We start from the raw sequence: 288358 nt of genomic DNA, 5'->3' as shown, positions 1-288358 counted from the left end.
TTCTACATTTTTGAAATATTTCATCACTTTATATTAACAACTGGCATACAAAAGAAATCATCGCTTCTTCCCTCATTTTTTCCCTCCTTTGTAATTAGGATTGTTTGGATTCAGTTGGTTGCCATGATTGTCCAGATCTGCTTTACTTCCTGTTCCGTGGTAACCAGCATCACGGCCTATAAAAAGAGAACATACTGGCATTTTAGATATCCCACAGTGGCATTCACTATTTAAATTGAAAGATTAGTTACAATAATAAAGCATGTTTCAATACAACACAGCAACACTTCTTTTCTTTGAGAGTACCAAAACTGAGAACACTCTTCTAAACAGTTATTTTGGATTAGTACTTAAAAAATAAAACAATTATTTTAGTTTCGAAATTAAAAAACAGTCAACCAGTTAGTGTGTTTCATCATAAAAACACCTTTTTTACAAGAAACTTGTACCGTGATAATTTCGTCTCTGCACAAAATGTGAATTACAAAAGTAGCAGAAGTGAAAAGTATCAGAGATACAAGAAGGGCTGCACGCTAATATCGGAGACAGTCATGGCAGCAGAATTGTATAAAACATCATAAGAATCCCAGGTGTCTTTAAAGCTGTATCTCACATTCAACCAGCAGCACCTTGTTCTGTTGTTGTTAAGCATTGTGTGAAAGATCAAATAATTGCATTGTCTTCATGGGAGATGCGAAGTATACTGCTAAAAATGAGGCAAATTATGCTATCTGGGGTACAAAGGATATAGCTAAAATTCCAGCACATGTTATCTCACAAGTTAAAAGTGACACTTCATAATATAACACATACAATTTAGTAGAAAGATGTATTGCGAAATTGAAGTGCATAAAACATAAAACAAACTATACACTTGAAACAATCAGTAATAAATTTGACCATATGCTTCTCCTAAATGTCAGCACTCTTGAATGAGACCTGCAGAGGATTCATGGCATGTACATAAATTAAAGAAAACTTTGAAATTTTCCATAAATTGGTGCAATTATGAGTTCACTGCCTTGGAATGGTCCACCCAAACAAGATACACCACACAAACCGCTACTGCTGATTAGTCAAAAAGACTTGTAAATCCTGCTGGACAGTCCATTAGCCCTAAGTAACCCAGTCAAGGATCAGCAGGCAAAACTGCCCTGAAAACAATACATAAGAATTATTGTAACATTAAAAACAATTATTGTGATCTGGATATCACCACGTGGGTTGATAAGACTTCATGTATTAGTTGAAACTGAACAATGGTACACTGAAGACTTAATTAGCATTATTTATCCACTTTCTGTGAAAATTTGCCCAGCCTTTAGCAGGAAACACACACTTGTGGTGTGGGTAGTAATTTTCACTGTCAAAGAAAGTAATTTTAATGTAACTGACTTAACTGCTTTTCAGCTTCGGAGTAGTTTCAGAATTTGCTGCAAGAAGTGTAAAATGAGATAAAGAAAACAGCAATTATTGGTGTTAACAGACTGTAACAAATATGGATACCTTTTTGAGAAATCATGACTTGCTTGTAAATACAGACGACACATTTTCTCTGTTAAATGGCTGCATAAATAATTACTAACAGATGACAAATACACTTATTAACCAACGAAGCCAGCTCCAAAAAGTTGCACAGTTACAAGATGAATTCAATCTGACCTCACTCATTCATGAGCCAACTAGAGAAACTACCACAAGCAAAAAAAGCCATAGAACAACAAACATGAGAACCTGAACTATGTTTTGTACACATATGGAATGTAATCGAATTAAATCAGGTGATGCTGCGGGAGGGAATTAGATTAGGAAATGAGATGCTTAAAGTAGTAAATGGGTTTTGCTATTTGGGGAGCAAAATAACTGATGATGGTCAAAGTAGAGAGGATATAAAATGTAGACTGGTAATGGCAAGGAAAGCGTTTCTGAAGAAGAGAAATTTGTTAACATCGAGTATAGATTTAAAAGTCAGGAAGTCATTTCTGAACGTATTTGTATGGAGTGTAGCCCTGGGTGGAAGTGAAACATGGCCGATAAATAGTTTACACAAGAAGAGAATAGAAGGTTTTGAAATGTGGTGCTACAGAAGAATGCTGAAGATTTAGATGGGTAGATCACACAACTAATGAGGAGGTATTGAATAGAGTTGGAGAGAAGAGAAATTTGTGGCACAACTTGACTAGAAGAAGGGATCAGTTGATAGGGCATATTCTGAGGCATCAAGGGATCACCAATTTAGTATTGGAGGGCAGCATGGAGGGTAAAAATCGTAGGGGTAGACCAAGAGATGAATACACTAAAGAGATTCAGAAGGATGTAGGTTGCAGTATGTACTGGGAGATGAAGAACCTTGCACAGTATAGAGTAGCATGGAGAGCTGCATCAAAACAGTATGAAGACGACCACAACAACAACACCAACAAACATTCAACAATAATTGTCTCATCATATGATAGCTATACTGCTGACTTTTATAGTTTGACACCACATGCCAAGAACCAACAGAAGTTAAAACAAGGAAAAATATAAACTTATCTATATAAATTATGTTGCCATTGAATCGAGGGGAAAATTAAAATTGCCCAACAGTGCAATGTTGATAGAGAAAATCTCAGGCTAAAAGAAGCCTTCAAAATTCATTTATCACAAATACCAGTAGCCTACCGCAAAAATGTGTCCAGACAAAGCGAGCACATTGCAAGACACTGATCCAACTACATTCTCTCATGATTTAATTGAAAAATTTGCACATTTCCTTGTCAATGCACAAAACAACATCCAGCCTCCCATATCGACAATTGCAATGAGGGTAAAACTTTGGTAGCCACGACTCCTTGGAAGTTACCAAAACCAAAATTGATTTCTAAAATGTATATCAAACAAGACAGCAACAGGTGCTCATTTCTTTGAAGACGTGACAGATAAGTGGCAACGTGAACACAGAACACTGTGGAGGTATACACCTATAGTGAGAGAAAGCTTTAGACTGTACGAAGTTATTACAGTAACACATGAAATGAAACTGCTAAACACTTTGCATGAAAGCAACTCAAATATAAGCGCCAGTGGAGTTCCACAGTACAGCCTTATGACAAAACTAAACTGTGCATACATAGTGAAATGGTAGAAAGGGTTAAGCGTAAAATTACTTGGTATAATCATTAAATGAAATTGGACATGCATCCCAACATAAAGGGTGTCCCAGAAGAAGGGACAATATTCAAGGATAGGAGCGGATCAATTATTCAAAGCACAGAAAGTCTAGTAAACATGGGCACTACAGTGCGCACCTTACGAGCTATGAGGACTTCACTTCTTTGAAACACACCTCTTCTACTGAATAAGTGCTCATTGTGCTTAGAGTCTGCGTTTCAGAGCCCATATTTACTGGATTTTTCTGCTCCAAGTAACTGTTTCTCTCTTACATCTTAATACAGCCTTACACCTTAATACAGCCCATTCTTTCTGAAACACCTTTTATTATCTGATTTGCGTCAGTGCAGTATTAGGAATACAGGAAATTTTACATGGGCCGGCACAGAACTGCATTCTACGAAAGACGTCTGCAATGGGCAGGTCTGAAATAAGCCAATGCACGGGTCTGTATAGGAATGAGTGTCCCACAGTGAAGTTCCAGAAATTTCTTACCAGTGATTTATGATCTTATCACATGCTAACAAATAACGTATTCAGAAAAGTTTATTATTTGTTGTATTAACTCTAACTGTAACTTTTGCTCCTCTCATAGGTACGCAATCAATTTTAGATGCTTAATCAAAGTATTGCGTACGAAAAGTGGCACATCGGCTTCAAATCGATACAGAACGCAATCACTGCTCTGCCACCACACATTTCTTTTCCCTGTGAAGTTTATACCCCGCAGGCCCTTATAAGACTGTTCTAGCCACTACTGCAAACAAAATGCTGTCCTTCCCACTGCAGACAAAACAATGTTGCCCTACACACTCCTACGTTTTCAGCAATACTCACTGGACCATGCTTGTACTAGCTACGTTAAGCTACAAATACCGGGAATAAGGTATATGAAATATTAGTACTTTCAACATTGCAGCCCAGTCAGCAATCATGATACTCTAATATATAAGAAACTATCAGCCTCGACTGCGGTAATGAAACCAACCTTTACCTAGGTTTCATCCCAAATAATTGAGTCTGCTTCAGAAGATATACCTGAATCTATAATTTGTCTAAGAGGGCGTGGTCTGGAAATAAAACTAAAACAGCCTGAATAAACTAAAACAGCCTGAATAGGCATAGTCACATTTTAAAAATGCTGTACATAAATACTAAGACAACACCAACACTTAAGCTAACACTTAAGCTCTGGCGTGTGCCTGTCTCAATTGACGCCGTGCGGTGGGCCTCGGTGGGATTCAGGTATATCTTCTGGAGAAGGCTCAATTATTTGGGCTGAAACCTAGCTAAAGGTTGGTTTCATTACCGCAATCGGGAATGATAATTTCTTACATATTAGATATGAAACTCATTCTTTTGAAACCTTAACTATAGTAAACGAATGACATCAAGAAAGTTATCGTTCAGACACTCTTACTGACTGGGAATCCATGAATTACAGAACAGCAGCAAAATACATAAAAATTAACTGTACCACCTTTCTGTGCGCACAGGTAAACTTATATCCGGTACAAAATAGTACATAAAGCAGTATGGCAAAAATGCCAGTCACCAACAATACTCATCAATGCATCAGTACTTATTCTCGAGCCGGCTGGGGGGGCCGTGCGGTTCTAGGCGCTTCAGTCCGGAATCGCGAGACTGCTACGGTCGCAGGTTCGAATCCTGCCTCGGGCATGGATGTGTGTGATGTCCTTAGGTTAGTTAGGTTTAAGTAATTCTAAGTTCTAGGGGACTTATGACCTCAGATGTAAAGTCCCATAGCGCTCAGAGCCATTTTTTGAACTGATCTCGATGTAAATGTTAAATAAGAAAAAAATACTTTAGAAACATACAATTACAAAACAGATTACATCATCTTAACTCATTTTTCAACATTCTCGAAATTACAAACACCAAAATTATTATGACATAATTAATACGTAACTACAAACGTTAACGCTTGGAACTACCAATGTAAATGCTTAATCAGCTCATTACAGAGCGAGGCATATCTTCATAAATTATAACTTACCAGGGCCGGATTTCTCATGATTGGGATTGCACTGGTTTGCACGATTATCCTGTGCAGCCTTGTCCATTTTTGAGACAACGATAGCTTCCGACAGAAACGCGCGAAAGAAACGAGACGTACTCTGTTTATGATTGAGCGTACAGCTTGCGCTAGTGCCGTATTTATAACCAAGAAGGTTTTTTTTTATATACGTTGTGTGTTGCTGCTGGACTTACTTCATCGTTCGGGTATCTACCAGTGGCAGCGCAGCCAACTTGACGACTTGTCACTGCGTGGTACGTTATCTGTGTGACATAGAAGCCATAATATAGAACAGAAACGCATAACTGACAAAAAAATTAAATTTAGCTGTGTTATGGATAACATTCTAGAAATTTTGGGATATATGTCTTTAGACCACTTTAGGGATTAATTGATTTTATTCTTGATATGGCAAGGTTTGCTCTACTGTATGGGAACTCGGGTGTCATATTGTGAGCTACGTATTATAGGTGCATCCGGAAAGTTAATTTGATAACATACAATTAAGGATGTTATTAATCTGCTGACAAGTTAACACTTTTTTTAATCGACAGAAACTTTTTTCGAAACGAAGGAACGTCTGAATGTTTCAGTATAAACTTGACGACATTGTTCGCGAACGTGTTGCGTCGTTTTGAATTTCCTTGTGATCTCACGTGCAAGACATACATAGCCAAGTAATGCGCTGAGTTGAACTATTTATGCAACTCTTCGTGTATATGAGATTCTGCAAAGGCGACAGGCGAATGCGAATGGTAGCCTATAAAACAATTACATTCAGAGCTTTCCAAGAGCAGACAAATACGATTACGCAGAATCTCATAGGCCTGATAGAAAAGCTCTTTGCAGTGATGCCTCTGAAACAATTTGCAAAGAACAGCCACATTTATTTTCGTGTTTCCGTTAGTGTCGTTTGATCGTTTGGGAATATTATCGTATCTCGTCATTGCAATGCTCGTTTAGTATTATTTGGACTCATTCTGATCCGTTAGATACCGTTTGAGTTATTCGAGAAAGATAGGCGCTGGTATGCTCTGGACGCTAGTTCCAATGTGTTCTGTCGAAAAACGTAGTTAGTTTGGTTTTTAGTGTAAACGGACTAAACTGACTTCTATTTGTCACATACTTCGTAATTAAAAAAGAAGTGGCTGTCAACAGATATACGATCTGTTTGACACATATTGAGTGCATATTATCAGTACCTAACTAAAAGGTTTACAGCATGCTTTAAGTAGTTGCTTACTTGTTCATTGTCACAATAAACGTCATGATGTGGAATATGTCGGTGTAGTGTTGGCAGAAAAATTTATTAAAATAATTGCACTAAGAACATCAAACAATGTGCATGTAGGGCCTACTGCTACTCTTCAAAAGTATTAAAACGAAAACTTTCTTTTCATTATTTTAGCTTTTAAGAGATATATTTTATGGTAAAATAATGACAACATTTTCTGAGTGGTTTCTAATGCAAACAGCAAAATTTGCGTCTTTCAAAATTTATGTACAGCTGTGTTTCCATTAACCAAGGCCAAGGCGTCCATTTAGCATTGCCGAGCGCGACGGGAAATACCGTGACATTAGCTTTTTTTCTTTTTGTCTCGCTTCCAGCGAGGAAAGTGAAAGAAGTATGGCTGCACAATAATGAGACGAACTAAAGACGAGGGAACGCCAATTTGCCGGTGTTTTTGCGGGAATTCCCACATTCCTCTAGTCGGATACTGGTCCTGGATTAAGCTTCACTCAATCGAGCCAAATCACATAACTTACAAGAGACACTTCCTTCAACTTTAGTTATGCAGCTATATTGAAAAATGGAAATAATGATACTAACGCAATAAATCCGTAAACATGATCGGCTGTAAAATTCTGTATACAAACGAAGTATCATTCGAGCTGAATGGGCGTTTTTTAAAGTTCATTCTCCATTTTCGAGGTGTGTTATTGAGGCATTTTTTGTTGGTTATTTTTGTTGATATTCAACAAGGTTTTCTCAGTTCTTCAGGTCTTGTACACACTAGCATACAAAATCGACAGGTGAGAGACATTTCTTGTCTACAGATGCGCTTTTGAAAAAAAAATAAGGTTGCATTTGTCAAAGAATTTCGCAGTGGGTTTTACAACTGTGATATTAATTCGATGAAGGAAAGTTAGCACAGTAGTTGGCAATGATTGATGAAATCAGATTGCTTGTCGTATGGAATCGATTTGCTGGTCTGAATACGGTTTACAATCAAACAATATGATATACTGTACTGTTATTCCACTACATTCACAATAAGTAAATATGGCTAGGAGATGGTCTATGATTAAATCTCACGCAAATTAAACTTTTTATTTGCCTTAATTGTGCAGAACCATGGATTCGAAGAAATGTTTGGTTGTATTTGACCACAATATTTCCCTTTGACGCGTATGGATAACTGGTATCCTTCTTCCCACTGACACCTTTTTATTCATATATTTTTTTTAGTCTTCAGACCTGACTACTCCCGTCTGAAATGGAGACACGAGACAATTCTTACACAATGTTGCGCAACACTTCGTAATGTGGACTTGTTTATAAACACAGGCTGCAGTCATTCTCTTAGCGCTGTAAAAGGCTTCATCGATTTTTATTATTTTTGTTTTTCTTATTGCTAAACATCATTTATCAAGAGTTAGCCAACAAAGAAAGTGTAGCAGCCGATTAAAGAATTAAATATTTTCACTTGGCATCGTGTTTGTGGGGAAGCTGGTAATTCCGAATATAAAAAGAGCAACAAGAAGAACTGGCCAAAAAAATATCAAGTATTAGGCCTGTGGGTATCAGTGAGTACTGTTCGAAAATGAAACATGGTTCTTCTACTCTCAAAAGTCGAAAGTAAATTACAGCCGAAACGAAGTCCCTCTGCAAACAGTTCACACCAACGTGTCCTCTTTATGTTTCTTTAACTATTCATTTATTATCGCTGCACAAGTCGCGATCCCAACAATGTGAGCCATATTTAGAGAGTATCGAGAAAGACGACATTCGGATGTGTTCACGAAATAAAGTAACAGACCGTCTGTATACATTGTCTAGCTACATGTCTATAGACAGTCCATCTACAGTGCCTAAAGACAATGGCTCAATTTTGTATACAAGTGTGAACTCTTTAAATTCTTAGAATAAATTTGAGCATCAGCCTAACGTTATTGGAAAACGAACAATTTTTTTGTGAATATTTTATACCTATATTTTTAACTCGTTGGATATCAGTACCCTCAATTTAATCATGTGAGAATTTAACTATATGATCGTTAAATCAAAAAGTTAACATCCATATTCATACTAACAACAAGAAAGATGCATTTTACAAATTTGCCGTTTGGATACAAAAGTAATCTTTAAAAGTACAAAATGGATAGCTGTCGATCATTCGAATACGTTATATATACATTCCCAACGAGCTTGGGGCAAGGCAAGTTTTCCAGTCCATCCGAATAAGTTATACAAAAAATTGCAATATTAGCATCTTTCCCACCAATTGCAAAACTGCTGCCGCTGCCGCCCATTAGTTCCACACAAACTGCCTATATATATGATAAAAGTTAGTAGTATCCACGTGTTGCTTCTATCACCACTGAAGTCATTGAGATGACTGTGGAACTTTATATTACACGCAGATAATCGCAGACCAGTTATGATACCAATTATTATTGTTACCTTCAATTCAATCAACGGAAAAAGCTATCAACGAAACTTTTTAGTGTTCATGTGTACAACTATATTACCTCAAAAGAGGTCGCAGTCTTGCTTTTGCCGTGGCGTAGTGACTTCGTTACGTTGTTTTTCGCTGTCACCACAGTACCTATAAATGTGCTTTTGCAACCGTGTGCATGGTTTCGCCTCACGCATAAAGAAGCGTTAGCTGCATGCATCTTTCTCAAAACGTACGCACTCAGACCTAGAACACAGCCATTCGTGTTCGGCTTGCAGCTGCCGCTGCAGCCGGTTTATCTTGAGACAAAGATGAAATCCTAAAGAGAAGCGCCAATGCTCAGCTAATAAATACCTTTTCAGTCATAATGCACCGGTATTTTAAATGTGATCGAAGAGATAAAAATGGCAAGCAGTATGCTCGGTATATGGACCTCGAATCGGTGCCAGAACGCGTTGTGTATGTCCCACAAAACTCTTTCACTATAACTGCCTCCTTCCCACAGGGGATAACTGCATCTATGGACCCAAACACATGAGTAAAAAAAAGAAACATCATTTTCTTTGCTAGAAGGAGAGGGAAAATTTGAAATTTCAAGGTCGAAAAGACGTCATCTCTCGTAGTTGCACCTTATCAAACTGTATGGGTTGCAAACAATGCATTATCGCTGTACACATCGGTGTCTGCGTGGGGTGACAAAAGGAGGCACTTTCTTCCCTGGGATCGGGAAGGCAGACTTTTCATTCATCACAGGATTCCCCCACACTTCTAGAAATGATTGTCTATGATTCCCTTAAACTGCAGGTTGAGGTAGTTTTACCACAACGCAGGCGACCACAATAAGAAACTCAATGTGTTTAACAGTCGCTGCATAACTTAATTTTTGCGTGCTTGTCACATTGTTCAAGGAAAATAACGCCGTTTGCTTCGCCACAACTGAACTTTTGCACTGACCTTAGGGTTGCCATATTTGGCTTAGATCTCTTCGGGACACTCTGAGATGAGGATATAGAAGCGAAGTACAAATTTTATTTTCGTAAAATGAAGAACAAACCGCCTTCAGTCACAAGTTGCGTTTATTTATTGCACTATGCATTTGGAGGCTCATCATCTGTTGTGCACAACAGAAGCAGACATCATACAATGTTAAACTGCAAACAACTAAAAAACCTTATGTAAATCACTAAAAAGCACCTGAAGATGAGCCTCCAGGGCTCGAAATGCATAGTGCAGCAAATAAACGCAACTTATGACTGAAGGCGGTTTGTTCTTCATTTTACGAAAGTAAAACAGTCGCGGAAGAAACACTGAAAAACAATGGATAAAATTAACAAATTTTATTTAATGTGATTTCTTTTTATTTAGGACACAATTATATGGAACTTGTCGCGGCAGAAGTACACCATATTTTTCGGAACATTTCACCTTTTTCAGCAAATCTTTTTTCCCTTTTACACATTTATAAAACTCCATGCAAGTCAGCTTGTAGTTAACTGGCAGTGTAAGGCAGAATACACAGTCCCTGGCAGCAGTCGATTTCTTTCATCATTTCACTGGGCCATTAGCGAAAATACTCTTTCCGCAGTGACGATTGTGCGCGGGAATAGAAAACAAATACTCGTATTATTTTAGCAGTTGGCATTTGGATTCAGGATTTTCGGTTTCCTTAAGAAAGAAATTCCACCATTCATCCTTCGTGCGTTTAGACTTCCAGTCTTTGGAGTCACGCTTAGTATCCAAAAGGCTCTTCACATACATACATTACGTTTTTTAGTCAGGAATATAACTGTGTTTCCAATCACCACCCAATCAGGAGTTTCGGACAGCGTCATCAAGTCAAATGGCGCTAAATCTAAAATGTGCTTGCATCGTCGATTCATGATACGCAACATGCAACGCCTTCTGTGAGGCGGCCATGTCTACATAAACTTGTTGACATAAATTTAAAACCAACTGAGGCTGCATTTACATCTTGCGCTAACCGATGGCGTTACTGCAGTACATGGGCCAAGCTCGTAACAGTATTTTGCAAAATGGGGACAAAATTGGGTCTTGTCGGGATAAGTAGATCCATAACGGTGACGGTTCCGATGTATCGGGACGGATGGCAACCCTAGCTGACCTACTAAACTCCATGCAGATCCGAATAATTACGGAACATTGTTGTAACAGAGCCCTCATTCCTCTCCTCTTTCTGTCGGTACTGTGCACACATTATTGTTGGGTAAACGGTGAAAGGAGGCTGTAATTTCTCACATCAATTCGTTGGATTGCTAACCCCTCCCCCGTCCCTTCTCACGAAGAACGCGATTGTGTTTAGCAGTAGGTATACTTCTTTCAATTGCAGCAATCCTTTTCTTGAGTACTATAATTCATGTGATGAGTAAGGTGTTTTCTGAATCATATACGAACGTTTCAATCTAGCTCGTTGGTCATACTTTGCGCGTGATTGTCGATTTTGTATGAAAGCTTCTAGGTTTTCATAGAGATCCGTCTTTTAAATCGTGTTGCAAACTATTGATTAGCTTTATCTAGACTTTATTTTTCAAGAGGACAATACATTGTTAAAATTACTTTAACTCTCTGGGCTATTCTATCGTTGTTTTCTGCGATTTGGTGGAAAACCTAACGTTGTGTTCTGTAACAGATCTCAGAATAGTGTGGCCTTATAGCCCGTAGTATAATGGTAATCCCAACAACTGGTTGTCTTGAAACATCCTGGCAGATTATAACACTTTGTCGGACCGGTACTTGAGCTTGGGACCTTTACCATGCGCAGTCTTGATTATGATATGCTCTTTTTGAATCTGTTAGATAAACCACCTTTATGTTCAGAATGGGATTTTCACTCTGCAGCGGAGTGTGGGCTGATATGAAACTTCCTGGCAGATTAAAACTGTGTACCGGATCGAGACTCGAACTCGGGACCTTTGCCTTTCGCGGGTAGAGCTGCTGAGAACCGAGATGTAGAATATGAGTAGAGCCATAGAGTCAAAACATTCAGGAGCGTCACAACTTCGATCTGAACATTTGCAGGAAGGAAACGAGACAATTTTCAATGTTAAAAAGAATGTGTGTATTTTGTCAACATTTGTGCAAAGAATTGGTTTTTTTCCATTACGTAATCATATCGCACAGTCTTTCGTTGGATAGCTCCATGTTGCGCGTCACATCTCTCTCTCTCTCTCTCGAGCGCGCGCTCTGTGTGTGTGTGTGTGTGTGTGTGTGTGTGTTCGTCCTGTAACAGATGGGGACTCCCCCGGCTAATTGACGCCATGTGCCTTGAGAGGGGAATTACCGCCTTAACGTGCCGTGTGACTCTCGGCGTAGTTTGTGGAGTGTGTTTGTCTCTGCGCATTAGCGCTGATACGATTGTTATCACCTTACTGCGTCGTTTGCTCACTGCTATACGAGGACAATGAAGGTCAATTTCCGTTCGCGAAATACTCAGCTTCTTAGTTTCGACAACTACAGGTCGGAGATGTTCTTAACAGTTGACACAACACATGTTTCATCCGTCCTCGCGAATTGGTAGTACCAGAAGCACAAGGAAACAGTGTAGCGTAATAATTTATTTCTTTTGGCTCAATGGCCTGGTGAGAATCTTTCAATTGGACGCCACTTCAGCTACCGACCCCAGTTATCCTGCTGGAGAAAGTGGACCTACAGTTTCTGATAATTTCTCATTGTCGAGAGGTAACGGCTAAGTTAAAACGTAGCTTGGATTCGATCCCGCAACCTCTCGGTTTCCAGGCACGCGCTTTACCGTCTTTTGCCTCATTTTGTTCGTCATTGTTCTCGGTATTTGGTCCGGAGAGACGTCACATCGCCATTCCGGAAGAACAATGTCGAAACTGTTAAAATGAAAAGTCTACAGGAGACACAAAAAACCAAACGACATTGTTTAAAAACTTCTTTAAACAACAGTAAAATTATCTATGGAGTTGAAAGTCGGCCTAATTGTGACGCTAAGTGTTCTCTACAAAACAAAAAATTATTCCTGCTAAACAGCACCCCTTTTACTCCCTTGCAGCCCTTTTGACAAATGTGTCTGTTTTCCGATATTATTAACCAAATAACAAAATGGCTCTGAGCACTACGCGACTTAACTTCTGAGGTCATCAGTCGCCTAGAACTTAGAACTAATTAAACCTAACTAACCTAAGGACATCACACACATCCATGCCCGAGGCAGGATTCGAACCTGCGACCGTAGCGGTCGCTCGGCTCCAGACTGCAGCGCCCAGAACCGCACGGCCACTCCGGCCGGCAACCAAATAACAAATACGGTCAAAATGTGTGTGGGGAACTTAAATGTATGTTTCTACCTATAAACTGAAATTGTCCCCACTCGGACTGTTTGTTGCTATTCTTACATTGAAACACATCACCCCCTTTTTCACATCGATATAATTTAATTTCAGACACTTCGAATATATTCCCGTCAATGTCATTGGCCATGTTAGGAACCACTCATCATGCAATGTTTTAACGTCCAAGAAATGTAAATAATCCATTTGTCTCAGATGTAGAGGATTTTCCTTCGGATGACTGATACATATTGATTGGGTACATAAATTGGCCCTGATTTCTTGGCACTCTTAAATGATCTCTCAGTGATGCTGTGAATTGCTTCTCCTTTCTGCGTGTGACCACGAATCAAATACTTGTGCGTAATGGTCCGAATATTCAACCGTTTTACTGCCTACAAATACACTGCAATCATATATCTGCAATAGAAAATGAAAATTTTAATCAATGTGATTTTTACAACAGAAGCATTTTGTTAGATGCTTTCTGCGAATCACAATATGAGTTTTTGGTACTTACTTCCTGCTCTGTTGTCCTCTACAATTGTCGGAGTAAAATATGACATTCGTCCCAGGAAGGTTGCTTGTTAACTCTTCAGGATCCCGTAAGACACAAATTGCTATTTCTACGTCACCTCTGTTGTAAATCCCTCATGATTAAAAAGCAGATACTTTTTTGTCGTTTCCAGTCTCGGTCACCTGCAACAAACAACAAAAATAAGTAAATCAGACTTCAAGAGTAATAACAGATTTTGAAAACAATGTAGGTATGGACACTTCGTGCTGAATTGTAACAGTTGAGCCTCGACTTGTGGAAAAGACAGATGTTTGTCCCGTTGGCACTGTTAAGACAGCTTATAAATCATAAACTGCTAGTTGTATCTCCTCATTTTGAGCCAACTCCTTGTCCATGTTTTTCTCCATGCGACTCAATTGCCGGCCGGAGTGGCCGAGCGGTTCTAGGCGCTTCACTCTGGAACTGCTCGACTGCTACGGTCGCAGGTTCGAATCCTGCCTCTGGTATGGATGTGTGTGATGTTCTTAGGTTAGTTAGGTTTATGCAGTTCTAAGTTCTAGGGGACTGATGAGCTCAGATATGAAGTCTCATAGTGCTCAGCCATTTGAACCATTTTTGAACGACTCAACTCTTCCTGATATTCTTGAAATGTATCTTTTAGCTTTGCTTTCTCTTCCTCTGTAGCGTTTTTGTAAGCTTCATACTGGTCGCACCGATCCTGCTTTGGCTAAAAAAATCCGATATTAATTTCGATATTGAATATACGCGTGTAGGCGTTGCAATTGGCAGGTTACCGGAAGATCGATCTGAAGCGCAAATTTCTGCAATGGATACGCCACCATCGCCACCATCGATGTTGAGACACAGTGACTCTCAATATGGGGAATTTAGGTTATTCCTGGAGGACTCCAAAATTTCTGGATCAACCTTTTGACCAAAGGTGACATCCCATTTTCGCTTCGATAACAGTACGGATTTGTCTTTCGGTTATTCCCAAAGTATTTATCAGAAACGTTTTGCACACGAATCGTCCACTTATCTTTCATCAAGTAGAAAGCGCTGTTCGGCTTTCTAGGTTCACGGCCAGTAATGCGACGATAATTGATAACGAACGTTTCAATACAGGAATTCAGGAAATCTCGTTGTCTTTGTAACGATTCCAGTGCCCAGTAAATCGTCAACAGCTGACGTCTGTGGACTTCTGATAATGTCTTTGTACAAGAGAGGATATCAGTACATGCAGCACTCAGTTTTCGAGCCTTGACAATTTTACCCGTTCTTGATGTATAACTTTCGCACTGTTTCTCAAGGTATTAGCTATTACTCCGTCCCAATTATTAACACATTCCGCATGTTTAGTCTTTTTTTAAGAAAAATTTTCCTTGTGATTGAATGATCTTTCACTTGAATTTTACGGTTCACCGCTGCTTGACCGTTGATAATCGTCACTTGAAGCAGTGAACAAATCTGTACCGCCTGCGGAACGGCTTCTCGGCAAAGAGGTACTGACGCTCTTTTCAAAACTGATTTTATCGCACTTGCTCTGTCGACCACGTACACATTTGAAGCTTCCGTAATTTGAGTCACACTGAACATACGTTCCGATGTCGATGCCTATAGGTCCACCTTGCTCACTGGTTTTTTTGTTATTTCGCGGTGTGGGACCTATGGCTGTTCCTTCTATACTGCTGATGCGTGTTTGTGTTTCACTTGTCACGGAGTAATTATCTCTCTTGTCCTTTTATTATCCGTTACCGCTTCAAGAGCAAGGCGCATAATAATCTTCTTTGCTCGGTCACACATTTTTGCCATTATAAAATAGAAATGAAAGTGACTTAAATGTATCAAGCCAATTTTAGTCACATCAACAATGACGGTAAGAACAGTTTTGATGCAAAAGTTAATTCAACGTTGAGAACGATTATGACGCAGAAGTTATTCGAACGTCGGGAAAACAGTGACGCGATTTGGAGAAAAAATAGATAATACGAGAATATTTCTTTCAAATCCGGGTCAAACCGCCTCTCCGAAAGTCCTTTTTGGGACACCGATTTCTGTAACATGAAACAGGAACTGTTCCGGGAAACCGGGTCATCTGGGAAGCATATGTACAGACAAACAAATGACTACAATTTCATAAAAGATGGATAATTTATTCAAGAGAAAGATCTTCAAAGACTGAGTACGTCAACAAAAGATTGACCAATCCCTGGCCCTTACGCAAGCAGTTATTCGGCTTGGCGTTCGATTATAAAGAGTTGTTGGATGTCCTCATGAGGGATATTATGTCAGTTTGTGCCCAATTGTCGCGTTAGGTCGTCAAAATCCCGAGGTAGTTGGAGAGGCCTGCTGACAATGTTCCAAAAGCTCTCAACTTTCTTGCCAATGTAGGGTCTGGCAAATACGAAACTAACCACTAGAAAATCTGACCGTGTGCAGGCGGGCATTATCTTACTAAAGTACGCTCGTGATGGCTTGCCACGAAGGGCAACAAAACTGGGCGTATAATATCGTCGACGAACGGTTGTGTTGTAAGGATGCTGCGGATGACAACCAAGGGGTAACTCATCGGTTGTCATTCGCGGGCGCCTTTAGAGCACAGTGGTGCGTTGACGATATTCTACGTGCCGTTTTGTGGCCGTTCATGGCAAGCCATCTTGGTCTTACATTTCAGCAAGGTAATGCGCGCCCGCACGCGATGAGAGTTTGTATTGCTCGTCTTCGTGCTTGCCAAACACTATCTTGGCCAGCAAGGTCTCCGTATCTCTCCCCAACTGGAACGTTATGGGCAGGACCTTCCAACCAGCTCTGGGTTTTGACAATCTAACCCGTGATTTGCACAGAATCTGGCATGATATCCTTCAAAAGGACATCCAGCAGTTCTATCAATAAATGACAAACCGAGTAACTGGTTGCATAAGGGCCAGAGGTGGAGCAACACAGCACTGGCGTGCTGCATTTGCGAAGCTCTTTCTCTTGAATAAATCATCCAATTTTTATGAAATTGTAATCATATAATCATTGTTTGTGTGTACATGTACATCGCAGCTACCGACTTTCGTCCCATTCGGATAATTCCTTCTGGTGTTTAGTTTTTTTGTCGTAGAGTGTGTTATTCAAGTACAGGGGATGGGCAAAATAATGTGAACACCTGTACTTACTTGGGAATGTTTTACTAAAACGGGGTTGGACCACAGTTTGCGCTTAATACAGCTGCTATTGTCCTTACTATACTGGCAAATAATGATTGTATTGTCTCCAGTGGAATGTTATGCCACTCTGTGACCGGAACCTCTTCTATCTCCTGTAGTGAAGAGGCAGGTGGAAATCTGCTCTGGAGACTGCACTCCAATACCGTCCACACGGGTTCGATAATGTTCAAGTCCGGGGACTGTGCTGGCCATAGAAGTCGCTGCAGTTCAGTAACATGCTCCTCATACCACGATTCTGCTGTCCTGGCTGTGTGAAGGAGTGCATTATCGTCCTGAAATATGGCATCATTGTTGGGAAACAACATTTGATCATGGGGTGTACCTGATCACCTAAAATGTTCACATAATCGTTGGCTATGACACGGCCTTTGAGAATAATGACGAGACCAGCAGAATACCACGACATGGCTACCCACACCATCACACATGCACCTCCAGGCTTAACCGTTGGAATCAAGCAACCAGGATTGTAGGCTTCTTTTGGCGTTCTCCAGACGTAAACCCGGTCCGCTGTTGGAAATAACGAAAACGATGACGCGTCGGACTACATGACGTGTTTCCACCGATCACCCGTCCAGGATTTATGCTCCTGACACCATGTTTTACGCTTCTTTCAAATGGTTCAAATGGCTCTAAGCGCTATGAGACTTAACATCTGAGGTCATCAGTCCCCTAGACTTAGAACTCCTTAAACCTAACTAACCTAAGGACATCACACAAATCCATGCCCGAGGCAGGATTCGAACCTGCGACCGTAGCAGCAGCGCGGTTCTGAACTGAAGCGCCTAGAACCGCACGGTCACAGCGGCCGGCTACGCTTCTTAGCGTTGGTTGTTGTCACTAATGGTTTCGGTATAGCAGTTCGTCCAGGAATATTCGTCTTATGGAGTTCTCGGCGGACAGTGTCGATAAATACAGTCTCGAATATGGTTGTTGAGCTCTGCAGTCACTTTAGCCGCCGTGGTTCTGTGTTTTTTTGACACAATCCGTGTTGGCGTACAACGATCTCTGTCATTTGGTTTTGATTTGCACCCACTATTACGTTTACATGATGGTGTCTATCCGTGTTTCGCGTAGGCTGTTATGACTGTTGAGACAGTTGCTCTTGAAACATTCAATAAGTTGGCTGTCTTGGTTACCGATGCTCCAGCTAATGGGGCCCCCACACTCTGCCCTCTTTGGAACTCTGGTAGGTCTTTCATTGCACGTCGACCTCGGCCTCTGAATGCAAATACGAAATCTGCACTACTCCTACACAACCTGCACTGATGCCTAGTCCGTACTGAACACACACAGTCCAACGCGACACGTGCCTTACCTGCGTTGTTGGCCGTCAAACACAACCATCCCATTACCACCGCTTTTCACACTATTTTGCCTATACCCTGCATGCACTTGTTTATAAGTGAAGGGAATGAATAAATGAGTATTTGATTAATAATTGCACTATTTTCCTTTCACGTTTCCGTCTTTTTCAACACATTTTGTGTTCACTGTGGCATTTACAGTACAATCACATCAAATCAAATCTTTTTGTTTATTCTGGCATTCCTCACACTTTCCTCCCCGGTCTAGGGAAGACACGAGCTGTCAGTTGCTCGCCCGCGAGCAGTCGCTCTTCTGTTTCATTGGGACTCGACAGATTACAAAGCAGTCAGGAATTGCTGGGAGTTGTTGGTGCGCTGACGAATTGTTACTTTTAACGCACGCCAACAGTTGAGATTCGCTAGAAAAAATGATGGCAAGCTTCTTGAAATCTCGTGTGATTGGTGCTTGCAGGGTTGACTGAAGGGGGTGCCATGAAAGTTTCAGCAGCACACCGACGTTAAGGACATTGATCTGTAATTCTGCGTTTCCATTTTTTTAAACACTTATTATGCAGGGAGTCATCTGCCTTTCTTTCAGCCACTTGAGCCTTATCGCTGGGCGAAAGATTCATGATAAATGAAGGGTAACTAGGGGACCAATGCCGAGGACTACTCTCTGTAAAACTGAAGTGGAATTCCACCTGCACATGGCGACTTATTTGTTTTCAACTCTAACTGCTTTTGAACGCCAGGGATGCTGGTTTAGACGTCTACTCTACGCGAATTTAGACGGTCGAACGATGGTATGCATGTACGATCCTCCTGTGAGAATGATTTTTTGGAATGCGGAATTTAAAACACCACTTTTCTTTTTGCTTTGTTGTATTGCCACACCTGTCTGGTCTATAAATGACTAAACAGAAGCCTTTGCCCCGCATAGTGATGTTACCTAGTGCCAGAATTTTCTACAATCTTGGCAAGAGCTTTCCCTAACGCATGACAATGGAGGTTGTGTGCTCTGCACATCGGCCTTTTTATTGACATATTAACTTCTACTATTTTTACGCACTTTTTGCCCTTTTCCCATCACTCAGCAATAGTTTGGTACTCATAATCCTAGCTTTACTTTCGAACTAATATTTTTGCAATGAATTAAAAAGGTACAAGATTCTTTTGCAGTTATCGAATTATGCCATCTAGGAAGTAGAAATACAGAATGAACATTCAAGAAAGACGTAGTAGCAATGTTTTCATAATACAAAACGCCGTTCTATGAAAAGAAACAGCTGCTAATATCCATAACTGTAATAAATCTCGACACCAAAAAAAGTTTCATGAAACTGTACTGTATATTCTCCCTCATGAATGCTTATGCCTTTGTGTGGGGAACTTGGCCCTGTGCAAAAGTAGATCCTTTCAGATGGCAGTGGGATAAGTACTTCTTGGGCTATCCGATTCGTATTTTCATGTGAATCGGATGGTAGAAGACACGAAAGCACTTCCTCAGTTCAAGGTGTGACGCGATCTATGCCAAGGGATGCTTGGGACAATGGGTGATGTGTCATGATCGGAAGTAGTAGGGATATGGGGGCGTGGGCGCAGTTTTGATATCAAATTGATATCCAGTTTATATGCAAATTAATTAAATTGATCAGTTAATTAACACTCCCCGCCAAACAATGCCCACCCCAACCGCCAGATAACGTCACGTGTTTTTATCAGGTGGCACATGGGTAACCGTACCCTCGCTCTTCCCCACCTCCACCCCTCACACCAACCCTATTGGCGGGAATTCCGAATTTTGGCGGCGGTTCCGAATTTTGATGGGAATTTCTTTGTCCCCGGGCTGTGCCGACGTCCCACCCCACCCCCACCCGGGAATTGACAGGAAATTAAAAATGGCGATTCCCTTTCTGAGACTTGAAACCTGGTCCATCTGGACGGAAAGCCCTAGTGCACTGCACCCAACCCCCCCTCCAAAACATATGGAAACTGCCCAGATACAAGAAAAGAAGGTTACGTTAGTGTACTTTATTTATTTTTGTTGGGAAACTGGAGTAAAGATAGCTCCTAATTACACAATTAGTCATAAAGCTAGGATCTAATCAAACAACACTATGCATAGTGCTACACAAGGACCGCCTAAAATCGCAATACAGTTCAGGCTTTGACGACGCCATACAGCAGGTGTCCTGCTGGGAAAAAATTTCACAATACCGCTCGAAACTAGTGTCAGACGAACTCAAACACTATCGTTCACCTACAAGCTGATGGGAAAAAGAGTGGGGTGTAAGGTACTACATTTTTTTTTCTTTTGGCGGGAAATATATTCAATTGACGAGACCCTGGTGTTGGGCAGAGAGGAGTTTAATAAGTGTATTTCCTGTAAGCATTCAGCTGAGAAATGTATCTATCACTGGCGTCAGAGTTTACTACAGACACCTGCTCGACAATCACCCTGCAGCCCATGTGATAGAAGTCAATATTTGCTACCACAACTGACAGAAAAAATGTATCACTACTCTAATTACACTTCGAAATTGTCATGAAAAAGCTGCCACTCGTAATCAACGGGGCACAATGCGACCATGTATTGGGAATTGGGAAAAAACATCGTAATAACACAACTACCGCAAAAACCTGCCCAAAAGATTGCAGCGGTCCAGTGGCTACAGCTGTGTCCCACTCAATGGATGCGCACGAACTGACCAACTTCGAGGTAGTTTTACTCCACCTTCCACTCCTCATCCCGTCTTCCCTCCCTCCCTCTCCTTACTTTACGTAGCGATAGAGGCCTGTCCTATCTTGTCAATAGTGTTCCACAAAGAGATCCTTCTAGTGGCATTGACGTACTGTATCCACTATGGGGAAATCAGTCACATATAGACAAAACGTAAGAAGAGAACGCTTCTTGCACTCTGTTAAACGTGTTTCTAGGAAAGATTGGACCCCTTTGGAACAACAACGAATTTATGGACACTTCCAGACTTTCCAAATGGCCAGCTGCTACCGCAGAGCGCTTTGCAGTTTTTCTGCGGTCTTCCGCCCTTCCACTGGCGGACGAGCTCGCCAAGATCGCTGACCGCCTTGAGTCGATGGTCCTTCGCCAACACAAAAGCATGTATAGTCAACTAAAAAATGGGAGATAAATGGAGGGCCGCCCCAAGTGCAACTTGTTCATCTAAAATACAGCAGCACAGCGCGCCCCCAGACGCCGCCGCCCTGGTCGCACTCAACTGTGTCAGTGTCCTCATACACATTGGATCGTCCTTTACACCACCCCACTGCAATCGGCTGCAAAACTGCGAAGGAGAAAACTTTTCTTTAACGCATCTCTTATAATCGAGCATTTTTTTAAAAAAAGGGGGAACACAATCACGACGATAATAAATATTCCCTTTCCACGAAAAATACATGCAGTCCATTTTCTTTTAGTTTTTGAGCAAAACCGGTATAGTTTGTACATTCGACTGCAGGATACAATTCACATCTCAGTAGTTTGCGACATCCAAAAAAGTGTACCACCACTGACTACAAATGATTAGCTTATACACCTCCTATGTGCATCCACCATGCGTAAAATCGGGATAGAAAACTTCCACTCTTTTTCTGCAGAAACTACCGATCACCACAGAATGTCCTCGTTATTTCGAAGCCACCATCGGAGTAAAGAAAAAGCGAGAATTTAAACTCTGAAGAAAAAACATCTATGATGAGTAATTTCTTTTAGCTTGCTGGGCAAATTACGCGACTTAAGAACGTCTCTCGCGTTCAGTTCAGTGTCTGTAAATAAACTGCCATGCATGTGAGTATTACAGACATTTCAGACACGTGAAATAACGTCAGAGAATACAGTCTTTCACGCCATTAGTCACATGTCGGAGAAAACACAATCATTTTATGTTCGACAACAGCATGCTATAACTGAAGAGGATATTGCTGTTTAGTACACTATGGCAAGTCCCGTTTTACCAATGTGAAGCTCTATCACACATGCATTTTCGAAACAAATTGTGAGAGCCTGTCTTGTAACAGAACCTATTGGATGATTTTACGGCGTCTCTCTACTCCGTTACATTGAAACTAGTTACCATCTGGGTGCTTACATTTGACATTTTTGCTCCATACCGACATGTCTGTAAAGTTTCTAATCATACAGCAGATACTTGTGTTCTAGTTTTGTAAGTAATTTGATCATCACAGCCTGTTTCATGCAATTTACTCACATGTCGAGAAAACACTATCATTTCCAGGTTCCACAATAAGCTATAATTTATGTGATGTCTGCTTTATAATTAGAGGTTATGAAGTATGAAATAACACAGGACTTGTAGTAACACCTGTGTTTTAAACATTCAATTACGATGATAATAATAAAAAGTCATGATTCCATGAGAATAGATACAGTCGATTTTTATTAATTGTATGAGCAAAATCGATGCAGTTTCGAGAGAACTGTCTGCATCCAAGCTTTAACCAGTTATACCATTCCTTGTAATAGAACCTCCTATTAAAGATTTTGACACATCCTTCTTTTTCGATATATCAAAAACAAATACCATCTCCATGTTGGCATCGATCATATTACATATATACGTACCGCTCCATTGGAGCACGTGCCCAGTGCTAGAAGTCGCTTTGGAAGACCATATCCAACAGACTATCAATTACAAGAGGGGGTTGCTGTATTGGTCCTTCATAATCAGTTTAATACATTGTTTTTTCGGCTGTAGCACATCCAAGCAGTGTTGCCTACATTTTTGTACACTGCCGTACACTTTGTTTCTCTACCATGACTTTGAGGTCTGTGTCAGTTCCTAAACGGATATTAACACGTTTCGATCCTTTAGCTCTCACTGAAATCTGAAAACTATGCAGCTGTAAACTATGCAGCTCCCACAACACGCAGATTGGTAGAAATAAAACGCAGAGGTGATGTTTCTCATTGACGAAAATATAGAAGTCATCGCAACATATGGAAACTAGAAGAGTTTTTGGGATTGTAGTGTGTTTCCAACAACTGTCCATAGGTGGTGATTTATACAGTTAATCTCATCTTCCACAGTGACGGGGTAGTGGATGTTTCGGTGTTCTGCTTCAAAGAGATTTTTTCCTGATTTTGCAGTCATGTACATGATTGCTGTTCCGGTGTTGATTGGCGCTGGAAGGTGCTGTTCACAACATGCGTGAGGTAGTAGAAATAAAAAGAGGTACTGTTATCATATTGCTGAAAAAAATTAGGAGGATGTCACAGCATATGGAAAACTTCCAAACAACTGTCTGAACCTCTTCATTTAATCCCATAGGTCAGTACTCTGCAAAGGCTCCCACCATCTCAACCAAGTGGTGTCAGTCAATCATTGTGTGGTAATCAACAGCGTAAATATGGGATGACGTACGGTAATACACACCGCAGTTGGATAGCATGATCAAATTTAGCAATTTCACCAGATGTTCCGTAATTTCAATGCTAGCCAGTGACACAGAATGCTTCCCCATTTCTGTATCATCGCTAAATCACCACTCCATTACTTTGGAGCTACAATATACTAGATAGCGAATGCAACTAGATGACTGTGCACTACATCCAATATATCAAAGTATATGAGACAGTGTCCTATACCTATGCAATTAGGTTATCTACATATTTCCAGCGGACTGATCATAATGCGGAATTTACTATTACGGCATCTTTACCTGTGTGGATGGGGGTCACAGAGTATTCTTTGTCCGCAGCTCGTGGTCGTGCGGTAGCGTTCTCGCTTACCACGCCCGGGTTCCCGGGTTCGATTCCCGGCGGGGTCAGGGATTTTCTCTGCCTCGTGATGACTGAGTGTTGTGTGCTGTCCTTAGGTTAGTTAGGTTTAAGTAGTTCTAAGTTCTAGGGGACTGATGACCATAGATGTTAAGTCCCATAGTGCTCAGAGCCATTTGAACCATTTTTGAGTATTCTTGCATTCGAAAGGTGAAGTCGGAGAGTGACAGATCCCTTCCACATTGTCCTTGACCAATCCTCCCTGCAATACCAATCTTACCCACTGCACCCATCCAAAACCACAAGATCTCTCCAGATGCGTGCATGTCGAGTAGGGTAGCGCCTTTTATTGGTGTATACTAGACATGTGAGTGTTGCAGTGATATAGCAGATGGTTAAGAAAAAAGGTGTGGTTTATACGTGTTTGAGCTCCAGATGAATGGAGTTTAAAACATTTTACGTAAATCAACCGTGCTATCAATTCTGAAGCATTATTCCACTGTCTGGAATCAATACCAGGAAGGTACTGGGATGACAGAAATGATCGTAGAGCATGAACACACACTCTGATGGTACACGGTTCTGCACCTAAAAATACTATATCGCTTATGCCACTCAGTTTCCGCAGTATTCGTTGTGCGGAATGCAAAGCTCTTAATACTCTAATGCAGGATATTTTTGTCCGGCGTCAGACATACAATCACCCTGCAAGTTTCCTACCCCAATTAGTAAGATGAAAAACTTTAAAAATATCAAACTACTTCCTTCTACACTATTCTGGTGTCCTATGATGGCAATGTCAGTATATATTCACCGCTCTAGCTGATTATAAACCAACTACTATGGAATCCAGAGACTGCTGTTTTGTCTCTTAGGAAATTAATGGATTTTATACGTCTTTTTAACTCGGGAATGTACGTACCCTCAATCACACTTCCCACGTCAGTCGTGATTATCATTAGTAGTAGTAGTAGTAGTTGTTGTTGTTGTTGTTGTTGTATTGGTTTTGACGGATGTGGCTACGTCTCACTAGGAAATAGAGCGAAGAAAAACCGACGTGAATATTTTCAATAGCTGATACATTAACGTACCAACCACACCCTGCTGCTCGAAAATGCACCGAAGAAGCAGGAATTCTTATGAGATAGTAAGACCACGATCAGCAGCCAAAGGAGATGTAATATTCTTATTGCTGTTTACAGTAGCATCACCACAGCTCTGGTAGCATTCATCTTGCACAAAAAAGTCTGATGTTAGGTAGTTTTGCTCATGCGTAGGATAATACGGCCATTTCGTCCTAACACCACTTTTTTCGAGTACACCCCTCTCACACTTTTTAAGGTGATACATATATCATCGGTCGACTCTGCTATGGTACAGTCTAGGAAATAGCTTAGTTTGACAAACACGCTGATTCTTCTTTTTAATTCTTGACGAATAACATTGTTTGTGAGAATCGGGTGTATTTTGGTAATATAGATATTTGACTGCATGTGTGTGGGATACATACACTATGTGATCAAAAGTATCCGGACACCCCCGAAACATACGTTTTTGGTATTAGGTGCATTGTGATGCCACCTACTGCCAGGTACTCCATATCAGCGGCCTTACTAGTCATTAGACATCCTGACAGAGCAGAATGGGGCCCTCTGCGGAACTCACAGACTTCGAACGTGGTCAGGAGAATGGGTGTCACTTGTGTCATACGTCTGAACGCGAGATTTCCACACTCCTAAACATCTATAGGTCCAGTGTTTCCGAGGTGCTAGTTAAGTGGAAGCGTGAAGGGACACGTACAACACAAAAGCGTCCAGATCGACCTCGTCTGTTGACTGACAGAGACCGCCGGCAGTTGAAGAGGGTCGTAATGTGTAATAGGCAGACATCTATCCAGACCTTCACACAGGAATCCCAAAGTGCATAAGGATTCACTGCAAGTACTAGGACAGGCGGGAGGTGAGAAAACTTGGATTTCACGGTCGAGCAACTGCTCATAAGCCACACATCACGCTGGTAAATGCCAAACGACGCCTCGCTTGGTGTAAGGAGCGTAAACATTGGAGGATTGAACTGTGGAAAAACTTTGTATGGAGTGACGAATAACGGTACACAATGTGGCGATCCGATGACAGGGTGCGGGTATGTCGAATGGCCAGTGGACGTCATCTGCAAGCGTGTGTAGTGCCAACAGTAAAATTTGGAGACGGTAATGTTACGGTGTGGTCGTATTTTCATGGAGGGGGCATACACCCCTTGTTGTTTTGCGTAGCACTATCAGAGCACAGGCCTACATTGATGTTTTAAACACCTTCGTGCTTCCCAATGTTGAAAAGCAATTCGGGGATGGCGACTGCATCTTTCAACACGATCGAACACCTGTTCATAGTACATGGTCTGTGGCGGAGTGGTTACACGACAATAACATCCCTGTAATGGACTGGCCTGCACAGAGTCCTGACCTGAATCCTATCGAACACCTTCGAGATGTTTTGGAACGCCGACTTCGTGCCAGGCCTCACCGACCGACACCGATACCTCTCCTCAGTGCAGCACTCCGTGAAGAATGGGCTGCCATTCCCCAAGAAATCTTCCAGCACCTGACTGAACGTATGCCTGCGAGAGTGGAAGCTGTTATCAAGGTTAAGGGTGGGCCAACACCATATTGAATTCCAGCATTACCGATGGAGGGCGCCAAGAACTCGTAAGTAATTTTCAGCCTGGTGTCCGCATCTTATGATCATATAGTGCATGTTTTGCCTGCTTTAATATTGTGTCTCTGTGTAATACTTATGTCGCCTTCGTTGGAGCATGTGTTACAAAAACCCACGTAGTTTACAATTTTAGGGATTTCCCATCAACTTGTCCTAATTACATCAGGTTTTCCTCGAATTTTACCGATTTTAAGTATTTTTTTCATATTTTTTTGATATTTTTCCGTATGTGTGTGGCCATATTGCCGGCATACCCATGCGTTGTTTGATTTTATATGAGGATATTTGAGTATTCTGTACACTAGCCTACAAAAAAATCTTCATAATTCCCATCTTCCTGATGATCTACAGGAACGCACTTTCGATAGGAAGATAATGAAAAGTATAGAACACTCGCCTCGTAACTAGGTGAGACTCAATGAGTGGTGCAGATTGGAAACTTGTAGTCTGGAAACAAATCCGTGTACTGCTACATCACATCAGAGTGCTTGTCTTCAAAATCATGTAGCGACGCACTTGCTGGAAACTCAAAGCCTGGCACATTTCTACACGTTCATCTGACTTCCTCTCTACTGCGTAGGCATCTGCAACAGGGAGTGGACATGTTTACATAGTTGATTTCTGCTGTTGCTCTGATATTAATTTTTTCCCATAAGTATATGCTCTTTTTGCTTACCAAATGAGCTTCACTGCTTTTGTTTAAACCTTCTAACTCTTACATCCCCACAAACATGTGAGGACATCTACAAACTGTAGATTTCGTGTATTTTTTTTTTTATCCTAGTAATAAATACGCTTTGGTTGAGTGTGTGTCGACTGCACTTAGCCTCCTGGACCGTGAGAGTTTCCCCTCCTCATACCTACAGAGTGCACACTCCCGGCAACATACTTTAATGATGAGCAGTTAGCAAGTTATGCATTCCAACTGCAACTGTCCACCGCTGACAGCTCATATAGAGACTATGCACGCGTATTACCAATCGCGTAGTCTCGATTTCAATCGCTGGTACGTTATTTTCGACAGTGCTAGAGCCATGCAAATGGGGAAAAACTCTTTGCAAAACGATTGTGTAAGGGATGTAAGCACATTTAAATTCATTCTGGCACTGAGCATAACATCCAAGATGCAAGTTATATTACATATATTTCGTAACAATATTGTCTAGATTCTCCAGTAATAACTACAAAAATGGTTCAAATGGCTCTGAGCACTATGGGACTCAACTGCTGAGGTCATTAGTCCCCTAGAACTTAGAACTAGTTAAACCTAACTAACCTAAGGACATCACAAACATCCATGCCCGAGGCAGGATTCGAACCTGCGACCGTAGCGGTCTTGCGGTTCCAGACTGCAGCGCCTTTAACCGCACGGCCACTTCGGCCGGCAGTAATAACTACAGACCATGACTCTTGCTGTGCCTCTTATGCCCCATTTTATACTCTTAAAGATCCACGAGAACGGCACATAATCATCCTAATTCCGCTATTTTGTGTGCTAATTGTCCGGCAGGTGGAGGAAGCACATTATTGGAGGATATAGTATTGTACTCGAACACACACAGTCACTCACAACCAAATATTCTACAGATGCAATGCATTTGCTCTATATTTTTTTGTATATTTATTTCTATGCGTATGTTGTGGATGGCTCCAGTAAACCCGATCCAGGTCTCCTGCTGGTGGATCCACGGCGCATTATATCCGGAACAGTGTTTAGAGGATGCAATGCGGTTCGTCCGGGATAGGGTTTGAAAGTGGACCCACCACTGAGAGAACAGGGTGCGGTGTATGGAAACCATTCATGACACTCGCATAGACACAAAATATAGAAAAATAGTGCAGTCGAGTACAGTGCTATACTGACCGACTAATGTCTCCCTGCCGCCGTTGGATAAGCAGCTGCAGCAGCAAGTCGTATACTCCTAGCTCACTCATTTGTTACATAGTTTAATTCTTAATTTATTTGCGTGTTTTTGGTACTTGCATTGTTTAATTCATAAATTTCGGGCGTATTATAGTATTTGAGAGTTGTAGCATCGCGTTTTAGTACCTGAATAGTGTAAAATCGCGTAGTCTCCTTCCGCCGCCGAGCAGTGTGTCAGCAGTGCGCAAGTAGCAGCATTACTGCATTTACTAGGCAATCTTGTATTTTAATAACTGTTTAAATTTTGTGTCGATTTGTTTGCGCTCTCTGTAGATTAGTTCAGACGTTCTTTGCACAACAGTTTTAGCATGGATAGGGACTGCAACTGCTGTGTTCGGATGCAGGCTGAGTTGGCATCCCTTCGCTCCCAGCTTCAGGCAGTGTTGGCTTCGGTCACACAGCTTGAGGCTGTTGCCAATGGGCATCACTGTGGGGTTCCAGATGGGGGTTTGTCGGGGACGGCCAGCTCGTCCCACGCATCCCCCGATCGGACTACGACTGTGGTTGCCCGGGATACTGCCCGCATTGAGGCTGATACCTCACCTGTGGTAGAGTGGGAGGTCGTCTCAAGGTGTGGCAGGGGGCGAAAGACATTCCGGAGGGGTGAACGGAAGGCCTCTCCAGTTTGTCTGACGAACCAGTTTCAGGCTCTGTCTCAGGCTGATACTGATCTTCGGCCTGACATGGCTGCTTGTCCTGTTCCAGAGGTTGCCCCTCAGTCTGCAAGATCCAGGCGGTCGCAGAGGGTGGGCTTACTGGTAGTTGGGAGCTCCAACGTCAGGCGCGTAATGGGGCCCCTTAGGGATATGGCAGCAAGAGAGGGGAAGAAAACCAATGTGCACTCCGTGTGCATACCGGGGGGAGCCATTCCAGATGTGGAAAGGGTCCTTCCGGATGCCATGAAGGGTACAGGGTGCACCCATCTGCAGGTGGTCGCTCATGTCGGCACCAATGATGTGTGTCGCTATGGACCCGAGGAAATCCTCTCTGGCTTCCGGCGGCTATCTGATTTGGTGAAGACTGCCAGTCTCGCTAGCGGGATGAAATCAGAGCTCACCATCTGCAGCATCGTCGACAGGACTGACTGCGGACCTTTGGTACAGAGCCGAGTGGAGGGTCTGAATCAGAGGCTGAGACGGTTCTGCGACCGTGTGGGCTGCAGATTCCTCGACTTGCGCCATAGGGTGGTGGGGTTTCGGGTTCCGCTGGATAGATCAGGAGTCCACTACACGCAACAAGCAACACGGGTAGCAGGGGTTGTGTGGCGTGGGCTGGGCGGTTTTTTAGGTTAGATGGTCTTGGGCAAGTACAGAAAGGGCAACAGCCTCAACGGGTGCAGGGCAAAGTCAGGACATGCGGGGACCAAGCAGCAATCGGTATTGTAATTGTAAACTGTCGAAGCTGCGTTGGTAAAGTACCGGAACTTCAAGCGCTGATAGAAAGCACCGAAGCTGAAATCGTTGTAGATACAGAAAGCTGGCTGAAGCCAGAGATAAATTCTGCCGAAATTTTTACAAAGGTACAGACGGTGTTTAGAAAGGATAGATTGTATGCAACCGGTGGTGGAGTGTTCGTCGCTGTTAGTAGTAGTTTATCCTGTAGTGAAGTGGAAGTGGATAGTTCCTGTGAATTATTATGGGTGGAGGTTACACTCAACAACCGAGCTAGGTTAATAATTGGCTCCTTTTACCGACCTCCCAACTCAGCAGCATTAGTGGCAGAACAACTGAAAGAAAATTTGGAATACATTTCACATAAATTTTCTCAGCATGTTATAGTCTTAGGTGGAGATTTCAATTTACCAGATATAGACTGGGACACTCAGATGTTTAGGACGGGTGGTAGGGACAGAGCATCAGGTGACATTATACTGAGTGCACTATCCGAAAATTACCTCGAGCAATTAAACAGAGAACCGACTCGTGGAGATAACATCTTGGACCTACTGATAACAAACAGACCCGAACTTTTCGACTCTGTATGTACAGAACAGGGAATCAGTTATCATAAGGCTGTTGCAGCATCCCTGAATATGGAAGTTAGTAGGAATATAAAAAAAAGGGAGGAAGGTTTATCTGTTTAGCAAGAGTAATAGAAGGCAGATTTCAGACTACCTAACAGATCAAAACGAAAATTTCTGTTCCGACACTGACAATGTTGAGTGTTTATGGAAAAAGTTCAAGCCAATTGTAAAATGCGTTTTAGACAGGTACGTGCCGAGTAAAACTGTGAGGGACGGGAAAAACCCACCGTGGTACAACAACAAAGTTAGGAAACTACTGCGAAAGCAAAGAGAGCTTCACTCTAAGTTTAAACGCAGCCAAAACCTCTCAGACAAATAGAAGCTAAACGATGTCAAAGTTAGCGTAAGGAGGGCTATGCGTGAAGCGTTCAGTGAATTCGAAAGTAAAATTCTATGTACCGACTTGACAGAAAATGCTAGGAAGTTCTGGTCTTACCTTAAATCAGTAAGTGGCTCGAAACAGTATATCCAGACACTCCGGGATGATGATGGCATTGAAACAGAGGATGACACGCGTAAAGCTGAAATACTAAACACCTTTTTCCAAAGCTGTTTCACAGAGGAAGACCGCACTGCAGTTCCTTCTCTATATCCTCGCACAAACGAAAAAATGGCTGACATCGAAATAAGTGTCCAAGGAATAGATAAGCAACTGGAATCACTCAACAGAGGAAAGTCCACTGGACCTGACGGGATACCAATTCGATTCTACACAGAGTACGCGAAAGAACTTGCCCCCCTTCAAACAGCCGTGTACCGCAAGTCTCTAGAGGAACGGAAGGTTCCAAATGATTGGAAAAGAGCACAGGTAGTCCCAGTCTTCAAGAAGGGTCGTCGAGCAGATGCGCAAAACTATAGACCTATGTCTCTGACGTCGATCTGTTGTAGAATTTTAGAACATGTTTTTTGCTCGAGTATCATGTCGTTTTTGGAAACCCAGAATCTACTATGTAGGAATCAACATGGATTCCGGAAACAGCGATCGTGTGAGACCCAACTCGCTTTATTTGTTCATGAGACCCAGAAAATATTAGATACAGGCTCCCAGGTAGATGCTATTTTTCTTGACTTCCGGAAGGCGTTCGATACAGTTCCGCACTGTCGCCTGATAAACAAAGTAAGAGCCTACGGAATATCAGACCAGCTGTGTGGCTGGATTGAAGAGTTTTTAGCAAACAGAACACAGCATGTTGTTATCAATTGCTTTTCACAATATATATAAATGACCTAGTAGATAGTGTCGGAAGTCCCATTCGGCTTTTCGCGGATGATACTGCAGTATACAGAGAAGTTGCAGCATTAGAAAATTGTAGCGAAATGCAGGAAGATCTGCAGCGGATAGGCACTTCGTGCAGGGAGTGGCAGCTGACCCTTAACATAGACAAATGTAACGTATTGCGAATACATAGAAAGAAGGATCCTTTATTGTATGATTATATGATAGCGGAACAAACACTGGTAGCAGTTACTTCTGTAAAATATCTGGGAGTACGCGTGCGGAACGATTTGAAGTGGAATGATCATATAAAATTAATTGTTGGTAAGGCGGGTACTAGGTTGAGATTCATTGGGAGAGTCCTTAGAAAATGTAGTCCATCAACAAAGGAGGTGACTTACAAAACACTCGTTCGACCTATACTTGAGTATTGCTCATCAGTGTGGGATCCGTACCAGATCGGGTTGACGGAGGAGATAGAGAAGATCCAAAGAAGAGCGGCGCGTTTCGTCACAGGGTTATTTGGTAACCGTGATAGCGTTACGGAGATGTTTAACAAACTCAAGTGGCAGACTCTGCAAGAGAGGCGCTCTGCATCGCGGTGTAGCTTGCTCGCCAGGTTTCGAGAGGGTGCGTTTCTGGATGAGGTATCGAATATATTGCTTCCCCCTTCTTATACCTCCCGAGGAGATCACGAATGTAAAATTAGAGAGATTAGAGCGCGCACGGAGGCTTTCAGACAGTCGTTTTTCCCGCGAACCATACGTGACTGGAACAGGAAAGGGAGGTAATGACAGTGGCACGTAAAGTGCCCTCCGCCACACACCGTTGGGTGGCTTGCGGAGTATAAATGTAGATGTAGATGAAAATAGAGCAACTGGGGTATGCATTGTCATCGTAGACCTTTAAGATTGTAAAAGGAGGTGTGATAGGCACAGCAAGATACCGTGGCTTGTTGTTATTACTGGAGAATCCAGACAATATTCTTACGAAATATCGGTAATATAAATTGCATTGTAGATGTTATGCTCGTTAACAGGATGAATTTAAATGTGCTTACATCCCCTACAGAACCGTTTTGTGAAGGGCACCATAATAGTGTAGAAGGAAGCAGTTTTACCATTTTAAAGTTTGACAACATAGTGATTGCGGTAGGAAACTTGAGGGGTGGAATTATGTCTGATGTTCGACAAATATATCCTGCATTAGAGTATTAAGAACATTGCATTGTGCATAAATACTACTTCGGAAACCATATGGAATAAACAATATAGCATTTTTAGGTGGAGAACTATGTGATCATCAGTGTGTGTTTATGCTTTACAAACATTTATATCATGCCGGTATCTTTCATGAACTGATTCCAGACAGTAGACGATGCTTCGGAATTGATAGCACGGTTGATTTACGTGAAATGTTTCAAACTCCATTCGTCTGGAGCTCCATCATGTATAAACCACATGTTTTTTCTTAACTGTCTGTCATATCACTTCAACATTCCCACGCCTAGTACACACCGATAAAAGGCGCTACCCACCTTGACATGCATGCATCTGGAGATGGGTGCAATGGGTAAGATTAGTATTGCAGGGAAGATTGGTCAAGGACAATGTGGAAGGGATCTGTCAATCTCCGACTTTATCCTTCGAATGCGAGAATACTCTGTGGCCCCCTTCCACACAGGAAAGATGGACAGCCGTAGTGGCAAATTCTGCATTATTATCAATGCGCTGGAAATATGTAGATAACCTAATTGCATCGGTATAGGACTCTGTCTCGTATATTTTGGTGTATATGGTCGATTGGATGTAGTGCACAGTCATCGAGTTGCATTCGCAATCTAGTATATTGTAGCTGAAAAGTAATGGAGTGGTGATTTAGCGATGATACAGAAATTGGGAAGCATTCTCCTGTGTCATTGGTTTGCGCTTAAATTACGGTACAGCTGGAAAAATTGCTAAAATTGATCACGCTATTCAACTGCAGTGTGTATTACCGTACATCAGCCCATATGTATGCTGTTGATTACCACATACTGATTGACTGACACCACTTGGTTGAGATGGCGGGAGCCTTTGCGGAATACTGACCTACGAGATTTAATGAAGTGGTTCAGACAGTTGTTTGGAAGTGTTCCTCAATGCTGCAGACTCATCCTATTTCCATATGCTGCGATTCCGTCCGTATGTTTTTATTTTTATATTTTTCAGCAATAAGATGACAGCACCTTTTTTTATTTCTACTACCTCGCGCGTATTGTGAATGGCACCTTCCGGCAATGATCAACAACGGAACAGTAATCATGTATGTAACTACTAAATGAGAAAACAATGCCTTCGAAACGGAAGCCGAGACATCCGCTACTCCGCTGCTGTGGAAGATGAGATTAACTGTATAAGTCATGATCTTCGGATAGCTGTTCGAAACGCTATACAGTGCCGCAAGCACTTCCAGTTTTCATATGTTGCGATGACTTGTACATTTTTGTCAACGAGAAACATCGCCTCTTTGTTTTATTTCTACCAACCCGTATGTGTTGTGAGAGCTGGATAGTACACACCATGTGGTGTTCAGCTTCCTGTGAGAGCTAAAGGATCAAAACGTATTAATATCGGTTTAGCAGCTGATAGAGAACTCGAAGTCATGGTAGAAAAACAAAGTTTAGGGTGGTGCACGTAGCTGTAGCTGCTTGGATGTGTGACAGCTGAAAAACAATGTATTAAACGGCTTGTGAAGGACCAATACAGGAACCCTCTCTTGTAATTGGTAGTCTGTAGGATAAGGTCTCTTTCCAGTGTGTGCGACAAAACTTTACGCAGATCTGTCTAGCGACTTTGAACACTGGTCGATGGAGCGATATGTGAATATGAAATATGGTCGATGTCAACATGCAGATGCTATTTGTTTTTTCGATATATCGGAAGAGAGAGAAAAGTAAATAAGCTGTAGGAGGTTCTATTTCAATGAGTGGTATAACTGGTTAAAGCTTGGATGCAGATAGTTCTTTCAAAACTACATAGATTTTGCTCATAAAACCAATAGAAATCGGCTATATCTATTCTCATGGAATCATGATTTTTTTTTATTATTATCATCACGATTCTGTGTTTAAAAAACATGTGTTACCGCAAGTCCTGCTTCATAACCTCTAATTATAAAGTAGACACCACTTGAATTATAGCTCGTTGTGGAACCTAGAAATGATAGCGTCTTTTCCCCTGACATGTGAATAAACTGCATGAAACAGGCTGTGATGATCAAATTGTGTACAAAACCAGGACACAAAACTCTGCTGTAGGTAATATCTTCTAATAGGTTCTATTACACGAAAGGCTCTCACATTTTGTTTCGAAAATGCATGTGTGATAGAGCTTCACATTGGTAAAACGGGACTTGCCATAGTGTACAAAACAGCAACGTCCTCTTCAGTTATAGCATGTTGTTGTCGAACATAAATGATAGTGTTTCCTCTGACATGTGAGCTAATGGCGTGAAAGACTGTATTCTCTGATGTTATTTCAAGTATCTGTGTGTAAGACTCACATGCATGACAGTTTATTTACAGACACTGCACTGAACGCGAGAGACGCTCGCAGGTCGTGTAATCGTCCATCAAGCGAAAAGAAATTGCTTAACATAGATGTTCTTTCCTACCAGCCAGGGTAGCCGAGAGCGCCAATGCGCTGCTTCCTGGAGTCGGGTAGACGCGCTGGCCCCGGATCGAATCCGCCCGGCGGGTTAACGACGAGGGCCGATGTGCTGGCCAGCCTGGATGTGGTTTTTAGGCGGTTTTCCACATCCTGCTAGATGAATACCGGGCTGGTCCACATGTTCCGCCCCAGTTACAGGACTCGGAGACATCTGAACACTTTCGCACTACTCCATGTATTACACTCGATGCAGACAGTTGGGGTACAAAAATTCCTTCCCGGGGGGTACGGGGTGGCGGCAGGATGGCACCCGGCCACCCCTTAAACATTAACATGCCAAATCTGATTAACGATGGCTGACCTTGCGTAACTGCGGGACAAGGCTCAAGTGATAGGTAGATAGATGTTCTTTCTTCAGAGTTTAAATTCTCGCTTTTTTTTTTTTACTCCAATGGTGGTTTCGAAATAACGAGGACATTCTGCGATGATCGGTAGTTTTTGCAGAAAAATAATGGAAGTTTTCTATCCCGATTTTACGCATGGTGGATGCCCGTAAGAGGTGTATAAACTGGTCATTAGTTGTCAGCGGTGGTGCACTTCGTTGGATGTCGCAAACTACTGAGATGCGAATTGTGTCCTGCAGTCAAATGTAAAAACTATACCGATTTTGCTCATAAACTGAAAGAAAATGGACCGCATCTATTTCCGTGGAAAGGCGACATTTATTATCACCGCGATTGTGTTCTGCTTTTTAATACATGATGCTCAATTATAAGAGATGCTTTGACGTTAAATAAAAGTGCTCTCCATCGCCGTTTTGCGATCGCTTGCGGTGGGGCGGTGTGGAAGACAGTCCAGGGTGCATGAGATGGTTGACGCAGCTGCGTGCGACCAGGGCGGTGGCGTGTGGCGGCAGCCTGTGTCGCTATATTTTAGGCGAACAACCTGCATTTGGGGTGGTCCTAAATTTGTCTCCTATTGTTTAGTGGACTGTACATGCTTTTGCGTTGGCGAAGTACCGTCGCCTCAAGGTGGTCAGCGGCCTCGGCGAGGTCGTCCGCCGATGGAAGGGCGGAAGACCGCAGAAAAACCGCGACGCACTCGGCGGCAGCAGCTGGCCGTTTGAAAAAGCGATCTCGAGAGTTCTCCAGAATCTTGTTGTTGTTGCAAGGGGGTCCAGTCTTTCCAAGAAACACGTTTAACAGAAGCATGAAGCGTCTTTTTCTTGTCTTTTGTCTATCTGTGACTGATTTCTGCAGACTGGAGACAGTGTATCACTGCCACCAGAAGGATCTCTTTGTGGACCACCAGCGACAAGGTAGGTCATGCCTCTATCGCTACGTAAAGTAAGGAGAGGGAGGGAGGGAAGACGGGATGAGGAGTGGAATGTGGAGTAAAACTACCTCGAAGTTGGTCAGTTCGTGCGCATCCGTCGAGGGGGACACAGCTGTAGCTGCTGGCCCGCTGCAATCTTATTGGGTAGGTTTTTGCGGTAGTTGTGTTATTACGATGTTTTTTTTTCCCAATTCCCAATACATGGTCGCATTGTGCCCCGTTGATTACGAGTGGTAGCTTTTTCATGACAATTTTGAAGTGTAATTAGAGTAGTGATACATTTTTTCTATTAGTTGTGGTAGCAAGTATTGGCTTCTATCACATGGGCTGCAGGGCGATTGTTTGTGCAGGCGTCTGTAGCGAGCTCTGACGTCAAACAGTGATAGATACAGTTCTCAGCTGTATGCTTACAGATAATATACTTATTAATCTCTTCTCTGTTGAACACCAGCATCTTGTCAGATGAATGTATTTCCCGCCAAATAAATAAACAAATAAAGATTGTACCATACACCCCGTCAGCCTGTAGGTAAATGGCAGATTTTTAGCACATCTGCCACTAGTTTCGAGTAGTATTGTGAAATTTTTCCCTGCAGGCCAACACCTGTTGTATGGCGTCGTCAATTTTTGAGCTGTATTCTGATTTTAGCCAATCCTTGTGTAGCGCTATGCGAATAGTTGTTTAGTTAGACCTAATCTTTATGACTAATTACGTAATTTTGACCTTTACTTCAGTGTCCCAGCTAAAATAAATAAAGTGCACTAACCTAACCTTCCTCTCCCGCATCTAGCCGGTTTTCATTTGTTGGAGGGTGTACTAGGGTTTCCTGCCCAAAATGGCCGGGCTTCGAGTCCCAGGGCACCGCTATTTTTAATTTCCCGCCAATTTCCGGGTGTTGCGTCGGATGGGACGTCAGTACAGCCAAAATTCGAAATTCCCGCCAAAATCCGGAATTCTCGCCAATAGGGGGTAGGTGGGGGAAGGGAGGGTGGAGGGAAATTGTGCAAGGACGTTGTTGGCAGGGGGGGGGGGGGGGGGAGTAATTTCTCCCAGCGCCAAGAGCCCGTACGCCTTAGTATGTCATATGAGTTTAAACCGGACTGTTGGAGAGGCAGACTGGCTGATAGACAGCAAAGTGATCTTATAAGAGTTTCGTTTTGACTGACTGAGCTACAGAACTCTAAAAACTGAGTGACTTGGTGTGCAAGATACCTCAAACACCCAGACATTGGCTCCTGAGCCGAGGGAAGCTGTTTCCGCAATCGCATCGGGGGAACAACCGGTTCCAGCAGTGTAGAAAGCTGCTGAAGGTGGACCATATCAATATTAGGCCAAAAGCCTTGTTTCGGCTACAGAGCAGGAAACTTCTTGGAGAACAAAGAGAAGACGAAGGAAAAGAATGACTTCCTAGCAACAAATGGAGAGAAGAAAAGGACTTTAATGTAAGACACCCAAGAAAGGACTGTGTCACAGAGAAGGGGGTAAGCAGACCCCTTTAACTTCTAAGATGATAGCAAGAGAATGAGGGAGGAATTTACTACCCCAGTTTACAGGAGAAACGCACCCAGAAAAAAAACTGAGGCTGCAAACAGGGTGTCACACCTACAGTACTGCAGTCTCAGTTATCCAACAAGGCAGTCCTTTCGTTAATATCACCTCACCACAGGAGGAGCTAGTGCAGATGGTCTTCGAACGGAGGACGCAAGCCAAGACCCCAAATTCAGGAGGATCCACCAGGATAAGGGTGCTCTGGATTAGACTGCTGCGCCGGCCGGAGTGGCCGTGCGGTTCTAGGCGCTACAGTCGGGAACCGCGATACCGCTGCGGTCGCAGGTTCGAATCCTGCCTCGGGCATGGATGTGTGTGATGTCCTTAGGTTGTTTAGGTTTAAGTAGTTCTAAGTTCTAGGAGACTGATGACCTCAGGAGTCACATAGTGCTCAGAGCCATTTGAATCTAATCCAGAGTCTGGATTCTAGCTGTTAGAGGATGGGGAGAGTGAATTGGCTGAGAGAGATGGTGCCCAAGATATCTGTGTGGGATGAAGAAAAACTGTTGGTCAAGACAGCATTACAACTATTCAAGATTCAAGACTGCTAAACTAGCAGTCTGGGTATCAAGATTATTTCGGAACAGCATAGCTTCAGAACCACAAAGTCTCGATAAAAGACTGCATGATCACTAGCCATAAAGTTGCAACTGACAGCCAAACCTCTATGGTGAAAGCTGCAGGAAGCCCTGAAAACAATGCGTGAGCAAGACTTAAAATCGGCAACCCCTTCGACACTGTGCGATTATGGGTGGCCTACTACCAAGCGCAAGAGCAGCAATCTAGCGGCGGAAGAGCATCGTGGCCTGCGTACAGGTGTCTGATACTGCGCCTCATACTCTCGTAATGGGTTCTTAAAAAGCATAAGCACCCTTACTGCTTCGGATCACTTTAAAATTTCGTCGAACGTTTGTGAACGGTCCCTACCGTTTCCAACCTATACAAGAGAGCAATAATTGCCGTCGTGTCGCGCTGCGCAACGAACAGGTGCGACCACATTCGATCGGAAGCTGCCCCACAACGTTCTTAGAGAAGGACTGAAACGTCCGAGGTCGTTAGCAGTGCCAAAGGTTGTGACGAACGCCATACTGGTGTTCGTCGCACTGCGAACTGTCGTTTTCGACCGCGAAGTATGTGCGAATCAACGCCCCAGGGAATGGAGTGGTTTCACTGACGCCCTTTATGCCACTACCTGCGGCCTTTTCGTGTCGATTACGAGCGGTGGTGTGTCTGGAATGTTCTCGTCGACTCATAAGAAAACCGCGTGGTTTCAACGTTGGGCGTCGCGGTTCTAAAATCCATCGCACAGGCGTCAAAGAAGGGGTGAAATGTGGGTAAGAGGGGGTGTGACAAAATTCCGATCGTGTGACACGTCCACGGTGGTATCTGGCAGAATTGTGGTGAAATTTGGTGCCAAACGTACATTTAGTTAGAAGGAGAGACAGGATTGGTCGTATTTTTTTGTTTTATTAACCGCAAAATCGATTTTCGGTCACTTAGTGACCATACTCAGTGCTGTATTTAAATTGGTAGGCACTGGTGTCAACAAGCTCTAAGCTTGTTGACACAAGTACCTACCAATTTAAATTATATATTACAGCACTAAGCTTGTTGACACCAGTACCTACCAATTTAAATTGTACATTACAGCACTAAGCTTGTTGACACCAGTGCCTACCAATTTAAATTGTACATTACAGCACTAAGCTTGTTGACACCAGTGCCTACCAATTTAAATTGTATATTACAGCACTAAGCTTGTTGACACCAGTGCCTACCAATTTAAATTCTATATTACAGCACTAAGCTTGTTGACACCAGTGCCTACCAATTTAAATTGTATATTACAGCACTAAGCTTGTTGACACCAGTGCCTACCAATTTAAATTGTATATTACAGCACTAATCTTGTTGACACCAGTGCCTACCAACATAAATTGTATATTACAGCACTAAGCTTGTTGACACCAGTACCTACCAATTTAAATTGTATATTACAGCACTGAGTATGGTCACTAAGTGACCGAAAATCGATTTTGCGGTTAATAAAACAAAAAAATACGACCAATGCTGTCTCTCCTTCTAAGTATATCCATTATCTGGTCGTGGTGCACAGGACACTCCATGGAGTCGCCAATCAACAAACTTACATTATTAACCCGTCTTATACGTCACACGCATTTATGAGCTGTGGCCTTTTATTCACATGCTTCGACATCTTACTATTTGAAGCGTCCTCGTACCAGCGGGTGATATCCTAGAAGATGCAGTCCACTGAAACGTTGTGACTAGAGGACGAGCCACTCGGCTGATAACCTGGGAAGATTTCATAGCCGAAATACGCCGAGAAAGCCTGCAATCGCCTAAGCGACACTGTATTCTGTTGCACAGTATAGGCGCTGATGGAAAGCCGGTGGGCTGGAACAGTAGACTAACTTAATAGCCCCTGACCGCTGTGGTTGAAGCTGTATCGTACTGAAGGAGGCACTCTGTTGTCCGTGTTTGCTGAGTCTGAAAGTGCCGTTAATAAAACTTCTCTATTTAAACTAGACTGAACGGCATGTGACTGCTTTAGTCTTTAATGAAACTTGCATCTGACTGCGTATTTAACTGAACTGAGCTTTATCTGACTGCATGAAAATATTGTTGGAAAATTAATACTCAAAATACACATCTGACTGCATGAAAGTTTAGTGGTAAAAATAAATGAAGGTCACTAACCTGCATCTGACTGCGTCAGTGGACTTGGCTCGTGCACTCCTCCCCGTTTAGCCGATAATAAAACATATATTCAACTCAGCCGTAGTGCAATGGCATAAAATTGTCATTCTAGATAACTTTACTCATTTTGGCCCTGTTTGTTACTTAATAAAAATTCTGCCCAGATCTGAATAATTTGCCAACTGTGCAATGGCATATATATTATTTTACTCTGATAAATGAAATTATTAGCTTTACTCATGGGAACTTTACTTTAATGTACCTTTCGGTTCAATGCAACCACAGGATGCGGAGAACGACATAAGGTGTGAGATGAAACTCTAATTTTATCTAAAAAATATTTATTGTTCAAACTTTTAAGGCACATGTGAAAAACTAAAAAAAACTTCTATAGCATGGATTTACGAGAAAGTTTCACAAAACGCTTATTGCATCAAGAATGGGATTTATATCTAGTTTTTAGACATTAGTTAACCAAAGAAAACCTATTTTATTAATTATTCTTTCTAGTTTCCCCAGGTATGTGCCGAGTTTCGCTCAATATATAGCTTATTATGTGTGTAGCGCCAATTCTTACTTTGATGCTGCCACGACCCGGCTGCCTCCTGCAGGCATCTAGCTCCGACTCTAAACACGTCTGCTGTCTCTGCGCATCTCCTCACCACTACTCAAACTTTAACCGCGTGCACCTAGCTCTGTTAGCTGTCAAAGATCTTAGTACTCGAAGATGTACTACTCGTCCAACCTTGCGGTTGGAAACTATCGACATTTTTCACTGGCTCTATCCTGATCGAATCTCAGCACATACCTTTCAAGTCTTTGCAGATTTATCAAAGACAGATACACGAAGGTAAGGCCTACCAAGAAGGGAGGCATTGTAGCGCCGCCGCTACTTAATAGTACCAGTACTGCCACAGCTGCCGCAGACGGCACGCCATGCGCAGAGGGCATCCGTTGCAAAAAAATAGGTGTGAAATCTTATGGGACTTAACTGCTAAGGTCATCAGTCCCTAAGCTTACACACTACTTAATCTAAATCATCTAAGGACAAACACACACACCCATGCCCGAGGGAGGACTCGAACCTCCGCCGGGACCAGCCGCACAGTCCATGACTGCAGCACCATAGACAGCTCGGCTATCCATTGCACTAGACACAAAAATACCAGCAACCGGTTTCTGCATAGTCGGCCAATGGTCATCGCTCGCAGTGACGCCGACGCAGCAGAAACACGGGCCGACCAAAGGAACGGTGGACTAGTTACCACACCTAATGGCCAACGTCTTGTTTCGTTGTACGTGGTTAGAATCGGTGCGTCGGCACATCACATGAGCACATCATAAATACCCGTCATTTCTGGCCGAAGTAATTGCAATGTGTCAGCACTTTCTACGACGGAAGGACCACAGCAGGCGACGGGTTGGCATAGTTTTGCAAGTTGCCAGCACAAGACTTGGGTTCCACCACCGACGACCCGACTACTGGGGCTAACTCCACTGAGGACTTGGCGCCTTCCAGGTGGTATGCCACCCCAGGCTCGCTAAAGCTGCAGCAGAACTCCTGCCTTGGTGGGTGCCAGTTCGTGTTCAATGCAGTGCAGCCACCCAACCAGCTGTAGTTATGAAGATGAACTGTCACTGCAGGCCACCACTCAGGAGCACGTGCTCCACTGCTGGAGCCTGTCTTCTGCTACGAGAACCATGACAGGCTTCCACGCCGGCCGCTGTGGCCGTGCGGTTCTAGGCGCTCCAGTCCGGAGCCGCGCTGCTGCTACGGTCGCAGGTTCGAATCCTGCTTCGGGCATGGGTGTGTGTAATGTCCTTAGGTTAGTTAGGTTTAAGTAGTTCTAAGTTCTAGGCGACTGATGACCACAGCAGTTGAGTCCCATAGTGCTCAGAGCCATTTGAACAGGCTTCGACGTCCGCAGGCGCGCCATGGCCAGAAATGCAGCGCCACGCCAAGTTAGGGCACGAGCCGTCATGTGTGTCCCGTATAAGCAGACGTCAAGCCGGTCAATGCCTTAACAACTGCAGGCCTTGCTTGCGTCAGCACTCGCCAAGGGGCAGTATGACCTTTAATGGTAGATGATATGGAGCTGTAAATTAAAACTAGAAAAAGTGTTTAAGTATTAATGCTGTTTCCGTTTGATACTGACGGCCAACATTCTGACAACAACTCACCGCCGCAACCGCACCCTGTCGAGGTGGCGGCCAACCGTCCCACCCCACTATTAACAGTAGCAAGGAAGAAGGAACTGAAGTATCAAGGTACGAGGGCAGTTCAATAAGTAATGCAACACTTTTTTTTTCTGAAACAGGGGTTGTTTTATTCAGCATTGAAATACACCAGGTTATTCCCCAATCTTTTAGCTACACAACACTATTTTTCAACGTAATCTCCATTCAATGCTACGGCCTTACGCCACCTTGAAATGAGGGCCTGTATGCCTGCACGGTACCATTCCACTGGTCGATGTCGGAGCCAACGTCGTACTGCATCAATAACTTCTTCAACATCCGCGTAGTGCCTCCCACGGATTGCGTCCTTCATTGGGCCAAACATATGGAAATCCGACGGTGTGAGATCGGGGCTGTAGGGTGCATGAGGAAGAACAGTCCACTGAAGTTTTGTGAGCTCCTCTCGGGTGCGAAGACTTGTGTGAGGTCTTGCGTTGTCATGAAGAAGGAGAAGTTCGTTAAGATTTTTGTGCCTACGAACACGCTGAAGTCGTTTCTTCAATTTCTGAAGAGTAGCACAATACACTTCAGAGTTGATCATTTGACCATGGAGAAGGACATCGAACAGAATAACCCCTTCAGCGTCCCAGAAGACTAACCATGACTTTACCGGCTGAGGGTATGGCTTTAAACTTTTTCTTGGTAGGGGAGTGGGTGTGGCGCCACTCCATTGATTGCCGTTTTGTTTCAGGTTCGAAGTGATGAACCCATGTTTCATCGCCTGTAACAATCTTTGACAAGAAATTGTCACCCTCAGCCACATGACGAGCAAGCAATTCCGCACAGATGGTTCTCCTTTGGTCTTTATGGTGTTCGGTTAGACAACGAGGGACCCAGCGGGAACAAACCTTTGAATATCCCAGCTGGTGAACAATTGTGACAGCACTACCAACAGAGATGTCAAGTTCAGCACTGAGTTGTTTGATGGTGATCCGTCGATCATCTCGAACGAGTGTGTTCGCACGCTCCGCCATTGCAGGAGTCACAGCTGTACACGGCACGCACGCAGGAGATCAGACAGTCTTGCTTGACCTTGGGGCGATGATGACACACGCTTTGCCCAACGACTCACCGTGCTTTTGTCCACTGCCAGATCACCGTAGACATTCTGCAAGCGCCTATGAATATCTGAGATGCCCTGGTTTTCCGCCAAAAGAAACTCGATCACTGCCCATTGTTTGCAACGCACATCCGTTACAGACGCCATTTTAACAGCTCCGTACAGCGCTGCCACCTGTCGGAAGTCAATGAAACTATACGAGACGAAGCGGGAATGTTTGAAAATATTGCACAAGAAATTTCCGGTTTTTTCAACCAAAATTGGCGAGAAAAAAAATGTGTTGCATTACTTATTGAACTGCCCTCGTATATAGAAAAAGCTGGTAGGCCATTCCGGCCCCAAGCGAGTAAGAAACTCCCAGACACCCTTGTGCACCTTGACGTCACAGCGAGGACGCTGCAGTGCTGTGCATTCAGTGGAACACGGAAATGGTAGTGTACATCCAATAAAAGTAATTTGTTTTGAGACAATCATGAGCAAGGGTCACTGTAACTGTGCCGTGGCACATTGCATTAATACTGCTCGAACGACGACGGACGTTATTTATCACGTTTTTCCCAGGGATGAGCACTTGCAATGTGAATGGATAGTTCGATGCAAACGCAAGCGCAAAGTGAATGTGAAAACTGCACGTGTGCGTTCAGCTCATTTTCGGCCTGAAGATTATGAACGCGATCTGAGAAATGAGCTTCTAGGGTTACCTTCAAGAAAGAAGTTATTACCAACAGCAATCCCCTGCATAAACATTCCGAACTGGCATGGAGAAGAAATTGCGGAAAGCGGTGATCCAAACGAAAGGGCAAGACGTCTGCACATACATAACACTTTAAATAATTGAAACTGAAAAATTATCGAAATACAAACGAATTCACATAAATGCAACGTTTTTTGACGCATTACTATATTGCTTTACGGGAGTGAATGGCTCGCTATATTGTACAGGCAATAAATAATGTTGCTCAGGTGTATTTGCTTTTCCTCCTGGATTTAATAACTTCATTTGTCGTAGAAATAGCCGTTATTTTTACTCATTCTCGATATATTAACTATTTTAAAGATAGTATATAGTTCAAATGACAAAATCCCCCTGCGTAGCGAGTTTGGAATGAATCTCACAGTTCAAGAAAATACTTTGAAGAGATTCTTAGACATCTGTTCAGCAATGCGTGTTGGTGACAAAGAAAGAATGTTGCCTTTCCAAAAAGGTTTCATAACTTCAATAAAATCTCTCTTTGGTCTTTTCGAAAGTCTGAAAAGTATGAAAGTTAGCTATATATTAACTTGTAGACTGAATCAAGATTGCCTGGAAAACTTTTTTTCTAGGGTACAAGGATTAGGTATATTTTATAACAATCCTACACCTTTTGAAGTAAGGAACAGGATACGTCTCCTTATACTGACGGGTAATGCAAGTGATGTTTCTTTCTCTGGGAACACGCCAGTTACTAATAATTAAACACGGGGTCTTCCCAGTGTGACGTCGACCCGGATTCTGCATCCCTATGTTTCATTACCAGTGAGCTCTATGTAAATGTTGTTGACGGAGCGCCGCTACGAGAAATCCCAGAAACTGTGAATGTGGAAGAAAATTTACTGACAGATGTGGTAACAATGGGGGATGACTCTTGTAATCTCAGATGTTCTTCCAGATGCGGTAAAATACATTGCAGACTATATTGCATTTAAGTGCCACAGCATTGATAAATCACTAGGCTTTCCAGCAGCAAAAAGTGAAGGAGATCATGCTGCAGACTGGATATCAATTATATCTCGTGGTGGTCTTTACACTCCAACGCCAGCATGGGAAAACAGAGTGTGGCAGTTTGGAGAAGAAGTTGCTGCTTTTCACGGAAATGGAGTGCGTAAACAAAAAACTGTCGTAAAGTCTCTGTGCTCTATTTTAAAACAAAAGTTTCCTGAGGTTCATGAAGCAGTTATTACTCTTTACGTAAAAACGAGAACATTTATAAGGATTAGGCATCTCAATGAAGAAGCAAAGTTGGAAGCAAAGAAGAAATGTGCCGCAAAGAGGAAGCAGTTATGGATTGCATCATCGTCTGGTAAACGACAGCAGAAACAGACTACATTAACATTTGCTTCTTCATCAAACGAGTGAGATATTTTTGATCTTAATTATCATTTATTTACTCTTAATGTATACAAAAATATTGCTTCGGGCATATCAATGTTGTTGATACATATGTTCCTGATGTATGCTGACATTTTAAACTGTTTTGAACATTTCGTTTATTGTTGAGAGTCGAAAATAAAGTGTTTTCGAGAGCTCGGCGAGTTTTTACTTTCGAAAGGAATAAATAAAAGAATTTGCATTAAATTTTGCTTGAAAAATGAAATAAAGTGCAGCTCTGTATTCGAAATGTTGACTGTGGCTTTCGGTGGATCTGCTATGAGTAAGACAAGAGTTTAAGCGTGGTATCAGTCTTTAAAAGAGAATCGAGAAGCCTATAAAGGCAACGACCGGCCTGGAAGCTCTTGGACATCAGTTACTGACGACAATAATGAAGAAGTAAAGAAAATGGTTTCGTAAAATCGCCGAATGGCTGGTAAAGAGTTGTTGTGGTAGGGCGACCCATCCCTCCAACAGCGCGGTGCGTAACAGCTGGATGGTCGTCGGTACGTGTGGGCGTGCTGCAACACGTCTACCCAACACATCCCAGGATCCCACACGTGCTGGATGACATTTAGGTAGGGGGAATGGGCAGGCCAGTCCACTCGTCAAGTATCCTCTCGTTACAACAGCTCCCCCACCTGTGCGGTTCGATGCGGTTGCGCACTGTTAACAATAATGATAAAGTCAGGACCGAATGCACCCATGAAAAGGTGCACGTGGGGAAGGAGTATAGTCTACATCTACATCTAAATCTACGTGGATACTCTGCAAATCGCATTTAAGTGATTCTGTGTTATTCCAACCTCGTATATCGCGCACAAGAAACGAACACCTATACCTTTGCGTGCGAACTCTTATTTTCGTTATTTTATTATGATGATCGTTTCTCCCTATGCAGGTCGGCGCCAACTAAATATTTTCGCGTTTGGAGGAGAAACTTGCTGATTGAAATTTCGTGAGAAGATTTCGCCGCAACGAAAAACGTCTTTGTTTTTATTATGTCCACCCCAAATCCTGTATCATTTCAGTGACACCCTCTCCTCTAATACAAAACGTACTGCCCTTCTTTGAACTATCTGGCAAGGATCCCACACCGCGCAGTAGTATTCTAAAAGAGGACGGACTAACGTAGTGTAGGCAGTCTCTTTAGTAGATCTGTTACATTTTCTAAGTGTCCTGCCAATAAAACGCAGTCTTTGGTTATCCCTCTCCACAACATTTTCGATGTGTTCCCTCCAATTTAAGTTGTTCGTAACTGCAATTCCTGGGGATTTGACTGAATTTACACCCTTTAGATTGGAGTGCTTTATCGTGTAACCCAAATTAAACGAATTCCTTTTAGGACTCATGTAGATGACCTCACACTTTTCATTATTTACGGTCAGTTGCCAATTTTCGGACATACAGACATCTTTTCTAAATCGTTTTGCAATTTGTTTTGATCTTCTGTTAAATGCAAATGTCGTGTGACTAGGGCCTCCCGTCGGGTACACCGTGCGCCAGGTGCAAGTCTTTCGATTTGACGCCACTTCGGCGACTTGCGCGTCGATGGGGATGAAATGATGATTAGGACAGCACAAAACCCAGTGCCTGAGCGGAGAAAATCTCCGACCCAGCCGGGAATCGAACCCGAGCCCTTAGGATTGACATTCTGTCGCGCTGACCACTCAGCTACCGGGGGCGGACATCTTCTGATGATGACTTTATTAGTCGATAAACGACAGCGTCAACTGCAAACAACCTAAACGGCTGCTCAGATTGTCTTCCAAATCGTTTATATAGATACGGAACAACAAAGAGCCTATAACACTACCTTGGGGGACGCCAGAAATTAGTGCTGTTTTATTCGATGACTTTCCGTCAGTTACTACGAACTGTGACCTCTCTGACAGGAAATCACGAATGAGACGATATTCCATAGGCATGCAATTTCATTACAAGCCGCTTGTGTGGCTTCCTGAAATCCAGAAATACGAAATCAATTTGAAATTATTTGTTATTGGCACTCAACACTTCGTGTGAATATAAAGAGCTATTGTGTTTCACACAGTGCCGATGGTACTGTTACCGACGACTGTGCCCTTAAAGCGGAGTTATTGAACGCAGTTTCCCGAAATTCCTTCACCAGGGAAGACGAATGGATTATTCCAGAATTTGAAGCACGAACAGCTGCTAGCATGAGTTTCTTAGAAGTACATACCTTAGGGGTTGCGAAGCAACTCAAATCGCTTGATACGGGCAAGTCTTCAGGTCCAGATTGTATACCGATTAGGTTCCTTTCAGATTACGCTGATACAATAGCTCCCTACTTAGCAATCATTTACAACCGCTCGCTCACCGATAGATCTGTACCTATAGATTGGAAAATTGCGCAGGTCGCACCAGTGGTTAAGATAGGTAGTATGAGTAATCCATCGAACTACAGACCTATATCATTGACGTCGGTTTGCAGTAGGGTTTTGGAGCATATACTGTATTCAATTATGAACCACCTCGAAGGGAACGATCTATTGATACGTAATCAGCATGGTTTCAGAAAACATCGTTCTTGTGCAACGCAGCTAGCTCTTTATTCGCACGAAGTAATGGCCGCTATCGACAGGGGATCTCAGGTTGATTCCGTATTTCTGGATTTCCGGAAAGCTTTTGACACCGTTCCTCACAAGCGACTTCTAATCAAGCTGCGGGCCTATGGGGTATCGTCTCAGTTGTGCGACTGGATTCGTGATTTCCTGTCAGGAAGGTCGCAGTTCGTAGTAATAGACGGCAAATCATCGAGTAAAACTGAAGTGATATCAGGGGTTCCCCAGGGAAGCGTCCTGGGACCTCTGCTGTTCCTGATCTATATAAATGACCTGGGTGACAATCTGAGCAGTTCTCTTAGGTTGTTCGCAGATGATGCTGTAATTTACGGTCTAGTAAGGTCATCCGAAGACCAGTATCAGTTGCAAAGCGGTTTATAAAAGATTGCTATATGGTGTGGCTGGTGGCAGTTGACGCTAAATAACGAAAAGTGTGGGGTGATCCACATGAGTTCCAAAAGAAATCCGTTGGAATTCGATTACTCGATAAATAGTACAATTCTCAAGGCTGTCAATTCAACTAAGTACCTGGGTGTTAAAATCACTAACAACTTCAGTTGGAAAGACCACATAGATAATATTGTGGGGAAGGCGAGCCAAAGGTTGCGTTTCATTGGCAGGACACTTAGAAGATGCAACAAGTCCACTAAAGAGACAGCTTACACTACACTCGTTCGTCCTCTGTTAGAATATTGCTGCGCGGTGTGGGATCCTTACCAGGTGGGTTTGACGGAGGACATCGGAAGGGTGCAAAAACGGGCAGCTCGTTTTGTATTATCACGTAATAGGGGAGAGAGTGTGACAGATATGATACGCGAGTTGGGATGGAAGTCATTAAAGCAAAGACGTTTTTCGTCGCGGCGAGATCTATTTACGAAATTTCAGTCACCAACTTTCTCTTCCGAATGCGAAAATATTTTGTTGAGTCCAACCTACATAGGTAGGAATGATCATCAAAATAAAATAAGAGAAATCAGAGCTCGAACAGAAAGATTTAGGTGTTCGTTTTTCCCGCGCGCTGTTCGGGAGTGGAATGGTAGAGAGATAGTATGATTGTGGTTCGATGAACCCTCTGCCAAGCACTTAAATGTGAATTGCAGAGTAGTCATGTAGATGTAGATGTAGAAGAAGGATGTTTTCTAAATCCGTGTTGATTGGGTGTCAATAGACCTTTTTCTACGTGCTAATTCATAATGTTCGAGCACAATATACGTTCCAAAATCCAGCTGGATATCAACGTTAAACGATACTGTAACTTAGTGGATCACTCCTATTATCTTTCTGGATTATTGGTATGACCAGTGCAACTTTCCAATCTTTGAGGGGGGGGGGGGGGGGGGGGATGAGGAGGGTACGGACTTTCGTCGAGCGAACGGTTGTATATCATTGTTAAGTATGGAGCTATTGTATCAGCATATTCTGAAAGGAACCTAACTGGTATACATTCCGGACCGGAAGACTTGCTTTTGTTCAGTGATTTAAGTTGCTTCACTACTCCAAGGATATGTACTTCTACCTTACTCATGTTGGCAGCTGTTCTTGATTCGAATTCTGGAATATTTACTTCGTCTTCTTTGGTGAAGGAATCTCGGAAGGCTGTGTTCAGTAACTCTGCTTTGGCAGCACTTCGATAGTATACTGCGCAGAGAAGGCATAGATTGTGTCTTGCCGCTAGCATACTTCACATACGACCAGAATCTCTTTGGATTTTCTGTCAGGTTTCGAGACAAAGTTTCGTTGTGGAAACTATTATAAGCATATCGCACTGAAGTCCGCGCTAAATTTCGAAATTTTGTAAAAGATCGCCTATCTTGGAGATTTTGCGTCCGTTTAAATTTGGCATGTTTCACAATAGCATTGACAAGAGAGTGTACCGTCTCCAAAAATTTGAAGGTTAGTATATCCATCCATTCACCATTATGCCTCACCAGAAGATAACACCTCGACCACCAAAATGATCATGTTCAACAGTCTTCTTGGGTACATTATGTTCACTCGTGTGGTTAGAGATGAGGACACGTAATGCATCCAGGAAAGAGCACTGTCAAACATGATAGTTTTGGTGGTCCAGGTGGGAAGGTGTAATATCGCGAGGACGTACTGACCTCTTCATCTCTGAACACAGTACACTCACCGGTCAACGCTATTATGACACTGTACTGCTTTCCCATGTGCGTGTTTTCAGGGGGGTATTCTGGTCTGAATTTGTATTTATGGATGACAATCCGCAACATCATCGAACTGTGCATGTTGAGCTGTTCTCGGAACCAGAGGATATTCGGTGAATGGACTGGCGTGTCCGTTCCTCCGATATAAACCCCATCCACCACCTGTGGGTCGCGCTGAGGAGACATATTACAGCACATCCACATGCGCTAATGACCATCTAGCAGCTGTGAACCGCACTGGTGGAGGAACAGAACACTGGATCTCCCAGGTCCAACTAGTGACCAGCGTGGGTGCACTTTGCAGAGCATGCGTTGCTCTCCTTGGCGATCACACGCCCTACTAATAATCATGTCCTACCTTTTCTAACGTCTAGGGAACCAGTATAAATCGCGGAGACGTAAGTGTAATTATTGTCTTTGCATAAAATTGTCACTAGTCTTCGACTCATCTTCTGCAATACACTACATCGGCTCTTTCTGTGTAAGGCCCAAGATTCATCGCGCTATGTTTCTTGCCAGTGACACATGTGAAAGATACTTTCGTCCTTAACTTTTCCAAACCCATCATGAAATGCCAGAAATAATACAACGGACTACAAAATATGTATCACATTCAAGCAGCATTTTGGGGATGTGTTTCTTGATTTGGTATGCCCTATCAAGTCCATTTACATTATATGTTTCTGTCTGAAGAATCGTAACTTTCTAAAACTACAGCAAACTCCCAGTTATAAAGCTGGACATTATTCAGTTTACACATTAGACGTGCATGCTTGATCCATGTTTGGAAAAGATACGGAATGAAGAATGAAGAATTCTTTTAATTAGAACGAATATTTTCTTCTATAATTCACTATTATGCATGAGGCTCATATTTTGTCAGTGGAAAGCGATACAGACCCCAATCCCATGCTTTGACACCCTCTAACATTCTGCATGGTGTCTGTTTGTTCTATATCGTGTCTCCCTACCACTTTCGCGCAACGACGCTCTGAGCGTGTTTTTTAGGGAATTGACTAGTTTGAACCTGGGACCTGCTGCTGGTGAGGAGACGCCAGACCACACATGACATGTAGAGTTCAGAAGAGTTCAGTGAGACTATCGATGATATAACCAAATACTTAATGATTTCAGCGTCAGCTCCACTGCACTCCCTGTAAAAGAATCTTAATACCAACTAAATTTAGTGGAAGGGGTTCAAGGCTTTCCTATTTTTAGTTAGCTGGTAAAATAACGTCGAAAAAGCAGTTAAGTTTACCATTGGAAATTTTATTCTACTCACAAAGCATTGTTTATAAATTGCACTATTGATAAAAGGAAATGTTTTAATACAGGATGGTAAAAACCAACTGCGTTCAACAAGAATGTGAACGAATATTCCCTGAGTGGGTTTCCAAGTTCTACAATGGATCGAAGGATGACCTATGCCATATCACATCTATAATCTAGGCTTAAATTAAGTTTCACAAGAGAGAAAACTACCAAAATGGTCTACAGTGACCCTCAATTATCTTTAATTACTTATCTAACTTGTTGTAAATTACAGTGGTTGATGTGGCTTCTCAATAACTATATAACAGAAAAATCATCGTGTTTCAGATTTTTACTTCAAGTGGCAAATGTGAACACCATGAGCTTTAATTGACGATCGACACTAGTATTACGCAAAAAGGGGGTGTAACAGATGAGACTTCTGCAGTTCTGAGTGAAGCTTATGCGCTGTTATGCGGCATCGCGTGCGTTCATTACCTTGTCGGTGTTTGTCAGGGGGCGGCGGGCAGCACAGCTCCGCTCACCTCGCCGTCTCGGAAGCGACTCTCTCTTAACTTCTCCTTACTACAGTTTACCGAAGTTGGTTTAAAAAATCTATCTGGCTGTGTTTTCATCTGACCAATCAGGGTCTCAATGTTAACCTTAAGCTCCGCCTACAGAAATTCTGTCTATCCAATGAGAAACGTTATACTTTTCGTGGTGGGGCAATGTTTTTAAAGTTTGCATCGAACAGAGACGCGAAAAAGTCTCACGCTAAAACTTGTGGCTGGTGTGGCCCTTTTAGCGTTATCGTAAGATCTATACTGTTCTTCTGGAGGGCTCTAGCTTTTAACTTGGGCTGGGAGAGTGGTCCTAGCGGTTAGCTGGCGACGTGGGTGTCCGTCCCTTATCGTAGGGCCTTCCAGCTTAACACGGTTCTGCTCTCAGCTTCTGTTCTCGTTTCTCCCCTCAGAACTGCGTCTGTCTCACAGTGGGAAGGTATGAGATGCATTTAGGCATTCTTGTGTTAGTCTGTGGTATTCTTTTTGCTCACTCGTTACTCGTATTACTTTGGTTAATTTAATGTCATGATTTATACGGAGCTATGTGACATACTGCTGGATTTGCTTATCATGTCAGGGTTTTCATGGAAGGTGTTGGATTTGCCTGACACCTTACAACCCCTGAAATATTTTTCCGTTGTTTCCCATTTGATCTTCAGGAAATGCAGAGATTCTACCTATGCCATTTTTGCTCTGGTATGCAGGGTGGAGCTGCTGGCGGCTGTTCAAAACCATCGACGAAATTTGAATGTGATCTGAAGCAACAAAGGATGTTTATTCTTTTTCACCCTCCCTGTTTTGCACTCTCTTGTGGTGTGATCACACTGGGTGCGACATTGACAGATGCATAAATAAAATGGCGAAGGATTCCTCTAAGACCTCCCCAAGTTCGACAAAACCCGCGATGCCACCCGCGCACCATTGATGAGCGCCTTAAGAATGTACAATACAGAGACTACCCTTGACTGATTCCTACGCGACTGTATGCAGGCAACCACTTTGACACCCTACAGCTGATTTGACGCGACACTGCTGTTCGGACGTCTACCTTGTGGGAATGCGGAATCTGGAAGGTGTTTACGTGCAGATAACTAAAGTAAACAAGTCTTGACAACGACGAGGTAATTATGGACAGCAGACAAATGTGTTGGATCGCGAAGTTCAAAAATACCTGAAGGAAGCGTTCGGTGTTTTGATGTGTGCATTCAGGGGCACAGAAAGAACACGCTGAAATACGACGAAGTCAGCAAGATAACTGCCTGCAGAGCTTACGGCTTACAACAGGATTCACGGGCTTGCAATAACTCCATAGTGGAGCCTTAGAGCAAGCGGGTGGTTTGCCTGACACTCACTGGGAATTGTGTGTCCTGCTCAGAGCAATGCAGAGATGACCCTGTTTATCCTTCAGACAGCAACCAACAGGCTGATCTATCAACAGGTGGAAGGATGTGCTGTTCGGGACGAATACCACCTCAGTTTGTTAGTTTTTTATGATGGGCATCATGTGGTGCTGTCCCTTGTCAAATCCATTTTCCATTTCTTTTGTTTTGAGGGAACCTGCTAAAGACAAGTCAAAATGGCTAAGAGGAACAACGGTTCCTCTTAGCAAATTCTGCTAACGTATGATTTCCGTCATTTCTGGACCAAAATCTGAAGTTTTGCACTGAAGAAGCTTTATTTCGTTTTTCATCTACAGGGATTATTGAGAAAGATTTAACAAATTTCATTAATTTTTATGTTATGAAATATAGATTGGATATGGATAATCTACACACCTTTGGAAAAAACAGGATCTTAAATTTTGATTACAACCAATAGAGGGCTAAAGTAGGGACTTCAAAAAGTGAGTTACACTTGCCGTCCCACACTAAGACCAATGTGCAAAGAGAGTGGCACGTTGTCAGAAGGTAGTCCATATTCCCTGTCTCCTACAAACACAAATCTGTTGCAGTATGAATGACATGTTCGACTGAAATGGCGCGGCAACTAGTAACCTACTCCGAAGTTGAAGTACGGGGGACAATACCTTTCTGGGTGGGAAAAAGTCCGAACCTTCAGTCGTAACAAAATGGCGCCAACAATTTGAACAGAACCGCCTGAATTGTGAATGATACTCATCGGGAAATCCAGATCTTGCAACCACGCGATTTCCATCTTATTGGGAAGCTGAGAGAACACGTAGGGGAAAGAGCGGTTCACGACTGGCACCGTGACCAAGGTGTGGATTTCTGTCGACGAGAAGTTGAACAATTGCTAGAACATTCCCACTGTTGTTTATAGAAACTTAGCGACTGTGTGAAAAAATAGTGTCATGTATAAGTGCCATTTTGACGTGTAGCGCAACATTCATAGGATTTACTTAGCGGGCCCTAATAACACGTAATTTACTTTTTCAGGTTCCCTTGTAGTTGCGTAAATAGCCGCTACAATTCTGGCGCAAGCGTTGGACTAATGCCGGGTTCGATTCCCGGGATTTTCTCTGCCTCGTGATGACTGGGTGTTGTGTGATGTCCTTAGGTTAGTTAGGTTTAAGTAGTTCTAAGTTCTAGGGGACTGATGACCATAGATGTTAAGTCCCATAGTGCTCAGAGCCATTTCGTTAGACCAATAGAATTATCTACGGTCTAAGGCGTCAACAGACTGGTGGCTCGCATCAGTTGCGAATAAGGTGGCTACCACGCAGCGCAATGTTTTCTGGATTTTTGAGTTCGGAAGGAGTGAAACGGCATTCCCAATACAGAGGACATTTCGTTTCCGATTCGCCATTGAACCACCTGCTACCAAACGCATTAGCCACCTATTTATGCAATTTTAACTAACTAGACATCTCTGCACAGGATGAAACAACATTTATAATCTTTGTTTGTAAACTTTAAAATTTCCTGCTATCATCTGTACGCAGATAACTCACATTCAATTTAATTTCATGAAATAAAAATTAATTAAGATGCGTTCATCTCGTCCAGTGTACCTCTACTTTTGCATTAAAATTCCCCGCTATCTTCTTGCTATTTCTATAACTCTGTCGAGGTCGCCAACCTCTTCATCACATGGTAAGCGTGTGGCTGTATAGCTTTAGCTTGGCAGCCTCGTTAACAATTCTGAGACAATCTGCACGAAATGTACCAATACGCAGAATAGTTCAAGATTACAGAAATGCGTTGAAAAATGGTGTTCATGAACGGCGATGAAGAGTTAAGTTTATTTAAGTCGATTTCACAACACTGGATTTAACTGAATAAGCTCTTGGTTGTTATTCATATAATATAATGATGTTTGGCTTAGAGTAATATGACATTTTAGTATTATAAAAACTATATCTTGTACGGATGTGTCGTACGTGACTATGACTTTTTAAGTTTATTGTGCGACTCATCTTGTTCCCTTCTATCCTTTTTACATATCAGAATGGTAGTGTAAGATCAGCCGTTTTATAGCTATGTTCAAAATGGTTCAAATGGCTCCGAGCACTGTGGGGCTTAATATCTGAAGTCATCAATCTCCTAGAACTTAGAACTACTTAAACCTAACTAACCCAAGGCCATCACACACATCCATGCCCGAGGCAGGATTCGAACCTGCGACCGTAGCGGTCACGCGGTTCCAGACTGAGGCGCCTAGAAACGCTCGGCCACGCCGGCCGGCTATAACTTTGTTTCCTGGTCGTTATTCTGTAGCAATAGTTCCCATTACTCTGGTCATTGGTCGGCCTAGGTTGAGGTTGACCAGCTTCACTCGTAGTGCGTTGCATTCCTTGTGTACCGTGAAGCGATCTCGAAACAGCTGAGGTGTAGCGTATGGGATCAAAGTGTCGCTTCACGATTGCCAGGAACTGAGTCAACAGAATCTTCGCACAGAAGGGGAATTCCCCGTCCGAAGAGCTGGTGTTACGCAACGTCTCGTGGCTCAGGGCCAAATTTTATCTAGACGCAAATACGAGTAGTGCTAATTAATCATCAGGTATGGCAGAGAGCTGATGTCGATATATCTTACCTTTGACAGCAGAGAAGACAGAGACTGATGATGTGACCGAGATAACTCGATACTGCGCACAGGCACAGCAAGTCAAATGCAGCTATCTTAATAATAAGAATATTGTCAACAGTCACCATCTGTTATGTGTTAAAATTGGTGTAGCACTTGGCGCAGTGATTTCTGTGAGCTTTTTCACCGTGCTTTAGTTGAAAATTGTTTTGGGGGATCAGAGGTTTGTAACCCTATGACCGGGCTACCACCTTGGTTGTAGAGCTGATTTTAAGAAGGCGTATGACTCGACTGACAGACCTACTCCCATGAAGATCCTTCACGAACTAGGATATGACCCACAAGACACATAATCTTATCCTGCAGACTTTAAACATCACCATATCGCGAATAAAGTTCAAAGGGACACATTCAAGAAGTACTGAAATCAAGCCACGGGACCGAGCGAGGTGGCGCGATGATTAGCACACTGGACTCGGATGAGGAAGGACGACGGTTCAAATCCGCGTCCGGCCATCCTGATACAGGTTTTTCGTGATTTCCCTAAATCGATTCAGGCAAATGCCGGAATGGTTCCACTGAAAGGGGAGACCGATTTGTCCTTCCCCAGCCTTTCTTAATCCGATATTGTGCTCCGTCTCTAATGACCTTGCTGTCGACAGGACGTTAAACATTAATCTCCTCTCCCTCCTTCTCTTCAAGACAGGGGTAAAACAGGGACATGGTCTCTCCTCTCTCCGCTGTAATTGTGCAATGGAAAAGGTGGTAAGAGCAGCACAGAGACTTCCAAATAGTATCTCTCTGTGGCCAAGCGCAATGGGCTCTGTGTTGATTGCCTGGCATTTGGCGACAAATTGGTACTTCTCCCTAATTCAACAGAAAATTCAGTGAACCAGTTCAGAGTTCCCAGACAACAAGCGGCAAAGTTAGGGCTAAATTTGTCTCTTGAGTGATTCTCCTTGTACATCATTCCTGCAGCAGGGAGAAATCAGAAAAGTAGCTGGCTTAAATACGTGGGATTTTGGCTGGAACCCTAGGCATAGATTGGCAGAGATAAAAGTACGTTGGCATCACTTCAGGCGATCTTCGGTTGTCATGGTGGCACGGCGATTTGCCGTGGAGTCCTGGAGATATTTATTCACAACGTACGAAAATTGGTTAATACTTCTCGGCAATCCCTGCCCACAACGCAATTGTGTAAAGGGTATTTTCCCTATTAAATATACATTGGGCTTAAGAAAGAAACAGACTTTCTCTACAATGTGTAAAGAATTTATTAAAGATCTCAGGTATTCTCAATACTGTGATAACATCAAATCCAAGGATGAGCTACCGAAAAATACCGAGGAAGCGAGAAATATGATTTAGTAAAAGAAGTAAGCCACTGTAGTTCACATAAAGATTGTAATATCTCCCCGGTTTTTTCATTTAGAAATATGATAACACAAATAATGTTGTGAGGGTGGTAAATTCTAGTGAATGGGGAGTTATCACAAAGGGAGTCCCACAGGGTTCACTTTTGAGTCCTCTGCTGTTCCTTATTCATGTGAATGACCTTTCACTTAACGTTCAGCAAGCAGAACTAGTACTTTTTGCAGATGACACGAGTGTTATAATAAATCCCTTTCCAGAAAAGGTAGCTGAAGATATTGTTAAGGGTGTCTTTCAAAGAATTATTAAGTGGTTTGCAGAAAATGGACTCTCCCTTAATTTTGAAAAAACTCACTATATCCGGTCATACCGACAATTGATGTAGCATATGACCAGGACTCAGTTAACAGGGTAGATTTCTCCAGATTTTTAGGTGTTCACATTGATGACAACTTGAACTGGATGAAGCCTATTACTGAGCTTCTCAAACAATTAAGTTCAGCTTCTTTTGCTCTTCGTATAACCGCTAGTCTTGGTAATAAACAGATCAGCCTCCTAACGTACTTTGCATATTTCCTCTCAATAATGTCTTATGGAATAGTTTTCTGGGGTAACTCACCACTTAGACATAAAGTATTGATTGCACAAAAGAGTGCAGTGAGAATAATTAGTGGTGTTCACCCAAGGACGTCATGTAAGCACCTATTCAAGGAGTTAGGTATTTTAACTGCACCACCAGAGTACATATATTCGCTAATGAAATTCGTTATAAATAATCCAATTCAGATCGCGAAGAACAGTGATGTTCATACGTACAACACTAGAGGGAAAAATGACCTTTCCTATCCATTATTGAAGCTCTCAGTTGCTCAAAAAGGAGTACATTATTTGATCATTTGCCCAACAACATAAAGTGTCTGGCAGGTAGCAGATCAAGTTTTAAATCTAGCTTAAAATCATTTCTTATTGGACAACTCCTATTCCATGGACGAGTTTCTGTTTCAGAACTGGTAAAAAAAGATTGTACTTCTAGTGTAGTTGCATGTGTAGAATTAAATATTTCAGTAATATTAATGTTAGCACAATTCATGTGTGTCTATATGCCTTGTAATCTGACTTGTTCCAAAACATATCGATAAAATAATTGTGAAAATGATCTACGGAACATGACATAACTAAACTAAGTACAACATGGACTGGGACAAAGGAATGAAAGAAGCCGCGTGGTTAAATTTTGCACAGAGCATAACTTAATCAGCGCTTACACTTGGTTTAAAAATTATGTAAGAAACCTATATACGTAGAAGAGACCTGGAGACACAGAGGGTACTAGCGACCAATTCCGGTTTCACACAGATGTAACAAGGGACGTGCGCGTCCTCGAAGACTCACAATGGTGGCTACAACTCCTAGAGCCTACTTATGATTGAGGTGTTATATGCGCATTCGAAGTAACACAAATTTCAAAGCAATGAATGTGGATTTAATCAGATGTGCATATTGCTCTGTTCCACTTTGCTTTGACCACTTCCCTGAAATCCCACACCTGCACTTTGAAGACAGCTGTGCAACACCACCAAGCCAGTAGAAAACGTTTGTTTTCGGATAGCTTAATTATTTCAAGCAGAGTGAAATACTGCAAAAAAGTCATGGCATTGAAATATGTACGTTTTTAGTCGTCTTATTTGGATATCTGGTTTCTTCGTATTACCGATTTCCTCACTTTAACCTTGACTACGTGCTGTCCTGAGCGTTCAAGATCGCCCTTCCCTTGTAGCTACGACTGGACGACTTGTCTAGCAGTCGTAATTGATTTGTACAGAAACCTTCGTCGTGAATCATGCTATCTATTAGTGAAAATCGTATCTAAATCCCTGCATTAGTTCCTAAAATTAGCATGCATATATATATATATATATATATATATATATATATATATATATATATAGTCCGCAGCTCGTGGTCTCGCTTCCCGAGCACGGGGTCCTGGGTTCGATTCCCGGCGGGGTCGGGGATTTTCACCTGCCTCGAGATGACTGGGTGTTGTTGTGTCGTCTTCATCATCATCATTCATCCCCATTACGGTCGGAGGAAGACAATGGCCAACCACCTCCACTGGGACCTTGCCTAATGCGGCGGTGCGGGTCTCCCGCATCGTCCCCTACGCTATGTTACGGAGTATGGGACTTCATCATCATCATATATATATAAATTCAAGTCCCCCCGCTAATTATATATATACATTGTGGTCAGAAAATGTCTGAAACGCTTGTAGGGATGTTGCAGGGCAGGTTGTACTGAGATATGAATGTTACGAAAATAATTCGATACGTTGCGCCGTTTCCGAGTTATTTAGCATTGAAGTTAGCCAATCAGATCGTCGCGCGCATAAATTCAAGTTTCATCTAACGAGACAAAGCACTCGTTGGGCAACACCGCCCCTGGCAGGCCGCTTGAATGCGAGCGCGCGACGCCCCGATTGGCTAAATTCTACGCTAAATAACTCGGAAACGGAGCAACGTATCGAATTTCTTTCTTAACATTTATGTCTCAGTACAACCTGCCCTGTAACATCCCTACAAGCATTTCACACATTTTCTGACCACCCTGTATATATATCGGGGGGACTTGAATTTGTGACATATAGGGTGGTCAGAAACAATATAACATATAGGTTGGTCAGAAACAATCTGAAAAGCTTGTAAGGAATTTGCAGGGTAGTTAGTGCTGAGAAATAATTGTTAAGAAAAAAAATCGATACGTTGCGCCGTCCGTGTTAATTAGCATTGAAGTTAGCCACTCGGTCCTTTGCCAAATTCAAGTCGACCGCCAGATACAAATAGTGTCAGTTGCTCTCATAGCGTAGATGACAGCCCACAAGACTCCACTGCCTTTGGCTCGGTTTCGATCCTTATTACCGTCCCATGCCCAGTTTTTACATCGGTCTCTTTTTCGGAAGAACATGTATCGCGAAACCATCTCTGGCGGGTCTCATGAATTTGCGCTCGCAGTGGCCTGATTGGCTAACTTCAGTCTACATCTACATCTACATCTACATCGATACTCCGCAAGCCACATGACGGTATGTGGCGGAGGGTACGTTGAGTGCCTCTATCGGTTCTCCCTTCTATTCCACTCTCGTATTGTTCGTGGAAAGAAAGATTGTCGGTATGCCTCTGTGTGGGCTCTAATCTCTCTGATTTTATCCTCATGGTCTCTTCGCGAGATATACGTAGGAGGGAGCAATATACTGCTTGACTCCCTGGTGAAGGTATGTTCCCGAAACTTCAACAAAAGCCCGTACCGAGCTACTGAGTGTCTCTCTTGCAGAGTCTTCCACTGGAGTTTATCTATCATCTCGAAACTAGGCCCCTGGAGTGGACGACAAGTTACTGAGAAGCGAGGAAGAGTCAGCCATGACACACCTGTTGTGAAGGATTATGAAAGCGGTGACATACTGTCAGGCTTAAGGAAGAAAGCAATAATTCCAATTCCATAAAAGTCAGTTGCTGACAGGTGTAAATACTGCTGAACTATCAGTCTAATAAGTTGTGGTTCCAAAACACAGTCAGGAATTATTTACAGAAGAATCGAGAAACTGGTAGAAGCTTGGGGAAGTTCATTTTGGGCTCTAGAGAACTGATGGGACACGCGAGATTATATTGACCCTACAACTTATCTTAGATGGTAGATAGAAACCGATATATATATATATGAAACTTGTGACTGATGTTAACGAGGTCTTTGGAGAAAAGAGAAACCGCTATATGAATATCAAGATCTCAGACGGCGAGCCAATAAAGGAAGGGGAAGTTGAAAGGGGGAAGGAATATATAGAACAGCTGTGGAATTTTGAAGATAGCGGAGATTAAAGATAGGGAGCTAAAACGGATTTACACCTTGTAAAGAAACCAGACTATGTAACGGACGTGCCGCAGTGGATACACCGGTTCCTGTCGGATCACCGAAGTTAAGCGCTGTCGGGCGTGGCTGGCACTTGGATGGGTGACCATCCGGGACACCATGCGCTGTTGCCATTTTTCGGCGTGCACTCAGCCTCATGATACCAACTGAGGAGCTATTCGACCGAATAGTAGCGGCTCCAGTCACAGAAAACCATCATAACGACCAGGAGAGCGGTGTGCTGACCACGCGCCCCTCCTATCCGCATCCTCAGCTGAGGATGACACGGCGGTCGGATAGTCTCGATGGGCCACTTGTGGCCTGAAGACGGAGTGCTTTACTTAAAGAAACCAGACTGCAGTATAAGATTCGAATGACATGAAACGGAAGTAGTGGTCAGGAAGGAATTAAAAAAAAATGGCTCTGAGCACTATGGGACTTAACATCTATGGTCATCAGTCCCCTAGAACTTAGAACTACTTAAACCTAACTAACCTAAGGACAGCACACAACACCCAGCCATCACGAGGCAGAGAAAATCTCTGACCCCGCCGGGAATCGAACCCGGGAACCCGGGCGAGGGAAGCGAGAACGCTACCGCATGACCACGAGATGCGGGCAAGGAATTAAGACTTGGTTGTAACTTATCCCTATATTATTCTATCTGTACACTAAGCAAGCGGTAAAGGAAACCAAAGAGAATTTTGGAAAGGGAGAAGAAATAAAAACTTTGAGGTTTGCTGATGACATTGTAATTCTGTCAGAGTGAGTAAAGGACTTGGAACGGCCGTTGGACGGAACGGAAAGCGCCTTGAAAAGAACTTATAAGATTAACATCAACAAAAGTAACGAGGGTAATGGAATGCAGTCAAAGTAAGTCAAGTGGTCCTGGGAGAAACGAACTAAAATTGCTATGTGGGTAGTAATTAACTGATAGTGTATCAAGCCATTGTTCGTACTGTAGAGCTCAACAAAATGTAATGGATCACATAGTCTGAGTCGTAGCTACGACAGGTGGCAGACTTCAGTTCATCGGTTGGATATTAGGAAAACGCAGCCAGTCTACAAAGAAGATTACTTTGAAAACACTCTTGCGACTGATCCTAGGATGTTACTCAAGCGTGTGGGACCTGTACCATATAGGACATCCACAAAGGAGGACGGCTCGAACGGTGGTTTGTTTGACCCATGGTGAAGACCCTCATGGAGATTGAAAAGGCTGGATTTGCAGATTGACGAAAACTAACCTGTGAAAGTGTAACTAAGTTTAAAAAACTAGCATTAAATGAAGAATGTTCTACAGTGCCCGCTTATATCGCAGCCGGCGGCTGTGGCCGAGCGGTTGTAGGCGCTTCAGTCCGGAACCGCGCAACTGCTCCGGTCGCAGGTTCGAATCCTGCCTCGGGCATGGCATGGAGGTGTGCGATGTCCTTAGGTTAGTTACGTTCAGTGTGCGATTTGTGCTTTTACCAGTGGGGGGGGATGTCTTAGGGGGTTAGTATAATTACATATGTTACTAGCTTGGACCGTGGCGTTACCCATGGTTAAACAGTTATTCATAAATAGATGTTAATGCCGAAACTCACTATTCACGCGTATGCACTATCAGAAAAGCCATCCCTTGTTATATCTTTAAAAGTACATTATAGGTAAAGCTTATTTACAAAATCATCTACATACAGGTATACGAGCGGAATCCAAAAAGTAAAGGTACATTTGTGAAAAACTGTACTTATTCTGATGATAGAAAACTGAAACATGCGTTATTTTTCTACGTAACATCCCTCGACTCCAATGCAGTTTTCCCTACGTTTTACGAGTTTTTTTTTATTTCATCAGAAAATACGTTTATCGGTTGCATCTGTAACCAATTTTGCACCGCAGCAATGGCGTCTTCATCACTTTCAAATCTTCTCCCCTGTAGTGCTTCCTTTAAGGGTCCAAACATGTGAAAATCGCTTGGAGTCAGGTCAGGACTGTATGGTGGATGTTCCAGCACCTCGAATCTCAACTCCTTTATTGCGTCGGCTGTCCGTTTGGCAGAATGTGGGCGATCGTTATCTTGCTGCAGGATGACACCTCTTCACAGTTTTCCACGACGTTTGGATCTGATTGCAGGTTTTAGTTTCGTACGCAACACATCACATCCACCATACGTTACAGACCTGGCTCTAAAGCCTCGTTTACTCTGGGGCGACGTCTTGCAACATTGTGGCATGCTACGGAAATGTGGCGTGCGTCGTCTTGACATTTAGTTCTAAATGTTTTGAAATGCTTATCTACTAGATAACACTTCTTCAAAATTAATAAGCAAACATATTAATATTAAGACTGTATTAAAAACTTTCTGTGTTCGGCTCCGCAAATTTAAATTATATGTCAAGTTTTACTCCAGTGCGTGGGAAATAAACATCCCAGGTTGGGATGCATAAACTAAAACCAGAGGAGGGGATGGTCTGATGCAGAGCGGGGGAAATCCCCCCCCCCCCCCCCCCCCCCCCGCAAATCGCACACTGGTTACTTTTAAGTAGTTCTATGTGTAGGGGACTGATGACCTCAGATGTTAAGTCCCATAGCGCTTAGAGCCATTTGAGCTTATATCGCCCGCGAAGGCAGCGGAGATATTTACGCAATCATTTCTTCACCGCAACTAGAACCTCTGACTCCTAGCAACTGGTACCGGGGGGAAAGTATTCTCTGTCATGCACTTCACAGTGGCTTGCAGAGTATAGATGTGGAATACTAACGTTAACACAGAATAGCTAAGCCTCAAAATGTTAGGTAAAGACAGTTCAGTACTTACTAGGTACTTGATATAGATTTTTTACTCTAGATATAGGTGTAACTTAATGTGAATTTCAAAAATTAACATTTTGTTGACTTTCCAGACTGTTAAGTGAGCGAATGAAATATCTCCTGCCGATTGCACATAATGACCATGTATGGGTACATTAAAAACAAATAACGTAATGTTCAAAATTAATTTTCTTTTGCAGTCGCGAAAAGCAAGAAATCCAAAGTATCGTTGTTAAGAGGTTGCGTAAGACGATGGGACGCAAATATTTGCCCATTATACACTTCTAAAGATAAGTAAAGAAAATAAATCAGGCCCCTTTCCTTTTAGCAAATGTTCCTTGTTTCCAGCTGTGTTTATTTCGATAGTCTGGCGGCTTTCGTATACACAGGACCCGAAGTGAAGCTGCGAAGCCAGCGCGGCTCGCGCCAGCAGTATTATTAGTCTTGTGGCCTTGGCTGCAAGGGGAGTCCACTTGTTATGTGGATCCCAACTACTTCTGCTGTCCATATCTGCCCCTTTGCCCCTCCGCCAAGCCTGTGAAACTCTTGTGATTCCCCGCCTGGCGACGTTCGAAGCAAGCTGAATGCGCAGCTGGCAACTGTAAGACGTCGTTCTGCGGGGAAGCCCCTCTCTCCGGTGAGAAGGCTTGCAGCCAATCAGTGAGTCCGGTGAAGTTGGCACCTACCTTTTGAGAAACATACATTTTCTTAGAGTTCTTGATAGATAAGATATGCCATATTTCTAGAGTTCTCTTTACAAAATCTGAATATTTCTACAGAATTTTGAGAAGAAAGCAATAGTACTCGAAAAATTTTAATCTTGTTAAAAAAAGGTTTGCGAATAAAAATTATGATCATAGTTATGAATAGCTCCCAAGAATTCTACAGAAACCCTAATGCCATTATTTCTGCGGATTTATAACTACAATAATTAGGGTCTCATTTTCACTTGTGAACTTGCAACCCGACTTTCGAGAAATATACACTTTTTACGGAGTTTTTGCTACATGTCCTACAGTTTTAGAGTTCTCTGTAGAAAATTTGAAGAGTTCTCTAGAATTTAGCAATAAAAAAAAGACCACAATTTTGAATAGCTGAAACAGCTGTGACGTTGGCAGTGGGCACGAGTAAATCTGATCGTTACAAGGGCCGTAGAAATTGCATATTGCCGAGAATATAGGTCGGAAGTGTTGCCGGAAAACATCGCGGTCACACGATGTGTAGTAATGTGTTCGGCAACACTACCGGAAATTTTTGCAAAAATACCTGTTCGGTCCAAAAGTGTTTGCACAGGTCACCGAGTATTGCCACGGAATGCGTTTGCGACTCTCTTGCTTTTGCATTTCCAAAAAGATAGTAAAGAATAAAGAAATAGGTCTCAGTGGATGCATTCTTTGTTAAGTAAGCGGGCTACTCCCGAAACTTTCAACTCGTGTACTGATGCATATCCCCTCCATAATCTCGAAATATGATTTTGAATATAGTGTAAAAGCAATATTGATCTGCGAATTAGTAGGACAAATACCAATATGAAAGACTGTATACAATTTAGAATGACTGAGGATAACCCTTCGGTTTCTGGCTATTGTCGACGCACATAAGATTCTCATCGATACTGCTCTTGGTAGCAGATGTTTGCAACGCTTTAGTGGAAGAGTTCCAGGAATTAATTAAGATAGTCTTCTTCTTCTACTTCTTCTTGTTCTTCACTTCATGTATTAGGCGAATTACCTCTTATAGTGCCGATCTCTTGTATAGTCTCCCTACACTTCTCCCAGTGCATTTATAATTTAGAGCCTTTACCGCGAATCTTTCTCCACCCATACGGTCTACATGTTCCTTCCATTTTCTCCTGTTTTTCCTTTATTGTTTTTCGTTTAGGTTATATATTCCTAATTCTTTCCTTATGTTTCCGTTTCTTTTTTGATTTGTACATTCTTCCATTCTTAGAAGGACCGTAGGTAAGTTGCTACCTATAATCATGGGCATCCGCAGAAATATACGCAACAGGAGCCGAGATTCTAAAATAGCAATTTTTTATATAAAATATTTAAGAAACTCTTGTTATTAATCAAACGTTAGCAGCAAAAGTACAGGAAACTCCGTCCTCAGACCCTGGCGGACCCGCCAGTACCGTCTGACAACCGTGTCATCCTCCTACGACGCCTCTGATTAATATCCCTTAAAGTGAAGAAACAGGACATAAACTTTGAAAACACTTATTCGACTTACGCTATCTATAGCGCTATTTGCTTACAAATCTTCACATCTAATCATGCTATAGCTATATTCAATTATTTTCATGCACTGTATTTTTGAAGCTGACTGGCGTAATTAAAGTTATAAAAATTGTGCTTTGAAACCAAAATTTCTGGTGCGAGGTGAGTAAAGTGTAAACTGGGCCAGCATTCGACGAGATGAATGTGCAAAACCTCCGAAAACAATCACACACTACTGTGAAGCCATGCCAACTGTACACTTACGTCGTAATCCTACGACTGTACGTTGTGCTGTGTTATATCCATGGTGTCTGAAAGGGTCTCACTTGTTGAGAGATCTTATCGACCTTGACTTTCCACTCTTCTTTTCCCTGTCCTCTAGAGCAAAAAAGGGTATTTCCTCTTTCCGACTGAGGCATTTGGGTCGGCAGATGAACAGCTGAACACAAGTATGGTTGTAAAACTGAATGTGGTCTCACTAAGCCGTGACAGGTTTGCTCTGGCGACGGACAGATGGTGAACTATGGTGTGATCATTCACATATTTGCATTTTAACAGCTGTCATCCCTTCCACACTAAGAAACCCTTCCAGACTGCCTGGCCGTCCATGGACAGCATATCAGCTGTGACGAGAACTCCATTGCCCAGTATGCTGAAGGTCTCATGAGAGCTTTGACAGACAAGCACTAACCCCAAACCTGCTCTGCAAACAGATTTCCCATGCCATGTCTTCACACACATCCAATCCTCCTACATCCCCGCAAGAATCAGTAACAAAAAAGCACTCCCATTGTCACCCAATATCACACTGGACTGGAACGACTGAACCATATCCTTCACCAGAGCTTTGAGTACCTACAATAATGCCCTGACATGAGGGACAGACCTGGGCACTCATATGACACCAATGATCCTTCCCACTCCTCTTAAAGTGATCTGCCAGCATCCATTGAAACCATACAACAACATAGTCCATCCCTGTGCCACTCCCATTTCCAACCCCATTAAGTTTGTTTCTGAGAGCCCCATGTACTGCCAGGTATTTCCTTAAGGATGTTATTTCTAGATTTCACTTTCAACATTGTATTATTGCAATGCTACCAACATGTCAATGTGTGACATATGAAAAGTTTGGATGTGGTGTAGTATCTGTTTGCAGTTCAGACCACAAGACCCCAAGTTTGTGATATGCCTGTCTGTGTTTGAGACAAGAAATTCACACATTTTGATTTTAATTGGGTTTGGGTAAAGTTGATTGTTACTGTAAAGAATGTTGTCTCATTCAAAGCATCTGTCAGGCGAATTTCCACTTTTTTTAAGCCTTTAACTGCTCTGGACATGTTAATGCGTGTGCCTTTGTACTTGTCCCTGTGTGCTCTGAATGTGTTTATGCACGCACCAGTCCTTCTACCTGGTACTCTGAACGTGTCTGCGCATAGACACATTCAGAGTACCAGGTAGAAGGACACATCCAGAGCAGATAAAGGGTTAAAAGACTTCACATGAGTTGCCAAAACCAGATCATTTGCACAGAGAAAACTCCTGGTGTTGTCTGGAAGTGACTAGTTATTTGTAGAGGTTAAAAAGACCAAGCACCAATACTCTTCATTCTGGTAAACAATTTTTAAGATGCCACTCAACAAAAAGCAGAAGCATTGAGTCATTGATAGAAACACACAAAAAAGACAGAAAACTTCCTAGCTTTTGGAGTATTGGAGGTGGGTAGCTAGTGGTTTGGAGGCCAGCAACCAGTTTGCTGGCTGGGAATGTGGGAAGGATGGGTGACAGGTGCAAGGTCTGAGCATGGGATGTGTGGGTGTTGGAGCTGGTGGGGAACAGTCCACAACGAAGATGACGTGGAGAGGTGAATTGGGAGAGGGCAATGGACAGAGCTGTTGAGTGGAGGACGTGGGAACAGTCAGTTCACAAAGATTGAGGCTGGTGTGGATCTTAGGGAGAAGGATGTGTTGCAAGAATAACTCCACCTGCATAGTTCAGAAAAGCTGGTGGAGAAGGGAAGGATCAAGATGGACCAAGTCATGAAGCAGCCATTAAAATTGAGCATGTTGTTCTCAGCTGCATGTTGTGATCTGTTATGCTCTTGGCCACAGAAAGTTGGTGGTCATTCATTCTGCTGGAGAGCTGGTTGGTTGCCATACCAACATGAACTACGGTGCAGCGATTGCAGCAAAGTTTGTATATAATTGTGCTGCTGATGGGGTAGGATAAGCCTGAAGCAGGACTGAAGTAGCAAGTGCTGAAGGGGTGGATTGGTCAGGTGCTGCATCGAGGTCTTCCACAGGGATATGATCCCTGTGACAAGGGTTGGAAATGGGAGTGGCACAGGGATGGACTAAGTTGTTGTATGGATTTAATGGATGCTGAAAGATCACTTTAAGAGGGGCGGGAAGGATCTTTAGTGTCATGTGGGTGCCCAGATCTGTCCCTCATGTCAGGGCATGATTGTAGGTACTCAAAGCTCTAGTGAAGTATATGGTTCAGTCGTTTCAGTCTACTATGACAATTGGGGTGCTTTTTTGTTAGTGATTCTTGTGGGGAGGTAGGAGGATTGGATGTGTGTAAAGATATGGCATGGGAAATCTGTTTGCAGAGTAGGTTTGGGGATAGTGCCTGTCTGTGAAAGCCTTCATGAGGCCTTCAGCATACTGGACAAGGGAGTTCTCGTCACAGCTGATATGCTGTCCATGGATGGCCAGGCAGTCTGGAAGGGTTTCTTAGTGTGGAAGGGATGACAGCTGTTAAAATGCAAGTACTCTTGGTGGTTAGTGGGTTTAATATTGACAGAGGTGTAGATGGAGTCATCAGAGAGGCAGAGGTCAATGTTCAGAAAGAAAGACGAAGGGAAGCAGACAGGAGAGAAGGTGTTGAGGTTGTGAAGGAACGAGGATAAGGTGTTTTGACCCTGAGTCCAGATCATGAAGATACCATTAATAAATCTGAACCAGACAAGCGGTTTGGAGTTTTGAGGCTAAGAATCTTTCTTCTAGAGGGCCCATGAAAAGGTTGGCATAGGTGAGTGCCATGTGGACACCCAAGACTATGCTACAAATGTGTTTATATATCTTCCTCTCAAAAGAGAAGTAGTTGTGTGTCTGGATATATGGTAAGGCGCGTGAGGAACAAGTTAGTGAGTGTGGAGTCTGAAGAACAATGGGAGAAGTAATGTTCAATAGCAGGAAGACCATGGGTATGAGGAATGTTGGTGTATACAGAGGTGGCATCAACAGGGACAAGTAGGGATCCAGGAGGTAAATGGGTGGGAATGGTGGAGAATAAGTGAAAGTAGTGGTTAGTATGTTTGATGTGTGATGCTAGGTTTCAGACAATTGGCTGGAGGTGTTGGTCAATAAGACTGGAAATTCTCTCAGTCGGAGCCCAATAACCAGTTACAATAGGGCATGCAGGATTGTTGGATTTATGGATTTTGGGGAGAATGTATAAGGTGGGTGTGCAGTGTGTCCTTGGGATGAGTAGAGAGACAGATTCAGGGGAGAGGTTCTGGGATCATCCTATGGATATCAGTCGAGCGTACAAATTATGTTGGACTTGTGGGGTAGGCTCACTATGGTGTAGGTTGTAGGTGAATGAATCAGACAGGTAGACGCTGTAGTTCATCACGGCAGTGGTGGAGAGTTGCCTGCAGGGGGGATGATTAGGTCAGGATCTGTTTTGAAGTTCTATGTGGCTTTCCTTTGTTTTTCTGAAGATTAGTTCAAATGGCTCTGAGCACTATGGTCTTAACATCTCAGGTCATCAGTCCCCTAGAACTTAGAGCTACTTAAACCTAACTAACCTAAAGACATGACATACATCCATGCCCGAGGCAGGATTTGAACCTGCGACTGTAGCGGTTGCGTGGTTCCAGACTGAAGTGCCTAGAACCGCTCGGCCACCAGCGGCTGGCTGAAGATTAGTGTTTGAAGGAAAGGATGAAGAGGACAAGTGAAGGTAAGAAATTCCTGGAAGATGACCAGGGGTGGTTAAAGTGGGACAGGGTGGGGAAGGTCATGGTTGGAAGGCAATATGAACTGGGAGAGGCAAGGTTGAATGTTGAAATTAGGTTGGCTACTGTTAGAGAGATTGATGGCAACGAAGTGTTTAAACTGAAGAGGTTTTAAGTGGGAGAGTAGGTCTGTGATAGGTGCAACACAGTTAAACATGTGTGTTGGGCTAGAGATGGGGCTACCAATCCCTTCAACCATACTATACCAACATCTTAATGAGCCATCTAGAGGGAAACTTTGTAGCCACTCAAAACCCCAAACCCCTGGTGTGGTTCAGGTGCACTGATGATATCTTAATGATCTGGACTCAGGGCCAAGACACCTGCTCCTCATTCCTTTACAACTTCAACACCTTCTTTTCCATCCACTTCAGCTGGCCCTCCTCAACACAGTCCTGGACATTGACCTCCACATTTCTTATAGTTCTGTCAGCACCTTAGTCCATATTAAACCTGTTAATCACTGATAGTACCTGTAGTAACAAACTAAAAACTCCCTCTCATACAGCCAGGCCACCAGTGAACAGTATATCTGCAGTGCTGAAAACTGCCTTGCCCAGTATTCTGAATGTCTCATGAGAGCCTTCATAGATAAGCACTATTCCTGAAGCCTACTCCACAAATAGATTTACCATGTCACATCCTCACAAATACCTAACACAATCTCCACCCCCAAGAATCAGCTATAAAGAAGCACCCTGCTCGTCAACCAATATCACCATGGACTCAAACTACTGAACCATATCCTCCACCGAGCCCTTCATTATCTATTATCATGCTCTGAAATGAGGGACATCCTATCAAAGATCCTTCTCACTGATCCTATAGTGGTGTTCCATCACTCACTTAACCTAATCAACATCCTAGTCCGTCCCTATGGCACTCCCACTCCCACCCACTTGGCACAGGAAGATGTAGATGCAAGACCTGTCAAATCCACCTACCCAAAACTTCCTACTCCAGTCTTGTCCTTGGCTTATTGTACCCCATCAGAGGATGGGTCAAAGTCAGTGCTTCTGCTTTTCAGTGATTGATCATTTTTACTTCTAAAGTATTTACATTTTATCAATACTTTCTTGCATAACTAGATTTGTCATATGTGTCAGTCTTTCCAGGTAATGAGTCTCATGTGAAAGTGATACATCACCGATGGTGGGCACATTCTCCGCTAGGAGATGCATTACAACAATTACCTCAGAGAATGTTACAAAGCACACTTAGCTACCAACATTTCTCTGCCCAAAGTTTTCCGACTGATCCAGGGTAAAATGCTAAAAACTGGGCTTCAAGGATTGTTGGTGCTTTGAGACAATGCTGGTGCCCACAACACCACAAGGACAGTCAAGACATTCAAATCTCAGAAGTCCACCTTGAAAACTGTCCTCAGTGTAGTTAAAAATTTGGCTTTATCCTCTTCTTAGAAGCCAATGACAACTTGTGTAGAGCTCTCAGACTTAGCTTAGGAGAATTTTGGAAGAGCGGTATTTGGAGAACATGTAGGAGGAGTATGTCAGATGCTATCACAAAATTCCATTGCTCTTTGATACACATAAATTGCCAGAAGTAAATGTGTACAAAAAATATTTTATAACAAACTGACAATTTTGATCTGAAATTGATCATTGAGGCATCACAACACTAGACTTTACTTGTAGTATAATACTTTTGTGTAATACTGTTTCATTGTCATATTGATCACTCACATTAACATTTGATAACAATGTTACAAAATATACGTTATGACAGAGATTTGCCATCTGCATATTCATTTTGGGATGTTATTAAGATATATGTTGGCTTTAACACTGTACATTTTCATTTAAAGTGAATAACTGTGGAAAAACAATAAAATGTTAGTAAAATTGTGGTACCAAATAAAGTATGTTTTAGTTCATACAAAGATGGGGCATTCAAAGAGTAATTTCATTGAGTGCATTTCCTGAACTATCCACTCACACCATGAGGATCAGTATGAATTGTGATCTTTCATGCTAACTTGAGTGTGCAGATTTAAAAAATATAAAAAAATAATATAGTGTATAAATCCCTAGATTTAAGCAAATACTGTGATGAACAACATTTTGAGGTGTGTGGCATCGAGTTAACAGCAGACAGTGCAACTGTTATTGTTCTGGCTGTTTACAGGGTACCTGCTGGAAATCTAAATGTATTTCGAAGACAAACTGAATTACTTCTATCCCACCTATGTGGGAAAACTAAATCTATCATTGTTATGGGTGACTTCAATGTGGACCTTTTAACAGAAAATTGAAACAAAACAGACTTTGAGCATATAATGTACTATTACAATTTAGTACCAGTGGTGGGCACTCCAGCTGGAGTAACTGCCAGCTCTAGCACTTTAATAGATAATGTATTTGTAGATAAGGATCTTTGCAATAATTTAACCATGAAAAATATTATAAATGGTCTCTCAGATCATGAAGGGCAATTCCTCACTCTAAACCAAATGAAAGTACAAAGAAAAGAAAATTTCATTTGGAAAACATTTAGGAGTATAAACAGACATACCACTGAACCTTTAATCATCAATTACAGCTTGTGGACTGGTCTCCTGTATATGCTACAGTTGATGTTAATTCGAAATTTAATATATTTATCAATGAAGTTACAAGCCTTTTTGAAGAAGCATTTCCTAAAATATCAGTGACAGAAAACCTGTTCAAATCTGGAAACAAGCCTTGGATTACTAAAGGCATCAAAATCTCTTGTAAAACAAGAAGAGAACAGTATGCTGCAGCCAGGAGTTCAAATGACAACAGTAGGATTACACATTATAAAATCTACAATAAAGTTCTGAATAAGACCATTCAGGCAGCAAAGAACATGTGTTTGAAGGCAGGAATTGACAACTCGAGCAATAAAGTAAAAACTGTCTGGAAATTTGTAAAGAAGGAAACGGGGAAAAATGCAGTATGTAGTGAAAATATCCAAATCAGAAGTGAGGGTAATCTTGTTTGCGATCCAAAAACAGTTGCAGACACATTCAACAACAGTTTTTAACAGTAACAGAAAAAAATAGGTTTACAAGGGACCATGAAGCAAGCCATCAATCTTTTGAAAGCTAGAGTACCTGGTTCAGTACAACACATGAAGGTAAAAACAGTCACTGTTCAAGAAATTGAAAGAGTTATTAAATCCCTGAAAAGTAAAAACTCTGCTGGAATTGACAACATTTCTAACAAATTATTAAAATACTGCTCCAGCCATGTAAGTAAAGTCCTTTGCCACATTTTTGATGCGTCACTTAAGCAAGGAATAGTTCCTGAGAGGCTGAAGTATGCAGTTGTAAAACCGCTGTATAAGAAGGGGGATAAGATGGATACTGCTAACTGTAGGCCAATATCACTACTGACAAGCTTTTCAAAAGTTATAGAGAAACTAATGCATGCCAGGATAGTTAAGCATCTCAGTGAACACAATATCTTCAGCAAAAGTCAGTTTGGATTTCAGAAGGGTTTGTCAACAGAAGATGCAATATTTGCATTTACTGGCAAACTCGTGGAATCTATCAACAAAAAACTGAAAGTGATTGGTATATTTTGTGACCTAAAAAAAGCATTTGACTGTGTAAATCACCAAATTCTTTTACAAAAAGCTGCACATTTCGGTATAAGTGGTGCAGCAGGGAAATGGCTTGACTCATATCTGTCAAACAGGAAACAAAAAGTTGTAGTAGATAGTCAAGATGGTGTCCCATTATCTTCAGAATGGGATACCATCAAATGTGTAGTGCCGCAGGGCTCAGTTCTGGGCCTCCTACTTTTTATTATACACTCCTGGAAATGGAAAAAAGAACACATTGACACCAGTGTGTCAGAACCACCATACTTGCTCCGGACACTGCGCGAGGGCTGTACAAGCAATGATCACACGCACGGCACAGCGGACACACCAGGAACCGCGGTGTTGGCCGTCGAATGGCGCTAGCTGCGCAGCATTTGTGCACCGCCGCCGTCAGTGTCAGCCAGTTTGCTGTGGCATACGGAGCTCCATCGCAGTCTTTAACACTGGTAGCATGCCGCGACAGCGTGGACGTGAACCGTATGTGCAGTTGACGGACTTTGAGCGAGGGCGTATAGTGGGCATGCGAGAGGCCGGGTGGACGTACCGCCGAATTGCTCAACACTTGGGGCGTGAGGTCTCCACAGTACATCGATGTTGTCGCCAGTGGTCGGCGGAAGGTGCATGTGCCCGTCGACCTGGGACCGGACCGCAGCGACGCACGGATGCACGCCAAGACCGTAGGATCCTACGCAGTGCCGTAGGGGACCGCACCGCCACTTCCCAGCAAATTAGGGACAATGTTGCTCCTGGGGTATCGGCGAGGACCATTCGCAACCGTCTCCATGAAGCTGGGCTACTGTCCAGCACACCGTTAGACCGTCTTCCGCTCACGCCCCAACATCGTGCAGCCCGCCTCCAGTGGTGTCGCGACAGGCGTGAATGGAGGGACGAATGGAGACGTGTCGTCTTCAGCGATGAGAGTCGCTTCTGCCTTGGTGCCAATGATGGTCGTATGCGTGTTTGGCACCGTGCAGGTGAGCGCCACAATCAGGACTGCATACGACCGAGGCACACAGGGCCAACACCCGGCATCATGGTGTGGGGAGCGATCTCCTACACTGGCCGTACACCACTGGTGATCGTCGAGGGGACACTGAATAGTGCACGGTACATCCAAACCGTCATCGAACCCATCGTTCTACCATTCCTAGACCGGCAAGGAAACTTGCTGTTCCAACAGGACAATGCACATCCGCATGTATCCTGTGCCACCCAACGTGCTCTAGAAGGTGTAAGTCAACTACCCTGGCCAGCAAGATCTCCGGATCTGTCCCCCATTGAGCATGTTTGGGACTGGATGAACCGTCGTCTCACGCGGTCTGCACGTCCAGCACGAACGCTGGTCCAACTGAGGCGCCAGGTGGAAATGGCATGGCAAGCCGTTCCACAGGACTACATCCAGCATCTCTACGATCGTCTCCATGGGAGAATAGCAGCCTGCATTGCTGCGAAAGGTGGATATACACTGTACTAGTGCCGACATTGTGCATGCTCTGTTGCCTGTGTCTATGTGCCTGTGGTTCTGTCAGTGTGATCATGTGATGTATCTGACCCCAGGAATGTGTCAATAAAGTTTCCCCTTCCTGGGAAAATGAATTCACGGTGTTCTTATTTCAATTTCCAGGAGTGTATTTATAAACGATCTCCCTCTCTGTACTGAATATTGTAGATTCACCATATTCGCTGATGACACTACATTACTTATTGATAATTCAGCAGATAAACTTGAGGTAACAGCAAATAAGGTTTTAAGTGAAATGGTGAACTGGTTTAACATTAATGGTCTTTCTTTAAATTACTGTAAAACAAACTACATTCAGTTCCACACAACATCCAAAGATGAGGAAATAGTAGTAAAAATAAGTGAGCAGACAATAACCAGGGTAGATTCCTCAAAATACCGAGGCTTGCATATTGATAGCAAACTGAATTGGTCAAACCACATCCTGGATCTATGTAAAAGACTAAGTTCAGCAACATACGCATTGCACATTGTTTCTTCTTATATAAATATGGAAACCATGAAGACAGCGTATTATGGTTACTTTCATGCAATTATGGCATTTGGAATTATATTTTGGGGAAATCAGCCACTGGCTAAAAAAGTACTGTGTATACAAAAAAGAGCCATAAGAATCATGTGGGGAGTCCATCCTAGAGCCACATGCAGGAATCTTTTTCAGAAGCTTGAAATACTTACATCTGCTGTGCAATATATATTATCTTTGATGTGCTTCAGTAGGAAAGAATAATCCATCTTTAAGCTGAATAGTGCATATCATAGTTACAATACTAGAAGGAAACATGATATCCACTCTGGACAGCCAAATCTAAGTATGGTGCAGAAAGGAGTCCATTTCAGTGGCTATAAGGTTTTAATGCACTCCCTTCAAGAATTAAGTGTTTGGTAGATGATGATCTCTTGTTTAAAAAAACCTTAAGGAAGTTCCTATTGCAAGGATCATTTTATACTATAGAAGAGTTCCTGAACTACAGTGTTTAACATTTCTTGTATTGTAAATTGCAAATGTATGTCCAAATTTGTATTTATAATACCGAATATTTTTATTGTAAACATATATTTTGCAATATTTATTTCTCTGTAACACTTATTATTTTGTAATCTTTATCTATCTCTAAAATGTATTTTTTGTAGTGGGACCTAAGTTACTGTTTACTGTTTTTGTTTTGTAATCTCTATCTATCTATAAAATGTATTTTTTGTAGTGGGACCTAAGTTACTGTTTACTGTTTTTGTTTTGTTTTATGTATTACCATAAATTCTGGCCAAAAGCTTGTAAAATTGACATGTTCCATATCCTGTGATAGTGTCACAACAAGGATCACTGGAACAAGAGATAAATAAATAATAAATAAATAAATAATAAATAAATAAATAACTGCCATGATTTAATGACAAATTGTTCTTATGTAAGATAATTGTAGTTAAACAAACTAAGTATGTAAACATATCTTATAGTCCTAACAATATTAACACATTATTGCATGGGAATGTTTTGAAGGGTAAAGCAGTGTCATAATATACAATTCAAAGAAGTTATTATACATTAACCCAAGTTAACAAGATACTATGTACAGAACTTAATGTAAAAGAAGTTCATTTGAAAGTAAGAAAACAAATGCACTTCCATGTAAATAGACTGTATACTGAATATAAAACCTGCAAGAAGTGAGAATCTTCTTGCCAGATGAGGGATGGAAGCATATGGATTCACTTGAAGTATAAGCCAAAACATAATTACCACTGGTCACTGCAAAACTGGTGGTGTTGCAGGCACTTGAATGACAAGGGAAGTTTATGAGGTGAAAGTTGATGAAACTGACAAACTGCAGGGACAGATTCCTGACTGGCAATGGGGAAAAAAAGATCCTATGAACATGTGTCTGAAAATGCATCACTGCCACATTAGATGGCAGTGACAAAGGACAGTTCCTCTGACCATGTGCTGTGTGTTCCTTGTGTGTTGTTGCATGCTGTGTGATTGACACAGCGTACTGTAAGCAGCAGAATGGTCTGGTATTCATGTTTGGAACAAACCAAGATGGTTTTTGTGTACAACCAAGCAAATGGAAATGATTGAGAGGTGGCCTGACTATACAAGAAAAAGTACCCTCACAAACACCAACTGCATCACACAACATTTCTAGCCCTTTTGAGGCATTTATGTGATCATGAGTCCTTTCAGGTGGAAAAATGTGCAGAGAGGCAGCAGACTGTGCGTACACCAGATTTGGAGGACAGTGTTCTATAGGATATTGAGACGAACAGTAGTATAAGCTCCAGGCAAGTGACCTACCGACATGGTGTAAGTCAAAGTATGTTTATGTGTAATGCTGCATGGCAACCACTACAATCCGTATCACCTGCAATCCCATGCAGGCCACTTTGAACATCTGTTGTGACGTAGATGCGATGCAGCTCTTTACTGTTTTTCAAGATGATTTTTTGTCTATGTGACAATTTGTTGCATGTTGCACACGCACCGTCCATTTCTGAACACATGTTCATAGGACCTTTTTTTCTCCATTTCCAGTCAGGAATCCATCCATGCAGTTTTTTGGTTTTATTCATGTTTACCCTATACAGGCAGAGCAGAGGCAAATGGGAAATATTACTAGTGATGATACAGTCTGCAAATGGGGAAATTCACTGACATAAATAAATTTTACAAAGGGCAAATTCATATGGCCTGGTGCCTGGGAACAGGCATCTTCAAAATAGTGATGTTATTCAACTGTTGAATTGTTACAGTTGTAAGTATTTATAGAAAGTAGATGAATAAGTGTGGAACAGTGAAGATGTTGAGATGTCCATACCTCATCACAAGGCTGGCTCACTCTGTAAGTTGGACAAGGAGGGGACTTGTGACAGACCTGATGACAGAGTTTAGTGACATGTGTAGTCGGCATGAGATCACTGAAATTAGACTATGGACCAACAGAATCATGTCACCTGGTTGGATGAATCACCTTTCTTGTTACATCAGGTTAATGTTTACATCCTGATAGGCCATCATACAGGTGAAAAGTTGCTCAAATCATTCACTGTCTCACAGATGCATGCCATTATTATTGTATTGGGGGACAATCAACTAGGCTTCCATGGGACCTGTGGTACTAGTTGAAGGCAACATCACAGCTGTCAACTATATAAAAATTACTGTGAACCACCTACATCCCTTCATGCTTGGTGCCTTCCCTAATGGCAGTGGCATATTCCATCAGGATAACTGTCTATGTCACATGACCGTAATTGTGTTGCAGTGGTTTAATAGGCTTGATAGTGAATTCATACTGATGTCTTGGGCACCAAATTTGCCTTATTTGAACCAGATGGAGCACATCTAGGACACTTATCATGTGACAACTCTACATTCACAAACTACCAGTTTGAAGTTTATGGGAACTGTGTGTAGACAACTGGATGTGCCATGTGCCTTCAGAACACCTACCAAGGATGTGCTGTATTCATGTCACACAGAATCACTGCTGTGTAGCATTCCAAAGGTGGGCCAACATGCTACGGAGCTGTTGGTCATAATGTTTTGGCTCATTAATTTATAAGATAACAACATCCACTAAATAAAAGCAGAAAGCTGGAAGCTGGCTGACACTGAAGCACAAACAATGACACAACTTTAAGAACATGGTATGTTTCAGTGATCAAGAGATATATGGTCTGAAATAACTTCTTGAAAATTACATAAGAAAACATGATGTGCTTTGCTTCAATGACTACTTCACAGCCAGCACCATATGGATCCTTCCTCTCAACACCAACTGTTTTGAACTGTGCAGGTGGGAAGTCTCCCTAAGACATATCTTTCATTCCCGTAATGTTCCTGTCCTCCACCTACCTATCCGCTTCCCTGCGCCCATCACCCATTCCACATTAAAGATGCCTTCTACTCTGCCAATGCACACCTACAGTCTTTCCCCCTTCTCTAACTCTCTTCTCTCACTTTTCTGCCCCCTCCCCCCCCTTCCCCACCACCACCACTACCACAGCCTCTCAGCTCTGCACTTGGTAACCCTATCCTGTCTCCACCATGTCCTTGCATGTTATCACAGGCAGTGTAACATCTTCCCTCACCGCTACAATGCTATCCCTCCCCCTCCCCTCCCCCCCCCTTTGCCTCCTCCTCATCCCACCACCCATCTCAGATTGCTGCTCATGTCAGGTGCAGTCACAGTCAGGCCACAGCAACCAGATTGTGGCCACGGTTTTGTTTGTGAATATATGTGTGTGTGTGTGTGTGTTTGTTTCGATTTCTGTAGAAGAACTTTTTGTTGAAAAGCTTAAATGCCTAGCACTCATTTCATTGTGCCTGTCTGCAACTCAATGCCTCCTCTCTGTGGTGAAAAGGAATCTGTTGTTTTCGTAATACTGTTGTAATCAATTATTTTACTATAAGTTAAAACCTCTGAAGTATTCACATTTATGTACAAATAATACTATTCTTTAGGTTTTTTAAATGGATGCACATTGGACTTGTTATAATTTGTGCTGATTAATTGTAAATGTTCTCTAGAGGTTCATCTCTTGCTTTGGATCTGATTTGACTTGATGCTATCTTAATTATATTAAATATGTTTTCTAAATATTGTTGCACATTTCTTGACCTGACACCACCACTCATAACCACCCCTGTATGAATATTATTGTTGTACCTATAAAAATCAGCAATCAAATCAAAAATTAATTTGAGCAGCAGAAATGTCTTTCAGTTTTGTTTAGAAATGACCACCATACTTTGGTGGAACAGCCTATATGAAAATTTCAGTTCAAAATAAATTTCAATATTTATGGCTTGTGAGCTGCAAATGTAGGCAGTACAAATCTCATACTTCCATGTTTTCAAGTTCTTTGAAGCTTGACCGCTTTTTGTCTTTTTCCTTCTGAGGGCATTCTATGAGCATCTAGCAGCTTCTTCTAACCTGTAATTTATAACTGCCTCTATAACAGTAACTTGTTTTGGTATCTTTCCTCTGGAGCCTCATACATTACTACAAGCTTAAGCCAAAGTCGACATCAGTACTGAATTATTGACCAAGTGTGTGATGCTTCATGGTGTGCTGTGTAACCATTATACATGCCGACACCTACTGAAAATTTTTGGAGGATATTGCTGCAAAATTTCATGACATGGAATTTTGCTTACTGCATTGGTGGAAAAGGTGGAAACAAATCAAAATTCAGGCACTATCCTCATCTGGATCATCTTTCTGCAACTACACAAAAAATTTCTCTACAGTTCTGTTAATTTTGTGTTTGGTAACTGTAAACATGAAATTGTACAGAAAAGAATTTGACTCCACCATATTTTAAAAAAAGTACACTTGGAAAATGGAAGACTAGCTACAGCCTTACTATGCCAAAAGGTGAGCCACTAGTGCCAGAATAAACCACTATTCTATGTTTTACCAAATGAGATGAAGATTTTCTCTACCTTGACAGTGGTTGCATCATGCTAACAAGTAACAAGAATGAACTTAAGAACTGTACCAAGTTTCATAAGAGTATTGTAAGTGTCAATATGTTGCATTAACTACTTCCTATAAATAAACATTAATGAAAAGGTAATTGTAATGAGTGATGATTATTTTATTATTATTTCTCTCCATTATCATCTGCTACAGGGAACAGTATTAGATGATAAGCAGAGTTAATGTCCATACACCTCTCTAATAGTTTTGTTACGCAAAAAGAAAGCTCATGATGCTAATTGAATTGTATTTCACATTTTACTTTTAGTCATTTACTGAGGAGACCTTCACACTGTAGTTAACCTTGTAATTAAAAGCTATATAGAATTATTTTACAATTAAAATAGCTTAGTGTTTCTACATCTACATCCACAATCTGCAGAACCACTATGAAGTGCCCAGTAGAGGATACTTCCCATTGTACCACTTCTTAGAGTTCCTTCTCATTTCGTTCACATATGGAGGAGGGGAGATTCATTGCTATAATTTGTCTAATCTCGTCTTCTCGACTCATATGGAATACGCATGTAGAGGTTTGTAGTATATTCCTAAAGTCATCATTTAAAGTTGGTTCTAGGAACTTACTAACTAGACTTTCTTGGGCTACTCTTCACCTACCTTCAAGTGTGTGGCAGTTCAGTCGTTTTAGCATCTCTGTAATGCTCTCCCATGTTTCAAGCAAACCTGTAACCCTACTTCGTATACATTCCATAACCCCCGTTAGTCTTAATTTGGTATGACTCCCATAGACTTGAGTAATATTCTAAGATGGGTCACACAAGTGTTTTGTAAGCAATGTCATTTGCAGACTGATGGCAAAGTCGGCCACCTGCTTTACCTCTGACTGAGCCTAAATGGTTGTTCCATTTCACATCCCCACACGTTTTTACGCAGGTATTTGTATGAGTTGATGTACACTGATTATGACCCATTAATATCACAGTCGTAGGATACTACATTTTTTTTTATTTTGTGAGGTGCACAATTTTACATTTCTAAGCATTTAAAGTGTGTTGCCCTTATTTGCACTACTTTGTAATCTTACCAAGATCTCAATGAATATTTGTGGAACTTTTTTCAGACAATAATTCACTACAGGTAATTGCATCATCTGCAAAATGTCTCAGGTTACTATTAATACTGTCTGCAAGGTCATTAATATATAAAATACAACATGAACAGCAAGGGTCCCAAAACAAGTCCAAGGGACACATCCAAAGTTACTTCTACTTCTGTTGGTAAGTCTCCATCAGATATAACATACTGCAACCCTCGCACAATAATAATACTTTTGACCGTACTTTGATAACAAGTGTATGTGTGGTATTGAGTCAAATGCTTTTCAAGACATGCCAAAAAAGCACAAGCTGTGTTTTACATGACTGATATTTTCAGAATCCATGCTGGTTGGCATTAAGATTACTCTATATTACTCTACTCAAGATATGCCATTGTATCTGAGCTCAGAATATGGTCTAAGATTGTACAAAAAATGGGTGTCAAATATACTGTACAGTAATTTTGTAGATGACTTCTGCTGCCCTTCTTGTAGGACACAGGTTTTTGTTTAAGGAATCTACTGTATGTTATGGATAAAAGCCACAAATTTGATATGGAACTGAGTAATTTGCTTATTGTTAATAAATTCAACTGTTTCTCAGTGCCATTGCAACTAATATCCTTTTCACTAACCTTTGCAGCAATGATCCCTGGTTTTCATTTGTAAAAGAGCTTTTAAAAATGGAGTTTAGCATTTATGCCTTTGCTTTGCTACACTAATTTTCAATTTCTACCTCAGACATGAATGTCTTTAACACTAACTTTGGTGCCACTAAGAGCCTTTACATATGACCAGAATTTCTTTGGATTTCATGAGAGATATTTTGATAGTATTCTGCTATAGTAGCTGCTGAAGGCTTCACGCATTTCCGTCTAAAACACGTATCCTTCAGCATCTCTCTAACTGTAGTGCTACACTTTGTTTTACATTTACTAAGCAGTAATCGGTTTCTTTGCAATAACTATAAACTATGGAGGGCTCCTCCCATCACAGACTGTTCTACTAGGTACATATATGTACAGTGCTTGGCGAACTGTTCTTTAAAGCTTCTACCATAGTTTTTCACATGACTCTGTCCAGAACAAAATGTTTGAAGTTCATCATTGGTGTATGACACCACTGCCTCTTTATACAATTTATTGAACATATAAATATTTCTACTGATTTTAGTTGCCCTTGGTACTTTGATAATCACTGTTGCTTGTGGTAACTGACACAAGTTTCATTATGGACATCCTCAAATAGGTTAGGTCTGTTTGATGCCCTCACATCCAAATATTTCCATCATGAGTGGGGGTTCTAAACTGTGTGTTCTATTTAGTTCCCAGCAAAGGCATCTAGCAACATTTCACAGGATGTCTTGTCATGCCCACCACTAACAGAACTGTAATTATCGCAACTGAATGCTGAATGATTACAGTTAACCACTAGGATTCCTGTATGACTGTAGACATACGTATTAGTGAACTGCAGTTTTCTCTAAAGTTTCTGAATACATCTGGGGATGAATCTTGTGTCTGATAGAAAGATCAAATTATAAGGTTACGTTCCCCATTGGTACTGAGTTACTCAAATAATATTGCATGTAACTCCAATGTGGATAGATGTTTTCCCCAAAAATGCCACTGATATCAATTTCAGGTTTTCAACAGCTTTCTGTGACTACTGTTTTGAGACTGCCACTGCTCTTTAAGAGTACTTGAAATCTCAGGACTTTGTTGCGAATATTTTGGCAGTTAACCACTAGGATTTTAATACTCTCACCTGTAGGAGGCATTTCTTTGACCTTATATGGATATTTCAGGGTCTCCTGTAGCTACCTTTGTAGTGGCCTCTGAGGTGTAGTGCACATCTGACCCATTTAGGGGGACCTTACAGTTCTCAACCACGTGGTGCAAGTTTAGGAAGTCACCACCAAGCATGTCACAGAACCTTAGAACTCTGGTTCAGGCCTTCCATTCGACTCAGGACCAGGTGGCCATGACCTCTTCAGGAGACAATGCTGCACATTATGAGCTTTGTTGCAACTTCATGAACAAGGCTGGTCTTCTCAGTCTTCTCTGCTGCTCACTGGAATCATCCATGTATGACATTGGGGGGGGGGGGGGGGGGTCAGACAACAGGTGTCGTTTGTTTCAATTGTGATGGTACCTAACGGTTATTGTTGAGTATTTTCTCCTCTAAACAGCATCCTGTATGAGCAAACCAGTTGTGTCTATCTGTGGTTACCCATTCTTTAGGTAGCTGGGCTATGCAAGGCTCTGTTTACAAATAATAGCTCGATGTAGTCGTACGGTGAAGCTGCACACATCTGCTTTCTTGCCCTGCAGCTAATTCACTGCAAGTAATAATCTGTTGCTGTGATTGTGCAGCCAAATAGTCTATGCATTGGCTAGAATTGCAAATTAATAACGTACACAGAAATATGAAGTAAAAGATAAATGAATAATTCAATAGAAAGGGTTCTATTGTAACATTTGTAACTGATGTAGGTAACAGAGAATTATGTTGAATACTGTTTATTCCAGAAAGGACGTCTCAAACCTACAGGAAGTGATCCTATGATATTCAGTTAAAACACACAGACAGAAAAGACCCTCATCAAGTGCAGTAAAGTTATGTTAATAGTTTTACGAGAATGGTAGCAAAATCCCCAAACTAAATAGTCATTGAAGATCCACAAAACTAAGTCCATTTCATGACTACAATACAAAGAATATTCACAAGCTCAAATCAGTTCAGGGTTCCACGTGATGATTCACAAATTTAACATGCACGGTACAATGACCAGTAAATCATATTCTCTCTATCCTCAGTTCTGTAAACCAAGTGACGAAGTTAGAGACCTGCCCTCAAGCACATTCAAAACTCTCAAAATATAAAGTCCCTTCAGAAGTTAAAGTATCATAGTGGCCATTCACCACACAGAATCAAACGCCTCTGCAATTGAATCTTCCTTGTTACTGCAGGCAGGTCTGCCTCCTTCCAGCACTTGACATCAGGTCTCCAGAATTGCTCCCTTGAGCTCTTCACTCAAAAAGTCCCAGTCTCCACTTGACTCTCATAGTGCTCCACTACTGTGAGCTTTTCTATTGTCTGAAGGCCATCCCTACCAAAAATATATTGTTCTTATGTGCTGCAGACACCATTTGGCTCAACTTTGACCACTGCTCAGACTATACTATATGTTACAACAATATTTAAGTAAAGGAATGTCATAAACATTTGGTTACACTCAGATCATTTACATTAAATGTAAGTAATACTTAGTTCATAAATAAATAAGCCAGCATTTATCCGCAAGTGTGCTCATGATAAATCATTATAGACTGTACTTAAATATTGTTTAAATGATTATTTATGACTTATTGACAGATGCATCTTTTGGTTCTCTTTTCAATCCCGATGTCTACTAACACATGTGATTGACTACCTTTAAATTAGCACAGTTTTTTAATAGCACTTGCAATTAACAAGTTACTGGCAAAATAACTACATGAGTATGAAAATAAGTGATATATTCATGCTGTATTCATTAGTTGTGTAAATGTGGAGAATACAATGCTTTGACAAACATTTGCACAATAAAACAATACAAAAGATGTAATAAATTGATAAATAAAATAGACACACATACGTAGCTTCCAAAGATGATGGTTATAGTGCAATGCTGTCATCCAGGATATCATTTGCTGAAACTGCATTAAGCATTTAAATGTTGTTAATTCAGAGGTTCATTGTGTAAATGTTTATTCACTGTGAAATATTAACTTCTATAATTTAACAATGGGAACTTCAGGTAAGAATATCATCAGTTTAGGAAAAGATAAATTGCTACTTGCCATAAAGATAACATGCTAAGCTGCAAACAGGCACAATTAAAAAACAGTCTCACATAAGCTTCTAGCCACAGACATGTGGGAGAAAGAGCAACATGCCCCATTCATTCCCACAAGCATGCAAACTGTGCACAAACATGATGTCAACTCTGGCCGCTCATGCCAGAATGCAGCTTTTATGTGGGATGAAAGCAGCAATACGCAGGGGGTGGGGAACAGGAAGGGATAGCAGAGTATGGGTGCAAGAAGAGAGGAGTGTTGTCTGGCAGTGTGTGCGGGCGCTAGAATGCCAACAGGCATGCATCAGGAGGTTGTGAGGTAGGCAGGCAGGTGGGGATAACAGAGAGAATAAGGAGAGAATGATGGGTGGTGCATTAGCAGAAGGTGGGAGACGAGAATGGGGAAGAGGTAATAGAACAGAAGGGGTGAAAACTGTTAGGTGAAGGGTGCTGGGACAGTATCATACAATAGGTTGAGGCCAGGATAATTACAGGAGTGGAGAATGTGTTGTAAGAATAACTCTCATCTGAGCAGTTCAGAAAATCTGGTGGTGGAGGGGAGGATCCAGATGGCTTAGGTAGTGAAGCAGACATTGAAATCAAGTATGGTATGTTCAGTTGCATGTTGTGCCTCATGGTCATCTACTCCATTTTTGCCCACAGTATGGCGGTGGCCATTCATCCTGGTGGACAGCTGGTTGGTAGTCATACCAATATACAAATCTGTGCAATGATTGCAGCAGAGCTGGAAAATGACATTGGTGCTTTCACAGGCGGCCCCACCCTTGATTGGGTAGGTTAAACTTGTGACAGGACTGGAATAGGAAGTGCTGGGAGCGTGGATTGGGCAGGTTTTGCACCTTGGGTCTTTCACAGGGAAATGATCCTAGTGGCAAGGAGTTGGGATTAGGAACTAAATAGGGATGAACTAGGATACTTTAAGGGTTGGGTGGCTGATGGAACACGACTTTAGACAAGATCGGAAGGATCTTGGGTTGGATGTCCCTCATTTCAGTGCATGATATAATGTAATGAAAGTCCTTGTGAAGGACATGGTTCAATTGTTCCACTCATGGCTAGTACTGGATGATGAATGGGCTACTCCATAGTAGATGGTTCTTGAGGGTGGTGGGAGGATTGGGGATGAAGATAAATGGCATGGGAGATCTGTTTGTGAACTAGGTCTGGGGGATAGTGCTTGTCTGTGAAGGACTCAGTGAGAACCTCAGCATATTGGACAAGGAAGTTCTTGTCACTGCAGATATGCCATCTCCAGGTGGCCAGGCTGTTTGGGAGGGATTTTTTGGCATGAAAGGGTAGACAGCTGTTGAAATGCAGGTACTGCTGGTGGTTGGTTCGTTTAATGTGGACAGAGGTGTGGATAGAGCCATCAGAGAGGAGGAGGTCAACATCTAGGAAGGTGGCATTCTGGGTTGAGGATGACCATGTGAAGTGGCTGGGAGAGATATTGAGGTTGTGAAGGAATGAAGACATTGTGTCTTGGTCCTGAGTCTAGATAATGAAGATCTCATCAATGAACCAGGCTAGTGGTTTGGCATTTTGAGAGACTAGAAAGGTCTCTTGTAGATGGTCAATAAAGAGATTGGCGTATGAGGATGTCACACAAGTGTCATACAGGTGCCGCAGATTTGTTTGTACACCTTCCTTGCAAGAGAGAAGTAATTATTGGTTACGGTAAAGTTAGTAAGGTATATGAGGAATAGGGTAATGAGTTTGAAGTCTGGAGGACGTTCGGAATGGTAGTGTTCAATAGAAGTAAGACCATAGGTATGAGGTATGTTGGTGTATAGGCAGGTAGCATCAACAATGATGAGTAAGGATGCAGGAGGTAAAGGTGTGGGGCTGTTGGAGAGTCGGTGAAGGAAATGGTTGGTATCACTGATATGTGAGGCTAGATTAAGGGCAATTGGTTGGAGGTGTTGGTCAATGAGGGCTGAAATTCTTTCAGTGGGGGTACAAAAACCAGTCACAATGGGGCATCCAGGATTGTTTGGATTGTGGATTTTGTAGAGCTTATGGAAGGTGGGCATGTGGTGCGTTGTCAGAGTGAGGAGGAAAATGGATTCAAGGGAAGGGTTCTGGGAAGGACCTAAGGCTTTAAGCAGGGATTGGAGGTTGTGTTGGACTTAAGGGATGGGATCACTCTGGCAGAGTTTATGGTTGGAGGTGGAGACCTTCTGCCACATAGTCACTGCAGTTCATAACAACTGTGGTGGAACCTTCACGTGCAGGTAGGATCATAAGGTCAGGATAAGTTTTGAGCTTATGTATGGCCATTTTTTCTTCTGCTGAAAGGATGGTGTTCTGAGGAGAGCACCTGGGGAAGGATGATGAGGCTAAGTCGGAGGTATGGAATTCCTGGAAGGTGACCAGTGGGTATTTAGGCAGGGGGGGGGGGGGGAGGGGGAGGATTGCAGTTGGATGGTGGTATGAAGATATGAGCTGGGATAGGTAGGGTTCAATGTTGGATTAAGTTGGCTTTGGTTGGAGAGATTGGCAGAGAAGGCATGTTTCCATTGGAGGAACAGGAGAGTAGGTCTTTGACAAGTTCAGAACTGTTAAATTTCGGTGTAGGGCTCCTTTCAATTCACTTGCTCTGGCACCTGGAGGAGTATTCCAGACACCACCTCCACCATACTACCACCTTGGGGCACCACTTTCCAACCCCTTTCCTACCCACAGTGTTCCTCCTTGTCCAACCCTCATAGCAAATAAACCCTGTCTAGATAAGGTTTTCAAGTTGCCGCATCCCCCAAAACATCCTACCAACACTCCACCAAATCCAGAGCCAAAACATTGATGTAGCCTTTCCACCAAAACCCTCAGGTCCACAGAAAGCCTGTGAAAGCTCTGCTGTAATCATTGCACAGTGTTTTATATTGGTATGACTACCAACCAGCTGTCCACCAGAATGAATGGCCACTGCCATACTGTGGGCAAGAGCAAAGTAAACGACCATGAGACACAACATGTAACTGAACATACCATACTTTATTTCAATGGCTGCTTCACTACCCAAGCACCTGAATCCCCCCCTCCACTACAAGCTTTTCTGAACTGTACAGATGGGAGTTATCCTTACAACACATTCTCCACTCCTGTAATTATTCTGGCCTCAACCTACAGTAACCTACTGTCCCAGCAACCTCCACCCAACAGTTTCCACCTCCTCTGGGCACCCATTCTTGTTTCCCACCCTCTGCCAATGGACCCATCCATATTCTAGCCCCCAAACATTGTGCCAGGCAGTGCTGCTCTCTTTCTCCACCCATACACCGCTATCCCTTTCCCTTCCCTGCCCCTCCAGACTGCTGCTTCCATCCCATGAGATGGCTGCATTCTGGTCCAGGCTGCCAGAGTTGACGGTTTTGTGTGTGTGTGTGTGTGCGTGCGTGCATTTGTATGTGTGTGTGGGTGGGTGGTATGCCCACTGGCCCTGAGCAGTACAATAAATTCATCTTCCCTCGTACCAATACTGACCAGCCAACTAGCTCACATAAATATGTGTAACCTTACAGAACGTGAGACACAGTCTGCAGTTGGTTGCTTCCTGTTCCCTCAATGGTTGCGAGAATAACTTATTGTATAAATTGAATAAGACCCCCCCCCCCACACACACACACACACACATACACCACACACACACAAACTCTCTGCCCTCCCGGGTACGCAAAGTGTTCCTTTCCACCCCTTGCCGTCATTTCCCCAAAGGGTATCTTTATCCACCAGACATTTGAACTGTGAATGAATAATAGATCCTACCCTTTTTTTGAGATCTCCCTGGTCCGTCTCTCCTTACAGGGTGACTAGCCCCACCAATGTGATGCTATTTTCAGTCTAGTGGATGAACAGCGATACGATACTGTATTTCCTAGACAGGAGCAGATCCCCTGGAGAGGATATTGCTTGAGGTACCTATATCTGGTATATGATTCTCAGTAGTCCTCCCAACACATCTATTCACAACAGTCACCAATCACTTGCCAGTAGTCAGGACAGTTACCAGCTGCTTACAAACACAAACTAACTCATCCCATGCCCTAGAAAAGAATACAAAGTGGAGTTGCATTGTGATTGGTGCAATATTTTACTGAACAGCAAAGTAAACTTGCTGATTCTGTTTTAATTTATGGGTCTGTTATGTTACAAGTTGCCTTTAAGAACTAAAGCAATTAACAGTATTTATCTTAATTTTTCCATATGGTTAAAAGTAGGCCATGATCTAGAAAGTTTATTCATTACTCAATGAGAATGAAAAGTGTTCCTATTGTAGTACAAATACAGGCGAATACGTCCTGGGCAGAGTTAGGGTTGTAAGAGAAGGGAACTAGCTTTTTGATTTAGCTCACAGCTTCAAAGACATTTAAATCAAAACATATTGACATATTTGCACTTCATTACTTGGTAGCATTAGTACATGTCCTGTAATATAATGCTTCATGTCAAGTAAAGTAAGATGATGTCGTGTCGTACAACATGACACATGCCAGCCAACATGGCATTTGCTATGATGTGCAATATGACTCAACGTCTCGTAAACTTATACTCCCACAAATCGCCATTAAATTTCTCTCACTCTAAAAGTTTTGAAAGCTTCAAGAGGTGTAATATATACAAAAGAAAAACTTTTTAATTATCTTCGTTTTTTCTTCTTGTTGTTGTCTGCAGTTCTTGAATCTAGGGTTACATTCTTACAGCTGAAATTTTGATTTAACATTGTAGGTTCCTGATGACTAAATAACTGATTAAGATTTGCCTGTATTATTCTTGAATTTTATTCTTTGTCACATTTTTCAATATCACACTGTCTTTACAATTTCCACTTCATATTCCAAATTACATTGTTAGTGTCGATCTTGAAAAAATATGTCTGTCTCCATCAGATGCATACTCACTACCATATACTTTCTGCTGTACTCACGATATTCCAAAGAGTTTACGAACTTTCTTGAGAAAAGGAGAATCATCACCAAGCTATGTAATTATTTTATAAATGAATCCAGAAATAAATTTAATAAATGACATTAGATTGTGCAATTAATAATATGAATTTTAAATATGCCAGATATTTTATAATTTCAAATATTTTTAAAAGAAGAGTAATTTTAACTGCATATATGGATAAGTATGTAAAGATTGTAACAAATTAATTTCTTTTTTATACATTTTAGCCTGAATATAATACACTCTATACAAAATCATATGAAATTCATTTAGTTAAACCGCTGAGACAATGTTCACCTATACAACTTACTTTGTATTGACTATTGCTATAAAAAAAAGGGTGTCCCATTACAGGTCTCATTAAAGTTTAGGATGCCTGCATCTCCACTCTGGAATACTTACTATTATAGATGCACCTCTACTCTTGGATATTTCCTCTTGTAGATGCATCCCACTCTCTAACATATAAATTTGTGTCTATTTGTTCTTTCACCCCTCACCAAACATGTATCAGGGGGTGGGTCTAAGAAAGCTCACTCTGGTGTGGAAGAAGGGTTAACTAATAATAAAGCACAAATATGTCAAGATGTTTTGATTTAAATGTCTTTGAAGTTGCCAGATAAATTGAAAAGCTAGTTCCCTTCTTTCACATCCTCAACTCTGCTGAGGACATGATAGGAGAATTTTTCGTTCTGGTTCCCGACTTCAACTCTTCCATAATTTTGACATTAGATTGCAATAGCTTGCCAACTGATGTAGATTTTTGTTGACTAGGGTGACGACAGATCCAGTATATGTTTTTTTATTGTCTTTCAAATGATGTTACTCATATTTTGGCAGTGGTTGACTCTCCACAGTTCCTTTCCCTTTACCACACCGTCCCCTGCTCATTACTACTGATGCCACCTCCCTGTACACTAACATTCCTAATGCCCAGGGCCTTACTACTATCGAACACTACCTTTCCAGATGCCCTACAGTTTCCAAACCAACAACCTCCTTTGTAGTCTCCATGACCAACTATATCCTCACCCACAATTACTTCTCCTTTGAAGGCATTACCTACAAACAAATTCGCAGTACGGCTATGGGCACCCGCATGGCACCATCCTATTCATGGGCCATCTAGAGGAATCCTTCCTAAAAACCCAGAATCCTGAACCCCTCACCTGGTTCAGATTCATTGATGACACGACATCTTTGCTAACTGGATTGAAGGTGAGGACACCTTATTCACATTTCTCCAGAACCTCAACAACTTCTCCCCCATTTGCTTCACCTGGTCCTACTCAATCCAACAAGCCACCTTCCTAGATGTTGACCTCCACCTCAGAGATGGCTACATCAGTACCTCCGTCCATATCAAACCTACTAACCACCAGCAATACCTCCACTTCGACAGCTGCCACCCATTCCATACCAAGAAATCCCTTCCGTACAGCCTAGCCACCCGTGATCGTTGCATCTGCAGTGACGAGCAGTCCTTCTCTAAATATACCAAGGGTCTCACTGAAGTCTTCACTGACCATAATTATCCTCTCATCCTTGTAAAAAAACAAATCTCCCCTGCCTTATCTTTACAGTCTCCCACCACCTCCCAAAGTCCCTGCAGTCCGGCCACAGAGGAGCATTCCCCTCGTAACTCAGTATCATCCGGGACTGGAACAACAGAATTACATTCTCCGTCAGGGTTTTGATTACCTCTCACTGTGCCCTGAAATGAGAAATGTCTTACCCACTATCCTTCCCACCCCTCCTACCGTGGTATTTCGCCATCCACCGAACCTACACAATATACTCGTCCATCCTTACACAACCCCTGCTCCCAATCCCCTACCGCATGACTCATACCCCTGTAATAGACCTAGATGCAAGACCTGTTGTCCCATACATCCTCCTACCACCACCTACTCCAGTCCGGTCACTAACATCACCTATCCCATCAAAGGCAGGGCTACCTGTGAAACCAGTCATGTGATTTACAAGCTAAGCTGCAACCACTATGCTGCATTCTATGAAGGCATGACAACCAACAAGCTGTCTGTCTGCATGAATGGCCACCGCAAACTGATGCAAAAAAAAAAGTGGACCACCCTGTTGCTGAACACGCTGCCAAACATGATACTCCTCATCTCAATGACTGCTTGACAGCCTGTGCCATATGGATCCTTCCCACCAACACCAGCTTTTCTGAATTGTGCAGGTGGGAAACTTCTCTGCAATACATCCTACGTTCCCGTAACCCTCCTGGCCTCAACCTTCGTTAGTCACTGTCCTCATCCATCCAGGCCCCTCCTACTTACACCCTCCCCTCTCCGCACCTTCTCTCCTACCCTCCGTCTAAACTGCTACACTTCACTATCTGTCACTCCCACAATACTATCCCTTCCCCTCCCAGCCCCAGCCTCCTCCTTACACCCACCCAGTCGCCACTCCCATCATGCACTGGTGCTGCTGCTTGCATTGTAGTTTCAGCTCTCTGAGACTGCAGGCGTGTGTGCAAGTTGCGTTTGCGTGAGTGTGTGGTGTGTGTGTGTCTACTGCTGACAAAGGCTTAATGGCTGAAAGCTATGAGTGTGTGAATCTTTTTAATGTGCCTATCGCGACTCAGCACCTCCGCTATATAGTGAGTAGCAACTTTCCATCTCTGGTATTGTTATTTATTTATTTGATTCACTTTCAACCACTTCTGCATATTCAGTTCAGATAAGAACAAATTTTAGATGCAACTTTTAGCTCAATTTCAAACCATCATATCTCAACAAAGATTATTGGACTGAAAAAAAAAAAAAAAAAAAAAAAATCGTTCTGACTTTATCATTATTTATCGTCAAGCAAAGTTTGAACTGATTTGTACATGTTTAAAGTATAGAATTGGAGCACATTAAAATCTTCCCAGAACAACATGTTCTTTGCACTTAAAATCCAAACAAAGCAAGATATTTTCAAATGACTAGAACTTATCAGATACCGAGGTTCTATACACTCGTGAAGCAAATTTGAACCATCAGTCTCATTCCAGTTCAATTTATTTAAAGGTGACTACTTTTGCATGTAAAATCCATACGATGCACATACAAACAGTTCCATTAGCTGAGCATTAATTTAAGTCCAATTAAAATCTTTTGGAAAAGGAATTAATCAATTCACACAGTTTGCGTGCTCCCGTTCGTCATTCAAACATTGCTTGAAATACTGTAACATAGCTACAGCAGGACAGATGCTCAAATGGCTGTACAAATGACTGCTAGTCTGGGCTACACCAAAAACTTTTCACTCAATGTTCCTAGCTCAAACAGAAACTGAGCACCAAGATCCCCTCCCAAAATTGCGAACCTGTGCGCGATCTTTTTAGGCCTATTCGTTACAGCCCTTCTACACTGTAATGATTTCAAATGAACTTAGAGTAATATTATTTTCTTAATACTAAATGAATTTAGTTTATGAAGGATATCAACATACTGAGACATATTTTTTTTCCTTTTAACACTTTCGCTGCGGCAGCGTTGCAGGCGCGCAACTCTCCAGTGCGGCCCGGTAACGTGCGAGTGCGGGCCGGTAACACTCTGAAACGGCAGGTACCGCTCGGAGCCGACGCTCCTAAGCACACCTGAGCTACAGGCCGACGTCAAGACCTCGTAACATCCGTAGGATCATGTTCGATACTGACTTAATGATGACGCCTTAGATGCATTACTTTCTCGTCGTCGATTTCCACACAATCGCCATGATCCGTATCGTCAGATTCGGAACTGTCACGAAACAGATTCGAAAGCTGTGCATCTGCGCTATCATCACACTGCAATTCTTCTGCAGCCTCTAAATGACAATCTCTGTGGTATGCCTCGTCCTCACTAGACAGAAAATCACTGTCGTCTAGTACACTAAGTAACTGTTTCACTGTCAATTTAACTCTTTTCCTGCTCCTTTTCACGTAGCAAGGTCCTGGTATCTGTTCATTAGCCGCCATTACGAACAATATACGTTAGATAACTGACCACACAAAACAAAATTTTACACGCTTTGATGCTAGCTTTGATGCTGCAACTAGACAGTAATCCGACAGTGAGCGCGGACGCTTATCGGCGTCAGCCGCACTGGCTCGTGGATTCTTGTGACGCTTATAAGCGTCAGCCGCAGCGAAAGTGTTAATAGCAAAGAAAAAGTAGTGGACTGCACATTACCCAGGTTTATCTGCTTACTTGGAGAATGGCTGTTTAGTGACTAAATTTTAGGAGCATATGAAAAACCAAATAGTCTTTTATGGCATGGAAAAGCAATTGGTACAGCTGTAATACACAGTCCAATGAAATTAATGTGACCACCTGTAAAAAACCTGATTAAGCACCTTTTGCAGCATGGCCTACAGAGAGACATCCAGGAAGAGTGTCAATGATGTTCTGCAAGGTACCAACAGTGACGATGAGCTATGCCAACTTCAGTGCTTGGACAACTGCATTAGGTTTCTCAGTTGAGGATCCATTGTGCGAACAGCCCAATTGAGATGGTCCTACAATTCTCGAATGGATTTAAGTCAGTGGAGTATGGTCACTAGGAGAGCGCAGTAAACTCACCCTGGTGCTCTTTGAACCCCAAACATACACTGGGAGCCGTGTGACACATCGCATTGTCCTACTATTAGATGCCATCGTGCTGAAAAAAACAAACAGCATGCATGGTTGGACATGGTCTTCAGGGATACATGCATATTTGTGTTGGTCCATTGTGCTTTCCAGAATGATGAGATCACCCAGGGAATGCCACAAAAATATTCCCCAGACCATAACTTACACTCCTGATTGCAGAGGTCTTGCTTTCAGACATTTCACGCAGCACACACCAATGGCCATTTGTCCGAAGGAGCATAAAATGTGAATCATCTGAAAAGATTACTTGTCGCCACTCAGTGGATGTCCAGTTGTGGTTCTGGGATGTAAATTCCAGCCTTTGTTGACAATGAAAGCAGTCAGCTTGGGTAGACGAGCCAAGCACCTGCTGCAGTGGCCTATATGCAGCAATATTTGTTGAATGGTCCATGAGAGGACACTGTTGGTAGGCCCTTCATTCATCTGGGTGATCAGTTGCTCAATAGTTACACGTCTATTCACCCAAACACACCTCTGTGAGCCGGCCGTTGTGGCCGAGCGGTTCTAGGTGCTTCAATCCGGAACCGCACTGCTGCTACGGTCGCAGGTTCAAATCCTACCTCGGGAATGGAAGTGTGTGATGTCCTTAGGTTAGTTAGGTTTAAGTAGTTCTAAGTCTAGGGGACTGATGACCTCAGATGTTAAGTCCCAAAGTGCTCAGAGCTATTTTTGAACACCTCTGTGACCATAGTTCACCCCTGTCAATCCATGTCACATTGCAGTCGCCTCGGTGCCGATTTTGGATGGCTCCACCTTGAAATGCATGGTGTACTTTAACCGCAGCAGCACACGAACAGTTTACAAACTTCACCATTTCAGAAATGCTTCCACCAAAGCCCCGAAAGCCAATGGTCATGCAAGCCAATGATCATGTGAGCCAATGGTCATGCCCTTTTGGATGTCAGATATTTTTCTCTGTTTCTGCATTATATGGGCTGCACTGTTTTCCTCGTCTCCCCAATACAATTTATATATACCCTCATCAGTGGCCTGTGAATGGTTATTGCAGGTTGTTGTACAACAGAGGCAATGGTTGCATTAATGTGATAGACCACATACGTGCCTAAACTCAATACTTGCAGTCTTAATCCAACCTAAAATATTAAATGAAAATAAGTTTACTACTTACTTGCTTTCTTTAACACTTATCAGACTTCTTCCCACGCTCGCAGGTTAGCATAATTGTACATTACAACTTTAATAGTCTCACAGCAATGGATATTTTCATACTTGACCAATTAATGCAAACGTTTTCCACAGTAAATACACAAACATGCAATAGTAGATCTGTTCAGTACAGAGCACGTAGTTTGTCCTGCAGTTTGCATGAGTGAGCCAAGGAACATAGTGATAATATGTGTGTGGAAGTGTAGATACACATATTACGAATGTATTATGGCTGAAAATGCCCAATTTGATTACATTATGAGATACGTCTGTGACGTGTTTCGAAGATGCTGGTTGAGATGTGCTACAAAGGTGAGAAAGGTTGTTATGTAAGCCAAGCATTCACCACATACGTGAGCTGAAGCAGTGAGCAGATGATAGGCACACACTATCATAGGCAGGACCACTTAAGAAAGCAGTGGTGTCATATACCGAGAGAGATAGAAAACACACAGACGGGCTGTGGCACCACTTCTTGCAGTGCCACGCTGTACTATCAGCCACCACGTTTTTGGAAGGCATTCTGCTGTTCTGAAAGTAAATGTGTTTGTGAATGGTATAGTGAATTATGGCTTTTTTGGCTGAGTGTTACAAAGTTTTTGATGCTTTCTGGAAATTTTAAATGACGTATGCTTTCACATTAGAAAATATATATTGCAGACCAAAAGGGCTGCAATTACACGTCATCAGGAGTTAGCTGTTTTAAATTATAGCCTGAAACTATAGTCGGAACCCTTTTCATACAAAGTAAAAAGTGCAAATTACTCTATGAAACAATCTTGGTATCCTTTTGTACATGAGTAATCATTTTGCAAAGCCTGTATCTATATAATGAGCACATGATAAACTAATTGAGGAGAAAGCTAGTATAGCTAGGTAGTGTCTTAAGTATTAATTTCTTAAACTTATGACATCCAGCAACTTAGTTGTGTATTCGACCGGCTGTGTTGAGTGGGTTTTGTTGTAATGTACTTGATCCTGCAGTTGGAGTTTCCATATTTGACACATCTAACACACAGTTTATTTCACTTACTTCAAATTCTGATACAAATTTAACCATATACTACACACAATTTACAAAAAAGGAAACTTTTTCTATTATGCTTTCATCTTAATTCCATTCTCCAAAACTTGTGGGATACACATATCTCCAACTGATTTTGGGATTTTTCTGTACTGGATGTATATTATGTGTAGTAAAGGGTGTACAATCCACATGAAGACAGATCCAAAACTGAATTTTCCAGACCATGTATTCTTGTTCTGTATGTAACGCAATCGACCATCTGGGACTGAAATATTCGTTTGAACATTAACAGTTGGCTGTTACTTCATAGTTACTTGTCCCACTATCTACCACTATCCCATATCATGACTATTTGATTTGACCATATAAAACATGGCAGAGGGCTGTTCAATCTGCTTCACTGTTGTCGCAGTGTTGCCTCTCTATGGTATTCTGCCTTTTTGCATATACCAAATCGGTTATAACTTTCACACAAACTTTTATGTGGGCATGACCACAAACCACTATCTACATAAATGAATGGCCATCACCAGACTGTGACCACAAGCAGAGTAGAACAACCAATGACAGAATATGGTGTTCAATAAAATGCACTAGATTTCAATAGCTGCTTCACAATCCATGATTTGGATCCTCTGTTCCAAAACCAGCTGCTCTAAATTACATAAATGGAAATTGTCCTTACAACACATTCTTCAATCCTGTAATTCCCCTGGCCTCAATTTCCATTAGCCCCTGTCCCACATCCACCTCCAGCACGGTACCCACGCCATCATCCATTCATTCCACAAACACACTCTTCTCTGCAGTCTCCTTCCCCCCAGTTTTCTCTCTCCTTATCTCAACGTGGAGTTCCCTGGGCCTGCACTGAGGCGAGGTCCTGGTTCCACATTCTGTTATATGTTGTAAAATAAATCCTTTGTTATTTTATTCCACATCCATAAGTTTGTCAGGTTCGCAGTCAGTCAAAACCTACATAATATTTACTGGAAATGTACAGCAAGAAACAGAAAACATTCACAAACACTTGAAAACTGCCATGCAAGAATTGATGCAGTGTTTACAAATATATGGTTGCTTTCATCTTTCGGTGTCAAATAAATTATCAGAAAGCACTGGGAGATAACTTTGCCTAACAGGTATACACTTTTTGAACACACAACTTGAATTCTGATGTAAAAAGTTTAAACAGTTTGCCCTAATATAAGGCAAAAATGTTGGAATTCTCCAGAAATTCAAAACACCACATGTATTACTACTGCTGGCATCCGGGTTTTTGGCACTTACAACTGCTTACATGCACACATCCTGACAAAGTTGCCATTAGTGATAATCTTAAATTTGATATAGAGCTGCCATCTCTTTGTTTATTGTGGAACTATCAACAGAGTTCCTCCAAACTACAGTCTATAAATAATGAGACTAATATGTACTAAAGAAGTAGTACAAAGAATTAGAAAGAAGTACTCAAGTGTCATGAACACCTGAAGTTTGTGATTGGAGTTAAAGAAAGAGCCCTCACAATTCCTAAGTAATAATAATGCGGACTGAAATCATAAATAAATGCTTATGTTCTATAAAACAAAGAAGAGTAAGGAATCAGTAGAAAGACAACCATTGGAAGCTTGCTTTATAGATTACAAAGATTTATGGGCGAGGGGAAAAAATGTATATAAACCTATGTAATAGATACTTTTAAAATATGAATTGTTATTATGTACAATATTAATGTACATAATGATTATGTATAAAATATCGCGTGTTCGATCTGAGGAGGGGGATATGTAGTGTTTTGAGAATTTCCGCGCATATTCTAGAGCCACTCGGCCTACTACCGTCTTGAACACACAATAATTTAAATATAAGTGTGAGAGAGCCTTTTTACTGCACATCACCTGTCTGTGTATGCAGGTTTGAAGTTTATTGTGAGACAACTGTAGACATGGAGGTCGAATGGCACCGACAAGTGTTTGCCAGTCGCGCCATGGAAGCTGTAGTGAAAGAACAAGGAATTTTTATGTATTCAGTGCTGTTCTGTAACTCTGATGACTGTAGTGACAAAAGAACAATGGAGTTGGAAAAAAACTGTTAATTAATGTTCGTTTTGGATATGGAGAGGATAAGACCTGTATTGAGATTCATATTGAGAAAGGACAAGGTTATCAAGCCAATCTTACCTTACATGTACATCTACTTTGTTCCTAAACTTCGGAGACACAAAGAGACTTACTTGATAGTGTTTGTTTATGTGAAGAATGATATTTGTAAAAGTCTGATGTTCAAATATACATCGTGAAGTGAAGCAAAAGAAACTGTGTATGTCTGCTTAATTTTATAAGTAGAAAGAGTCTTGAGAAATTCCTGTCCCTAGCAAATATACTTTGGAGAAGAAGAGAAAAGGAGGTTGCAGCAGCAAGCTAACCAGCAAGGAAATTTGGCTGACAATCTCAAGTAAGTCGTACCATTAAAGAACTGGGAGTTTACACACATACTTCACCACTTTAAGTCATCCAGTGTGTTAGAACCTTCTAAATTTGTGTTTTTGAAAGGTTTTACAGCAATGTTTTTGTTGATTTGCCTAGCAAGTAAACAGTGCAATGTGCAATACCAGATCTTGTGCAATGGTAATGCATGTTAAGGACATTCAGTAATTAAATCATGTTGAACAACTATTAATGAATTTTTAAGAATAAAATTTTGGGTGGAATTCATCATTTTAAAAAGTCATTATCATATATATATTTGTAAACAATGACTTATCTGACAACAAAAGTGACATTGCATGTAATCAAAATACGAAATTTTATTGAAACTTCAATACAAAATGTCCCCAAACAACTAACTTGTTCCTTCCACTGTCTACAGCCGAGGTCTTCAATTATCATAGTATTGCACACAGCTCTTAAGAGCTTGAGGAGTCAATGTTTGCTGTCTATAAGCCTCCACCCCCCAATACACATCAACTTTTGCTCTTTGACAACATTAATCTAGGTTGCATTAGTTGTCTCCCCTCCAGCCTGAAGACTGGTCTGATGTATTTCTCCACACTAGTCGGCCCTGTGCAAGTCCCTTCATCTCTGCATTAACACTGCAATCTACAACCACTTAAACTGTTTACTGTAGTCTACCCTTGGTCTTCTCCGGAAATTTTTACTCCACACACTTCCCCTCATTACATTAACTACTCCCTGATGCCTAAGTTTGTGTTCGTCAATCCATCCCTTCTTTCAATATAATGGAAGGAAACATTCCACGTGGGAAAAATTATATATAAAAACAAAGATGAGGTGACTTACCGAACAAAAGCGCTGGCAGGTCGATAGACACACAAACAAACACAAACACACACACAAAATTCAAGCTTTCGCAACAAACTGTTGCCTCATCAGGAAAGAGGGAAGGAGAGGGGAAGACGAAAGGAAGTGGGTTTTAAGGGAGAGGGTAAGGAGTCATTCCAATCCCGGGAGCGGAAAGACTTACCTTAGGGGGAAAAAAGGACAGGTATACACTCGCACACACGCACATATCCATCCACACATACAGACACAAGCAGACATATGTCTGCGAAAGCTTGAATTTTGTGTGTGTGTTTGTGTTTGTTTGTGTGTCTATCGACCTGCCAGCGCTTTTGTTCGGTAAGTCACCTCATCCCTTCTTTCAATATGATTCAGTGCCTCTTCACAAGTTACCTGGTCTACCCATCCACTTTTCAGCAGTCTTCTGTAACACCACTTTTTGAAAGCTTCTTTCTCTTGTCACACTTATTATTAGCTGCATTCCAGTTTATATAATGCCACGCTCCAGACAAATACTTTCAGAAAGGATTTCTTACCACTTCAGCATACTCACATACCAACAGGTCAGAAGCTGAATGTTACAATGAAACCAGCAATATTTTCTCTGATAATACATCCACCACTTCGAGCATTTGAATTGTGAACAAAGCATGTTGCGCACTTTTACTGAGTAATGTTAAGTCACTTATTGATAATGAGAAGTTAAAACTGTGTGTAAAACACTTTAACCCTGCATCTCTTTAGTACCAGTGATGTACATTTTGATTCCGTCCAGGTTAGTGAGAACTCTTTCCTGATGATGATGATGATGATTAGTGGCTTAGGGTGCTAAATGGTGAGGACACCAGTGCCTTTGCATGACTTTCAAGAGGTACAGGGAACAAATTGTGTGCCGACAACACTTGCGCTCAAAATGTTAAAAATACAAATTGAGACAACACTGCAGAAGTATTTGATGCCATTGTCATTTCTGTGAACATTCTAATGTTTACGAGTTACAAAACTGACATTTTACATTAATGACACTTTGACAATAATATCTAGGCAGGTGATATGCAGTTATGTGTGTGTCATGTGACATTTAGTATTTTGAATGTACAATCACAGTCATCATTACAACTTATTATCCCATATTTTATCCAATGCACAATATTCGAAGGAGACTCATGAACAGAATGGGGCAGCAATGCAGCAATACAACAAGTAAAACAACAGCCTTCGATAATATCAATACAATGTGCAACAAAAGTGGAAAATAATTAGTAATGCACATTTAAACTATGGTCACTGATTGCAGTGGCATACTAAGGCCAATTAGAGCAACCTTGTACATGCTACAATAATGAATCACTCAGAAAACAATGTGTGACTTCGCAGCATAACATATGGCCAACAAGCTTTGACCTCTCACTAATTTGTACAACATACACTGCAGTTTGGCTGTTCTTATATTAAGGGGAGTACGAATGGCGGAATTGGTCAAAAAGTGACATTTCAGGATTATCATCTCTTATTGATATTTGATCTCTCCCGAATAATTGATGCATTATTTGTCGAAAAATTCCAATTGGAAGTGTAGTTTTTGTCATTGCAAAGTTAATAGTGTGTGTGTAAAATTATCCGGTCGTTCTGCACTGACTTGCCTAAGTATCTCTATCTCTCGAACTATTCAATCTAGAAGGCTGTGGTTTTCAGCTATTTATTCATTGAAATCATGTTAATGTTCATGTTACGAGGTTGGATGCACTGTGTAAACAGAAATGGCAGTATAGCACGTGCATTTTGTTTATTTACTTTGTGGTTGTCGTGTTTCATAAGTTTTGAACTGAAAACATAGTAGTTTGGTGTGTTATTATACGCTCTCATACCTCTTTTCCACATGACGAAAAGAAAGGGTTGTTTTAAGAAGCGACGTTTCCATGGAAATCAGCAAATCACAAAATCTGAATCCAGTGTTGATCCTGAAATAAATTTTTCACCGATCCGTGATAAGGACACGCCTACTAGTGCTTCGAAGAGGGAACTTGGAGACCATGAGGATTTATTTATTGGCAAAGATCAAAATAGTTTAGGTTATGTTCTTTTAGATTTGAGTGTGTTAGGACAAGTTTTGCTAGATGCTGTGTCATGTAAGGTTTGTGGTGGGCAAATTAGCATCTCTGAGGACTCATCTGCAAAGACTAGACTGGCTAACAAACTTGATATTCAGTGCGAAGTTTGCAGGCTCTCGACATCATTCTGGACTTCTGAAATGAGCAAGAATGACTTGTTTGAGAGCGATGTTACATTTCTGTATGGAATGAGGTGCATTGGGAAAGGATTGGCTGCAGCTGAAGTATTATGTGCAACGCTGAACTTGCCAAACCCACCAACCAGGTCAAGTAAGTAAACAGAAGTAATTGGTGAATGTGTCAAATCTGTTGCTGTTGCTTCTATGAAAGCTGCTGCTAAAGAAGCAGTAGAACTAACACAACAGACTTATGTGTGGCAGTTGATGGCACATGGCAGAAGAGAGGTCACACATAAAAAAATGCAGTTGCAACTGTCACTAGTGTTGACACAGGTAAAGTTTTAGACATTAAAGTGCTAACTAAATACTGTCATCAGTATAAATCAGTTGATGAAACAAGTGAAAGCCATAAAACAAATTGTGCTAAGAATTATGAGGGAACTAGTGGGCGTATGGAGGCTACTGCAGTTGTTTGTATGTTCAGACGTTCACAACAGGAGAGAGGTGTATGTTACACTGAGTACTTGGGGGATGGTGATTCAAAAGCTTACAAATCAGTAGAAGCCAACCTTATGGTAATAAGCAGATTGTTAAAATTGAATGTGTGGGCCACATTCAAAAACGAATGGGAACACGTCTCCGAAAATTGAAGCAGACAGAAGGAAAAGAGAAGTTATCAGATGGAAAGACTCTAAATGGTAAAGGAAGACTTACCGACAAAAACATTGATGAACTCCAGCATTATTATGGAATGGCAATAAGAAACAATACACATGACCTACAAGGGATGAAACGAGCAGTGTGGGCTACATTCTTCCACAAATCTTCCACTGATGATGTGCCTGTACATGGTCTTTGTCCACCTGGTGCTGATTCATGGTGCAAGTACCGCAAAGCTCAGGCAGCGGGTAGCGAGGAACAATTTAGGCACAAAAATAGCATACCATCTGCAATGATGGCAGCTATTAAACCAATATATCGAGAATTAGCTCATCCTGACCTTCTTTCCAAATGTCTCCATGGTCGAACACAAAACCCGAATGACTCTTTCAATAATTAATTTGGACCCGCATACCAAAAAATGTCTTTGTAGGAAAGAAAACTCTATGCTTAGGTGTTTGTGATGCTGTGATAACGTTTAATAATGGTATAAAGGGAAGAATTGGCGTACTAGAGGAACTTGGTATCACTCCAAGTGCCAGCACACTGCAAGCCTTTCAGCGAATGGATCGACTTAGGATCATGAAAGCCCAGCATGCAGCAGAGGAAATGACTAAAGAAGCAAAAGGCAGGAAAAGAAGGAAGCTTCTAGGTTTGCAGGATAGTCAAGAACAGGATCTAGATAATGCTGATTATGGGCCTGGCTGTTTCTAGAAGCTGGCATGCTTCCATGTGTAAGTTAATATATGTTTGAACTTGATTTGCTGGAAATGACATTTTTAAAATTATTTGACCCATTATCTCAGGAACTATTACAGATACATATCTCTAATTTTACACTATGTTACCACTTAGTATACTGCAGCTACTTAACCTCCCAAAACATCTCTACCTCTAACAGTTTTTTTACTTACGGAAGAAAAAGTGGACTTTTAAAAGAAAATATTGAACAATATTTTTAAAAAATCATAACTAGCTTATTATTTCTCTGTACATTTTGATTCTGGTTCTGTAATCAGAAAAGGAGTGATACTATACATCCCAAAAATTTCAGATCTCTATCTGTCACAGGTTCTGAGATAATGGGTCATCAATATTGCAAATTTAACACTGTGGGTATAAGACATACATACTCCCCATAAGTACCACACCTACAGTAAAGCTGGGACTACTGTTCATAAAGTATTTCTATTAAAATCCTGTTTTGTTCTCTTTTACTTTTCATTGAAAGATAATCTACTTAGTTAATTACTTGTGAAAGTCATACTTCACGGCACTGACAGAGTTACAATGACCACAATGTAAGCCATGTACAAACAATCTACTATGCTAGAAGGAAATGCTACTGTATCACTGAAGGTTTCCTTCCCAGACAGAAAAGGAATTTATAACTGAATTGGACATTATGCTAACCCTTTTGTGGTTGATGTGACACATATGTTCCGCTAGTGAAATTCCCAGTTGGGATGTCTATTGCTACTGTTAAGCATCAAGATTTCAAAATTTGGAAGAAAATACAGACCATGGGATGATTATACAGAAAGCTGAGAGTGATCAAGATTAGATTAGTTGGGCAGCATGTGTTAGTAAATGTCACCTGTTTCCAAGGATGTCTGAAGTGACTAACTTTGTTTCTTTATGCATTACAGGCAACGTTTTGAAAAAAAAAAAAAAATTACTATTCTCTTGTGTAACTGTTCTGGTTGTACATTTTTTAAAGTTAGTAGGATGGATATGTCCCAGCAAACTTCGAAGAATGTTGAAAGAAGACAACATTGGTACAGGCTGTATCAAAGCAACCTCCAAATTTTCTTTTGTAACTTTTTATTTAAACGTGTTTCGATAGGCTGATTTGTTATAATTTTTCCATATTTGTCACCCTAATAAAATCTCTATACATAAAAAACATCACATTTGAAAATCCTATGTTCAAATGAAAACACTGACTTAGTTAGGTTCGTGGGACACTACCAAAATCAGTCATGTTTTTTTTTATTATTATTATTATTTTTTGCTGGTGACAGTGTGAGCCTAATACTGACCATAATGGAAGACCTCCTATTTCTAAGTTTTAGCCACAAAATGGTTAACCGTGGTAACACTGACAAATCTGTTGTAGAAATTACAGTTGAAAGTCATGAGATTTATGTGAACAACAAAGAAATTATTTATTACCATCCAACAGAAAACTCAGAGGACTACTACCTGTATTAGGATACGAATATCAATGGATGAAAATATATATAAAAAAATCTCTGATCTGAGATTGAATTTACTAGATTTCACAAAGCAGATACTAACAAATTTTTAGAATATTCTATCATTTATTTCTTATGTAGAAAACATTTCAGATATGTGCAGCAGCAATACTCTGCCAAAATACAGAATATGCTATCATGTCTCATGATAGTTCTTTATCATTCAATATTTAGCTTCATAAAAACACACTGCAGGGAAAAAAATTCTCTCCATGCTAGTAAATCATTAAGAATAACTTAACATGGTGGTCAAAAAATATAACTGTATAAATATGGTAATCACACATCATTACCACTGAGGTGATTTAAAGAACCAACTAACACAAATTACAAGCTTGATGAGTAGAAGAGGAAACATATAGGGTCAACTACCATCACAGTTTACTATAGCTTATAAAACTGTGATAAGTATTTATAGAAAACAATGTTCACGGAAACTTTCATGTAATGATTACAGTACTTTTTCAAGATTTAGATAGTTAGAAGTTCAAGATTTAGATAGTTAGAAGTATGTTACCTTCCAGCAAAATGCAGTCACTGTGACAAGTGAAAGTACAATGTCACATTTAAGTTCCTGCAACCCCTCATATAAAATGCTACATAAATGTCTTTTGTGGTGGGATCTTGATGCAAGATATTCCCACTTCTTGCCTGCTTATCATATGCAGCTCTGAATGGGATCTCTCATCAGCAGTATCCTGCAGGATATGCAGGACTATGGGGACAGCAGTCACTAATTTGTTTATCACAAAACATAAAATGAAGTAACAAAAATTCTTTTTTTTTTTTCAGCATACACAACAGTTGTGATCACATCTCCTACTAGTTTCCTTCTCTTGACAGCTAAGATACACTCACTAGCACTTTCAAGACTGTTCCATTTTTCTCAGTATGGAAACAAACTATGTCTCTGCCCATACCAAATGATGCTATGTAACCACAGACTAAATTTGGGACAAGGATAATGAAGACTAAGTTTCTGGGGACACTGCTTAAGATTCATGTCTCCGTAGACGAACTAGCTGTGTTGAAGATTTTTAATACCAGTGAATAATACCTCCCTGGTTTGAAATGAATTAGCGTATCCACATCTACCACAGAGATGAAAGTAAGGCACTGTCTAAAACTCACTATAGCGTTGTATTTTCACAATTGTCAATATCTTATTTGTACTGTTCTTGAGCTCTCTCTCATGATTCAATATACAGCTATTTTCACTCAATAAGTTTTAAAATATTCTTTTCATGAATTTACAAATACTTTTGAACTGCCAGCTTCTTATTGCAATGTAATTTGTACATGTTGTTACATTGATGAGGGCAAATTGATCTAATACCTCATCACTTAATGCTAGAGTTCAGAATTCAATTTTTCTAGTACTCCCCCCCCCCCTCTTTCTCTCTCTGTCTCTCTCTCACACACACACACACACACACACACACACACACACACACAAAACTGTTGAAACAATAAATCAACTGTGCACTTTTGCACAACGATGGAAAACAAATTGACGCACAATGAAGATTAACAGCGAAACAATAGCTGACAACGGCGTCAACTCTCACAAAACACTTTCTGAGCGAATCTTGCTTGTTTTCATGATGATGCATCGTCGGATGACGTGCTGCTTTGGTTTCCCTGGGAGTCGCCCATGTAATCTGAATCACTCATAGTAAGTACGGTGCTAGCACCTGAATTTCTACTGTTCTTTAACTTTTTCTCAAGGTTTGACCACGGGTCTTCAACCATAGAATGGTTGACGTATAGGGATATATCATCTGAGTAACTCGTACTGCTAGAATTTCCATGACCTCCCTGAAAAAGAAAAACAGCCATGAGATTTTTGTTTCGTTACATTAAAACTGAATTGTCAATATAATCGACAGACTTACTCTACTACGCCTATTAAAAGAGAACTTCTGCGGCCTATTTACAGTGTACGGGCTGCAACTAGAATTGAAACCCGAATTAGCAGGGCTATTACTGCTGCGACGGGACCCCTTCCAGTTCCCCCTTCCTCTTTGACTAGAGTGCTTTATAGGACTACTATAGCCAAGCGGTATAAAATCTCCTTCTTGTGCCGAACTTGGCGAGCTACTAGATGGAGAACTAAACTGACGGGGTGAAAACTGCCCTAATGGCTTTGCAAAGCTGTTGAAATTTAAACCAGTAGAACTCATTGATTCCCTAGGTCCTAACGGTGAGCTATATGCTGCTTTACCACTCATTGTACTTCAGCGGAAAGCGACGAATGTAAAACCACAACAGAAATACAAGTTTACGAAAAAGTAAACACACAACTTCAGCACAACAAATTCACAACACAATCAATGCATTTACAGGGAAGATATACACACATAACGATGTAAGGAATAGGTAAAGAAACTGTCGATGGTCGAACTGCAGAGATTGCAGAAGGAAACACTTTTCGACAAAGCACTACCTGTACACGCAGCCGCTAGGTATCCCCATTAAACTGTTAAATCGGACGATACAGATTTTTCAAAGAAGGAAAAAAACGAACGATTTCAGAACAACTGTAAAAAAACTGGCGAAAGTTCCGTATCTTTTGAAAACTGTATTCTCTTGAAAACTCGAGTCTGGTCAGAACACTCACAGGCAGATTAGAAATGCGTTGCGTTTTATTTTTACTTGAGCTTTACTCTCTCATTCAATTGTCTTTCAGAACAACTAATGAGATGAAGTACAAATGATTGAGTATAACAGCCGAACTTTTAAGTATGGTATGTATCGTTCATAAAATCTGGTTTTCTAAGCAATTCAGGTATATCTTGAATAATATTGAAATCACTTGCTCTGACCTGCTACTACTACAGTTGATAAAAATTGTGAGTGATGTTTTAAGTTCTCCTTAAATAGACACTCCAATATAGAGTAGCTAAAACCAAAAATCGCTGTTTCCAAGGTACTTTATATGGATACATACAGTTTCAACTATTGGGTAAAAGGCTGTGATCCACATGAAGTAATAAGGTACAATCCCGAGGAATTCGACAACTCTGGCCACGTGGACGATAATTCTCACGGCATAATACATGCGAACAAGAAGGTTATCGACCTGATGAAAGATGAAGCGAATGGCTCGCAGATTGTGGAGTTTCCGGGGCTCATCCAAGACGTATGCCTATCGTATAGATGCAGGTTCAACCCAAAGATAGACTATAGTGTGTTTAAAATTAGTTGCGACTTTTGACAGTTTATGAGTTTAGTGCCGAACGAGTGTCGAATGGACGGAAGCGTATTTGCCAATGTGAGCTGGACGCGTCAGTACACGAACATCAAGAAGCGCAAGCTGGGCGATCTGCAATTTTCTCAAAAAAAAAAAAAAAAAAAAAAAAAAAATATCACCTAAAAACATCTGATCCTCGCACATCTTATAGGTTAATTCGTCAGCTTCATGCCGAACTGCGTAACATTTCGTTAATACTCGTAATAATTGTCATATTTCAAAATCAGGTAAACTACTACAAGAGATTCTTAATGTTTGCAGTGAAAAATTAAGGGCCACTATGAATCTGCGTTTCGTGCATGTTAGGCCCTATGTTGCTTCGTATGAAATGTAGAAAACATACTGAATTATTCTTTAAACTTGAAGGGATCTGTCCGCAGTCTAGAGAAAATGAAATGTATGTAAACCACTCCGTCATGAAAGCACGCGTCAACGAAAAGACCAGAAAGAAATAGTCATAAATCACATGAACCTCACAAACCGTTCGAGGTATCGAAACATGATTTTCGCAAATGATAGCACACATAGAGTATTTTGCCATATGATTAATATGCGAAACTTTCATATCCGCTGCGATAATCAAGGAACTACAGGTTTTTTCGATGCAAACGAGTATTGCCGAGGGTTTTGTGACAATGGAAGTGAAGTAGTTACGCATTTATTTTGTTCTGAGAATGGGCTGTTTCATGAACTGTTGACCTCACTTGCCCTCAGCTACTAGTTTGATAACACACTATTTGATCATTCTGTCACAATTTCAACTGCATTAGAATGTAAGTGAGATGAATATTTGTAAACTATGCTGTGTATTGACACGGTAACACATACTTAGTGAATTAATCTCTCCTCAACTACCTTCTTGGTATGGCTGACAACTCGAGACCTGTCGTGTGGTGTAACATTTCCAATGGCTTCTTCTTTCAGCATTTTAACTTCACTGAACATGTTCTCACTCGGATTTAAATTTGTTCAACTGTAGCCAGTTGAGCATTTCTTTGGATTCAGAACCAATATCCGCTTTGATCCACTGCATTGTTGTAGCTTTTCCATCACAACAGAGTGAATTGGCGCAATGTCTATTACTGTCGAATTCGGAGGAATATTTTGAAACAGAACATTATTTTCAGTCAGTGATGTGTTCCTGAACGTCCGCTTTTATTGTGAATCTTGTTTTTTCAGGCGTGCTGTACTGTTACTATTAATGCAGCGTCAACACAAAACACTCGTTCACAATATCTGACGGCTGTAGAACACTTCAACGCCAGAAAATATCTTTTACAACGAGAGCTAATGAACGTACGTGCCTCTAATGCGCGACACCACGTCGTACTGTTTACCCACGGAGTGATGGGTCGCTTTACCGGTACCAGCAGAACTGCTGGCGGCGTGGCAGGGAAAGTCAGCTAGCTATTGGTGTTAACGAGGCAACGGCGGCACGTCTCCGCCGCTGAGACATACGACAAAGGCCGCAACTAATTTTAAACGCACTATAAGGGTGTGCAGTGAGCGACCTCGTAGACTGTTAACTATTGATGACTACTAGGAGAGCCTATGTCATTCCATCGGTGTGTGTGTGTGTGTGTGTGTGTGTGTGTGTGTGTGTGTGTGTGTGTGCAAATTGTATATATCATTATTATGTGTACTATGTACACGTTTTTTGCACTCTATGTTTGATTGTATGTATATTTTATGTGTGAGTATGAATGCGTGTACGTGTGGTTCATTCTTCCTCACCTGCTGCTGTTAGCCTCCATACAGTGTAAATATTCTATACAAAAATAAAATCCACAGTAGTCGTATTTGTGTGACGTATTACAGTAATCGGATACTTTATGTAAATATTGTATATAAAATCATTCTCCTCCTCTCTTGGTATTAATATGATATATCTCCACACATTAGCAATCAGATACTGCTAGACATGTACACAAAATAATTATGTGTATTAGTATGATGCGTCTCTGAAAATAATCAATCTCTTTTTGAGAAAAGAATGTTTTTTAAGTTTGTGAAACAATTTTGAAAACTGTATTGCTAATGCTAATAAACCATAACTTAATTTGTTGCATCAGTGTATTTAGAAAAGTCCTCGATCTACACTCCTGGAAATGGGAAAAAGAACACATTGACACCGGTGTGTCAGACCCACCATACTTGCTCCGGACACTGCGAGAGGGCTGTACAAGCAATGATCACACGCACGGCACAGCGGACACACCAGGAACCGCGGTTTTGGCCGTCGAATGGCGCTAGCTGCGCAGCATTTGTGCACCGCCGCCGTCAGTGTCAGCCAGTTTGCCATGGCATACGGAGCTCCATCGCAGTCTTTAACACTGGTAGCATGCCGCGACAGCGTGGACGTGAACCGTATGTGCAGTTGACGGACTTTGAGCGAGGGCGTATAGTGGGCATGCGGGAGGCCGGGTGGACGTACCGCCGAATTGCTCAACACGTGGGGCGTGAGGTCTCCACAGTACATCGATGTTGTCGCCAGTGGTCGGCGGAAGGTGCACGTGCCCGTCGACCTGGGACCGGACCGCAGCGACGCACGGATGCACGCCAAGACCGTAGGATCCTACGCAGTGCCGTAGGGGACCGCACCGCCACTTCCCAGCAAATTAGGGACACTGTTGCTCCTGGGGTATCGGCGAGGACCATTCGCAAACGTCTCCATGAAGCTGGGCTACAGTCCCGCACACTGTTAGGCCGTCTTCCGCTCACGCCCCAACATCGTGCAGCCCGCCTCCAGTGGTGTCGCGACAGGCGTGAATGGAGGGACGAATGGAGACGTGTCATCTTCAGCGATGAGAGTCGCTTCTGCCTTGGTGCCAATGATGGTCGTATGCGTGTTTGGCGCCGTGCACGTGAGCGCCACAATCAGGACTGCATACGACTGAGGCACACAGGGCCAACACCCGGCATCATGGTGTGGGGAGCGATCTCCTACACTGGCCGTACACCACTGGTGATCGTCGAGGGGACACTGAATAGTGCACGGTACATCCAAACCGTCATCGAACCCATCGTTCTACCATTCCTAGACCGGCAAGGGAACTTGCTGTTCCAACAGGACAATGCACGTCCGCATGTATCCCGTGCCACCCAACGTGCTCTAGAAGGTGTAAGTCAACTACCCTGGCCAGCAAGATCTCCGGATCTGTCCCCCATTGAGCATGTTTGGGACTGGATGAAGCGTCGTCTCACGCGGTCTGCACGTCCAGCACGAACGCTGGTCCAACTGAGGTGCCAGGTGGAAATGGCATGGCAAGCCGTTCCACAGGACTACATCCAGCATCTCTACAATCGTCTCCATGGGAGAATAGCAGCCTGCATTGCTGCGAAAGGTGGATATACACTGTACTAGTGCCGACATTGTGCATGCTCTGTTGCCTGTGTCTATGTGCCTGTGGTTCTGTCAGTGTGATCATGTGATGTATCTGACCCCAGGAATGTGTCAATAAAGTTTCCCCTTCCTGGGACAATGAATTCACGGTGTTCTTATTTCAATTTCCAGGAGTGTATATAATTTTAGCTCAAGCGCTGCCTCTCTACACATAGTGACAATTGACGCCTTCTACTATAACATGTTAATGTTACTGTATTTTAGGAACTAAAAGAGCACTTTTCTATTCGAAAAAATGTCTCCAAAATTCAGGTGCGTCTCACACTCGAAATGTCCAGTGACTGATTTAAAATTCCCTGCAGTCTTAAAAATGACCATATACATGATGCCACAGGAAACGCATCTCCATCTGGCAACATTGGATTCAGCTGGCAGCAGTAGTGCACTGATGCGATACACATAAGTTGCGGTGATTCACAAGCCCGCTAACACTGCCTCTCTCCCGCCCCGCCGTCACAACCCCAGAGCATTGTCTAGCATGTGATGCCTCATTGCAGTATACGGTGCTAGCGAACTTGAATTGAAAGTGATTTGTGTTGTCGGTAACAGTACAATATTTTTGTTAGCAGCTAGTTCCGTAATGGACACAAAACATGTTCATACGATGCGGGCTATAAATTGAAAGTAATAGCATATGCACAAGTACATGGAAACAGAGCAACTGAGCAGTGTTTCGGCCCTCTACAAACAGAAAAAGCTATATCAGGATTGATGGGCTAGTAAGGAACAACTGAAAAAAATGAGGAAGACTAAATGTGCAAACAGAGGACTGACTGCATAATGGTCGAAACTACAAGATGGCGCATTGAAATAGATTCAAGGACACTATCAAAATGGCACTGCAATTTTTTGTATCCCGCCTGGAAGGCAGCATGTGGGTCTGCTCCTGTAAACTGAAGGGTAGGCCGAATGTAGGAAGTGAGTAGGAGCAGGAAAAGGTGAAATGCTTTGGTACTGCGTACTGGTTATAGCTCTTTTACTGGCGTATGAACATACACAACTGATAATACTTAACTTTGGCTGAGATGAGCACATAGGTGTGAAGCTGTACATCAATCAGATCTAACAGCTACTAGTAGTTGGACAAATTATCATTGAAGTAACTGAAGTAACAAACTCTGTAATGGCTCACCCCCTATGAAGTAGAAACCATGTTGCTTGGTCGTCTACTCAGAATCAGATGGGGAGAATCTGGAGTGGTGCTCGTAGAGCTGCACAGCGCCGACCAGAGGGCGCTGCCATCAATGTTTTAGTGCCAACATAAGAACTTTTACCTACACTGTGGCATCGTAGCTATCGATACCACACCCCTTCCCCCTGAAACAGCGCACTGTCGTTGAGTAGGGCTTTCAACGGCTGATGGAGGGACCCAGGGGCGGCGCAACTGAGGAGGCGGGCACGCCGGGGCGTGCTGCCCACCAGCGACCCTGAATTGCTCGCGAGGGGCTGAGGAAAATGCCCCATGAAAAACCTGCCCAGGTTGCACACTGGCACTGGGTATGCTCAGGTGAGGAGGCAGAGCAACAAACTCCATGGGCAGCGGCAGTGTGACGGCAGCCTCAGTGTCCATTGGTTCCAGCACCGTGGAGGTACACGGCAGTGGTGACAGCAGCGACCGGAAGTGGGCCATGGCGGCGGCAAGAGGCGCCCGTCTGGTGCAGGTGACCGGACCAGCAGCGGCGCCAATGGCAGGAGCGCTCGTGGCGGGGGCGCAAGCGGCGAAGACGCCATCGGTGGAGTCATGGGCTGAGGCGGCCGAAGCCGCGAAGCCTCCAATTCTAGAATGAAATTTTCGCTCGACAGCGGAGTGTGCACTGATATGAAACTTCCTGGCAGATTAAAACTGTGTGCCGGATCGAGACTCCAACTCGGGACCTTTGCCTTTTGCGGGCAAGTGCTCTACTGACTGAGCTACCCAAGCACAACTCACGCCCCATCCTCACGGCTTCAATTCCACCAGTACCTCGTCTCCTACCTTCCAAACTTCACAGAAGCTCTCCTGCGAAGTCTCGGTTCGGCACACAGTTTTAATCTGCCAGGAAGTTTCATATCAGCGCACACTCCACTGTAGAGTGAAAATTTCATTCTAGAAACATCCCCCAGGCTGTGGCTAAGCCATGTCTCCGCAATATCCTTTCTTCCAGGAGTGCTAGTTCTGCAAGGTTCGCAGGAGAGCTTCTGTGAAGTTTGGAAGGTAGGAGACGAGGTACTGGCGGAATTAAAGCTGTGAGGACAGGTCGTGAGTCGTGCTTGGGTAGCTCAATCGGTAGAGCACTTGCCCGCGAAAGGCAAAGGTCCTGAGTTCGAGTCTTGGACCGGCACACAGTTTTAATCTGCCAGGAAGCTTCCTCCAATTCTGCTGGAAAACAACCAGCTGCAGAAAACCGAGGACGGCACAAACGGAATTGATTCCGGTGTTGCTTGACAGTGCCGGAGGGGCCAGAAATGACAAATAAGGCGCGGCCAAGATGGGCGAAGAATGCGCCCCTTTTCCCAGTGCTGCCTGTCAGAGAAAACGCGATAGAACACCTAATCAAGTGGTGCTAAGCGAGAACGAGGCGAAGCGGTGGGAGCGCACGACGGCGGGTGCAATAGCTGCAGGAGCGACCGATGTTTGCGACCATGTAGCAATTCCACTGGGGAACGGGTGCCGTGCGGCTGGGAGCGGTATGAAGCAATGAAAGTCCAGAGTGCACACTCGCGAGAGTGCGTGGCGCGCAAATTGGTCATCTGCGACTTAAACGTACGCACAAAGCGCTCAACCTCGCTGTACAACTGAGGGTGGAACGGGGCTGATGTCAGAAGGCATATGTCATTAGCAGCACAGAACGCTTCAAACTCGGAGGACACAAATTGGGGGCCATTGTCGGAGACAATAACTTCAGGAAGGACCTCAATGCAGAAAATAGATGTCAAAACCCAAACAGTACTGGCAGATGTAGTAGACGACATAGGCACAACAAAAAGGAAGTTTCTGTATGCATCAATAACTATCAACCAGTGGGTGTCCCAGAAAGGACTCACAAAATCAACATGAATGCACTGCAAAGGTGCAGTAGGAGTTGGCCACAGAAAGAAGTGCTGGCGGGGAGCAAATCGATGCTCCGCGCAAGAGCGAAAATTAGCAAGCAAATTCTCAGTTTGTTTATCAATGCCAACCCAAGTGCAGTGATGACGTGCTTATTGCTTCATCTGCACTATACCCCAATGACCAGCTTGCAGCACCCAGAGGATTTCCGACTGCATCGAACGAGGTACAACCACATGAGACTGATCATTGTCAGTTCATAACAAGATAACACCTTGGTGTACAGACAAGTTGTGACATTGTGCAAAGTAATGCCGTACAAGGGGATCACTAATCTGGATAACAGATGGAGGCCACTGAGTATGAATATACTGCAAAAGACTCTACAAAGAAGCAATGGCGGCTGTCGCGGAAGCAATGCGACGAAAATCCACTGGAAAACCATCAGTTAATTCCTTATCTTGTGAATCAATAAACATGCATGACAATTTGAAAGAATCAAATACTGCGTCAGGACCGATAGGTAGACGAGACAAAGCAGACAGCATTGCCATGCTGGGCCATAGGCCAAAACAAAATTTCGTAATTGTACTTAGACAAGAACAAAGACCAACGTTGCAACTTTTGTGCAGTACGGGCCAGAACTGGCTTTGACGGGTGGAACAACGATCTCAAAGGCTTATGATCAGTGACCAAATCGAACTTGTAACCGTACAAAGAATCATGAAGCTTTGCCACCCCATATACAATAGCTAAAGCTTCTTTCTCAATTTGAGAATAGTTTTGCTGGGCAGAAGTGGGTAACTTAGATGCAGAAGTGATCGGACAATCGACAGAAATAATATGGTGTGAGAGAACCACTCCAATGCCGTGAGAAGATGCATCGACAGCCAAAACAACTGGTTTGGAAGGATCGAAAGCAATCAAACAGTGATCACTCAACAAAGCAGATTTGAGCGTGTGGAAAGCAGCATCACATTCCAAATAAAAGGAACATTTTTATGCCGAAGGCGATGCAAAGGCACTGCAATCTGCGCTGCATTTGGTATAAACCGAATATAATATGTAAATTTTTCCAACACAGACAAAAGTTCTTTCAAGTTCTTGGGTGTTGGCAAGTCTCTAATCACACTGAGATGTGACGGCGAGAGGTGGATACTCTGTCCATTAATCATATGTCCTAAATACTGAATCTCAGTTTTAAAAAATTTGCACATGTCTCTGTTACACTTTAGTCCTGCCTGCAAAAATACAGTAAATAAGGCATGCAAATGTTCGTCAGGGGTGCGACCTGAGACAACTATATCGCCCAGATAATTGGAACAACCAGGGACAGTGGCACACAACTGCTGCAAATAAGACTGAAAAATTGCAGGAGCTGAAGCACAACCGAATGGAAGGTGGTGAAACTTGAACAATCCAAGGTGGGTGTTGATCACAAAGTAGCGCTGCAACTGTTCATCGAGTGGAATCTGAAAGTATGTGTCCCTCAAGTCAATCATGGAAAAGAATTTTCCCGCACCAAGCCTATCAAAAATGTCTTCAGGACGCGGTAAGGGAAACGTAGCTACCATTGTCTGGGGATTTACTGTAGACTTAAAATCAGCAACATAGACAAATGTAATGTATTGCGAATACATAGAAAGAAGGATCCTTTATTGTATGATTATATGATAGCGGAACAAACACTGGTAGCAGTTACTTCTGTAAAATATCTGGGAGTATGCGTGCGGAACAATTTGAAGTGGAATGATCATATAAAATTAATTGTTGGTAAGGCGGGTACCAGGTTGAGATTCATTGGGAGAGTGCTTAGAAAATGTAGTCCATCAACAAAGGAGGTGGCTTACAAAACACTCGTTCGACCTATACTTGAGTATTGCTCATCAGTGTGGGATCCGTACCAGATCAGTTTGACGGAGGAGACAGAGAAGATCCAAAGAAGAGCAGCGCGTTTCGTCACAGGGTTATTTGGTAACCGTGATAGCGTTATGGAGATGTTTAATAAACTCAAGTGGCAGACTCTGCAAGAGAGGCGCCCTGCATCGCGGTGTAGCTTGCTCGCCAGGTTTTGAGAGGGTGCGTTTCTGGATGAGGTATCGAATATATTGCTTCCACCTACTTATACCTCCCGAGGAGATCACGAATGTAAAATTAGAGAGATTCGAGCGCGCACGGAGGCTTTCAGACAGTCGTTCTTCCCGCGAACCATATGCGACTGGAACAGGAAAGGGAGGTAATGACAGTGGCACGTAAAGTGCCCTCTGCCACACACTGTTGGGTGGCTTGCGGAGTATAAATGTAGATGTAGATGTAGATGTAGATGACCGTTTGGTTTTTCACACACACAATAGGCGAAGCCCATGGTGAAGTAGAAACAAGTTCAATGACACCACTGTCTTGCAAATTCGTAAGGTCAGCATCTACGGCGTCGCGCAGTGCATGCAGTACCAGGCGTGCAAACCAGAAAATAGGCATGGCATTGTCTTTAAGTACAACATGTGCTGCAAAGTCTGCGGCACAACCAAGGCCATCAGAAAAGAGTTCAGCAAAATCATTTCATAGGGCAGCAACGCTGTCTGCAGGGTCACTAGCATTGATGCAAAGTACATTGTCCTGAATTGCGAGGCCAAAAAGGTCAAATGCGTCCATGCCAAAAATGTTCATAGCATTACTAGAGCGGAGCACATGGAAAGACACTGTATGAGTCGTTGCACCATACCTGGCTAGTAAACTATACATGCCGAGCACTGAGATTTCCTGTCCGGTAAATGCAGTCAATGTGGAATGCTAACAATAAAGTGGGGGTGAACCAAGTAAGTCATATGTTGATCTGTTCAGTAAAGAAACTGACGCATCAGTGTGCAGATGCGTGCGAACAGAACATCCACAAATGTTCAAAGTCACAAAAAGTTTTCTCGCATCGCACTGAGTGTGAGAGGAAGTGTCTGGCAAAACTTGATTCACACAACAAGCTGTAGAAGCACATGAAGCTGCATTAACATCCATAGGCTGAGGTGAATCATGATCACGGCAGTATCCGTGGCGGTGACACCCACGCGAGTCATGCGAATGGGAGACAAGTTGTGAATTAGAGATTCTCTTACTGCACACAGCTTGCACATGTCCTTTCTTATTACAAAAATAACACTGTGCTTGACAGGATGGACAACTGTCCCGTGGGTGGGCAAGAAAGCAGTTCAGACATAGTTTCAGTTTCTGAGTAGGTGCCTGGTTGGAAACATGTTTACTCGTGTGCGAGGGCATGGCATGGTGAGCTGTGCTGGGGCTGGCTGTGAGGGCACATGTTGTGCCACGCTAACAGTACACACACGTGGAGTCTTGTTGAATGCAGAAGTAGCCATACCTAATATATCTTTTCTGTCCAGCAAGACCACAACTTCCTGCAGAGATGGGTTTTTAAATATGAGGATTTGTTCAGGGATGCGTTGATCCACCACATTCTGCACAATAGCATCTCTATACATTATATCTGCATATGAGCAATTAAAGTCACAATCAGAAGTTAGTCCCTGAAGGTTCGCTAACCAAAATTTATTGGACTGAGTAGGGCCACGCCAGAGATGAAAGAATTTGTAGCATGCAGCTACCACAATTCAACTGTCACGGAAGTGGGAGTTCGAAGCATCACTCACTTTCTCGTAAGTTTTAATTTCTGGGAGGATGGTGGGAAACAGTTTGATGAGCACGCAGTGTAACACAACACCTGTGTTGGCAATGAAAAAGGCAAGCCGCTCTGTACCTGGTATGTTGTATCCTGCGAAGTGTGCCTCGAGCTGGGCGATGTATTCTGGCCAGCGTTCAACATCAGTATTGAAGGCACAAAATGGCGGCACCGGCGGCGATGGCGTTGGTACAGGTGGTGGCGTCAGAGGCGCTGTAGTAGCTGCAGTTTGTAGTGTGACCAGTCCATTGGTGGCAGCAAGCAGCTGCGTCATTTGCTGAGCCTGAAAACGTACAAGATCGGACAGCAAAGCCTGTTGCTGTGGCGAAGCCATGGTTTACACAAATGAAAGTCGTATAGCGAAAGGTGGGAGCACTCAGATATAGGCACACTGGGCAAGAATGAAAAGAAAACAGGACCGAGCAAAAAGAAGATAAGAGAGGGAAAAAAACAATTTTAGTCCCTGCTCATCGCCATCTTTTGTACCCCACCTGGAAGGCGGCTTGTGGGTCTGCTCCTGTAAACTGGAGGGTAGGCCGAATGTAGGAAATGAGTAGGAGCAGGAAAAGGTGAAACGCTTTGGTACTGCATATTGATTATAGCTCTTTTACTGGTGTATGAACATATACAACTGATAGTACTTAACTTTGGCTGAGATGAGCACATAGGTGCGAAGCTGTACATCAATCAAATCTAACAGCTACTAGTAGTTGGACAAACTATCATTGAAGTAACTGAAGTAACAAAGTCTGTAATGGCTAGCCTCCTATGAAGTAGAAATCATGTTGCTTGGTTGTCTATTCAGAATTAAATGGGGAGAATCTGGAGCGGAGCTCGTAGAGCTGCACAGCGCTGGCTTGAGGGTGCTGTCGTTGGTGTTGGTGTCGTAGTGACAACCTAAGAACTTGTACCTATGCCATGGCATCGTAGCTATCAATACCACAGAATTAGTACAAAAATGATTCAAATACACACTTGTAATCTGGTGCTACAGTGAAACTTAACAGACTTTAAGGATGGTGATAGTTGGTGCTACAGGTTTATGAAGCATCAAAGACTTAGCATGTGAACTGAAACTGAAATACCTCAGATAATGCCACAAGAGTATGAAGGGAAAATATAATCTTTCCATCACTTTATTATTCAACATCAAGAGAAAACCATTGTGGAAGTAAGTACAGGAATGAGTATGGACAAAGCTCCTCTAACGTTTGATGTGTCACATAACAGAACCGTTGCCATGAAAGGTGCTAAAACTGTATGGTAACTATAAAAACAAGTGGACACAAAAAAATGCACTACACTGTTGCCTTTCATGATGTGCTGACAGTACTAAACATAATCAAATGATCATTTTCAAACGGAAAACAATGCAAAAACTTTCTGAAATGCTGCCAGATGCTGTTGTTCACTTACAAGACAAGGGTTGGATGGACGAGGCAGGTTTGAAGTTATTAACAGAGTGTGGGACAGAGGGAAAGGTGCTTTGTTGAAGAAGAGCTATCTTCTTGTGCTAGATCAGTTATGTAGTCATCTGAAAAATTCTGTGAAAGAGAAACCGAGACAGGAAAATACAGATGCTGCTGTTATTCTGGTAGAACATACTTCACGATTGCAACCTCTTGATGTCTCAATAAATAAACCACTTAGAGAGTATATGAGAGAGGAGTGGAACAATGGATGATGGATGAAACCCAACATAAATTCACTCTGAAGGGAGCTCTAAAACGACCTGAAGTCAAACAAGTATGTCAATGGATAAAACTGTTGTGGCCTATATTGAGAGAAGACGTTGTTAAATCCTTCAAGAAGTGTGGCATAAGTAATGCTCCCAATGGCAGTGAAGATCCTCTTATAAATGAAGTGGACAATGATGATGATGAAGAGGAAGAAGAAGGAGAAGAAGAAGGTTCAGATGATGATTTCCAGGGATTTTAAAGGTCAGTTCGGTTTTATAAACTAAGAATTTTTTATCCTGGCCTTGGAATCTGATAATGAAAATTGTAAAAATGTCATTAAAAATCTACTTAAAATTAAGGTGTGTCTTATAGTCCATAGCATTGTATAGTCCATAAAATAGGGTAATAGGAATATGTGATGTGTTGTATTCAGTCATCTTCTTCCTCTTTATGAACTACATCATACGACACAGTTCCGTACACACCATGCATACACACTCTAGCACAGATATTGAACGTTCTCTATCTCAGTCACCACATCAAAGTCACTGTGGAGTGCTAGGCCTACATTCACATGTTTAGATCCGCTTACAGTCAAATTGTACGTATTAGTGTCTAGCAGTATTCTGCTACCCCTTAGCTGAGACTCATGTTCCGGCTGTGGCTGTGCTAGGCACAGTCGAAGGACACCGGGTCTGAAAGATTGTGAATACCCACTGTGGAGAATGACTGCTGTTGCTATGGTTCAGGGAGGAACATCTGTGAGTCCTCGTCCGTAACAATAACAACAAAGCCTATGCATAAAAAACCCATACATAATAATTATAATTAGAGATAGATGGATAAAATACTTACTGATAGTCTTCTTCTTCCCAGTTGATTGCTGCTCCTGCTGCTGGCAGCACTTCATGCCCGACAATGTACAGACAGCAAATGATGACACTCACACAATCACATAACAAAAATTAAAATTGCTCGTAGGGTGGGTGTCTGAACTTGCACACCATTGGCAGACAACACTATGACATCAATGAATGAAGTGAATGGTGTGGGGGCTCGAGCTGCAGGATGGTGATAGCCTTCATAGGTCAGTGACATGATGATTTCATAGCCTTGGCTCAACCATCCAGATGTGATGTTGTTAAAATTTCAGGAATGCTGATGCTTATGTCAGTGGAATATAACAAGCACAACTCCCTGTGCTCCAGACAGTGGCAGCAAATTCTAGCAACTCCTAGAATTTGCTCCAGGACTGGCAGTGAGCCTCTACCACCATTTAGTTTGTCCCTTGCATGAAGGTTAATCAAAAAGTCTCCGTACCTTTTTATTATTAGCTGAACTAAGGTACAAACAGGTAATTAGAAATATACGCACTATTCTACATACCTTACACTTGTTTTTCACATCGCCCCCACACAGGTTCAGACATTTGTCCCATTGCAGCATTAAATATGAGATGCCCCTGTGGTAGAATTCATCCAGCTGGCTGTGGAACCACAATCAAACTGCTGTCTTGGCCCCATCATTGCACATGAATCACTGTCCTGTCTGGAACTTCTTCAGCTGACCAAAAATGTGGAATCACTAGGGGCAAGGCCCAGACTGTATGGTTGGTGATCCAGACTCTCCAAGTGAAATGACTGTAGCTTATCAGCTGTTCTCATTGCCCCCTGTGGCGTTACTTTGTCATGGAGGATAACCATGATGCCCACATCCAGAATTAAGGCACAATAACTGTCAGCACTGATGGTTGCACCTTGTGGCATGAAGTCCAGCGGGAATGGTCCATGATGAATCCAAAAAACTATTAACATTACTTCCCCAACACAGAGCACTGAACAGAATTCTTTTTGTTACAGACAAACCTGTATGTTTCTGTTGCTTTGATTCCAGTGTGAAATGCAGTATTGACATTTCATCACCAGTAACAACAATTTTCACGAAACTGTCACCCTCCTTGGCGTACCACTGCAGATGATTCAGTGAAGCAATCATTTACTTGCCTTTCATCATGTCATGCAGGTTCTTAGGCATAAAACCTTCCAGTACCCCAAGGACCCAAGAGCATTGTTGTAAACACTCCCATATAAAATGCCAAACTCCTGGGAAACATCATTGAGGTGCACACATTGGTCTGCTTTCATCATTGCATCCACACGGGAAATGTTGCCAATCGTCAACAGATGGACCCACCTCAAACGCTCGTTGTCGTACAAGTCTTCATGGTCTTTTGTGAACTCACAACACCACCACCACCTCACAGTTTTCAAACTGATACGTTTTACTCCATATGTAGGCTGCATTTTCTGTGGATTTTGATGGGTGTTCGTCCCTTGTTCCATAAAAAATGAATAATATTTTGTTGTTTTATGCTGTGAACTTGTGAGGCACCTCTGCCATTTTCAACAATTGACAGCAGTGCCATGCCACAGAGCTATTGCTGATAAGGCCGGGCCAGTCCAAGAGAGTGCCACTGCTGTGAATGGATATGTTGAAATTGAGCATATAGCCATAATTTGGCTAAAAAAAAGGTGGGGTAAAGATGTTCTCCTACACTGTTATTTATACATCTGAATACTATTGATGATTGTGAAAGATTTGTAACAGCTGATGTTTCATCTAGTAAAATAGCAACAAATGACACTTCTTTCATCAGAGTTTTATTTTGGAGAGCATAACACCATGTACACTTTGTATTAAATCATTTTGAATGAGAAAAGATAATCCAGTGAACACAGAAGTTGTAAATAATTGCATTTTCAATTTGTCATCAAATTCAGCCAACAAATTAATTTACCCTACATAACTGCCTTGAATGTTGGAGACGAAGCTTTCCTTAAAATTATTATTCTTGTTGTCCTAAAAAGCAGGTGGCAGCTCTCAAACTCTTAAATAATTTTTAAATCTTTTTTCAGCTTCATTGTGCTTTAAAATGCTTGCATGTTTCTGTTCATCTACTTACAAATCACTCCTACTTTTATCAAATGTGTCCAGGGCTATCCATGTGTGGATATGAGATTCTGGTTTTTCATGCTTGGAAACTTCAGTGTACAGATTATTATGGTCTGAATAACCACGATCCTTACTGTTACAAGGAGGTTTGTCCTTTCCAGGTAACAAAAATGGCCAATAGAAGAGTTCACACAATGTTCACTGCTAAATAAACAAATTGTTTTGTTGTAAATATCAGGATTACATCTTCGTATGAAAATTGTTGATTTTTTTTTCTCTGTCTTTAAATTGCTGAAACCGTGCTGAACAAAATCTTCCTACTGCATGCATCTACCCATGTTTCACATGAGTTTGGTGTGACATTACAAACAGTCAAACTGGATTAGAGACTACCACAGTGCATGGCTTATACACTTCAAGAACTATTACAAGGAAACATCCAAGCAGGCACACCAACTCTCATGCAACACGGAAACTAGCTGTCTGTTCAAAGAAGAAATATGGACTGTGAAATAGGAATTATATTACAATGCAATGATTAAGAATGGACTTATAAAGAGTATTTGAACCTTAATGGCATATATTTAATAGATATTACAAGAGTCTTATGATAACTTCCTTACTTTACAGTAAGTTATTGCTGGGCTTGACAAACAGTCCTTTTCTAGCACAAACATGGATAAAATTATACTTTCACTAATAAAAGTGTCTGTTCAGCAGTACAGTTTCACTCTATTTTCCTCCTCCAGGGATATGTTCACACTGACTGGTGTGCCCTTGGGATCTCTCTCTTGGCTGCATTTTGTCCACACAGCATTCTGTCACTGACATCTTCGGAGAACCCCATTCGATTCCCACCCTTTTGTATCTTTTAATGTACATTAAACAATTGTTTTGGTCTGGGATGCACTAATACATTTTGCTTCAGCTTTTCTTAATCTAAGGTAAATCACTATTTCCTTTCCAGTTAGATGTAAGACACACAGAATAAAATAGTTTTATGAACATATTTAAATTCCAGTGTTTTGTTGGGAGATGCTTCATTCAATCAACTTCATCCATATCTTCAAGCCTTTTGTAGGTGTTTCCATGATAATATACAGATGTGAAAATGTTTCCAAAATTTCAGCCTACGGGTGGCACAGGACTGTGACATATAGCCCTCCTCTTTGATTATAGTTCACCAACTGTAGAAGCATTACATGATCTCTTCAAGTAATCTGTGAACACTCCTCCCATGAATGACATATTGATTAGCTGTGTAAAATTTTTCCTGAACCCCGCTTTCTGTTGTGACCTGGCATGTTAGGTGACAGTGCTAGGTTGTCGATTCCAGGATCTAGCCAGGCTGTCAGCCTTGGGCTTGCACAAGCAGTGGCTCAGTGGGAGATGGCATGTTTGATGCCCAAAGCAACTAATAAAAGATCGGTAACCAAACAAACATTTATTGGTCCAAAATATACGGCTGACTTCATTCACGACTGCCTGCAGCTGTGGCGGGCAGAAGTGGTGCTCGCCACATTGGAATGTGCTGACACTAGTGCACCTACACTGCCTCAGTTGCTGCAGTGGTGGAAGCATGGACTCAGTGCCCAGCAACATCACAGGTAGCTGTCTGCAGCTCGGCAGGTGTTGTCTGCACTACTTCTGGCACTAGCAGCTCAGAGAAGTGGATAATTAGGGAGCTCACGCTGACATCTTAGATGACACCCCAGTAAGCATCCACTAGTTCTGCACAGAGCATGTGTAGTTCGACTGAGCCTCATTGCAGCCTCTGACAGGTGTAAGGCCTGCAGCAATGAAGTACATCCACAGGAATAGAAAGCAGGCAGCAGCAATAGCGTGCTCCCTGTGATGATGATTGTTGACTGCTCCCCAGACCTGCTGGTCAGGCCTCCAAAACTTATTGGCTGATATTGCTCACAACTCCCCATCAGTTTTGACTCAGAAGGCAGTACTGCAGCTTGCAGTGGCAATGTCCACTAGGGAGGACTTGCTGTTCCATCACTGACTGAAGATAGTCTCACCGAGCAAAGGATAGACCAACATAGATCCATCTTCCATGCTGAAAACTGAGTACAAGTAGATTAAGCCACTGGTCAGAAGTAATATTTAAACAGGAACTGTCTTACATGTGTTGCTGTGGCAAGGTGACAATGACTTCACTTGGCTTGATTTTCTTCACCAGTCAGCTTTCTGGACATTTTGTTTGTAGCTGAAAGATATCTCAACCTTGCCTTTCAGGGGCAGTGGTGGATGTATTCTGCAGTGTCTGTGATCTGAATAATCATTCTTACACCTGACTTTAGTTTCCTTACTGCACACTGTGGGGTCAACAGAATGATGGCATCTCTTTCTCCCTACATCATTTTGCTGGATTGGCAGCTTGGGCACTCAGCTCTTATGGTGCATAGCAATTAACTCTGTCTTGAAGTCATATAACATGCAACATCAGCGATCCTTCCATGTTAGTATTCCTTGTGGGCTGACCCACTTTGTTCACCTCTTGTGTTACTGGGGGAAGCCTTCTAATTTATTCAGTTGCAGAGCCTGTTATTGCGGGGTGCTTCACTCCTCCCCCCTTTAACAAATCCACCTTGGGTTTGACTTGGGGTATTTCTAGAACAGTGTTAATAAACATTTATAAGTGATGCTTAAAACTCATCTGGGTATTGTACCATGTCATTGTATAATATACTTTAAAACATGAACTATAAAACCAATGTTTCAACTGTTTTACTGCAGCCTTTCTGTCATGCCCTGAGGAATGCAGTTGCAGTAAGGTCCAAAAGTTACTTTTACAATTTATATTTTAAAGTATTTTATAATATGATGTGGTACAATACCCAGATGAATTTTAATCAGCATGACACCAGTCGTGGTAGCCTATTTAGTTATTTACAAAAAAGTTTACATTGTACGCTTTAGTTTTCCACTTTTATCCAATTGAGCTTGAATCTAAATTTCCTCCATTTAATCACAACATCACTTCTCAGAGTTAAGCTTGCTGAACGACGTATCCTACTATTTATGTTTTCGAACAATAAGTCATTACTTAGTTACTAGCATAATATTTTGCCATAACATAGCCCATAGATATTTTGTTTTACAATATCACTCATCCTCCACCGAATAAATCTTTATTCTCTTAATCTATTCCTTATCCGCTGCTAGTTATCCAACTAACCGGTATCTGATGCACAGGAAATTCAGGGTGAAGTATAGTTGTTCGTCTAATGTAGAAGCAGATTACATAAATTGCAGCCAGAACCACTACAGTGCTGGGGATTATGAAACTCAGTCATAACGTTGTGGTGTTGCTTAATGTGATATTCTTGCACATTGTGAACAACTTGCTCCAGTGAGATCTGACTCAGATGCAATGCTAATAAGTTATCTAACAAACACAGGAGTTCAGGGTATCATTCAGAAGGGTTAAATTTTGGGATGGCAATACATCTCCAGTGTCTTTTCTGGCAAATACATCAGCTGAGTCAATTGAATGATAGTTGTACAGTAACCACAGACAGGAAAGAGACAGTTATGCCCATTATGTCACAGGTCATACCATTAATTAACTGTAGTATCCTCCTGTCCTGAAGTTTCACCCTATTCATGCCCCTAGGCTTCCCTTGTTGTAACAGTTACTTACTACTACTTCCTGGGAAAAAACAAATAGATCCAGTGCATGCATACGCTCTGAACATAAGGGCGTGGTGACAACATTTTGCTCTTATACTTGGCTGGTTCTATTTACCTCAAGAATAGTTCTGCCTTACATGCCTTGTCACCAGTCTGAACCATTCTAATCGAACAGGTAATAACATTCTACCTCTGACAGTCTTGTAGTTTCCACTGACTTTAGCACAGAGGTCCCTCTTCATTCTGATATTAATAAAACTTCCCCTGTTCTCAGACGTACTCACATTCCTATTGCAACTCATCTCATCGTGGATGGTTGGTAAAGCACTGATAACATGCATCCGTGATTGCTACTGAGAATCACATCAACACATATAGTCTTGCACCATCCATATTAATTTCAACACTTCTGATATATGATCCTTCTGCATAGACTCGATCAGTTGCTATAATTCCATGGCGGATGTTTCTTACGTATTGCGCAGTCCATATAAAAAGTGCTGTGGTGGTAACAATGTAGAACTCAATTGCAAATGTACCGCATGATGAACTTTTTGCAATGTAGCCACTTCCATTCTTGCATCATTCAAACTGTCCATCAACATGGGTAATAACATTGCCTCAATCATCCTTCCCTTCAGAGTTCAACCCGGCCTGAGCATTATCCAGATCGTCATCTATCATTCACATTGTGCTCCAAATATGCTGTGTCAACTCCGTGGTTAATTCTGTTAGTATTCTGGCGTTATTTAGCACAGTTCATTCCAGATTTGCTAACTGACTGATGTGACACTCTACAGGAGCTTTGGTAGCATCCACTATCCATTGTACTTGTTCTAGTGTACTGTTCAGTTTCCGAATGTTATCACTATCTGTCTTGCCAAACAATGTCTTTAGTAGTTTTCCTCCTCTATCTAACCATCCCATCTTCATTGAAGCTAGTGCCTGCAGCAGTAAGACTATTGTTGCTGTTTGTGGCCCCTGTAGCATTGACTCTGGGGATGCAAGCCTTCAAAGGACCCTGTTACTGAACTGGGCCTTGACCTCAATGGTGTCATTACTGCAGCTTTTCATCAGTTTGCCAAATGTTTGTAGACAAAGGGAGCCCATACAGCAGTATGTTTCCCAGTTGGCAATGGTTCTTGTGGATCCAGTATCAAGTTGGATAGAGATGGCATTGATGGAAAATGTCAAATTTAATAGCCTATCATAGATAGGGAGAATGGTCTGGACATGTAGGACGTCGGGAGTGTAAACACCTGCAATATCATCTGAGCCAGAATTCTGAGGCTCCAAGCAGGCACAATTGACGTTCAGCTTCATGCAGAACTGAGCAGATTTCAGTTTTGTGTCTCATTCGCCTCACAGGCTGTGCATTTAGTCTGATGGAAGTAGCACTTACGATGATGAAGGGTTTCAAAATAGTTACTGCAGGAGGGCAACTGCCTGGGGCATCATCTTTGGTGGCGGTCAGTGATTTGGGCCGGTGCCGAGGCTGAGTTCGGCGCGTCAGGCAGATGGCAAACACCTGTGAAGGATCCTGCAATTGTGGTGAAGACCTGATGGACTATTCAAACATGAGGGAAAACATCTCCCTAATGATGGGCCATTAAGTCTGAGGAGTTCGTTCCAGGGGCTTTCATCTGGAGAGTGGATGAGGTTCATATTCCTAAACAGTGATGCTGTGTAAGACAGCTTGCACTGATGGTTTGCTAATTGAAAATGGCAATTTCTAGAAAGGCCCTGTAACCTTGCTATCTGATGCCTGTAAGACTGCCCATTCAGAGTATGGCAGTTGAAAAATTTGTGTGTAACATGCACTTAGAGTCAAATTAGTCCAGTAAACTTGACATATAATAATCGTTTTATCTTGAAACTCTTTCATTAGTCTGTGTTTGGATAAAAACAATATTACGAGATTGTGGGTCTGCCTTGATGCGAAACAGTTATGTTTTTTATTGTTTATTCCCAAACTAGTTTTGGCAACAATATGGCCATCATTAGTGGGTTCTTTAATTCTAATGCCACTTTTGTATATTTTAGAATTAAAGAAGCCACTGATGATGGTGATATTGTCACTGAAACTAGTTTTGGAGTAAATAATAACGAAAAAAAGGGTTTTGCATCAAGGCAGATCTCCACTCCCTTATTGATGACTTAAAACATTCATAAGAAAGGACATGCTGTTCGCACTCTGGGTTAAGCTGCTGTACTAGGTGGCACCCTACGGGACCTGTGTAGGCCAAAAAGAATACAAGCTGCTGAGTATCACCTGTAATGTTGGGTGCCAGAAAGTGTTGTTCAAGGTAGGTCACTTAGCTGGCTGACATCTAGACCTTCTTAATGCCTGGAATAAGGAGGCACAGTCCAGAGTTCTTTCACTTATGAGTTTATACGTGGCAAGCAGTTGGAAAGTTGCACCTGTGTCATGCTGATGGCAGCCAACTTCTCTAACACCAACTCTTGAGCATGTTAAATATTCTGGGGAAGCAGTAAAACTTGGGAGGCACATCCATAGGAGTAGACATGCTGGAATGGCTAACAACTTCTGCAATTTAAAAACCATGCATAGAAACACTGTCTACCTGGGGTGTACCACACACGTAAAATCACAGTCCATGAAAAACATACCCTTTGATATCAGATAAAGTACCCCAAACTGATTAGGCACCCAGTTTACTGAAATACATGTAAACTCAAGTCTCCTTCCTGGAGTTTCATTCGTATCACAAAATTGAAGGTTTCCTATTTAGTCTGAGTCTCAACAAAGAGACTGGTGTGTCACAACTACACACTGACGTGACACCACCGAATCAGGATGGCAGGTGGGCTACCACTTGACCCCTGTAGCAGGCCAGTGGCTGCAGAAGAGCATTTGGCAAAGTTCAATGGCACCAGATGTCCCCTTCAGAACAGAGGTCAAATGGGGAGGATGCACATGCATCACTGGCTACATTGATGCAGAATGCAGCACTACTATTATGCTTCCACAAACAGATTGTGCAGCAAATAGGAATCCTGTATGCATTCACCACCAGCGTTCTTAGGGCCGCGCAGGCAGATCTGCAAGCAACTTCATCACAGTCAGATTCCTGATGCCCCCCAATCATGCAGTCAATCACTGCCAGACACTGCAACAGCCACTCCTCATCAGTCTACTTTGCTGGGGTGCCATTCAGCTGGAAGTGTAGTAACTCATTGGTGTTTGATTTTCGGTTGAAGTGATCAATGAACTTTTCCAGGTTGTGACAGTGAACTTTAAGTTTACAGAGGCAGTTACAGTGTGGACTTTAGTTTTTGCCATTGTAATTCAGACTTCTCCTTATATGTGAAGAAAGCAATATTTCATTGACCAAACTTAATTTTATCATTGGATGTCTCTACTAATAGATGGCCCAGTGGACAGTGAATCAAGTAGTGATCTGAGATTTAATTAACTGCAGTAATTGGAAGAGACTATTTTGTTTCGTTTACAAATTTCCAGAAGAGGAACTTTTGTCAACTCCATTTTCAACTTGTTTGTTTTTTGGTGCAATGATAAACCTTTTCTTAGCAATTTGTGCCACAAACATTCAGAAATGAAACTTATAAATGAAATGTGCTTTGTTCGGGATGTTCATGTGTTCTCGTTGGAGTGTTCTCATCACAGCACATGTCAACTGGTTTTGAGGAACTAAACAGAACTCTGTGCTACTGTTACAGATAGTGGAGTTGTGTGTTAGCTTTTGCAGCCATGGCTACAGCCTCTGATCCAATGGAGCTTCTCCAGAGGATGCAACACACAAATCAACTTTCGCTCGAATGGTTGGCAACTATTACACAGTCTGCACCGGGGCTTGCCACACATCTTGCCCAGATCGACAGATCCGTCCATGACGTCCGGCCGACACCACCTCCCTTCCAGTAGTTTGACAGGAGGGTAGAACCATGGTCCTGCTACATCACAAGGATGGAACAACATTTTCTGGCACACAATATCTCAGGTAATAAGCAGCAACCTGCTTTTCTCCTTGCTGATGCAGGCCGATCTGTGTACCAACTCATACAACAACTGCACCCAAGGGACTGATAACATTACAGTTAAGTCCCTTTAATCTATGAAACAACCAATCAAATACAGCCCAAGACAGAGCCTCATGCTCTCCCATATGCTACACTGAAATGTAGTTTGCTTTACTATTCTGATTCACATTTTCACGTGGCGACAGCACGCCACAAATTTTTTAGCTGTAACAAACTTTCCTCTGAATCTTACAAAGAATGGGTTGCATGACTCCATTGTCTATCACACGACTGTCGCTTCCATTCCACCATCTTGCAATGCAAACAATCCTATTCCTCATCGTTGGCACAAGACAAAGTGTTGGTGCTGTATCCTAATGGTCTTTTGAAGCTGAAAGAGCCCTCCTTGGAGACATGTTTACCCATTACGTGTGGCTTTGAGCAGTCTCTTCAATCCCTGGGAGCCCTGCAGAACCCCTCAATGATCTTTGCATCATGCCCACCCGCACCAGCCAAACTCCAACATGAGCCTGTTTGAGATCAAGGCCAATGTCGTTTCTGACCCCTCCCTTCCTATTTACACTGCTTTATTAGCCACCAACAACACCAATGCTGCTTTCGCAAATAAAAGTGCAGTGCATGTGGTAAAAACAGACATAAGGTGTGGGTGTGCTGCTCCCCAGCAGCCAAGAATGTCAATTGGACATACACGGAGCCCTCTGATTCATGGAGGGTGGACATGGACTTACCTTCCCCTGAAGTTGCTTTTGTCCAGTCCATCCTGCATCTGTAAAACAAATTAATATCTATTTCGATTTATATGGACAGTGTCCTGGTTGAGCTTCAAATCAGCACTGGATCATGGATGATCTGCTGCTACTATTATTGATCGGCTGACATGCCAATGGATTAGGTCCCCCCACAACATTTTGACACACTGTTATGCAGGTTTAGCAATGATTTGATCTCCGTCACAGGGGCTTTCATGCTCTTGTTGCAATATGGCTCCGTGTCCCTCACAGCCCACAGATTTGCTGTCATGGCACCATGATGCATCCAGTCTGCTGGGCCTGGTTCTATCTGAAGCCTTAGGACTGCAAATTTGTGATGCGGAAGCCAGTGTCAGTGCCATCAACAAGGGTTCATATCAGGCTCTTAGTTCGAGCTCTTAGTTTCGCAATTACAATGTGGTGGTCTGAATCCACATTAACTCCTCTGTAGGTATGTATATCTGTAAATTTGAGAAATGCTTGGCGTCAATAATAACATGATAATTTTGGTTGAAGGTATGCTGATCACAGCTACACAAAGTTGCTTTATGGATCCTTTTGTGTGGGAGCATAATGCTACCTACAGCTGTTATGTGATAGTGCAAACTGAACAACTCTGTGTCCATTATCATTTATGTATTTGAGGAGGCTATGCTTTCCTACTGCTGGATGGTAATGATCTTCTTTTCCAATCTATGCATTGAGGTCTCCAGTAATTATTTTAACATCATGCCCAGGGCATCCATCATAGGCTCCCTCAAGGTTATCATAAAAGGCTTCTTTGTCATGGTCATCTGCTACTTCTGTGGGTGCATGTACATTGATCAATGAATAGTTTGTGAACTGGGTCTTCAGTCTTGGTTATGAGATTCTAAATGTTATTCCAGTAAATCCGCCCACTATATGTTTAAATTTTTGTCTAACTATGAACCCTGTACCAGATTCATGGTTGCTATCTGGACCATGGTAAAAAAAATTATCCAGATTCCCATGTCAAGCACTCCATGTACATTCTATCACATTTCCTGTAGAGCCACTATGTCTGCCTTGGTTTTATTGAACTGTTCTAGCAATGACCTCAGGACCTCCACCCTGTACAATGAACTTACATTCCAGGTTCCAATTAAACACATCTTATTTCCTTTTTCATTTGCCATTCCAGTGCTGTGTTGCTGTCCATGTATCAGTCCGGCTTCTTTACTTTGAGCTTTCTGAACAGGTTTTCTGTAACAGGAAAGGGTTGTTACCCACTTGCCGAACCCCCATCTTAAAGGACCAGGATTTGTATCAGGCTTACCCCTAATTGAAGTTGTCTTCACTATGCCACTAGAGCCCTCCTTGTTCTATGTTGTGGGACATACTTTGGCTTCTCCATCATGACCACTCCAGCTTGCATAACCCTACCAGTAGCTATGCTACCACTGGTACAGCTCTTGACCTTGACAGAACATGCAAGACCCCCCACCCTCCGCACCGAAGGTGCTTCTCCGACAAGGCGGCATCCCTCGGAGGGTTTTGTTTAGGATATTCATAAGTTCTCGCTCGAGTGTCCCTACCACAGGACACCCAATGTATGCTTAATTAGCAAAAGATCAAACTGAATAACAGAAGTCCAAGTTCTTTATTCACTAGGAATTGAAAGTTTAATAATACTACATGGCAACAGCCCAAATACTAACGTTCCCAATTGTCCATGCTGCATAGGCCAATTCTTGGGATAGTTCAAAGATGGCTGCTGGCTGTTCCACATAGTGAAGAGTCCCAGCAGGGAAAGTGGCCATTGGAGATCCGGTTGCATGATGATTCCAAGCAAGTAGACCCATGAGGATGGTGACTTCTTGAGACAAGCCTGTTGGCTAGGTGAGTGCTCAAAATTTCTGTGCTGGTGGTTGCAGACGTGCCCCCCCCCCCCCCCCCCCCCCTCCCCCAAGTTCCTGGTGTAGGCCACCCTTGATGGTCTGCTGTTATGCGGGAGGGTAAAGAACTCCAACACAGCAGTTACTGCTTCTCTACTGACAACACTAACTCTCCACCTGCTTTTATACTGGTGGGTACGGCTCCCATGAAATCTATTGGTTAGTTCTGCACTACACAAGGGAGTCTGTACACTTTTGATTAGATAGTGTATACAAACACAAACAAGAATGGTGTTGTGCAACATTAATTTTTAGCAACTGTTCTGTCTGACATTTACTTTAGCGACTGACATAGGATATTTGAGAAATGGGTAAATTTCTGTAACATGTATGTATGAGGAGAATACAGCACTAACAAGCTGTGGGAAACAAACTATTGTTTGTGATCAAACAATGGCTTACAAGATATGGTGTGGAAGTATCCACTGCAAAATCATATGCAGGAAAGTTTTCTAGGGTCAGTGCAACTCTGCCGTAGGTAATTACACTAGGCCTGTAACAGGCTCAAAGTTAGTTGCCGTATACCTGACATTCCCCATAAACCAAAAATTATTAATCTACAAGGAGCACATAAGAAATGTTACTTAGAACATGAGGTACCCATCAATATAATCAGAATTATGATGGGATTATGGTGGGAACAGAGTGTTCTCATAGCACCTACATTTTCCCAGGCTCTGGTACTCCCACGCACTGATTACGACAGTGGTTGTTACTGATTTGCCATAGGTGACCTCCTTGACAAAAAATTGACAATACAAAATTAAAAACCCTTTCATGTTCATTATTTTGAATGTAATGTTTTTAATTTTATATTGAACAGATATAGTCCCTTAATCATCTTCTACGAAGATGGACTTACAGGGGAGGGGGAGGGGGGGGGGGGAGAGAAAGCAAGGAAGGCCCACTGTAATTTTGTTTGAAGTATGTCTTCAACTCACCTGTGCCAAGAGCAGCACTATTACATTTTTCCCCCTGAAGCATTTAATCACAAACTGAATGCTTCAAATCTGAATCTAAGATGCTTAATAGAATGCTTTTGGATTGCTACTATTCTTTTAATAGAAGAGGACTTGAACATTTTGTGGATGTCTGGGAAAATTATAAGGATTCTGCAAACAAATAGTTTCAACATGCCATTCTCACAACATATCATTCCTAGTGAAAGCGATAAGTGGCACTGTTTTTGAAAATAGGTCCACTTAAAATTTTGACATAGTTTTTAAGGCAGCACTTAGAACACACACTAACACTTCATAAACCACTAACTTAGTTGGAAGCATTTTATAAATTCCATGTGTGCAGAAGACTGGTTTATTAAAATCACCAACACATGAAAACAACATGACTACATAACTTTTGCCATACTAAAAGCACTATATTTCTGCAAGTAGGTGATAGTTGCTTTATGTATGAGCTGCTGAGAGCCAAATAGTATAGCTCAATTTCTCCCAGTTCTGAGAAATAAAAGATTTTTTTTAATGTAAATTCCTGCTTTATAATAATTCATTTGACGAAATGTACAAATGAAAAATTGTAATTATGTTTACTACAGACATTTTGGCTATTTGTAGCTTACTCATAGTGAAATAAAGAGATGTACCATTCTGCATTCTGCTTATTAACATTTTGGTGAAGTTGAATACCTGAGAAGATATATGGTGTCTTTTAATCTCCATAACTGCAATTTATTTATAAAACACACACATAATTTAATATAGTAAATGTGAGCCTGCATTTATTACTCCCATTACACACATTTCTCTCACAAATTGAGTTAAAATAATTGCTATATACTGGCTCTAACAGTTCAGCAGTGCATTCATCTAGGGTTAATAAATAAATTGTTGTTTCTAAATGTCAAAATTTCTTAAGTGTAATTCTTCCATGTTGATATTTCAAGAGGTTTTATAAAGAACCATCTCTGTTTACTCGATTTCACTGTCCATATCATCTTCCTCTGCTAAAGGGTTTTGTCTTGTTTTATTTTGTATTGTTTTAGGGTGCGAAAACAAGTCAGAACCTTAGAACACTAAGACGAAAAAGAAGTTACAAGCAGCTACATGTTAAGCCCAATCGATGGGAGGAAAGAGAGGTAAGAATAAGGCCTTCCCCTTGGAGAAAGGTCCACAAAATACGCTGTAGACACAATGGAGGTCCCAAACTAAAGATTAAATGTCGTTCGCCATATTGCTATGATGGATAAAAAGTAAAACACGGTTCACAGGCCGTGTGGTGTTGTTCACTAAAACAGCTGATAACTCAGATGGCAAACATACATTAGAATGTAAGTGGTTAAAAAAATGGTATTCAGTCAGGAAATGGTGAAGAGTCAAAGGCTGATGAGAATAAGCACAAAGTGGTGGAGGATCACCACTTAAAAAATGGCAATGGCAAAAATGACAGTGCCCCATATGCAACCTAACTAAAATGGTCTCCTTGTGGTGATAGGGCCGAGAATAGGTTGGCCAAGCCGCTGGGAGAGGTTAATTCCCCAGAACTTGTTCCAATGAAGGGAAGACCAGTGGTGATTCCAAAGGGATAATTCTCGCTGACAGATGGCTACACAGAGATCATCAGAGGAAATGGAAGTACTAGTGGGCCGAGGTATGAGGACCGCAGTTTTACCAGCAGTTTCGTTTCCCATCAGACAATCGTGATCGGAGACCCACATAAAAATCACAGTGACTTCCTCAAGAGAGAACAAGTTGAAGCTTTCTGGGACCTGTTGTACAAAGGTATGGACTGTGTACAGCACATGGAGGCTCTGTAGGGCACTGAGAGAATCAGAGCAGATGACAGTCGAATAGCCTGTGTTGCTGGATGCAATGCATGCCCTGCTAAAGGGCGAAGAGCTCTGCTGTAAATAATGAGCAGTGTTGTAGGAGCCAATACTGAAAATCATCGGTGACAATGATGAAAGCATACCCGACACCACTGTCAGTCCGAGAGCCATCAGTCTACACAAAGGTACTATCGTGAAGTTCCATGCAAAGGTCAAGAAACTTACAGTGATTGATCGAATCTAGAGTAGTGTCCTTAGGAAGCAAATGAAGTCCAAGGTGAACACGGGACGCTGCACAAAGCCAAGGTGATGAAGGGTTCGCATTCATGTGGAAAGTGGCAGGTAGCATGAAGTTAAGCTGCCAGAGCAATAGCCGAAAGCCAACTCCAACAGGTACCAAAGAGGGACACTGCATTCTTGTGGTCAAAGGGGTCATCGAAGAAGGAGGCGTAGGATAGGTGGCTGGTTATGGCAGATAACAGACTCCAAATTGGTAGATAGTATTTAGACAGCATAAGATAGACACACCCATAGCCTAGTTTCGAATGGACAAGGGATCAGTACAAATGAAGGAGGGTGGTCCGATCCACTCCCCAGGAAGTACCGCTTAGGACACTTAGGACATTGAGGGACTGGGTACATCAGGCAGCAAGGTAAGACGTGGGAGGACCAAGAAAATTTTCAATGAAGCATGAGCCCCAGGCATTTCATAGTTTCAGTGAACAGAAGAGAAACAGGCCTGAGATGTAAAGACAGTGGAGGAAACCCATTGTGCCACCAGAAATTCATACAAACAGTTTTGTGAGTGGAAAAGCGAAAGCCATTGTCGATGCTCCATGAGTAAAGACAATCGAGACATCGCTGAAGATGCCGCTCAGAGAGACAAGTCTGTGGAGAACTGCAATACATTGCAAAATCGTCAATGGAAAGGGAGCCAGAGATACCTGGTGGAGACAGGCCACAACAGGATTAATGAAGCCCTAAGGCACGCTGTTTTCCTGGATAAAGGTATCCGAACCCACACTTACCTTGGAAACTCTGTCTTTTAAAAATTTCTGAAGAAAGTGGGGCAGGTGGACTCAGAAGCCCCACGTGTAGAGAGTATGGAGAATATAAGTCCTCTGGTCGTGTAGTAGGCTTTCTCTAAATCAAAAAACATGGTCACAGTCTGGTATTTCTACAGAAAACCATTCATGACATGGGTTGACAGAGTAATGAGATGGTCAACTGCAGAATGGTGTGCTCAAAATCCACATTGTGCAGTCGTAAATTGTGAGACTCAAGTCACCATACCAGCCAGGCATGAATCACACACTCCATCATCTTGCAAACACAGCTGGTGAGAGGAATGGGACAGTTGCTAGAAGGACAATGTTTGTCCTTACAGGGCTTAGGTATGGGTATGACAGTGGCTTCATGCCAGCATCTGAGAAACATGCCATCTACCCAAATGCGATTGTATGTATAAAGGTGAAAGTGCTTGCCTGCAGGAGAAAGATTCTGCAACATTTGAGTGTGAACACTGTTTGGCCCTGGGGCAGAAGATCAGGATGAAGTGAGAGCATGATCTAAGTCTCTCATAGTAAAGGTGGCACTGTTGCATTCATGATTCTAAGAGGAGAAGGGTATCACCTGGGCCTCCTCCACTCGATTCCGAAGATGGAACACAGGGTGACAATGGGTGGAGCTTGAAATCTCCACAATATAATGGCTCAAGGTGTTGCAGAAAGAAATAGAGTCCTTTATGACATCATCTGTTACGGACAGGCGAGAAATTGGGGAGTGGTCTGTGGTCCCAGAGAGCTGTCAGATATTGGCCAACATGATAGAAGAGGGCTGGAACTGATAAAAGAACTAGTAAATGAAATTCAGCTAGCTTTCTTCCTCTCCTAAAGAATGTGACAACACTGTACATGCAACAGTTTGTAGTGAATGCAGTTCCCCAACATAGGATGATGGTTAAAAATGCGGAGAGCACGTCTCTGTATGCAAATTGCATCGTGGCATGCCTCAGTCCATCAATGGAACACAGACAAGGTGCAGTAAAGGTGAAGTGTGAGGAATGGAACGTTCTGCAGCAGTAAGGATAACGTTTGTAAGATATTCTAAGTGGTCATCACAACTGGGGAAGTGTTTTTCTTCTAAGGTCACCAGGGAGGAGTAAGGCCTCCAGTTGACTGTAGAAAGCTGCCAATTGGGTTTACATGCAGATGAGGTAGGAGTCAGCAAATGGATAGCACATGGGAAATGGTCGCTTGAGTTTGTGTTAGAGAGAATGGACCATTCAAGGTGACGGGCAAGCTGGGCACTGCATAAAGAGAGGTCCAAATGGGAATACGTGTGTGGGGTCCGAAAGGAATGTGGGTGATCCAGTGTTAAGGTAGATGAGGTTGAATTGACTGAGGTCAGCCAAGAGGGCAACTCCCCGGACAGGTTCTGAAAGAGCCCTAAAGGGGATGGCATTCATTAAAGTCACTGAGCAGCAAAAAGGGTGTGGGAGTTGACCAATAAGCTGGAGTAAGTATGACCTGGTGACACCGAATGAGAAAAGGATGTAGACTTTTCAAAGAGAAATGGTGAAACAAGGAAGGAAAATCCAGACTGCAACTGCTTGTAGCTGGGTTTTCAATGAGATGGTTTGACTATGATCATCATCCTCAGTGAGCAGCATGACTCCCCCACGATACGGAATGTTGTCCTCAGGGGGAAGGTTAAACGTGACTGGAAAGAAATGCAAGAGGTCAAACTGGTCGTGAGGACACAATTTTGTTTCCCGGAGGCAGAAAACAAGTAGACACTGTTATGCCAAGAGAAGCCGTAATTCCTCCTTGTTGGATATAATGCTGCAAATGTTCCATTGGAGGAGAGTCACGACAGGGAAAGGGGAGGGAAAAAATGAAGTGTTGTCACCTTGGCGGCTGCCCAGTGCCAGCCTTCGAGGGCTCACTGCTACAAGGTGCACAGGCTGGAGGGTCCTGGTCCTTGAGATCTACAGAGACATCAACACTGTCTCTGGCTAGCCCTGTGAATTCCAGGGCAGAAAAATGGTAGGTGGAGTGCTCCGGCAAAATGGAGGTTGGCTGTGTGAGGGTATCATGCGGTGACACCATTAAGAGGATCTCCAGAGTCGCTGAAGGAGATCATTTGCTTTTGATTTCTCGATGCCTTTGTGGTCAGCAGATGAAGATTCAGATGTTTGTTGGCTGGAGGGATGTAAAAAATCTCCACAGGAGAATTCTTTATGTCCTTTCTGGCCTGCCGGTTGTGTAGCACATGATTTCGTCCCTGGAGTTGAAGATTTGGTGGCTTTTTGCACAGCTGGAGGATAAATAGATGTGGATGCTACCATGACACTGGGTGGTTTTACAACTGTGATGCTGAATTTGAGGTTGCACGTCTGCGTGGAGGTGTCCTTTGTGGAGGGAGGTGTAGCAAGAAACTTACTGTTAAGTGCCAGAGGGTACAATCCAGCACTCCCAATTAGCCAACAACTTGTGAGTGACAGGGTACGACACTTTTTCCTTCACCCGGATCTCCTGGATGGCCCGCCCATCAAGATACAAGGGACATTTCCAGGATGAGGCAGCTTGGTCGCTATCAAACTGACATGGCGGGGAAGAGGGGGCAAGCAATTGCCCTTGCACGAACATTTGGCCAGGTGTTGACTGGACATTCAAGTGTGGTTATACTGTTGATACTGGTAGCAGCGTATCAGATTTAGAATGTGTGGTCAGACCAAGATGACTCCATAGTCTGCTTTGATCTTTGATGGAACCACTACTCTATCAAATGTGAGAAAAACGGTGTGTGTAGGCACCAAGGTGGTATCCACCTTTTTCATGACCTGATGGACAGCAGTGACACCCTGATCAGAGAGGTGGGAATTTGGATTTCTCTGTCAGACCATTGAGCTGGCTAGCATAAATAACACCATGCAAAGAATTCAGCGTTTGATGGGTCTTGACATGAACAGGATAGCTGTGGAGGAGCGAAGCTGCAAGCAGTTGGTGGGCTTTGGCATCACAAGTTGTCTCCAAAAGCAAAGTGCCATTATGTATGCGAGAGCAGGATTTCACATGGCCAGGAATCGTATCATCTCCTTTCTGAATAATAAATGGATTAACCATAACAAAGGACTAACCTCCTTCAGTATGTGATACCATGAGGAATCAAGATGCAGCAGGAAGAGTCTTGGAATCTTTAGTCTCATTCCGTTTACGTTTAGTAGATGTAGAATGAGGAGATGATTGGTTCACTGTGAGAAAATCCCCCATGATTACCAGCATCTCTGACAGTGCGCACCCTCAGAGGGTGCACATCTCTCGAACTCGAACTCCTCACAGAGGGACTAGTTGGCAATTTGGGAAGGTAACGGCTCAGGCAATCACCCCTCCCTGGGCCTGGTCTATACCAGGGGGTATGTGCAAACCCTACCTGTTGATTTGGGCTCGGAATAAATTTTTTTATTTTTTTATTTTTTTTTTATTTTAGGGCGCACAACTACAGTGGTCATTAGCGTCCAGACTAAATTATGAATGCACTACGAGGCACAATGTTGTAACAGCAACAAAAAAGGACAACACTATAAAAGGCACATTAACAGGCAAGGGATTAAAAGAAAACAGCATAATCAAATGTCCTTAGACAGGTTTGTCAAGTGGATAAAACGAGAACGCAAGCAGCTGCTCCTGGGTCATGCGCTAAAATTTCATCCAGAGTACATGGCAGGCCAAGATCAATGCACAATGTATTAAAATTCGGACAGGACGTTAAAATGTGGCGTACCGTCAGCAATTGCGCACATGGGCAGAACGGCGCCGGCGCAGCCATCAGCAGATGGCGGTGGCTGAACCGGTAGTGTCCAATCCATAACTGGGCCAGAACGACCTCCTCCCGCCGAGAAGGGCATGAAGAGGTCGTCCAAGCCGTGGGGAGAGGTTTCAAGGCTCGAAGCTTGTTGTCAGTAAGTGTAGACCAATCGGCATGCCACAGCGATAAAATGCGCTGACAAATGACCCTGCTAAAATCAGATGAAGGCACACAACAAGAAGCTGTCCGAGACTGGAGGACTGCAGCCTTGGCCGCGGCATATGCAGCTTCGTTCCCAGGGATACTGACATGGCCACGAACCCACATAAAGGTAACTGGAGAACCGTTGTCTGCCAGCTTTGAAGAGAGCATTGGATTGGGTGCAAGAAAGGGTGAACCGGATACGTATCACTGAGGCTCTGGATGGCGCTCAGGGAATCAGAGCAGGTGACATAAGCAGAATGTCGGCGGCGGCAGATGTAAAGAACAGCCTGATAGAGGGCAAATAGCTAAGCTGTGAAGACTGAACAATGGCCATGGAGCTGGTATTTGAAACTCTGTGCCCCGACAATAAAAGAACACCCAACACCGTCATTGGTCTTAAAGCCATCTGTATAAATGAAGATCATATTAATGAACTTTGATCGAAGTTCGACAAACCACGAGCGGTATACCGAAGCTGGGGTAACCTCCTTTGGGAGCGAGCTGAGGTCAAGGTGAACGCGAACCTGAACCTGGAGCCAAGGTGGTGTTTGGCTCTCGCCCACTCTAAAGGTGGCAGGGAGTGGAAAATCAAGTTGCTGAAGGAAGCGACGAAAGCGAACTCCAGGGGGTAGCGGGGCAGATACATACAACCCTTATTGATGGTCGACAGAGTTGTCAAAAAAGGAATGATAAGATAAGTGGTCGGGCATTGATAATAGCCGACAGGCATATCGACAAAGCAGTATATCGTGCCGGTAGGTTAGTGGCAATTCACCGGCTTCAGCATGAAGACTCTCGATGGGACTAGTATAGAATGCTCCGATCGCAAGACGTAACCCCCGATGTTGTATAGGCGGCGTAAGATGGATGGCCGTGCAGAGGAGTATACAAAGCTCCCATAATCCAGCTTTGAGCAGACGATCGACCAATATAGGCGAAGTAGGACGGTTCAATCCGCTCCCCACGACGTACCGCTGAGAACCCGGAGGACATTTAGGGAACGGGTAGCCAAATATGACACATATGGGGACCAGCTAAGTTTCCTGTCAAATGTAAGACCTAAAAATTTTGTTGTCTCCACGAATGGGAGAGCAATGGGACCGAGATGTAAGGACGGTGGGAGAAACTCTTTGTAGTGCCAGAAGTTAATACAGACCGTCTTCTCGGCAGAAAAACGAAAGCCATTCGCAACACTCCAGGAGTAAAGATGGTCAAGACAACGCGGAAGACAGCGCTCCAGGAAACATGTTCGCTGCGTGGTGCAGTAGATGGTAAAATCGTCCACAAAAAGGGAGCCTGATACATCAGCTGCGAGGCAATCCATTATTGGATTAATCGCTACGGCGAAGAGAGTGACACTCAAAACTGAGCCCTGTGGCACCCCATTCTCCTGGCGAAAGGCGTCGGACAGGACAGAACCCACACCTACCCTGAACTTTTGATCCATTAAAAATGCACGAATAAAAAGAGGGAGGCGACCGCTAAGGCCCTATGTATGCATGGTGCGGAGAATGCCCACCCTCCAACAGGTGTTATAAGCCTTCTCCAAATCAAAGAAGACAGCCACTGTCTGGTGCTTCCACAAGAAGTTATTCATAATGAAGGTCGACAAGGTAACCAGATGGTCAACAGCAGAGCGGCGCCTACGTAATCCACATTGTACATTGGTAAGTAGGCATCGAGATTCGAGCAGCCAAAACAAACGAGAGTTAACCATTTGTTCCATCACCTTACAGACACAGCTGGTAAGGGAAATGGGTCGATAACTGGAAGGCAAGTGCTTGTCCTTCCCCGGCTTAGGAATCGGGACAACAATAGATTCGCGCCAGCACGTGGGAACATGACCCTCAATCCAGATGCGATTATAAGTATGAAGAAGAAAAACTTTACCCGCAGGAGAAAGGTTCTTCAGCATCTGAATATGAATAGAATCAGGCCCCGGAGCGGAGGACCATGACCGGGCAAGTGCATTTTTGAGTTCCCGCATGGTGAATGAGGCATTATAACTTTCATGATTCGAGGAGCAGAAGTTAGGTGGCCTTGCCTCCTCTGCCTGTTTTTGGGGGAGGAAGGCAGGGAGGTAATGAGCGGAGCTCGAGACCTCTGCAAAAAATTGGCCGAAGGCATTGGAGACATCCTCAGTGGCCACAAGGACGTCATTTGCGACCGTCAAGCCAGAAACTGGTGAGGGGACCTTAGTGCCAGATAGCCGGTGCAGGCTACCCCAGACAACAGAAGAAGGAGTAAAACTGTTGAAGGAGCTTGTGAAAGCAGCCCAGCTGGCTTTCTTGCTTTGTTTAATAACATGACGACACTGCGCACGTAATCGTTTATAATGGATACAATTCGCCATTGTAGGGTGGCGTTTAAAGGTGCGTAAAGCACGTCGACGAGCACGTATAGCATCTTGACATGCTGCGGTCCACCAGTGGACCGGTACGCGATGTGGAGAAGAAGTAATATGAGGGATGGAATATTCAGCAGCAGTGAGAATGACTTCCGTGAGGTGTGCAACCTGACTATCACAGCTTGCGAAGTTTTGATCCTGAAATGTCGCCCTGGAAGAGAAGAGCCCCCAGTCTGCTTTGGAGATGTTCCAACTAGTTGAGCATGGAGATGGGGTATGATGCAGGAGATGGATAACACAAGGGAAGTGGTCGCTCGAATACATATCAGAAGGAGTGTACCACTCAAACCGACATGCAAGTTGGGGAGTACGTATAGAGAGGTCTAAATGGGAATAGGTGTGAGTTGTGTCCGAAAGAAAAGTAGGGGCGCCAGTATTGAGGCAGACAAGATTGAGGTGGTGGAGAAGGTCTGCTAACAGGGAGCCTCTCGGCCAGGATGCTGGAGAGCCCCAAAGGGGATGGTGGGCATTGAAGTCTCCAGTCAACAAAAATGGTGCAGGTAGCTGAGCAATAATTTGCGTCATGTCTGCCCTAGGACGGCAGACGACGATGGAGTGTAAACAGTACAAATGGAAAATGTGAAAGTGGGGAGAGTAATTCGGATGGCAACTGCCAGCAGATCGGTGTGCAATGTGATGGGATCGTAGTAGATATCATCCCGGACCAGCAACATAACCCCACCATGAGCCGGAATACCTGCCCCAGGGGGTAGGTCAAAACGCACAGAGGTATAGTGTGCCAAGTCAATACGATTGCATGGGCGTAGCTTCGTTTCCTGGAGAGCTACTACGAGCGGACAGTGCAAGCGTTGCAGCAACTTTAAGTCCTCTCGGTTGGAGCGAATATTCCAATGAAGAAGTGCCATCGTGAGAAGAAAAGGAAAAAGGAGAAGCAAGCAGGGGCCACCTCGAAGGCCACTGAGGGCCTGGCTTTGAACGAGCACTGCTGCTGCTATCAATAGGCAGAGAGTCATTGTCCATTTTTTCAATAGGTTCGTCGTCCACCATGTTAAGATGGTTGGGAGGGGGAGCTTCCACCGCTGGTGAATGGCCAGATGTTCGGCTATCAGCGGTGCGGCCAGGCGAAACAGATGACGACAACCACTGGGTGGCGCAGGAGAAGAAACACGCTGTGGCGGAGAAGGAGAACTTTTCTTCCTATGTGCCTTCTTGGAAGGTCGTTTAGTCGAAGTACTGCTCGATGGCTGGGAGTTTGGGGTACATAAGAAGTCTTCACAGGACGGTTCCTTCTTGAAGGCCCGTGCATCTGACTTCTGGGTCTTAGTCGTGGCAGAAGCTGATGAAGGTGCTTGTGTCTTAGGGGTGACGGGAGAAAGAGGAGATGTTGACCGGGTGATCTTAGCACTGGCCGAACGGATGACCGTAGCGCTAAAGGTCAGATCGCATGTCTGTGTTGATACCTCCCTGGTAGGCCGAGGAGAGGCGAGAACGGTACTGTATTTCCCCGCTGGGAGCAGCGTGGGCTTCCTACTAGCAAAAAGCTTGCGAGCAGCCGAGATGGACACTTTCTCTTTGACCCGAATTTCGTGTATACAGCGTTCATCCTTGTAGATAGGACAGTTGCGAGAGGACACTGCATGGTCACCCTGACAGTTCACGCAATGAGGAGATGGAGGTGGACAGTCACCCTCATAGGCATCCTTGCCACAAGTGACGCATTTAGCCGCATTAGAACAAGACTGGCGGGTGTGGTTAAAACGCTGACACTGGTAGCAGCGTGTAGGTGTCGGGACATAGGGGCAAATAGAAATAACCTCATAGCCCGCTTTGATGTGCGACAGCAGCTGAACACTATCAAAGGTCAAGAAAAGTGTCCGGGTCGGTACAATTTCATTGTCGACCTTTTTCACGACCCTATGGACAGCCGTCACGCCCTGCTCAGTGAGGAAAGACTGAATCTCCACGTCAATCAATCCGTCGAGTGATCTAGTAGATACCACACCACGCGACAAATTCAAAGTGCGGTGAGCCTCCACTCGGACACGGAACGTGTACAGGAGTGTGGCCCGAAGGAGTTTTTGTGCCTGAAAGGTGCTCTGTTTCCAACAACAAGGTACCGTTACGCATCGTGGTACATGACTTGACAGGTCCGGCTACGGCATCTACGCCCTTCTGAATAACGAAAGGGTTGACATATGAAAAATCCTTTCCGTCCTCAGATCTAGAAACTACGAGGAACTTTGGGGCAGGCGGTAGTACTTTTGTCACTGGTGGCTGGTCAAGTTTCCGTTTTTGGGCAGAAGTCGAGAGAGAAGAAGAAGAGAAATCCATTGCGGATGAATCCCCCACGATTGCCAGTGTCTCCAATGGCGCACTCCTCCCTTGTGGGGACCCTCTCAGAGGGAGGGTGAGAATTACATGTTGCGCAGTCATCTATCATGCATCAGAAGTGTGGGCTGGCCTTTAGGAGCACACAAGGAGGAAGAAGAAACAAAGTGGAACCTAAAAATGCTAAAGAAGAGGAAGGATAGGAGATGGAGAAAGAAAGAAAGAAAGAAAGAAAGAAAGAAAGAAAGAAGAGAAAAACAGGAGGGGCTGTTTTGATGTCAGGCTACTGAAACTTCAGAACACATTCCCAAAAATATCCCAGATATGTTCCCCAAAGGAGGCGAAAAAGAGTAGCAGGAGGGGAGGATAGATATGCAGCACTGAAGGGAAAAGGTGCTGCAAAGGCTGGGGCCCCATGGTAGCCAAGCACGAACCCACCAAAGAGTGGTGAGCACCTGGGGGGAGGGGCTCTGCTAAAGGATCAACACGTCGAGATCCAGATTCCTTAGCCAAACTTGAAGTTGTTTGAAGAAAGCACAGTGCACCGGAGGGATGTACGGAAGAAGTGTCATTATGTCTCTCCTTTTTGCCAGTCACAGGTCGCATAGCATTGTTGAGAGCAGTGAGTTGAACATTATACAAGCAAGAACAGTCACGAGTATGATGTGAAGTTGTAATATGCAAAGGTTTGAAAGGGGTTCCTGCATCAAGAGATTCTTTGTAAAAAACAAGATGTGGGCAATCTTTCTGGAAATGAAGCCATTGAATGTGAAGCCAATTGAACTATTAATTTTGCGTGTTACTCTTTCAAAATGTAACACTTTTCTCTAGATTATTTGTAGGGACAAAAATCATTAAGGACCAATCTACAAATGGTAGAGGGTTGTTTTCTCCTTGCCTTTTGAATGACATTACACCAATCATCCGGAGTGAAAATATGAACTGTTCTTGGTTTTGTCTCGATAACTCTGAAATCCCTATTGCTTGGCAGAAAGGAGTGTTTTGATAACATAAAACTTATGGTCAAACATACAGATCTCATTTCTTGAATTCTTTACAATCTCTATCTGAATTAGTGCAAATTTCAAATTCTGATTTTGATCAATTACTACATCACTGACGCTGTTGTTATGTGATGAGAATCATGGGCATACAATTCAACATGCTTCAGAAGGCAGGAACCTATTTCTTGGGAGCTTTTTGATGGCAAAGCCTCATTCCAAATGTGCGTAAAGCCATCTGACATGTGAGCATTCTTTTATAAGCGTTTTGTGAATAGATCAAACAAAGCACAACGTGTGGTTTATGTATTCAATGAGACACTTCACTGTTTGATTTGTGTAGGCTTTAACCTAAGACTCCAACATGAAGTGTAAACTTCCCGCATAAAGACAATTTCTGCTTTAATAACATCTGGATATTACAAATCTAAAAGAAAGAAAACAATGCTAATACTTACTAGTACTGTTGCAATGCCTTTTTAATAAACATGCGAAACAAAACGATCACGCTTCACTGATACCACTATTCCCGTAAATGTTCTTAGCTCTGGCATAAGAGGAAGAATCAATTTGGCACTCTCAAGCAGCTCCAATTGGAGTTATTACTCTACTACTTCTCCACAACAAATTTCTACGCATTATAAGTAAACTGAGTGGTATAACTCAAAAACTAAAATTTTTTGACTTACACCACTCTGCTTCTTGGCGGCTCATATAATACTCTAGCATCTGTGAATAGTTTCAGTGTCAATGAGACAGAAAAAGCAACAGCACATAGGATCAGAAGTGCTGAAATATGTGCGAGAAAATGGCAAATCTATTATCTCAAACAGGGACAAATTGTGTAACAGGAATACTGGCAACGAAATTTTTTACTACCTATGCAAAGAAGTAGTTGTGGCAAAGGACATAACTTTGATTAAAACTCAAGTAATGATTGCAGATATATGTTCCTTAAGAGGCAACAGTAATGAGAGCAGACAATGAGATGCATAGTCAAGAACTATGCAACAACATTTCACATGACAGTTATCCTGTCCTTAAGATCTCATCTGCGCTTTGTCTCACAGTGCTTGGCTTTTTCAACTTCTAGATTAAGATTTAAGCATGGGCAGTTTTGCTATCATTTGCACAGGCTGCACACCATGGAGACTCCTTTTGTTCTTGTACAGAATAAGAGGTCTCAAACCATCTTTATGTGAGTGTCCCAAATAATACGAAATTATTGAAGCCCGCTAACACAAACTTGTAAAGCATGGCCATCCATTAAAAAATTGTTAGCAATATAGTATCACAGGACATACAAAGTGCTTTTTATATATGGTACTACTGCAAACATTCACATCCCATGACACAACATTGCAATGAGAGTTTAAAAACACAAACAGTAATGATCTGTAACAAATCAAAGTTGGATAATATTTATATGAATAAACTTGCTGCACAACAAATTTGTACCCAAAAATAGGGCCTACAATAAAACAAAAAAGTACTTTTTCCATCTCTTTAGTGACTTCAGCTCAATTTCAATTTGTTTAGCACTTTCTGTATGTTGATTGAAGACTTTTTCATACATTCCCTCCTCAGTTTTTACAATCATGATTACTGTCTGGTATTTATATCTTGCTAATATATCCAAACTGCTCAGGAAGGGCATCCTCTTTGGTTTGTTAATAAGATTGGTGTTGACATTACAAATCATGTGTTTATATCATTGGCATGTAGAGAATTTCAGACTGCCATCTTGTTCCCACAGGCAACTACAAGAATGTACACTCCTGGAAATTGAAATAAGAACACCGTGAATTCATTGTCCCAGGAAGGGGAAACTTTATTGACACATTCCTGGGGTCAGATACATCACATGATCACACTGACAGAACCACAGGCACATAGACACAGGCAACAGAGCATGCACAATGTCGGCACTAGTACAGTGTATATCCACCTTTCGCAGCAATGCAGGCTGCTATTCTCCCATGGACACGATCGTAGAGATGCTGGATGTAGTCCTGTGGAACGGCGTGCCATGCCATTTCCACCTGGCGCCTCAGTTGGACCAGCGTTCGTGCTGGACGTGCAGACCGCGTGAGACGACGCTTCATCCAGTCCCAAACATGCTCAATGGGGGACAGATCCGGAGATCTTGCTGGCCAGGGTAGTTGACTTACACCTTCTAGAGCACGTTGGGTGGCACGGGATACATGCGGACGTGCATTGTCCTGTTGGAACAGCAAGTTCCCTTGCCGGTCTAGGAATGGTAGAACGATGGGTTCGATGACGGTTTGGATGTACCGTGCACTATTCAGTGTCCCCTCGACGATCACCAGTGGTGTACGGCCAGTGTAGGAGATCGCTCCCCACACCATGATGCCGGGTGTTGGCCCTGTGTGCCTCGGTCGTATGCTGTCCTGATTGTGGCGCTCACCTGCACAGCGCCAAACACGCATACGACCATCATTGGCACCAAGGCAGAAGCGACTCTCATCGCTGAAGACGACACGTCTCCATTTGTCCCTCCATTCACGCCTGTCGCGACACCACTGGAGGCAGGCTGCACGATGTTGGGGCGTGAGCGGAAGACGGCCTAACGGTGTGCGGGACCGTAGCCCAGCTTCATGGAGACGGTTGCGAATGGTCCTCGCCGATACCCCAGGAGCAACAGTGTCCCTAATTTGCTGGGAAGTGGCGGTGCGGTCCCCTACGGCACTGCGTAGGATCCTACGGTCTTGGCGTGCATCCGTGCGTCGCTGCGGTCCGGTCCCAGGTCGACGGGCACGTACACCTTCCGCCGACCACTGGCGACAACATCGATGTTCTGTGGAGACCTCACGCCCCACGTGTTGAGCAATTCGGCGGTACGTCCACCCGGCCTCCCGCATGCCCACTATACGCCCTCGCTCAAAGTCCGTCAACTGCACATACGGTTCACGTCCACGCTGTCGCGGCATGCTACCAGAGTTAAAGACTGCGATGGAGCTCTGTATGCCACGGCAAACTGGCTGACACTGACGGCGGCGGTGCACAAATGCTGCGCAGCTAGCGCCATTCGACGGCCAACACCGCGGTTCCTGGTGTGTCCGCTGTGCCGTGCGTGTGATCATTGCTTGTACAGCCCTCTCGCAGTGTCCGGAGCAAGTATGGTGGGTCTGACACATCGGTGTCAATGTGTTCTTTTTTCCATTTCCAGGAGTGTATATTGACACAGACAGAGCCCCACATGCCTGGAAGTGTGTCTCAGCACAGCTTACCTTCAGGCCATGATATGCTTTGGAGTTTTGTGCCACCTTGTGAAGTGGCCAGTACAGTCAAGATCTTCATTCTCAAATGTGAAACAACGTTATACCATCACCACCAACACTGGTTATGTGCATCTAGAGATTAGGATGGACAAGGACGGGAACTGCTGACCAGCTCTCAACTTGGGACTTCAGTTCTCCAAATATGAACTTTGTCTTGAAACTTGAGATCCACGATGTGCTCGACATATGGTGTAACTAAACTCAGAGGTACACAGTAGTTTGTTGGCTGCTTTATATATGGTGGCCATTTGTATTTTTGTTTCCATATTCAAATCAAATAATTATGTGTGTGTGTGTTTTTCTCAGGAATACAGGGGTCAGTTTTCAAACATGAACATGACCTCCAGTTTGACTTCTTTTTTTACACAAGTTTATTCTGAAAACATAGGCATTCCTCAATGAATATTGGACATAATGGTGAAACAATATTTTATTCATTCAAGAAAATAGCTTACAGACCTTGTGAAGATAAGGTTCGGATCAAAAAAGGAGCATAATACTGAATAGCCAAAAAATGTAGAAAATATTTGAACAGTTACAAATGAAAATAACATCATTAAAATCTTCACTTAACAACAGTCTCTGAAATAATTTCATTCTAAACACACTTTAAGATAACTTTTTGGAATCACACATCACTAAAAAATGTTCTTTGTAAGACTGGAATAATACTTTTTCCTTACTTATTAAACTTTGAGCATAACAATCTGCACAAGTAATTCATACTGAATGTTCATGGTTCACCAAAAATTTAATTGTTTAACATGATCCTTAATTAGTAGCATTTCAGAACTAATGATCAGTACAAGAAATCACAATAAACATTTTTCAAAAAAATATATTTGCACCAAGAAAGTCAGCAGGAATCAATGATTAATTTTGATACACTCCTCCTTTGAAGAAAGTACACAATCAATTAAAACATTTGAACAGCTTTATCAGAGACTGCATCTTTATTTTCAGAGAATCCGCATACTAATGGCGCAGTGGCCCTCATACCGGTCACAATAGTATCACTATGAGAATTGTCAGTTATAATCGACAAACAAGATATACACTAGCAATATAAAGGGTCAAGAAGATCTCGAACAAACAACTTTACGTATGCTGGCTGATCAACACCCATTACTGCAGCTTCTTTCAATAAGAAATAGTGTTCCCACTCACAAAATGTGTAGATAAACCAACAAACACTGCTGCCTGTTATCATCAGAAGTGTTGGAATGAAAATGTATCATCATCATCATCATCATCATCATCATCATCATCAACAACAACAACAACAACAACCAATTCTGAATTTCTCTAAAAGGAGACAACTTTAGAGATGTGTGAATGGATAAACCACACTTTTCTCAAAGGTGAATCTACTTGTGTTACATTGTACTCATAGAGCGCCTGCATCATGATTCACTATGTGTATGTCAGTGATGTCAGATCATGGTGGCTGGGGACGTTGCCAGCTCAGCAGCAGTCAAAATTAGCTGTTTCCTGAGGGCAGTTGACTGCTTTGGCAGTTCAGTGTTGATATGCCTATAGGTGTAGTCAACTTATCCAGTAGTTTTGAACTGTGTGTTTGTTTATTGTTTGGCTATGGTGGAGCACCGCACCCATTTGATTCGTTATACTGGTAGACTCTCACAGTTGGGATTTCAGTTGCAGTTTGATATCAATACATTCAGTCAATCCACATCGAATTTTGTACTTTGCAATAAACCCAACAAATGGCCTTCAAATGCACATTATATAATTTTGTTGTCAGCACTTTGGTGGAATTTAACCTCACTTTGTAGTCTGACAGAACTCAAACAAATGATGCCCCAATGTGCATCATGTGATTTCTGTCCACTTCAGGTCCGCTTTGTCATGAGACTGCGATGATGTTATAGACTACAGTAAACTGCGTAAATATTTTAAATAAATGAGGCACAGCTATTACGTTGCACACATAGCATTCAATGGGATAACAACCTCATAAAATATAGGCTCCTTCCCCTTTCAAACAACTTATCCATAGTGTTACTCCAACAGTTTACATTTGTACCATTTACTGCAGTCTGTAACAGGCTTGTAGTCTCCAGCAAAGTATATAGAGGCAGACTGGACAGAAAATACATGATGCATATTGAAGCATTATCTGCCAAAAAGTTTTATATGTAATATTTAAAAAGTTGCGCACTCGAAAGTAGTATCTTTTGGTAAAATGTACTGATGTGGTTTTCACATTCTCACATAGTATTCCAATTTTACTGATAATTCCACTTTGATAATCCCATCCCATGTACACCGTACACTCGTGTGCAATTCCTGCATATTTTTGATGGAGAAATACTGAGTTTGACTTGTCAATTAGACAGGTCGTGTGGATGAGTGTTGTTCTGTCCCGTTGGAAGAACACGCTAGATTTTATGAGTTCATTGAGCCACTGACTGCTACATGCAAGTTATGCCTCAGGTGCTGGATCTCTGTCTCCCCTCGCCTCTCATCCTGGCATCTGAGTAGCCTGCCTACACTTTCTAACCTCCCCTATCCTCTTTCATTCTTCCAAAGGAACCAATAATTCAGCATGCTGGAATCATTTCTTATACTCTGAGATGTGTCTATTAGCACAGTACTAACAATTTCGCCTCCTGAAGATAAGGAGTGTTTAGCAATTCTCTCTCATAGCTTTCCCAAATAAATTTTCTTTTTGGTACAGATTCAGTCTCATATGACCTATTGTTGTTAGCTAGTTTGCCAATTCATTCCACATATCTCTACAATCCTCTTCCTTTTAGGTGCAACTACTTTTCTCACTCTGAGTGCATATAGCAGACAATAAAATCAGACAAACAATGACTATAACTGGGATTCAAGAAACAGTGTAAACACAGAAAGGGAGCTTATTCTCCTATAGCTGAAACAACAATTTATCCAACAAAATTACAAAGTTAAAGATTTGGAATCTCATCAAAAGCTTAGTGACATGTCAAGAAATATTAATGTCAATAAATAAGAACCAATTTGTGTGTTTTTATTCTTGTTTGGTGATCTGATATCAAAGTTTCTCAATTTATCAAGAATATATACACGATTACAGATTAATACCTGTACAATAAAAATTTTGTGCAGAATTTCATACAAAAATTATAATGTATATAATAAAATAAACATTTCTCTGCATAAAGGCTACAGATCACAACAAAACAATATTTCTCAAAAACAAGGTCATAAAATCAAATGTCAAAACAAATGATTCAAATGACAAACACCAATTACAAATATGTCTGGGACAGTTATAATACTGTATATAATAAAGAAACGTCTGTTTCAGTCCTCAGTATGTGAACTGTTTCTTATACAAGTGTTTACAGCATTTCCACACAAGAAGAAAAATGACTAGAACTAAATTCTGCTGCATGTCCTCTACTTACACTCAAAACCCACATTACAATTTTAAATCAAATTACAAATGTTTGTGTGTACAAATGATAGGAACTGCAAATGAGTACACAAAGGACAACACAAACATTATCAAAATATTTAATGAAAGACATAACAATAAATATAGTATTAATGGTGACAAATTACTTATTGCTCTCAGATAGATTTAAAAAATTTGAACACATTTTAGGGAACATCAACAGCATATGAAGTAGTAATGCATTGCACTATGTCACACAATAAGACCAATTATTATTTCTTTAAAATAAAAATTGACAGAATCTTCTTTTCCTGGTACAACAGTGCATCACGACCACAACCAATGGTAACAATAATTCTCTGAATTGCTGCTTCTAAGTAAAACAGAAAGTTAAAAGGAAACAGAAGTTCCTCCAACGTCTGGCATGCTCATCGCAAGTCAAAGACCAACACCACGATTTCAGATTTAATCTGATTCTAAAATAAATAAAAGTTTTAATGTAAGCACCAAAACAGAAACTTGGGTTTTAAAAACACTTTTTTCTGTTGTTCTTTTATAACAAATAAATAAAATAAATTACATCACAAATAAAACAAATTCTATAAAAAATATACATTCAACAGCATTTATCTAATGTTTGAAACATCAGAATTAAATGGTGAGCTTTTACAGGTACTACACACATATATTTGGCAGGTAATACAACACATCCGACAACTTCACAAGCACTGAATCAAGGGTAGTTTCCTGCATACCTCTTGGCTCTTAGCGCTCGAGGAGAGATGCCCATCTTCAAACTTCGCATAGCCATAGCGCGATTGAAATGGCGTTGAGGTTTTGCCTCTGCAAAATCAGCTTCAAGGCCTCCATCCATTGAAGACAGGATGACAAGCAAGACACCCAAGACCTGTAACAGAACCCAAATCAAAATTATAGAGTATGTTTACAATGATTATGATGATTGTCTGAGTCTCTAATTTTCTCACAAGTTTGTATCATTTGCTGATGAGTTACCTACCACCAATACGTAATGTGACTGACAATGTTCCACAGTACTAATTCCCATTTTAACTACAGTATTTTAGTGTGACATGTACTGATTGGTCAGCTATGTATAATTTTCTGTCAACAGATTTATTGCGTAAAGTAATTTGTAAACCTTATGGCAAACAAAATCAGCTTCAAATGATTTCTTGATCAGCAGAAGACAAATGTAGACTTGCTGGACAAGTGTAGTGCTGCCATTATTTTTCTTGCACTACAAAGGTTGATATATGATGATGATACTATGCTGAATAACACAGTACACATTTAGACAATTCAACCCATTGAGGTTGCATCCAAGCAATTTTCTCTGCATGTGATTCCAGATAAAATTATTAAAAACACCAAATTTATGACAGTAAGAATAAAAGTACTGGGAAAAATGCTAATTTTATCTGTACTGAAACAAACCAAACACCCTTTATACTTGCACCAAATGCAATTTATGCCAGTTATTTCTTTTCTCCACTCCTGTTACACCAATACAGTTTGAGTACTGTTTACCTTTCAATGACAGGAACATATAATTTTATTGTACATCACACAGATAAAACCACATGTAAAAAACAGTAGAATGTCATTTCATAAGAACTTCACGACTTCAATGAGAGGATGTTTCGTGCCTCCTTAACGTACACTTGGGCTACATCAAAAAGTTGCCTGGCAGATTTTGCTGGTAAATATGATGTAAGGGGACCGCACTCCAGAATGGAATCCCTGCTACTTCTGCATAAAAAAGAACCAATGAAGGTGAGCTAGCTTGAGAAAAGATAACAAAAGATGAATTTCCTGGAGTAACAGAGGGTGTGTTGTTCTATGTCTATATAACAGGTGACAAATGCAGTCAAAATAACATTCTTAATTGTTCAATCTTGGGGCAGGAGCATCTAGGGATCCATAGCACATTATGAATATTTATTTGATCATAAATTAATGGAGCATGTTGAATTTCTGGGAAGGAATCAATGATGACTACAACTGACGCTTTTTCATTAGCAGGCTTGGTTCTCCTTGTGGAAAGCAATGAACCATGAGCCATCAGCCTTCTTCAAACAACAAAGGCACTATGGCATCAGTCCTGCAACAAGATACTAGCAGGTGCAAATGTATGCAAGCAGACTATCATACTCCATTATGGTAAATGTGTACTAAAAATAGATTTAATGAAGACAGTGTCCTACCTACATCTACATGTGTTCTATGCAAACCACTGTGAAGTGCACAGCACAGGATTTGTTTGTTTTGTTTTAGGATGCGATAACACTAGGGTTATACACGAAAATGGAGTTAAAAGCGATTACACATTAAGCCCAATTGATGGAAGGAAAGACAGCTAAAAACCAGGACCTTTTCTTGCAGAAGGCCATACAATACACCATAGACACAACAGAGGTCCTGAACTACAGATTAAATGTCCTTTACCATATTGCTATGATGGATAACAAGTAAAACGCGGTGGACAGGTTGCACATCGTTTGCTAAAATGGCCGATAACTCAGGTGGAAAAATTTAAATGAGAATGTAAGTGGGCATTCTGTCTGGAAATGGTGAACCGTCAAAGGTTGACAACGATGAGCACAAAGTGGTGGGGGACCACCACCTAAAAAATGGCAATGGCTAGAATGACAGTGCCCAATACACTATCTAGCTAAAATGATGATCTCCTAATGGCAAGAGGCCCGAGAGAAGGTTGGCCAAGTTGCTGGGAGGGGTTTAACTCCCCAAAGCTTGCTCACATGAAGAGAAGACCAGTGGTGATCCCAAAGTGACACCACCGGCTGACATATGGCAACAAAGAGATGAATGGAAGAACTAGTGGGCAGAGGTAGGAAGACCGCAGCCTTGGCAGCAATCTCAGCAGCCTCGTTTCCCATCAGACCGATGTGACAAGGGACCCACATAAACATTGCAGTGGCTCCATCAAGAGTGAGCAAGTGAAAGCTTTCCTGGACCCACTGGACTAAGGGATGGATGGTGTACAGCACACAGAGGCTCTGAAGGGTACTGAGTGTCTGAGCAGATGACAACTGAAAAAAAACCTGTGTCACCAGATGTACTACGTGGCTTGATATGGGGCAAAGAGCTGCACTGTAAATATTGCGCAGTGTTCCAGACACCGATACCAAAAAATCGTCTGTGCCAATAACAAAGGCACACCCGACACCACAGACAGTCTGTGAGCTATCAGCATACACAAAGGTACTATCACCAAGTTTTGTGTGCAGGTCAAGAAATTTATGATGATAGAGCGAGTCTGGAGTAGTGTCCTTAGGAAGTGAATGAAGTCCAAGGTGAACACAGGCTGCTGCATGAAACCAAGATGGTGAAGGGTTCACACATTGTGAAAGTGATGTGAAGTTAAGTTCCCTCATAGTAAAGGCGGCATGGTAGCTTTCATGATTCTGAGAGGAGAAGGGTATCATCTGAGCTGCCTCCACTCAATTCTGATGGAGGAAGGCAGGGTGATAGTAGATGGAGCTCAAAATCTCCACAAAATACTGCCCAAGGTGTTGGAGATAGCAGTAGGATTCACTATGACATCACCTGCTACTGTCAGGGTAGAAATTGTGGAATGGACCTTGGTCCCAGAGAGCTGTCGGGTCGGAAGTTGGTCCACACGATGGAAGAGGGAGTGCAGCAGCACATGGCCAAAGTTTCTCTGCTGCCTCTTCTGTGAAAGTACTTTGAAGGTGTTCAATAATCTTATTAACAGTTACAGAATACAAAGAGAAAATGTACAAACTCTTAGAACAATGCGGCTTACAAGATGACGATCACAGATCCAACAAGCTGGATACAGCAGTGCAAGACAAATGAATTTCTTCAAAGTACTACATGCTGCCGCGCCACCTAGGTTCTATAGGCTTCCAAAGGTAAATAAAGAGACCAAAAGTGTGTACAATAGGAGTGCCAATGTAGCAGCTTGTGAAACACTTGACATTAGTTTTGTATCCATTGGTTGGCAAATATGAGCACCGCGTCAAGAAGGTGGTTCTTTTCATAGAACGTCTATGGGTACTAATATTGGCCAGATCAGATTTAATGGTCAATTTTGATGTGTCACTTTCCATCTGTGTTCCAGTCAAGAAATCGCTGGAAGTGATTGAAAAGAAATTTGGCTTCATTCACCAAACTTTTTATTTTTCTGATCACGCCAAAGTCATTTCTTTTTGACAAAACATTACCATGAACAGACTGATGGTGCACCTATGGGTAGTCCTTTGTCACCTGTTGTGGTCAATACATACATTATGTACATGGAAGACTGAGGACAAGGCACTAGACTCAGCACCATTAAAACCGACTACTTTTCAGATATGTTTGGCCTCACAGAAAGGTGAGTTTCTTCAAGTTTTCTTGCACTGACTTCTATCCACAATCAAACTCAATTCACCATGGAGGTCAAGCAAAACAGTCAGCTGCCATTCTTCGATGTTCTGGTATGGAAAAAACTGGATGGAACATGGGGACACAGTTTTTCTATCCGAAGAGGATTCATGTGGACCAGTAATTTCATGCTTCTAGCTGTCATCACCCATCACAAAGGGAAGGATTGCTAAACACACTGGTCCACAGAGCTACAGATTTCTGATGAGGAAAGTTAGAAACTTGTACTAGACCACCTCATGGACATGTTCCAGAAAAAATGGCTTCAGTGACAGCCAAATTTGATGTGCCTTCAAGCAACAGACGACATCACTGCCAATACAGATGAAGGCCAACTGAAAAACATAGCCTACATCCCATACAAAGAATGTATCTGGCAGAATTTTATGACAGCAAAATATCAAATGTGTGTACCAGCCACCAGTTAAGACCAAATCCCTTTTAGGGGTAGTAAAAGATGATCTCAGACTCCAGAAACCTGGAGTGTATTACATGCCATGCAAGTGTGGGAAAACATACGCCGGACAAGCCATTTGCACAATTGAAGAAAGGTGCATGGAACACAAACAGCACACCAATTTCCGGTAGCAGACAAAATCCGCAATTGCCGAACACTGCTTTGAAACTAACCACAAAAATTATGCAAAACACATCCCACTATTGGGTTGGTTGGATGGTTGTTTCGTCAGAGGGGACCAAACAGTGAGGTCATTGGTCCCATTGGATTAGGGAAGGGTGGGGAAGGAAGTTGGCTGTGCCATTTCAAAGGAACCATTGCCTGAAGCAATTTAGAGAAATCACGGAAAACCTATATCAGGATGGCCAGGGACAAGTTTGAATCATCATTCTCTTGAATTCATGTCCAGTGTGCTAACCACTGTGCCACCTTGCTCGGTCCACTATTGGGACTGTGTATACAAGGAGGCTATCGAAATCATCATTCTCTTGAATTCATGTCCAGTGTGCTAACCACTGTGCCACCTTGCTCGGTCCACTATTGGGACTGTGTATACAAGGAGGCTATCGAAATCCCGCTACATGAGAAACTTGTCAACAAGGAGAATGGATTTCGACTGAGTCAAGCATGGACTCTGACACTGAAAATTCTCCAAACACAATGGAAACAGAACACCGAGCACAGAAAAGACAGAGCACAGATTGGGGACTGCCACTCTAATCACAAGTGCAAGCTACCCCCATAACTGCAGTCAGCACATCGTGCAGTCCATACAGGGCATCAGTGGATGGGCGAGACAACTGGTATATATATTGCACCAGCTGGTCGAGGATATCAGTCAGCAGGAGTAACCAGATGATGATGGCTCATTATGCCATCAAAAATTTGTTCTACAATGATCAATTAATCCGGCTGCATGCCCAAGAGACTTCCAAGCATTAATCAGTTATTTCGACAAGGCTATGACTACCTAAACTTGTGTGCCTTGCAATGAGGACCACATCTGCCCACCACACCTAGAATAGCTCCCCCGTCCCATATCTACATAATAATGTATGCTCCTTCTGCTACCCTACCTTACCCTACCCTACCCTGCAGCTCTTACACTTATGATGTATGACTACCACCAAGTTACCAGTCAGAATGTCTGGGCATAGATGGAGGGTGCATACTTGTAACAAACAATATCCTGGTACAGAGCAAGTTCTATAACATGGCAGTTGAGACCTCGGTGCCTATTTCACCATCTGTGTGATCTGGATTCTCCCTCCTGAGACCAGTTTCCCAGAACTCAACATCTGGGAACTGGCATTACAACATGTGCTTGGATCTTGCCATCCACCTGGCCTAATTTAGGTTACATTCTGTGCTCACAGCAATTCTTTTTAGTATATATAGTAAGTATTCCTTTTATTCACTCACTTTTATTTTGCAACTTGTCTATGTCATCCCCCCCCCCCCCCCCCCCCCCACCGCCTGTACACCACGTATTCACACACCCAGCTTTCCGCTCAGACTGACTCTAGCACTTTTTTTTTCCCCAGTACACTCTGTCATGATTATATTTCACCTATTAATTCTCAAGTTGCCAAATATCACCGTGTGCAGGCGCCAACAATGAGTGTTTCCCTTGCATCTCATCCACAAAGTCTCCCTAAACCAAGGGTGTTGGGCAACTTTACCATAATTTCGCCTATTTCCTAAACCTCAATAGACCTTTCCCTTCATCCGTCTTCCTATACCTTCGACCAGGAGCAGGAGGAGCCACTGGCTCTGAAATCTTGTGCATTTCCATACCTTTTATGTGTGTTTTCTCCTGCTGCCACTTCATGAGTATTTTTTTATCCATCCATACTAAAAATTCAGGCAATTTCAAAACTAAGGGACTGACCCTTGCATCCAAGATATATTTTTCTTCTTTTTATTGCAACATAAACATCCTTGCACAAATGTATATGGTCACTTTGTTGGAGGATAGTCTTCCAAGAGAGCTGGTCTTCCAACTGCTTGTGCCATAGACCTAGCAGTTCGAATTCAGAAGTTCAGTTCTGGTGTAAAAGGGAACCGAAGGTCCATCACATGTTCGTCACTGTTGTAGCTTCACTCTTTCACATCTCCGACAAATATTATCTGTGAGGTCAAGATCATTAATGTGTCAACTCTTTGCTCTAATTGTTAGCCACAGTCTTTATTTTTAATAGTGCTGAAAAACCATTACAAGTATTAGCAAATGCTAAATAATGTGCTGGAATTTATCTCTGGCGTAGACATCGCCACATATTTTTTGTAATTGGGTCATTCCACATTATATTGACCCGTTTTAAGTCACCCCCACCCAATCATCTCCAAAATTGAATGAAATTTTGCACAGACGTTCTCTATAGAATAACACTAAATTGTGTAACATTGGAGGTCAAGATACAAAAATTCAACCTTTTAGTACGCCCTGAATGAATGTCACAGAAGTGCTATGAAAAGTTTAGGCAAATTTAAGATGATTTAAAATTTAGAGTGGTAGCAGTCCATGCTCTTCATATTGTTAAAATTTGAAGGCTATGTCATTCACAATTTTTGAGCTAAATGGTGTCAAAAAGGGGGGTGGCGGGGGGGGGGGGGGCTGAGGGGGGGGGAGGGGGGGACCACTAGCATTACCACCAATAATAAGATTAATTTATTGACAAGTTGTTAATACTTTAAAATTTTCTTTCATTTTGGTGCTTCCATGCTTGCTTGATACACTTCCCCATGGCTTTATGTGGCAGAGTTAGCCCATATTTTACGCTAGAAGTGGTTATTTCATGTTAAGATTGCTGACAAGCCTCACGTTGACAGCAACCAATAGAACACTTGGGAGAAAAGTCACATATGTTGCTGGGGTATGAAAGTGGAGTGAGAGTTGTGGGGGCTACACTCGCTCTGTTCACATGAATTACATTGTCCGCCAGGGTTTCGATTACCTCTCGTCGTCCCCTGAAATGAGAAAAGTCCTACCCACTATCCTTCCCACCTGTCCTACCATGGTATTCCGCTGTCCACCGAACCCACACAATATACTCGTCTATCCTTACACAACCCCTGCTCCCAATCCCTTACCTCATGGCTCATACCCCTGTAATAGACCTAGATGCACGACCTGTCCCATACATCTTACTACCACCCCCTACTCCAGTACGGTCACTAACATTACCTATCACATCAAAGGCAGGGCTACCTGTGAAACCAGTCATGTGATCCACAAGCTAAGCTGCAACCACTGTGCAGCATTCTATGTAGGCATGACAACCAACAAGCTGTCTGTCCACATGAACGGCCACCGACAAACTGTGGCCAAAAAACAAGTGGACCATCCTGTTGCTGAACACGCTGCCAAACATGATACCCCTCATCTCAATGACTGCTTGACAGCCTGTGCCATATGGATCATTCCCACCAACACCAGCTTTTCTGAATTGCGCAGGTGGGAACTTTCCCTGCAATACATCCTACATTCCCATAACCCTCCTGGCCTCAACCTTCGTTAGTCACTGTCCTCACCCATCCAGCCCCCTCCCAGTTCCCATTCCAGCACAACACGCTGTCATTTCACTGCCACACACAGTCTTTTAATTTCTTTTATTTTTATTTTTACTTCTCTCCTTTCCGCTACTTACCCCCTCCCCCTCCGCATCTTCTCTCCTACCTTCCGTCTAAACTGCAACACTTCAGTGTCTGCCACTCCCACCATACTATCCCTCCCCCTCCCCGCCTCAGCCTCCTCCTTATCCCCACCCAGTCGCCAATCCCATCATGCACTGATGCTGCTGCTCGCAGTGTAGTTTCAGCTCTCTGAGACTGCAGATGTGTGTGCAAGTTGTGCTTGTGTGGGTGTGCGTATGTGTATGTGTGTGTATTGCTGACAAAGGCCTTAATGGCCGAAAGCTATGAGTGTGTGAATCTTTTTATTGTGCCTATCGTGGCTCAGCACCTCCCCTATATGGTGAGTAGCAACTTTCCCTCTCTCGTATTGTTACATTCCATCCTGGATTTTCCATTGTTTGATTCACTGTTTGATTATCCTTGCTAAGGAATTGAAACAAGTAGTTTGGAATGAGCACAGAATAGCTGTTCAGAAAAGCCATGAACAAACAGTATAATGGCTCTGAGCACTATGGGACTTAACTTCTGAGGTCATCAGTCCCCTAGAACTTAGAACTACTTAAACCTAACTAACCTAAGGACATCACACACATCCATGCCCGAGGCAGGATTCGAACAAACAGCAGATCATACTACAGATCACCAATGTCCTTGGAGGATAAGGCACTTTAAGAAGAAGGAGAAACTTTTTGGACTGACAGGGAAGGTAGATTGCAGTTTCCAGTGAGTTAAAGTAGAACAATGTAAATTTGTACAGCAAATTTCGAATGACCAGCAAAGCAGATACAGTGTTGATTATGATAATTTAGTGAATTAATTGAAACAAAAAAAAAACCTGAGTTTCTTCAAATGGTGAGATTTGAAATTGTTGACGTTTGTTCCTCAAAGTTGGTTAATGCCACGAGTGGCTTCTGACGTTACAGTTTCATCCTGGGTTGTCAAAAAGACCTATAAAATTTAAATAGTACAGGTTTTAGCTTCCTTCGAGGATAACAAATTTAACTGGAATGAAAATGTTTTAAGTGGATGGTTATGTGCAATAACAAACTTCTGCAAAACCTTTACTTTACAGCCAGATTTTTAGGTTTCTTGTACAAAAAATGCACTAGTTGAATGATGGTCTGTGAATGTTTGATAGCAGTGTTGAAGTTCACTTTATAACATTATTTGGCGAGTCCCCAAAACAAAACAAACCTCTTCTACTGCAAAACTTCTTTAAAACAAATTTTAATGAAAGAAAAAATAAAGAAAATAGCACCAGTACTGTATAATAATATGACATCAATACATTATGTACAAATTTGTACAAATCTGTAGCAAAAATTTTGATGGCATATTTACATATTAATAACTTGGCAGTACTCATATACAACTGCTATGGTTTAGGACTCAACAGGTCCTAATATCTCCTTTGAAGTGCTATTAGCATCTTACATTTGGCTCCGTCACAGGCCTCTCACATTTTGCAGCCCTCTACTGAAAGCCTCATAAAGCCATGAATACTTATATTTTGCACTCTAATCTAGCACATCTTAGTTTTATTCTGTAGGAAACATCTGTGAAAATTTCATTGGGATTGGAGATGGTCAGATTGGAAGCAGTGGTTCAGTGTGGAATGGCTTCTGTATCTGCACTTATGCTTTGCTAGTGACTGTGCAGTCTATAATGGGGGGGGGGGGGGGGGGGGGGGTACTTTGTACAAATAATAGCAATTTTCAGTCCTATTACAAACCAGTATGAGTCGGGGAATAATTACTGTCAACACAACTCCACAAGCGTCCCATTGTCTCTTATCTAGTTATTGTGATTGCTACATGACATGTTTGATCAAGGAAGCTGAATTGATGATGATGACTATTTTAAGTGAGGGGCACTCAACATCATGGTCATCAGCACCCTGATGAAAAGACAGCATGCCAGTATCATGGGTGGTGATGAAGGCCGTCCCCACATGCAGAGCAGGTTATAATGTATTAAAGTAAGCCTCCATTCCCCACCAATTTAGGGACGAGGCCTTGCTGTTCACAAATCTTCACCACTATTGTAACACTGGAATCAGTATCTGCGAGTATGGTGGGCAGATCTCCATCAACAATGAGGGCTGCCCTAATATCAGTATGCAGGACATGTTGCCACAATATGCTGAACTGAGAGTGGCATGCCACAAACGTCACCAAGTGGTGGATTCTCCCACCAGGGGAGGAAGCCATGTGTTAAAAGGCTATGTCCGATGCGCAGTCTGGTAAGCAATATCTCCTTCCGGCGGTGAGGCTGACATGAAATCTGCCATGCCTCTGTGGTCAATTTGAGAGATCGCAGTTTGTTTCCTGTCATCTGTAACCATTCAGTCTCCTGCTGACGCAAGATGCGTCTGTCAGAAAATGAGACGATGGCGCGCAATGGGATGTGACATAGACCGACAACACCACCCCAACATGCTTCCTTGTGGCTTTGTCAGCTATGTCATTTCCTTGTATCCTGATGCGGCCAGGTACCCAGAAAAACATCACCTCCTTGCCATAGTGCTGGAGCCACTGTAAGGAGTCATGGATGAGATCGATCATCTGGTCTACTGGATACATTTGGTGAAGTGTTTGGCAGTGCACTAAGTGAGTCGGAACAGACGAGAAATCTTGTATGGTGATGTCGGTGAATCCTCTCCAGTGCCATCAGAATGCCATATATTTCCGCATCATAATTTGTAAATTGTTCAGGAAGACACCCTTTAAAACCCCATCAGGGAAAACAGCAGAACAACCGAGGACATTCTCTTGCCAGGATCTCTATAACCAATGATTAGACTGTGGTACATATTTAAAGTTCTAAGAACGCAATCTGGAGTATAAGTTTTCTTGTACTGTGTCAAGCTTAAAACCACTTTGGGCCTCCAAAGACACTAAGGCGGCAATGCATTCCATCCCTGGCTGCATAGTTTGATGCCTGATAGATCCAGATTCTTGAGAGTCTGCAGCATGTATTCCAAATAGCTTGGTCGCATGGGGTCGATTTCTGAACAGCCGTTCAAAGGTGGGTTGGGCCACTGCATTAAATACCAGTGGCTGAGATGACGCTGAGATTTTCAGAGCCTGTCAAGCCAAAAGGATACAGTGCCAAATCCAGAGTGGTGGTTCACCAGCCTCTGCACACAGACTCTGAACTGGGCTGGTCCGAAAGGCCCCAGTTCATATCTGAATGTCCTCATGGTGGACAGCGTCTAGCATCTTGAAGTAGAAAACACGGGCTGATCCATAGACCATGCTGCCATAATCTAAACATGATCAAACAAATGGCCTACATAAAACTGCAGGAGGTGGAACCTGGCAGCTCCCCATGATTTTCCACTAAGGCATTTCATAATATTCAATGACTGGAAGCCCTTTGTTCACAGATCTTTCAGGTGTGGGAGCCAATTTAACTTCAAGTCAAATAATAAACCCAAAAAGCGCACAGTTTCTTGAAAGGTAAAGTATAGTCCCCCACTGCGAGCACTGGTTGGTCAAAACTTTGATGAGCACAGTTAAAATTGACACATGTAGTCTTCTCAGGTGAGAACCGAAAACCAGTTGTCCTGGCCCAGGTTTCCAGCCTCCTAATCGTCAGCTGTAGCTGCCTCGTCATTGTTATAATATCAGACGAATAGTAGAAGATTGTGAAATCATCCAGAAACAAAGAGCATTTCACAGGGCTTTTGACTGCTGAGGAAATGCCATTGATAGCGGCGGCAAACAACGTGATACTGAGAACATTGCCTTGAGGGACCCCATTCTCTTGAACATAGTAGACAGACAAGGCATTGCCAATGCAATATTGAAAATTCCGGTCGTCAAGAAAGGATTGGATAAGAAGTGGCACGCATCCGAGTAGTCGCCATGCGTGAAGTAGTTTATATGCTTTTTAAAGGTCAAAAAACACACAAAGGAAAGGTTCTGGCATAACAAGGACTCCTTGTTTGCCGTCTGTAGTAGAATTAAGCTGTCAAGGGTGGAATGGTAGCATCTCAGGTAACCTCAGTATTTGAGCATCCAGATGAGATGGCGATTGAGCTCGTGTTCAAGAGTCTTACCCATACAACTGGTAAGAGCTACACTCCAGTAACTGTTAGGGGTACTATGGTCCTTGCCTGGTTTCCAGAATGGAATTACTTTTATTACCTCCTTCCACGTTGTGGAGTACTGTCCATCAAACCAGATCCAACTGAAACAAGAGAGGAGCTGTCCTTTCGCTTCAGGGCACAGATGATGAAGCATGGCATAATGAGTCATCAGGTCCTGGAGGAGCGTCTCTGGCTGCAGACAAAGCTGATTCCAGTTCCCACATAGAGAATGGAAAGTTTTAGACTACCTCATTATGCAAGAAGAAACTGAGCTTCCTCATCTCTGCAGTCCTAAGGAACACCTGAAAAGCAGGAGCTTGTCTGGATGACATAATGACAGTAAAGAAGTGTTCAGCTAAAACCTGAGCCACGTCTCCTGCCATGTCCACCAAGAAGCCATTACTTGACAAGTCCATGTGGGGATGTGTACAGCTATTCTCTGAAATCTGTCTTATTGATTCCCGAACTTTTGCAGTGAAAGTGGACCAATTAATGGAAGTCATGAATTCCTTCCAGGAAGCGCTCTTCTGTTCTTTTATCACTTTCCTCACATGTGCTCTCGCAGATCTGAAGGCATCAATGTCTTCTTTTTGAAGTTCCACAGAGCTGCTCGCCTGACCCTGATTGCGACCGCTGACTGTACTGCATCCAATTTGCCCTTTGTATGATCCATCTGTATGGTACGGTCAGTGGCTGAAAAAGACCCTGTAGCTGTGCATTCAGAAGGCAGATATTCTCAGAATAAACAACTCGCTCAATCATCTGACCCCTGGAGCAAGCGGCAGCCGAGCCCCACAGCACATTGTGTGCACTGAAGTCCCCCATGTGGAGGCATGGGTGTGGGAGTGCCCGGGAGAGTTCTGTAAGTGCATCTGCATCCAAAGCATCACAAGGTGGAAGATGCAAGGAACATACTGTGATAAACAGTGTGCTAGAACTTTGATGGAAACCACTTGTATGCTCTTGGTAAGAGCGACAGGAGAGGAGTAACCTCTATCATCAATGAAAACAGCCACTCCACCTTTAGCTAGTTGTATCATCCTTCCTGTATGGGTTGTAAACCCATAATGCAGGCGTGTCAGTGACTTTAAGATACATTTCTTGTAAGCAGACCCAGAATAGTTTCTCCTGGACCAGGAGCTGTAATTCTTCCAAATGTGAACAACATCCATTTAGATTCCACTGTAACACAGAAGTCCCTGTGGCACCCGTTGTTCAGCGAAGGTTGTTCACGTCTTTCTCCCTCGAAGGTGGTGGCTTACTGGGGAGGTCAGGGGGAAATTTAGCCATTTCCCGACCCTCAGGTTCCTTCGATCGGAAGTCCACATCCTCAAGAGCATAGATCCCATCAGAGAGGGAGAGAGCTCACTCAACCGAACAAATAACTACTACTTTTTTGGACCTGGAAATACTATTCGAAGGACATTTTGTTGTTGCTTGGGTTACGGGGACAGCTTAGTTGGCTTCTGATGGTGGGCAGTGGTATGTGGCTTAGGTGGTAAGGCCGTTGCTGAGGGTTCCTGAATGACTTCTGTTTCAAGTGGAGCGTTTCCCCCCACAGGTGCACAGAAAAGAGCATGTGATTGTACTTTAATCTGTGGTCTGAGTTTGTGTGGAGGTGTCACACTTGGCGATAGGCATTTTAAGGGCAAGTGGAAAAGAAGTACAAAAAACCGGAGGTTGCATAGCTTTGAAAGCTTTCTTAGCTTCACCAAAGGGTATGCGTCTCTTGACTTTCAACCTCTTAATTTTCCTCTTTTCTCATTGTAAACCACAATTTCTGCTCCACACTGGGTGGTCCCTGGAGCAGTTCACACATTCCAATGCCTTGTGAATATAAAAAGGGGAGACCTTCTCAAAGGTTCCCCCGGTTGCTTGATTACAATTAAAGTGTTATGGCACACTAATGCCCTGTGACTATGATTCTGAGACTACTTTTTGCGAGGACTGACCAACCGAGCTCTCCTTGATGAGTGGGAATCAGTACTACCTGACGGTATACCCATTCCATCAGGAGTAATAGTTTGATGAGACCATTCCACGAGACACTAGGGAAACAGGCATCGAACCAGGCAGAGCCCTGCCTGCCTGAGCAAGTCTTATACACAAATGGAGGGTGGCAGGTGCCCCAGAGATTGTTCACTACAGACTGTTTTATATCAACAGCCATTCACCTCATCAGCATGTAATGCACCTTGAGACTGAGGGATTTTTTTTATACAGGGTGTTACAAAAAGGTACGGCCAAACTTTCAGGAAACATTCCTCACAAACAAATAAAGAAAAGATGTTATGTGGACATGCGTCCGGAAACACTTAATTTCCATGTTAGAGCTCATTTTAGTTTCGTCAGTATGTACTGTACTTCCACGATTCACCGCCAGTTGGCCCAATTGAAGGAAGGTAATGTTGACTTCGGTGCTTGTGTTGACATGCGACTCATTGCTCTACAGCACTAGCATCAAGCACATCAGTACGTAGCATCAACAGGTTAGTGTTCATCACGAACGTGGTTTTGCAGTCAGTGCAATGTTTACAAATGTGGAGTTGGCAGATGGCCATTTGATGTATGGATTAGCACGGGGCAACAGCCATGGCGCGGTACGTTTGTATCGAGACAGATTTCCAGAACGAAGGTGTCCCGACAGGAAGACGTTCAAAGCAATTGATCGGCATCTTAGGGAGCACGGAACATTCCAGCCGCGACTGGGGAAGACCTAGAACGACTAGGACACCTGCAATGGACGAGGCAATTCTTCGTGCAGTTGACGATAACCCTAATGTCAGCGTCAGAACAGTTGCTGCTGTACAAGGTAACGTTGACCACGTCACTGTATGGAGAGTGCTACGGGAGAACTAGTTGTTTCCGTACCACGGACAGCGTGTGCAGGCACTATCAGCAGCTGATTGGCCTCCATGGGTACACTTCTGCGAATGGTTCATCCAACAATGTGTCAATCCTCATTTCAGTGCAAATGTTCTCTTTACGGATGAGGCTTCATTCCAACGTGATGAAATTGTAAATTTTCACAATCAACATGTGTGGGTTAATGAGAATCCGCACGCAGTTGTGCAATCACGTCATCAACACAGATTTTCTGTGAACGTTTGGGCAGGCATTGTTGGTGATGTCTTGATTGGGCCCCATGTTCTTCCACTTACGCTCAATGGAGCACATTATCATGATTTCATACGGGATACTCTACCTGTGCTGCTAGAAGATGTGCCTTTACAAGTACGACACAACATGTGGTTCATGCACGATGGAGCTTCTGCACATTTCAGTCGAAGTGTTCGTACGCTTCTCAACAACAGATTCGGTGACCAATAGATTGGTAGAGGCGGACCAATTCCATGGCCTCCACGCTCTCCTGACCTCAACGCTCTTGACTTTCATTTATGGGGGCATTTGAAAGCTCTTGTCTACGCAACCCCGGTACCAGATGTAGAGACTGTTCGTGCTCGTATTGTGGACGGCTGTGATACAATACGCCACTCTCCAGGGCTGCATCAGCGCATCAGGGATTCCATGTGAGGGAGGGTGGATGCATGTATCCTCTCTAACGGAGGACATTTTGAACATTTCCTGTAACAAAGTGTTTGAAGTCACACTCGTACGTTCTGTTGCTGTGTGTTTCCATTCCATGGTTAATGTGATTTGAAGAGAAGTAATAAAATGAGCTCTAACATGGAAAGTAAGCGTTTCCGGACACATGTCCACATAACATGTTTTCTTTATTTGTGTGTGAGGAATGTTTCCTGAAAGTTTGGCCATACCTTTTTGTAACACCCTTTAGAGGCGTGTACCTTCCTCACACTCCAGGCAGTGAAGCCAAGGCTCCAGTTCTCCGAAACACACAACATTCCACTGCTGCGCCACATGGTGGTTGCTAGAGCTCGCCCAGAGCTTACAGTGACAGGGGGATGGTAGCGCTTACCAGTCTCCAGCTGATGAACCCTGGGGTCGCCAACCATACTCAGCAAACAAATGCTGAGCACATGAGGGGACAGGCCCACCTAGGCATGGGATACCTGTTTCAGGGTGCACACACACACACACACACACACACACACACACACACACACACACTCCGTCTCAACCTCCCTTCATGATGGTGGCAATGGGACAGTCTACTGGCATGGGGATGCCAGCGTCTCCACCATTCGTGCTGTGCTCGACCAGGCCTTCTGATGGGGTCACCACTGAGCTGATGGCACTAGATCTGTCAACAAAGAATTCTCCCCCTACATTTGCCCCACCCCCCCTCCCTCCACCACTAACAGTGGCAAAGACCATGACATTTACAGCCCTAGGTGCAGATTTCAGAGGGAAGGGATTTAATCTCCCAGCCAGTGGATGATATTGATAGTGGCTTGGAGGCATTACAGTTCAGGAATGAGCAGTGCCACCAGAGGCAAAGACAGTGTGTCACTTGGACTCATTCGCTCACAACAATGGGCTAAGCAAGCAGCTGCAGCTCAGTCTAGTACAGAACACTGTGTGTGCATAATGAAGTAAGTCTAGCCTCTATGCAGATACCGACCCTGCTAGGGACTTGGAACTTCAGGTTACCACCATTGGCATTCCTTCAACTGTCAGATTAGGGTGAACTTGGCTTTGTTTACAGATTACACAGCTCATATCAGGGGTGAACACAAAAATTACAGCGTTATTGTTTTGTCTTTGGATTTTGTATACCCGCACCCATCCCTTCCTCTCACCATTCAAACTGTTTAAGGGCTGAGAAATGTACACCAATCATGTTGCCTCTTAACTGCTGTACAGCTGCAGACATTTACCAGTCTGGTTTTTATTTAAAATGTGCACCATTTAAAATAATGTGCCTATTCCTATATTTGTGATGAAAAACTTATAACTCAGTAAGCTTGGACACGTTTTCTCTCTATCAGCTGGAGTTAATCACCATATACACTATAACTACATATTAAATGGTTTTGTTCTACATTTGTACATCAGGTGGCTGAAATTTGTACAATAAGCTGGTCATCTGGTTTCTTTCTTTCTTGCTCATATTCATTACATTACTTCACCTTGACTAGTTGTTTGCAATAAATTTTCATGTAGTAAGTTTTCTCTATTCCCTTTCTTTTCTGTATAAATTATGTTAACATTACCACTGTCCGTTTTGGTAAATATCTTTCCTATCTGTTTGGGTCAGCACACATTCTGCAGCCCATCTACGTAACTCTACAAGAACGATAGGAACTGTATTCACCTAGTGAAAAAGTTCAGGTTAACGAGTCAGTTTGATAAGCAGTGTTGCAAATTTACTGTACATGATTGCTTCTGACAGAATATCTCAAATATCAAATTAAGGTCAGAATTAAAGTGAGACAACTGCCTGAAATCTCACTGTCATCCCATCTTACTCCTGATTATTTTGGTCCATATTTTCAAAGGCAGATTCTATAAACAAATGTTATTAGAATTTATTTAAATTATTTTTTACTATTATCAATTCTCATTCTTCACATTATTTCTAGATAGTATGGTAGAAAGAAAATGTGGTGATTTTGCCATACAGTGTAATGAGATCTTAAAAATAGCTTAATCTGGGTTAATTTCTACGGGCGCTATCTACACCTACATACATTCACTGCAAATCATTGTTAGGTGCATGGCAGAGGTACTGAGATAGCATAGTGTCTCATGTTAGGGTTCCTTTCCATTCCAACTGTGTATGTACTGTGGGAAGAATGAATGTTTAAACGTGCTTGAGCATGCTCTTATTAATTCTAATCTTGCCTTCACGATCACTGCAAGAGCAGTATAAATGGTGTTGAAGAATACAATTTATCCTTCACTTAATACTGGTGCTTGAAACTTTGGAAGTAGACTTTTGCAGGATAACTGGCATCTATCTTCAAGAGCCTCCAATTCAGGTCTCTCATCATTTTCGTAATGCTCACTCATGAGTCAGATAAATTTGTAACCATTCATGCTGCTCTTCTTTATATACATTCAATTCCCCAGTTAGTTGTATCTGGTATGGATGACACACAACTGATTAAAAAGTCATTTGTAAGCAGTCTTCCTTTGTAGACTGATTGCATTTTACCAATTGCCTACCAATAAACTGAAGTCTGTTGCCTGTCTTATGACTGAGCCTACGTTATCATTCCGTTTCATTTACCTACAATTTTTTACACACACTTACTTGTATAAATTACTGTAACTGATTTTAATTGAGTTACTGATATTCTAGTCATAGGATACTCCTTTTCTGTGTTTCATGAAGTGTGAAGTTTTGCTGAACATTTAAAACAAGCAATCTGTTTTCTCCAGCATGAAGGGCTATTTATTCTGAAATAAAACATGGACCATTGTATTCTAGCCATCAGTAGTTAGATTATTATTATTATTATTATTTCCTTCACTTTCTCAGACGTTAAGTCCGGTTAAAAATAGAGTGACGCGGACCTTGATCAAGCGTCACTTCCTTTTAACTGTACGGTATGTGTTATATTGCATTTAGGAACTTTCGGGTAATTGAACATGTATCAATAATTACGGATTTCTGTAGTTGTATATATATGTTTGGATGTAGCTGTATTGCATTGATGTACTGGTGGATATTGTGTGGTATGACTCCTGTAGTTGATAGTATAATTGGTATCATGTCAACTTTATCCTGATGCCACATGTCTTTGACTTCCTCAGCCAGTTGGATGCATTTTTCAATTTTTTCTCCTGTTTTCTTTTGTATATTTGTTGTATTGGGTATGGGTATTTCGATTAGTTGTGTTAATTTCTTGTTTTTATTGGTGAGTATGATGTCAGGTTTGTTATGTGGCGTTGTTTTATCTGTTATAATGGTTCTGTTCCAGTATAATTTGTATTCATCATTCTCCAGTATATTTTGTGGTGTATACTTGTATGTTGGAACTTGTTGTTTTAAAAGTTTATGTTGTAAAGCAAGCTGTTGATGTATTATTTTTGCAACATTGTCATGTCTTCTGGGGTATTCTGTATTTGCTAGTATTGTGCATCCGCTTGTGATGTGATCTACTGTTTCTATTTGTTGTTTACAAAGTCTGCATTTATCCGTTGTGGTATTGGGATCTTTAATAATATGCTTGCTGTAATACCTGGTGTTTATTGTTTGATCCTGTATTGCAATCATGAATCCTTCTGTCTCACTGTATATATTGCTTTTTCTTAGCCATGTGTTGGATGCGTCTTGATCGATGTGTGGCTGTGTTAGATGATACGGGTGCTTGCCATGAAGTGTTTTCTTTTTCCAATTTACTTTCTTCGTATCTGTTGATGTTATGTGATCTAAAGGGCTGTAGAAGTGGTTATGAAATTGCAGTGGTGTAGCCGATGTATTTATATGAGTGATTGCCTTGTGTATTTTGCTTGTTTCTGCTCGTTCTAGAAAGAATTTTCTTAAATTGTCTACCTGTCCATAATGTAGGTTTTTTATGTCGATAAATCTCCTTCCTCCTTCCTTTCTGCTTAATGTGAATCTTTCTGTTGCTGAATGTATGTGATGTATTCTATATTTGTGGCATTGTGATCGTGTAAGTGTATTGAGTGCTTCTAGGTCTGTGTTACTCCATTTCACTACTCCAAATGAGTAGGTCAATATTGGTATGGCATAAGTATTTATAGCTTTTGCCTTGTTTCTTGCTGTCAATTCTGTTTTCAGTATTTTTGTTAGTCTTTGTCTATATTTTTCTTTTAGTTCTTCTTTAATATTTGTATTATCTATTCCTATTTTTTGTCTGTATCCTAGATATTTATAGGCATACGTTTTTTCCATCGCTTCTATGCAGTCGCTGTGGTTATCCAATATGTAATCTTCTTGTTTAGTGTGTTTTCCCTTGACTATGCTATTTTTCTAACATTTGTCTGTTCCAAACGCCATACTTATATCATTGCTGAATCCTTCTGTTATCTTTAGTAATTGGTTGAGTTGTTGATTTGTTGCTGCCAGTAGTTTTAGATCATCCATGTATAGCAAATGTGTGATTTTGTGTTCGTATGTTCCAGTAATATTGTATCCATAATTTGTATTATTTAGCATGTTGGATAGTGGGTTCAGAGCAAGGCAGAACCAGAAAGGACTTAATGAGTCTCCTTGGTATATTCCACGCTTAATCTGTATTGGCTGTGATGTGATATTATTTGAATTTGTTTGGATATTAAGTGTGGTTTTCCAATTTTTCATTACTATGTTTAGGAACTGTATCAATTTACGATCTACTTTGTATATTTCCAATATTTGTAGTAACCATGAGTGGGGTACACTATCAAAAGCTTTTTGGTAATCAATGTATGCGTAGTGTAGCGACCTTTGTTTAGTTTTAGCTTGATATGTCACCTCTGTATCTTATCAGTTGCTCTTTACATCCTCGTGCTCCTTTGCAACAGCCTTTTTGTTCTTCATTTATAATTTTGTTCTGTGTTGTATGTGTCATTAATTTCTGTTTAATGACTGAAGTTAATATTTTGTATATTGTTGGTAGGCATGTTATGGGGCGATATTTAGCTGGGTTCGCTGTGTCTGCTTGATCTTTAGGTTTCAGATATGTTATTCCGTGTGTAAGTGTATCAGGGAATGTGTATGGGTCTGCAATGTAACTGTTAAATAATTTAGTTAGATGTGAATGTGTTGAGGTGAACTTCTTTAACCAGAAATTTGCTATTTTATCATTTCCAGGGGCTTTCCAATTGTGAGTAGAATTAATTGCTTGGGTGACTTCATGTTGCAAAATTATCACTTCAGGCATTTGTGGTATCATCTTGTATGTGTCTGTTTCTGCTTGTATCCATCGTGCATGCCTGTTATGTTGTACCGGGTTTGACCATATGTTGCTCCAGAAGTGTTCCATGTCTGTTATGTTTGGTGGATTGTCTATTTTAATGTGTGTGTTATCTATTGTCTGGTAAAATTTCTTTTGGTTTGTGTTGAATGTTTGGTTTTGTTTCCTTCTATTTTCACTTTTTTTGTATCTTCCGAGTCGTTTGGCTAATGCTTGTAATTTCTGCTTCTTTTCGTCTAATTGCTCTGTCGCTTCTTGTTGTGAGATTTTACCTAACCTTTTTCGTTTTTTTTCCGAGATTTCATTTCTTATAAATTGTGTTAGCTGTCCGATGTCTTTTCTCAGTTTTTCTATTTTGATCTGTAGCCTGTGTTGCCATGCTGGTTTTGTGGGTTTCTTCTGTGTGTTGGTTGGTTCTGATCTCTGCCTAGTGTGTATATTTAGTGTAGTGAGTGCTCCTATATAAACCAGTAGTTGTAACTCTTCCATAGTTGTGTTTTCATTTATTTTGTTGTGTATGATTGTGTTGATAGTTTTTATTGTTGTTTCGACTTGTGGGTTATTTGGTGGTCTATGCAAGAATGGTCTAATGTCTGTATTTGTGTCTTTGTATTCTATATATGTTAGCTGAAATTTTTCTTCTATATCTAACATCTGTGTCACTTCGTGTTCTATTTGTGCTTGTTCTGGTGGCTGTCTTAAGATTTCGTTTTCCTCTGATTGTTTAATTTGTGCGTGGTGTTCTTTGTTTGTTTGCTCTGGGATGTTTGAGTCCATTACTGTATTTTCTTCTTCTTCTGATCGCACATTATTTTGTTCCAGTATTTGTTGTACTTGTCGTTTTATGTTTTCTAATTCTGACTGGGGTATCCTGTTATTTTTTATTATTACACGGATCTGATCAGCTAGTCGTTGTTCTGTTAAAAATTTTAATTCTGGGTATCTGGTAATAAATGTTGTGTATACTTGTGATCTGTATCCAGTTGTGTTGATTCCTAGGTTTGTTGCTTGGTAATAACAGAACATGAGGTGTCGATTAACTTCATCTGACCATCTCATCCTCTGTCTTTGTTTTCCTTCTAGGGTGGTTGCAGGAAGCATATCCTGCAAAACACCTCTATTTGGATTTAAATCATTTTCCAGTTGGCTAGCAGTGTCGTTACCATTGTGGGCGGGCATAAGGTTCAAGCGTCGTCCCCGACCATGACGGCGCTTGTCCGAGGCTTCTTTAGTTCTGTCCTGAACCAACTAATCACACTAAAAGGGGGGTTAGCCCTATTAGTGGTTTGTTCTTTTCGTCGCCTTTTACGACTGGCAGAACATACCGGAGGCCTATTCTTTTCCCGGGCCTCCACAGGGATTATTATTATTATTATTATTATCTTCACTTTCTCAGACATTAAGTCTGGTTAAAAATGGAGTGACGCGGACCTTGATCAAGCGTCACTTACTTTTAACTGTACGGTATGTGTTATATTGCATTTAGGAACTTTCGGGTAATTGAACATGTATCAATAATTACGGATTTCTGTAGCTGTATATATATGTTTGGATGTAGCTGTATTGCATTGATGTACTGGTGGATATTGTGTGGTATGACTCCTGTAGTTGATAGTATAATTGGTATGATGTCAACTTTATCCTGATGCCACATGTCTGACTTCCTCAGCCAGTTGGATGTATTTTTCAATTTTTTCTCCTGTTTTCTTTTGTATATTTGTTGTATTGGGTATGGGTATTTCGATTAGTTGTGTTAATTTCTTGTTTTTATTGGTGAGTATGATGTCAGGTTTGTTATGTGGCGTTGTTTTATCTGTTATAATGGTTCTGTTCCAGTGTATCATCCTCATCATCATCATCATCATCATCATCATCATCTTTCCTTTCTCAGACTTTAGGTCTGGTTAAAAATGGAAAGTGACACGGACCTTGATCAAGTGTGACTTCCTTTTAACTGTACGGTATATGTTACATTGCATTTAGGAACTTTTGGGTAATTGAACATGTATCAATAATTACAGATTTCTGTAGTTGTATATATAAGTTTGGATGTATATAATGGAAGGAAACATTCCACGTGGGAAAAATTATATATAAAAACAAAGATGAGGTGACTTACCGAACAAAAGCGCTGGCAGGTCGATAGACACACAAACAAACACAAACATACACACAAAATTCAAGCTTTCGCAACAAACTGTCGCCTCATCAGGAAAGAGGGAAGGAGAGGGGAAGACGAAAGGAAGTGGGTTTTAAGGGAGAGGGTAAGGAGTCATTCCAATCCCGGGAGCGGAAAGACTTACCTTAGGGGGAAAAAAGGACAGGTATACACTCGCACACACGCACATATCCATCCACACATACAGACACAAGCAGACACATTTAAAGACAAAGAGTTTGGGCAGAGATGTCAGTCGAGGCAGAAGTGTAGAGGCAAAGAAGTTGTTGAAAGACAGGTGAGGTATGAGTGGCGGCAACTTGAAATTAGCGGAGGTTGAGGCCTGGCGGATGACGAGAAGAGAGGATATACTGAAGGGCAAGTTCCCATCTCCGGAGTTCGGATAGGTTGGTGTTGGTGGGAAGTATCCAGATAACCCGGACGGTGTAACACTGTGCCAAGATGTGCTGGCTGTGCACCAAGGCATGTTTAGCCACAGGGTGATCCTCATTACCAACAAACACTGTCTGCCTGTGTCCATTCATGCGAATGGCCAGTTTGTTGCTGTCATTCCCACATAGAATGCATCACAGTGTAGGCAGGTCAGTTGGTAAATCACGTGGGTGCTTTCACACGTGGCTCTGCCTCTGATCGTGTACACCTTCCGGGTTACAGGACTGGAGTAGGTGGTGGTGGGAGGGTGCATGGGACAGGTTTTGCATCGGGGGCGGTTACAAGGATAGGAGCCAGAGGGTAGGGAAGGTGGTTTGGGGATTTCATAGGGATGAACTAACAGGTTACGAAGGTTAGGTGGACGGTGGAAAGACACTCTTGGCGGAGTGGGGAGGATTTCATGAAGGATGGATCTCATTTCAGGGCAGGATTTGAGGAAATCGTATCCCTGCTGGAGAGCCACATTCAGAGGCTGGTCCAGTCCCGGAAAGTATCCTGTCACAAGTGGGGCACTTTTGTGGTTCTTCTGTGGGGGATTCTGGGTTTGAGGGGACGAGGAAGTGGCTCTGGTTATTTGCTTCTGTACCAGATCGGGAGGGTAGTTGCGGGATGCGAAAACTGTTTTCAGGTTGTTGGTGTAATGATTCAGGGATTCCGGACTGGAGCAGATTCGTTTGCCACGAAGACCTAGGCTGTAGGGAAGGGACCGTTTGATGTGGAACGGGTGGCAGCTGTCATAATGGAGGTACTGTTGCTTGTTGGTGGGTTTGATGTGGACGGACGTGTGAAGTCGGCCATTGGACAGGTGGAGGTCAACGTCAAGGAAAGTGGCATGGGATTTGGAGTAGGACCAGGTGAAACTGATGGAACCAAAGGAGTTGAGGTTGGAGAGGAAATTCTGGAGTTCTTCTTCACTGTGAGTCCAGATCATGAAGATGTCATCAATAAATCTGTACCAAACTTTGGGTTGGCAGACTTGGGTAACCAAGAAGGCTTCCTCTAAGCAACCCATGAATAGGTTGGCGTACGAGGGGGCCATCCTGGTGCCCATGGCTGTTCCCTTTAATTGTTGGTATGTCTGGCCCTCAAAAGTGAAGAAGTTGCGGGTCAGGATGAAGCTGGCTAAGGTGATGAGGAAAGATCTCCAGTTTCTTTCCGGTTCACCTTTATCTCTCCCCATATATTTTTATTTTCATTTTCATTTCACCTCATACCTTCTAATACCATGTCACCCTCACAACACCCCCACAATGACCCCATTAAGTTTTATTTACATTCCCTCCGCAAACATGCCTTCGCCCTAGCCAGATTACGCTCGCATATTTTATTTTCTCAGGCTTGTCTGACATTTGGCATTACCCCCAAAGGCCTCACACTCAAAGTTCCCATCTCTGGCTGCAACCCTTCCTTCCATCAGTTCCTATACCAGTTCCAAACTGAACAATCCTTTGCCCTCACCCACCTAATCCTTCACCTACACATCAACTCAGCCAATGAACACACCCGTCAACTCCTATCCTTAATAAAAGTCCTTAATCTTTCCTCTCCCACATCCACACCGGCTGTTCAGAGCATCCTCCTACAGGCCAACCGTAAATTAGAACAGCATGCCACCCTCCACCTCAAAAAATTATCCAATCTCCTGGTTTCCCACCTCCGGAAAGGCAACTCACTCACCCTTCACAACCTTTCCAGCAAACCTCAACCTCCTCTCATTGCACACAAACCCAGTCTCTCCCATCTACTCAATCTCCCACTTCCAGCTCCACTCCCCCCAAAACCTCAAAATTCCGATCAACACAATCTGGAACCACAACACCCTAATTCAGTAGTTAACCTTTCTTCCAAACCTCTCTCCCAATCCGAAACCTCTGTCCTATCCAAAGGCCTCACCTTCAGCCCCACTCCCAGATTCAACCAAACAGCCCTCGTCAAAGATTTACTGTCCTACACTCGTACTCTCTGCTGGAAGTATCACTTTGCCACGAAGAAAAATGATCCTAATCCTACTCCTAATGATCCGACTCCTCAAGACACCATCCAAATTGAACCCTGCCTGGAACAGTTCCATCCTCCGTCACAGCGGGACCCACCTCCTCTTCCTCAAAATCACCCTCTCCAAACCTTCCAGGAATTTCTGACTTCCAGCCTTGCATCTCAATCCTTCTTAAAAAAGCTTAATCCTACACCCAACATCACCACTGCTGAAGCCCAGGCTATCCGTGATCTGAAGGCTGACCGATCCATCGTCATTCTTCCGGCGGACAAGGGTTCCACGACCGTGGTACTTGATCGTCGGGAGTATGTGGCTGAGGGACTGCGTCAGCTTTCAGACAACACCACATACAAAGTTTGCCAAGGTAACCCCATTCCCGATGTCCAGGCGGAGCTTCAAGGAATCCTCAGAACCTTAGGCCCCCTGCAAAACCTTTCACCTGACTCCATCAACCTCCTGACCCCACCGACACCCCGCACCCCTACCTTCTACCTTCTTCCTAAAATCCACAAACCCAATCATCCCGGCCGCCCCATTGTAGCTGGTTACCAAGCCCCCACAGAACGTATCTCTGCCTTCGTAGATCAACACCTTCAACCCATTACATGCAGTCTCCCATTCTTCATCAAAGACACCAACCACTTCCTTGAACGCCTGGAATCCTTACCCAATCTGTTACCCCCGGAAACCATCCTTGTAACCATTGATGCCACGTCCTTATACACAAATATTCCGCACGTCCAGGGCCTCGCTGCGATGGAGCATTTCCTTTCACGCCGATCACCTGCCACCCTACCTAAAACCTTTCCTCATCACCTTAGCCAGCTTCATCCTGACCCGCAACTTCTTCACTTTTGAGGGCCAGACATACCAACAATTAAAGGGAACAGCCATGGGCACCAGGATGGCCCCCTCGTACGCCAACCTATTCATGGGTTGCTTAGAGGAAGCCTTCTTGGTTACCCAAGTCTGCCAACCCAAAGTTTGGTACAGATTTATTGATGACATCTTCATGATCTGGACTCACAGTGAAGAAGAACTCCAGAATTTCCTCTCCAACCTCAACTCCTTTGGTTCCATCAGTTTCACCTGGTCCTACTCCAAATCCCATGCCACTTTCCTTGACGTTGACCTCCACCTGTCCAATGGCCGACTTCACACGTCCGTCCACATCAAACCCACCAACAAGCAACAGTACCTCCATTATGACAGCTGCCACCCGTTCCACATCAAACGGTCCCTTCCCTACAGCCTAGGTCTTCGTGGCAAACGAATCTGCTCCAGTCCGGAATCCCTGAATCATTACACCAACAACCTGAAAACAGCTTTCGCATCCCGCAACTACCCTCCTGATCTGGTACAGAAGCAAATAACCAGAGCCACTTCCTCGTCCCCTCAAACCCAGAATCCCCCACAGAAGAACCACAAAAGTGCCCCACTTGTGACAGGATACTTTCCGGGACTGGACCAGCCTCTGAATGTGGCTCTCCAGCAGGGATACGATTTCCTCAAATCCTGCCCTGAAATGAGATCCATCCTTCATGAAATCCTCCCCACTCCGCCAAGAGTGTCTTTCCGCCGTCCACCTAACCTTCGTAACCTGTTAGTTCATCCCTATGAAATCCCCAAACCACCTTCCCTACCCTCTGGCTCCTATCCTTGTAACCGCCCCCGATGCAAAACCTGTCCCATGCACCCTCCCACCACCACCTACTCCAGTCCTGTAACCCGGAAGGTGTACACGATCAGAGGCAGAGCCACGTGTGAAAGCACCCACGTGATTTACCAACTGACCTGCCTACACTGTGATGCATTCTATGTGGGAATGACAGCAACAAACTGGCCATTCGCATGAATGGACACAGGCAGACAGTGTTTGTTGGTAATGAGGATCACCCTGTGGCTAAACATGCCTTGGTGCACAGCCAGCACATCTTGGCACAGTGTTACACCGTCCGGGTTATCTGGATACTTCCCACCAACACCAACCTATCCGAACTCCGGAGATGGGAACTTGCCCTTCAGTATATCCTCTCTTCTCGTCATCCGCCAGGCCTCAACCTCCGCTAATTTCAAGTTGCCGCCACTCATACCTCACCTGTCTTTCAACAACTTCTTTGCCTCTACACTTCTGCCTCGACTGACATCTCTGCCCAAACTCTTTGTCTTTAAATGTGTCTGCTTGTGTCTGTATGTGTGGATGGATATGTGCGTGTGTGCGAGTGTATACCTGTCCTTTTTTCCCCCTAAGGTAAGTCTTTCCGCTCCCGGGATTGGAATGACTCCTTACCCTCTCCCTTAAAACCCACTTCCTTTCGTCTTCCCCTCTCCTTCCCTCTTTCCTGATGAGGCGACAGTTTGTTGCGAAAGCTTGAATTTTGTGTGTATGTTTGCGTTTGTTTGTGTGTCTATCGACCTGCCAGCGATATTGTTCGGTAAGTCACCTCATCTTTGTTTTTATATATAAGTTTGGATGTAGCTGTATTGCGTTGATGTACTGGTGGATATTGCGTGATAGGACTCCTGTAGTTGATAGTATAATTGGTATAATGTCAACTTTATCCTGATGCCACATGTCCTTGACTTCTTCAGCCAGTTGGATGTATTTTTCAATTTTTTCTCCTGTTTTCTTCTGTATATTTGTTGTATTGGGTATGGATATTTCGATTAGTTGTGTTAATTTCTTCTTTTTATTGTTGAGTATGATGTCAGGTTTGTTATGTGGTGGTGTTTTATCTGTTATAATGGTTCTGTTCCAGTATAATTTGTATTCATCATTCTCCAGTACATTTTGTGGTGCATACTTTTATGTGGGATCGTGTTGTTTTATTAGTTTATGTTGTATGGCAAGTTGTTGATGTATTATTTTTGCTACATTGCCATGTCTTCTGGGGTATTCTGTGTATGCTAGTATTGTACATTCGCTTGTGATATGATCTACTGTTTCTATTTGTTGTTTGCAAAGTCTGCATTTATCTGTTGTGGTATTGGGATCTTTAATAATATGCTTGCTGTAATATCTGGTGTTTATTGTTTGATCCTGTATTGCAATCATGAATCCTTCCGTCTCACTGTATATATTGCCTTTTCTTAGCCATGTGTTGGATGTGTCTTGATCGATGTGTGGCTGTGTTAGATGATACGGGCGCTTGCCATGTAGTGTTTTCTTTTTCCAATTTACTTTCTTTGTATCTGTTGATGTTATGTGATCTAAAGAGTTGTAGAAAAGGTTATGAAATTGCAGTGGTGTAGCCGATGTATTTATATGAGTGATTGCTTTGTGTGTTTTGCTAGTTTCTGCTCGTTCTATAAAGACTTTTCTTAAATTGTCTACCTGCTCATAACGTAGGTTTTTTATGTCGATAAATCCTCTTCCTCCTTCCTTTCTGCTTAATGTGAATCTTTCTGTTGCTGAATGTATGTGATGTATTCTATATTTGTGGCACTGTGATCGTGTAAGTGTATTGAGTGCTTCTAGGTCTGTGTTACTCCATTTCAATACTCCAAATGAGTAGGTCAATATTGGTATATCGTAAGTATTTATAGCTTTTGTCTTGTTTCTTGCTGTCAATTCTGTTTTCAGCATTTTTGTTAGTCTTTGTCTATATTTTTCTTTTAGTTCTTCTTTAATATTTGTATTATCTATTCCTATTTTTTGTTTGTATCCTAGATATTTATAGGCATACGTTTTTTCCATCGCTTCTATGCAGTCGCTGTGGTTATCCAATAAGTAATCTTCTTGTTTAGTGTGTTTTCCCTTGACTATGCTACTTTTCTTACATTTGTCTGTTCCAAAAGCCATATTTATATCGTTGCTGAATACTTCTGTTATGTTATCTTTAGTAATTGGTTGAGTTGTTGATTTGTTGCTGCCAGTAGTTTTAGATCATCCATGTATAGCAAATGTGTGATTTTGTGTTCGTATGTTCCAGTAATATTGTATCCATAATTTGTATTATTTAGGATGTTGGATAGTGGGTTCAGAGCAAGGCAGAACCAGAAAGGACTTAATGAGTCTCCTTGGTATATTCCATGCTTAATCTCTATTGGCTGTGATGTGATATTATTTGAATTTGTTTGGATATTAAGTGCGGTTTTCCAATTTTTCATTACTATGTTTAGGAACTGTATCAATTTACGATCTACTTTGTATATTTCCAATATTTGTAGTAACCATGAGTGGGGTACACTATCAAAAGCTTTTTGGTAATCAATGTATGCGTAGTGTAGCGACCTTTGTTTAGTTTTAGCTTGATATGTCACCTCTGAATCTATTATCAGTTGCTCTTTACATCCTCGTGCTCCTTTGCAACAGCCTTTTTGTTCTTCATTTATAATTTTGTTCAGTGTTGTATGTGTCATTAATTTCTGTGTAATGACTGAAGTTCATATTTTGTACATTGTTGGTAGGCATGTTATGGGGCGATATTTAGCTGGGTTCGCTGTGTCTGCTTGACCTTTAGGTTTCAGATAAGTTATTCCATGTGTAAGTGTATCAGGAAATGTGTATGGGTCAGCAATGTAACTGTTAAATAATTTAGTTAGATGTGAATGTGTTGAGGTGAATTTCTTTAACCAGAAATTTGCTATTTTATCTTTTCCAGGGGCTTTCCAATTGTGAGTAGAATTAATTGCTCGAGTGACTTCATGTTGCAAAATTATCACTTCAGGCATTTGTGGTATCATCTTGTATGTGTCAGTTTCTGCTTGTATCCACCGTGCATGCCTGTTATGTTGTACCGGGTTTGACCACATGTTGCTCCAGAAGTGTTCCATGTCTGTTATGTTTGGTGGATTGTCTATTTTAATGTATGTGTTATCTATTGTCTGGTAAAATTTCTTTTGGTTTGTGTTGAATGTTTGGTTTTGTTTCCTTCTATTTTCACTTTTTTTTGCTTATTCACTTATTATTATTATTATTATTACTATTATTATTATTATTATTGGGTTGCAGAAGTGTATCTGGTACTAACTTCGAGAGTCGAACAGAGATTATTTTCTAAAATAAAAAGTACCCTTAGCACGGTTCTTTCATTTGTACATACATATGAAGTAATCAGAAGGAAAATTACATGCCTCAATGACTTGGTGATCATTTGGAGAGTACAAAGTCACTGCTTTATCAAAACTACAATTTTAGCACTTATCTCACAAGAGAAAACATTTTGTTCAGATAGTCATATGAGCATTGGAACACCATGTATTCTTAATGCAAGTCCTTTGACTTGACATATGCATCACCATGCTTTGTTAAAATAAATGCATCACCATGCTTTGTTAAAATAAATGTAATGCCAGCTACTACAACAACAAGCAAACAAATAAATAATAGAACATGTGCCATGCCACTTTCACTAGCAAAGTAAACAAATCACTGTGTTACACCACTCTCGAAAAGTTTTGTATCCCACAAAATTTTATGTTGGATTAAAGAGAGTTTCTTTTAAAATTATATCATTCTGGAAACATCCCCCAGGCTGTGGCTAAGCCATGTCTCCAATATATCCTTTCTTTCAGGAGTGCTAGTTCTGCAAGGTTCGCAGGAGAGCTTCTGTAAAGTTTGGAAGGTAGGAGATGAGGTACTGGCAGAAGTAAAGCTGTGAGTACCGGGTGTGAGTCGTGCTTCGGTAGCTCAGTTGGTAGAGCACTTGCCCGCGAAAGGCAAAGGTCCCGAGTTCGAGTCTCGGTCAGGCACACAGTTTTAATCTGCCAGGAAGTTTCATATCAGCACACACTCCACTGCAGAGTGAAAATCTCATTCTAATAAGTGTTCTTCTTTTGTGTTTCTTTCCTGTTGTCCATTCATGTCTTTGTTTATGGACATTAACAAATACAGGTCACTCATTGGCAATGATCCAATTAAGAAGCTTATGCACATTTACTTGTGATGCAAGGCTTTTGTTGTATTGTACTTCGCAATAAAACAGTGGAGACCACAAGACTGGTACATAAAATAATAAATGTTACCTCAATGTAAACATATTACTGTCTAAAGCAAAGGGGAAAAAAAATACTGCTTGCCAGATGCATGACTTGAACACTGAGCTCCACATGCTAAAGTTGTGTGATGCGTCCAGAGTCACACCGACATGAATACTTGACTTGGGATGGGATGATAAGGTGCGACAGACTGATAGGCTCAACCGCTACACATGCAGTGCAGTACGTCATCTGGTGATCTCACATGTTCAACATTTGTCATCCACTTTTAGGGTATTTCCTGACATTTGCAACTCTGTGTATCTTATATTAAATTACTTGTTTCAGCATCATCTACGTCGCTTCCAACATTTTTTAACAGTAATAAGAATCACCCTGCATACATTCCAAACTCAAGCTTTCTACGTCAACCCAAGAATCACAAAGCTGCCAATAAGGTTCAATGGACACAGAATGTATGAAACATAATACCATGTTGTGGAGCATAAATTACAGGGGAACAAAAGGGCCTATGCCTATTACACTCCTGCTCCTAGCATCAATACATCAATGTTCACTTGGTCACGAGTGCTTCATTTCTAGCAAAAGGCCATGATTTTTGGTAATTTTTATTTTCTCTCTATTTCTTCCTCCAGCCTTCTCCATCTTTCTTGCCAGTTACTTTCCTAATACTCAAAGTTATGGCTTTATACCTCTCATCAACTATTTGCAGTTTCTTTACATTTTCTTCCTATCTGTTGTTCTTTATCTAATCCATGCCTCTCCTTCCTTTAACTCTTTCCCAGATCTCTGAACTGTTGACCACACTCTCCAACACTTGTATTGTCTTAGGTCTGCAATGACATGAGATGTGACCTTACATTTTTATTATTACAGTGTAGAAAACTTGCAATTCAAATACTCACCAAGCATATGATTATAAGAAGTGTGTAGACATGAATTGTCGTATCAGGCAATGATTCCATATCTTTTAAAGCTGCAACTGCTGGCTGAAAGTCAGGCTTCAGCTCCAAGGTATGGCGTAAATGCAATGTTGCCTCTTGGTAATGACCATATGCCTGCCAAAAAGAAAATGATTGTTACATTGATTTCCAGAAGCTAACAACAGAACAGCTAATGCTTTTTCAAGCTCGAAACAAGTGCAGCTTTACTAATATAAAGTTCCTGGATTCCTAATAAGGAGAGACTGATAGAAAGGCATTATGCTATAATGTGAATCATTCTCTCCATCTTCTGGTGGGAGTATTAAGATGGTGTCAGTGTCATCTTTATATCAACAATACCTATGTATGGGCATTACCCATATAAGGACTACACACAAACTATCTTTAAATTTTATCAGATTTTGATGAAACTGACTTCCATCAAAATACGTAATTAACAATATTGTGAAATGACAACATTATGAAAAGGACAGATTGCTACTCACCATATTGTGGAGATGCATACACATGCACACTGACACAGAAGTCTAGCTTCTGCAGCCAGAGACAATGGTCGCACGTGTGCTTGTGCGTGCTATCTATCCTTTTCATAATGTTGTAATTACTCCATCATGGTTTTTCCAATGTTATAAAATGGATAAATTTCTAGTCATCATAAAGATGACATTGAGTTGTGGACAGACACAACGAACAGATTGTTACACATTTATCTTTTGGCCAGATTCTTCTTCAGAAAAGAAGACACACACACAAACACACACACACACACACACACACACACACACACACACACACACACACACACACAAGCAAGCACACTTAATGTGCAAAAACTGCTATCTCTGGCTGCTCTGGCCAGAGTGGCTCGTGATACCATCATTCGTGCTCTGGTCAGAGTGGCTTGTAATTCAAGTCATATGTGCATTATGTGTGCTTACTTGTGTGAATGTGTATGTGTTTTCTTTTCTGTAAAACAATCTGGCCAAAAGTTAAATGTGTAACAGTCTTTTCATTTTGGTTGTCTGCAATTCAATGTGTTAACTTTATGGTGAATAGCTATCTATTCTGTCCTTTTCATAATACTGTTGATATTCCTATGTGGACCTTCATGGTTGTAAACATGTAATTAGTGATGATGATGATGATGATGATGATGATGATGATGATGATGTCTTTTCCATCTGAGAGATAACAGGTAAATAATAATATTTTAGTGTATTAACAACCACATCTCAATATATTTGTGCAAATGTGTTTATTCTTGTTTCATGTGTAATTGTTGGGAACAGTGTCAACATGTAAAACTTTTCTCATTTGAGGCAGACTTTTGCAGTTTCAGTCAACTCTGTTTTGTTTTTTTCCTTCTTAGTTAATGGCCTGCAACAGCAAAAAGATGGCAGTTACAATGTCTCAATATCTTATGTTCTTGCTGTCAAAAGAAAATGAAAATAATATCTGTTCGTTGTGAACTAACTCTATAATATGCTATATAAAATCGTTAGTAATGAATGGATAGAAGGTAGTTAGCAACAGCAATTAGTTTTAAAAAGAAGATGAATAAACTTGCTCTCTTTCAGTGGATGTGTAAAAAGGATTTATTTGAAAGCCAATTTTCTGTCTCGTTTATGTGCCTGTTGATGACTCAAAGTGTGTATTATTTGGTGAGCTGTTACCTTTACTCCTGAATCATTTTCACTGAATCATCAAGTTTTTTTGTAGAAAGAAACAGGATTTTTTTGACTCAGACTAATTATGAAATATTTGTCTTTTTAGGAAATCTTTATCCATTTACAAAACTGCAAGAAAAGAAAGAACACAAAAATAGTTCAGACGGTATTGCACGCAAATTATGTCAGAGGAAAAATATCTAACAATTATTTTCTACGACTCATAAAATCAGAGTGCATTATATACAAGGACAATGAAACTTCAAAAAATGCTATTAATTCCATACAGACACACAAAGACATAAAACACATTAAGCACAAGCATGAGAGTCACTGCTTTTTGATGGACTGCTTTAACTGGAAAGCAGGGTACTTTACATTAGTTTGTCTCATCTGAAAAGAAAATAAAGAGTGAATGTGAAATTATATTCAACCTCTAAAATCTGGAAAAAGGCATGGTTCATGTTCAAAGTAAAGATGTTGAACTGCTCCAATCCTTGTCTTTTTACAGTCTGCGTCATCAACCTGCCATTGAAGATACATTTCAAAATATTTTGATTATCTTTAATATTTGCTTATTAATTCTTGGTCTCAAAAACTCATATAAAGCTATGTACATTGTGTACATCTGAATCGCTTATTATAAGGTACCTCCCCCCTCGCACGTGCATATGCATGCCCACCCACCTACACAGACACAGAGAGAGAGAGAGAGAGAGAGAGAGAGAGAGAGAGAGAGAGAGAGAGGGAGAGAGAGGGAGGGAGGGAGGGGGAGAGAGAGAGAGAGAGAGAGAGAGAGAGAGAGAGAGAGAGAGAACAACCTCATGAAATTTGTACGACAGAGACATGCCTTGGGGCTCCTGCTGTTCAAATTGTATATTAACAACCTTGCTGACAATATTAACTTAAGATATTTTGCAGATAATATCATTATGTATAATGACATCTTGTAGCACTATATTACTTTTATAGTGTCAATGAAGCATACAGAATCTGTTGACTCATAAAAAAAACCTTGTAACAGTGTGTAGGGATATTAAATAGAAATATCCCATAGGTTCAGACATGAGTAAACTAAATGGCAGGTATCAAATTGAAATCACAAATAGAAAGACAACTTAACTTCGAGTTCTTACACATTTGCTAGTAATCTTGTGAAATGCACAAACTGTGCTTCTGCATGTAGGGATTTTGTTGCCTAAGTCCTTAAGAACAGGATTAAAAGTTGTTTCCTTCTTTTTTTCTTTCTGTAAATTCTGACTGACTGCTGACTTTCAGTAGATCTTTTTACAAAGCTTTTAACAATACTGTCTATGAATGCATTTTAATCATCATACTAGGGTTATCTGTGGACATCGGGAATAATAGGTTCCTTTGTTTCTTTAAAAAATGTCCTATAACAGGAACTCTTACAACAATGTTCCATATCCCTGTTGCACAAATTTTTATTTTGCAGCAATGTATCTGTACTGGGATGGGTCCTTGTTTCAGTGAACAACTCATTTGCTTGGAGAACATTATGGCTTTACATTTGTATTCTGGAGCATTGTCCTTACTTGGTACACATGCTTTTCATATGAGACCTAATATTTCTCTTGTACATGAAACTTTACCGTGTAGAAAAACAATGGCATTTTCATATGAAAATATTCTGGAGGCTGGCGTCGAGTGGAAGATGAGGGATCCAGCATTAGCCAGATTTGAGAGAGCTTTGGATGTCTTGCAATCAAAGAAGGAACAAAGAATAGATAACATTCCAGCAGATTTCCTAAAAGCATCAGAGGAGAAAAAATCAAGTTAGTGTGTGGAATACATGAGACTGGAGATGTATCTCTGGACTTTCAGAAGAATATCATCCACACCATCCCAGAGACAACAAGGGTACAAAATGCGAGTTAACACACAATCAGCTAGACAGCTAATACAATCAAGTAATTGACAAAAATAGTTCACAGAAGAATTGAAAAGAAAACTGAGGATATTTTAGCAGAAGTTAGTGTGTCTTTAGGACAGTATACTTACTAATGGAAGCAAAACATAAGAATAATTATTTAGATAAAAATGAATTTTTAATATACCATCAAGTATAAAATAATTTCTCCTATATCGATAGAGACAATCCTTAAGATTTGCAATTGTGAATTTTTAATAGCAATGGAAATACTTGGAAGATTTAATATGAAAAATGTGGAGAAGATGCAATAGACAATAATAATGGCAAGCACTATTCATGTATCAATTATTTATTGCATGTATCCAATGTGTTTCTGTTTTAAATCTTACAAGTATTTTTGTAGCTAATTAAAAATTCAGATTTGCAAATTTTCAGGACAATCTCTTTGGGGACAGGCAAAATTATTTTATACTTTTTAGTCTAATTTAGAACATGCTATATTAAAATTCACATTATTTTAAATAATTGTTTTCTCATTTTTAGTTGTGTATGTGTGAAATTCTTCAATCGATTTCAACATTTTGTTGAGATTACAACAGAGACCTGTGGAAACCCAGGTTTATTTCAGTTTCTCTTAACCTGGCTGAATATGTTGCTTCCTCCTATGCATGTCTTGTGAAAAGACCAAGAGTGTGAGGTCACAAGCAGGCTTACTAGCAGTCGTCCTTCCCACGAACCATCTCAACTGCAACAGAAGTGGCAATGATACACACTGTACCCTCTGCCACACACCTGACAAGAAAGTGAGTTAATATTGCATTGTCATCCAGTTATGAGCTATGTTTAAAATTTCAAGTCTTCAACTCATCTGGAAATTCAAATCAGTTGCAAACTTTGTACTGAAAACACACACACACACACACACACACACACACACACACACACACACACAGACAGAGAGAGAGAGAGAGAGAGAGAGAGAGAAGAAAGTGACCAATAAAAACATGGTAAGAATCAAGACATCTCCGTAAGATTTGCCAACACAGAAAAAGCTTTTGGCACAGTTGAGAGGTACTAGATGTTTGAGAGCATCAGAAAATTAATTATGTGGTACAGGGAATGGCGAAGAATATACAAGAATCAAGAGAGCCATAACAATGAAAGACCAAAAGAGAAGTGCTCAAATTAAGAAGGGTTTAAGATATGGTAAATTCTTTCTCCTGTACTGTTAAACCTGAATATCAAAGAAGGAATGAAGGAAGCCTCATCATCGCTGCATAGCTACTGGTACAGCCATATGAACTTGCTTACTTGTGTCAAGCCTTGGTCTTCCTATGCAATTATTACTCCTCACACTTCTCTTCATTAGCAAGTTTAGGATTCCTTAATACTGGAATATGGGTCCTATCAACTGAGCCTTCTTTTATTAAAGATGATGACAAATTTCTTTTCTTCCAAATTCAGTTTACTACCTCTTCATTAGTTATCCATTCAACCTATTTGATTTTCAGCATTCATCCATAGCACCACATTTCAAGAGCTCCTGTTTTCTCCTTATCTGAACTGTTTATTTTCAATGTATTATTTCCACACAACGCTACCCTCCAGACAAATGCCTTCAGAAAAGAATTTCTAACACATACATTTATATTCAATGTTAGCATATATGTCTTTTTCAAGAATAATCAATGACAATCTGTCATCTCTTTCAGCCATCATCAGTTTTTTTCTACCCAAACAGCAAAGATCATCTATTACTTTCACAGACTAATTCCTTCAACATCAGCTGATTTGATTTGGCAATAAGTTTCTAGCCACCTCCAACAGAAAGAGAATTACAGTGACATCGGCAATCCTCACAGGTGTTTTTTTTTTTTTTTTTGTCTGGACATCGTGAGCACCTCTCTGGATGTAACCAGTTAGCAAGTTACTATGTAACACAAATCATCTGATGATGATCTGAAGATGACTTGTACAGTGTGTTTCAAAAAGGACTTTAAAAGTTTGAAAATTCATATAAATTAATTCACAGTACCTACAGAGATGATTGTAGTATTAATTTGTACAGAAATATATAAAGTTTGTCTCACATAGCTTGCTATTGCCGAATTGCATCGTAAGGAGTGCTAGCGGCAGTTGCGTTAAAGATGGCTGCCTTCACTGGACCCAAGCGTACTAGTAGATGTGTGTTTTGGTTTAAAGAATCTAGGTTGGCGACAACAGTATAGCATAATTTCCGTACCAAATACGCTGAAGATCCTCCTAGTGGGCCTACAGTTTATGAGTGGCACAAATTTTTTGTAGAAACAGGGTGCTTGGTAAGTCAAGGGAAATCATCAAGTCATCTACACACATATGACGACGTCGTTGAGTGAGATTTAGGTTTTCCATGATTTAGGGAAATCACTTAATACAAATGGTGGGACGGTCCCTTTGAAAGGGCATGGCTGATATCCTTCCTCTTCCTTTAAGCATTCCAAGCTTTTGCTTGGAATAATTAAATTCTTTATCTCATTTGTTATCCAATTATTTCTACTGCACCTTATCTCTTTGCCAATTCAGTCCTATGCTGTCTTTATTACTTTGTCTCTTTCGTATTTTACTGTACTTCTTTCTCCAGTCTTTTAAGGATACAGGGTATTTTTCTGGGTCAATATTATGTAAAAATCAACGCCTAATTCTTTTAGGCACTGTTTATAATGTATATGTTTTACAGATTTTTTGTTGACATCAGGTAATGCAGCACACCTTAAAAAAATTACAAAGAAACTGACGCAATTTTTTTTCCAAAATGCTTCCTCAAATTGAGGTACCTTTTAATCCAATGTTATACATTTGAAGGAGACCAAATTTTTGCAAGACATGATGGCTGAGGTAATAGACTTGCATAATTCCACCTATTATGTATATTAAAGGATAAAAATATATCACATCTTACATTTTAATTTTTATAATTTTTTTCCTAGTAAAAATGTTATTTTTTCTATAATTTAGTTGATTCTGCAATAAAGCTAAGGTCTACTACATAAGTATGGACTATTGAAAGTTACAGAAAAAAATTAGAGCATTGCTTTATAAACTTTAGGAAATATCTGTACCTGAATTCTGAAAAAATACAATTTGCGGGAAATTGCGAATGAAGATATGAGTCCAATTAAACTCTGCCTCAGAATATTCCTGAAGCATAGTCTTCATCCTCCAGCATTTCTTCATCTTCAAGCCTCCTCTTGGCATTCCTTTTAGCACTTCTTGCTTCTTTGCCTCCTCTTGGCATTCCTTTTAGCATTTCTTGCTTCTTTGGTAAATTGAAGAGTGAATCTTTCAGCTTCATGCACCCATTGACTGTCACATGCAAGCAATTGATCTTCCATATCAGAGCCACATTTTATGCCTAAATTTCTCAGGACTTCCAACCTTTCTTCAATCCATAATTGAAACATATCACTGCATCTAGTACACCAACTTTTAATGCCTTTAGTTCTACAAAAATATTCTTGGGTTATCTTTCCCATGTGCAATGGTTGGAACTTTCTTTTGTATTCTGAGTGCCCCCATGAAGACATTTACAAAACAGGGTCACTCATGTCTCTAAAAATTGTTTTTTATTTCATTCATAACTGGCTCATAAAGAGAATGCTTATGATGGTATATTTGTACACTTCTTTTTGCCTTTTGGTAACCACACCAAGAATCTGCTGCTTTAAGGCAAAGTCTGTGAACAGGGTGGTCATCTGTGGACAACGTATGAAAGTAGGTGGGCCATACAGCTTTTCTTATTGCTGTATCATCATTCAGAGGTGCAGTTCGTCTAGTGGCCAGTCCATAATAACTCTGAAGGAGGTCTATTTCAGTTTCTGTCAATCTGCCTCGGCCAGACAGAGATTTTCCATCAGATGACAACTTTTCTTTCATTTCGCTTTGTAGCTTCCTCAATCTAGCACCCATCCCCTTTTGCACATGTCCACAACACTCCAGTTCTGTTATCAAGGTTAATTTTATTGAAAGCTTTAGGGTTCCCATTGCCTAAGTACTTCGTATATCTAACATTATAAAAGAGCACTGACCCCGGAAATATTTTTAGAGCTCCATCATACCCCATACCTTCACTGTAACCATCATAATTATCACAACACTGATGTTCAATATGTCCTTCATTGTTACCATGGCAGGTGTGGCAGTACTTACATAAGCACTCAACATCAACTTTCCTTTCTCCAGAGAAGTAGCACTTACAACACCATTCAAGGAACGATATCCTCGATGTTGCCATGTCCCATCAAGTGCAACAGCAATGTCCCTGGTTCCACTAATATTTACAGTTTCTTCTATTGCACATTTCATAGACGCTTTAGACACAACTGTCAAGGCACCTAAAAGTATTTTTACATACTTGCTGAACCTACTGGGAGGACGAGAAAGGTCCACCAAACCATAAAATGTTTGAGCAGCCTTTTTTCCTTTTTCTATTGCACACCTTGCATGCACTAACTTCAAATTCACATAATATTAATTTGCACAATGTTCGAAGTCATTTTCACAGTAGCTTTATTGCAGGATCTACACAGAGCAACTAATTTTGATGCTAAACCTTTCCTGGTACTTTGTTTTTCAGTTATTCCCAGACAGCTTACACCATCACATTGTTTACATTTCACCACATCCTTTACAAAGGAGATAAGATGCCCACTTCAACAACAACAAATCCACTACAAACAGCGTCATTGTTAACACAAAAATTTGAATCACTAGGAGGTGTGCCATGTGGGAGTTTCTTCCGTGAAGAACTGATACATAGGTTGCTTTTAACAGTGTGGCTTGCTTTGTTTGTGAACTGATTACCACGGAATTTCCTTTTATTGAATTTCTTGATGCCTGGCATAGTTCGTATTTATTGCACACTAAAGGATATGTACTTCCACAAAGATAAGTGGCACTTTGGCAAGAAACATTCAGTAACACGTGAACAAACTGCTTCAGCAAAACAAAAGTAAATACAAGCAAAGATAATTATTTACAATTACAGACACTACAAACCTGCACAGTTACAAACATATACAATGTATCATATAGATAATCACTGGAAACAGAAAGTTCACAGTTCTTTTCGAAATTATACTGGTTTCTATAACAGAAATAAGGGGGGTGTGGCGGCATACATGACCATAACATTAAAATTTGGTATATGTAGGCAATTTTTCATTTGAAATCCTATAATGTATATATCAATGTAACCAGGAAAGACTAAGAATTTAACAGACATAAAAAATTTAGATTTTTGCACAATTTATAAGTATCCTGTATCCTTAACTTCCTCAGGTCCCACCTGGTTAATTTCCTACTTTTCTGCAATTTCAGTTTCAATCTGCAGTTCATAACTAATAAATTACAAACAGAACCCAGAACTACCACTGGATATGTTTTGCTGTTTAAAAATCTGGTTTCGAAATTTCTGTCTTACCATGACGTAAAATCAAACAGCACAAAATGAAATAGAATAAGCTGCTACTCATCACAAAGAGGAGGCAGTGAGTTGCTGACAGGCACATTCAAAGTACCTTTAAATGTGGATTGAGCTACCAGTCAAAATCCTTCAGATGTAGAAAAATACACGTTCATGCCCATCCACCCATTCCATTCCTGAATAATAGGAATTGGCCAAGTCTGCAAAATAGTTATTAGTTGCTGCAATCACCTCCTCATTTGAATAAAATCTTTGTCCTGCCAGACATTTCTTCAAATTGGGGAACAAATAGTAGACCAAGGGAGCCCAGTCTGGAGAACGGGGCATTTGAAACGAATTGGAATCCTATTTGCATCAATTTTGCAACCACAACTGCTGAGGTGTGTGCTGGTGCATTGTCGTGATGGAAAAGGACTTCTTCGCGGTCAAATCGCCGGCGTTTTTCTTGCAGCTCAGTTTTCAAATGCTCCAACAAAGATGAATAATATTCACCTGTAATAGTTTTACCCTTTTCCAGATAGTCAACAAGTATTATCCCTTGCAAATTACAAAAGACAGTCGCCACAACCTTTCCGGCCAAGGCATGGTCTTTGCCTTTTTTTTGTGCAGATTCTCCCTTGGTAACCCATTGTTTAGATTATCGTTTGGTCTCAGGAGTATAGTAATGTGTACATGTTTCATCCACAGTGACGAAACAATGCTTTTAAGTCCTGCAGATTCTTCCTGAACAGCTGCAAACCATCCTTGCAACATTTCACACAATTCTGATTTTGGTCAAGCGTGAGCAATTGCGAAACCCATCTTGCAGATAGCTTTCTCATATTCACATGTTTATGCAAAATGTTATGTACCCATTCATTCGAGATGCCCACAGCATTAGCAATCTCGCACACCTTAACTCTTCTGTCATCCATCACCATATCATGGATTTTATCAATGATTTCTGGAGTCATAACTTCCACATGGAGTCCAGAATGTTCAGCATCACTTGTACCCATATGGCGACTCTGAAAATTTTGAAACCACTTATAAACTGTTCTAATCGAAGGTGCAGAGTCACCGTAATGTTTATCAAGCTTTAGTCTCCTGAGGCATTTTGCCTTTCATAAAGTAATGTTTAATCACCAAGCGAAATTCTTTTTCGTCCATTTTTTGACGCTCACTCGACTTCCTTGATTCACACGAATGCCAAACACAAAGAAATAGACCAATATGGCTGAAACTTGGTGTGAGTTCTTTCCAAAGATGCTACTAACTAAACATAACCTCTATACGCGCCAGTGGTGCCATCTCTCGGACTTTGCACGGACTTTTCAAATACCCCTCATATATCCAAAGCAACAAAATTATGTAAAAATATTACAATCAAACTTTTAATTTGCAAGATGGAGTACTATTCCTGCGTGATCCTTATGGACAGAAAATTCTGTAAGTGTTGTAAAATTTTATCAGCCAACTTCCACTTTCATCCCCCCCTTTCCAAGTTCTCCCACTATTTTTCCATTATTTTTCTTTTTTTTACTACCAAATTCCACTCTCACATCAAAACTGAATTTTTGTCTTCTTCAACAATTTAATGATGGAAATCAAATTGTAGACTAACCAATTACAAACTGTCTTGGAAAAGGAAGTAGTTTGGTCAGTTCAGTTCTCACTGGACACAACACTAATGTCAACATTTTTTTCACTGTAATTTCAATGGCGACATTCAGTTTCACAGTAAATGAAACTGACTCTCAATATCATCCAATTTTATTGGGGGTCCTTGTGTCTTTCATGGACTTCGAATGCAGTTTATCTGTGATGTTTCAGCTGTTTCTGGAGGCCATGCATGGTTGAGCTTGGATGTTGTATGGGGCAGTCACGTAAATTATGGTGGCCTTGAGGCTTTTCCTGATGCAAATATTCTGGCTTGGAAGACGTGGAGTATAACAGAGTATGGGACTACTAGTTACGATTCCGTATGGTACATTGGTTCCAGATAAGCTGTTTTCTCTGTCAACTAGAAGAAAGAAGCAGCTCAACTCTGGCGAGTATTTGTTTATTTGGGTGAAAGTAGGCAACAACAATTGCAAGATAAAGATAGTAGGTGACTGTATGCTGTATTATAGACAATAAACTTGACTTTAAAAAATAATAAGACATTACACACACAGCAAAAAAGAAACCTATTGGGCCATGATAAATGACCCATCCCAAGTCATTCAGATACTGATTCACCAACAAACACCGACACCTGATACCTTCCAACCTACCATAGGACCCAGCCTAAGCAACAGATCATGTCGTCACCACAAACTTCGTTCAAAAAATAATAAAAATTACACTGATAAATATTCTCAGTGTTGTGTTTTACCACCATAAACACATTTGCATAACATCATGTGTCCTATGCTGCGATTGGCTGATAGAAGCAAACCGACTTGGCATGATGCTGATTTACATACCTGTGTACTGAAGGGCAGTACTGGATGATTTTCGCATTTATACTTGTGTACTACAAAAATAGGCATTAAACTGATTAACCACATGAAAGTTCTCTCCAAACAATATAGTTTTTGGTATGTTTGTTGTGCAAAAATATCGGGAAATCTCATGCCACTGAATAAAACATTACCTGTATTTCAAGTTACAAGCAAAAACTGCCTCATTTATGGAGATTAAGTCAGTAAGCTTTTGAGACATATGAAGGCAAAAATACATAAGGCAGAGACGGAAACAATTAACACATTAGGCTGCACCTTCCAATTAGGCTGACAACCCTCATGGTCATGTATCCAAACATTAAGTCTGTGTACACGCAACAACCATGGGATGATAATGAATTCTACTAACGTTGACATGGAAAGATTCTATTATGTGCACCTAGAATGATGGGTCTCAGCCATTTCAGATATCCTGGAAGGATGTAAATCCCTTCAAAATTTAGTGCAAAAAAGCAACTTTCTGTTTCAGTAGGATATATGCACACTGTAAAAATCTGTTGTTGTGCTGAAGGCAGTTTGTCTTCTGTGTTTAAATTTGACTCTGGCTGTTGTTTCCACACTACAATGGAGTATTGTCAGATTGGTGGCATAATGTCTCAGAAGACAACTTTAAAGATAGGATAATGCTTTCTTTTGGAAACTTTCAATGGTGTTTGGTTGCAAAGATAATTTTACTTTAACTGGTTGGATTTAATAGGTTCAATATACAATATTTATTTTTTAATAATGTAAAGAAAATGATCTGTGATGCCACAAAATATAAAGCAATTGATAGGTGCATCTTCATTTTCAACACAACACTGACAAACAATGAAATAAGGTAAAAATAGGAACATATGGTTCATCAAAAATAAGCCTTCAGAAACTAACACCACAACAGCCAAAAAATATTGCCGCAACTAGCAGCAAATAACACTGAAGTTGACATAAAATAACATCAAAACTGGGGAAAAAATTAGAGCACATGTGGGGCATGAGGGGGCCAGGGGGAAACAAAAGATGAACAAAAATAGCACCAAAATTGGCCATAAAATAAAACAATTATTTCTTGTCCCTACTACTAACTTTGTTATAACGCAGTAGCATCTATTTTGTTATAGCACACTGGGTGATTACCTAACATCTCACCAAATCACTGTGGGCAAATCAAGCAATCATATGAACAGGAACATTACAAAAGATAATGTGATTGCATTCAATTAAGCTGTTAATATGTGGTTATATCATACAATATGCCAAACTTTTTTTAAATCTATTTCCTGTCATACTTCAAAGTGTGTTCAAAATGGTGGTGATTATCACACAGGACATTGAAAATTATAGATAGCACGCATGCATAGAGCCATACAGCATGCTTTATAAAGAGATTTTACATTAAGCTGTGTGTGTGTGTGTGTGTGTGTGTGTGTGTGTGTGTGTGTAGGGGGGAAGGGGAGGAGGGGGGAGTAAAGACAAAGAATATACCGAAGAAAGAAGACTGACCTTGAAGATCTCACCAAGAGTAAAATACTGCTGCCAAGCATTTTTATCTGGAGGCTGCACTTCCAGTGACCTCCTCGTCAAGTAAATGGCATCATCAAGGTACTGCAGATTAAACAGCACCCGTGCCAAATTAAGCAGCACCTGTAAATAGAGAATAATTACAAATAATGAAATCTGAGAAGTAATTATGTTACAGCCTATATGGCAGAACTAAAAAAAAATATTTCAGGAAGAAAACTATTAATACTATCCAGCCCTCAAAGATAACCCATCAGTTGGCCTAGGTGAGACATATTGGTCACTTGCTGCAAGTAACTGAAGAACTGTGTCCCACAACTGAGCTTTGATCATTCCAATTTCCCGATGAGATAGTATCAGTTGAGTGCTACAGTTATCTATTAAACACCTGATAGTAATTACTCACCATGCATTGAAAACAAAAAATCCTCCTTCAGAGGAATAGACTTTTGTGGAAAAATTGTATCTCAAAGATTGAACACTGTAAAATTTGTGAACAGAGGTCATAATACAGACTGTAACACTTCTGCATTTAGGTTAAGAAACTTCAATAATAAAATATTACATCTTAGCAAATACTGTCTAGACTAAACATGGCATAAACCACGGAACAACAGAATTCTTCAGTTTAATGGTCTGATTATTTGTATTAGGCAAGCAGTATTAAGTGACAAGATAGAGATTTTGCTGCAGCCTCTGGGTCATTGCTCTCTCATCAGAATGGTTAAGTGGGCAGGCCCACATGTTGCCACGGCTGTTTCAACTGTGCTGCAGAAGTTTCGCTAGGAACACCATGCAATTTCCATAATTTTGGTACCCTGAAGAAAGACGTTCATCACTACTGATACGTTTTAGATGAAGAGGTGCTTGCCTGGGTACAATCATGGTTCCATAGGTAATCACATACATTTTTCCATGAAGGCACTGACCGTCGTGTCTCATAGCGGAATGTATTAGAAGTTATGGCGATTACTTTTGAAATATTATACAGTTTGTCTATTTTTTTCCACCTGTCTCATTTTCATCAGACTGCCTCTCATATAAATGAAACATGTTCACTGTGTTGGTATAGAATAATCATCATGCCAACAGTTGCAGCAACTGCTGTGAGTCCTCAGTAATATTTGCGAACTTAAGTACTCTGTCTCCTTTTTTACCCAAGAACAGACTCAAGTGGCAAGAGTTCAAATAAATGATCAGTGGCGGAGACTCACAAGTCAAGTTTCTGAGCATACAGAGATGTTGAGTTTAGAGATGATGTCATAGGACCAGCTGGTGAGTTTAGAGTGAGTGTATTGAGTTTGTTTCTGATCTCTAATTACTATGTGGGTACCTCGTAAAAACTCTAGACATAACAATATTCCTTTAGTTTTTTAACTGATTTGTGTTTAAAATTAAAAACTAATTACAAGGTATATTCTTTACACAGAAAGCCAAATGTTCTGAAAGGTCTAGCACTAGATCTAACATGTCATAACTTCTTGTTCCATAACTCTAGCTTGTAAGTTTTCCATTGACACACGACTCCTCCACTGAGCAATGACACGACTGCACATGAGGGATGAGGAAGACTGATGCAGTATGCAGCAAACATGCCTGACTTGTCAGTAACTTCATCTCCACATGCACTGGCAGTCAACAGGGCGCACAACCCTCCCATGTCATGGTAAAAAGAGAAGGGTGTTCAGCAGGTACAACAGCTGGATTCAACTTTCTGATAACCAGCAGGGTACTCTAGGAGACAGTGGAGTACAATGTTGATCATCAGCTAATCAGTGAATGTTGCCCAGTGTTCATATTCGTGCGATTTCCACTAATCTCTGTCCGTCTCTGTAGCTGATTGGTCAACATGGATGGCTACAATGCAGAGGACCTGGATTTGATTCCTGGTCCTGCCAATGATTTTTCCTTCATGGGGTACTAGTACGGGGTGCACTCACATCCAAACCTCCAGGTGTCAGACACTCAGATCAGTACCAAACGTTGCAGGTCAATGGAGTATCAACCAAAACTCTAATTTAGTTTGTACTATGTGCTGTCATCCAGCAGAATGGGCATAAATGTTAATTAAAAGTAACACCAGAACTACAGGGCAAATCAAAAGCATGATTGTGTGCAACTAACCCATGTTGCTTGCCTGGGGAAATGGTAGAGTGATAGATCCTCCTACAGGATCAAATCCCAATAACTTTTTCTTCTGCATTATATGTGAAAGTGTTATATGAGATAACATGTTTATAACATGTAAAAAGGCTGTTTGGAGTTTACAGCAATGTTCTCTTGGCAGTCTGCTTGCGTGTCGTTTCTTTGGCAGTAGTAAACCTATAGAGTGAATTTGTAGTTTCACAGAATATACAATCAGAAGAGAAAAAATAAAGAAACAATTGCATCACACAAGTGGAAGTAATAGTAGTAATAATAACAAACAAAATAAAAAAAAATGATAATAAGTACATAATGCTCAACTAACGAAGTGGAATCAGGCTGCCAAAAGAAAATTGGCACAGACTAAAAAAAGTCCTTTTACATTTCAGGAAAATCTTCTCCCATATAACAGTTTCACACATAAACAGTTAAACAAAATTGTCATCAACTGGGTTTGGAAGTGCGACCTCTGGTATGACGACGAATGGTCTACCTTCTCACCCCTGAGATCTACAATACAGTCACTCACAGATACACTTTTGCTGTGCTCCGAAGTTCTGGTGATATTTTTCATTACCGTTTATGCACATTCTACTGGATGACAGCGCACAGCATGAACTAAATCGATGTTTTGGTTCGTACTCTATCAACATAAAATGTTCGGTAATGATCCGAGTGTCTGACATCTGGAGGTTTTGGTGTCAATTTCATGATGCCAACCGAGGAGCAACTCTAATGAAAAGTAGGAGTTCCATGATCTGGAAAGTTGGCAACACAACCAGGAGAGCAGAGTGTTCACTACATGCCCCTCTACACTACATCCTCACAGCTCCGCAAGGTAGAGAATTACAAGGCAGCCAGTCAACATCCCTTGAGTTTTCAAAGCCTGGAGGAAGACCTTGTTACCACTAATATTTCAAACTGAATGAATGAACACTGACAAATCACTTTCACTGGTAATATGCATTACCTTACTGCTGATCATCCTACGCAACTTCACCATTCAGGTTCTTTGGATACCAACTTTCAACACTGGTTTTTCCAAATGCCAGAGATGAAAACTGGCTCTCCATCATGCGTGTGGCTTTTATAATCTGACTTGTCACATTCATATCAGACACTGTGCAACATCTGAATCTATTCAAAAGCTGTGAATATTGACAGAATAAATTTCCCTGCTTGTGTTAACTAAAGTGAATCTTATACATTCTCCCATATTTCACATTGAGAAAGGTTGTGTGACGTGAAGAGCAGACATCATCATTTGATACCCATCTCCAAACCAATGAGTCAAAAAGATAGCAAAAAATTACCTGTCTTCGAGGCATAACACCCCCTCATGCGAATAGCAAAGGTTACAAGTGCACGCTACATACATAAATATTTTTAAACCATTTAAAATGAAACTATCATTCTTACCTCCGCATTATGTGGTGAGACTGCTAGGGCCCTTCTAAAGCACTCTATAGACTTTTGTGCATCACCTTTAATTCTCCAGAAGTTTCCTATCTGGTTGTAAAGTTGTACAGACTTTGGTTTCTGAAACAGTACAAAAACATTGAGCACACTGATTCTACCCAGACAATCTGTCATTCATAATTATGCTAATTGGTTACCCAGCATTGCTCAGTTACTTGTGTGTCTGAATATTTTATTAAATAGGAAAAGGTAAATCTATATGCACAACAAAAATGAACTTCGCGTGTTTACATGTTTTTAAAAGTATAAATACGTTACACAAATTATACATGAAAATGATTTACAATTTCATTGTAATATTAATTTTAATCAAAACTTTATTACATACTGCTACAGCAAGAGCAAACACGATTTATGGAACATAGTACTTTACAGAGCAACACATAAGATACAATGAAGTACAGGTTGTGCGTAGCACTGAACGGACAACAGTAACACAGGTTACAGAATAGGCTGAGCACTCGTTTGCGATCGCTTAGATAATACTGTTTTTTTGGCGGCTACCAGAGTGTGCCAGGGGGCCAATCCAGGTGGCCTCTGTAAGTGGGCCTGTGAACTGTATGGATGCACGATCTCTGAAATCGCATGCCTCATGAGTGAAGGTACGTCACACACAATATTCCACACCTACACTTACACCCACCTGTGTAGGTAACTTATTATAATGGAAATCACCAGTAACATTAACAACACTGATTTAAAATTAACATCGGGTAGTTTTCAATTACTTTTGTCTGCCATCTCTTTCTAACACCCTTTCTAATCCCTGCCTCTAGTTGTGCTACAGGTTTTGACTTCAATGTTTGCATCTCTTCATTAGCCATATCTGTCTCACTTTTACAGTTTCAATGGGCATATTAATTACAGTTACTGCATGATATCTGAGCTGGTTAGCTCATGATTCATGTAACATATTTTAATGCAGCCAATGTAATGGCATGTATTTCTGAAGAAGATACTCATAGGAGTATCAGAATCTAGGCCATGTTTGTTTATTTAAACTTCTGGCAACAGACTGGCTGTTCATTGTACAAATGCTTATATCCCAATATGATGTTTGTGTGCATGTTTCACAGGGGAAACACTGCTGCTGCTTGTAGAGAATACGACTGACTATTTTCTAACGCCTGAGTACCAGATTCAAGTGTGTTTATTCATATTTTCACTAAACTGCGTGAGATTGATGGAGTGCCCTGTAGTAAAATTTCATCTGAAAGTGCAAATGAACAAGGTGTGGATGAAGCAGAGGACATTAATAAGTCCTTCAAAGATTACATAGAGATTTCCACAAACAAGTATATGGTGGCCATTATGTGTGCATGGCCTCTGTACTTATCATTTATAGCAAATTCAGCACTTTCTAAAAGGAGATGAAGGTAAGCTATTAGAATTTTCTCACTGGCTAACCGCATATTGCTGTGAAATCCCATTAATACTGTTCAATGATGAAGCCACTTTCACTCAGGGTGTACCAACAACACTTAACTCACATCGGTGATACAATGAAAACGTACATGCATCTGTGGAAACACATTCTTTCAAGAGCGTATGTGTCTGCTATGGCAGGCAAACAGTTGATTGGATCGGTTGTGTTATCCCATCATGTTACAGGGCCTCGGCACATTCTAGTCTTCAGGTGACATCTTTTAATCCTAACATTCCTTGGAATATGGATCAGTAGCAACGGTCACCGAGGATGCTGTATCTTACTCCTTTAGATTTTTTACCAGTGGAGTGGTTGATAGCTGTTGTGGTAATGGAGATATGAGTAAGTCAAGTGATGATCATCATATTGTGGTGGTCACCAGGACATCTGTTGTTCGCATGAATGCATTTTTCAAATGAAAAAAACTGAGATTTTTCTGTAATGCTCTTGAGATTTTGCAAATATTCCTACATCTTAAAAAAATGTTTCCTACTGTTCTAGAATATTACTGAATATTCTAGCTTACAACTTGGAAATAGAACAGCCCAGCAAAACTGTCCTAACAATGAGTTCTTCAGTGTAATGGAGCCACAGGAACAACTCATCAAAAAGTTTTATCCACCTATGGAGAACCTATGCAAATAAAGAATGGCTTTGTGACCAAACAATTTTAGCAATAGTTCAACAAATAAATCAGAAGATACAGAATATTGTCATATTGTAACCATACTCAAATCTAAATCTGAAAGCATGTTTATTACAAAAACCAACGAACGCTCTGAACAGGACTGAACTCCTGGATGGGGAGTGCTGCTATTTATACAAACATCATATATTTCAGAATATTCAAACATAACAAATTTCAAGAACCTTCCAGAGACAACAAATACTAAATAACAAATAACTGCTGGTGGCTGTGTTTGAACTAGCAATCTGCAGCATACCAGCCAGTGACATTAGCCGCTTTGTTGCACTGCGTGCACCACAGGTTGCGGTACTGCTGCCCCTCCCAGAGAAAAAATTACCCACTCTTTCCGGAGTTTAACTGGAACTAACAACAGAACCCTGGATCCAGATCTTGTCAATGGCCCTCTGCATGGCAGTACTGGCAAATCCTCGTATTCTTGTCTTGTTCTCTTCATTATGGTGAGCATTGGAGGCAGCTACTCTTTTGAAATTTTCACAATCGTTGAGCAGGTCTTCAGTTTTCTTGAACAAGAAGTGCACACCATCAATCTGTGCCACAAGAATGTAGTACAGCTTCATACTACAGTATCTGGCATTGTCCGTTAGACTGCACTTTCAAATACGTGTGTCGCCAGTCACACCATCGCAATTCCTATAGCTGCCACTGTGGCAGGAGGGCACTGCCACTAATGACTATCCTGCTCCCCTCTGTGGAACTCCAGCAGGTGGTGTACTTAAGTTCGAAATTTCATTCACTGCCCCTTTTTTGTGTTTTTGTCAGCTGAATAACATTTACAGACTTTTATAGTGGCCACACTCAACATAATCTGAATAGACATTGTATTGAAGAGTGACATACTAATACCGATCAGCCAGAGCATTTGACCACCTACCTAATAGCCGGTATGTGTATTTCTGGCATGGATAACGATGGCAATGCACTGTTGTGTGGAAGTAATGAGAACCTGGTAGATCACTGGAGGGAGTTAGCACACCAACACAAACGTCCCCTGATTCTTGTAAACTCTGGGGAGGGGGCATTGAGCTCTGATGCCACATTCAATCACATCCCATATCTGACAAGTTGGGGGGTCAGCTCATCAACTGGAACACACTACTGTGTTCCTCAACCACTCCATCACACTCCTGCATTGTGACATGGCTCATTATCTTGTTGAAAAATGCTACTGCTGTTGTCTTTAAGGGGTGTACATTGTCTGCAACCAGTGTATGCTACTCCTTGGCCACCAAGGTGCTTTGCATGAACACTGGACCCGTGGAGGCCCACATGAATGTTCCCCAGAGCATAATAGAGCCACCGCCAGTGTGTCTACATCCCGCAGTACAAGCGTCAAGAAACTGTTGGTACTGGGATTCATGAGACCATGCAATACTCTACCACTGTGCCAACATCCAGTGTCAATGGTCATGTGCCCACTTCAGTTGTAGTTGCTGATGTCGTGATGTTAACACTGGCAAATGCACGGATTGTCAGTTGCAGAGGGCCATCGTTAGGAGTGTTCACACATACTTGTACTCTGCCCAGCATTAAAGTCTGGTGTTAGGTTCTGTCACAGTTCGCCACCTGTCCTGTTTTGCCAGTCTGCCTGGCCTATGACATCTGTAATGAGGTGTCGCTGCCTAACCTCATGATGCCTGGACGTGGTTTCACCACATGTTGAAGACATTCACCACAGCATTCCTCTAACACCCAAAGAGTCATACAGCTTCCAAAATGCTCATGCTGAGCCTCCAGGCCATCACTACCTGCGCTCAGGAAAACTCAGATAGATCGCACGCCTTCCCAATTCTAGATACGGACAGCACGCTCACTGATACTACAGGCGCCGTATGTGTGTCTGATCAACAGTCATTTCTCGCCAGGTGACGCTTCTATTGCCTGGATGGGTTTATACTGATAGTAGGTGGGTGGTCGTAATGTTCTGGCTGATCAGTATATAAATCTTTTGTATCTGTATAGGTTTCTACATCCAAAGCTACTGTTAGTGACTGATGCTGCAACTACGGCAACAAAGTTACGTACTATTTTTACTACTTGATATTAGATGTAGAATAAATTAGTATTTGTATTCTTTGTTCATGAACAGTACTTGTTCCTTGTTCCTGTATCCACTAAAGAACCACACAGTGTACAAATCAAGTCATAATGTCTGACCAGTGACGAAGGACATGAACAGCCCAAAGTAGCTCTTTAGTAACTTTTTCAATAGTTCCACTTTGTGCATAGCCATAGAAATTCAAACCAAACCTCCCAGCTGTGTCTCACTGGCCTCTGCTTGGCGTTATAGCACTCGCCATCTTTCTCCTGGGCATCAATAGTCTGTATGCAAGCCAGCTGCCTTGCTTCTTTGGTCCCAGTGATGGTGTTTCACATAGTCATTCTGGGCATCATCCAGTTCACATGGAAACAGTATATCCAGCATCATTTCGACCTCTTGACCATGGAGGAAAAAGAATGCTGTAAAGTCTGTACTGTCTTGCTCAGCTGTGTTGCATGCAAATGTCATTAAGGGCAGTATTGTATCACAATCTCTCTGACATCAATGTACGAGGGTGTACTGAAAAGTAATGCCTCTGAATTTTTTATTCTGTTCTTAATTTCAGTTGAGGTATTAAATGTCACACACTTTACTCTGTTCACTTTCCTGCTTTGCTGATGCAGATTGTAACCCTTTGCAGCTAGAGGATTCTGAATTATTGTGTGTAATGTGGAGGTGTGTAACTTAACTGTGTTGATACATGACAAACAACGTGCTGTAATCGAGTTTCTAACTGCTCACACATGGAGCATCATCTCCTTCAGCATGAAAATGCAGACCACACATGAGCACTACTACATCTGCAACAATCTGATGTCTTGGGTTCACTGTCATCAATCATCCTCTATACAGTCCCTATTTGGCCCCATCTCATTTTGTCTGTTTCCAAAACTAAGACAACTTCTTCAAGGTTTTCACTATGATAGTGATGAAGCAATGCAAGCAGAGGTGAGGTTGTGGCTCTGCCAAAATAGCCAAATATTCTACAGTGATGATATCAACAAACTGGTTTTTCATTGGGAGAAATGTGTTCACGGGCAGGGTGACTATGTTGACAAATAAATATGTGGACGTGAAGAATAAAGATCCATAATGTTGAAGTTTTGTTTTGTTTAGGACACTTTAAAAGTTTTCACATAAAGAATTTGGAGGCACTACTTTTCAACACACCCTCGTACATCGTGAGCATATCTGCCAACACCTTATTAAAGCATTCTGCGAGGGCCTTCATCTGTGGGTGGTAGGCAGATCACATCCTGCAGGTGATGTCACAACATAAAATTACCTCTGATACTAGCCATGCCTGGGAAAGTTTTCCACAATCATGGTGCTCAAAGCTCAAAATAATACCTTCTACCATGAACTTTGCAATTTTCAGTGCTTTTGTAGAAAAGCACAGTTTGGTGACAGTGTAATGGGTCAGGAAATCAGTGCAGACTATTATCCATCGATTCTCATTTGCAAACTTCAAGATTACAATTCAGTGGAGTAGCACTGCTGCAAGCAGAATTGGTACCACATACCTCAGAAGTGAGTGAGGCATGTGCTTCCGTCACTGGCATTCCTTACAAATGGCTCACATAGTGTGTAATGGATCGACAGAGACCTGGCCAGTGATACCTGTATCCAATGGCATCTTGAATCTTCATGAATTCCACGCAACCAAATGTAGGAGTGTGGCAAAAATACTTCAGGATACCTGGCTGTAGATAAGCTGAGATGATGAACACCCATTTCCACCCAACTGGAACATTGTCCCTCTTATACAATGTTCCATATATTAATAGGAATTATCCTTTGGTTGATTGCTTCTTCTTCAAGGCTTTCGTGATTTTCAGCAGTGCTTGATCTCCCTCCGTTTAGCAGTAATTTCATTCATGCACTGATAACTGAGATTTTATCTATGCTGCTCTGTTCCACCAAAGGATTCCTTAGAAAGACAGTTAGCATCCTTCTGTGTGGATCTGGCTTCTGCCTAATAAATATGACTGGAACTTGTTGATGGCCCAAACACCTGCAAGGCACTCTTTTTCAGGTGTAGAGTAGTTTCTCCTGGACTTGGAAAGTACTCTGAATGCATAAACTATCATCTTTTCAGCAACTTCCTGAATTTGCCCTGTAGCTGCTTCTGTACCATAACTGGTAACAGCAGTGTGAAATTTTGTCTTGTCATTCTCGTTGTACAGTATTAGGACTGAAGATGTTAGTGCTTCCTTTATGACAAGGAAAGATCTTTCTTACATTTCATTCCAGAAAAATCTGGCCTCTCCTTATGGTAGTTCTTGTGTGGAATGTGCCTCAATATAGAAGTCCTTTCTGAATCACTGGTAGTATGAGCACATTCTGAGAAAACTACCCACATCATGAATGTTCTGTGAAGTAAGAAAATGGGCGATTGCTCTTGTCTCCTCTGGACTGGGATGGACTTCACTGCCATTACTAGTTGCCCCAAGATTTTTATTTCTTGAGTGACAAAGAGCCTTTTTTCAGATTAATCCAGAGGCCTGCAATCTGAGCACATTTCTACATAGTTGTCAAGTGAGTTAGAGGTTATTCAAATGTCTTTTTGACGAGATCACCCAAGTAGCAAAGAAACAGTGCCCATTTAAGGTGATGAAGCAGGTTGTCCATTATATGATCGAAAGTGGTTGGACCATTACACAGATCTAACAGAATAACTTTGAACTCAGCGGCCATCAAGTCTTATGAATGCAGTCTCTTCCTGGTTAGACTATGTCCACAGTTGAGAAATATTTTGCTCCTCTTAAGCAGTCTGGAGTGTCATCAATGTGTGGCAATGGGTAGACAGCTTTTAACACAATTTTATTCAGCGATCAATAGTCAATGCAGAAATAACATGTGCTGTCCTACTTATTCACAAGGGCTGCAGGAAAGGACCAAGGACACTTTGGAGGTTGAATGATATCTTGCAGCATCTAGTCCACTTCCTCCTGGATTATCCATTGTTCAGTAGGCAACATCATTTACAAGCACTGGCTGATTGATGGATGATCCTCATTACTGATATGCAATATCATATACTTCACAAAAAAAAAAACACCCACACACAAAAAAAAAAAAAAAACGCTTGGTCTATCTTTTCTCCACTCCGGATCTGAAAGTATCTGCAAATTGGCATTCACCATTGTTGCTCTTTGGTCAGACCAGATCATATTGTCAGTTCAATAGTAGCTTCCTCTCCTGCATTGTCTGCAGTGGAAGTGGAGCACAATTCTTCTTTGAGTGCACTAAGTAGTTGTTCCTGGACTGGCTTGGCTACCCCTGTGCGCACACCTTTAGTGATGATTAGTGGCTGGTCGTGACAGTTGTCCACCTACAATGCCTATGATCATTGCTGGAATGTAGATTTCTTTTGTGAGTGAGAGTTGATATTTGGAATTTATGAATGTTTCACAGTTTAGCTGAACATTTCGATTCATGACTGGAATGTGTCTTGTTGATGATGGCAGGATAACATCTTCAACAGCAAACAATCACCCAGAGCAATCTTTGTTATGTGTCCTTGTTGGAATATCTTCATCAATCTAGAGCTCTGATCCTTCATAACATCTGATCGCTAGTGATGCCTGCAAGTAGTCTCATCAGAGAATAACATTATGACTACAATCTGGTAAAATGGCAAATGTGAAGGGCTGTGTTCTTTCACTGATAGCCTTGCAATACATATTTCCTGTCAGCTAGACTTATTTCCCATTTGTGACGTACAGTACAATTGGTGTGGTGGCCACATCTCCATAAATAGTTGCCACGCTTAGTTTTCCTGAATTTTGCAGCTAGACTAATGGCTACTTCCTCTGTATTGTAATGGGGAATGGCTATGACTTTTTGGAAAGCAACTAATGGCTAGTTCTTCTGTATTGCAATGGGGAATGGCTATGACTTCTTGGAAAGCAATGTTGTCCTGGGTAAGAAGATGGGCTTGATTCCACAAGTCAGCTACAGTCACCTGCAACTGACTGGTATGAACGGAACTGTTATGATGGCTGACATCTGGCAGTGTGGTAGTTGTCAAAAACTCATCATCTTTCTATGCAGTAACACGAGTGCAAGGTGTAGAAGTGGAAACACACCTGCATGATGTTCTCTGTCCTCCAAATATCTGTTCTTATGTGGGGCATTGTACTTGGTGGAGGAGTTAATTGTACCTATGTTGGTCGAGTGCTGGGTTGTTGCTTAACAGCTATGGAATACGTACGAGTTTGTCTACTTCATTCTTCCTGGAGGCATAGATTGGTGCTAGATCAGCAGATCTCTTCTTCACTACTCTCTACTGCCTCCTGATGGGTGGGGTTGACATTTGTGGTTCTTATCTCTTGCTTAATCTTGTTCCATAGATAGTTGCATCTCTTTTCTTCACCACCTGGTGTATGAGGGAGGTGAGGTTTTGGTGGTCTTCCACTACTGCTATAGTGACACATTCAGGAGTCAGACACACTTCTTTCGAACAACGCTTTTTCTGTTGCCTCTCATAGATGTGCCGGTACACCTGATGACTTCCTCAGTTGGTATGGCATTCTTTACCAGAAGAGCTTGGTATATGTCTTCTGCAACCCCTTTCAGTAAGTGAGGGATTTTATCAGCGTCAGTCATATTTGTTTCACAATGTGGCATAGGGCCAAAATATTCTGTATGTGGGATTGTGTCATTTCCCATGATGTCAGACCCTGTTCTTCAGCTGTTATCGACTTGCTGTTGATTGTTGCCGAATGTTTCCTTCAGTTCAATCTGTGATTTGTCTCGATTATCAAGCTGCTGTTCATTGTTCCCAAGTCACACAGCTGGGCTGTACTGTACAACTGAAAGTACACATTTGCCAAACACATCATGTCATCCCACTTAATGTATTTGACAATTCGGTTGAATTCTTTCAGTAATTTTGTCAGATCCTGACCAGTGTATCTGAAAAACACTGATGGATGTCTGATGTGCAGTTGACTTGCTGCTGTTCTGGAGTCCAATGGCATGCTGAATGTACAGTCCTAGAGAACTACATATTGTTTGTATTCCAGTTGTGTCTGTATAAGCAACAGCTTTCACGAGCCAGGGTGATGTAGATGTTTTGAAGTACCTGGCGCATCCACACAGTAACAAACTTAACTCTGAATCTGAAAGCAGGGTTGTCAATGAAGTATGGCACTTAGCACCGATGCATGTTTATTACAAACACCAACATACTGCACACCAGAACAGAACAGAGCTCCTATAAAGAGTGTGCTGCTATTTATGCTGACATCGAATATTCCTGAACGTACAAACATCACAAAGATAGGAAAATTGGAGAACCTTACAGAATTGACAAATACTAAATAACAATAATAGTGTTCAGGTTTGAACTGAGGACTTGCAACATGTCAGCCAGTGATAACCACACGGCTACGCTACACTGCATGCAGCACAGCTTACAGCAACTTTCTAAAAAGAAAACACCACTGACACAATGATGAACCAAAATGAAAGTGTTAACTTCCTAAAAGAAGTCCTAAATTTACTCAATGTTCCCACAATGCCCTCACAAAAAAAGCTTCTAAATGACATCAGAGGAACTTCATCACAGATTAAAGTTGTGTATTAGACTAGGATTCAAACCTAGAACCTTTGCATACCACAATAAAGGTCCCAGGTTCAAGCCCCAGTCCGGCACACAGTTTTAATCTGCCAGGACATTTCAAATAAACCAGTACACACTCTACTGCAGACTGAAAATTCATAAAAGCGTAAATAGTAAATGTAAAAGGAAAAACAAATCAGTATTTGTAACACAAATTCTAATAATTTCAACTAACCTACCATTCTTATTTAAAATACTCCAATTTCTGATAAGATTAGTGTACAATATGAATATCAATGAAGCACATGGAAAATATTCAAATGTTGCAGAGTGATTTTTAAAAGAATGGTATTCTTCACACAGATAACTAAATGTAGCATGTATGTGTATTGGGGCATCACAAAACTTACTTGTCATTGCATTCCAAACCTAAATATCAAATGCAGTTTATAAGAACATATGCTGAATAAGTTAGGTTCCATGCAAATGAGATAATCAGTTAAACACTCCTTTCCCCAATTCCTGAGGAAATGGGAAAAAAGAGACTAGGCATAGCAGGTCTCTTCAGGTAGTATAATACAAAAACAGTTTAGTGTTGGGTTGAGCAAGAGGTGCAGCACAGATCACTCTAGATTAATTCAAAGGAGATAAAAGTAAATTACATTAGTCAGAAGATGTTATATCCAGAACGCAAAATGACATGTTTTTCATGAGAAGACAAACTCCAAACTAATTTGTCATAAGACAAAGAGAAATATTTGTAATCATGGGAAAGGCCAGAGGAAAAGGGGGGGGAGGGAGGGGGTTGGTTGGCTGGTTTACAAGGGGGGGAAAAGAGAGACCAAACTGCGAGGTCATCAGCCCCTTGTTCCCAGTAGAACAATTACCCGAGGGGAAAAAGGAAAACAAAGAAGACGTACTGCACAATAACAGGAGAAAGAAAGAACCAGAAGAATGACAGAAGGACAACAAACACTACAATGGACAAAACAGGACAAGGAAACCACAGAGACACACGAGAAACAGGGAGAAGAGACTAAAAACAAGAAAGCAGATTACAATGGCTGGCTGACCATGAGAATAAAAAAGGAGAAGCCAGCCACTCAGCAACACATTAAAACCTCCACCCTAAAAGCCCTAGGGTGGAGGACACAGAGGGACAAAGGACATGCACTAAAACTCAGATCAAATGATAAAACCCACCCTCACGAAAAAAACATGAAAACTAAAGATGTTGTTGAGGCATTGTTGTCCAACATTGAAGGTATTTATTTTATTTAATCGTATGGCTAGGGCCCCCTCCCCCATCGGGCAGACTGTTCAGTAGGTGCCCGTCTTTCAATTTGACACCACTTCGGCGACCTGCAGTCGATGAAGATGATAGGATGATGTTGATGAGGACAGCACAACACCCAGTCCCTGGGCAGAGAAAATTCCCCAACCCAGCTGGAAAGCAAACCTGGGCCCAGAAGATTGACAATCTGTCATGCTGACCATTCAGCTACCGGCGGTGGACAACACCAATGCTGGGAAAATTAAAAGTCCGCCGCAGAGTGGCTAGAAGTGGGCAGTCCAGCAAGAGGTGGAAGACTGTGATTTGGGAGCCAGTGCGGCACTGAGATGAGTCCTCGCGATCGAGGAGGTAGCCATGTGCGAGGCACATATGGCCAATGCGGAGCTGCCAATTGTCTCCCAAAGCCGAAAAACCTTGCGGCATAAGACAGAACGCAAATCAGTTTCAGGGATACCCATCTCCAGGAGCAGTTTCCACATACCCTGTTTTGCCAGCCTATCAGCATGTTCATTGCCTTGGATTCCAATGTGTCCTGCGGTCCATACAAACACCACTGAATGAATGGACCATTCCAGGGCAGAGATGGACTCCTGGATGTTCGCTACCAAAGGATGGTGAGGGGACTATGGGAGACACCAACTCGGACACAGAAAGTATGTAGTGACAGGAAGTTTTGGATAAAAATTGGGAGTGGGCCCCACTCATACAATGTGGCAAGGATATGACGTCACTAGCTCGTGTCGTATGATTTATGTAAGTAAAAAAAATTTAAAAAAAATTGGCAACCAGGTGTTGGCATCTGGAAAAGGCTGGATGGCACACTCAAGGGACACAAGATGATCAGTGGTAAAGCGACCCTGGCAGAAGCTGCCCTGACATGGAGCAAGTAGGCCACGTGACTCCAGGACCCAGCCCAACCGCCGACACACCATACATTCCAGCAGCTTACAAAGGACGTTGGTGAGGCTGATGGGCTGATAGCTATCCACATCAAACAGATTTTTACCGGGTTTTAGCACTGGAACGATGGTGCTCTCCCGCCACTGTGATGGAAAGACGCCATCAAACCATATCCGGTTGAAGATGATGACGAGATAACGCTTGTAGTCAGATGAGAGATGTTTAATCATCTGACTGTGGATTCGATCCGGCCCAGGAGCTGTGTCGGGGCAATGTGCAAGGGCGCTGAGAAGCTCCCACTCTGTAAATGGAGCATTATAGGGTTCACTGTGGCGTGCAGTGAACGAGAGGACTTTTCTTTACATCCGCTGTTTGAGGGTGTGAAAGGCTGGGGCATAGTTCTCTAACACAGAGGCTCGAGCTTAGTGCTCTTCAAAGTGCTCAGCAATCGTGTTTGTGTTGGTAGAGAGCACGCCATCGATGTTAACACCAGGGACACCTGTTGGGTCTGGTACCCAAAAAGACGTCTGATCTTCGTCCAGACTCGGTAAGGTGACGTATGGCACCCAATGGTCGACACGTACCTCTCCCAACAGTCCTGTTTCCGTTGTTTTATAAGCAGGCTAAAACAGGCACAGAGCCGTTTAAAGGCTATTAGGTACTCTAGGGAAGGGTGCCACTTGTGTCGCTGTAGAGCTCGCCAATGCTCTTTAATTGCCTCGGCGACTTCCGGCAATCACCAAGGGACTGTCTTCCGCTGGGAGCACCCTAGAGAACGAAGGATCACGTTTTCCACTGCTGATATTATCGTTGTAGTGACCTGCTCAATCACAACATCAATGGCACCACACAGGGGAGATTCAACGGTGACAGCAGAGGTGAAGACTACCCAGCCTGCCTTGTTTAAAAGCCTATCTGGGTAGGCATCCGTGGGCATGATGCCGGGGAAGTGACAGGAAGGTGGGGAAGTGGTCACTACCACACAGGTCGTCATGCGATCTCCAGTGGATAGATGGGAGAAGGCAAATTGATAAATCAATGGCCGAATAACTACCATGAGCCACACTGAAATGTGTGGCAGCCCAGGTATTTAAGGGACAGAGGTCGAGTTGGCACAGTAAATTTTCGACATCTCTGCCATGGCCAGTAAGCATGGTGCTACCCCACAAGGGGTTATGGGCGTTAAAATCTCCCAAAAGTAGGAAAGGTTTAGGGAGTTGATCAATCAGTGCAGCCAGCACAACATCTGGAGGGATATATACGTTGCAGACAGTTATTTCCTGCGTCATCCATATCTTGACAGCCACAGCTTCAAGAGAAGTTTGAAGAGGCACATACCGGGTTCAGGACATAAACGCAAACTCCACCTGACACTATTATATTCACTACGGTTCTTGTAATATCCCCTGTAGCTGTGAGGGGCAGGGGTCCGCTTTACCGGGAACCAGGTTTCCTGGAGGGCAATGTAGAAAGCAGGTGTAAAGCTTAACAGTTGCCGTAGCTCAGCCAGGTGGTGGAAAAAACTGCTGCATTTTCACTGGAGGATGAAATGATCGTGAGACTGGGAAGGCATGAAACACTCAATGAGGCAGCCTACACCTCAGGGTCACCTGCTGCCACAGATTTACTTCCTGAACGGGCTATATCCATTGTGTCTGGGGGTCTGGCGAGATCTAGGTCCTCAGCAGACGCCAGAGTCTTCACCTCATCCTCAAACGCAGACCTTGTAGGCAGCAGTGGTGTGGGTGCCACCGCAATTCCCTTGGTCTTGGGGGTCTTCTTTCTGGATTTCTCTCGCTGATCCTGGGGTTTCTCTGGCTGGGAGGCCTTCACTGATTCAGTCTCCGGCATTGAGGACAATCGTGAAGCCCTATGACCAGCTGCTTTTGGGCACTTCAGCCACTGGCGGGTGTAGTCTTTCACAGTAGCAGGAACCTGGGAACAAGAGTGACCCAAGGGTCCCCTTCCTAGTGAGAGGAGCCAAAGAAGACTTACGCTTCTCTGGCTGGGGAGAGGGGACTGGTGTCCCCAATGGTTGGGGGGGGGGGGGGACAGTGCTCCTGAGGTAGGTGGTGTGGGAGCAACAGGGAGGGAAGTGCCCCCCACCATCAAGGGGGTAGGTGTAGTCTTCTGGCTCAGAGAGACAACTGGAACTCGCATAACTGATGGAGCTACAACTGTTCTCATAGCAGCAACATGAGAGGTAGTCAGAGCCACAGGATGTAGGTGCTCTAATTTCCTCTTGGCCTCAGTGTACGTCAGTTGGTCCAGGGTCTTGTATTCCATGATTTTTCCATTCTTGCTGTAAAATCCTGTAGTCTGGTTAGCAACGGGAATGATGCTCTCCACAGATGGCACAGATGAAAGGCATGGCACACTGAGTATTGGGATGGGATGTATGTCCACAATATCAACACGTGATGCTGGAAGTATAATGGGAAGACATATGGCCGAACTTCCAGCACTTAAAGCACTGCATTGGGGGAGGGATATATGGCTCGACATCACAGCGGTAGACCACCACCTTGACCTTCTCAGGTAATGTGTCACCCTCAAAGGCCAAGATGAAGGCAGCAATGGCAACCTGATTATCCCTCGGACCCCGACGGATGTGCCGTACGAAATGAACTCCTCGTCGCTCCAAGTTGGAGCGCAGCTCACTGTCAGACTGCGAAAGAAGGTCCCTGTGGAATATAATACCCTGGACCATATTTAAGCTCTTATGAGGTGTGATGGTAATGGAAACATTCTCCAGCTTGTCACAAGTGAGTAATGCCTGAGACTGGGCAGGGGATGCCATTTTTATCAAGACTGACCCTGACCACATTTTGGTCAAGCTGTCCATCTTCTCTCCCCAAACTTGTTCTCTAAATGTTCTACAAAAAACTGAGGCTTCATTGAGACAAAGGAGTCCCCATCAGCTCTCGTACATACGAGGTACCAGGGCAAGTAAGGTTCGCTGCCATCCTTAGCCTGGCATTCCTTCCATGATGTGGCCAGGGAGGGGCACGATTGAGGATCACACTTCCTTGCATTGTACCGAGACTTGGAATGCTTGGAGACTGCTGGCATTTGATCACCAGCAAGTGATGACGTGGTACGATTCATCACATTTCATCTGCCCTGATGCCACCCACTCTGACCAGAGGCCCTCCCCACAGGTGCCACCCAGCTGCAGCAAAGACCACCTGGCAGGATGGCCATTGTCGGGAGTCCCAAAGCTCCAGGTTGACAGGCATCTACTCCTTGGCATATATGGGGAGTTAACAGTGCAGACACCAGCAGAGCGATCCATGTGTAGTCAGGGGCTACAACCAACAGGGTACATGGCAGCCCCACCACAACGGACTGGCTACCGTACTGGATATAAGGTGCAAAGAATTCCATGGTCATCATCGTAGCAGAAAATGACACTGCATGGTGGGTGGAGGTAAATGCATCCAGGAAGGTGTCCTCACTGAAGAGATGGAGGATGAGCAGAACTGCAATGTCACGATGAGAAAGTGGGCTAAATATCTCAATGCACGATGGACACAATGCACCATGTTGGCTCGCTCTTCGGGAAAATTTTGAAAAATGGAGGTCAAACCCTACAGTGGACCATCACATAAAGGCCGAAAGGTGTGAGACTCCTTTTAGTCGCATCTTACAACAGGCAGGAATACCGCGGGCCTATTCTAACACCCGGGCCTGCAAGGGGGAAAGGGGGGGAGGGGGGGAGGGGGGGGGGGAGGGTGGCACTCTTATGCACCATGTACATGACTCTTCAGTAGGATCTCCTCAACAGCTTTAGTTAATTGTTCACTGCTGTGGTTTTCTGCTGTGTTTTAAAGTGCAAAGAATGGAACCCTACACAGACAATTGGTTGATGAGAGGTCATCAACATGCCTTAATTGAATTGTTGATTGAAGAAGGTGTCATCCCAAGCAACTGAACGAACAAAAAAAAAAAACTACCAAACAAAACCCTTATAGCATAAATTATTAACAATGTAAGCCATTAATTTGCACACTACTTTGTATCAGATGTTGACAAAATGATATGACAGGATAAATAAATTTCTGGTGAAAATGCAGCTGTAATTACGAACTTTCCGACGAAAAGTCTTACAGCTTCAGTTACCTCAGTGAATGACATTTTACTCACGACTGCAAATATTTTACTCCCTGGCTTGTTCACGCCTTCCACATACTTCGTATGCTCATAAAATATCCATTTCAGAACGTAGATCTCAGTTGTCCCAGATCCACCTTCGGTTTTGACCATTTTACAATGCTCACGATTGTACTGTGTTTTCATATTTGTCCATTTCCTTTCACACTCCGCAAGTGGTATACCAATTTTATCTGAAACTTTTTTAAACAAATCTTTCCTTTTATATCTGTCTTTATATGCAGAATCGGAAGGATCCTACAGAGGTTTCCTCATTTCAATTTCTAACAAAAAATGAATTGTTGGATTTGTCGTCCACTCGTGAGTTGCCATTGTGGAAAGGAACACAGCAGACAATACGTCAAATGAGCACGTGCAAGCCACACAACTCTGCCGTATTTTTTGCTCACTGACCATAAACTACAAACTCTAAACAAAACTTCCCTCAACTAGTTGTTCAGACTCGACTTCAAAAAACTGTTGACAACAGTCGAAAACTAAGTCAAATTTCGTGTTGAAAATTGTTGTCAACTGAGTTTGTTGGAGTTGGTTTTCAGTGTGAAGGTACCTTTATAAGAGAGTGAGTGAACTGTGAAATGCTGTTTGTTCACTGGGTGATTTTTTTTTGTTTTTGAGGGGGGACCAAACAATGAGGTCATCAACAATTGATCCCAGAGTATTGCATCTGGAAGTAGAGACACTGAGAATGTGTTCTGATTTGGGTGAGAGATTCATAACAGTAAAAGTGAGAAGGCTAAAACTGCAATGGACATCTCTTGCACCTCAATAATAAAAGCAAGATGAAGGACATTGGGCAGTCAGCAGGTGGGTGGCCCCAGTGCTCTGCATGCCACATGAAACATCCACCCACAACTGTCCCACCGTTGAACCATTATAGGGCGCCCACTATCTGACAAAGTGCGATGCCCAGAATAGAAAACTGGGTGCAGCAGAAAGGAGCCAAATCAAATCTACAGGCGATTAAAACAGAGTAAAATACGGATGAAGGAATAGCTTGGTCAAGGAGGTAGGATTGGGGAACCCCTGAGCTAGCATACAATGGGAGACACCCTATCCCCAAACACCCTGCCCCTGCTCTGGGCGTAGATTAAAACCTTGTAACTGAAATAAAAGCCACATTCACAGAGAAGACAGAGAACCAGTTCAACCATCCGTAAATCATCTGTCAATATTAGAGGCAATGAGTCCAGAAACATGGAGAACTGAAAGTAGACAGCATTCAACCAAGATAAGAGCTACTGTTTGTAAGGCTCCACAACCACGATGTGGGGATGGCTTGTTACAGAAAAGAAACTATGGGTTAACCTGGTGTGATCGATATGGAGGTGACATAGGACTGTGGACTCCTTCCAGGATATGTGGAAGGAAAAGCCCCATGCTGCAGTAGTTTCCCTGGTGGTGAGAAATTTATTAGATGGGGCAGTAGCCCACCAAATGACATTCCATTTCTGAGTGAAAAAGAGATCAAATCTGCAGCTGGGGTCAGCAAAGAGAATGGGGAGCAAGTAAGTGCTCCTCTACCCAAATGGTCGGGCATTTCATTCCCTGCGATACCCACATGACTGGGGATCCAAAGAAAGGCAAGTGAGCAGGCAGCATGACGAAGGTCAGCGAGAAGGACATGAATAGTGGAAACAAAAGGGTGGCAACTACAGCAACGGTCAACAGCATGGAGAGTGTCAACAGCATGGAGAGTGCTCACTGAGTCAGTACATACTAAAAATGGCCAAAGGAGGCACGTTTGATAAAATTAAAGGCTCTGCTAATTCCATACTGGCAGGTGATATAAAAGTATATCCCATCTGATCCACAGTTTTAGAGCTCGTTTTAAAAGATAGTAGCATCTTGGAACTCTCAAAGAAATGGACATAATAGATGCCAAAACATCAAGGACTTTAGGACTTTGGAAGAGACTGGTCTTAATCCATGGCCTGGGCACCACCAAGGGAGAGCGGGTGGGCAAACAAAGGGAGCCGAGGTGGAGATCTTGGCAGAGGGAAGTGAGATGCATACCAACTAGTACTCCCACGCATGGGTGGGAATAAGGAGGATGACACCATTCGTATGTAAAGAGAATGGGATATGTAGGACGATCATGGAGAGCTGGTACCATCAAACCTGAAGGGAGAAGATCCCACCTTCAGCAAGGAGACTGTCTGCAGGACAAGTCCAAAAGGTACCAGTGGTCAGATGCACACCACAGTGGTCAACAGGTCTAACAGTTTTAAAGCTGAAGGAGCTACTGAGCCATAAATATGGCAACCACAGTCCAGTTGGGACAAGACCATGACCAGTAAATACTGAAAGAGTAGCACGATCTACACCCCAAGATGGTGGGTAAGGAAACAGAGAGTGTTAAGTTTCTGCATGCAACTAGTCTTAAGATGGTGAACATGAGTTAGTTTGTTTTATCAAAAAGGAGGCCCAAGAAATGAGACTGTGCTACAACGTCCAGGTGCTGGGTACCTAAGTGAAGTTCTGGTTTAGGATGGACGGTGGTGCAATGGCAGAAATGTATGACCTGTGTTTTCATAGGAGAGAATTGGAAACTATGGGAAATAGCCTGCAGAGATCTGCCACATGGCTCCTTGGAGCTGGCATTCAGCAGAGGCTACCAGGGGGAGCTGTACCAAATGCTAAAATCATCACACACAGCATTGGTGACCAGCGGCCCAACAGAGATCACCAACCCATCAATGGTGATGAGGGAAAGAGTGACACTCAAAACAGTACCCTGTGGGACTGCCATTCTTAGATCCATGGGAAATTGTGTGAAGTGGTGACTCTAACCCAGAACAACTTGTGGGATAAAAACACAAACAAAAATCGGTATGGGGACCTCTAAAGCCCCAGTCATGGGGGGCCAGTAAAAGTGGCACCTTACCCAGTAAAAAAAAAAAAAAAAAAAAGGGGGGGGGGTGTGACTAGGTGTTGGCATTGAGAAAAAGTCTGTTGGATTGCTGTTTCCAACCTAAATATATTGTCAGTTGTTGGTCACTCATCCCAGAAACACTGATAGGGAGATAAAAGTCTCCAAGATTCAAGAACCCTGCATAATCTGTAGACCACCATCCTCTCTATCAACTTACAGAATATACTGGTGAATCCCCTAGGAGACGTTGCCTTTGGGGAACATTCAGGCGTTCTGGGTTAGAGTCAGTACTTTACACAGGTCCAAAAGAAAGGCATCCCACAATGTCCTGTGTTGACTCAGAGATTGGGGCCGTGTCGGGATGAGGTAAGTGCCTGAGGTAGTACCCAGTCTGTGAAGAGTGAAACATAAGGGCACATCTTCCATTTTTTGCTTCTGCAGTGGAAAGGTAGCCAGATAAGAAGAGGATGCCGACGCTGTTAAGTGGATTGCAAGGTGTTCTACAGGTACTGACAGATCAGTACAAGAACCACCCCATACGTCAAGTCACGGAACAGCTCTGTAACATTGGCAGCCCATAAAACCACAGAGCTTAGCCTATGCTTGAGCTGGAGCTGGAGAGACATTCGTCCCCAGAAAAGAGTCATAATGCTCTCAGCATTCCTACTTACCGAGTTTGATTAAATAGCGTGCCTCAGCATGAAGTTGGTTAGAAGTGATAAGGTTGGTCTGCAAACGATGCTGAGGGCTTGTTGGCATTCCTGAATAGCTATTACAATGTCTTTGGCCCACCACAGCAACAGCTGATGGTGCGTTGGTAGTAATGGGGGGATGGAGGTAGGGGATGGACCTGTAGAAAGGGGAACAGCCTGTTCCAGCAGAGGGGGCATCATGTCAGACACCTCGCACAAACTCATCAATACGATTTGACACACAGGCGGCAAATGTAACAACAGAGGCCTGTTGGCCCTAAGAAGTGTCCAATAAGGTAATCAGTCAGTCTGTCTGGTGGTGGCAGGGAAATTACAGGCTCACTGGAAAGTAGTCACTGTCACAAAGGTTGTTCTGTAGTGACCAATGTAACAAAGCCACAAGATTAGAGGAAAGAGATCATTAGATCAATAGCCAGAAAGGTGGCACTGAAGTGCGGAGGAAATTATGATAGAGGCAGCACAGATTGTAATCTGTGAGAAGATTGTCAATTAGAAGGCCCCTACCAGATGAAATGGTACTCCCTCACAGTGGTTGGTGTGCTTGAAATTCCCAAGCAAGAGAAAAGGGGGAGGGGGGGGGGGGGGGGAAGTTGTTGGATTAATGTGCTCAATTCAACACATGTAAGTGGCCCACCTGGAGATAAGTAAACATTGCAAAGGCTTGATTGCCATATCCGCACCATGTAGGCATTCATATTTATTCTGTGCCTCATTATACAAGAGACGGTCAATAGATTTGTGTTCCTGGATCTTCTGTTCTTTCTTAACAACTAGATAAATTGATGAACATGGAGGGTGGTGTTCCACACAGTTGATACAAAAAGGTGACCGTTCACATTGACTACCTTCGTGGAGTGAACCTCCACAATTACCACATTTTGGCGTCATGCAGTGGGATGATGTCTGCCCAAAGCATAAACATCAGAAGCACCTCATGGGTGGTGGGACATAATTTCGCATCACACCTGTACACCATGACCTTAACCTTCTCCAAGAGGACATTCCCTTCAAAGGCTAAGTGCCTGTATCCATACGATTATTGTTTGGCCCTTTCTGTACACATCTGATAAAACATACACCTCGCCACTGGAGATTAGTCTGGAGCTCCTCATCTGTTTGGGGCATAAGATCTCTATGGAAGATACTTCCTTGGACCTCGTTCAAAGTTTTATGTGGAGCAATGGTAACAGGTATATCACCTAGGCTACCACATCCCTGAAGAGCTGTAGATTAGGCAGCAAAGGAAATTTTAAACAACAATGACCCATTTTGCAAGTTTGCCACATACTCAGCTTCCAAAATTGGTCCTCAAAGTTCTCGATAAAAATAATGGTTTTGTTGCACTGTCCAGAGTCTCTGTGCCCCAGCCATAACAGGCACATACTCCTTGGCTTGGATGGGTAGTTTCCAACCCAGGTGTCAACAGTGCAATCCCTGCATGGGTTGACCATTGTGCAGGTACCTGACAACCCATCCCCTCCCCCCCCCTCCCCCCCCCCCCCTGCCAATGGAATGACTATTGTGCTGGGTTTTGGGCATAGTACCTTTGCAACAAAGGAAGGATGCAAAGAGAGAAAATCACAAGGGGTGGAATATACACCGTGCTTGGCGAACTTCCCTGCATGATCCACACTCCTGTAAAATTTGGAAGAGGAGTAATAAGTGAAACCTAGGAAGTGGACCATGTTATTAAAAATGAAGAGTTATAAGTGTGTCTGAAGGGAACCAAACAAGTGTCCAAAATCACAAATTAGATCCAAGCACAGTCAGCACCAAGAGGACCAACCAGTGGAAAGGCAGACAGGAAAAAAGAACAGTAGGTCAGCACAGGAAGAGGAATTAGCACTGCAACGGATGGGGCTCCATGATGGCAAAGCACGTACTCGCAAGAAATGTGGACCCCCCCTGGAGGGGGTTGCTGTTTTTGGAAACAGAGCGTCTACTTCTTCCTTGATGGGTTCATTGTCTAGCGATTAAGTGAACAAGAGAACTAAAGAGCACATTATAAGAATTAACTACGAAGCCTCCAACAGCTGGTGTCATGATGATTAAAATTCTTGTACGTGTTGGACTGCACCATTGTACAAAATAACGTACGCTCTAAACATTGGCTTTAAGTTTATAATTAAATTATTTTATAGAATGATGTACTACAACAACCAGAAGAATTTTAATCATTATTATAAGCATTGTTTTCATGTGTGATTTATTAAAATATCCTAGTTGCAATGGGGTCTAGAACCATGAGAAATTTGTTGGAGGATATGAATTTGCCACATTGGCTGTTATTGTTAGGATTAAACCATTTATTTACTTTATATTGTTCACTACAACATAGTTTCAGCCATTCTAAGGTGCCTGCAATATGTATAAAATATTTAACATAATTAAAATTCAAAGTATAGTCATAAAGCTGGGGTGGGCAGCTTTTGTAGCTCTGGGGCCATTTTGTGGAAGCAGAGCTTAACAGAGGGCGGCACCTTTTGAAATGTTTGCATTCATTAGTTCACTTTGCATTTCAGAAAAGATCGATTCTTCATTATACACACAATATTCATCACTGATTTTACATTTCCTTCATTACACACAAGACATTCATCACTTATTTTACATTTTTTTGAAAGTTTGTGGTTTCACTAAAGTTGACATTTATTTACTTGCTGTTGCACAGGTAACATCGAAATAAATCAGATCTACCAGAAAAGTGCTGCGCATTGCATGTATACACAAATCATGTCGATACTCTTGGTACTCTGAGTGGTGCCTGATAGGAGTGAGCATAAATTGGCAACGCCTTTACGTTCATCCATCAGCCCCCGTGTCGAGTGACAACTTGGTTTGCACGGACAGTATCTACACTGCGCAAGCTTATTGACGACGCTGTCCTACTGAATACCTTCGGTTATGCACGGGAAGGGTATCTTGATTCAAGACATATTTTCCTGATTGTATTGGTGGGTCACACAAAAACACTTCGTGGACCACTTTTGTACTGCCGGCTGCCATTTGCCCACCCTGGCCTAAAGCAAGCACTAGTTGTTTAGTCAACAAATAAAAAGAGAACTGATAGGATATGATCTGGTAAACACAAATACTTGGGTTACAGTCAGTGTACTTGTCTATGGCACAATTTAAGAAGCAAAGGTTGGCTGGCCTGACATAATAAAATCAATACAAGTGAAGCAAGCTTAAAAATGGTATATACACAGAAAGGGAGAATACCATACACTAAAACATTTAACTACTAAGAATTACCCACATTACACCAAGTGTTATGAAAATGGGCTACACAGCAGTCACTTCTTTACACAGTATATTGCAATAAGATCTATGACAACACAAAACTCAATTTCCCATAGTGCTTCTTATAAACAGCAGTAATATGTAGCATCCAGGTAAAACAATAAACAGTATTACGTAAATGTGACATTCTTTTTCTAAAATTTTAGTTTTCCATGGTGTGCAACAACAGATGCAGTACAAGTGATGAAAATATGAGAAATATAAGGATAGAGAGAGATAAGTACACTGGCTGTAAACCAAAAATGTGCTTCTAAGGGGGTCATACTCTGCAAGTTCTTTTTTTTATTGTGTCTACTAAAGAATCACTGGTTGTTTTATACTTTGTATTTTGTCTTACTGTTTACTGTTCTTTTGGTATTGTATTCACAGACATCTGAAGGTGGCCAAAGGCTGAAACTAACCAGTAATGTGAAACACATACAAGGTGCAATAAAGGCACTTTGCCTGATGAACTGACAGCCTATGGTGATTAACATTATGATATTTGGAACCATGGACATTGAATATCTGCCCACGGAAATACACACACACGGCCATTCTAGAACATATCATCACCACACCACTGCACTCCTACAGTGAGTGCACCACCTACCCCACCACGTGAATACGCCAGCCAATAGTGTTCCTCATGGCTGGTATAAATAAGACAGCACAGTGAACAGCTAGTCATTTCTGTACTTGTGTCTGATATTGTCAGGTAATATCACTGCTGTACTACGGATTTCATCAATAAATACCTTACTTGGCATTTAGTCTTTCTCCCTAGTCATAATTTGGATTGTCTCCTCTTTTGCTCTGTGCCTGTTAACATTGCTGAGAGGAAGGTTTGTCCTTTGCACCTCACTGCCAAATAGGCTGCTTTGGGCTTGTCCCTGTGTGTCCCATCAACCACCTGCCAACCATGTTTAGCTAGACTACCACTTTGTGTCATTTTCTCTTCCAAGGTGGTCTTTCAGCCTTGCGGCTTCACCCACTTCTCTCCTGGGTTTTAAAGTGTGTGCCGATACCCAGCTACTTGTAGTTATAGCACTGGCAATCAGGAAAAGGAAACTGTTTGGTATCATGAACATTAAATTGGTTTGCCTGCTGGAACACCCTGCAGCAGCTAATGCAACAGCAGCAACTACAGGCATAATTTTTACAAAAGTCTGCTTCTGTTTCACGTGGACAAATTCCGAGTGTACAAGGCCAGTCTGCTACAGGCCTCAGCACATCCCACTGTCAATACGCTCATTCGTTCCCTATCATTTCCGCCTTTCAGTGATGATAAGGAGGACTGGGACACACATTTGCATCGAGTGAAGCAATATTTCACAGACTTCAAGTCATGGACAATTCATTACAGGGATCATTATTTCTGTCATGGGCGTCCCCATACACTAATTCTGCTCTGCAAATGCTTCTGTTTGGCCTCATTGTGCTCTCCTTTCAAGAGGTATGTTACTCTTCTGACTAATTATTATTCCCAGAGACATAATTTGAATGCCTCCAAGCTCAAATTTCACCAATATCATAAACTTCCTGGACAATCATATCACTCCTGAGTCACGAACTTGCAAGGCCTCAGCAAGGTCAAATGCGATTTCACTTGCGCCAATCAAGGCTGCAAGGCTTTGTATGCAGACTCTGATTTGTGGTGATGTGGGTCAGCTGGCATCCAATCCTGAGGTCTGAACAGTTACATTCAAATTGGATAACCCTGTGTTAGAGCACATCTTGTGCGTCACACATTCATTCAAAATTACACAGGCTGCTAACGAACAACTCATGGCAAGGTCACAAGTTGAGGCGGTTAATATGCCATTATTCATTCCACCTCAATGTCACAGTTTCAGAACACCACCAAGGTTGCTGCAACGCTGTGATTCTTTGTTGTCTGACGTCTATGGTGACCAAGTCTCCAGTCAACCTTTGTCATCGGTCATGTTGACCACTCCCATTGTGCCTGCAGTGTTTTTTCATTAATTCACAAGCAGACAGTCCAGTTCTCTGGGGTTTCTTTACAAGCTGTGGAAAAGAGAGGTACCTCTACTCAGCGTGTCAGTGTGTCGCAGCCACGCAACCCGCTCCCATACCATCCGACGTGTGCACCAAGACACTGTACACATGCAACCATTTCACAAGGAAATTGTTTCTCACATTTGGCATTTCTCACCAGGAGGTCCATTTCCAGGTGGGCACAGGGGCCATCATTTCTTTATTAAATTAGGCAACATGCAAAACTGGGCTCAACTGAATTGTTCCCCCCACCCCTCGTGGTGTTTGGTGACCTATGGTGACAGCTTATTCCTCTTCATGGTCACGTCTGTCTCACTGTAGCCTAAAAGAGCATAAGTGACTCATCACATTTGTCATTGAGAACCCATCTGCTACCAACATTTCTGGCCTCGGTGCCTTTACGTTGTTAGGGTTTTCTATTTCTGATGAAGTCAAGGTTGTATCATTGCAGTTCCTTTCCAGGAACTGGACAATCTCTACACTGCATTTGTGTCTCTAGCTCAGCCAGATTTAGAATGTGTTCAGAATGTCAGGAACACATCACCCTTCAGCTGGATACAGTGTCTCAATTTTACTGTGCCAGATCATTTCTGGTTACCTTACATGCTGTTGGGAAGCAGGAGTAAGATCATCTCCAGACTGCTGGGGTTATTGAGGCAGTGAGCCACTCTGCTAGTCATTATCAAAAAGCCAAATGGTTCTCTCAAGTTATGTGGACATTTCAAGGCTACAACCAATGCTCCAATGCAGATAGATACTTATCATATCCTCTGGCTGGAAGACTACCTCACTAAACTTGCTGGAGGAGAATATCACTCCAAGATCAATCTCACCAATACTTAGCTCCAGTTAGCCTTAGATCATGAATCACAGAATACTGTTGTCTCGATATGCCTTTTGGATTATATACGTACAAGCAGCTTCTATTTAGCATTGTCTCAGCTCCTGCTTTTTCCAGTGGTTTCTGGAACAGTTGACGCATCTTATTCCGGTTTGTGTGAATTACTTGAATCTCATTATCACAGGATCCTCATGCCAAGAGCATTTGAAAAATCTCCACACCTTATCACCCTCCAGGACACAGGCCTGTGTTTTCATTTAGAGAAGTGCAGGTTTTCTTCAGATGGAAGTGGAGTATTGGGGGCATTGGCTAACCAAAGAGGGAATCAGGCCCACTGATCAGGATGTCACTGCAACAGATTTCTTACCCTGTCTGACAAACCTATCCGAATTGTAGGTGTTCCTGGGCAAGATAAACTATTATTCCAAGTTCTTAACCCATGTGGCACACAATGTGCAACCCTTCAATCATGTACATAAAAGGGGCGTGCCTTACAAGTGGATCACTGACTGCGACTGGAATTTTACTCACCTGAAAACCACACTGAAATTTGCCCCTTGCCTCACACCACTCTCTCCTGGTCGCCCACTGGTTGTGGTGGCAGACGCATCCACCTATATACCGGAGTGATCTTGGTGCACAGGAATCAGTTGATTGGTTGGTTCAACAACTAAAGGGGCCAATCTATGACGTCATCGGTCCCTCCTACCTGGAATAAGCAAGTCGCCAAAACTGCGCACCAATGAATGGCCCAGTGCACGAAACCCAAGGAAAGAAGTGCCAAGGTATATTAAACAACTCAAAGGCAGAAAGTGTGATGATGAATATACCCCCTGCCACTTACCAGAGGCACACCATCCAACAACACACAGAAAAGACTAGTGACATGGACAGGATGAAGAAAACATGGGAAGAACACTAAGCAAAACAGAACATGGTCGAAGAGTTAAGAAGAGCAAAAGGAAGGGTAGGGTGAAGACAGGAGCAGACCACCAAGCCCAGAGAACCATTGTCTGGTTGGTGCAGAGGAACTAACAGGGTGTCCTGCCAACCCCTTAATAGGCCATCAAGGCTGAGGCATCTTCCCTTATACAGAATGATAAGAACACTCTTCACGAATCAACCGTAAAACCAGGTCAATCAGCGAGGCATCATCTAACACCAGGGGTAGCGAGTCAGGAAGATCAAGAGTCTGCTGCAGGGCAGCTAAGGCAGGACAGTACAGCAAAAAGTGGACCACCGTCAAACGGGCACCACAATGACAGTGAGGTGGACCTTCACGACAGAGGAGATGACCGTGAATCAACCAACTATGGCCGATGTGGAGCCGGCAAAGGATGATGAAGTCCAAGCGAGAGGCCCACTTGGAGGGCTTCCACAAATTTGTGGTATCCTTTATCTCCCATAGTTAGTTTGGAAAAGTCAGAGTATGCCATTTTATATTCAAAATCCTTAAAACTTGGTGACATGATACTGGTCAAACATACAGTTCCAGATAGTGATCTTAAGAGCCTGCTTGCCAATAGCCAGAGAGTTCATTCGCTGGGATCTCAACATGACTTGGTGTCCCGACAAAGACCACTGAGCGGCTACATTGGTTCAGGGCAAAAAGGGAATCTTGGACGGTCAGGATCAATGGCTGAGGAGGGTAAAATTGATCAAGAGCTTGTAAACTGCTTAAAGAATTGCTACAGATAAGGAATGACTCACCAGTGCAGGAACGGATATGCTCAAGAGTATGAGAGATGGCTACCAATTCCACAATGAAAACACTGGCAAGGAGTGGATTTCATTACATCCCACATGGACGTTAGCAAAGCCAGTGTGACTGGAAACCATTGAGCCATCAGTATAGACTGCTACTGATCCCCAAGACATGTCAAGAATAGAGGCTCTCTGCTTAATAAAGTGGCAGATTATGGTGTTCAAAAATGATTTCATCCTTTGGAAATTTTGTCATTATTTTAGGTGTTACATCTGACGTCATTGCAAACAATTGAGAACGGCTCCACAGCTGATACTACATAGTTGTGAACAATACAAAATAAAACAATGGTTTAATCCCAACAATAAAAGCCTGTATGGCAAACTGACATCATTGAAGCTACAAAGATGAAGGCGTTTCTTCTCGTTAAATATTTGTTGTAAAATAAAGTGAAGTTACATTATCAGTCTTGAGATGTAAGGATAGGCACTCATGATGCATCTCTGATTAATTATTGTGTGGTAATAAAAGTTGGTACATACAGATGTACGTATGTTCTATCAAAATATCAGAAGCTTTTAAAATAAATACTGAATGTCTAAGCTAGGAGTGGTGTTACACTTATGCAATGTTTTCTATCACAATTATAAGCACACCTATTAAGTAAATTTTTCAGATGTTTGTAAGAGATTATTTGAAGAAAGTATTACAACAATAACAAATCTGCAGCACAAACTGTGCTCCTCTCATCTTAATGTAAATAATGAACATGTATAGGACAATAGCATGCATGAAACACAAAAATGAGATGATTGCAGAAAAAAAGGAGGGGGAGAGATTTTAACCCTGCTTCTGCCAAATGATAGATCAATAGTTTTACCATCATAACAATAACAAGAAAATTCAACAATGACACTTACATCAGAGACTGATTCAGCTGCCCAATAAATAGTTTAGACAAATAAGGAGACAAATGCAATTAAACTAGAAGAAACAGAAGTAATCTTTTGTAGGGAACAAGATAAGAGCATATGCAGCAACCACGAAGTGTGACAGCAAAGGAATTTACACCAAAGAGAATACACAACAAAACAAACTATAACTAAAATAGGCATCTCAAGAATATCACAATGTGAGGATTCTTTTATAATATACATAAATACTAGACAAAGAATGAAATTTTTTGGGCATATAAAAATAAACAAGACAGATGTCACTGCACTTAAAAAAAGTGCTGGAAAAAATAATGTACAAACAAGGAACAACATGTTCATTTGGTCTTTGTCAGATTAAGGAAAAGCAGAGTAATTCAACATATTGAAAACTGCACTTTTCCTTTACAAATTGCCAGTTTTCATAAGAGCAATCTACCCAAACAATAGTGGTTTGTTTTGATGATAACCACTTACTGAATACCAAAACAGGACACGTGGATTTGACCAACAAACAAATTTCAAAATACAGATGGACCTCTGGTCTTGGATCAATCAATTTATCAATAAAAATATAGATAACAAGAAAATGAAAAGGTAAATGCTTGGGTATTGAAGAGAAGAAAATTATGTATATTTTTTACTTATCACACTTGAAAACTGACACATTCACGCTTGAAAACTGACACATTCACACTTGAAAACTGACACATTCACACTTGAAAACTGACACATTCAGTTTTAATACAAACCTCTCGTTTTGCTTTCTTCAGTTTTCTTTCCAAGGCATTCACGTCAAACTCAATATTTTTTGTACTTCGCTTTTTGAATATCAAAGACACTTGTGGTTCTGGTACATGTGGATGATTGTGTCTGTTTGCAACTCCAACAAGATTGTCATAATAAGTAAAATTTACTGGCTTTCCACAATCCAGTTTTTCATCTATGTCTAAATCCACTGTGTTCCTGTTGGAGCTCCAGTCATTTCTTGTAGGGTTTGTTTTATTATTCACTTTTTCATTCTGCTTATTGTTGGATCTGTAACCAATAACTTTGTCTTACATACTTGTTAAATTCACTGGTATCATATTATAATGCTTAAATTCTCTTCAGAAAGTTTTACTAGTATTAGCACCTTATAATACTAACATATAGGTGATAACCTAAATATTTCTAGTGTGCTTGAGTAAATATTATCAAATATTAAGATAGCATTAGCAAACCGTGTAATTACACCCAATATTTACAAAACTGCTGATATACTGATACTGAGTGTACATTTGAAATGTAAATATGATAGCAACATGCTTTGAAGGCAATCTGAATAAGCTGTATAAACCAGGTACACTTCTGAAATTCTACAATTCAATGATTCTAGGAACTGATAATGCAAATCATAATGTCTTCTCAATACTTGATTTTTCTCTGTTCACACTTTTACAAGGATACTGGATATATCATGGCATCAATTTAAGGCAACAAAGTGTCATAATTAGATATAAGTACAACATGACCAATAGATCAAACACAACTTTAATCCAAGGAAGCATTAACAGCTTGAACACAGTATTTAAATAACATTCAGCAGGAACCAATTACCTACACAAAGAGCTGCAGCAATACACAGAGAGAACTAAGGCCAAGTGTAGCTCGACTAGCCTTAAACAGACCGGAGGCCATGGCGAGCTCTGATGGTGATTGATATATAGTTTCAGGGCTGTCATAAGTTTCCCCAAGTGAAATTCCCTGATTTCCAGACACGTTTTACCATTTTTCCCTGACAAATTTTGAGATCTCAGGGGTAAGTAAAGAAAAAAGGAAAGGACTTTTGTATGTAAGAAAAAATGTTAAGTACTAACATCAACATCTTTTGTAATTAACTGTTTTCTGATGGACAAAGCAAGCCAAATGATATAAGTGTTTCATTAATACCACTGTAGTTATTTTATTTCGATAAAATGAAACACATTTGATGACAAAAATACACATTTCCTTGGAGTTTGAAATGTAACAGTCCTATTAAAAATAATCCAAACACGTAAATTTTAGCCATGAACAGTAATTTCTAACATAGAGGTGTATGAAAAATATGTACTTGTATAGTTTATCGACTAGAATTCACTCGTGTTTAATATACAAAAATCTAGATAATCTTTAAAATGTGACATTTGCTTTAGGATGAGAGTTTTAATTGTTAAGTAATAGAAAAATGATTCTAAACAATGCCGAGGATTGTTCGGGATTGTTTAGAACATATATATAGGGGTAGCCATATTGGCAGGGTTGGTCAGCACTTTGTGGGATTTTGGACAGAGAGCATGTAGCTGGTTGTGCATATTTATTTCATTATTGTAAGTATATTACAACTTATTTCACATTTGTCAAGATGCCTTTATTTAGTTTGAAATTGTAATAAATTTCTAGCTGAAACACAATAAGAGATTCATTTTTAATTTTAACTTTTCTGAAGTTGGAATTTTCACAGTGACTGAGAATCAAGGAATTCTATTGCGACAGATTGCCAGATACAATGAGTAAAACAACCCCATTATTACGAGTAGTTAGAGAAATGTTATAAGTTGCAAGACACATTTAAAATACCTTCACCGATTTCAGAAATAACCTCAGAAAAGAGTAGACCTCTTGAAAGAAGTGAATAAGGTAGGGAAGAGTTGTGCAAACCAGCACTATAGGTGACCACCAATAACATGTTAGTTCTATCTTCATTATTGTTGGTCATTATCCACTATGTTATGTCTAGTATTTTACAGGTATTGTGTGCATTTTCTTTCAAGGAATATATGAGTACATAGAAAACAAAACTCCAGCGACTGCCACAATTTTCTTCTTCTTCTTATCATTTATATTTTTTAGTACATAAATTACTTTCAAAGTGCCAAAATGTACTAGATAAATAAAATATCTATAAAACACCACACTGTACAGTGTACTTGCTGTGAGACAGTTGCAATTCCTGAAATCCATAGTCCGTGGCCTCTGGCCTGCCTGGGAGCACCACAGTCCTGGGTCCTTGGATAAACCATGAAAATCCACTGCATTATGCCTCACACAAATATACCCGGCCTATGGACCAGCGAGACTAGATGCGATGGGCAGGGCTTGCACATTAGTGGGAAACGATGGGCTTCAGATGGGCAGGCCTGCAGAAATGGCGTGTGGTTTTGGCCCGTCATGGTAGTCCACTCATGTCACAGACACCATGTTGATGAAATGAGACCGTGGTGATCAATCCATGCAACAGATAATTTGCGCAAATACTCTGACAATCAATACTAATGGGGATAGGTAGCAACTCACTATACAGATGATCGCTGAGTCACAGACAGGCACGTAAAAAAAGACTATCACACTCTCACAACTAAATTTTCAACCACAGGTTTGATGCTCGCGTGCTGAGAATCAGATCCAAAGAAGCTATTCCTCACACTTCCCTGCCTCTCATTGGCAGCTGCTAGCCTAATGGCAAGACTGTGGCTGCACTGACTGCAAGCTGAGGGGAATGATGGGAAGGGGAGAAGCAGTAAGAATGAGGGGCTAGGAAGCAGCACATGTACTCAGCTGTGCCCAGCCAGCAACAATGCGTGACATCTCAGTAAACAAACAATTTCTCCTTTTTTTTTTTTTTTTTTTTTTCAAATTTCTCTGATATTTTCCCGATTTCCCTGAATGTTTGAAATTCCCTGATATTTCCCTCATTTCCAGAAATTGTGGCAACCCCGATTCCATGCCTACCTCCCATGTCAAACCATATAACAACACCGGCAATGCCAGGGCTGTTTCCCTGACGACCTTGGGCATCGACACTGGTTATGGCACTCGCAGTGCTGATGATACTGCTATTAGTGGTTGCTCCAGAATGGATGACAGAATCCCTGACTATTGTGTCGGAAGCAGGAGAAGAACTGCAGATTCGGCCACCATGGACAGATACCCATGCCTGCATGGGAGTGCAGAACCAGCAGCAGCAGGTGATGTAACTCCCGATTTGGACAGGTTCAGAGGCAATGGTGTGACATCATCAGAGGTTGCCTGACCATCCATGTGAAGGCGAACTGATAACGATGCCTTGAGCAGAGACTGTTCTCTATGCAGATGTTACAGACACACCACCCCTGGCATTTGGAACCAACAGCTGGAATCCATTTAGGGCAATGTCCAAAACCACATGCCCAGACATCCACCCCCGGCCAAAGAGGCACGGCAGCTGCATGGGTTGATGTCCAGGTGGAAGGTGCAAGTGTAATAGCAATATCCTCGGTTGGTCCTTGTGGAGTAGATATGTTGGGCTCTTCTTGCCAAATGGCATGAAACCATAAGCGAAGCGAATCCAATCTATGGCAACATTGGACAAAGAGTTGCCAACATACTTTTTCGTATGACTTTTGAACTTTGCACCACCTCTGCTGTGAATACAGAGCAGTGTTCTGGAAGCGGATTCCGAAATACGTCAGTGCCAATGGTGAAGGCACACTCGACACCGTGGTCAGACCAAGTACCATCAGTGTACACAAAGGTACTATCGGGAAGTTCTGTGTGAAGGTTGTGAAACTGAAGGTGACAGAATGCGGTTGGAGTAGTGTCTCAGGGAGCAAATGGAGGCCAAAGTGAGCATGGGCCAACACATGAAGCCAAGGTGGTGAAGGGTTCAAACCTATCGGCAAAGTGGCACGTAACGAGAAGTTAAGCTGCCGGAGCAAGAGCCGAAAGCGAAATCGAGGAGGCAACAGAGAAGAGGGATGCGCCCCATACTGGCGATCAAAGGAGTCTTTGAAGGAGGAGGCACAGGATTGTTTGCCACACTTGGCTGACAAAATGGCGTGCATATCTGCTGAGGAGAAAGTCACAGTGCTAGGACAGCAGTAGTTCGGCAGTTTCTGCATACAGACTCGCAACCAGGCTAGTGTAAATGGTGCCAGTGGCCAAACAGATGACATGATGGTGGATAGTATCGAGACGACGTAAGAGGGACAGACATGCAGACAGTTTTGAATGGACAATGGACCAGTATAAATGGAGGAGGGTGGTTTAATCTGCTCCCCAGGAAGAACCACTGAGGACATGTACGACAGAGGAATCGCATACTGCAGCCACCCGGTACGAAACATGAGGGGGCCACGAATGTTTCCTGTCAAGCACAAGTCCCAGGAATTTCATAGTTTCAATGAACGGAAGTGCAACATGCCCAACACGTAAAGATGGTGGAAAATACCAATACTGCCCCCAGAAATTCATACAGGTTGTTTTCTCAGGGGAAAAATGAATGCCACAGTCAATGCTCCATGACTAAAGACGATCGAGACATCGCTGAAGAAGCCGCTCAATGAGACAGGTACATAGACAACTGCAATAGATGGCAAAATCATCAACAAAAAGGGAGCTGGATATGCCCAGCAGGAGACAGGCCATGATAGGATTAATGGTGATAGCAAAGAGGATGACACTCAGAACAGAGCCCTGAGGCACACTGTTTTCCTGGATAAAGGTGTACGACAAGTGAACCTATGTGTACCTTTAAAACTCTGTCTTTTAAAAATTTCTCAAGGAAACGCAGCTTGTGGCCATGGAAGCCCCACATTCAGAGAGTATGGACGATATAGTCTGGGATTTCCTCAGAAAACCATTCACGAGATGGGTGGGCAAAGTGACGAGATGGTCAACTGCAGAATGGCGTGCTCAAAATCCACACTGTGCAGTATTGATGTATACGTGCTGGCAGGTTGACAGGCAGTCTTGGCATTTGTCAGATAACTGATACCAAAATTGATTTTTTTAGTATCATCATAATTTCTCCTTGTTTTCCCCACTATGACTTTTTCCCCTCTGTGATAAGAGTTACTGCAAATTCACAAGAGTGTAAATATGCATTTAGGCTATAGTCAGTACCCGTAGAAAGGCTATCTCCAAAAATTATAGTGGGTAAACTCCATTATACCTCTGCTGCATGTTTTAGTGCAACACATGTTTTTATAAACTGTAATAATAATCAAAAATTGGACAACAATTACACTGGAAGTAACAAAAATTGATTAAATTCTGATACTTTCATTGTTAAAATCAGGAATCAAACACAGACAAAAAAACTCCTGGAAATCATAGGTTTATGAGCATCCATAGCATAAGGCAATGTTGATTTATACACCCCAAAATTTCCATAATTTTGTTTTATTTCTTGAGCTTTCATCCTGTTCTATGAGTATGAAATAATGTTTTGACCAGTACAAAATTGTACATACTAAATTTTGGCTATGATGGGTGATGGCTCATATGCAGAAAATTCTATTCAGCCACTTTACCAACACGTAATTGGAGTGAACTCTATATGAAAGTTTGCAGATGTCATCAAATATTCATGGCATCAGAAGAGGTTTCTCCAAGCACACTAATGGATGAATCTAAAATGGTTCCTTAAATACATTGCTAATCAATTCCTAGTTGTGATGATTTGGTATCCTATTTTCACTGACATTCTTTACTTTTTATTATATTTAAATATATTTTTTAAGTTAAGTGCGCACAGAGGCGTTTAAGCAAATATTCTTCTCATGCTGTGTATGTGAATTGAATGGGAAGAAGCACTAATAACTGGTACAATGAGAAGTGCGCATTGCAGTGCACTTCACAGTGCTTTGCAGAGTATAGCTGTAAATATTGAAAGGTACATTTTATCACTATTAGCTCCACTCTTTCATATTTTACTCAGGGATGGAAAAAGGGACTACATAACTCTGTAGGCTCTCAAATGTTTTTTATGGCACTCGGAAAACACAGTTGAGGCAACAGTAGATTTTTACTATCCATACTGAACACCACTTCCCTAAATTAATTTGATAATCTTTCGTGACTGGAATGTAATCTTTCTTCTGAAGAGTCCTGTTTAGTTGTGAACGAAGTATTCTACTCTATGCCAAGTAGTGCCTTTTGTTGATAATGAATTACCAATGTGCCATCTGAGTGTGTCTTACAAACTCGATTCTTCAACCTGTCACAAGCTGCTCCTCTTTCCTTCTAGCCCCTATAGATGGACTCTTACTGTGCTGTGAGACTGGTCTATCGGAAAGAAAGGTTACAGCAGAGGATTTTGATGTATCCAAGCCTCAGGACTGTTAAAGAGTAACCAAAATCCTTTACTCCAAGCAGAGTGTATACTGAAATGATTAGGTGTGTCAGGTTTCGAAAGAAAGGGAGGAGCCAATGACAAGTTGAGGCTTCGAATTGGATTTTTTTTTTTTTTTTTTGTGGGGTCTAAGGGCGCTCAACTACTGAGGTCATTAGCGCCCAGTCACAGTTGTTAGAGCACATGGAATCTAGTAAAACTCAAGGGGAGACGGACTCACCAGAAAGTCCTGACAAAGATGCAGATAAAATAAGTAAAAAAGTTAGATGTCTTTGGACAAGCCAGTCAAAGTTATAAAACGCAGAACATGAGCAGCTGCTCGAGCGTCATCAGCTAAAATATCCGGTAAAGTAGATGGCAGGGACAGGACAACACGAGATTGACTAAAGCGGGAACACGACAATAAAACATGGCACACTGTTAATGCCTGACCACAAGGGCACTGCAGGGCTGGGTCACCAGAGAGCAGGTAGCGGTGGCTAAACCGGCAATGCCCAATCCGCAACCTGGTCAGAATGACATCTTCTCGCTGAGATGGTCGGGAGGAGGTTGTCCAAGCAGTTGGGAGCGGTTTTACTGCCCGGAGCTTGTTTCCTTGGAGGGATGACCAAGCATCCCACCACAACGACACAAGCCTCTTACAAACAACCCCACGAACGTCAGATGACGGGACACAATGGGAGGCTGGCCGAGGCAGGAGGACTGCAGCCTTGGCTGCAGCATCTGCAGCCTCATTCCCAGGCACTCCTACATGTCCGGGAACCCACAAAAAGCTGACAGGAGAACCATTATCAGCGAAAGAATGGAGGGACTGCTGGATCCGTTGAACCAAGGGATGGACCGGATAGGGAGCTCCAAGGCTCTGAAGAGCACTGAGTGAGTCAGAGCAGAGTACATACGATGAATGGCGGTGGCGGCGGGCATACTGAACGGCCTGATGGACTGCAAAAAGCTCGGCCGTAAAGCTGGAACATTGGTCGAGGAGCCGGTATTTAAAGGTGGCGGTCCCGACGACAAAGGCACAGCCGACACCATCGTCAGTTTTGGAGCCATCGGTGTAAATAAAGGTGTGACCGGCAAGTCGAGCACGAAGTTCGACAAACCGTGAGCAATACACTGCAGCCGGAGTACCCTCCTTCGGGAGTGAGCTGAGGTCGAGATAAATATGAACCGGAGCCTGGAGCCAAGGTGGTGTCGGGCTCTCACCCTCTCTGAAGGTGGTAGGGAGGGCAAAATCCAATTGTCGAAGCAGGCGACGGAAGCGGACTCCGGGGAGCAGCAGGGCAGACACATACAACCCGTACTGACGGTCGACAGAATCGGCGAAGAAGGACTGATAAGAGGGGTGGTCGGGCATAGACAACAGCCGGCAGGCATACCGACACAGCAGTACGTCGCGCAGGTAGGTCAATGGTAATTCGGCAGCTTCAGCATAAAGACTCTCGACAGGACTAGTGTAGAAGGCTCCGGTCGCAAGAGGTAACCCCCGATGGTGGATGGAGTTGAGACGGCGTAAGAGGGATGACCGAGCAGATGAGTAGCTGAAGCTCCCATAATCCAGCTTCGATCGGACTATGGACCGATACGAGCGAAGCAGGACAGTGCGATCCACTCCCCAAGATGAACCACTAAGAACTCTGAGGACATTAAGGGAACGTGTACAACGGGCCACCAAATAAGAGACATGTGGAGACCAACAAAGTTTCCTGGCCAATGTGAACCCTAGAAACTTAGTTGTTTCCACGAATGGGAGAACAACGGGACCGAGATGTAAGGATGGCGGAAGGAACGCTTTATATCGCCAAAAGTTGATACAAACCGTCTTCTCTTCAGAGAACCGAAAGCCATTTGCCACGCTCCATGAGTATAGGCTGTCTAGACAACGCTGAAGGCAGCGCTCCAGGAGGCATGTTCTCTGGGCACTGCAGTAGATCGCGAAGTCATCGACAAAGAGAGAGCCTGAGACATTAGGTGGAATGCAATCCACAATTGGATTGATCGCGATGGCAAAAAGGGCTACGCTCAAGACGGAGCCCTGAGGCACTCCGTTCTCCTGGAGGAAGACGTCGGACAATACGGAACCCACACGTACCCTAAACTTTCGATCCATTAAAAAGGAATCAATAAAAAGGGGCAGGCGACCGCGTAGGCCCCACCTGTGCATAGTGCGGAGGATACCTCCTCTCCAACAGATATCATAAGCCTTCTCCAAATCGAAGAACACGGCTACCGTTTGGTGCCTTCGCAAAAAGTTGTTCATGATGAATGTCGACAAGGTCACAAGGTGGTCAACAGTGGAGCGGCGGCGACGAAAGCCGCATTGGACATTGGTAAGTAGCCGTCGAGATTCAAGAATCCAGAATAACCGAGCATGAACCATGCGCTCCATCACCTTACAGACACAGCTTGTAAGAGAAATGGGGTGGTAACTAGAAGGAAGGTGTCTATCTTTCCCGGGTTTGGGTATAGGAACAACGATGGCGTCACGCCAACGCCTGGGGACCTGACCTTCGGTCCAGACACGATTGTAGGTACGAAGAAGGAAGCTTTTGCCCGCTGGAGAAAGGTGTACCAGCATCTTAACGTGAATGGCATCTGGCCCCGGAGCAGAGGACCGGGACAGTGCAAGCGCACGTTCGAGTTCCCGCATAGTAAAGGGGGCATTATAAGTTTCCAGATTCAGCGAGTGGAAGGAAGGTCGCCAAGCCTCTTCTGCCTCTTTCCTGGGAAGGACGGCAGGGTGGTAATGGGCGGAGCTTGAAACCTCCGCAAAAAACCAGCCAAAGGCGTTGGAGACAGCCACAGGATCAACGAGGACCTCATTACCTGAGGTCAGGCCAGGTACCAAGGAGTGGGCCTTAATGCCCGACAGCCGGTGCAGGCCACCCCAAACGACAGAAGAGGGAGTAAAACTGTTAAAAGAGCTGGTGAGAGAGGCCCAACAAGCTTTTTTGCTGTCTTTGATGACTCTACGGCATTGCGCTCAGAGTCTTTTGTATCCAATACAATTCGCCAACGTAGGATGGCGGCGAAAGGTGCATAAAGCACGTCGTCGAGGACGGATAGCGTCTCTACAAGCCTCGTTCCACCAGGGGATGGAAATGCGACGTGAAGAAGAGGTAGTACGAGGAATGGAACGTTCGGCAGCATTGATGATAACAGCCGTGAGGTATTCGACCTGACTGTCACAACTGAGAAAATCGTGGTCCGGAAAGGTCGCCAGGGAGGAGTGAAGTCCCCAGTCAGCTTTCGATATGTTCCAGCTCGAAGGACGTGGGGATGGGGTGTGGTGCAGGAGACGAACGACACAGGGGAAGTGGTCGCTCGAATAGGTGTCAGAAAGGACATACCACTCGAACCGACGGGCAAGAGTGGTAGAACAGATCGAGAGGTCCAAGTGGGAGTAGGTATGAGTAGAGTCCGAGAGGAAAGTCGGGGCGCCAGTATTGAGGCAGACAAGATTGAGATGGTTGAAGACGTCCGCCAAGAGTGAGCCTCTTTGACAGGATGCAGGAGAGCCCCAAAGGGGATGATGGGCATTGAAGTCGCCAAACAATAAAAACGGCGGAGGAAGCTGAACAATCAGGTGCATCATGTCAGCCCGACTAACTGCGGATGACGATGGAGTGTAGTTGGTACAAACTGAAAAAGTAAAAGCAGAAAGAGTAATACGGACAGCTATTGCTTGGACTGGGGTGGTCAATGGGATGGGATGGTAATAGACATCGTCCCGAACGAGCAACATGACCCCACCATGAGCTGGGATACTGTCCACAGGGGTGAGGTCATACCGCTCCGAGGTATAGTGGGTAAAGGCAATACGGTCAATCGGGCACAACTTGGTTTCCCGGAGACCAAGGACGAGCGGACAGTGCAGGTGAAGGAGCAGTTGTAATTCCTCCCAATTAGATCGAATACCTCTTATGTTCCAATGTAACAAGGCCATCGCTAGTCAAAAAAGAGGGGGAACGAGACGGGGGAAGAGCTGGTCACCTCGACGGCCGCAGAGGGCCAGGTTTCGAGGGAACAACGCTACAACCGGCGGGAGGCGGATCCTGTTCCATCGAGTCGTCGCCAGCTGCAGCCGCTGTCCCGGGTTGTGTAGGAGGGACAGCATCATTTGCTGACGAGAGGCCAGCTGAGCGCCTGGCAGCAGGGCGTCCCGGCAAAACTGAGGACGGCCGGGAGCAGCGACTCACAGATGGAGCGTCAGACGAAACGCACCGGGGTGGAGAGGGGGATAGAGACTACTTCTTGGAGGCCTTCTTGGAAGTCCGAGGAGGCACAGGGATGGTGGGCTGGACCCGAAGAAGGTCCTCACGCGCGGGGTCCGTTTTGGAACGCCGGACCTCGGAAGCTGGGGTCCGGAACGTTTCCCCGATGGACGCCTGAGAAGAGGATCGCTTCTCAGGCGGAGGAAGGGTGGCCCCTGGGGCAGAGGGGGCGGGGGCCGCGGGGGAGGAGGATTTGGAAGGGAGGGATTTGGGAGGCGGAGGCATAGACCCCGGATGGGGGGAGGAGGCGGAGGGGGGACAGGATAGGGGTGAGGATACCGTGGAAGGAGTGAACACGACTGAGGCAAACGAAGTGGTCAATGTCACGGGATGGAGGCGGTCATACTTCTTCTGGCCTCAGAATAAGAGAGACGATCCAAAGTTTTGAGTTCTTGAATCTTCTTCTCCTTCTGATACACGAGGCAGTCTAAGGATCTAGGCGAGTGGATGCCAGGACAATTAACGCACCGAGGTGGTGGGGTGCATGTATGTTCCTCACGAAGGGGACGTCCACAATCGCCACAAAGGGGCTCAGCCTCACACCGTGACGACATGTGCCCAAAGCGCAAATACCGAAAACAGCGCATAGGAGGCGGGACGTAAGGTCGCACGTCGCACCGGTAGCACATCACCTTTACCTTCTACGGGAGAACGTCCCCCTCGAAGGCGAGGATAAAGGCCCCGGTGTCGATGCGACGGGTTTTGGGGCCGCACTGGACTCGCTGGACGAAATGCACGTCTCGGCACTCCAGGTTGGCCCTGAGCTCCTCATCAGATTGCAGCTGGAGGTCCCGATGAAAAATAACCCCCTGCGTCCTATTCAGTGCCAGATGCGGGACAATGGATACTGGGATGTCCCCTAGTCGGTCGCACGCCTGGAGCGCCGCCGACTGTGTGGCGGAGGTGGTCTTTATAAGAACGGACCCCAAACGCATCTTACTGAGAGCCTCGATTTCCCCGAAGATGTCCTCGATGTGCTGAACAAAGAACATGGGCTTGGAGGTGGCCAACGTCCCCCTATCGGTTCGAGAACAGACCAAATAGCGGGGGAAGTACTTCGCCCCAAGCTGGCGGGCCTGTCCCTCCTCCCAGGGAGTGGCCAAGGGGGAAAGGGCAGGAGAACCAGAACCAGAGACAGTACCTTTCCTTTTGAAAGACTCTGCTGCAGAGCGACCTGATACGTGTTGACGTTTCATCTGCGAAACGTCCGCCCCGATACCACCCACTCCGACCAGGGGCTCTCCCCACAGGCGCCACCCAGCCTCAGCAAGGGCCACCTGGCAGGATGACCGTTGCCGGGAGTCCTGATGCCCCAAGGAGACGGGCATCTACTCCTTGGCCGACATGGGGAGGATGCAGCTCAGGTATCGGCAGCACGATCCCTGTGTTGTCAGGGGGCTACAACCTAGAGGGTACATGACGACCCCACCACAACGGGCTGGCTACCGTGCTGGATTTCGGGTGCCATGGAAAGTCCATCATGATCGTAGGTGCAGATGGGGACGCACTATGGGCGTAACTTGTACAACCCATCAGGTGTTTAGGCCCAATTTGAGGAATAGTGGGTATGGTGACAACGCCGTTACAATGCCGAGTGCCAAGGTCTTAGTGCACTGAGGACCAATGGTACACCACGTAAGGCGTCCTTCCCCAAAAGGCTCGTATTTCTGTAGAATTTTGAAAAATGGAGGTCGAACCCCAAGGGGGACCATCACATGGAAGGCCGAAACGGTTGAAACTCCTTTTAGTCGCCTCTTACGACAGGCAGGAATACCTCGGGCCTATTCTTACCCCGGACCCGCAGGGGGAGAATTGGATCGTGAGAGCTACACAGTAGCATATAATTATGTAGTGACCTGTCCTCAAAAGGCTGAGATATAGTTTCACACCACAGTTCCCTACGTAGTTGTAGCTGCTTCCACATAATCAGTGCCCCGAAATTTCTGTAACACACTAAACTGGCCAGTTACAGTCTTACAAGGAAGTATCTTAAGTGCTTTCATCTTTTCATTCATTTATTATTCATATCAACTGATGAGAATCCCAAAAACTATAGCAGTAATAAAAATAGAGTTACCAGAATGTCTTGTATGGTGTCTCTTTGCAACATGTTCAACATTTTCCTATAAATATAATTTTTGAAAAAGATTATTAGTGTACCTAATCAATAAATTGTGGCTAACATGTTTAAAATTATGTTTCAAAAGGTAAAATTAATAAAGTCTTACTCTGATGCACTCATATTCATACTTTCACATGGAAGCAGAAAATATTTAAGGCTAGGTCTCCAATGAATTTGTAAAAACCATAGTTACAATACATAGACTACAAAAACAACAATAGCTAAAATGCTGTACCAGGGAATTGTGATTGATTCATCACTGGGAAAAAGATGATGAACCAGCCACAATGGAAACGTATTAAAACCTTCTACCTAATAACATATGTAAAAGGTTAGACATTACACTAACTACATTCCCTTCTTGTCACCTAAAAAGGAGGGCAGATAAGCTGGTAAACCAGTTGCTGCCCTTATATATTGATATAAAACACGTTTTGTTAAAATGTGGTGAACAGCATTGCACACAGGTGCACTGGAGGAGGAATCTGTGTGTCAGAGGACAGTGCCCTATCTGGAGGTGCATTATAAGTACTTCCTCCCACCTCAGTTGTCAGAAGGAGGAGGATCTTTTGTTGTTTCATTGATCAGATTTGTTGGCGATTCCAAACTCTAGCAACTACTTCTTGATACTGTATCTCAACACAGAGGTGACTATACAGGGTGTTACAAAAAGGTACGGCCAAACTTTCAGGAAACATTCCTCACACATAAAGAAAGAAAATATGTTATATGGGCATGTGTCCGGAAACACTTACTTTCCATGTTAGAGCTCATTTTATTACTTCTCTTCAAATCACATCAATCATGGAATGGAAACACACAGCAACAGAACGTACCAGCGTGACTTCAAACACTTTGTTACAGGAAATGTTCAAAATGTCCTCCGTTAGCGAGGATACATGCATCCACCCTCCCTCGCATGGAATCCCTGATGCAGCCCTGGAGAATGGCGTATTGTATCACAGCCGTCCACAATACGAGCACGAACAGTCTCTACATTTGGTACCGGGGTTGCGTAGACAAGAGCTTTCAAGCGCCCCCATAAATGAAAGTCAAGAGGGTTGAGGTCAGGAGAGCGTGAAGGCCATGGAATTGGTCCGCCTCTACCAATCCATCGGTCACCGAATCTGTTGTTGAGAAGCGTACGAACACTTCGACTGAAATGTGCAGGAGCTCCATCATGCATGAACCACATGTTGTGTCGTACTTGTAAAGGCACATCTTCTAGCAGCACAGGTAGAGTATCCCGTATGAAATCAAGATAACGTGCTCCATTGAGCGTAGGTAGAAGAACATGGGGCCTAATCAAGACATCACCAACAATGCCTGCCCAAACGTTCACATAAAATCTGTGTTGATGACGTGATTGCACAATTGCGTGCCAATTCTCGTCAGCCCACACGTGTTGATTGTGAAAATTTACAATTTTATCATGTTGGAATGAAGCCTCATCCGTAAAGAGAACATTTGCACTGAAATGAGGATTGACACATTGTTGGATGAACCATTCGCAGAAGTGTACCTGTGGAGGCCAATCAGCTGCTGATAGTGCCTGCATACGCTGTATATGGTACGGAAACAACTGGTTCTCCCGTAGCACTCTCCATACAGTGACGTGGTCAACGTTACCTTGTACAGCAGCAACTTCTCTGACGCTGACATTAGGGTTATCGTCAATTGCAGGTGTCCTCGTCATTCTAGGTCTTCCCCAGTCGCGAGTCATAGGCTGGAATGTTCCATGCTCCCTAAGACACCGATCAATTGCTTCGAACGTCTTCCTGTCGGGACACCTTCGTTCTGGAAATCTGTCTCGATACAAACGTACCACGCCACGGCTATTGCCCCGTGCTAATCCATACATCAAATGGGCATCTGCCAACTCCGCATTTGTGAACATTGCACTGACTGCAAAACCACGTTCGTGATGAACACTAACCTGTTGATGCTACGTACTGATGTGCTTGATGCTAGTACTGTAGGGCAATGAGTCGCATGTCAACACAAGCACCAAAGTCAACATTACCTTCCTTCAATTGGGCCAACTGGCGGTGAATCGAGGAAGTACAGTGCATACTGAAGAAACTAAAATGAGCTCTAACATGGAAATTAAGCGTTTCTGGGCACATGTCCACATAACATCATCTCTTTATTTGTGTGTGAGGAATGTTTCCTGAAAGTTTGGCCGTACCTTTTTGTAGCACCCTGTATGTACAGGAGCAGCACACTGGAAAATAATATTTTTCATACAGGTGTAGTTACCCCTTCATTACCGTGAATTCCACATTCCCTGGTACCCAACAGAATGACACCACCTTATCCTATGTCTTGATGAAAAAGGGTGTCATGGACCATCTGGATATGTTTTTCTGCAGGGTAGATGTGATGGATAACCTGGTGTGCATGTGAATACATCTCATCTCTTCCACCAGTTTCAAGAGTGCATATAATTAAGCATCATACACCCTGAATGGATTAGATAACTAAATATTGATAGGATATTTAGAGCATCCAGTGGAATTTCCTCCACAGGTAACTAATGTAAAATACAACATAGATAAAATTTTGTAAAACATGGATGCTGCTGGAGTTTGGGATTAGCAGTATCTTATTCAACCCCCTCCTCCCCTGTATGGAATCTATGTGCCCCATCTGCCTGTCTCTGTAGCTAATCCTAACTGCAATTCAGAGAATGTTTTCTAAATGCCCGCAAAAATTTTATCTGAGGAAGGATATTGTAACATCCCAATATTTACCTAGTTGGGCATGTGAAAATGCCTAAACACCACATCTAGGCAGCTGGCTCACCAGCACTCATCGTCAATCCACGAAGCAGACTTGATCACTGTCAAGCTCATCTCCCCATGTCCTGGAAATGGCATACTAACACACTTGGCTGGACAGGTGTGTAAAACATGGAATTAAAAACACAGTTTGAGGTAAAATTCCTTCTGTAAGCTGATCAAACTAAATTAATTCTGGGTCTTCTTATTAATCATGATGGTGAATGACACCAACCTCGACGTAGCACAATAATGCAGTCCGGTTCAAGTGAAGCTCCTGCTTCAAGTGAAGGATTACTGCTGAAATTTTTTAATTTTTATGGTAGCATATTGGAAATGATGCAGCAGAATACTGCACACCTTACTGCATAAGAATCAAGGCATTGTATCCAAATGGAGATTTGATTTCCACTAGTATTATCCGAGTGAAAGCTGCAAATTCCTTCCTTCCTTTCTTCCTTCCGTCCGTCCCCATTATGGTCGGAGGAAGGCAATGGCAAACCACCTCCGCTAGGATCTTGCCTAGTACAGCGGTGCGTGTCTCCCGCATCATCCCCTGCGCTCTGTCAAGGAGTATGGGACTTCATCATCATTTATGAATGGGAAGAGTTACCCCAAAATGTAATGTCTGACATTATAAGCAAATGAAAATGCACAAAGTAGACTAGTTTTCTAATTGTTATCAAGGTGGGACTGCACAAAGGCATTGTAAAACTCGAGCAGACATGATCAGTCTGCTTCACACGGCCTATGGCTGAGGTGTTCTAATATATTTAATGGCTTTAGGTCTTTATACTCTTGAGGTGTGGTAACCATCTCAGCCTCGTATCAAATATAAGACTCTGAAATCTTGCTGAACATAAAAAAAATGAGAACAGCATCCCTCATTTTAAGAGCAGTTGGGTTAAAAGGGCATTGGTAATTATTTAAGACAAACACATTTCTCCAAATATGTTATCTTTAGCCATAGTTGAGGAGTAGTCATTGCAAGACTGGGGAAGAAACAGAATGTGGCAAAGCCATCCATAAACAACGAATACTGAATGAGAGACCTCAACTGTGATCGTAGCACTGTTGGCTACAGAAAACTGAGTTGCTGAGAGATCCCTAAAGAACACCAAACTCCTCCTCAAATCTTTCTGAAAGAGTATTGCTGACCTTATATTAAAAAATTTAGACAGAAAGGACTGTCTGAATATGAGTAGCAACATCCAAAACCGCATTTGTGGAGCTGTTCCAGGATGTTATACCCCCAAGTTATGTTACAGAGCCTCTCAAGTTTGAAGAATATATCATTGGCATGTTGCCTACATAGGAAAGATTGTTGTATTCCTGCTTCCAACAGGGTGATGAAGTCGAGGCTTGAGCAATACTTCTCAGATTCTCACTGGAAGTGACCATGTAAGTTCCTGTGACTCTAGGATCCAGGTCACATGCTTCTGACCATGCATTCTGGTGGTCTTTCTACACAACTAGTAAGGGCCAAGCTACGATAACTACAGGGCAACATGCAGTTCTCCTAGGTTTCAGGAGGGGAACTACAATCGCCTGTCTCCGTGAGGGAAAGTCTCCAATCAGCCAAATTTTATTAAAAAGAGTTATGAAGATTTTGTTTGCATCATTTTCATGATACTATAACATGATTGACTGGATTCAATTCTTACCAGGTACAGTCTCCTTGATCAAGACAATACACAACACATCTTCCATACCGAAAAGGGACAGTTGGAATTTTTGGTTTGTTGGAATAAGAATTCCAACCACCCTTTTTCATTAATAGCCAAGGTGGCAAAAAGCTGGATCCTAGTTTTCAGTGGCAGTGATCAAATTGAAGCATTCTGCCACTACCTACATGATGTCTCCAGGTATAGGCTGGGGACATTCCCACTTCATTACTGCTGTTATTGGTGCCCAGAAATGTTTCCGATATCTTCCCATATGGCTTTCCATATCTTTGAGAAGTGAGTGAAACTTGGTATGATCTCATCTTGCTCCCTACATCTATATTCTGCAAACAACCGTGAGATGCGAGGCAGAGGGTACGTCATACTGAATGAGTTATTAGGGTTTCTTCCCGTTTCATTCACATATGGAGAATGGGAAGAATGACTGTTTTAAAGCTGGCAAAATGTCAGTAAAATCACTAGACGAACGTCAGCTGAAGAGCCCGAGACAGAAGCCAATAGGCAGTTTGTCAACAAGTGGCCATGAAAGCCTTAACAATTTTGTCATAGTAAATTACCTGCATTCCTATCTTCTTATCGTTATTAGGCCTACTCCTACACTACCCTCTATCTGATTTTGTGTTGATAACCATGTACTGATCTGACCACACCAGGAGTTCTGTTTTTCCTGCCACCACACTTTACTAATTTGCACTATATCTAACATCAACCTATTCATTCCCCTTTTTAAATTCTCTGACCTTCCTACCTGATTAAGGGATCCAATATTCCACATTCTGAGCCACAGACTACTACTACCACTACTACTACTATTATTATTATTATTATTATTATTCGTTACAGTCAACTTTGGACTACGCTAAGCATCAGTCATTTCTTGTGCTTTTTCTTGCGTTCTTCCCAGTACTTCTTCATTTTTTCTGAGTGGGCTTCTTTACGTTCTTGCGACCAGGTTGTTCCCGTCTTCTTTGATTGCGTTCGGTCTTTGAATCCCTATATTTTGTTGATGGCATTCCTATATTCCATTCTGTTGTAAACTGTCTCTGGTATAATGTTCATTTCTGCAATGTCTTCTTTTACTTCTTTCAGCCAGTTAATTTGTGTCTTTCTGCTTTCCATGTATTCCAGGATTTTCTTTGCCGTTCTTTCTGGTGCCATTCTTTTGACATGCCCATAGAAACTCAGTTTTTAAAGGATGTTGTCAGTTTTTCAATTTTCTCGTATAACTCTTTATTGGATCGCAATTTATAATCCTGTCCATCCTTTTTAGGTCCTAAGATCTTTCTCAGTATTTTTCTCTCTTTTATTTCCAATTTCTCCAACAGACGTTTTCTGTTCAGTGGGATGCATTCAATCGCATACAAACTTTCTGGTTTTATTACCGCATTGTAGTGCCTGAGCTTGGCATTGATGGAGATCGACTTTTTATTGTATACATTTCGGCATAGCTGGTATGCCGTTTCCATCTTTATTGCTCTTTCCTGTAGTGAAACATTTGGTAACCCTGTCGGTGTAATCCATTCCCCTAGATACTTAAATTTATGAACTCTCTTAATTATTCCATATTTAGTTTGCAATGTCTGTGTTGGGTCTGTTTTGTCCTGTATCATCAGTTCTGTCTTTTTATACGATATTTGTAGACCTGTCTTCTCAGCGATCTCATGCAGCATTTCTATCTGAATCTTTGCTGTTTCGATGTCATCTGCCAATATTGCCATGTCATCAGCAAATGCCAGACATTCAATTTTTGTTTTATTTCTTCCTAACGTTATCCCATTTTTCACTCCAGCTTCTGCCATCTTCTTTCTCCATTCCCTGACCACTTTTTCAAGGACAATGTTAAACAACAGCGGGGAGAGCCCATCCCCTGGTCTAACACCTGTTCCAATTACAAACGGTTGTGACAATCTACCCAAAAACTTCACTTGCGATTTTGTTCCCGTAAGGGTTTCCTGGATTAGACTTCTGCTTTTATCATCAATCCCAAATTCTTCTAATGTGTTAATCAGAGTTGGTCTATCAATAGAATCATATGCTTTTTTGAAGTCTATGAATGTAATTACTAGATTTTTCGATGTGCGTGCGCGAAGTTGTATTATGGAGAGTAGACTGAATATCTGTTCACTGCATGATCTTCCTTTTCTAAACCCAGCCTGATATTCACCCAGTTCTTTCTCTACCTGATTTTCGATCCTGTTTTGTAGTGCCTTGGATAGGATCTTATAGGCCACTGATAACAATGAGATACCTCTGTAGTTATTTGCATTTGTCTTGGCACCCTTCTTATGTAACGGATGAATCAATGCTGTCTTCCATTCCTCCGGAATCTTCTCTGTATTCCAAATCTCTTCAAACAGCGCCTCGAAATTATTTATTAAGTTTTCTCCTGCGTATTTCAGTAGTTCCGCGACTAACGAATCTTTACCAGATGCTTTATTGTTTTTCAATCCTTTCAAGATCTCTTTAATTTCTTCTTTATTAGGTGGTTCAGAGTCTGGTAGCTTATTCTTAGGCTTCTCAAATGTCAAGGTTTCATCAGGTCTTTTGCAGCTTAGCAGCGTTTCAAAGTAGTTCGCTAGGTGTTGGCAATTTTGTTCCACGTTGGTGATCAGATTTCCTTTTTCATCTTTGAAGCAGAGTGTCGGTGGTTTATATCTTGTTACTGTAGTTCTGAATGTTTGAAAGAAATTGCGTGTATTATTCTTAGAAAATTCATCTTGTATTTTCTGTATTTGTTGTGTGTCATATCTACTACTATTATTAATTAATTAATTAATTTTAGCCTATTGGGGACTAATCCTAAGCACACTCCGCCCAGAGATGCAAATGGGGGGGGGGGGGGGGGGGTAGCTATTACCTCTAGAATATTTTATCCAAGAGGATGCCATCATCATTAAGCCATACTGTAGAGCACCATATCCACAGGCAGGAAAACAAAACAGCTACCATTTCCTCTAGCTTTCAGCCATTCATAGTACCTGCACAGCAAGGTCATGTTGGCTAATGTGACAAGGCCAGATCATTCAATCATCCAGACTGTTTCCCCTACAACTATTGAAAAGGATGCTGCCCTCTTCAGGAGTCATGGGTTCATCTGGCGTCCTCACAGATATCCATATGTTGTTGTCGTGGAGGCGAGATAAACATTGTAAAGTGTAATTTCATGCAGAATGTGCACTTTTATACTGACTGCCTCAATGGCTGTTCAGAAAGGAAGGGAACTTGTAAGTGCCATTCAAAAAGATGGCCACTCCATCTTTAGCCCAGTTCCAACTCAGTTCATCTTTCAGTGGAGCCTGTATCCCCTGAGCACAAAGGTGTCAATATGTTTAAAATTTATTTATAGGAGACACAAACATAGGGAGTCTTTCCAGTAACAGCAGTTTTAACTCCTCCACATTTGTTCTGAAATTATTTATGCTCCCCTGTAGTAATGGATGAACTATAAAGACATTGAAATGTCCATAATTTCTGTTCCATTGAGTTAGAAGTACAGAATGTTGCTTGATCTCCATCCGTTTTCTGCTCCTTGGCAGAACAGCATGTTGACGTATTTAAAACATATTAAAAATTTGGTGAATGTTGTGCAGAGACTGTTTGCCAGCTCTGTGGAATATTTGATCAACCTAAGGAACCAAAGATGTTGACTAATATTAGAGTCATTAATAAACTGAGAAGAACATTCGTTTGTGGATAATAAACCCTTGGGACATCCTCATGTTGTCATTCTGTGGTAAACATTAGCCCTGTGAGTGATAATGTTGCAGTAAGTCCAGTGAAACCTATTTGCTGATATTCAAAGCAACTGGATATTCCCAGAACTAGCACACTGAATTCTGAAAGAAAGTATGCACCTTTGGGTCAATAAAATCTAACTGACACACATGAAAATAATGTTCACTGATTAGGTGCACTCTTTATTGGAAGGTTTCATAAACAAGCAAAACTGCAGGACTAGGACATACAGAAAACCCTTGTGTAGTTACAGAGAAGCGTTTACATCCATAATGAGTGAGTGTGTGGCACGGCATTTGGTAGGTGTGAGTAGTGTGCTAGGATGCTAAATGGTGAGCTCATCAGCAAGCGTACTTCAGCTGAGTGTGTAACGGGATCATACTTCTCTGAAGATGACGCTAAAAACTCATTAACAGTGGATGGCGAATGTTACCGCAATATGTTAAAAGAGAGTTTTTGTGGTCCTCTCTAGGAACAGGTATGCCTTTCTTTAATTTATGTACACTAAAATCTCATTAATCCAGCTCTCATTGGTCCGGCCTTTCAGTTTTCCGGCCCATATCTAGCCTCTAGTAGCTCAAGCAGAAATGACACGTACAATAATGAATTGTTCAGTGCAACAATGTTGTTAATTACAATGTTAAACAAAGCTATACATGCTTGAAATTGTGGCTTTATTTATGCTTCAGTATCACAGCTTCTAAAAGAAAACATTATGCAGACCTCAAGTGGAAACTTGAAATTGGAAATAAGTTGAACTGAACCTCTCAGCAGAAATCAATTGCTGTTGCATATAATGCTAGACGAGAAACTATTTATGGCCAAACTATAAAAGATGAAGAGACGACAAAAAGTGTACAGGAAATTTATGATGAAAGTGATGAAGAAGAGGTCATGGGAGAGGGAAAAAGTGAAAATCTCTCACACTGTTGGTGCTGAAACTGCAGATATCTTCCTGGAGTACATTATGCCACAATCCAAAATGTGCAGAACTGATATAATGCTTATAAAACTGTTGTGCAATTAAGTATACTGCCCTTACACATCATCATTGTATCTGTAGACACACAAGGGCTAAGTTTTCTATGATAAGGAATATATCTTTGCGTTTACACTAAATTTAAGACATTTTGTTACCCAGCACTTTTTAGTCAAGTCATAGTGTCAGTACTGCTTTGTATGTTTCTATGTTTAACCAAAACCCAACCTGATCTTCCCCAAGGTTGGCTTCTACCAATTACACCACTTTTCTATAAATTGTTCATGTCAGTATTTCGCATTCATGACTTATTAAATTGATAGTATGGTAATATTAACAGCTTTCCGTTCCTGTCTTTTTGACGTTAGGAATTGTGATTATTACATTCTCCTCAAAGTCTGCGTGTATTTCGTCTTCATCATATATCTTTACTACCACACAGAATAGTTTAACCATAACTGGTTCCCTCAAGTTTATAGATTTGGACGTGGTGTCATCTATTCCTGATGCCTTGTTTTAGATCTTTCAATGTCAAATTTTGTTTGCTGTATCTTATCTTTTACCGTATCAATCTTTCTGTAATATTGTCTTCTGAGTTTGTCTCCTTTGTATAGCTCTTCTATATATTCCTTCCACTTTTCAGCATTCCCTTATTTCCTTAGTACTGGCTTGCCATCTGCACTCTTGATATTTATGAAGCTACTTCTGCTTTCTTCCAAGAATTATTCTATAGACAGAAACTGCCTTTCTCATAGTGAAGTGCAGTTCTAAAGCTTATCATTTCTTCACTAGCTATTCCTGCTTTGCCATTCTGCACTTTCTTTCAATCTTATATTTAGGTGCCTGTATGCCTTTTGCCTACTTCATTTTTATAGTTTCTCATTTTGTCAATTCAATTCAGTATATCAAGCAATGGAAAATCCAGGATGGAACAATGGCAATGTTATGAAAAGGATGAATTGCTACCCACCATATAGTGGAGATGCTGAGTCACAGACAAGCACATTGGAAAGACTGCTAAACAAGCAAGCTTCGGCCACACAACAGTTTTCTGGCGTATTCCTTTCCCCTGTTTCAGTCATTTGTTGCCTAATGCTCCCTTCAAAAGTCTGATTTTCTGGTTTTTTAAGTTACTCAGGTTCCATCTACTTCATCACATACTTTTCTGCTGTTTCTTCAGTATTAATCTGCAGTTCATAATTTGTATGTTAGTCAGAGTCTACATCAACACTAAAAATGTTTTACCATTTAAAATATGGAGTAAAACTGTCTTCCCACTAAATAATCTATTTGAAACCTTATGGTGTCTGCTCTGTCTTACACAATTCATGACACCTAAACCAGATGTTTGCAATTGTGAAAAGGTGCTGTGTGTAGCATTCTACCTGAAGGCTTTCTCTTTCACTCTTTGCCCCCTATTCCACAATTTTTCCTTCTCTTCTTCTCTTCCTTTTTCTACTATCTAATTCCAGTCCAGAATCATAATCTGAATAACTTCATGTATCTAATTGCACATTCTTTCAAGAATCATTTGTGGAGTTAGCATATAATATTTTACTACTGTGGTGGGTGTTAGCTGTGAGTCTGTCTCTCACCTATGACTGTGTGTTCACCATGCTCTTCACAATATCTCACCAAAATTTCTACTTCCTTACTCAAACAAAATCTTGTACTGCCCCTATTTGATTTAGTATTTATAGCTCTGTTCTCACCTGACCAGAGGTCTCGATCCTCTGGCCACCGTACTTCAGTAGCTACCACTTCACTGAATTTCAACCTATTTACTTCCCTCTTTAAATTATATCCAATTAAGGACTCTTTAATTTTCCATGCTCTGACCAGTTTTGCTTATCCTTATTATGATATCTTTCTGAGCAGTTGCTGCCTGGAGATTTGAATGTGAGACTACTTTACCTCCAGAATATCTCACCCAAGAGGATATCATCATTAAGCCATCCATGACTTCTGAAAAAATAATAGTTGTGTCTTCCCCTTGTTCCCACAGTACCAAACTTGCAAGGCCACCTTGGCCAATTTGCAAAGTTAGGTCAGTCAATCATATAGACCATTATTACCCAACTATTAAAAAGACTGTTGCCTTTTTTGGGAATCATATTTGTGCCTGGCCCCTCTAAAAGATACCAGACACCCCCCCCCCCAAATGTGGATGAAACTGCAACTGCAGTACAACTACCTGTATCCCTGAAGCACCCTAGCCACCCTACTACGGCAATGGTTAAAAAATGCCGACATCGTCTCTCAATAAAGGAAAATAAATGAGTGAGTGAGACTCGGCACATGTGTTATGCATATATGAATGTCACTTAAAATCATTAAAACTGAACAGAAGCATTTAGATGATGACAAGATGATTATATAAACACAAAAGAAAATATTGGTTATTAGATATACAAAAATCTTAAGCCCCGGGTTCTACAAGGTTTGTGAATACTGTACGAAACAAAATTATAGGAGAACTTGAAGCAGAAGTCAGAAACCAGAACTGTAACAAGCCCGCAGACAGAGAGCAAATGCTGGTCACTGAAATGCGCAATTGGCTCCTGTGTTGATTGACCACGAGCGCCGAAATTAGGCCACAAGACACGGACATCGGCTACAGCCAGCCATTGTTCCTGCTTGATCAGCAGCCCTCAGCAGCAAGACTTCCGCGACATCGTCCTGGGCATCAATGCCCTGCGGCCAGCCTTTGAGAAGCCACTCTGACTCAATTGAGTTCTGCGTCGTCGAAAATTATGCCAGACCCGTCATTGCCCTGTTCTAGATGGTTCACAGTGGCCCATAAATGCAGTCCTTCAGCAAATTCAGTGCAAGGAACCAGCATTTAAAAGCTAGCCCAGCTGAGTACATCATGTTCGGCACGCCAGACCAACACCCAGCGCGTCCTGTGTGTCAGCCAGGCATTCTTACTGTGAATTCTGCCACTACTGGAATGTGAAGGGGAAACGTCTGCCTACCCGCCCAGTCCAGACAGGCAATACCGCGCCTTCCACCTGCTCTTGCTCCTCACTGTTGGTCCAGACTTCGACTCCAGGCAGTGCCATTCCTGGGCCACTACTAAAACGGTGCGACCTTCTGCGTTATGCACCATATATGTGCATAATATCCATCAAAATACTTTTCCGAGTTTTGTATATTATGTAATATAGTGCTTCTGAATTTACCTTGTAGTTTTAGGTATTTATAATGGAAAGTGCATTAAATATTGGACATATCTTGGCTACGAGAACTCATATCAAAATTAGGAATGGCAATGCCAATAACGTAAGTTTCAAACAACAACAACAACAAAGGGTGGATGGGGAGTATGAAGCAGCACTACCACACTCATAAGCTGCTTCAGTTTATTTTCACACAATAGAGTTCCCACTGCATTGATTGAATGTCAAGGCAACAGCTATTGAAAAATAACGGTTTTGCTCGGTGATTGTGATGTACAATTACGGTTTAATACTGACAACAATATGCACCCAACTATTATGCTCATTTCATGAAAGAACAAAAACATGCAACAGAAAAACAAACAATGACTCAATAACGATGTTTAGAGAAAACATTTGAGAAGAACAATGGGAAGACATTTACTAAGCAAGCAGTATTAATAAAAAATAATCAAATTTTCTGGGATATACTAGTACTTATTCAGCACTTGGAGTAATTTTTTCCATAAAACATAAGCAGAAAAAAGTAAACAGAAGCAGAGGCCAAGGATAGATAACATGTGGTATTAAAGTACCTTGTATCATAAAAAGAAATCTCCACCTAGTTCTGAGAACAAGCTGAAATGAAGAGTTAAAGCTCATTACAACACAACTATTGCCAGATCTTACAGTTTGTTATCAAGAAAGTAAAGAACAATATACTTCAAGACAAAAAAAAAAATCAGTCTAGGACGTTATCAAGCAACAGTCAAATAAAACTAGTAAGGCAATAGGAGCTTTGTTCCCAGTATTGGCTGTGATATACATTATGTGAATAAAATAATCATACATCAGCATCTACTCTATTAATTCCACACAGTGGCAGTAAACATAGCACCTGCTCAGACACAAACACAAATACATAATGACTTTAGTAGAGGCTATTTGTAAATACCGACAGGCACTGGCCTCAAAAATTCAAATCCTTGTCAGTTTAAAATTTTAACAATTACAAAAGTAACAAAAATCATTAGCCCTACATTTAGTGCAGTTGGTGTCTCGTGGCTCAAATATTTGAAAGAGTCAATTTCAACTGCAGAGAACAGCTGATAAATAATACTTTACACATATTTAGTTTTGATCTTCAAGTATCTGTTGTACATAACTTTAATGTAGGGGCCTACCTGAAGATAATATTTAGACTAGAACTTATAGTCAATAAATAATTATTAATCAGAAGCACTGGGAAACTGAAATAAAACTTTTCTTTAAAAAAAAAAAAGGTTGTTATGCTGCCAATACTGAAACCATTCTGGCTATGACTGTATACTTTTAAGATTATTACAGTCTTAGATTTTCTTTTTTTTTCCTTTTCTTTTCTTTATTTTTCCTTCCTATTTGTTAGCAGTCAAAGTTAACTTTCCTAGGTGCATTAGAAGAACACCAAAACATTAGCATAGACCATCATATAAAACTCTGAATGTACTCCATTTGATTTTAATATGCGACTACGATATACAGGCGCATTTGAAAAGGACAACAAAAACATAATCAGCGAAATACTGAAATTTTTCTACACTTAAATACAGCCTTTCAGGACAAATAATTTCACACAAAAAAGTGACACCAATAATTACAAGCCCATTTAACTTCTTTCACTTGTTTCAATTCTTTTTTAGTAACATGGGTTACAGCAGAAAACTGATTCATCTTTTGAAGTATAAGTTGTTCATTTCTTCTCAAAGAAAGACACTCTACAGAGTGACATAACGAGAACTACCCTTCTGGTAGTGTTCTGCGATGCTAAAAAGGCCTTCAGTCAGGTGGATCACAAAATTACACTAGGGAAACAAACACAGTAATGGCACCCTTTTACAAGGATGGAATCATATTCTCATCAGAAAAAAACAAGAGGATGTGTTTATACAAAGAAATCAAGATGCATTTAAGTTTTGGGAAAACAGATGAATCCCCCCCCCACCACCAAACAAAAGAAGGTAAGTAAGATTTCTACATACACATTGACTTCATACCAACACATGCCAAATGACATCTCTCAGTTCGTTCATTTTAAGACCAGCATACTGGCTTCTCTTGAAAACTTTAATTCTCTACACTCTTACAGAATTGCACTCTGGAGTAAAACAACTAAGGTCACCAAGTTCTTATTCAGCAAAGCAATAACAATACTACGTAAAGTAGATATGTCAATGTCATAGAAAGACCTCTTCAGAATATAAACAGACTAGGTAGACTGCCTTAGTGGAACACAGTGACAGAGTAGTCAACAAAAGTCCAGCCAATGAGGCCAGAGAGAGTGGTCATGTTCTAGTTGAGCTTCTCTCTCTCTCTCTCTCTCTCTCTCTCTCTCTCTCTCTCTCTCTCTCTCTCTCTCTCTGCGACTACTCTGTCACTGTGTTCTCTCCCGAGAGAGAGAGAGAGAGAGAGAGAGAGAGAGAGAGAGAGAGAGAGAGAGAGAGAGAGAGAGAGAGTAGTGATCTATCCTTTCATCAAATTACTAAAATTATTTGATTATATTTTTCAACCTCACGTTACATAAATGGTATCACAATCGGTTTTGACTTTTAGTAAGTCTGTACTGCATTATTTGAATATGTTCAGCTTCAAAGGTCAGCCACTAACTTCCCCACTGGGGTCAATTGAAACTACTGATACTGGATGTCAACTTAGTCATATGGCATAATGATGTTGTGATGTCATACATATGAAAACAGAAGAGAACCGAACATTGCCCATATTTTTTTGGTGTCTGTATCACTTTTTCTAATGTAGTTTGTGGTGACATACTGAGGCATAGCATGCGTTAGGTTAAGTTATAAGGTGACAAACTGGTTGTGAGTAGGTGACACCACCAAATATAGATACAAAATCTTAGTTGTGCTGACATATTGATCCCTGAAACATCCCAAGGACTATCACATTGAAAAGTTACAGTTTTATTGTAAGTTGGTGAAGCAGTATCATAGGCTTCAGTTAAGCATCAAGTTGCTTTTCTTCTGAAAACATTTGTTGCTACAAATGAAAACAAGTGTCAACTAAAGTGTTATTTTCACAACTACAAAAAAATATACAAAAATGAGTTTTATCTAGACTCCACTCAATCCAGGATGTGGTCTTTGACGAAAACAAAAATATGGATCCAGTGCAGAAAATGCATGCTTGAACATAAGTGCAGACTGTAGCCAAGTCTACAGGTTACACTGTTATATTTGACAAGGACGGCACCTGCAGAACTCAATGTTGTACTTGTGAACCCTCTCACTGTCACTACCAAAACAACACGAAAGGAGCTCCATTAGCAGGGAATTGCTGAGTGAACTGGAATTCAAAGTCCATTCATCAGCAATGAAATGCCTGTAACAGGAAAATATGGAATCAATGCCATAAAATCTGGACTATGGAGTCACGAAAGAAAGTCATTTGGTTGGATGTGTGTTGTTTCACATGGCTTCCTACCTCTGGTCGAGATTACATCGCAAGAGTGAAATATGGTGGGGGTTCAATGAAAATTTGGGCAGCCATATCACGGTAATCCATGGGGCCCGTGATTATTCTGGAAGGTCCTATTACTACCAAGCATTGTGTGACCATTCTGCCTGATGATTTTTGTCCCATGGTACAATACTTGTTCCCCAATGGTGATGCTGTGTTCCAAGATGACAGCACCCATATTTACACAAAAAAAATGGCTCTGAGCACTATGGGACTCAACTGCTGAGGTCATTAGTCCCCTAGAACTTAGAACTAGTTAAACCTAACTAGCCTAAGGACATCACAAACATCCGTGCCCGAGGCAGGACTCGAACCTGCGACCGTAGCGGTCTTGCGGTTCCAGACTGCAGCGCCTTTAACCGCACGGCCACTTCGGCCGGCCCCTATTTACACAGTTCACATTGTCTTGGACTAGTTTTGTGAGCACAAGGATGAATTGTTGCATCTCTCGTGGCCACCAAAGGCAGCAAGATATCAGCATTAATGAGCCTTTGTGGTCTGCTTTGGAGTGAATAGTACCAGATCACCGTCCACCTCCATCATCGTTACCTGAACTTGGTAGTATTTTGCAGGAAGAATGGTATAAAATTCTCTTGAAAGCTATACAGGGCCTGTATTTAGCCATTCTGAGATGGCTGGAAGTTGTTCTGAATGCCATGTTTACTATACTGGGTCGGATTGTTTGGGGGAGGAGACCAGACAGTGAGGTCATCTGTCTCGTCGGATTAGGGAGGACGGGGAAGGAAGTCAGCCATGCCCTTTCAAAGGAACCGTCCCAGCATTTGCCTGGAGCGATTTAGGGAAATCATGGAAAACCTAAATCAGGATGGCTGGACGTTTTCTACACTGTATTAGGCACAATAATATGTTGAGTTTCTCATGCTTCCACATTTTTGTCCAACCCCTGTAAACAGAGAGACTGAGGACCCTTATACATACAAGATAAATTACTAAAACAAGCCCTATTAGCCAACTGTCATTTAAAAAAAAAAAACTATCTGGTTGTCTAGATTTTAAAAACATCTGTACCTTTTATTTACATGCCAAGAAGCAATGCTCAGAGTAAATAAGCCTCCATTCTTACATGATACTATTGTTCTATGATAAATGTTCTACTATAAAGAATAAATAGGTACTTTTTAGCTTTTCGTGGCATGCTGGAGTACTTTATTGTGCTATTTGTGATGTATGCAGTGTTTTGTTTCACCATGATTTGGCTAATTTTTGTGTATAAGTACTCTAAACTGCTTTCTTCAGAAGCTTTTCTCTCTTAAAAGAAGGAGCATAATGAAAGATTTTGCAAGTCACAGACGTAAAGCTGTGGTGATTACAATAAAATGTTAGACAACAGATGCAAATCTTGCTCACCAACATCTTTCACATACGGTCCCTGAAAGACTGTAATGATAGCCCGAGACTATTAACATCAATGATAGCTAGTCGTTAGCGTTTAACATATGCAGTCCACAGCTTCTTTGATTACAAACTTAGTTCCAGGCCAGCGACCACCTGTCGGTACTCTTTAAAAGACTGTATCTAACGAATAAACAAACAGCAATGACGTAGCATGTCACACACTAGTTTCTCCTAGATTTCGGTTCTGGTAGTGTCAGATTGGACACACACAGACGGGCTGTGTGGCTAGTAACAGGGGGTTGCTCGTATTCGGTGAACTTCTTTAGTGCTAGAACAACATACCAGCGAAGCACGTCCAAATCCAACCCTATAAGCACCATAAATGTCACAGGTACAATAGCTCTACGAAAAACAACTAAAAATGTTATAGAGGAGTATAGGACTTACATATCATTAGGGGCATAATTCATTCCTTGACAATCTGTGCAGTAATACTCCATGCTCTGTTTAGTCCACGATTTTCCAAAATGTATTGTTGACGTAATAATGTTAAATATCCGGTCACTGTCAGCGATCCGCGAATCGCTGTTAACGTCAGGTAATGTAACAATCCCAGGAAAATGACTTGCTTCCATTATTTTTCCTTCTTCTGCATTTAGTTTCCATAGAGTTGACGTTCTCGAATTACTTTGAAGTACGTGAAACGATAGAATGTACAGTGCCATGTACGTCAAGCATGGCACATCATTAATCATTTTGTGTCAACCGCAAAACTACTTTGCTATGGTCACACTTCTCGCGGTGTCAACCAAAACACAAATACTGCCCGCATTGATGATTGAGCGACGGAAATAGATCCAACAGTTAGTAATATCTTAGTTCACACTGCTGCAAAAGCATGAATATTACGCTGTCGTCTTCATTCTAAACTAAAGAGAATATTTTATAACAAACAAGGAAATGTATTCTTATCTAAACCTAATATAAAATCTGTAGCAGAAAAGCAGGTAGTGTCGATCGCAAGTTAACAACAGCTGCTCGCTATACTTAAAATTTGCCTGTTAAAATTTAATCTCAAGATTTAAAATACGCATTTATCGATGGGAGGTTTAGCTACGCAGTGATGGTTGCAAACATGCTTTTGTAGATCATTCACAAATGAAGCAGATCTCAGTCCCGTATAATCAACCGCGCGGTACTTTGTAGTATCTTTGACTAGTATCCTCAGGTGCGTCGAATGGGTTTATCAAGTTTTGTGCTGCAGTAATTGTGTTAATAGAAGAGTGTGGAGTGTATGAAATATGGTGTAGTTCCGCAAGCTGTGTCTTGGAAAATTAATTCTCTATGAAACTTGGAGAATGGTTGTAGCCGTAAATATCTGGTGCCGATAATAAATGTAAAGTTCGTATTTCAGAATTTGTTACCGACATTGTAAGTTCTTATTACGAGTTTAGTACTGTTACTTTGGCGACGAGTAAACTAAATATTGTTATTCCTCTCCGCGCTTTAATACGAATTGAATTTGAGTATTTTGTTCCGCCGCCACTGAAACATTTGCTACTTTCAGTTAATCCCAGCAGTACCAACGCATTTTCGGTAATTTATGTAACCAACGAGACTGTAATCTGTGACTACCACGAGAAATAGAAATTTCGTTAATATTTGTTGCCTTTTACTAACACACTTTTTAAAGATATACTGATGTGTAAGTAGTTCCAGAATCCGAAAATATATTTTAGCACAGTCTTCAACAATGTTTTTTCTACTTTTCGTTTACTCTTGAGCAATCTGTGTAAATCACAAGTAAAAGGAATTTTATAACTCTTGAATAAATCACTATGAAAAACTGTAGTAAAATTCTATAATATTTTATGTATCTGAGGTAAAACTGAAAGGATTCTCACTTTATAGTTTCAGGGAAAAATTGTTAATCACTTTCTTGCGAATCTCCTTCACACCTGGGACATACAACATTTTTCTTGCAATATTTACTGTATGCTTAGCTCGTAAAAGAGCTGGATATTATGATTGGTTTGCGCACTTTCGTGACTTTTCTTCTTTTTACCAGTTTTCAGCAGTGCACCGGTGGCGTTTATCTTTAGCTCCTCGAACTTCCTTTGAACCATAGTTTTGTACGATTTCCCATCCCAGAATACATGCCGTACCACAGACTTCTACAGTACTTCAATGTATGCAACCCTTCCTGCAGTTTGGTTTTGTGACCTAGAGTCCCAATTCTTGAAGAAATTGTCGCTTGTTAGGGTTTTTTTCTAATTCTGGTTTTTTAATAGAAACAATTTATAATCATTTATCGCTGCTGGGTGCACAAGAGCAAAGGAAACAGTCAGCCAACATCATCTTTTAGCCCACGTAGTTGAAGGTTTCCTCACACATTCGATAAATCGGTCAACACTGCTTTTAGTTTAATTATAACACAGCTTTTTGCTTTCCTAATGCTAGTATGTGGCTCAGTTGCTGTGTTAAAATGCACATGCAACAGGGAGTTTCCTTTGGATTTTTTCATGGGGAATATGAGAGACGGTTGTGATTGGAATATTTTCAATACTCGAATCCCTGAAAACAAGTTAACTAGAATATACGGTGTCTCTCTTCTTGAGGCATTGTTCAGTTCTTGAGGTATATGTTTCCTATTACTATAACAGTAATATGGAAAGGGTAGGTTGCTCCTCACCACATAGGGGAGGCATTGACTAAAGGACAGGCGCAATGAAAAAGAATGCTAGAACTATTTCAGCTTTCATATTAAGTGTCTCTTTTTGATTGTGAAGAAAGACTTTGTCGGAGTATTTCTAGCATTCTTTTTCATTGTGCATGTCTATGGCTCAGTTGCTCCTGTAGGTGGTGAGTAGTAATATGTCCTTTCCATGTTACTGTTATTCCATCCTGGACTTATCTATTAGTATGTTATGTTCCCACAAGAGTTACTGTGCTTTTCTCATGTTGCAGAGAGCTTGTCATGTTTCCTGCCCACATTTTGCGTCTCTGTCTTCAAATCTTACTACTTTAGTTGACTGCTGGAACGTAGTTCAGTTCATGATAGCAGTACAAACCTTCCTACCTACCTTCTGGAAGCATTGAGCCGTAATTAAATTTTGCCTATCTTGGATAAGGGTCATTCCATGTCAAGTCACCCAGGCCTTGACACCAACCGTGTCAGATTTTGATGAAACTTGGTACAATTACTTCTTTTATCGTCCTGAAAGCACTTGTAAAATTTTTTTGCTCTATCTCTTATAGTTTTTTTATATATAAATTTTTAAAGTTTTTAGATTTGGCGTTACTTCAGCAGTCGGAAATCATAACTTAAACGTGTCCTCACAAATAAAAAAATTTGTATGTGAAAGAATACTCAAGATATCAGTATGAAATTTTGGAATAAGTTTGTGTATTATATCTAAATGTTAAAAAAAATTACCATAAAGATATATTAAAATCTTCCAAATGAAAGAAATTTAAGAGTTGTTGTTGTTGTTGTTGTTGTTGTTGTTGTTGTTGTTGTTGTTGTTGTGTGGGTGTGTGTGTGTGTGTGTTGTGTGTTTTTTAAAAGCTGACGGATGTTTAGTTTTACAAAAACTGCAATATCTAGAGTCTCAGACCTGATAGAAAGCTAAAATTCGTTTTAAAATACTCTTAATTGTATAGGCTACTAGATAAAAGAAAAATTATGTTGACTTTTTAACCTGTTTAATAGTTATCTAATTTTTAAAATAATATTAATTATATTTTAAAAATAAAAAGTACCAAGTGACTTAGACACCGAAAATAAGTTTTTGTCTTCTTGGAGTAACAATGTACGCTTGGATTTTGTTTTGTTACTCCTGTGTTTTGAAGTAAAAAATTATTACAGTGTTAAATAGTGCTTGGATAGTATTTTATTAAGTTTATTCGAACTTTCAGTAAGTACTGTTACTTAGTTTACAGAGATTCTTTTCCAATATCCTATAAAAGTAACCAGAACAGTAATCAGACCAAAAGTGAAATCAGTATGTCAGATATTCAAACCTGTAGCGTAGGGTTATTTAAAAAATCTGACTGTTTCCAAACAACCTGCACACCTTCAAAAAAGTTACAACCGGTATCTGAATTGAGTCAGGAAGGAAGAGATTTGATTGACTTACGATCTGGAATTAATCTGTGTGAATTTAAGAATATATGTTCACACCACAGCTACTACTTTTTAAATATTTTTGAAAAGTATCCAGCATGTGTAGACCCACTAAAAAAAAAACACAAAAAGCCCATCGAAAAATCGTTGAAGTGTAGGCTTGGATCTTTCTAAACAATACTGACAAAAAATATTAGCATAAAACCGGGACAAAAGCTTTGCTCTACATGCCGTAACTTTTGTGAGGAAAAATTAAGAGTTGAAGTCAATGAAAGTGAAACAGGTGATGAAGTCATGGTTGAATTAGAATCATTGGAATCCAGAAATGAATCCCTCGTACAAACAAACATTGCTCTTGATAATTTAGGTTTAACACCGATAAAGCTTCATGGCTTGTCAGAACAAAGTAAAGGGTCTCATTTTAAAAGGAAGGTTAGCAGTATTGAAAAGACTGCAAAAAAGGCGGTTTCAAAAGCATTAAAATATGATGCACCAAGTTCTGATGATGACGAAGAAGATAAAAGTGTGGTTGAGAAAGCAAAGGATTTTGATGTAATGATTTCTCTTATGAAAGAGAAGATTTCATCTGTTGGGAGGTCTAAAAAAATCCAGATTCTGACCTTGGCTCCAGATTCTTGGAGTCGAAATAAAGTGGTGAAAGAATTTAATGTGAGTGAGTACATGGTGCGACAAGCTAGAAAGCTAAAATCTGAAAAGGGTATTTTGGAAACTCCTGGTCCAAAAAAAGGTAAAACTCTTTCTGAAAATACAGTTAGACTTGTAACAGATTTTTATGAAAAGGATGAAAGTTCCAGAGTGCTACCTGGAACAAAAGACAGTGTTAAAAAAAAATGTGTACATGCAAAAAAGACTCATTTTGAATAACTTGAGAGAACTCTATTACTCTTTCAAATGGGAGAATCCCGAGGTAGAAGTAGGATTTTCAAAATTTTGTTTCTTGAGACCTAAATGGTGTATCCTTGCTGGTGCTGCAGGTACACACACTGTATGTGTATGCAGTATCCATCAGAATGTTAAACTATTACTGGATGCTGTGAAAATTGAACAATCTTTTAAAGACCTAATTAAGATGCTTGTGTGCAACACGGAAAACCAAAACTGCATGCTACGTCATTGTGACAGCTGTTCTGCAAATACTGCACTAACTGAGTACTTAACTGAAAAACTAAGTGAAGATTATGATTTAGAAGAAGAAATTGTATTCAGTCAGTGGGTTAACACAGACAGGGCAGAAATGATCAAACAGTCTATCAGTGTTGAAGACTACATTTCTTTATTGGTTAGGTCATTGGAAAAGCTCACCCTGCACTCGTTTATAGCAAAATCCCATGCAGCAGCCTTTAACAGATTGAAAGAAGACCCACCACCCAAAATAGCAATTATTGTGATGGATTTCAGGGAAAATTATTCCTTTGTTATACAAAATGAGATCCAAAGTTACCACTGGAATAGAGGTGGTTGTACTCTACACCCAGTTGGAGTTTTTCTAAGAAATGAGGAAAACAATGTTTTTGTTTCCAACCACTGTTTTATTAGTGATGACCAAGAACATGACACTGGTTTTGTTAACTTTGTACAAAAAGAAATTACAAAGTGGCTGTCATTACATCACACTGACATTGACTCAGTTCATTACTTTACAGATGGTTGTGCTGAGCAGTACAAAAATAGAAACAGTTTTAAAAATTTGACTGAACACTTGAGAGACTTTAATTTGAAGGCCCAACACTCTTTTTGCAACAAGTCATGGGAAGTCAATTTGTGATGGCCTAGGAGGAACGATTAAAAGAATTTTAAGGAAAGCCAGTCTACAGGTTTCAGATGAAGAACAAATAATGACAGCAATCGATGTGTACAAGTTTTGTGAAAAAAGTATTGAAAAATTTCATTTTCACTTTATTGACAAAAAAGAAGCTGATTTGTTACGTTTAAAACTAGAAAAAAGTTTTTCAGCAACCCGAACCATTCCTGGAACAAGTTGTTTTCATAACTTCAAACCACTTCCAACAAAAAACCTTGGAATTAGGACTACAGATAGTGTAAAATCCTCCTTAGTCTTTTCTTTCCATTCTTCTTCTGATTCGGTTCGTGTTGAACCATCCATAAATAGCTATGTGGCTGCAAATTATGATGGTAACTGGTACTTTGGACTGGTATGGAAATGGAAATGTCGTGTGGCTAGGGCCTCCCGTCGGGTAGACCGTTCGCCTGGTGCAGGTCTTTCGATTTGACGCCACTTCGGCGACCTGCGCGTCGATGGGGATGAAATGATGATGATTAGGACAACACAACACCCAGTCCCTGAGCGGAGAAAATTTCCGACCCGGCCGGGAATCGAACCCGGGCCCTTAGGATTGACAGTCTGTCACGCCGACCACTCAGCTACCAGGGCGGACCTTTTGGACTGGTAAAAACAATATTCAATGATGAAGAAGATGCAGAAATTCTATTTCTACATCCTTCAGGACCAGCTGCATCATTTTATTGGCCTGAAAGAGAAGATTCTTGCATAGTGCCTTTGGAGCACATAGTCTGTGTAGTAGACGCACCTCAATCAAGCGGCACTGGAAGAATGTATTACTTCAAAAAAGACTGTATCAAAAGAACTGAAAGCTCTTGGATGAAGTGGAAAAACAGTTTGAATCAGCATTAATGTTCATTAAAAAGACAAAATTACTCAAAAAATTCAATATTTCAAGCAATCAGTTGGGTTATACATAAGTGTCGTAAGTACACTATCTTTGTACATAATTCTAATGTAATCTACTATAATTAATAAAAAGCCATAATTATTTTTGTTTTTATCAAGTAGCCTATATGTTTAAAAGCAAATTAAAACAAATTTGAGCATTCTATCAGATCTGAGACTCTAGATATTGCAATTCTTATAAAACAAAACATCCGCTAAAAAAAAAGAAAAAAATACATATATTTTTTTCATAGAAAATATTAATATATTTTAATAGTATCATTTTTATCTTCAAATATGTATAATAAATAAACTTGCTGCAAAAATTCATGAAGTTATCTAAAAGAGTTTTTAAGATAAGCAATTTTAAAGTTTTGAATACAAATTAAATTTACCATTTCCGAAGGTTCGGAAAACGCAAAACATACAAACTTTAAAAATTTATTAAAAAAACTAAGAGATACAGAAAAAAAATGCAGGTGTTGTCAGGATGGTATTAGAACCATTTGAGCCAAGTTTCATGAAAATCTAAGGAGGTGGGTGTAAAATTTATTTTTTATTGGGTGATTTGATATGGAATGACCCAATTGTATTTTTGACTTGTGTTTGTAATCTTTTTTTTTTTCCGTAACTACCTATTCAATCTCAAAGTTGAAATTTTTCTGAAGTTTGATATCATAAAGGTCTACTAACTGTGAAATTTTCAAATTTGTATCTGGTCCCACAACAAAGATTTTGCAGCTCACAAAATGGAAAAATTGAGTCTTCCATGTCAAATCAACACACATTAAAAAAAAAAAATTACCACACCCTCTTACATTTTGCTGAAAGTTTGTATACTTGGTGCTGAAACTAAGAAAAATACCAAATTTCAATTTTTTACCTCAGACCATTCCTGAAATATGGTCATGTAAACTTTTCAAAATCTGGCCAAAAATGTGTGAACGGACGTTTTTTAAATTGTCCTAGGAGCTGCCCTAATTGAGCTAGAGAACTGGGAAGTGTGTCATTTTGCAGCATTTTTCATGCTCTTTCCAGTGATAGACAAAAAAAGCTTCTAATTAATAACCTTTTTCAAAATATTTCCATAACTACTTCATAATGTTGTAAATCACATGGCAAAATATAAATGTGGGATGATGATGGGTTCATTGTTTAAAAAAAAAATTTTTCACTAACGGCCCTAGTTTGACCAAACTGACCTTTAAGGTAGTACGTCAGTAGAGGACCGTAAACATAGGGCTTGATGTCTGTACAGTAATTCAGAGACTGGAGCCATTGTTGAGATGATGTAATCTGCATTGTTACCTTCTAAGGCTTTGTGTGCCTACAGCATTATTGTGCACTGTGGTTTTAGTGCAAATCAATTGTTACCTCTGTGTTGACCAGTCTGTATCTATTATATTTAATAGTTCATTTTCAAGTAAATCTATACATTGAAAGACAGTTTATACGTGATTTTTGTATAAATATGGAACCAAGTAAAAAAGTGCAGTGCTGTAAGAGGGCAGTGTTGTAATCTATTGAAGAAGTCAAATCATTTTACTAGAGACAGAAAAAAACTGAGAAATGTCACAACATGGATGCCCAAATTATTTCCTCAAATACCAAGTGGTGCCAAGATTTGTGATAAATGTAGGAAAGATGTAACCAAATTGAAAAATACACCAGAGCCCATCAGTGATGAAAGTGTTGAAGAATCTTCTGGATCAGAGATAATCATCAGATACCAAGACCCTGACTTCACTCCAACTTCAGTAGCTGTTAAAACATTTAACACAACACTTCAAGAACTAGGTGAGTCCCCAATTGACAAGATAAAACTTAACATCCAGGCATTATGTCAAATCAAAAGTGAAGAAAATCTCATCCATGACACGTAAACTTTTTGTTGCTCCTGAAACTTCGTCAGATACTGATACTGATGAATCCATTCTTGAAAATCTTAAAAGAAATTTTAAAAACTCTATAAGTAGACCAAAAAACTAATGATTCTTACAAGTTTACCTGAAAAGTGGAGCGTCAGGAAAATGAGGGAATTTAATGCTCCAAATTACATTGTTCGGCAGTCCAAAAAAATTTTGAAAGAGAAAGGATTCATGGAAGGTCCAAACCCAAAACCAGGGAAGTGTTTACCAACAGAAACTGTCAGAACTGTACATTCATTTTATGAAAATGATTAAATTAGCAGTGCAATGCCAGGTATTAAAGATTGTGTGACAATTACAGAAACAAATGGAAATAAAACAAAAATATCAAAAAGACTTATTTTGTGTAACCTTAAAGAAGCTTACAAGCATTTTAAAGATAAGTTTCCTAACATAAAAATAGTTTTCTCTAAATTTGCTGCGTTGAGACCAAAACATTGTGTATTAGCTGGCTGGAGTGGCACACACACTGTCTGCGTGTGCACAACTCACCAAAACGTAAAATTAATGCTAGAAAATGCCAAACTAAATACAGTAACAAACAGCAGCTTAAACAATTATAAGCAGTGTATTGCAAAAATGCTTTGCAACCCATCCATCAGTTGATTGCAACATGGGAAACTGTGAATACTGCCCAGGAGAAACTGTCATACGTAAAATTTTAAAAGACTCTTTTCATGAAAACTTAATTGAACAAGTTCAGTTCCGACAGTGGATGTCAGTTGACCGATGTAATCTGGAAATTGTTCAGAAAACTTCTGAAGAATTCGTAGGTTTATTTTGTAGTAAGATGTCGACTTTGATTCGGCATGACTTCATTGCCAAGCAACAACGAACATTCCTTAACTCCACAAGAGAAAACCTTATGGAATCTGAATTTGTTGTCATATGTGATTTTTCAGAAAATTATAGTATAGTTCTACAGGATGAAGCTCAGTTTCCACTGGACAAGACAACAGATTACCAAGAAGACAAAATTGAGAATACGAGCTTTGTAATTGTTTCCGATTGCCTGGAGCACAATACAACTGCGGTTTACACCTTTCAAAAGAAGCTAATTTCATATCTAACAAATAAATTTCAAAAGATTCCAAAAAAGATATAGTATTATTCTGACGGTTCTGCCGCTCAGTATAAAAATAAGAAAAACTTCCTGAACCTGTGCCTTCATGAGGAAGACTTCAACATAAAAGCTGAGTGGCACTTTTCAGCCACAGCACATGGGAAAGGGCCTTGTGATGGAGTAGGGGGTTCAGTAAAGAGACTGGCAGCTCGTGCAAGTTTGGAAATGCCATACCAAAATCAGATCCAAACCGCACGAGATCTATTTGAGTGGGCAGTAGATAATATCACAAATGTTGATTTTGCGTATTCCACTCAAGAAGCCTATGCTGTTTCAGAAATATTCTTAAAAAGGCGACTTGAAGAGGCATTGACAATCGAAGGAACTCAGCAATTTCATCCTTTCATTCCCAACACTACATCAAAATTAATAGTCAAATACTTCTCAGGTGATATGCAGAGTTGGGAGAGGGAAGTAACTACATCACCAGACAAACTGAAGTTACAAGATATATCAGGCTGTGTCACCACTGTATATTTCAGAAACTGAAGGCTTGGGTACATTTTAGAAAAAAACGAAGAACTTGATGAAGTGAAAATAACTTTTCTTCATCCATGTGGACCAGCTAAGTCATTCTCTTATCTTGCTCATGCAGATGTCCTGTGGGTGTCAGTTGCAGATGTTGTCACAAAAGTGAATCCATTTACTCCGACAGGGAGAACATACATTCTTAATGAAAATGATGTAAACCAAACTCGGTCAGCTATATTAAAATGTAATATGTGAAGTTCCAAGACAATTTATTGGGAAACTGATTTCAACTCAAAACTTAATTTCTGTCTCAGGTTAGTGTTAATGTTTATTTTACAGAAAGTTGTTTCAAAATTATTGTTAGTACCTATTGTGTTAAATTTAGCTATGTACAGATACCTGTTGCTCAAAAACAAGCATTATGTATTTAATTTGTTTAATAGTTCCATTTCAGACATCATGGACCAGAACTATTATGTAAATACTTGTATTTATTCATACTTTATTTCAGTTTGTAGTTAAATGCTCAATTTCTTGTTTTTGTTATATCTGTTAATATACTATTAGTGAAGTTGTATGAAATTAAAATAAGCAATCAACTTAATTATAAAATATGCTGATTAGTTTTGGTTTAATAGGGTGATGTTTTGATATTTTTAATACTTTTTTTACTTACCTTTCAGTATATTTTAAAGAAATTCCTGTTTGTTAAAGGTCAATTTGGTCAAACTAGGGCCGTTAGTGAAAAACAGAGTCCGGAATAATTTTTTTTAACAGTGAACCCATCATCATCCCAGATTTATATTTTGCCATGTGATTTACAATAGTATGAAGTAGTTATGGAAATATTTTGAAAATTTTCAATTATGTACTTTTTGTAAAAAAATTAAATCTAAATATTAATTAGTATTTTGAAAAAGGTTATTAATTAGAAGCTTTGTTTTGTTGTTTATCCCTGGAAAGAGCATGCAAAATGCTGCAAAATGACACCTTTCCCAGTTCTCTAGCTCAATTAGGGGAGCTCCTAGGACAATTTAAAAAAAGTCCATTCACACATTTTTGGCTGGTTTTTGAAAAGTTTACATAGCCATGTTTCAGGAATGGTTTGAGGTAAAAAAATTGAAATTTGGTATTTTTCTTAGTCGCAGTGGCCACTGCAAGGTTACCAACTTTCAGCAAAATCTAAGAGGGTGAGGTAGAATAGGTGTGTTGATTTGACATGGAATGACTCAATTTAAAAAAAAATACATTTTTAAAATAGTTTATTTTTTAGGTGTAAGCTGCTCACCGTTGATACTCTATAAAAAGTAACCATACTATACAGTGCAATAGCAGAAAAATTAATCTTTCTTTGGAAAACTACAGTTCAAAAATTGACTTTTAATTTATGGCTGATAACTTTGAACTATTAAATATATATTAAAGAATACATTCATATAAGTGATAATGATGTTAATTTGTAGTCCAGAGTGTGTTGAACTAAATGCAAGCTTCGGACAATAGGACAATCCACTACTGAATAAGGGTAAAAAATGTAGATGCTTGCAAATACAAAAAACCTCATGTGGCCTGGAACAAATATGGCTGCCATTACAAAATAATAAACAATAAATTTTTTAAAAATATTTTTGTGACTACTAAACATTGGGAATTCACCCAGCAAAAATAAAATTTTTCTGAGATGGTCAAGAAACCAATTATTTTTTTCTTGGACCACTTGGTATGGATTGGCCTGTGAGCAAAAATCTTAACTACCAATGTCAACATCTTTTGTAATGAACTGTTTTTAGATGGAGAAAGCAAGGCAAATGGTATGTGTTTCATTCAGACCATTGATGTTATGTACGCGTTTCATTGGAGTTAAGACAGATTTAAAATACCTCCACTAATTACATAAATAATCTCAGAAAAAAAGTGAGCCTCTTGAAAGAAGTGTAGAAGGTGTAGAAGAATTGTGTAAACCAACACTTTGTGACCCCCATAAAATATTGTTTCTACTATGTTTGTTATTGTTGGTTATTACCCAATGTGTTATATCTATTATTTTACGGGTATCGTGTGATTTTTCTTTCGAGAAATACGTGAATACAAAGTGTACAAACCGCCAGCAACTGACACAATTTTTATCTTCTTATCGTCAATACTTTCTAACATATGAACTACTTTTGAGGTGCCAGAATGTACTAGAACAAATAAAATGTCTATAAAACACCACACTGCACAACATACTTGTGGTGAGATAGTCGCTATCCTGAAAAATCCATCACCCATGGCCTCTAGCCCACTGAGGAGCGTTGGAGTGCCGAGTCCATGGATAAACCACGAAAATCTGCTACTTTACGCCACACAAAAACAAATCTGGCCTGCTGGCAGATTTGTGAGACTAGACCCAAAGGGCAGGGTGTGGACATTGATGGAACCAAATGGCTTCAGATCGGCAGGCCTCATCCATTGCAGATACCTGCAGAAACGGCCTGCAGTTTTGGCTTGTCTTCTAAATCCACTCATGTGGCCAGCTATTTACGAGCTGCTGACAGCATGTCGACGAAATGAAACCATGGTGATCAATCCGCGCAACAGACAACTTGTTAAAATACCCTGAGAATTAATAATGTTGAGGATAGGGAGCAGCTCACCGTAAAAATGATTGCTGAGCTGCAGGCAGGCATGTAGAAAAGACAATAATCCTCTCACAACTAAATTTTCAGCCATACCATTTGTCTTAAAATGAGAGTGCCCACACATTCACACAATCACTCAAACACAACTCGTGCACACATGACTGCTGTCTAAGGCCACAGCATCCACAGTCTCTGAGAATCAGATCCAAACAAACCACTAGTCATGCTTCTTGGCGGCAGCTGCTAGGCTAGCAACAAAAAGTGGTTGCAGAACTGACTGTAAGTTGAGGGGAGTTGTACGAAGGGACGAAGCAATTTTTTATATATATATATATATATATTTTCAAATTTCCCTTATGTGTTGGAAATTCTTTGGTATTTCCTGATTTCCAGAACCCGTGGCAACCCTGGTTGTTATTCACACAGTGAAATTTGATGTCTAGGCATCTTATTTGTTTATTGAATAAGTCATTTGTTGTGAAAAGTAACATCTCCTACTTGTGGGTCGGGGGAGGTGTTTATGATCACCTCAATTAGACGTAAGTTGATCTGAAAAATTTCTAACAGTCACTGAACCCTTTTAGAAGAGTTTATTAAAAACAATAGATTTTTTGAAGTTTTATGAAGTACTCAACTAGAATACAATATTTGCAAAAGGTGGGCATAAAACTGACACCCTGCCCTCCTCACATTTGGTATGTTAGGATTAATCAAGTTAGCCAAGTACCATATGTATGTGAACAGTGGATCCACTGGCTGTAACGGAATATTTTCAGCACACTTTTTGTGGTCGACTTTATACATGTAACCGAGTGAACTGATGGGGATTGTTTTGCATAGATGGTTATTCACTTCAATATTTTGTCACATTAAATATTTTTGGATAAGTCAGTGTGACTAGTAATGGTGTCCTTGGAACTCAAATTATTGCCATTTAAGACAGCTGAGGCCTGTACTCAGTTATCATAGAAAGTTGCATTTTTGGCCTTATTATGTCGTATCATTAGGGATGAACTGGTGTTTATAGATAGTTGATTTCACATGTGACTAGCAATAATAGTTCAGGTAAAATTCCTCTAGAATACCCAAGACTACAGGATGCCTTTGACTTTAATAAAATATCAGTTCATATTTTAGGTTCAAAGGAGACCACTCTCTGAAAAGCAGAAGCATTGACTTGTTGATAGGCGCACAAAAAAAGGAAGAAAATGTGAAGGCTTGTGCTAGCTTTTGGATTTTATCCTTTGACGAGCTAGAGTGAAATCACACACACACACACACACACACACACACACACACAAAAAAAACACGCAACGCCCCTATGCCCCTACACAGTTCCAGCTAGACTGACAATGCCAATGCTCTTTTGCTGCATGTGAAATGGTTGGGGGGGGGGGGGGGTAGTGTCGGGTGGTGTTGCTGGAGGGAGGCAGGTAGAGAGACATAGGGTGGGTAGGTAGTGGCTCAGAAAGAGGCATCTGCTTTGTTAACAAATAATGCAGGAGGGAGGGGTTGCTGGTAAATGGGATAGCACAATTGTAGTGACATCACTAGTGGCACATGCTGCAGGCGATATGGGGAAGTGGTTTGAGAGAGGATGACAAGACAGAGGAAGGGAAAACTGTCGGGTGGAGGATATGGGAGTAGGCCTATAGTGGATTACTTGAAATTGAGGCCAGGATGATTACGAGGGTCAAGGATGTGTTATAAGAGTAACTCCCATCTACTTTGTTCTGAGAAGCTGGTGGTGGAGGAAATGAGCCAGGTGGCTTGGGTTGTGAAGAAGCCATTGAAATTGAGCATGTTGTGCCATCATGTGGCCAATGTTTTTCTTGTTAACATTTAATTGGTGGCCATCCATACAGGTGGACAGCTTATTGGTAGCCGTACTAACATAAAAGACTGTGCAGTGTTTGCAGCAGAGTTGGTATTTTGACGTGGCTGCTTTCACTGGTGGCCTGCTGTCTGATGGGGTATGATAAGCATGTGGCAGGACTGGAGGGGAAGGTGCTAGGTGGGTGTATTGGGCAGGTTTTGCACTTTGGTCTGCCACAGGTATTTGATCGCTGTGGCAAGAGGTTGTGAGTGGGGGTGCCATAGGGGTGAACTAGGACGTTGTGTAAGTTGGTAGAATGATGGAACATAAGGTTTTTTTTGGGGGTGGGGGGGTGGAAAGGACCTTGTGTAGGATGTTGCTCATTTCAGGGCAGGATGAGAGGTAATCAAAGACCTGGTGAAGAATTACAGTTCTGTTTTTCCAGTACAGGATGATATTGGGTGATGAGTGGGGCACACCTTTGTAGCTGGTTCTTGGGGGTGGTGTGAGGGTTGTGGGTGTGTTAGGATATGGCACAGGAGATCTATTTGTGGCATAGGTTTGATGGGTATTGCCTGTCTGTGAAAGCCTTTGAGGGGCCCTCAGCATACTGGGCAAGGGAGTTTTCAACACTGCAGATACATCGTCCACCGGTGGCTAGGCTGTGCGAAAGAGATTTTTTGGCGTGGAAGGAATGACAGCTGTCAAAATACGGGTACTGTTGGTGGTTAGTGAATTTAATGTGGACAGATGTATAGATAGAACCATCAGAGAGGTGGAGGTCAATGTCCAGGAGGGTGTGACGTTGGGTAGAGGGAGACCAGGTGAAACAGGTGGGAGAAAAGGTGTTGAGATTTTCAAGGAATGTGGGAGGGTATCTTGTCCTGAGTCACGATCATGAATATATCATCAATGAACCTGACCCAGAGTAGGGGTTGGAAGTTTTTGGAGGCTAGGAAAGTTTCCTTTAGATGGTCGATAAACAGATAATCATAGGAGGGTGCCATACAGATGCCGATGTCTGTGCTGTGCAGTTTACTACAACCGGAATGTATTGAAAATTTATGCCAGATTTAGAGTAAGGGATTCCTTGTGGAAAGTATTAAGTGTCTCACATTGAACCCCCTCAGTAGCGCAGCGGTAGCGTTATCGCCTGCCATGCCAGGGGGCCTGAGTTAGATTCCCAGCATGGGACTGGGTGTTGTGTGTCCTTCATCATAGTTTTCATCATCATTGACACGCAAGTCACCGAAGTGGCGTCAACTGAAGTGACTTGCAATTCGGTGGCCGAACCCCGAAGGGGATATTCCGACCAATAAATGCCATACGATCATTTCATTTCATTGAACCCCACACCAAATTTTGAGTGTCTATAAAATGTCACTAATCTTGGAGATTTGTGATCTTCTAAATCTGGTATGCTTTTTGTGTTACTTCTGCAGCAGTGCCCTAGCCACTTATGTGTACCATGGGAGATCTGCTCTGCCTTGTATTAACCACATCGGTATGAGTCTCTAAAGTGCTGTCAATCCTCCTCCTTTGAATGTAGGCCACATCTGTTTTACACTTACTGCATAGTTTGGAAAGAATGGCAGCTGTCTCTAGGGAAGAAGTCAAGTGAATTTTTATTTGCTTTTTAAATAGATATATTGTGTACTAATTTTTGGTGGATTTAGATGTTATGGAGTTCACTCTTGCTATGACGATACTGTGGTCACTAATTATTGTATCCATCATGCTTCCTATCTGCTCAGGATTTATTTGTTGCTAAGAGGTCTAGTGTGTTATTGCAACCATTTATGTATTGTGTGTGGGCTCCTGAACTAACTGCTCAAAATAATTTTCAGAGAAAGCTCTTAGTAAAATTTCAGACAGTTTTTATGCCAACCATCAACTTAAAACATGTGTATTCACCAAAATATTGAGAGTAGATTTGATTTGCCACCAACTACAATTGTATGAGTCAGGTACCTATTTGAAGTGAGACTAAAGTGTTCTTTGAACTTTTCAGCAACTGCATCATCTGAGTTGGGGGGGGGGGGGGGGTCAGTACAAGGAACCAATTATTAATTTATTCCAGTTGTCAAATATAACCTCTACCCATACAAAATCAGAACTACTGCTGCTTTAACTTCACTACAAGATAAACTACTACGAATAGCAACAAATTTGCCACCGCCAACTGAATGTAACCTGTCATTTCTGAACACTGTTAGCTCCTTGGTAAGAACTGAACTTACGACTAGCATTAGCTTGCCTTATGGGGGGGTAGGATGTCAAAAATTTTTAAAAAATCGATTTTTCAAAAATATGCTTATTTTGTAGTGCACATCTTCCTGAATAATTTGATATATAAAACATATATATTTGACGAGTTATAAGGTATGTAATTTGGTCTTTTTTTTTTTAGTGTATGAAGGTGCAGCGCCATGCCCTCCCGTGGTCTGCATTATGTGAAGTACCTTGGTGATGGTGACAGTAAAGCTTTCCTTGAGGTTCAAAAGTGTGCACCATATGCAGCTGAGACTATTGTGCAGAAGTTAGAATGTGTGGGACATGTACAGAAAAGACTTGGCACTAGGCTTAGAAGTCTTAGACAAAATTTGTCTGGAAAAAAATTATCTGATGGGAAGGGAATAAAAGAGAGAGGGTGACTGACGGATGCAGAAACTGACAAACTACAGAGATATTATGGTTTGGCAATAAGAAGGAACACAGGGGACTTGAAAAATATGAAGCAAGCAGTTTGGGCCTTATACTTCCACAAAATGTCCACAGACAATAATCCCATCAACAACTTACGCCCAAAAGGAAGTGAATCATGGTGTGGCTACCAAAGGTCAATTGCTGGTGGTGAAGAATATCATCATATGAATTCTCTACTAACCGCTGTAATAGAAGCCATCAAACCTATGTTCGGGGATCTTGCAAATGAAAACTTACTGAAGAAATGCCTTCCTGGTGGTACCCAAAACCCAAATGAAAGTTTTAACCAATGTATATGGGAAAGATTGCCAAAAACCGTTTTTGTGGGAAAAAATGCACTTGCTATTGGTGTTTATGATGCAGTTTCATGTTTTAATGACGGTGTGCAAAGCAGAAAATATGCATTAGAGAAAATGGGAATTAAGCCCGTAGTGAACTGTATCAAAGCTTTGTATGCGATAGACAGAGCGCATGTAGTGAAAGCAGATAAATCATTTTTGGAGGTCACAAAATCAAGAAGAGTGCATCATAGGAATGTGAAGAGGAAGTAAACTGATATTGAAAACGAAAAAAAAAAAAAAAAAAAACATGCTTATGGTGCTGGACAGTTCTAAAACTGTCAAATACAAGCAGAAACTTTAATGGCCATTTCCAGCAAAACACAATTTTCTGTACTTAGGTACATGTAGCATCCAAAATAAATATCCTATTACTATCAAACCTGGTATGCTTATTAAACACAAACTCCTTAACGCAAAACTCTAGTATTTTCCAAATCTATTAAAAATTGTGGTAAAAATTGGGATAATTAACTACAAAATTTGAGTTTTTTCTAAACCTGAAGTTTAAAATGTAATAACACAGTCAGTTTTCATAAATTAAATAAATTCTAGAGTTTCATACTCCTTTAAATATGATTTGCGTGCTGTGGAAAATTCGTTGAAGAGTCTCTTACTTATGAAGAAAAGTGTACCTAAAGCAATTAATTCAGCCAATGGTAATGGAAAAAATGGTCGAATTTCACATATAAAACAAATTGGTTTTATGTTTTTCAACGTCCACTTCTATCAATGTGAACCCTGAATACTTCTTGGTCATGCTGACAAATTTTTATGAATTTATTTGTAAAAGTATAGATAGTGAAAATTAAAATGTCCTGTGGTGCCTCTCCTGCTATAAGTCGGCCCGTTTGACGTCCTACCCCCCTTAAGTACCTATAACCATTTCAGCTTCAGTGCTTTCTATTAGCACTTGGAGCTCTGGTTCTTTCCCAACACAAATATAACAATTTACAACTATAATCTCAGTGTGCTCTCATCCTGTGTTTGACGTGCGCCCTTTGGGCCTTAACCTGTGTTTACTTTGTTGAGAACTGTTAACTTAAAAAGATGCCCAGTTCTACATCTACATCCATACTCCGCAAGCCACCTGGCGGTGTGTGGTGGAGGCTATCTTGAGTACGTCTATCGGTTCTCCCTTCTATTCCAATCTCGTATTGTTCGTGGAAAGGAGGATTGTCGGTATGCTCTAATCCCTCTGATTTTATCCTCATTGTCTCTTCGCGAGGTATACTTAGGAGGGAGCAATATACTGCTTGACTCTTCGGTGAAGGTATGTTCTCGAAACTTCAACAAAAGCCCGTACTGAGCTACTGAGCGTCTCTCCTGTAGAGTTTTCCACTGGAGTTTATCTGTCATCTCCGTAACGCTTTCGCGATTACTAAATGATCCTGTAATGTAGCGCGCTGCTCTCCGTTGGATCTTCTCTCTCTCCTATCAACCCTATCTGGTACGGATCCCACACTGCCGAGTAGTATTCAAGCAGTGGGCGAACAAGCGTACTGTAAACTACTTCCTTTGTTTTCGGATTACATTTCCTTAGGATTCTTCCAATGAATCTGACTGGCATCTGCTTTACCAACGATCAACTTTATATGATCATTCAATTTTAAATCACTCCTAATGCGTACTCCCAGATAATTTATGGAATTAACTGCTTCCAGTTGCTGACCTGCTATTTTGTAGCCAAATGATAAGGGATCTATCTTTCTATGTATTCGCAGCGCATTTCACTTGTCTACATTGAGATTCAATTGCCATTCCCTGCACCATGCGTCAATTCGTTGCAGATCCTCCTGCATTTAAGTACAATTTTCCATTGTTACAACCTCTCGATATACCAAAGCATCATCCGCAAAAAGCATCGGTGAACTTCTGAAGTCATCCACAAGTTCATTCCATACAGCCCTTGCTAACCATGTAGCCACCTCCTGTGAGTAGTGGACTCCTGATTTATTAAGTGAATCCCGACACACCTCTGCACCTTATGGTGCAAGTCAAGGAATCTTCAGCCTACTTGGCCACAGAACCATCTACACCTCTGATCCAGACCCTCCACTTGGCTCTGTACTAAAGATTCGCCATTAGTCCTGTCAGTGATGGTACAAAGGGTGAGTTCTGTCTACATCTTGCAAGCAAGAGTGGCTGTCTTCATCATTTTAGATATCTACAAGAAGCCAGAAAGAATCTCTTCTGATACAGAGCAGCACTGATCATTGGTTCTGACAAGAGTCAACACTTGCAGTTGGCTACACCCTGTATTCTACATGGCATCCAGGACCTGTTTCACTTCTGGTATCTCTCTCCTGGTATAAACACAGTGTGAACACAGGATTTCTTTTACTTCCACCTGTCCATAAAATTGGAGATAAGAAAGTGTTTCCTAATTGTGCACTCATTTTCCTCCATCTAAAAAGTCTGAATACACATTGGAACAGAATTTTTTTGAAAATAGCTAGTAATAGAACATTGAACGACCTTCCTGAGAATAATCTGTTAAAGGCAGCTAACTTTTGATTCCTAAAATGCTTTTCAACAGAAAATATGATGAATCAGTTTCAGTATAACTAAGCATAAATGTTTTCGGTAAGTCTGTCTGTCTGATTGTGCAAAGATTATCATGTAGCTCATATAATTCTACTTTGCTAAATAAATGAGATGATGGCATTCTTCTTCCATTGATAACATCATATTGTAGCAATAGAAAGTAATGGGTCACATTAAGTAATGATCAGACAAGAATAAAATAAACGTTCAGTGTGGGCAAAACATTATATTTAATGTCAGGCAACTTTTGATACTTGGTCCACTCTTGTTTCTGGCGTACATAAATGATTTCCAAGGGAGATTGTAAGATCCTTCAAAAACTGTGATGTTTGCTGATAAAGTAACCAAAAAGTGTCCGTACCAGATGCAGCCAAGAGAATAATGGAACTTGGATCAAACTTGTACACAGGAAAAAAGAGACATGTTTTACAATCCTAAACACATAGTAAATGGTTACAGGTACCAGAAATAGAGATAAGTGAGTGCACATGAAATTCCATGTTTAAAATTAACAGTGGATAGTAACACTGAGGTGCCCCCATTTCTACATATACATTCCTATCCCTACTCTCCAGTCCATTGTGAAGTACATGGCAGAGATTACTCCCATTGTACCATATGAGGGTTTCTTCATATTTCATTTGCATATAGTACACGAGATGAATACTGCTTAAATTACTCTGTGCACACTGTAATTCATCTAATCTTATCTTTGTGGTCTCTGTGGAAGGGATACAAATGATCTGATAAATATATCTCTGGGTTCTTCACAAAGTATGTGAGTCTGAAGCTTAATAAGTTGAAGTCTGTCTTCAAGCATTGCCAGTTTGTTTTTCAGTGTTTCCACGAGACACTTTCATAATTCAGATAGACCTGTGACCATTTGTGCTTGCCCCTCTTTGTATTCATTCAGGATCCCCTGTTACTCTTACTTGATACGGTTTCCAAGCATTTGAGCAATATTCTAGGATGAGCCACATTAGTATTTTATAAGCAATCTCATTTCTAGACTTCTTGCATTTTCCAGTATCCTACCAATGAACCAGAGTCTGCTACATTATGAAACTATGATTCACCCTATTCCATTTCATATCCTCACAAATCATTACATAGCCTACAGATATTTTGTATCAGCTGACTTACTACAATTGTGAGCCATTGATATTTTGTTTACATGGTACTCTGTGAAGTTAATTATTTTTTCATTTCTGAACACTTAAAAGCAACTTGCCAGTCTCTGCATTCTTTTGAAATCTTATCTGAAAAAGTCCAAGGTTAACATTAAGTCTGTTTGCCAGGTCATTAGTTTGTTGTGTGTGAACAACAAGCATCACAAGACACTTGCCCAGGGGGCACCTGAGGTTTGATGAATTTCCATGTGAGATAACATGCTGCACTGTTCCTGACAAGAAATCCTCAATCCAGTCACAAATTTCATTTTCTACCCAATTTGATTGTACTTGGTATAATACCAAGGCATATGCTTTTTGCAAGTCAAAAACTTCTGCATCCACCTGATTACCTTTGTGGGAGCACGCAGACGAATAGTTGCGTGTGCACAGTACAGGGGCAGCGGCAAAGACTCTAGTGTGCACATAATCATTTACTCATTGTTTTGTTTGTTTTGTCGTAGATGTTCTATGTTAATGTCTGGCTCATTGCATCAGAATAAAGTTGAACATTAAGAATAGGAACGAGTCTATCATTAATAGAATGGAGCTACGTAGTGGTGACCCCAAAGTCAAACGAACACGTACGGCAAGAGAACAGAAGGAGGATGCGCAACTGCAAGTTTTTCGGCAGAGCACGCCCATCGGGTTGAAGTTAAAAAAACTGTGTCCGGAAGGTGAGACAATACCATTATGGTGCGATACCCCACAGGGATGGTCTAGACCTTTTGTGCCGGAGAATTTGTGCTGGGAAGTATTCGAAGGGTTACATGGTTTGGCTCATCCGGTACCCCCAAGCGAGTGTAAAATTAATGACGGAGCATTTCATGTGGCCAGGAATTAAGAGAGACTGTCGGAAGTGGGCACAGACATGTCTGGATTGTCAGCGATGTAAAGTGGGGCGCCATGTGAAGAAGCCAGTGCGTAAAGTTGATGGGCCAACTGGTCGTTTCGAACATATGCATCTGGATATTGTTGGACCGTTGCCAATGTCCGAAAGCTATCGGTATTTATTGACAGCAATTGACAGATTTACGAGGTGGGCAGAAGCAATCCCCATTTCAGACATATCAGCAGAGACAGTCAGTCGGGCATTCTTGACGACATGGATAGCACAGTTCGGATGTCCGGTACATGTCACGACGGACCAAGGGCGTCAGTTTGAATCCTCATTGTTCCTGGAGCTGTCAAACATGTGCGGGTTCCGCCGTCAGCATACCACTAGTTATCATCTGGAAAGCAACGGCATGGTAGAGCGTAGGCACCGAACACTTAAGGCCGCTTTAATGTGCCATGGCGAGAATTGGTCAGCAGCATTGCCGCTAGTGTTCCTAGGCTTATGCACTGTTTTCAAACCCGACCTCGGAGCATCTACAGCGGAATTAGTATACGGGGAAACCTTACGCCTACCTGGAGAGTTTTTTCAGAAGAGTACAGGCGAGATGGACCTAACGTACTTGTTAACGAGAGTAAGGGCTGAACTGGCTGAGCTTAGGCCACAACCAGTGACACGGCATGGAGTTAGGCCATCGTTCGTACATCGGGAATTGAGTAAATGCTCACATGTAATGTTGCGAACCGACTCAGAGCTCCATTGCAGCTGCCGTATACGGAACCTTATAAAGTACTACACCGTACGGACCAGGCCATGACTATCCTAGTTCCCGATAAGTGTTACTGTGTCAATAGACCAGGTGAAGCCAGCTCACTTACTGCTAGAAGATACAAGACAAGAAGAGGAGGCGAGCCTGCAGCAAGACGAGGGGCCCCTGCAGCGTGCAACGGATGGTAGGACAGCGAGCCGGATGAAGCCACGAGAGGATACGACGATGGAGGAAGTACAGCCGGAAATTCGCACAAGAGCCGGATGAAGGGTCCGGTAAAAGTTCCTGCACATTCCTGGAGCTCCGCTCTTCAGGGAGGGGGCTGTGTGGGAGCACACAGACAAATAGTTGTGTGTGTGCACAGTATAGGGGCAGCAGCAAAGACTCTAGGGTGCACATAATCATTTACTCTTTGCTTTTTGTTTGTTTTGTCTTAGATGTTCTATGTTAATGTCTGGCTCACTGCTTCAGAATAAAGTTGAACATGAAGAATAGGAATGCGTCTATCATTAATAGAATGGAGCTACGTAGTGGCTACACCTCGACTATGTCTTGTGAAAAAAATGTGAGTTGTATTTCTCATGACAGATGTTTACAATATCCATACTGGTTGGCATGTAGGATCTCATTCTATTAAAGGTACTTCTTTGCCAAACTTTCATCTTTGCATGCTGTGCATTTATAAATTTTAAATAACAGTTTCTATAATAGAAAAGAATCTCCATTTTGGATCAAACCCAAGAAAATTCTTGAAAATTTATAAACATTAGAAAATTGCTCCAGAGGCACTTAC

The 288358-nt window shown here is 41.7% G+C and overlaps 2 protein-coding genes and 1 pseudogene across 2 annotated transcripts; 1 reads left to right on the top strand and 2 right to left on the bottom strand.

Annotated features, from left to right (window-relative positions):
* The first annotated feature begins 62371 nt into the window (after window positions 1–62371).
* LOC124608016 lies at window positions 62372–62489 on the top strand (annotated as a pseudogene).
* Window positions 62490–106686: 44197 nt separating this feature from the next.
* On the bottom strand, window positions 106687–109493 carry LOC124605714. The gene is made up of 2 exons (XM_047137587.1): window positions 109033–109493; window positions 106687–108955 (listed from the first exon to the last, which is right to left on the bottom strand). Exons 1-2 carry the CDS (start codon window positions 109366–109368, stop codon window positions 108737–108739), a joined length of 555 nt encoding a protein of 184 aa, XP_046993543.1. The 5' UTR covers window positions 109369–109493; the 3' UTR covers window positions 106687–108736.
* A 43227-nt stretch (window positions 109494–152720) lies between these two features.
* On the bottom strand, window positions 152721–265255 carry LOC124605381. Its single transcript, XM_047137021.1, has 6 exons — window positions 264854–265255; window positions 234422–234707; window positions 205137–205256; window positions 201555–201695; window positions 188526–188678; window positions 152721–156574 (listed from the first exon to the last, which is right to left on the bottom strand). The coding sequence occupies exons 1-6, from the start codon at window positions 265159–265161 to the stop codon at window positions 156401–156403; spliced, it is 1182 nt and encodes a 393-aa protein (XP_046992977.1). The 5' UTR covers window positions 265162–265255; the 3' UTR covers window positions 152721–156400.
* Window positions 265256–288358: the final 23103 nt, after the last annotated feature.

This window comes from Schistocerca americana, chromosome 3 (assembly GCF_021461395.2).
Source record: "Schistocerca americana isolate TAMUIC-IGC-003095 chromosome 3, iqSchAmer2.1, whole genome shotgun sequence".
NCBI lineage: Eukaryota > Metazoa > Arthropoda > Insecta > Orthoptera > Acrididae > Schistocerca > Schistocerca americana.
This window is presented reverse-complemented; position numbering and strand designations above follow the sequence as displayed.

Coding starts and splice junctions, on each gene's coding strand:
- LOC124605714 (XM_047137587.1), bottom strand. CDS start 109,368: ATGAGTGGTAAAGCAGCATATAGCTCACCGTTAGGACCTAGGGAATCA. Junction 108,956..109,032: donor CTTTTAATAGGCGTAGTAGA/GTAAGTCTGTCG, acceptor TTTCTTTTTCAG/GGAGGTCATGGAAATTCTAG.
- LOC124605381 (XM_047137021.1), bottom strand. CDS start 265,161: ATGATTAATGATGTGCCATGCTTGACGTACATGGCACTGTACATTCTA. Junction 234,708..264,853: donor AATTATGCCCCTAATGATAT/GTAAGTCCTATA, acceptor TATTGGTTACAG/ATCCAACAATAAGCAGAATG. Junction 156,575..188,525: donor TTCTTATAATCATATGCTTG/GTGAGTATTTGA, acceptor GTTCTGTTACAG/GTCTTGGGTGTCTTGCTTGT.